We start from the raw sequence: 219,347 nt of genomic DNA, 5'->3' as shown, positions 1-219,347 counted from the left end.
CCTAGAATGATAAAAACTAAAAAATAGCGGACTAACTGGAGCGGTTAAAGTCAAAAAATGGCAGTGTACTTGGAATAATTTGAGAAGTATGTTTCCGTTGGTCTACATTAGTTTATACCTGTTTTTTGAAATGTTATATCAGGGAACACCAGTGAAAAAAAAACTGTTTTGAAAAATGTAAAAAGAGAGGGACTACCTGAAATGGCTTGCAAAACCTGAAAAGCATATTAACAGTACCGGTCAAAAATATATCATATTGTTCTGTTTTCATTTTAAAATGCCCAACTTCGAGAGTGTGTCATAGTAGTACAATATCTTCCACAAAGTAAATGTTTTATGGATTATACAGATCAAAAGAAGAGCTCCGTTTTTGCAACTTTTCTATACGGACATTTCTTTGAGAGTTATAGCAATTTTATGTGGACAGATAAAAAATCGCACTAATTTGCACGGAAACTGGCCGATTGGAGGGTGAAATTAATTTGTCAAGACGTAACTTGCTAGGTAGTGCTTGTACAGCTAAGTTGATCAGTACAAAAAGGAAGTTCTATCTCTGTTCTGTATAATTTGTGGGGTAGTTAGTTTTACCATGCCAAACACTCAAATTATGATCTATTTTTGGCCGGTACTGTAGATCCTAGGATAAAAATACCAGATCGTTGAAATTTTCCTTCATGAGGCAAGCTGCCTTAAATAGATGGCTAAATCTCGGGACTAATAAAACGACCGATCAAATTCAATTGAACGTGTTTCTATAGTATGGGAGAAATCTGACAGATAAGGAGGAACTGTAATGAATAGTATTCTAGGGTAATAAATTTAATAATTTCACAATTAGGTTCAGTGTTCAAATTTGTTCCTGATATTCTTCCCCTACATAATAAGGTCTCTTGAACCATATAATCTTCTTCTTCACCAAAATCTCCAGTTTCTTATCAGAATTCGGATACGGAATGCTAACCCAGCAAGAATACTGAGCATTGTTGGTGTTGTATTGTTGGAGACTTGCTTTAATTTTTTCAAAATCGGAATAGCTCATATCTTTGTGTACAAAAATTTTGAACTGTTCCAGATTCGGGTTTTCAAAGAATTTCTGGGAAAGAAAGATGGAAATTCAGTCGTATGAGTCCTATGACTTTTTTGTATGTACAAAACTTTTATGAGAAGCAATACAAATCTTGTTCACATGCCGCTTTCTCAGCAGACAGATTGGAAAGTATCTTACAGCGTCTGGCCCGGACTGCTTATCAGTCAATCAACGTCATGCCAAAAGCCTTTCTAGATCGTTGCACAAGCAACAGATTTCAACATAATATGCTAAATGCAACTCTATGTTCACCGCAAGCTTATCCGCATGGATTCCATCAGCTCTGACTGACTTTTTATCTCATCACACTATCTGCTCAATTAAACCCATTTTGATTCTACTCTTCTGTCTTATGTTAGTCATATCCCGCTTAGCCCTCTCTATTGCATCTCTTGTTTTGAAAATTTTTCTTTCTACCACGATATTTGTGATTGTTTTCAATAAATGAATAAGTGGAAAATATACCAAAATGTAGATCTCAGCGAGTAATATGTCTGTTACTTACTACGAGCCGGATACTAGAACGGCTTTTTTAAAACCATTCTGCATTAACAAACATCCATCAGTAGTCACAGACATAAATCTCGCCGAGATCTACATTATGGTATACAGTGCGCGAAATATCTTTAGGACCCCCCTCAAATTTGGGGGTTCTGGAAAACCCAGAAGAGATATCAAAAATCTGTGAATGCCAATCGATTCCGAATCCAAAATACCCCCCGGACACAAATTTTCATGAACCTATCACTTTTCATACCCTCGTACCACCAAAAAATCACTTTTTTGGCCGCGAAATATCTTTAGGACCACCGCGAGAAAGTCAATTTTCAGTTGATTTTCAAAAAAATTATTTAGGTGGAAATAGTTTTGGGTAACACAAAATCACATTTTAATGTGTTTTTACATGTTTTAACATCAATTTCTGTTTGTTTTATCTTCAAAAACAAAACTTCAATATCACGCGAAATCACTTTTTGTACATTTTTTGACTTTAATGGCTTATTTCTCTGAAATAGAATTGACTACTATTCTGAAACGTTATCGGTGATTTGACTCATTTATTTGTGAACCTATTGCAAAAAAGATTTCGGAAAAATACCGACTTTGAGCGGAGTTACTTGCAATTGAACCAAAATGACTCCATTTACTACTGAAAACGTGGAAAAAAATTTCCCTTTTTTTTTGGAAAATATTCAAAAAATTCTTTAAGAAAATCGAAAAATATCCATGTTTGAAATATACATTTTTCAACGTAGAAATATCCATTTTTCAACGTAGACATGTCAACTAATTTACACATTGTCTCCCCCGGTATATTGTCAGAGGCATTGTTTTTCACGTCTTACCATCTGCCTCCTTATCTCCTTGGGAAATCGGTTTGAACGGAGGGAAACTTGGAACCTTGAATGGTAGGATAAGAGGGCCCACCCGTCCTTTGCCAGATGACTGTGTTTTTTCGTTTTTGTTTGACCTCATCAACCTCTTTCGTCCTTTTTCAGTGCACTTTCCCATGAGAACATATAATAGATAGACACTTGCCTATTGTCTCATTACTGTTAACACAAACCACCTTCTCACTTATCTCCTTGGGAAATCACTGGTCCTATTAGACCAACAAATGGCTGTTTCCTACTAGACTCCGCCCACTGGCCCCCAGTCTCCTCATCATCATCTTCTTGGCTCAATGTCAGTTGTCCACCATCTTTCCGTACTGGATGGTGACTCTTCTATCTTCTCTGTTTTGGCCATCTTTGAGATATCCACATAACCATGATTTATCTCGTACATATATTCCCTATTTTCTCAGTTCGTTTATGAACTAATGTTTTCTTTTCAGTGCTCAAGCACAGCGCATGAAGAGCGAACCGACTGGCTTGATAGATAGGAAACGGTCAAATGCGAGAAACGGTGGACAAGAAACGGTGGACAAGAAACGGTGGACAAGAAATTAATGGATCAAGACGAATCAAATGACGATCAATTTGATAGACGTAAGTTAAAACACTAGAATCGAGATACTTTATCGCTCTTAACTTTGACTTCCCCCATCATTCTTATCTGTGTCGGTTCCGGTTAGACTGATCGAGCATGGCGCTGTAATAGTCTATACTTATCCGGGCTGAGGTTTACTTCAGTAGACGCGGGTTTGAATCCTCCCGGGTTAGAAATCAACGAAATTATAATTGAAATTCCTAAAAACAGGACTTTTTTAAATCTAGAAATCAATAAAATTATGATTGAAATTCCTAAAAACAGGACTTTTTTAAATCTAGAAATCAATAAAACTATGATTGAAAATCCTAAAAACAGGGTACTTTTTATGAAATTAACTTCCCCAACCATTCTTATCTGTGTCGATTCCGGTTAGACTGATCGAGCATGGCGCTGTAATAGTCTATACTTATCCGGGCTGAGGTTTACTTCAGTAGACGCGGGTTTGAATCCTCCCGGGTTAGAGTCTGTTAAAGTTTTAACGTAAAATATCAAAAAGCGAGATTGTTTCTTTATTCAATCATTATTCTTTTCAAAAACATCAACAAATGCAACGACGGAATCAAGGATAGGACTCAGTGCCAAGGACAATACACCTGATGCGACGATGAAAGGCTACTCGGGTACATGAAAAAAGTGTTCATATGGCATGAGACTCTAGAATTGGTAAGTTATTTTGGAAAATTGAAATAACTTTTTCTTCTGACGTGACATCTCAATATCAGACAAAGTCACAAACCGACCACGACCTCCAGAATTGTTTGATTACTGTCTCATTTCTTCGAAAAGTTACTTTTTCCTGACCCCTATTATTGATTCCTGGTGCGGTAGTTCAGGTAAATAGCAGATGTCTTATCAGATGTAAACATGTTAACTAATTTACACATTGTCTCTCTCGGTATATTGTTTGGTACGTTTTTCTTCACATAACACAGTCTGCCACCTTATCTTCTTGGGAAATCATACCGGACGCACCCAATAGGCCACGCCCTCACGCTCGCACACATCTGCTAGTAGGCCAGTCTTCAGTCATTTTCCTTTCAATGCGGCCTGCTGTGCGGTCTATTTAATTTATCCATGTTTTCATCTATTGCTTATAGTTCCCCGCAATACTTTATAACATTTACTTTAAGTTAAAGTTTCTTTCAGCACCTCGTCCCAGCATCTCCTAGAAGCTGCAGTAAACACTGCTTACGAAAACACAAATGGATGAGTGGAAGGCTGCAGTGATTACGACGGGTCGACGTATGCACCGATAGAGAGAGATGCCTACCTCGCAAAGGAAAAATAGGTGAAGTTTTCAAAATTAGGACACTCTGTATATTATTGACTTCCCCAACCATTCTTATCTGTGTCGGTTCCGGTTAGACTGATCGAGCATGGCGCTGTAATAGTCTATACCTATCCGGGCTGAGGTTTACTTCAGTAGACGCGGGTTTGAATCCTCCCGGGTTAGAAATCAACGAAATTATAATTGAATTTCCTAAAAACAGGACTTTTTTAAATCTCGAAATCAACGAAACTATAATTGAAATTCCTAAAAAACAGGACTTTTTTAAATCTCGAAATCAATAAAATTATGATTGAAATTCCTAAAAACAGGGTACTTTTTATGAAATTAACTTCCCCCACCATTCTTATCTGTGTCGGTTCCGGTTAGACTGATCGAGCATGGCGCTGTAATAGTCTATACCTATCCGGGCTGAGGTTTACTTCAGTAGACGCGGGTTTGAATCCTCCCGGGTTAGAAATCAACGAAATTATAATTGAAATTCCTAAAAACAGGACTTTTTTAAATCTCGAAATCAACGAAACTATAATTGAAATTCCTAAAAAACAGGACTTTTTTAAATCTCGAAATCAATAAAATTATGATTGAAATTCCTAAAAACAGGGTACTTTTTATGAAATTAACTTCCCCCACCATTCTTATCTGTGTCGGTTCCGGTTAGACTGATCGAGCATGGCGCTGTAATAGTCTATACCTATCCGGGCTGAGGTTTACTTCAGTAGACGCGGGTTTGAATCCTCCCGGGTTAGAAATCAACGAAATTATAATTGAAATTCCTAAAAACAGGACTTTTTTAAATCTCGAAATCAACGAAACTATAATTGAAATTCCTAAAAAAACAGGACTTTTTTAAATCTCGAAATCAATAAAATTATGATTGAAATTCCTAAAAACAGGGTACTTTTTATGAAATTAACTTCCCCCACCATTCTTATCTGTGTCGGTTCCGGTTAGACTGATCGAGCATGGCGCTGTAATAGTCTATACCTATCCGGGCTGAGGTTTACTTCAGTAGACGCGGGTTTGAATCCTCCCGGGTTAGAAATCAACAAAATTATAATTGAATTTCCTAAAAACAGGTATTTTTTTAATCTCGAAATCAATAAAATTATGAGTGAAAATCCTAAAAACAGGACTTTTTTAAATCTCGAAATCAATAAAATTATGATTGAAATTCTTAAAAACAGGGTACTTTTTATGAAATTAACTTCCCCCACCATTCTTATCTGTGTCGGTTCCGGTTAGACTGATCGAGCATGGCGCTGTAATAGTCTATACCTATCCGGGCTGAGGTTTACTTCAGTAGACGCGGGTTTGAATCCTCCGGGGTTAGAAATCAACGAAATTATAATTGAAATTCCTAAAAATAGGACTTTTTTAAATCTCGAAATCAACGAAACTATAATTGAAATTCCTAAAAAACAGGACTTTTTTAAATCTCGAAATCAATAAAATTATGATTGAAATTCTTAAAAACAGGGTACTTTTTATGAAATTAACTTCCCCCACCATTCTTATCTGTGTCGGTTCCGGTTAGACTGATCGAGCATGGCGCTGTAATAGTCTATACCTATCCGGGCTGAGGTTTACTTCAGTAGACGCGGGTTTGAATCCTCCCGGGTTAGAAATCAACAAAATTATAATTGAATTTCCTAAAAACAGGTATTTTTTTAATCTCGAAATCAATAAAATTATGATTGAAATTCCTAAAAAACAGGACTTTTTTAAATCTCGAAATCAATAAAATTATGATTGAAATTCTTAAAAACAGGGTACTTTTTATGAAATTAACTTCCCCCACCATTCTTATCTGTGTCGGTTCCGGTTAGACTGATCGAGCATGGCGCTGTAATAGTCTATACCTATCCGGGCTGAGGTTTACTTCAGTAGACGCGGGTTTGAATCCTCCCGGGTTAGAAATCAACGAAATTATAATTGAAATTCCTAAAAACAGGACTTTTTTAAATCTCGAAATCAACGAAACTATAATTGAAATTCCTAAAAAACAGGACTTTTTTAAATCTAGAAATCAATAAAATTATGAGTGAAAATCCTAAAAACAGGACTTTTTTAAATCTAGAAATCAATAAAATTATGAGTGAAAATCCTAAAAACAGGACTTTTTTAAATCTAGAAATCAATAAAATTATGATTGAAATTCCTAAAAACAGGACTTTTTTAAATCTAGAAATCAACGAAATTATAATTGAAATTCCTAAAAACAGGACTTTTTTAAATCTAGAAATCAATAAAATTATGAGTGAAAATCCTAAAAACAGGACTTTTTTTTTATCTAGAAATCAATAAAATTATGATTGAAATTCCTAAAAACAGGGTACTTTTTATGAAATTAACTTCCCCCACCATTCTTATCTGTGTCGGTTCCGGTTAGACTGATCGAGCATGGCGCTGTAATAGTCTATACCTATCCGGGCTGAGGTTTACTTCAGTAGACGCGGGTTTGAATCCTCCCGGGTTAGAAATCAACAAAATTATAATTGAATTTCCTAAAAACAGGTATTTTTTTAATCTCGAAATCAATAAAATTATGATTGAAATTCCTAAAAACAGGGTACTTTTTATGAAATTAACTTCCCCCACCATTCTTATCTGTGTCGGTTCCGGTTAGACTGATCGAGCATGGCGCTGTAATAGTCTATACCTATCCGGGCTGAGGTTTACTTCAGTAGACGCGGGTTTGAATCCTCCCGGGTTAGAAATCAACGAAATTATAATTGAAATTCCTAAAAACAGGACTTTTTTAAATCTCGAAATCAACGAAACTATAATTGAAATTCCTAAAAAACAGGACTTTTTTAAATCTCGAAATCAATAAAATTATGATTGAAATTCCTAAAAACAGGGTACTTTTTATGAAATTAACTTCCCCCACCATTCTTATCTGTGTCGGTTCCGGTTAGACTGATCGAGCATGGCGCTGTAATAGTCTATACCTATCCGGGCTGAGGTTTACTTCAGTAGACGCGGGTTTGAATCCTCCCGGGTTAGAAATCAACGAAATTATAATTGAAATTCCTAAAAACAGGACTTTTTTAAATCTCGAAATCAACGAAATTATAATTGAAATTCCTAAAAAACATGACTTTTTTAAATCTCGAAATCAATAAAATTATGATTGAAATTCCTAAAAACAGGACTTTTTTAAATCTCGAAATCAACAAAATTATAATTGAATTTCCTAAAAACAGGTATTTTTTTAATCTCGAAATCAATAAAATTATGATTGAAATTCCTAAAAACAGGGTACTTTTTATGAAATTAACTTCCCCCACCATTCTTATCTGTGTCGGTTCCGGTTAGACTGATCGAGCATGGCGCTGTAATAGTCTATACCTATCCGGGCTGAGGTTTACTTCAGTAGACGCGGGTTTGAATCCTCCCGGGTTAGAAATCAACGAAATTATAATTGAAATTCCTAAAAACAGGACTTTTTTAAATCTCGAAATCAACGAAACTATAATTGAAATTCCTAAAAAAACAGGACTTTTTTAAATCTCGAAATCAATAAAATTATGATTGAAATTCCTAAAAACAGGGTACTTTTTATGAAATTAACTTCCCCCACCATTCTTATCTGTGTCGGTTCCGGTTAGACTGATCGAGCATGGCGCTGTAATAGTCTATACCTATCCGGGCTGAGGTTTACTTCAGTAGACGCGGGTTTGAATCCTCCCGGGTTAGAAATCAACAAAATTATAATTGAATTTCCTAAAAACAGGTATTTTTTTAATCTCGAAATCAATAAAATTATGAGTGAAAATCCTAAAAACAGGACTTTTTTAAATCTCGAAATCAATAAAATTATGATTGAAATTCTTAAAAACAGGGTACTTTTTATGAAATTAACTTCCCCCACCATTCTTATCTGTGTCGGTTCCGGTTAGACTGATCGAGCATGGCGCTGTAATAGTCTATACCTATCCGGGCTGAGGTTTACTTCAGTAGACGCGGGTTTGAATCCTCCGGGGTTAGAAATCAACGAAATTATAATTGAAATTCCTAAAAATAGGACTTTTTTAAATCTCGAAATCAACGAAACTATAATTGAAATTCCTAAAAAACAGGACTTTTTTAAATCTCGAAATCAATAAAATTATGATTGAAATTCTTAAAAACAGGGTACTTTTTATGAAATTAACTTCCCCCACCATTCTTATCTGTGTCGGTTCCGGTTAGACTGATCGAGCATGGCGCTGTAATAGTCTATACCTATCCGGGCTGAGGTTTACTTCAGTAGACGCGGGTTTGAATCCTCCCGGGTTAGAAATCAACAAAATTATAATTGAATTTCCTAAAAACAGGTATTTTTTTAATCTCGAAATCAATAAAATTATGATTGAAATTCCTAAAAAACAGGACTTTTTTAAATCTCGAAATCAATAAAATTATGATTGAAATTCTTAAAAACAGGGTACTTTTTATGAAATTAACTTCCCCCACCATTCTTATCTGTGTCGGTTCCGGTTAGACTGATCGAGCATGGCGCTGTAATAGTCTATACCTATCCGGGCTGAGGTTTACTTCAGTAGACGCGGGTTTGAATCCTCCCGGGTTAGAAATCAACGAAATTATAATTGAAATTCCTAAAAACAGGACTTTTTTAAATCTCGAAATCAACGAAACTATAATTGAAATTCCTAAAAAACAGGACTTTTTTAAATCTAGAAATCAATAAAATTATGAGTGAAAATCCTAAAAACAGGACTTTTTTAAATCTAGAAATCAATAAAATTATGAGTGAAAATCCTAAAAACAGGACTTTTTTAAATCTAGAAATCAATAAAATTATGATTGAAATTCCTAAAAACAGGACTTTTTTAAATCTAGAAATCAACGAAATTATAATTGAAATTCCTAAAAACAGGACTTTTTTAAATCTAGAAATCAATAAAATTATGAGTGAAAATCCTAAAAACAGGACTTTTTTTTATCTAGAAATCAATAAAATTATGATTGAAATTCCTAAAAACAGGGTACTTTTTATGAAATTAACTTCCCCCACCATTCTTATCTGTGTCGGTTCCGGTTAGACTGATCGAGCATGGCGCTGTAATAGTCTATACCTATCCGGGCTGAGGTTTACTTCAGTAGACGCGGGTTTGAATCCTCCCGGGTTAGAAATCAACAAAATTATAATTGAATTTCCTAAAAACAGGTATTTTTTTAATCTCGAAATCAATAAAATTATGATTGAAATTCCTAAAAACAGGGTACTTTTTATGAAATTAACTTCCCCCACCATTCTTATCTGTGTCGGTTCCGGTTAGACTGATCGAGCATGGCGCTGTAATAGTCTATACCTATCCGGGCTGAGGTTTACTTCAGTAGACGCGGGTTTGAATCCTCCCGGGTTAGAAATCAACGAAATTATAATTGAAATTCCTAAAAACAGGACTTTTTTAAATCTCGAAATCAACGAAACTATAATTGAAATTCCTAAAAAACAGGACTTTTTTAAATCTCGAAATCAATAAAATTATGATTGAAATTCCTAAAAACAGGGTACTTTTTATGAAATTAACTTCCCCCACCATTCTTATCTGTGTCGGTTCCGGTTAGACTGATCGAGCATGGCGCTGTAATAGTCTATACCTATCCGGGCTGAGGTTTACTTCAGTAGACGCGGGTTTGAATCCTCCCGGGTTAGAAATCAACGAAATTATAATTGAAATTCCTAAAAACAGGACTTTTTTAAATCTCGAAATCAACGAAATTATAATTGAAATTCCTAAAAAACATGACTTTTTTAAATCTCGAAATCAATAAAATTATGATTGAAATTCCTAAAAACAGGACTTTTTTAAATCTCGAAATCAACAAAATTATAATTGAATTTCCTAAAAACAGGTATTTTTTTAATCTCGAAATCAATAAAATTATGATTGAAATTCCTAAAAACAGGGTACTTTTTATGAAATTAACTTCCCCCACCATTCTTATCTGTGTCGGTTCCGGTTAGACTGATCGAGCATGGCGCTGTAATAGTCTATACCTATCCGGGCTGAGGTTTACTTCAGTAGACGCGGGTTTGAATCCTCCCGGGTTAGAAATCAACGAAATTATAATTGAAATTCCTAAAAACAGGACTTTTTTAAATCTCGAAATCAACGAAATTATAATTGAAATTCCTAAAAAACATGACTTTTTTAAATCTCGAAATCAACGAAATTATAATTGAAATTCCTAAAAACAGGACTTTTTTAAATCTCGAAATCAACAAAATTATAATTGAATTTCCTAAAAACAGGTATTTTTTTAATCTCGAAATCAATAAAATTATGATTGAAATTCCTAAAAACAGGGTACTTTTTATGAAATTAACTTCCCCCACCATTCTTATCTGTGTCGGTTCCGGTTAGACTGATCGAGCATGGCGCTGTAATAGTCTATACCTATCCGGGCTGAGGTTTACTTCAGTAGACGCGGGTTTGAATCCTCCCGGGTTAAAAATCAACGAAATTATAATTGAAATTCCTAAAAACAGGACTTTTTTAAATCTCGAAATCAACGAAATTATAATTGAAATTCCTAAAAAACATGACTTTTTTAAATCTCGAAATCAATAAAATTATGATTGAAATTCCTAAAAACAGGGTACTTTTTATGAAATTAACTTCCCCCACCATTCTTATCTGTGTCGGTTCCGGTTAGACTGATCGAGCATGGCGCTGTAATAGTCTATACCTATCCGGGCTGAGGTTTACTTCAGTAGACGCGGGTTTGAATCCTCCCGGGTTAGAAATCAACAAAATTATAATTGAATTTCCTAAAAACAGGACTTTTTTAAATCTCGAAATCAACGAAACTATAATTGAAATTCCTAAAAAACAGGACTTTTTTAAATCTCGAAATCAATAAAATTATGATTGAAATTCCTAAAAACAGGGTATTTTTTATGAAATTAACTTCCCCCACCATTCTTATCTGTGTCGGTTCCGGTTAGACTGATCGAGCATGGCGCTGTAATAGTCTATACCTATCCGGGCTGAGGTTTACTTCAGTAGACGCGGGTTTGAATCCTCCCGGGTTAGAAATCAACAAAATTATAATTGAATTTCCTAAAAACAGGACTTTTTTAAATCTCGAAGTTAATAAAATTATGATTGAAATTCCTAAAAACAGGGTACTTTTTATGAAATTAACTTCCCCCACCATTCTTATCTGTGTCGGTTCCGGTTAGACTGATCGAGCATGGCGCTGTAATAGTCTATACCTATCCGGGCTGAGGTTTACTTCAGTAGACGCGGGTTTGAATCCTCCCGGGTTAGAAATCAACAAAATTATAATTGAATTTCCTAAAAACAGGACTTTTTAAAATCTAGAAATCAATAAAATTATGATTGAAAATCCTAAAAACAGGGTACTTTTTATGAAATTAACTTCCCCCACCATTCTTATCTGTGTCGGTTCCGGTTAGACTGATCGAGCATGGCGCTGTAATAGTCTATACCTATCCGGGCTGAGGTTTACTTCAGTAGACGCGGGTTTGAATCCTCCCGGGTTAGAAATCAACAAAATTATAATTGAATTTCCTAGAAACAGGTCTTTTTTAAATTTCGAAATCAATAAAATTATGATTGAAATTCCTAAAAACAGGGTTGTTTTAATGAAATTAACTTCCCCCACCATTCTTATCTGAACTATTTAGGAAAAAAAACTGCTTGACCACGTGATACGTCAAAAACATTGTTGTGTCATGTAAACATAGTGTGGTAAAAAAAAAAGTATTACCTACTTGTTTCATTAAAATTACAGTTTTTTTCAAATTTTCTGAAAAAAGGACTGATTTTGTTATTGGTCAAAAATCATTTTCATGTTTTAAAATTTTGCAAAAAAATACACTGATGTTTTTCATTTCAAGCCAAAGATTACAGCGTTCTATGTTCAAAAACAAAAAAAATTTTTGCTCTTTGAGCACCTACAGTACTACCGTAACCCGGAGACCAAGCTCAAAAATTTTTGTGTGGGTTACTAATGACTAATAGTATCTAATAAACCTGGTGTGATGAATAGAACTTGAAAGTGGCACCTGAGAAATGGATAAGTGATAAGATTTCATTGCTCTTAAAGAAAGAGCCATATTGAACAAATATTTCCAAGTAATAGGTTTCGAATCATACTAATATTGTTTTAGGCCGTTTTAAGAAAGGGAAGTACAAAGTTACGCTCAGACTGACTAAACCGCTAACGATCCTAGCTAGAAGATAGGTGTGGGCTGTTACTAGATGTATAGAGCTAGGTATCGATGATCATCCATTTCATCTCAGCGTGCGTTCTACTGGACTGATTACTGTAGCCTAAAGATGTTTCTCCAATCTCCCTTCCTCAACAACTGTCTAAAACAACAACTTCTTACTTTTCCCTTTATTCGAATCAAAACACTGACAGATATGTGACCTATTCCATCTCCCCCAAACTCGATATGACCAAATATCTGTGAAGAAAAAAAAGAGAAAGGTGTCCACGCAGTGATGGGGGTTCTAAATGTCATCTAGGGGTGTACAGAGCAGTTATTTCACTCATTAACCTATCTTTTCAGTCAATCGAAAGAAATGAGAGCGCGCTAGCAAACTATCTGCGAAATGGGATTCTTTTTGGAGAGGTTTTTAAGTTGTTTTGACATTTCTAAAGCCATTTTAAGTTGGTAGATGACGTGCTACTTCAAGAATAGACTATAACTATTTCTAGATTTGGAGGCGGCGCTTAAAATTCAAAATTTCGAAGTCGAAAATACCGAGTATTACTTTATATATCACGTTTGACGAATTCATCTTGAAAATTTAGCAGATTTAGAAAAAAATTGCCGAATAAAAAGTCGGCAATTTCGGCAATTCGGCAACGCGGCAACGGCATTGCCGCTCGTCCCTGATATGAAATTTCGATACAATTTCCATTGCATTTTCATTGGAGGCAATCTATGTGTAGCAACTTTTCATTGACGATTTTTGGAATAAAGGTACACGTCTTACGGAGGCAGAGTCTGAAATTTTAAGGATGTTATGAAAACTGTTTTGACCTGTCATCAAATGTTTCTCTGGTTTCTCCTCGACTTCCTTCTTTAAAAGGAATTCTCCGTTATCAATTTTCTTAAAGAACTCGGTGATTTGATTTAAATATATCACTTCTTCTCCAATCATTTCCATCAGTTTCCGATGAGCAACGATTGGGGGCTCTTTTTGGGAATGAACAGAGAATAGGATTACATCGACTAATAAAACGGCCAAACTAATTAAATAGAACGCGTTTGCATAGTAACGGAGATATCTGAGAGATAAGGAGGAACTGTAGTGAATAATATTCTAGGGTAGCAAGTTTAATAATTTCTCAATTTTGTTCATTGTTCAAATTTGTATTCTTCCTCAACATAACACGGTTCCTTGAACCATATCACGTTATTATTCACTCGCAGTTGCAGCTTCTTATCAGAATCCTGGTATGGAATGCTAACCAAGCACGGATACGGAGCATTGTTGGTGTTGTATTATTGGTGACTTGCGTTAATGTCTTCAAATTCGGAATCCAACTACTTTTTGTTTGCACGTATTTTGAACTGTTTCAGATTGGGATTTTGAAAGAGTGTCTGAAAAGAAAAGCTGATCAATCGGAACAGGAGATAGCTCACATCTTCAAGCTCCATTACGAAATTGTGTAAAGGCGAGAAGTCGATCAAATCGTGAAAACTTTGAATCTCCAAATGAGCATTCTCTACATGAGTGCAGAATCTGACTATGTCCGAGAACATCAATTGCGGATGACAAAAATTTAATGATTGCAAACGTTTCCTTTGTTCCAGATTATACAATTCCGCAAGGGGGGTCCAAAAATGAACAGATTGTGCGATTCGGTGTTGAATGGATTTGAGATGAGCTGGGTCTAATTGTTTCAATGTTTCTATGAAAGCTTCATCCACTTGTTCAGCACAGTACTTCAAATTGCTGACCTTTAGTTTGCTGGGCACATGGTTCAAAGTGTTTTGTAGTGCTATTATTCCAATATAAGATTTATCATGAAAATCAGGTTTCTCAAAGCTTTCCATTGCAAAAGTGTCTATTCTCAACTTTTTGCTGGTAAGAAGCGACCTCAAATCCCGTTAAATTTTCTCAATCTGCTCTTCTTCATCTCCACCAACACCTTCAATTTCTTATCAGAATCTTTTTACGAATACCTGCTCAATTTCTTACAGTCATCAAAAGTTATTCGCCTGATAACTAATGAAGAAGAGCGGATGGTATGGCCGATGAAAAGGGAACAGTTCCTTCCGAGTGTATGGAATGCGATCACCAGTTTTTTTCTCTTTCAAAGAAATATGTTGGGAAACAGAGCCAAATTGCCAAAATCGCTATGCAAGGAAATATGAGTTGGTAAAAATTTTAAATAGAGCGCAGTGACAAACATTTACATTTAAATTTGGATGTTTTCATCAAAAACTGTGATTAAAACATGTCAATTTACCGTAAAAATTGTAATAGAAGCACCCCTTTATTTGAGGCACCTCTCTAATAGAGGCGCACCTTAAAAAACGGTTTGAATAATAGTGGCGCACCCTCTAATAGAGGCTCCCCCTTAATACGTTTGGAATATTTTTTCTGGTTTTCAGTCATTCTTTTTCAAATTTCGTGAAAAAACACATGTAAAACCCAACTTTTTCGTTCAAAGTACTGCAAATTTGGGGATTTTCGTGTAATTTTGTCCGAGAAAGTGTTAGTTTGGTTAAAAATTATTCACTTAAAAGTTGAAAAAATAATCGAACGAACAGGTTGAGAAATAGAGGCGCACCCTCTATTAGAAGCCATTCACTCATGTTCATAACTTTTATTCCAAAATGCATCTTTTCTTGGTCACAAACCATTCGTTTTTTTGTATACCTTTCTGTAAATCTTCCCAGAGGGCTTCCCAACTCAATTCATCTGAAAATTCAAGTTTGCTTACTTTTCTCTTCACTCCATAAACGTACGGTTTTGTTTTGAGCGCTACTTTTATAGCTGACAGCCGAACGAGTGTCGAAAATTTGAAAATCGAAAAAAAGTTTATTAAACCAAAAATCTTATATCTTTCATCACATTCAAAATTTGATTATGGAAACCGTACCAATACTCCAACTCAGGAGAGCTGTTAAAGAGTGCGATTCTATGAGTGTACGTCTCATTAAGCAGTTCTTGGAACCGTTCAATTGATAACTTTGGGTTCTGCAATTCCCGTTCAGCAACACTTCCGACCCCGTAGAGTTCGTTGACTTCCGGTAGTTCAGTGTACAAACCAGCCAATTTTTTTTGTAGAAGATCTTGCTGAGTTTTGGTTGGAAAACGGTCATGCCAGACATGGAACAGTAGAATACTCCCACCAACATCGTCAACAACACCGATACTCGCTAGCAAGCCATCTTTCCGTATGAAGTCAAATGCCGCTGAGCAATCATATGTTCCAGACGTCAGCAGTTCACTTTTCCTATAAAAACGAATCATAATGAATGGAATTATTTATCTTCGATTTCACTCACATGCAACACTTTGATCGACGTGTTTTGTCCCACTCCATTGTTTTCAATTTATCAAACCAAACTTCTTCCAGAGGATCCCAAGCGAATTCCATCCTTTCCAACTTCGGTTTGTGTGGTTTTGATAGCCACTTTAATGCATAATCCTCAATTTCGTCAATTTTGAAGGCATGTCGTTTGAATTTGGCAGTGCGGCAATCCAAATTGAGCAAGTCGTGAGAACACATCCAATTCGCATTGCATATCGAGAAGTTTTCAACAAAGAATATCTAAAATAAGAGTAATTGCTTCAAAAATAGTATTAAAATAGATCTCACCTGTCGTAAATTAGTTGAACCGGTGTCCACATCCACTCTGAATCTGTCTTTGACATGAATTTTCTTGCAGATTGCATTCAGCTCCTCCCTTCCAAAATGATACTGTTTGTATCCACGAGTTAGTTCTAATTCCGAACATCTCAATAATAGAGGATGATTGAAAAGGGTCATCAAGTCTCCAAGGTTTGGTTCAACCACTATTTGTATGGGGACGGTGAAAACTTGCAGAAAATGATCCAAAATCTTGATGAATCCCTCTCGAACATTCTCATTTCTACACATGACATGACGAGTCTTCTTTTTCTCACGATAAGTGTTGAATAGGTATCCAGATAGAGTCTTCTCTTCTTGAACATGCTTTTTTGTCAGCTTTTCTTCTTTGTCAAACATCCATACCAGGTTTTTGCGAAATCCGTAAAATGAGATAGTGATGCTTGGTCTGGGATACCGAAGATGAAGAAGGCAGGTTTTTGCAGAGTTCCTTTTCGAGGTGATTTTGACAGCTCTTCCCGCGTTTTTTGAGCAAGCAGTAAGATTCAATCTGCAATAGAGGGATATGATTTTGGTGGTGATATTTTAACGTCAGCATCAAAGGCTATACACCCAGTAATGTTTTTAAATAAACCGAATCTCATTTTTAAATCAAATGTTTGCAAGAATTTAATTTTTGGAACTTAAAATCGCTAAATTGAAAACGTTACAAACCAGGCGTTGCCACAACTGTAAAACGATCTGCTGTTAGCATTACATACCATACTTGCAAACTTGAAAAATATACCAAAATGTAGATCTCAACGAGCCATCTGATGTGAGCCGGACTAGAAAAACTTTTTCGGTCATTTTTGCTTTTTTTGACATTTTTCTCGCCCGCGGCATATTAACGATCCGGTCCGTAGTGGGTTACGAACATAGAACTTGCCGAGATCTCCATTTTGGCATATTTTTCAACAATTTAACAAAACTATAAAATATATGAATTTTTAGGGGAAAACTTCTAGATAACTCACAAATCGATTGCCTCCGTTTGATTGAAAACCTTCTCCAATATCAACGATGGGAGTGACAGAAGCGGGAACGACTTTTTCCCTTTTTTACTGTTCTTACTTCGAAACGGTAGATTTTTACAAGCTCGTTGAATGCTAGGCAATATACGAGATAGTTTACCCAACATTTTGACTTTACTGATGCATTTGTTCACTGGTATTGAGATTTACGTTGGTCCAAGAGAAAAAGAGGAGAAGGGTCCGCAGGCGGAGGAGGTGAAGAGGTCAACCGTATATTAGTGTAGCCGTTCGTTGGTCGTTAGTGAGTATGTAAGATGCGGAGATTTAGAGCAATGGGTGACCTCTTTCTGATTGCATACGTTTCTCCCTCCCGCAAGATGCGCAGCCAATATGTTTAATGCCTTGGGTGGGCTTCCGCGTAAATTATGAATGAGTGAGTGACAGGAAAAAGGTTTTTTCTTGACTCCCTGTGAAATGTTGTTCTAATTTAATTCATATGTTGCATTGTGGATTCTTGTCATATTCAATTTAATCCAGAAGTGGATGGATTAAATTGAATTCTGGATCTTTCTCGAATTCCATTTCCTTTTCCCACCATCCTACAGAAACCAAATACGCATGAGAGAATCTAGTTTGATATTTTTGCAGAAATCACTGATCCGATCCAATTTTTTGGTTTCGGTTCTATGAGTAAACACTCCCATGTCATGTGATAGTGACTTGAAAAGAGCTATTTTTGATTTTTTCTCACAAAAATGATATAAGCTACAAAATTTTGTTGTTGAGATACGCATTGACGAAAGCAGATACAAAAAACAAGTGATCTTTCAAAATGATTTTTTATTAACAAGAACACATACATACATGAGGTAGGTGTTCAGATTTGGGAGTAAAGGAGGTAATGGTTGTGTTGAGGTTAATATGTAAGAGATAGATTAGAGATCATGGGAAAGGTCGATTGACTACAAATGCACTACTCAAATATGGAGCATGCTTTGGAATTGGGAAGAGAGACCTTCGACGTGTGGGTGCTGAACTTGATTGCGTCCTTGTTCGGTCTGATGCCAAACGACAAAGTAGACAGAGTCTTTGTGAGAAATGAGAGAAGCCACTGTTCCATCAGCTCTGTAGATGTCGACGCTATCAGTGCAATTGAAGAGGAAGGCGTAGTGGTGAACACGTCGGACGTCGAGGTGGCTGAAAAATTTCATAATACTAGGATTTTGATAAAACTATTTGGCTTACACTTGCTGAACCATGCGGCTGTACGGATTGTAAGGGAGGTAGTAAATGCAAGAGAGGATTTGTTGGAGATTCAATTGGTTTGGCATTCCGACATACTCCACACGGAATCTCTCAAATCCCATATCAGTAGAAATCAGCCACCCATGGATAAAGGCGACAATGTCAATGGTTTGTAGGCTTGTCGGATTAAACAAATCAATGTTTGGGGTTTGGAGATATTGGAGATCAGCCATATGGATATTAGAGCAGTTGTTGAAGAAAATTTGATTATAGTTGAAAGTCTGAAATCGGTATTGTGTTCATTAAATAAGCATTCTTCAAATTCTTACCTGATGAGAGTTAATCTTTCCGGTATACTCATCCAAAATCAGCATTTTAACAGTTTCAAATTGCTGGAGAACCAAATCAAACTCATTCTCATTCATACCTTCATATCCTATCTCGAGAATTTCACAATGACCGGGTTCCTCTCTTTGTTGGAAAATTTGAACAAGCTCAGAGACATGGTTAGTCAGGATATGAAGTTCATGAGTGCCCTCGAATGTATTCATTAGAAATACAGCTTGGATAAAGATAACATCCCAATCGAAAACATGGTAGTAACTTCCACCGTCTTGCAAACTGGAATACACAGGAAAAGTTCCAAAAACGAGTTTTAAAATCTACTCACAAGCTTCCATATGATCGAATTCTACTATCACAACTTCCTTCAAACTTTCTCTTAATCTTGTCATATTCATTGTCATCAAAAATGAAAACACAATTTCCGTCTTCTCCATTCCAATCTTCTTCGTCTGGAACTTGATCGTTCATGTCACCATCGTACTCCAATGTCAACTTCAGAGTGACACGGTTTGCCTCCACTTTCCAGTTATGGGAAGCCACAAAAAATGGGAGAATTGATTCCAGGACCTTCATCTTTGAAGATCTTGAAGCGGTGGCAAACTCGGATCTGGGAAAAAAATCATTCGTCAGAAATCATCACTGAACTTGTCCTTACATCGTCTGCGTATCCCATTTCCGGCAAATGAGAAGAAGTGGGATTAAAGGAACACCTAAAATCCCAGGCATTCTGAAAAACATATATATTTGGAAAAATGAATTAGAGAGTTGAAGAGAACAAACAAAAAAAAAGAATGAGAAGGGCTCAAGCAGAATAAAGAATGCCCACTCTTGCATATTACTCTGTCTTCTATCCGTTATAATCCTCCTCCCCGCTTTTGGGTGACAGCGCACTGCAGTAAACAAGAGTGTCAACCGATTTGTTCGATAATTCGAGAAAAAGTGGTATATTGTATCTTTGTATCTCGAAATTTTTTAATTTCCGGAGCTATATACACTTCCTATTGGAGTGGCTTTGCTTTTGTTTTTCACTTTCTTTCACTGAGATACATTTTATTATTTTGAGAGATAAAAGATAAAATAACATTAATAATGTGAAAATGAAAACATTGTATAGTTTTTCTGAGATTGCATTTGGGAATATTATAATTAGGAAGGGAAGTGTGGGTGTAGGTAGGAAATAACAAAGAAATAATGAGAAAAGATTAGAAAGAGTCAAATGAGAGGGGAAGAAAAGCTGCAGAGCAGGTAGGAGGATTGAACGAACCCTTTAATTGTCCGCAAATCCGACTCCTCTTCTCGAAAAAAGGAACCGATAATGACCATAATTGATAATGACCCAGTAATTTCTCATAGTATTATTAATATTTCATTGTTTCGAGAGATAAAAGATAAAAAAAAACATAAATAATGTGAAAATGAAAAAATTTCATAGATTTTCTAAGATTGTATAAGGGAATATTATAATTAGGAAGGGAGGTGTAGGTGTAGATAGAAAGTAACAAATGAATGTTGAGAAGACATTAGAAACGGGTCGAATGAGAGGAATAACAAGTCACAAAAGCTGCAGATGTCAAATTAACGAACCACCTAATTTTCCGCAAATCTGACTTCTCCAATCGAAAACAAAATGAACCAATAATGACAACAAATGCATAACCCAGAAATTTCTCATAGTATAATGAATAAGAGTTGGATGTGGGAACCAAATTATTTTTCTCTTCTGTTTGAATCAAAACGCTTTGGGACATGACTCATGGCGCGGAGTTTCTTCATATCTATCAAAAGTAGTGGGAACCATTAATCCGGACAGGATGCGTCTGAAAAACAAGTTTGGAATTGTTTTAAAGTTGAAAAAAGTCGTTTACAAGGGAAAATCTTGAAGTCAGTCTTTAGATATAACAAACCTCATGCGAAAGCTGAGAACTAGAAAAACAAACCAACAAATGGTTGTGGCTTGACCATCTCTGCTAGCCCCATATCACGCTATCAAGATTTTTGGCACTTCAAGATTTTCCTGACTTTTTAGAGATCGATTCATTGATCTCATTTTTTCTCGAATACCAGACCGTGAGTACGAAAGCTAAATATATATTCCAAATCCTCGTTTTCTCAGCTTTCGAACGGCATAGGTCACGGCTCATATATCAAAACTGACTCCATGACCTTCCCTACTATGTCAAAAAACCTATTAACTCACGCGCAAATCCTACATTTCTGCTTGAAGACGTCACCGTACTTGAACAGGAACGAAAAAAGCTCATTGAACCGGTCTTGTGTCCAGATAGGGGTGAATCGGTCCAAATGCGTGATGGCGTTTGCAGTCATCCGTTTGTACACTTCATATCTTGAGGTTTTGAATGGAACAACCTTAAAAAATATATAGTTGGTGTAAAAATTTGAGGTTTTAATTACCTTTTTCACGTTGTAATTATTTTCAAAGTCCCAGTCTTCTTAGGGTTCGATGAAGTTGATCCATTCAACAACACCGTATTTTTCAACAACCAAAAACTTCAACAGGCAAGCATCCATTCCAAATTCCGATGGTTGTGTCACCATAAGTTTGAACTGCAAAATTTTTGTTCTAGTGTTATCCAATCTGAATGAGAATTCTCACCTCAATTATTAACCCAGAAGCGTTCTCGTGGAGCACATTTGTGGTCACTCCAGAATTCAAAGACTTTTTAAATTTCCCGTACATTTCTTTGAATTGGAAATGAGTAGTTATGCAGGAGTAACTGGGAAAAGATGGAATGTGAAGACTTGATGTTTCAGCCAGATAACAAGTGACATCGTCCTACAAAGTTGTCAAAATAATTATTACCATTTCTTTTCAGACTTACCTGAGCTGAATCGGCAAAATACATATTTTCGTGCAGTCTTTCCGGTTGTAAAAGAGTTTGTAACCCTTTCAGACACTTCGCTGCTTTTTCGAGTATTCTGAAATACTAGAAGTTGAAGAATTTTTGAATGGTTTCTTACTGAAGCTTTGGCTCTAGTAATTCTTCAATAAGCGTAAGATCAGCAATGTGCTCTTCGGGTGGGTCATAGGTTGCAAATTCTAATACTCTCTCAATAATCAGGTGGGCTGTGTTTTGATAACTTTTAACAGTTTTCTTCACTGAAATCAGAGAAATTAATTGAAAAAATTGGAGCACAACTTTGAACTCACTCGATTCACACATTTTCACTAGAGTGTGTAAAGCTTTTTTCTCATCTTCTGTTAGCGGATTCTGCGGATGTTCATTTTGCATCTCTTCCATTTTGCTTGCAGAAAAGGGGAATACGGTTTCACTTGAAGCTTCTCAAACTGAAGAAAATAAATTTACTCTTTTTGTTCGAACACAGTATGTTCTTGGCGGGAAAAAGGAAGGGGTGAATGAAGGGAGAAACAAAAAAAAAACGATGGAGGGACCTAGAAGACGCATATAAAATGCAAATGCATTGACTTCGCTGGTATTTTTTTGATAGCCCTGTAGACAAACATCAGATCGTTTTATCACCTTGAGAAAAATAGGAAATTTTATCATCCTGAGAAAAGCAGAAAAAGAAAACTTTTCCGTGATAGAACCGGAAAGAACTCGACAAAACAAGAAAATAGTGAAAGTAATGAAACAGAAACAGAAAAATAACGAAAAGTGAAACTAACGTCGCATCGATAAACTTGAGTTTTCGTCCTTTGGAGGTCTAGACATATGTTTCAACGGGACAGCAGTCTTTTTAGGCAACACATGTGTGATCAGACATGTAATTGGAAGCTTGGTGAAACGGCAGAGAGTTGTGTAGTCCTGTGATCCTGAAATCTGAATGCTTACGTCCGTCCAGTTCAATCAACGAACTGTTTCCCTCATATTTGCGAGCGGCCAAGCCAGGTTTCAGTAAAAATTGAACATATTGAATTTTTTTGAATTTTTCTTTTTGAATTTTTACAGAACCACTTTGAAAGTCAAGTTTTTGACTATGTTTTCAAACTCCAATTCAACGTCAAAAGTACATAGAGCTGTGTAAGATACGTTCCTTCGATTTCCTTCTTGCGAGGTCGGGCCAAATTTTCACAAGTATGGTTCCCCTAAAATTAGTGTTCTGAAGCTCCTAATTTGCTTATGCAAAGTAGCCAACCTAAATTCTCGCATGTTAATCTATAATCCCACGTGCCCTGCTCAACTTTCAAAAGCGGACATATGCATTGGAGTGTTATAATGACCTGTCACCATAGAAACCGACTAATGAACATTCCAAGGACTGCGGCTTCCAATGAGGGACGATCGATTCTGGTACAAGAGTTAATCATGAACACCTCAATCGCCATCCTCCAAGCTAATGTGCCAATACCAGGCTACTCTTGAAAAGAACCGCATCCCTTCTCTAACCTGTACTAATCCATATTCTATATTGGTCTCTCAGAGGAGCATGACGAAATTCATAGTTGTCAAGGCCTGGGCCGGCCCGGCAAGGCTTGGCAAGACCCGAAGGCCCGGGCCGGTAGAAAATTTTCAAGGCCCGGCTTCAAAAAATGATTCTTTTTTTCCTAATTTTTTTTCGAAATTTTTTCAATATTTTATCGAAAATGTGACCATTGACGAAATTGGTCTCAAAGGACGAAATTGGTCTCAAAGGAGACAATTAAAAGATGAACGGTACCAAAGACGGTATACTACCTTCTGCCAGGATGTAGCCATATTTAGTAGCCATGTGTCTATAGACTAAACCTGTTAAAGGGTGTGTAGATTTGCAAAACAGAGAGTCAAGGGGGCAAAACAATTTTCTGTGACTGGATTTGCGCTTTGAAGCCGCCGCCTCCTGAAATGTTGGCTTAACAATCTAAAAATTCTTAATTGTATTTCAAACTATGGTCAATAAGTCAAACAAAAACAGAAATAGGTTTTAGTTTCAAAAGAAGATGGATAGCCACCGATTGAGCTAAGACAGACTTGTATTTTTTTTTAAAAGTATTTACTGCTTTTATGTGTTTATTGGATAAAAGTGGTTACGCGGTAAAAGAGGAATGATCAAACCTGCTGATGGCTCAGATTTTATCCATTCTACTTCTAACTTGAGTCAAGAGCTGTGAAAAGGATATTCCCATTTTTTGGTTCACCACAACTAAAGACTATTATCGTTATTTCTTCTGCAATTTCACATCAAGATTCATCATTTTGCAAGATTGGGTTTATTCCCGAACAGTGTAACATTTTTTCAAGTTGTACAGTGACTTTATCAAGAATTCGTTTCAAAAAACATCTAACGATTCCGTCATCATTTTTCTTTTTCTTTTCCTCTCTTTCAAAATTTTTTGTTTCTTTCTTCTTTCTTGGTCTTGTGTCAATCCTTTCTCAAACCTTTTCCCACCAAATTCCCAAAATGTTCAATGTTTTTCTATCTCTCCTTCAGCATTCAAAGCTTGCCATGTTCTAGCTTTCCGCTTCACCTTCAATACACGCGAAATTCGCAAGCAGAAAAAAAAACTGCTGCAAGTGAGCTCCACCGAACACCGCATCGATTCCAACATCGATTAAATATTTTGTTGTCCGTTTTCTCTTCTTTTTTCTTCCTTTTTCATCGTTTTTTTTGTTATTTGTCTCAGAAGTAGTTTTATTTTTCGCTCAAAACGGTGATCCTTATTTCCACAAACTTGTTTTTAGGCAAATGGCTAACGCGGAAGGTGTTGCTAACATTGAGCAGGAAATGGAAGGAGAAGAGGTGAATAGAGATGAACCAATGTTGCCTGCACCACAACCAGGTGGTGCATGTAATTTGCTAGTGAAACCAATATTTGGCTACATAAATAGATGGACAGAGTGGGACTCAAGACAAGAAGGAAAAGTTACACTGCCACCTAGGGCTAGCGTTTTGGTTTACGTCGGCCATTGTGCTGAGCTTCCAGCACCGAAATATGAATTCACTGTGGTAAGATGTTGACACTGATGTACTGATGTTATAATATACATTTTCAGAAAGAATACATTGAGGGTATTCCACAAAAAAACGTGTGGCGGTACAATGTTCCATTGCACGTTGAACTGGAACTGGAAAAAAAGCGAAACAACGCTGCATGGGGTTATGAAGTCAGTATTAAGGTAGTGATTAAAACAGTTAGAAAGCTAATAAATACTAATATTCAGATAGATGTGATTGTCAATAGTATGTTCTACCAAACTTATCTCTCCAACGATAATGATCATAGCTTGTACCGAAGAATATTCTGCATTCATTACTGCAATGCAATCAGTGCTAAAGTAAGTGGAAAGCCTTTGAGACAAATATTGCAGCTATTTTTCTTCAGTATGATATTTTACTAAACGCTGAAGAAGCCCTATACTGTACATACATTGGCTCCGAGAGAACAATCGCAACCATGAACAGAAAAGCCAAACCAATTTTGATCCGCAAGAAGTTCGATCCACCACTAAAAGAAAAAGAAATTCAAAAGATCGTGAAAAATAACAAGACGAAAGTTCAGAAAAATCGTCCAGAAATGCAGGTATAGTAGTTTTTTCTTTGAAAACTTATTAAAAGTTATTTTTCCAGGCGTTGGGCATCAAAGAGTTTGGAAAAGTAACTATTACTCGTTTTGAGAGAAACTTGAAGATATCATTTCCAGTTGAATACGAAGGCATGGATTTTAATGGATTATTCTCGTAAGTTTCATAAAATTTTCTATAGGATATAATCCTTCCAAATCTTCCAGGTTGAACATTAAAGTCAATAGGAACATGGTGAGTTTGGTGTCCGATGACGGTGCCGAGGTGTTCAGCGTAACATTCCAATTTCGTTTTGATGAAAAAGGAAACAGAATGGTGTACGACAAGGAGAACAACATTATTACACTATCAGTTATGATTAAAATCTAAATGTTCCCTATTTCTCACAATTATGAACGTAACTTTTCATTAATCCAAATTTCTTTTACATATTCCCAAGAAAAATAATCATATGATATTCAAACACGTTTTGAACTCTTTTCTCTTATTTTTCTCATTGCTTATTCATTGTAATCCCCTTCAAAAAATAAGTGTTTAATTTCTTTTCTTATTATACGATCTATTCACCTTTTTCATTCCTACTGAAATAAAAACAAAGATATCATATTTAGATTTGTTTTTTTGTTGATCTTTTGAGAATCTCCAGCAAATGTCCTTAGCATTGCTTCGTAGTATATATTGTGCTTCCTCTTTTCTATTTCAATTTTATCGATCGGTATTTTACTTGAAGATTTTTTTTTCCTAAACTCAAAATCTGGATGTTTTAAGAATTTTGAATCAAAAACTTACTCCAGCATCTGGCGTCATAATTGAGGAATCATGCCTACATTAGTTTTGAACTCAAATCTGTGACAAAATGACGTAAGGAATTTCGTCATTTGTAGCGGAAAACAAAGGTCGTTCAGCAAATGTTGCTGACTGCTTTTTTACCTCAATGCTGAAATATCCGGCTTCCAAAAGCTTTAAACTTCGAAGATACTCATCCTTATCTTTGTTTCAATACCAAACTCTTTTTCGTAATCCCATTTATTAGCAAGTGAATCGTCTGAATACTCCAAAAAAAACTGCTGGAACACTTCCTGGGAATCATTCAAGGCACAGAATAGTCTAGTAATCGGTAAACAAGGGAAGATGAATTATTATTGGTAGCCTATTATAACAGAGAGTGAAAAAGGAAAGATTGAGGGGAGAGAGATGAGAGAGGGGAAATTATGAATTCTTTGAACTGGTAAACATTTCTTGAAACAGAAATGCACATTTATCATAGTAATATTCTAACGAGGAAGGGTGGCGGTGGTATCCGGGCTATCGACATCATCATCATCATCGTCGTCTTCATCATCGCTAACCAACTGAGCAACTGCTTTAGTTGGTGGTGGAAGTGGGATGTCATCATCTTCTTCGTCTTTAATCTCAAGTGGGGCCGTCGCAGGTGGAAGAGCGTTATCATCATTCTTCTTATGAGCTTTCTCAGCTTCCCGGGCTCTATAGAGGTTGAACATCTCTTCAAGCATGATAGACGTGAAAAGGTCTCCAGAATTCTGTTGTACAAGGCGTGAGATAAAAACACCATCAGCAGTGAGACAGTTATCAACGAAATGAGCTGGCACCTGACTTCCTTTTTCTTGCTCGGCTTCGAAGCTTGGCGTGTTTTGGAGATAGCTGGAATAGTCGAGTTAAGCCGGACAAAATCATTAAAATTTACCTGTAGATAAAGTTACGTCCAACACTTTGCAACATGTACATGACTGTCCAGTACAACAAGGAGCATCCGGTGAGGATTCCGACAAACAAGAGCCAGAACCAGAAAAAGACGTAGACCTTTTCGGCGAGCATGTTGATAACAATAACGCATTGGATACTATGGTCGTGGATAGTTGTGAGGTCCATGATAGAGAAGTCGCACATGGTGACACGAGGGAAGATTCCAGTGGTCTCCCATTCACGTCCGGCAACGAGATCCTGGAAAAATTGATTTTAAGTGCAGGGCCCATACAAAAATTATCAAGTTTACCTGGAAGGTTTGCCATCCCCACAGCCAGCTCTTAGTATCGAGGAAATACGTAAGAATCCAGAATTGAAGAACAATATTGGCGAGATAGAGGATCTTCACAAGAAGGAAGAGTGAAGGCAAAAACTTGCCAGAGGCCACAATCTTTCCGGTCTCCTTAAAAACTGGCGATTCGTTACGGAAAGTGAGCTTCTTGAAGAAGTATCTTCCGAATTTTCTTCCTTTCACTTGATCGTCGCTCATGTTTGACTTAATCTTGCGAGAAGCCTCTGACACTGCAGCCAACTCCTTGATTTTCAGTTCTGCAAGTTAGGTTCAGTTAGGGGTCAGGATGTTTAGAAGGAAAGTTTTACCACAACTCTCGTTGAATGTTCTCCAGATGATGGAAGGGAGATAGAAGAGGAAAGCTTGGACGAAAAGGATGATGGGGATCCACTGGTAGTAGCCAACTTGCTGAAAATGTTCACTATTAGATTTTATTCAATTTTTTGTATTATTTTATCAATATTTCACTTTTCGAACTCTAGAAACTTTGGAAATCGCGTCCTTAGCTATGTTTTCAGGTTGTGTGAAAGTTTGACTAATCTAAATATACAAAAATCTACTGTTTTCCAAAATGATCAGTGAAAAAACCGGACGCCCCATCTTGAGCGCTATTTCAAACCACGCTTTCCAAGTCGGTCAATCCAAAATACTCACCGCAGAAGCAGTGACACCTCCATCTGGCGACGTAACAGACATTTCCTCTTCACTGGCAAATGCACCTGGCAAAAAGTAAGTTCCCTTGATGAAGCAGTAAGTTTCGGCGTATTTCTCCCATGTTCGTGTGAACTGAGCTGGCACCCAACACTGAATTGGTCGGCCCACGTATTGTGAAGCGGCCATCATGATAGCGGAGAATCCCAAAATAGTAGACGTGTATTGGTAGGAGAATCGATCGACGATGTCATTGGATTCGGCGGAGCGTCTGAAAGTGGGGATAGTTAAGATATCCAAGTTGTCGGCTTCGAAAATTAAAAAAAAAAAACTCACTGGAATTTTCGCACATACGGCAGAAGAACCCCAATCATTTTGAGAGCTGCTAGACCCTGAAATAAGCGTTTTCTAATTTTTCAAAGAATATTCCAAAAATAGGAAAAAGAAGGATTAATAGGATTGGAAGGTGTCGAAAATAACACCAGACAGTTGCTGTGAGAGATCAGGGACAGGAAAGAGAGAAGAGAAAAAAGTATTAGAGAGGAAAGACAAGGGCGCGTTTTGCATCAAAACCACCGGCCGAATGATGCAAAGGGTGGATGGGAAAACGGAATGAAATCGTCCAGCGATCATTAAACGCCGTTTATCGTTACAGTGCCCCTTTCCCCAAAAAGCTTCTATATTCTTTGTCGGTATATAATCTTGGCTTCGCAGAGAAAGAAAGGAAATAAAAAATGAAATGTTTCTGATGATTCATGGTTATAAAGAAAACTATAAAGAAAACAAAACAACAACAAAACAGAGAGGAAGGAAACCATCTAGAACACTAAAAACATCATATAATTTAGTGCAACACTTCTAAAATAGCAACAGAAATTGCTAAAACATTTCACATTACCTCAGAAGAAACAGATGAGTTAGAAGGTCACGCTAATGACGTGCTTGATGGGAAAAAGAAGAAGAGAGGAAGGTCAAACTTGATTGGAATCAATTAGGCGATAGTCGGGAGCGACTGATCGGAGCGCATCGGCATTACTCAAGGATACATGATCTATTCTGACTTTTTGGAAAAGAGGTCTATTAATCAATTAGGTACAGAAGGATGGTTTCTGGTATAGTTTGTAGTTTTTTTTTCAAACTTAAAATTTGGAACAGAAAACTGTCACACTCGATTCCGGAACTTATGTCAAGGAGGGCATGTTTGTCTAGTACCTCGTTTTCACTAGGTTTCCTGGATTGTGCCTTACAAGGTATTCACACTTTCCACTCTAATGTTGACACATGTCTTTCGGAAGCGTGTAGTAGAGAAAGTACGCCATATTGAGTGACTGGAGACGTCTGACAATATTGTAATACGTACAAAATACGCGACACGGCGGGCCGCATTTTGTGAGGTGGAATGGAATGGACACCGTCTTTCTATTTCTCTTCATTTTTCCCGACGGCGGGCCGCTGGTGGTCGGTCGATGAGGGAAGACTGGTAGGTGAGTTAAAACAGTACGTGGAGGGAGAAGAAAGAGGAAAAGAGAGAGAGAAAGAGAGAGATGGAAGATGTGGCAAAAAAAAGCGGGAGGAATGGAGGAGGAAGGGCATCCGATTTTGGTAAGTCAATCATGTTACCGAATTTTGGAATTTGTGAATTTCCGATTCGGAATTTTCGATTCGTAGGGAAATGGAATGACAAAAGTGGAAAAGGGGTAACGAAACTATCATCTCTCTGTTCTTTTTTTTAGCTTTGCACTTTCAGTTGCACTTATCTTAAGAAAGATGTCTGCGGTGTTCTTTTTGATATGCAGCTGTAATGAAGTCGAAAATCGAACATCATAGATCAAGGTTGTGCAAAACTGGTTATTCGTTTTTAAATGAAAAGTATAAACTTGGCATGGTGCCAACTCAACTTGGCATAGTGCCAACTCAGGAACCATGCCAAATAAAAACTTGGAATGGTTTCAAAACATGAGTAGCGGCCGATGCCGATTAATCGCACCAGTAAATCGATAACACGTAGTAGGAAAGACAAAAAAGGGACGGTTGGCGTGGCGCCCCACAACTAATGCAAATAACCTCACACCTAGCACCACCACTAATGTGATCGACGTGTCATGAAAGTTGGCAACCGTTGGAAAGTGAAGAAAATGAGAGGTGTCAGACGAAGGGACTGTTGACGCGGAATCGGGCGCACATGGCGAAGGGCGCTCTCTAAAAGGGCACACAGGGGTCACGGAGGCGCCCGTGTTTCTACAATGATAGCAGGAAGAGGGGAGCTAACAATGGAAAGTGATAAGATGGGTAGAGGGCGAGAAAGAACATCTATCCGATCACATAGATCACAAAACCAAAAACGAATATGTAAATTTATGATAATGATTTGATGTTGGAAACAATAGTGTCGCCTTTTGCAGTTTTTTGCAATTGGCCAGTGGAGAAAAAGAAAAAACTCCACGATTCTATTTTAATGTTGGGCAATTAGTTTGAGGGAACATTTAGATTGGTGGCAATGAAAAAGTGGAGGCTCGAACTGCAAAAAGTGTTTATTCTTTCAATCTGTGTCAAATTTAGCATCACTACAACCGCTAGAACGTAAAACCAGTCGCAAAACGAGAGACACTACGGCCACAACGAATATGGAAATTCCCGACAGTTTTAAAACCCGAAACCAGCGTGATTATGATTCATAAAACACAAAAATTTGGAGTAGACGATCAATGAAGGCAGAGGGAGTAGGTGTCAGTGGTGGTATAATGTGACCTGTCAGACAAAAAGAGCGATCGTATCGGGGTCCGACCCTTTTTACTCGAAAACGACGGGAAGGAACGAGAAAGAGAGTGGAAGACGCGTTGATGTGCGACAACGACCTTGTTTCTGTTCTGGACCGATGAATTTTCGCGCGTGGTAATCCACGGATATCCAATTATTATTGATTTGGAATCGGTTTAGAACTACAAAGAACATACGATTTTGAAAGTGCAGTTTAATGGGAAAAAAACTTTTTTTGGGCTTTTTTTTTGAAAGCCATACTTTTAAAAAAAATTGCATCATCCCTCCAAAATCGAAAACCAAAATATTCAACCACCCGACAAAACATCAAAAACACCGCCTTGTATACTATAAGGTTTCCCACGTTCTCCCATTCTTTCGTTATCTTTGTCAGTGTTTCCCAACTCAAACCACTCGCTAGACATTTTTCGAACTAGTGAGCATAAAAATCAAATACAATTATATAATAGTTCATTTTATTTGTATTGCTAAACACAGAACTTGCTAAAATGTATACCCATCATCGAAATTTAAAAAGAGAGAGATTCAAAAAGTAACATAAAAAAAGGCAATATGTTTTTTTTGTGAATGAAAGTAATTATTATAACAAAATTGAAAGTGGAATGGTTGGACAACATCATGGGTATCGAAAATTCTCAAGTTATAAATTAATGATTTTAATTACAAAAATAAAAATTAAAAATTAAATGAGAGCAATTATCGGAATACCCATCATAGCAATGATCACAGCAGCGTGCTTGATTGCAGCATTCGTTCGTTCCCCAGCCATTACCATTTTTTGGCGGATTGCAGTTTTTCCCTCGGCAACATCTTTATTCAATGCGTCATACGAGTTCTGTAACTGATATCTTTGCTACTTGATGATAAGAGGAGAGCAAGTGCTCAGCATGAGTAATTCGATATCTTACGTTCAGCATTTTTCCGATCCTTTCGTATTGTTCATCGTTTGGCAGCTCTCGGATGATTTCTTGAACGGCTTCTGATACTCCTCTGTGTTTGGTGTCACGTTGAACTATTGGCATTATTTCAATTTTTCCAGGGAATGGTTGGTCGGGGACTGGAAATATTATTTTTGAATGAAAAAAATGGTTTTTACCATATTTCATAACGGATTTTTCAAATAATAAATTTCCTCGGAAAATGTCTTCAAAGAATCCATCTAATCTATTTTCATTTTTTCAAATCCCATATAATCCCCTATCCCCAATCCTCACCATCTTCATACTCATCCCTATCCAAACTTTGTCGTTTATCCGGAAGAGCGTTGGTAGCCGTCGTGAAAATCACAGCAATAAAAAGAAGAAGGCCGAATTTTGTGGCCCCGAGCGCCGGCGCCATCCCTCTCTGCAAATAAAAACTTGTTTTGATTGCCTTTGCACTTTTTTCTCACTCTGAGAATGAATTGAATGAATGAGCACGATGTAATATAATGTAACAAATCTAGTGAAATCAAAATCAAGAAGAAGAGAGAAAGAGAGAACACATGTTTTTGCGGTTGTAGAGTATCTTTTCGGAAGATAAAAGACAGAAAGAGAATGATTAATGGAGGTTGAACTTTGAGAAGAAGCACTAATGCAACATGAGATAAAAAAGAGTATTTTGAAACAAGAAATAGGGCATTTTCCCACCAACCATCTAGTGACATTGGATAGGATATATGGAGGGTAGAGTAACACCCATCCGTCGTCTCCAGATGAGTATCTGCATATACATTTTAAAAATACTCATCAATCACTACCAGGCGCCTTTCGAATTTTGAAATCAGAATAAATAGTGCAAAGTGCCAGAAAAAAGAGAGAAAGAGAGCAAAAAAAAGTAAATTTGAAAAAAGAGTGCGAAAAAAGGTTTTGTCCGAAAAACGTGGATAACGTAATCAAATGTGTTGGGTGCGCGATGGAAAAGTGGAAAAAAGGAAAAAAGGAAGCGAGTTCAAACGACTCTAGAAGAGTATGAGCAAAAGGAGGAAAATGGAGAAATGGAAATTGAGGAAAAAGTGAAGAAGAAAGCAAAATCCAATTCGAAAACTCTTCTCATCTTACACGAATCTTAGACACGCCCCATGTTGTTTTAGAAGGTTTCCACGCATTGCAAATGCACGAAATCACTGGAAATGTGGCGAAATAACGAGTGAGTGCATTATTGATGAGTGAAAAAACGAAAAAAGAAAAAAGTGTGAATAAATATATTTTTTGAAATGAAACATGATACCCAGTTCCAGTTCGCCTTATGTATGAATGAATGAATAGAACAAACTCTCGACAAAAACCTATTATTTTCATTATGCTAGATTTGATATTACTTTTCACACAAAAAGTTTGCCAAAAACGTTCTTATTATATATTAATTAATATCAAATTTCATACTTCGAAAATTAAAATTTAAATATTTTAATGATTTTTCAGAGTTTCTTTCAAGTCTGAATGATCAAAAACTCGTCTTTTTTGCGACAAAAACCGAAAATTCAAAAAAAATTTGAAATTTGAACTTTGGCGCCAAATACCCGGGCTTTCGGGCCTTGCAAAATTTTGTTCTCCTTGGTTTCAAAAAACATGTAAAATACGAAACAAAAAGAACAGAAAACATGACTATAGAAAAGATTGGACGACTTGTTCTGTCTTCTTTTCCACCCGACACTCACTTTCCCTACGCTAATTAAAAATCTCAAGAGGGGGGGGGGTTGGTTTGGCGCCACTGGAAAAGGATGTGTGCTCGTTAGCGAATTGAATACTAATTCGTTTAGGAAAAGGATGCAGACTCTCTATTCTTATTTTTGCTACCGAACCGGATTCCTTAAAGACAATCACCTCTACACAAAAAAAGTGGCTACCGGAAAAGTACACATCATTTTTTATACTGGTCCTGCAAAACTTTTTCAAAAAAACGTAAAATGTCAAGAACTATGTACACCGGAAAGGGGAATTGGGAAATAAGGGAAATAAGAAAGAAATGTAATGTCTGACCATAAAAGTCCACAAACGGGAGCTACTTTGTGGAGGGAATGGAAGATAGTGCAAGGGAACTTCACATTTTCTCGTTCTCAAAGTTTTCAAAGTATAGCGGATTTGCGCAAACGAACAGAATAGAAGTTGTGAGAGTATCGGCTGTTGAAAAGTATTGAAAAGAGCACACAACACATTTTTGAACATGAGCCACACTCTCTTTCTCCTCCTAACACCAGAAAGAGCTATGGAGCTATTGTGTTCAGACTATTGTAAACATAAAAGGAGAAGAAAGATGACGAGGAAATAAGAGAGAGAACGAATACTGGAGGGAAGGAGGAGGACGGGATTAATTCGATGTTTAGGCAAAAATGAGACGAAGTATTAAACTGGGAATACGAAAAGAAAAATAAGTTACCTTATTATTGAACGTGGAGTTATATACCAGGACAAAAAACAAGACTTGTTAAGGGCCGGCTGGGCCGGGCCAAAATCAAAAAAATTCTCGACAAGGCCCGCTCGGCTCGTTTTGAAACTTTTTTTGAAATTTTTTGGAATTTTATTGCAGAAAAGTATAATTTTTATTTAAAAACTTAAAATTCAACCGACAGATGAATTTGAACAGATTCACTCTGAATTTTTGAAAATTTTCAGAAAATTTGTTGAAAATAGGACCCACTTTTGAATCCGAGCCGGGCCGGTCTGAGTTTTGACAACTTTGCAGAAACTAAACTAGCCAGAATCTAGTTTTCTTAAATATTCAAAATTTTTCTGAGCAACTGAGAAAGAATTCAAAATTAGCATAACCAAGTCCCCTAGAAAACTGAGTGATCGGTGGCAACGCCTCCGAGGGACGAATCGAGCGTAGTTTTGACAAATGACTCAAGATTTAGGGGCGGCTAATATGTCCCTTGAAGTTGGTCTAAAGTCTAACTGGGTGGCCCTTTAGACACTAAAACGAATTGGCTTTCTTCTCTCATCCTTATGTTGTTTTCTTTGACAGGGATTAGTTGGTGCGGGGGAGTGGTCTGCTGGGGAGTGGAAAATTGAAACTTCTCGAGTTCTGGTACTCGTTAGTGCAAGTTTAAGTGAAGAATCGGGAATGAAAGTGTAAACAAAACACGACAATTTTTGACGGTTAACAGAAATATGATAGCTGTGACAGGTGATAGCGTGTTTTGACTGACTCAGAGTTTTCGGGTTATGAATGTTTCATACTCTCCTGATCCAGATTTCGCCTGAATGCTCGAAATCGTGTTATCTCTAATTGGCCGATTCAAATTTGCATTTACTAGTCCAACCCTTTCACTTATGCTTTCTGAAATTGAATAAAACGTTTCTACTGACAACCAGAAGACAAAATGAAGAAAAGAGTAAAAAGCGTGTGCCGACCAAAATGTTTGGGGTGTAGGAAGATTGAGTTACCGCGCCGCTAATCACTGTTGGAAAAGGATGGAAATGGAATGCGCAACGCAGTGTGAAGCCAATTATGTAGCACCACCCTTACCACCCAGATGAAGCAGACGGTGGGTGGCTGGGCGTCAAGTGTGCGTGTCATTAGGGCATTATTGAAAGGGAAATGAAGAGAGGAGAGTCGAGTGAATAGAGAATTTGGATGAGCTGCCTGGACATGAATAAGGTGCGAGCAATCAGGTGGAATTCAATATTATTTTGGAAATGTGTGAGGTTCGAAATTCTATGTAATCAGGAAAGATTCGAAAATCTTAGAGTATCATAGTCCAGATTTCAGGATAATGATAGTTTGCTCATGTTAAACAAATGTTTATATACACCAGAAGTTTCGAAACAGAATACTCCCAGTCTAGACATATTCAATAACAAGTCGAATAACCATAACAACATTTCGAAATTTTCGTACTGTTTTCTTCATAATATTTGTTCAAATCTCTTTTCTTCCTGGTGACAAAGCTAGTCTGGGTAAATATAAAAGACATAGATGTTTTGAAAGAAAACCGGAAAAAATGGATGTTTAACGAGGCAAACTGACATTTAAAACGAGAATGGCAAAAGAAAACGTTCTAAGTATCTTTTGTGAGTAAAAAAGCCGACTTGGTTCCTTCTTGTCTGACATGAGTGAGTGAATGTCAATTGAGTATGAATGTCGTTGCAACAATAGTTCACTTTTTGCATTACTAAGAAACATATCTCTACAACATGACTTATTACACTGAAACCAGTCAAATCTATCACTTTTTAGATAAATTCGTATGCTCTCACTGAAGATTTCACGAATGGTGGAATTCCTCTGGGTTGGTTAAAAAAATAGATATGCACAACCGTTTTTTTCTGATACAGCACTTATTGAAAAAGTTAGGTAGAAACCATGGTAATCCACACAGAAAAAAAATAAGTGTTGCCTAGTCTGAAATAGAAATCGAGCACCAATATTCATTATTATCGTTCATATAAAAATATAATCATTGTGCCGTAAATAATACCCATTAATTTCGAGATTTGCTGAATGATACCTCAGAATAGCAATGAGAGTTACTAAAGTAATTATATGTAACACGATGTAATACTTGTTCACTCGAAAGACATTTGAGTTTTCTCAAATAAGAGTTATCAGAGCGAAAAAACATATTGGTGAGCTGATGAAATGACGATTCTGCATCGAAAGACAAATTAGGCTTATTTCAGATCAGAGGAATCATAGTTTATACATATAGAGATGGTGAAAACCTAGAATCCAGAATTGGTGGTTTGCACATAAAATAACCGTTCAATGTGTCATTTCAAACTCAACTGCCTATTTTGAATTCTCATATTTTCCGAAATCTAAGAGGTAAAATTAGTAAATATAAATTTTAATTATCTAATTGAAGTCTCCGCAAGTGTAGTAATTCCGTGACTTGACTTGATTTGAACGGTTTCTGGATTTGCGCAGCATCTGACGTAGCGTATAACTCTCTGACGTAACTGCTTCGTAAATACAACCATTGCGCAAGTTGAGAAAAATCCGTGATAAGCAACGCAAAACAGAAGAAGAGTTGAAAAATCTGAAAATAATGATTGAATTTCATAAGGCACCTTTATAAAACCCACTGTTATCATACATGATGAACATCATTTGATAGATTTGCACAAAAACTGGAAAAATTATCATTCCAACATGAATCGCTCCCTGAAGAAAACCTTTCAATGAGTTCCTAAATAAAAAAGTTGACCTACCTGTGCTAGAAGACTGAAGATAAGCATCCGCTGCAACTTTTTTGTTTCTTTCGATAAATTTCGTGCTTTGTTCAGAAATTGGTTAATAAATACTACTGTACTTAATCCCACAATAGACCCAAGTGTCACTAAAATTCCATAAATAACAACATTACCACACAGAATAGGGTCTTCCAGAGCTAATATAAAAACACTATGACATCCGATTTCTTTGACCAAGTCGGGAACTTTCTAAAAAGTTTCAACTAGTCAAACACTCGAATCCAGTGATACAACTCACTTTGAATAAAGCGTCTTTCTTGTTCTGTTGATAAATCATCGTCTGACCATCAAATGTACTCCATGTAATTGTAACCACATGTACTGTAGCAAAGAATCGGTATACATTCATACCATATGAAGGCAATTTTAAGAGATAGTTGTCGTAATGATGGATAACCACAACTTTGAACCGATAATAAAACATCTCAAGTATAGAAACCCCGATAGCTGGAAACGAATAGGTTAGTTCTGTTACCAAAGTCAATTTGCTCACTAATTATGAATTGTGCCACAATGTAGAACTGAACAATACCACTAACACCCCATTGAGACAGCCATCCGGTTGTTCTGTACACATCATACGGTAGATATGTCATTGGCAGCCACATAAAAGTTACGTAGGCTTCTGATGTCAAATTCCTGGAATTTTTTTTGTGTTACGTCAAGTTGAAAGGAACTAACGTAATGATATGAATTATAATATAATATTTGTAGGTTTGAAAAACCAGTGAAGTTTCTCGAAAAAGCGCTGCCAATGTGAAAATATAAATTGGAGTACTGATGAAATGAACGTTGTGCATAACTTGCCTGAATTCAAAAACATCAAGAGTATAAAACTCGGTTTTATAACATACACATAGAAATAAGGCGCTGGTAGAGAGCAATTCATGAAACACAACCAGATATGAATATTATGTAAAATCAGCAAACTTTTGCAATAATTATTGTTAAAAACGTTATTACGTCAAGGCACGATTCCTTGAACTAGAAATGAGTAGACACGTAATAACAGGTAATTTTATGAAGTGTGAGTCAGAAAACCAAAATTCTTGGTAGTGTCTGAAATCGAGTCCAGAAAAACAAAAGCTTTTGGGTTTATTGTTTTGAAACTAGTTTTGAACACGGCAAAATGTTGAATAAAATATGCCAAAACTATTTGAACTATTTTCAGAACGAATGAATTTATTTCTTCCAACCCAACAAGGCTGTGACTAATAGTATTTGCGTTCTGCGTCGCGGAAATAAGAAAATGAAGTTATTTGATTTAATCAGTCACTGCGTATTTGACCTGTTGCAGCTGGAGAAATTACTTATATATATAAAACAATTTGGGTGTTTTTGAACTCGGTCACAAAGGTTGATTGGGAAAACTGTGACTTCCTTGGAATAAGCAAGTACTAATTTTTAGTATAAGCTGAAATTCGAAACGGTTGGGAATTAGGAAAAAATCAGCGAACATATAATATACATATTAGTGAGATTGGTACACCGAATGAGGTTGCACATTCATCTTTTTGCAAATGACTAGTCTCTTGTGAAGTGGTTTAGTGTATACGAGCATCACAACTGTCGAAAAAAAATCCATGGTAAGTGACTGATAATATCAAAGTGGCTGCCAGCTCTGCAAAACTCAAAAAAAAACAAGTTATACTTTTATAGATATACCATATGAGTCGAAATAGAAAAAGAGCGCATAAGCTTGGAAAAAACAGGGTACTAAAATCATGACAAAATGAATTAATGCCTGAAAATTGTAATGTTCATAAAAATCTTCAAATGCGCTAACCTGAATAGTCAAGCTTTTAATGAACATTTGTTGCATCGTGATAGTAGCTTGAGATTGATTATGATTTTTTCTCATAGCAGATACCATATAATAGATGGATCTGGAACAAATGGAGAAAACTAGTATCATTAATAATATGTATTCCGCGGTTAATGTGGATAAAACCACGTCATCTTGTGCAAATATTATAACAGAGTAACAGGTGACTTCCGGTGGGAGATCGGGAAAGTTCTGTAAGTTCAGACTATAATTAGACTAATCTTAGTTTTACTCTCTTGGAATAATTTATTTCGAGTTGATTCCTGATATTCCAAGCTGTGGGAATGGTGAAACTATGAAAAAATGGAGTGGAGAAAATTAATATAAAATACAAGGCATGCTGAGACCTGATTGCTTTATAGTATGTATGCTCCTTAAAATTTGGAATAATTACTCTCAGTCGAAAGTAGAACATTTTTATTATTGATGCTACGGTTACTGGAAAATTATAATTTTATACAATTTTAATTGATCAATTTTTTTTTTGCTAATAACCCAGTTGTTCTGTACATTGGAGTTGGCAAATATGTAGTAGGAAGCATGAACAAAGAAAAATAAAACTCTGATGCCGTGTTTCTAAAATCCGCAATACTCGAAATTCAAGTTCAAACAACTTACGCCATGGTGTGAATAAGAAGATAGTATTTATATGTTTTAAAAACTGTGGATTTTTTGGTAAACAATAAATAAAATGTAGCCAAATATACAGGACAACTAATAAAATGAGAAAGCTGCATCATGGACCTGTTTAAGAAAGTATAACTATGCACGTGAAAACAAGTGAAACTTACTTGTACCCAGCTGGCGCTGGTATAGAACAGTTTCTGGTATTCATTATCGAAAAATATGGAATACTTCTGATAATAAGTTAACAAAAAGCTAGAAATTTTCTTGTTCTCACACACACACGTCGTTTTGGAAGTTTGAAGCTTTTTTAGCAATTGGCAGGTGTTTTACAAAAAAAATTTTTGGAAACAAGTTTTTCATAACATTTACATGTTTCTAACGCAGTCTCTTGGGAAACTCCGGAGTAGTAGTTGGGAAGAATTCAAATAAAAGCATGAATCACGATTAAAAAACATGTAGAAACGGAAAGTAATAGTGAAATGAATTGATTAACTAATATATTTCATTTCATTTGTGTCAATCTGATTGAACTATTATAGAGAAAGCAAAATTTGGAAAAAATAGTGAAGGATATGAATTAAAAACAGTGGTAGTCAGGATAAGTGACAAATAAATAATTCAAGTCGATTTTGTGGGAAAAATAACCCAGTGTCAAATGTTTGCATACATTATATTATATGCGGTGAACATGGAAGTTGATATATCTAGAAACGCGTTTCTTGAAATTCCCAATTCTTCCAAACATTGATGACAATGAATCTTGATGACTGCGTTGGCGTCCAGTTATTGCATTCTGACTGCCTGACTTCTCATCAAATTTCTTCTCTACTGTTATATAGCAGTTCATTTTTGAACAAACAACACGTAATTGAAATTCTTCGCTGATCATAGGGATTATAATGTTGAACCTGAAAAATATAATAATTCCGATATTGTAAACTTGTAAATTCTTACTCCTGATCAGACTCGTATTTTCTCGCTCCTTCAATGCTCATCAACTTTTTTCCGTATTTCTTTTTGAACTTTCCAACTTCTGTTTTGTCCAGAAAAACATAACTGTGTTCAGCTCGGTCCTCTTCAATCCATTTCTACAAGCCGTTCGAATCAAGATGGTAAAAACATGTTCTTACCTCACACAGCTTTTTTAGTAGATTGGACTTTGGCCATTCATACAAGATGATAATTGTATTGTCAAGATTCAAGACATAATCGTGAGCTTCAGAATCCAATATGATGCAACGCGAGTCGGCAAACTGAAATCAATTAGTGAAAACATTGAGAGAATTACTAACGTACCAAAGAAAGTTGTACAATTCCGGAATACGTTAAATCAAGCTTTTGAATATAAACATTCGTAACCGAGTTTATTTTCTGAATCCATTCCATATCAGGCATCAACCCCTCCATATGAAGATTAGTCACGGTAATGTTACCAAACACTTTTAGAATAATTTTATAATCTTCCTGAAAAGATATCATAACTGATAGTGAGATCGGAACTTGAACACGTATAATACCTTTAGATACATGTTTTCGATCACACAATTTCTAGTTCCCAACAATATTTCACATGTATTTTCTAAAGCTTGTTGTAGACTCAAGTTGTGTGTTTCCTTCTTGATCAAGCGATTGGAATTTGATGTGTGGTAACAACAAATTACTGTTGCACTGTCACTGGAGAGATTTCCTTTCTTAACCACAGTGAAGTCATACTTAAAACCATCGCAGATTATCTTAGCGCTGGTTTCACTATTAATTAGAAAAATGAAATAGTTTATTGATTTCTTGTCACTTGGTACATTTGTTTCCGGGGTTCGGACTCTGAAAAACAAATTTATGAATAGTGCGATGACTTTTTAACAATTGACATATTGGTCTAGAATTGATAGACTACAGACAATACACGGAACTCACTGCTTGATGGATTTGAGCGAATGTTCTGTTATTTCAGCAAGTGCTTCATCCCATGGTGTTCCTGGCTCGAACATTTCTGCTTGGTTATAAAGCGAAATTTTGTTTTAAATTGCGCAAAAAGAAGGATGACTGTATATGGAGAAAAAAAAAGTGGGTGGAGCGCGGATAGAGATTGGATGAATTTTTCATGTGTTCTATAAATCTACAGTTGGTTACTCAAAGTGCTCTGTGATTCCTACAGTAACACTTGTTGTGATCACTTTTCTTTTGGTTGTTTTTCGCTTTTCATGAACTGTTTTCTTCTTTGAGATTTTTTGTTGTCTATAAAAAAGACAAAAACAAAATATGGATATCTAACTGTCGAATGAATAACAACTGATGGTGACGATGTCTGGTGGTGGAGCTGTGGTTGTTTTGAGTGTATTTTGAATTTGGGTCAAAATACAGTGAGATGGAAAAAAGAGGTACCTCTATTCCAGATCTGGAGCGATTCTTAGAATAACAAAAATGAAAAATGAAAATTTCGCAAAATCTTTTGCATGAGGAAAGAAGGGAGATTCAAAGTATCCGAGTACAAATCGTCATACAGTATGGTTATGGAAAGTTCTATTGCTGAGTTTCAGACCTGAAATATAGGAATCTGAAGTAATCTAAACAAAAAACGGAAAAATGAAATAAATTTTTATTGGTATCAAACGAAGAAAACATTGAAGTTCATGAAAAGTTGAAACAAAGAAACTGTGAGAGAAAGAGCGAGATCTTTGACTTCTAACAGCTGAACCCAAATTCAATGTTGGTGGGATTAATAATGGAATAGAGGTTACAGAAAACGAATAACGAGAAAACGCAATACAATAGATTCACAAATTAAAAAAAATTTAGAGAGAGAGAGAGAAAGAGTTGCTGAAAAGAAAGTAATAAAATGAGGATCAATCAGAGTTGAGTGGAACGTGATTTTTAAGGTATTTAAAAAATTTGAAAAAAAAATCACTGCAAGAAAAAGAGAAAGATCTTTAACTCTGAGCAGACGAATTCATAATCAGATTTTGATAGTTAACTGGGATGGAGCTTTAAAAAGTTGATGTGGAGATGGTGGACATCATTTCACATGTAGTCCCGGCTTGTTGTAGAGTCCAATTGTGTATTTCATTTTTGATCCAGCAATAAAAATTTGCATGGTGGTACCAACACATATGTGTTTCACTATAACTCAAATGTGTCGGTGGTGACGCTGCCTGGTGGTGGAGCTCAAACACATTGGAGTAAAATATAGAATCATCGTAGATTATGTGAAGACTGGTTCCACCAGGAAGTTGAAAATAATACTCATTGATTGACTTATCGTTATTTTGAACACATGCGTCCGGGGTTTGAACTCTGAAAAATAACATTCGTTTAAAAATATTTCATGTCAATTGGCATAATGTTCTAGTGATGTCTTCCTACATATCATAAAAGGCACTTACTGTTCATTCAAGTTGGATGAAAATTCCATTATATCTTTTGGCTTTAATGGCATTTCCTGCAGTTGTTGTTCAAGATCGGACATTGCTACTGGGGAACAAAGTGAATTTTTCTGTCAAACAACGCCAAGCTGTTTGCCGAGAAAATGGGAGGAGTTGGTGATTTACAGTGCTCACTGAATTCTACAGTAAGACATATTGTGACCACTCTTTTTTGGTTGTTTTTCGTTTTTCTTGACTGTCTTTTTTTAAAGATTTTCTGGTGTCGACAAAGAAGACAAAAACAAAATATATATCTAACTGTCGATTGAATAACAACTGGTGGTGACGCTGTCTGGTGGTTGAGCTGTAGACATGGTTGTTTTGGATGTATTTTGAATATGGGTCAAAATACAGTAAGACGGAAAAAAGAGGGAATTTCTAATTTTGTAGACCTCGAAAGAGTTCTAGAATAATAAAAATACAAAATAAGTATTTAGAAAAATATTTGGCAACAGGGGCAGAAGGGAGGCCTGAAATATCCGAGAAGAGCTGAAATATGAAGTCCTGAAATAGTCCAAAGAATGAAATGAAAGAATTAGATGCAGAAATTTTATTGAATATCATAAGAAAAAAAAAAACATTGAAATTCATAGAAACATTCAGTGAGAGAAAGAGCGAGATCTTTGACTTCTAACAGCCGAACTCAGATTCAATGTTGGTGTAATAGATAATGGAAAAGAGATTACAGGAAAGGAATAAGAGGAAACACAAAACAATGGGTTCAGAAAATAGAAAAAATTATCGAGATCTGCTGTAAAAAGAGTAGGGATTAATAGGGTAAATTGGGAAGTGCTTTAAGAGCTATTAAAAAAATTTCAAGACAAAATAACTGAAAGAGAAAGAGCGGAATCTTTACCTCTAAACAGATAAATTCAGGATTCATAGCAGACCGTTCAAAATCAAAATCAAGGCGGAGATGGAATTTAGTCATTGGAAATTTTCATCAAGCTGAGAGCATATCTCCAATGATCCGGTTTTGGTAATTTCATGAATGAGACGTCCAAGCACTGCAACGCCTATTGTCATAGGGATGTGCAAAAGATTATAAAACCAGGTATAATCCGGTTCGCGAGGAATTCTTTCCACTTTCACGCAGCTTGTCCATTTTGTCATATCAACACGCAACTGGTAGGTTTCATCTAATGGAATGATAACTGTAACGCTGGAAAAAATTATTTTTGGTTTCAAGTCTAGTTTTGCCAATTCTCACCAAATTTTTGTTTCCCTTATGATTGTGCCCTCGATTTTCAAGAACTCCTCTTCCCAGATTTTTTGATCCTCTTTAAATTTGGGGGAGCTAAACAAGAAAACGTCTCGGCGTCTTTCTTCTTTCTCTTCTTGCCATTTCTACAAATTGCTCAATTTAAGACATGTTACCTGTTTCGCTTATGTACCTGACAGAATTGTCTTATAAGTTCTGCACTTGGGTCTCCTTTCAGAGCGATCCTTTTAGTTCTGACGTGCAAAAAACAGCCAAAAGCTTCAGGATGTATTGAGATGGATAGTGAGTTCATAAACTAAATTTCACTTTTTTTGTGGTTGGTCTTAGTTGCATTAACTCACGACAGGCAGTTTGAACATTGGATAGCATACAGGATCCAGTGTTTTGATATAAATATTGTGGGCCGCGTGAAGTTTCCCGATCCAGCCCATATCAACTATTGGCTCTTCTAGATAAAGATTTGTTGCGACAATTTTACGGAGGTCACCAAAGTCGTTAAAGTTGTGGGGTCCCTGAAAAGTTATTATATTATGTAAGATGCATATAGTGTTTTTTACTTACATGTATGTACATGTCCTTGACAGTACAATTTTCTGTTCCCAACAATCTTTCCATCATATACCTCACTGCTAGTTTTAGAGGGTAGTATTGAATGAAAACATCTGCTTCCTCATCATCGGTCTCCGGCAGAGTAGTAACACGAATATCAGTCGCAAGGTAATCGAACACATCTCCTTTCTTGGCAACAGTAAGTTCATAACACATCCTGTCACAAACCATTTCAACACGTGTATCACTGTGAGCTAGAAAGCCGAAACGATTGACTGTAGTTGCGTGTAGTCCCATGTTGTCGATTCTGAACAACACTTTGTGTATTCAACTTATGTTTTACTATAGTACTACTGAAAATGTATTACTGAAAATTGAAACTTACGACTCTTCCGAGCTGGACATGTCTAGCATTCTCGCCAAGTTTGAATATCGACTAGGCATTGTTGCTGGAAAAAAAATTAGATGAAATCGGATGAAACAGAAAATTAAAATCGAGGATTATAATAGCATGAAATGAGAAGAGCAAATAAATACAGAGTGAGAGGGGCCACTGAGCAAAAAGTGGGAGGAGCTTGAAAAAAGACAGAATAGTGACAACTCACTGAGCTCCGTGAATCTTACAGTAAGCCGTGCCAGGCGCCGTCTTCTTCTAGTTGTTTTTCGCTCTGCACGATTGCACTTTCGTTCAGCTCTCCGATTTTTCTTCAAAACAGTGACTGTAGACAATAACAATCCGTGGTGACTCTCTGGTCATGGTTGTTTTGACAGACCTCGTCGCTGCTTACAGTATGCCGTACCAGGCACCATCTTCTTTCGGTCGTTTTTGGCCGCACTTTCTTCGCAGCTCTTCTGTTTTTCTTCAAAACTGGGACTGTAGACTGAATAACATCCGATGGTGACGCACTAGAATGCTTGTTTTTGCAGACAGTGCTAATGGATTTTGAATAAGACACAGTGGGACAATGGGAAGCGACCTCTCATAAACATTCTGAAGCGAAATTTACGATAACAAAATGGAAAAACACATACTTTGAGGAAAATTTCACAAGAAGGGTACAAGACATGATAAAGAAAGGTGTTCTGGGTTCGAAGGTATAACAGATCGGTATCTGATAGATAATGTAAGTTTGTTCAGGTAAGAATAAATTTTTGAGTTGGGAGTATTCATAAGAAGTTTGGATGGTAGCAGGTATCCAACTTTCTAGAAATGACAAGTGGAATTGAAAAGAAGATATTTTTAAATATTTTCGCTGAATGTGGCTGGTTCTTTAATTTGAGACATTCAAGAACAATGTAATAGATTGGGATATTAAACATTTCGTTTACAATCGAATCAGGTTTTGGAATTCGGAAAAATGAAATATCCAGAATGTTTCATGAGTGGCTCACGGTCCTCTTCTTCTTTGTTAACAACTCCAGACAAGCATTTGAAATGATTTCAGAACGATTCGAAGACTGCAGAAAGAGGATTCCAGCGATTTGCATTTTGTAGACTGAGTAGGTTTGCATTCTTAATCTATAGGCTCAATTGAAATTGTTCTGGTTCGGGAGTCCATTCAATCACCTTTCGATCGTCGTTTTTCACCACTCTCAAGTAGCTGATGAAGGTTGTGGAAAAATCATGCAAACAGAATTCTCCTCCTGACATAGGTATGAAGATTAAAAAGCTGAAATAGATGATTTGATAAAGGTGTTTCACATTAGTTTTAGTTTCTTACTCATTTTCGGTCTTCTCCATTTTTGCTCCTTTCAGTTCTAAAAGTTCAATTTCCCATAGACCTTTGTGATAGTGACCATATTTGAATTTTTGATCTGTGTTCAGAAAATAAAAAGTTATTTGAATTGTTGACTTACGGATTCAAGATTTAGAATTCTTTTAAAATTTACATTCAGACTTGATATATGCACTCTCTTTATTTTTAGTTTCTCCATCCATATCAGATCTGGGAGATAATATCTGATAACGAGTGTCTTCACTGTGAAGTTACCGAGTCCCTGCAGTTTTAATGAAAGGGCACCCTGAAAAAAAAACGTTCTTTACTTTAACCAGTTGACTAACCATCAATTCCATCGTTTCAACTGCGTGGTCGTTTTTTTCCCAACAGTTCATTTAATGTCTGCTCCACCACGGTTCTCATATCTGTGTTCCATCTTACTTCGGGTGCATTAGTATGAGAGTAACCCAAAAAACTTGAATAATCATTGAATGAGACTTTTGTATGGATGGTTCCGTTATATTCGTTTAGTACGGTAAAGTTCCAATGATAGTTGTTATAAACTATTGTAGCAGAGTTGGTAGCAACTAGCATTTTGAGTAGTGCAATGGCAATTACTTTCTTTTGCGATATTTCACCGGTTTGTTTTGTTCTGAAAACAGTTATCTCTTTTCAGTGTCTAAGTGCTCAACATCTAAATACGCAAAAACTATATGATGTGGGAACGTACGGTTGTCTAGAAATTGACAAGTTTTCTTCATTGATTGCCAATTCCTCTTTTGGTAGTCCAATTTTGGACATGTTGGCTGAAATGAAAACGCTGCTTGAGAAAAACGGGTAAAAACTTGGTGTAAAGAATTAAAAGGAAATAAAAAGACAAGATACGCTGGAAAGAGCTGAAGAAAATAACTGAAGCGCGGAGCCTATCGGGAGTCATGTATCCAAGCAACGGAAATACCATTATTCTATCCCCTGATTGTGCATGAGGTAATCTTAGAAGGAGAGAAAAAGAGAGTGTGAACATTGCGGAGTCCCAGTTCCACGCTACTTCCAGTTTGTTGTCAAGTCAAAGAAAATAAAAGATGCCCATGGAGAAGCATGGACGATGTGAGAGGAGGCGTCTCTAGAGTATTCCTGAATACATCAATGTGAATGATCAGTATAAACTCACGTCATTGTGAAAAATAAATGTTGGGAAGAGTGAAATTACTGGGGTACGTCATTGTGTTAATTCGAAAATTAGATCAACAAGCGAGATGTGAAAGCAGAATATATTGATTTGTGATTAGTCACGTAAAGACAGTGATTTGCACATCTGCGGATTTTTCAGGGCATTACAGATGACCGTCTAGTGCAATCCACGGAGAAGAGTTTTCCTGCAAACCACCTCTCAATACATTCTTTTCTCAGAAATCTGTTTAATTAAGAAAATTAACAAGAAGGTTGCCGGCAAGCAAAGAAAGTGAAAGCACGTAATTGGAGAAGAATTATTGAAAAGAATAAAGAAGAATTAATGTAAATTATTAAAATGAAAATATATGTGAGAGTGTCGGAAAACTTCGATTATTCTGGAAATCTGACTATTTAAACTGAAGAAGAAGGGAGTTGTTTTGTAAGGGTTGAAATAAGATGAGGGGGGGGTGTTATATCTGTAGGTGATGGCTTTAGATAAATTAGGTTCCTGATGGAATTAAAGTAAATTATTCAAAAATATTACCAAGTGGTTCATAGCCGTCACGATTGACTCGTCCAACCACTCTATTGAAAAAACTGCCAATTTTACGGAACGGAGAAGCCAGACGGGTCGTCAAACGGTTGGCGGTTTGTCTTATGAAATCAGTAGCATTCGACCTTACGACAACTTGAGTAAATTCCTGTCTTGTGAAAATTTTAAAGTTCTCCTCCTCATCGATATCTCTCTCCAATCTCACATGATTCATAGTCGAAGAAAAAGTTGCACACCACTGGGTGTGCCCGCCGTTCATTGAGAAAAACATCACTACTCTGAAAAAAAGAACGGGTAATACATTTTTCTATATTAAAAGTGTTTGTCTTACTCTTGTGAAATTTTGAATTTCTGTGCACCTTTGATTTTCATGAGCACACTTGCACATTCCTCTTTGAATTGCTCCGATTCTGCGTTGTTGCGGAAGTTGTGGCAATTTTCTTGTGAATTCAATCCGGTGTAATCCAAAACACGTCTCTGTTGTCCTTTGAGTTGTGTTAAACGATGTGGGAAGTCCAGTTTGGTTGCGATAACCAAAACGCAGTCATTGAAAGTGCGGGCGGAAAGCAAATCAATAGATTCTGCGTTGACAATCTGAATTAGTAAATAAAAACAGTATGTTGATGAATTCAACTTACCAAATCATGATTGAAAAGGTCTGAAAACTTGGTACCAAACATTCGGATGTTCACATGCTGAACTGTTTTTATCTTGGTGATCCATTCCTGCTTTAGCAATGATTTCTCCATGTAGAGGTTCTTCACAAAAATCTGACCGAGGGAATCCAAATCCAATGAAGGACAGTCCTGGAATAAAAAACATGTATTAATTGAGACTATTAGGACTTCAAACCTGGAAAAACATGGTGTCAATTGCACAATCACCACCTCCCAGCAACATTCCAATAGTCTCCTCCATAGCCTCTTGAAGAGTCAGATCGTACGTTAAGGACGACACCCGAGCTCTCAGTTTCTGATCCTGTACTGTATAGAAATGCACCCGAGTTTCCATTTCACTGAGCGATTGTTCTCGGCCCATTGCCTTGAACTCGTAGTATGAATCACAGAAAACGATTTGAGCGTTTTCAGCGTCTTTCATTCGAACCCCAAAGCGTGTGTAAGGCATGCCTCCATTCCGATAAGTTTCGATGGGGTAACATGTCCTAAAAATTGATTATGTCACCTAGCAACAATCCAAAACTCCCTAAACTCACTCATTGTCCGGGTTTGGTGGTCTTGGAATCCTTATAGTTGCCACGTTGGAAGTGCCTTGCATTGATCTTGTAGACTTCGCGCTTGGAAGAAATAAAAATTTCTACGAAAGGAAATCTTGGGGAGGATGTAATTGTTACCAAGCAACAAAAATAATGAGAATTCGGGATCTCTTCTCTTCGTATACGCACGCTCTTGAGAAATAAGAAAAAAGCAGTGTGTATGTAGAAGAGACTGGGTGCTTTCAATTATCATCCTCACGAGTTTAGATGTACATCTAATTTTTGGAAACAAATCACTGATATCTCTCGGGTATACGGGAGAAGTTGTTGTTGGCAACTAGTGTCAAACTATAGACATAATTCATTCGTAATCGTAATTTGTTTGAAATTGACGGTAAGTGCTGGAAGTTGGTAGACAAAAGACTAAGACAAAGTTTTAGCGGTCTGGTTACCGAGCTGTTGAGAATTTTTTTCTTTTTGGAGCATTACAAAGGGTCGCAATGAATGATGAGTTGCTAAATTGCTCAAAAAAAGAAGAAAAACTCACTCTCCCACAATTAGATTCGTATAATACCAGCTCCAAGTTGAGCAAGTTGACGTTCAAAAGTATATGACCAGCTACATGCTGCACGAAAAAGTCTAAGAGCAATAAATAAATCAATCCCATAATTTTTTTCGAAACACTTTTTATTACCCTTGCAACGACTCTCACTCACTAATAATTGTGTGCGTTTTTTTGCTAATAATGTTTCATTTCAGCGTCAATGAATCATTCGTTTACATACTCTTGATTTTGTCTTCAGGCAAAATTGTTTTGTTTAGGTTTCAGAAGAAATAATTGTTATTTTGCAGTTTTGGTGTCTTGGAGCGTCGTTAGGTGTTTTTTCTTTTTCACTTTTTTTTCGGCAGCAAATTTCAAAACTCAATTTTTGTTATTCTGTTGATACCAAATATTGATTTTTCATTACCTAATTTGCAGATGTCAGTTCCAAAACCTCTGACGCACATAACGTCTCGTTTTGAGAATTGTCAAAACTTGGCTATGACTGGTAAAATTTACATCAGTCCAACTCTTCAAAAGAACTCGAATGTTAAAATTTCGAAGGCAAGCCTGACTGAAGTGATGATGTTCACGGACTCATTTGTATGTTGCTCCATATATTTACATTTATTTCGAATATTCAGGATGAGTTCAACGGGACGATCCGACGTTTCCTGGGAGACAATCTTCCCATCGTGATTATCGATCAGACAGATCTTATGGCCACGCCAAGTTGCTTGAAATCCTTGCTCAAAAATTCCCGCTTTTTGCATGGAAAAACAAATAAATTCCACATTCTGGTCAAAATTTCACGGGTGTGTTCGATAATGTTATCATATTTTGCTATAATACAATATACATTTTTTCAGGATGACCCAACAGCTGAAAATGCAAGGACACGTCTGTTCCAGAACATGTAATCGAGATGAGCCAGCAGTTAAACTATTTGTATAACGATCTTCTGATGTATTCTAATTTGTGATTAATATAAAATGTCGTTTCTTCAACTCTTTATCTCAAAAACAGAAACATGGAAAACATGACTCATATATACAAGGAAAAGTTTTTAAATTTTATACCTGATTATTATCCCGATTGTTCTGTCTTGAGAGACGGCTATGATTAGATGATACATCTCGAGTCGATGAACTTATTATCCCAGAAACATTGCTCGGTTCAGTTGGAGCACCAAACCTGATGAATGGCACAATTCTTTCTCGTAAGGGTTTAGTGAAGATTATCATTGCACAAGTTGAAACAAATCCATGATATGCTACACACATTAGAAGGATGAGTGCTAGATCTGTTAGATGTGTGATTGGAAAGGTTAGGCTAAAACTCATGCGTACCGTTCTGAGCTGAATTAAAGAACAGCGCGTATATGAGGAACATTGTCGGAACCATTATCATCATCCCGTGGATTGTACCCTGAAAAAGTGAATTGCTATATTTTTTGATTGATTCCAATTTTCAAATATTTATCTGTAGCTACAAAAGTTCAGTACCACTTTAAAATTACAATTTCATATGATCAGGGAAATACTTAATAACAGGTTATAATTTGTAATTTCTTTTTGCTATTATAAAAGTCGGACTCAGAATGTACCGAATCCCTTCAATTGAGGAAATTTCGAAAATTCGAGATTTCGAATTTGAATTTTTGAACTAGGTGCAGACTTTGGGCAAAAATAGAAATTACTGAATCTTACCTGAATAAACAAGCTGAACACCATCATCCTCTGCAACGAAATTGTAGAAGCAGACATTCCTTGTGCAGCTTTCACAACTTTCAAAACATACATCAGAACTCCTCCTGAAACAGTAAACTGGAGAATTACTCCGATTCCATAAATGACAGTGACAATGTACGTCACGTAGTCATCAAATACTGCCATAATGACGGAGTAGCAAGTAACCTCAGGTGGTAACTCGGGGTGTTCCTGAAATACATTTATATATGTTAGATATCAAGAAAATTAGAATGGACTAACTTTGAATAACTTTTCTGTTGCACGTTTCTCAACACCAATACTGTAGTTCATTGTTGCAGTAGTAAAAATAGGATGTAGAATTATAAGTGTGCGATACATTAGCACTTCTAATCTGAGAAGTTTTTTAAGCAAGTCCTTTTTGTAAATTGCAATAAGTTTTAATCGAAAATAAAACATTTCCAGGATAGACCCAACTGTCACTAAAATTTCATAATACTCGTTTTCTTTCAACATTCTAATTTTTGTCACTTACGCATTACAGTCTGTGCTAATCCATAAAATATAAACATTCCACTAAACCCAAATTGAGCTAACCATCCAGTATTTCGAAACATCGGGTGTGGGAGATATGTCATTGGAAGCATGAAAAACGACACGTAGGACTCTGATATGATATTTCTGAAAAGTGGAAAACATAGAAAGTCGTTCATGGAATGTTGAAGCTTACATTATTATATGTCCGATGAGATAGTATTTGTAAGTAGTGAATATTTGAGAGTTTTCTCGGAACAAAGCATTCAAGGTGACTATGTATATCGGGAAACTAACAATATGAAAGTTATGCATCATACTCCTGAAAAATGGAAAATAAAAACCTACTCGCTATGAAAAAACAAATAAAACTTACGAATAATAACCCGGCGCTGGAAGCGAACAATTTCTCGTTTCCATCACAAATCAGAATAAAAATACTAAAGCTCTGAGCCAGCAGCACTCAAACCGCGGTCTAATATATAGTTTGTTTTCCTCGAGAATATTGATAATTATATACATGAATAATAGTCTGATGTCAGAAAATTGGTGTTTGTCCGTATCATTCGAATTAGTAAGTTTGTTTTGTTAGAACAAGTTTTTCTTCTGTCTACCATCATTTTTGAGTGGTGTTTTAAAAGTTTCTAAAAATCTGATCTAGTGGTTTTGAATGGGTACACATCACTTTAAAGAAGATAATCTGATATCACTTGTTAGGTTGAAGGTTGAGCTTTGAATTTCTTTTTCATTTCAAAGCAAAATGATGAAGAAGTTTTGTCATTCTTTTTCTCCTAAATTGAACCTTCCAGAATATTAACGTGAGCGCCTATTGTCTAGCGAATCTACTAACTATCAAGTACCATCGATGTGTCACATGTAAATTCTTGTCGAAAAGTCAAAAGCACATTAAAATCAAAAAATATGTGAAAGATTGAATTATTTATTGAAACGAACAAGTTTCAGTATATACAAAAACAGATCGAAATTCCGTTACATATTACTTTCTACGGCAGCATTGTCCGTTTCCACATGGAGTGTAGTTCTGTTGGCAGGAGCATTGATTTGTCTGTGGAGCTTGCTGACATTGAACAGTAGCTGGTTGAGCTGCTTGGCATGAGTTTGAGCATGATGACTGGCAGGCGGTTTGACATTGAGACACTGGTTGTTGTTGTTGAACACATTGTTGTTGGCAAGATTGTTCACATTGTGGGGCACACTGAGCTGACTGAGCAACGGAAGCTTGAAGAACAATCTGGACAACTTGTGGAGCAGCCGTGGTAGTTGGATTGTACATTGGAGCAACGGTTTGTTGGACGCATGAGTTATCACAAGCTGGTAGGCAAGCTGGAGTACAGTTGGCTTGTTGTTGTTGTCCTTGGTTGTTGTATGGATCGTACATTTGAGTATTCGTGTTCTGTCCGTAGATGACTTGTTGGGTGGCTTGAGCCGTTTGTTGGCAGACATTTGAGCACTGGGAATCACAGGAAGATGCACATTGGTTGGATGGCTGTTGTTGCTGGACACATGAAGATTGGCATTGTTGCTGACAGGCTGGCTGACATTGGGCTTGAGCTTGTTGAATCTCAAGTTGGATTTGAATTACTTGTGGTGCAGAGGTGGTGGTGGTTGGAGCATCACAAGCAACATTGCACTGTTGTTGGCACTGTGGTTGACATTGGGCAACTGGTTGTTGTTGTTGGACACATGTGGATTGACACTGTTGCTGGCACATTGGTTGACATTGGACAATTGGGGCTTGCGTAGTTGTGGTGGTTGGTGGGTTGTACATTGGAGCACATTGGGATTGACATTGTTGCTGACAAACTGGCTGGCACTGGGAAACCGATGGGGCTGATTGACACTGCTGGGTACAGCTTTGTTGGCAGGCTGGTGCACACTGGGAGGATTGTACCTAAAAAAGAAGGAGTGACATTTTCGAAAAACTTGAGAGTATAACGTAATATCTCTGATCGAAATGATTACCTGAATAGTTTGGGTTTGTTGTGGTTGAGCGCAAGAGCAGGATGGGGCTTGTTGTTGTACTGGAGCAGATTGGCACGAGCAAGATTGCGTTTGTTGAACTTGCTGACATGAGCATTGGCTCTGCTGGGGCTGGGCACATCCACATTGCCTCTTTTCACGAAGAACACTGCCCTAAAACAAAATATTTCAGAAATTATCTTGGAAATTTAGAGAACTCACTGATGCTACAAGAGCACATGCAAAAAATATGGCCAGAGTAGTGAAACGCATTGTAGTAAATGATAAAATATGAATGGTTTTAATTCTGAAAAGTCAGTTTATATACTACAGGACAAATACTCCTAGAAACAGCTTTCCGTTTCTATACTCTTTGCTCCTCCGCCCTCCTCGGTTTTTTTTGCGCGATTTTTCCCACCAGTGCAAACAAATTATTATGAACTCTGCGTAAAAAAGTGTTCCGCGAGAGATGATGCATCTAGATCAGGAAATACCATAAAAAGTTTCCGAGCTCTTATACCAACTGAAAGTTGTTCTGTTCAAATATATAACAGGTTTTGGTGATTAGTTTTTTAGTTTTCCTAGAGTTTTGTTAATGGAAGAGCCAAGAGTATAAAAGCTATCTTGCAACACTTATCACCATTCGATCATTTACACTGAATCGTCAACTACAATGCGTTTCACTACTCTTGCCGTATTTTTTGCATGTGCTTTTGTAGCATCAGTGAGTACTCTAATTTTCCAAGATATTTTCTGAAATATTTTGTTTTAGGGCAGTGTTCTTCGTGAAAAGAGACAATGTGGATGTGCCCAGCCCCAGCAGAGCCAATGCTCATGCCAGCAAGTTCAACAAACGCAATCTTGCTCGTGTCAATCTGCTCCAGTACAACAACAAGCACCATCCTGCTCTTGCGCTCAACCACAACAAACTCAAACTGTTCAGGTAATCATTTCGATCAGAGATATTACGAACATTTCTCACGTTTTTCGAAAATTTCATTCTTTATTTTAGGTACAATCCTCCCAGTGTGCACCAGCCTGCCAACAAAGCTGTACCCAGCAGTGCCAATCATCCCCATCGGTTTCTCAGTGCCAACCAGTTTGTCAGCAACAATGTCAATCCCAATGTGCTCCAATGTACAACCCACCAACCACCACAACTACGCAAACCCCAATTGTCCAATGTCAACCAATGTGCCAGCAACAGTGTCAATCCACATGTGTCCAACAACAACAACAAGTTGCCCAATGTCAACCACAGTGCCAACAACAGTGCAATGTTGCTTGTGATGCTCCAACCACCACCACCTCTGCTCCACAAGTAATCCAAATCCAACTTGAGATTCAACAAGCTCAAGCCCAATGCCAGCCAGCCTGTCAGCAACAATGTCAATCTTCATGCGTCCAGCAACAACAGCCATCTAACCAATGTGCATCTTCCTGTGATTCCCAATGTTCAAATGTCTGCCAACAAACGGCTCAAGCCACCCAACAAGTCATCTACGGACAGAACACGAATACTCAAATGTACGATTCATACAACAACCAAGGACAACAACAACACGCCAACTGCGCCCCAGCTTGCCAACCAACTTGTGATAATTCATGCATCCAACAAACCGTTGCTCCAATGTACAACCCAACTACCACAGCTGCTCCACAAGTTGTCCAGATTGTTCTTCAAGCTTCCGTTGCTCAATCTGCTCAATGCGCCCCACAATGTGAACAATCCTGCCAACAACAATGTGTCCAACAACAACAACCAGTGTCCCAATGTCAAACCGCCTGCCAATCATCTTGCTCAAACTCATGCCAAGCAGCTCAACCAGCTACTGTTCAATGTCAGCAAGCTCCACAGACAAATCAATGCTCTTGCCAACAGAACTACTCTCCATGTGGAAACGGACAATGCTGCCGCAGAAAGTAATTGAATAACTTAGCGATTAATTTTTGTATATACTGAAACTAGGTTGTGTCAATCAATAAATATTTTTTCATCCATAAACTTTTGATTTTCCATTTGCTTCGAGACTTTGTTCTTGTCAGCTCCCCATCTATTCACCAACCTAGTTAGTTTGTGCTCGATCAATATCACAGTTACTGATAAGAAGTGTCGCGAACTGTAAGGGTGCTGATAATAACTGGCCTCAACTACCTTCTAACTTCGCTTCATTTCTAGCTGGAGTTTGGCTAACTCGTTTGTCAAAAATGGTCAGTGCAACAGTCATAAATGGGGAAAAAACAAAATGCACAGTGGATCAAGATGCTACATTAATATCAATGGAAAGATCCGTCAAGTGAGTTGTTTTTTTTTACTTTTTCGCAACTTCTGTTTTGGAGTTTTTTTCAGCAATCGAAAATACCCAAATGGATACAAAACTTTTGCCTGCGATTATGCTGTTATACAGATGTTGTCCTTAGTGGTCCTCGCTGTCATGTTAACTCTTCTCGGTCTTTTTGTTTACCAACTATTTGATTCAAAATTGGAGAAACAAAGATACGAACAAATGTTCAATGACTTCATCCTGAAGTACGACCGTAGATACCCGTCCTTGGAAGAATTTCAGTACCGCTATCAGGTATTCTTGCAAAATGTGAAAGAATTCGAAGCGGAAGAGGCAAAACATTTTGGATTGGATCTTGATGTAAACGAATTTACTGATTGGACTAATGAAGAGTTGCAAAGAATTGTTTATGACAACAAGAACGTTAAGACGGATGGCTCCGAGGAAGTGAGATTTGAGGGTAGCTATTTGGAGTCAGGAGTTAAACGACCAGCTTCAATTGACTGGAGAGACCAAGGAAAGCTGACTCCAATTAAAAATCAAGGACAATGTGGTTCGTGTTGGGCATTCGCTACGGTAGCTGCCGTGGAAGCACAGCATGCCATTAGGAAGAATCAGCTAGTCTCACTGTCCGAACAAGAAATGGTTGATTGTGATGACAAAAACAATGGATGTAGTGGAGGATACCGTCCATATGCTATGAGGTGAATTTGTAACTTTATTCGTTAGAAAGCACCAGAAACCTGATTTTTCAGATTTGTGAAGGAAAACGGGTTGGAATCTGAAAAGGAGTACCCATACTCTGCTTTGAAGCATGACCAGTGCATGTTGAAGCAAAATGATACCAGAGTGTTCATTGATGACTTTCGAATGCTATCTCAAAACGAAGAGGAAATCGCCAACTGGGTTGGTACTAAAGGACCAGTTACTTTTGGTAGGTCCCCCATAATAAATATTTGAAAAAAACCGAATAATTTGTGACTTTCAGGAATGAGCGTTACCAAGGCCATGTACAGCTATCGTTCTGGAATCTTCAACCCATCCGCTGACGACTGTGCAGAAAAATCAATGGGATCACATGCATTGACTATTGTCGGTTATGGAGGAGAAGGAGAGGCAGCATTTTGGATTGTCAAAAACTCTTGGGGCACATCTTGGGGTGCTAGCGGGTGAAATATATCTTTTTTTTTCAGCTGTTAGAAAATCATTTCTGCAGATATTTCCGATTGGCTCGAGGAGTGAATAGTTGTGGATTGGCAAACACCGTTGTGGCTCCAGTAATCAACTAATTTCAATAATTCCCTTTTTTCTATGTGTTAAATAAAAAAATATTAGTTTCTCTCCATATTATTATGAAAATCAGAGAAAGGTGTCTGTTGGATTATTTAAATTCCATCTAATGATGATAACAAATAATGTTTTCATACTGGAATGACTCAGCTGGTAGCGATGCTTCTCAAGACATTATTAGTTTTTTCCCCTCATTTCAATCTGCTCATTTATTTATCAAAACAAGACACATCTACAATCCATAAAAATAATTGAAATGTATGTTCAACATCACTATTCCAAACAAAATATCCTATGCTATGCTCAATGACGTTTCACTCCGGCAGCAGGAACTGGGCGATCACGTCTTTGGTAGGAGATGAACCAGTCTTGGGCAAAAGTTGGGAGTGTGGCCAATGGAATGTAGAAGAGGATAGTGTCCCAGCCAACCCAGTATCTTGTTTTCGGGTACTTTGCAAACAGAGCGTGTTCATAGGCATCGATTACTGGATTCAAGTCATCGGCACAGTGAGAAAGACGAGAGAAGCGGGAGTGCTTGTCTGAAAGATAATAATTATGATATAACTATCTAATTCCAAAACATACAAGCATCGAAAAATTCCTTTCCGTATTCCTTCTTAGTCTCATCGTCAAGTCGATTCCACACGGCGTCCAAGTCATTAGTCGCTGTCTGTGTAATGTTAGTTGTGAAGAATCCCGGTTCAAGCAAATGCACCGAGACACCAAAGTCGACCAATTCGTGTCTGTCATTAAATTGTTATTATTTGACAAGACACAGATAACATACCTGATAACATCAGCATATGCTTCCACAGCATGTTTCGAAACGCAGTAAGGGCCGACGGTTGGACGTGGAGTTCGACCAGAAATAGAAGAAATGATAACAACTCTATAAAAATATAAAATGTTTTGCACGTTTCGGTGGTGTGATCGAACTCACCTTCCTTGCTGCTTCTTCACAAACTTCTTGAGAGTTTGGATGAATCTCATGACTCCAAAGGTGTTGACTTGCATAGTCTTCAATAATTAGTTATCATAATTAGCTATTTAATTAGTTCATTAGAATAGTTCTTACATTGATGTAATCTTGTGTGTTAAGCCAATCATCTGGTCCCGAGTTTCCAAGAATCCCTGCATTGGCAACAACTCCCCACAGCCCTTTGCCCTCCACAGTTTTCTCCACTAGTTTTCCAAACTCTTTAACACTCTCATCATCTCCAACATTAAGTGTTCCGTATGTGAGGAGACTTGGATTAGCGACATTCCGTTTCAAGCTTTCACCATTCTTAAAATATTTATTTCAGTTCCGGTTTTTGAGTGTCCCACTCCACCGACCTCTTTTCTCAACACTCCAGCAATTACTGGGACTCCTTCTTTAACAAGTCTGACAGCTAGAATACGCCCGAATCCTGAATCACATCCGGAGATTGCCACGGTCTTCTTGTTCATATTCTCCACGCGTAGACTATAAGCCCATTTGAATACTGGAACAACATTAATTGCATAATAAAACTCTTGATATGATATTCGAGATGTTATATACTTACCCTTGTACACCATATACATAAATGGTATGGAGAACCCATAGAGAAGTGCAGTCGCCGACAACATACTTCTGAATTGAATGAACTTAACTAATTTTCCGGCGACTTATCACCTCAATTTATACAGTTTCTCGATGGAAACAGCTTATCACGTAGTTTTGGCTGATGCAACGACTTTTCTGATAATATTGGGTCATAAAAAATTGTCAGCAAACTATTATTTCTTTTATTTCAGCAAATCGTATAGTGGAAAGCACAGGAGCGAGGAAACAATGAACTCATTGCAATTTCCAGTCTCAATAATAATACTTTAAACCACGATTTGTCCCGTACATGATTATTTTGAAGTTTGGCGCAAGAAAAACTCTGTGAGGTGCACTCGAACATCTTTCATGAATTATGCCCATAGTTTGCAGTGCTACACCGCTTGCTTCGTCACGTTCTCGAGTCGTTGTCCTCCCACTTTGGTAGAAAACCGAAAACACCATTTATTTTTCATAGTCTTCCATCCCGTGAGCCCTAATTCCCCACTTTCGACAAAAAACGAGGCAATATAAGTCCACACTTGAGTCTTGAGTCACACTACCGTAATAAATGCTGGGCTCTGGAATTCTGGAATTTTCCAATTTGCCAGTGTTATCCATATTTTCAGGCGCGTCGTATTCAAGAGGTCATTTGGTGTTTTCCGTTCGGAAAATTTGTGAATAATTTATGTCTTCATCCCATTCCCCTTTTTATTCAGTCTACCTCAAAATTACAAAAAAAAGAGGATATATGAAAAAAGAGAAGAACAAAAACCGAAAGAAAAAAACACATCACTGTTTTGATTACAAAATTTCTACCGGAATATTAAAAATTGAAAAAATGAGTAAAAAGATTCTGATCATAGTTATAAAACCAGTTAGATAGCATACCAAGAAAAATACCCCAGAGAGTGATATTGGTAAAATTTCAAAGCCACAATGTTACCGGTCCCTTACCAGTGGAAAATTGGAACAACTTTGTTTTCTTGGGAGAATCACCAATTATTAGAAGCACAGCATTCCTTAGACAACAGCTCCAGGTGTTTGGTCAGACTAGCCAATTTCTTTGTGATGTCATCGAAGCAGGCCCCCTTCCCTGATTGCATCTAAAACTGAAACCGACTAATGATGAGTAATGTCAAGCAGGAATCTTAATTATTCAACAGTGATGCAAACTGGGGGAAAAACGAAAAAGTAATCAAATTCTCATATGACACATGTGAGAAATCCGTAGGAAATCCGAAATCACTTCCAGAAGACATCGATCATCAAAGATTTTGCAATTCCTCACCCAATTGTTTGTCTGAAACGGGCGCCTAATGAAAATTCAATCTTTTTAATGAAAAAAATCATTTCGTCTGACTTTTTTTGCAGAACCAAAAACTCATTAAGAATACTGGGAAACACCCACGCTCTATCTTTCAGGAATTTTATTTTTTTGCTCTTGTTTGCAAAATATTGTTTGATACTCCAGATGTTATGTATTATGCAATCCGCATCCAACCACCAACCAGTACAGTGAAATATGATATTGTAGTCCAATTAGGTATGGCACTGCGGTCCAGTTTCTTCCGGGCGCTTGTTTTTTTATACTCAAAAATGGAAGCGAGCTTTGGCTTCCAGTTTTTCTCTCCTTGGTTTTCAGATAGATAAAATTTCATCAACATTACATTTCGTAATATTTATTCATTTATACCGTTTTATTTATTTATCTTTATCCGGCGAGTCCGAAAAAAAAATACACGAGATCCATTTTTTTTCTATCAATAATAACAATAAGTTGTTGTTTTTGTTTGGTGGTTTGGCAAGCTCACATTATAAATACAGAAACTGGGAAGGAAATGGGGGACCGGTAGTCGTATCCAAGAAAAGCTACTGTGATATGATAAAACAAACAATTTGATTTGATTCTGTGTAAGGAAAAAAGGGAGACATGAATGTTTTAGATCAAATACAACAAATACCGGAAGGAGAGGACAAAGAAGAAGGGACCAGAGACAGGAGAAGAAGAAATTCAGATTATGTTACCAGAAGATAGGTACAGTGAGGGACAAAAATGATATTTCAAGAGGAAAAAAGTACATAATTAGTGGAAAAATTGTTATCGATATCTACAGCCATTCAACAGAAGAACTCTCGGAGACACCTCCATGAGATGACTCCTCCTTCTGTTCTATTCGTTGATATTGGGGTTGCGGTATGTTTGTAAACGAAAGAGCTTTTCCGACAAGAGACGGTTCTTGTCTCGGTATCAGGGATGGTCTTCTTGGAATCTCAAGAAGCGATGAACTCAGTGTATTCTCGGATGCAGGGCGTAGCATATGAGCTGATGAACAGTCGAGGTATGCGGCACTTCTGGAAAATTTTTGAATTAAATGAGAAAGTGAGATGGATTCTGACTCACCTCGACTGAATTTTGGATTTCCCTTTGAACGGCGACTTCTTCAAAAGCGCGGAACGAGTGTCAAGTCCAGCAGTCTTAATATGACTTCCCATTTGTTGAATATTCTTCCAAATTGGTGTTAAAGACGTGTTGACGGTGCTTGTTGCGTTTCCGTTGTCAAACACGGATGTGTTAGCTGCAGATCGTGTTCCGTTTCCTCGGCCGTTGTTCGAGCGTAAGTTGCGGTTGAGAAACGAATAGAAGAGCCAGTTGAATGCAGACTGTGCATATGTGAATGAATGGAGAATGTAGATCGCAGCGATTTGTATATTGTGCCACCGTGTTTCAGAGATGAAATCGAAAAGCGAAGACCACGAAAACTCGTTACTGTCCGTTATTGTTGCTTTGGTGGTAGTCACCACAATGTCTTCAGTCATAGTTCCGTTTTTCACTGAAATGTTCATTTTTGATTTTTGGTGATGGAATTCAATTTTTCCAAATAAGAATTTGCAAACCAGACAAAAGAGTGATTTCTGTTTCCTGAAGTGACCAATCAAATCTACTTGAAATTCTAAAGAGGCTCTCTTTCATCAGGTTTTCTTTTCTTGTCAAAAGCGAACACAATAACAAAACCGCAAAAAGTGTCTAATTTGCATTTGCACGCGCATTAGTTTCTGTGTTTTGAATTTTCTTGACTCACCTGACACACCACCACTGTTTTTCTCAACAAATCGCAGTATCAGATAATGAATCCGCATCACCCAGTATGGTGTCCAGCACACGAAGTAGAATGCAACAACCATTACACTGCACCTGACAACTCTTCCCAACGAGATGCTGGTCTTCTTTCCGACAGTTGAGAATCTAGTGTGACGCCACAGCTTGTACAAGATAGCCAAGTAGACAGCACAAATCAGGAACATTGGCACCAAATAGCAGATGATTGCTTGAGCGGTGTCGAACACATCGCTTGCCGAGCCACCATCGAACGCGCATTTAACGATTTCATCGCCACTATGGTCTTTCATCACTTGCATTGTCGCTTTTTGGGTCACCGGAATGATGAAAATCAGGGAAATCGAAAAGCAGACAGCGAGTACTCCCAATGAGAATTTGGTCGTCCGTAGCCAGTATAGTGTTGGGTGACAGACAGCGACATAGCGGTCTAACGACAAGGCGGTGAGCACCATGGGACTCAAGGACTTGTTGATTGCCTCACAGAAGTAGCTGAGCTTACAGGCCCATAGTCCGAATGGGAAGTGATTCACATAGACATCTGTGACAATCATCGGCACTGGGATGAGTGACAACAGATCCACCACGGAGAGAATAATAAGATAAACGTAGGCGGATGATTGGACAACGGCGGTTTTGTATGGCCTGCTCCGGTTAGATGAGCATCCAGATAGTTGTTTTATCACTTTCATGAGAACCCAACAGTTTCCACTGACTCCCGTCACTGCTAGACAAGAGTATAGTACCATAACGAACATAATCTCAAACTGAATTTCCATTGGCTCACTTAACAATGTCGGCGATGGAGGTGTCGTAGAAGTAATGGTAGATATTGTACTCATCAGGATTGATGATGAAGGCGCCATCAGCATTGTAGACATGATGACAGTGAGAAATAAGTGAAGAAGGGGAAGGAATGGTGTCGAAGGGGAGAGAGAGAGAAAATTCAGAATTCGTTGTGAGGCGGGAAGGAAGAGGACGGCTCCACAATAAGTGGGCGTGTCACTCTTTGTGTCTGAGAGCAGGTTGTGTTGCTCTCGCTCCCAAAGTTGGCTCTGAAGAAGGGCTCCTCGGGCTCCTCCTTAACTTAGACGTGTCGTGTCCTCTCCTATGGGGTCGCCGGCGCCGCCTACAATATGAATCTTTAACTCGAGAAAAAAAAAGAACTCGACATGGATAAACAATGAGTAAACGGATATACGGTAGGGTATGTGTGAGAAAATGGAGACAATGTTTTGATTGAAATTCAAATTCATGGAAAGTGAAAATAGGTTGAGAACAGAGACAGGGCAAAGGGACAAACGGAAATAGAAAAATAGAGAACAAGGAATGAAGTTGAAATTAATTCTCGAAATTCAAAAATTCAGAATAACTGATTAATCAACTAAAATTCTCGGAACTATCGGAGCATGAGAAGATAAAGTAAATTTTTTGGTGTTTCGCTTCTTCTTTTCTATTTTTCAAAATAAGATCTTTTTTTAGGTTTGGTATCAAAATTCAAAATTTTTATTAAAATTTGAAAATTCTCTTCTTTTTAAACATTTCTAAAAGAAAAATGATACCAAATAGAGTGGGAAGGCGTGAAAAGAGCACAAGGTGCTAGGAAATATGATATCGTTCTTTTTTCTTGTTCCGTTGGGTGCCCATCCTTCTCACTGCTTTTTGTGCTTTGGAAAAAGTTATTGAAAAGTTAAAAACTTTTGAAACATCATATCTGTACTAGTCGTTAACAGGTTTTTGTTAGAAATATAAAATATATAGAACGCCTAAGCATGAATAATGCTAGTCATATCTCAGACGTTAATGGCGTCGAAAACCTCCCTGGGGGGTATTCTTTGTACTATTCCACCGAAAATAACAGATGTTCGCCTACGTTGGTCAGATATATCGCCAAGGTTCAAATTTGAAAAATTGAGAGGAGACAACGATTATGAGATTATGTTTAAGAGATAAGAAACCTTACAAGAATGATTTTGATTTCAATCTCGGATCTAAAACCAAATTTCAAAAAGCAACATCGCGAGTTGAAACTTGTGAAACAAAACTAGTACTTGTCACTTTCCCACGTGGATTTTCCCACACCTAGGCATCCTGGACATGAGGTGCTTGGCGCCTATACTACCACTTCCTACGCCTCGAAAATAGAATTTAGGATATAGCACGAAAAATGTGGTCTCGCTTTGGAAGAAGAAGGGCGTTAGGACTACAAAATGAAGAGGATTAAAGCAGAACTGGCTGAACTGCAGCACTTTTTTTGTGTTTCGTTCAGTTTGCTGGATGGATATTTGGAGAAGCAAGTTGATCACTTACTAGGAATCATTTGACCACGTTTACAGAAACAGGTAGAACAGATCGTGGGACAGGGCAGAGCTGGTAAACAAAGAAATATACCACTGATCGTTGGAAGGTTAGACATTTTGATTTGCTGGTAGAGTTCTGAGGAATAGTTCTGTGGAATGAACACTTTCTAGAACTGAAACTTGCAAGAAACTCAATAGATATGTACTAGTTATTGGGTTTCTTTCCGGAATCATGTTTTGGATAATTTCCCAGATACTACATTTTTGGAAATTCTTCATATACCAAATTATAGAATTAGAAATTGAAGAAAAAAAAGAAAACCTTCCAGAAAAGTTTGGGATTTCCCAAAAAAGTGCAAATTCCAAAATTTGCGAAAAGAATGTAAGGATCTAGCTTACACGAGACGAAGTTTTTGACAGGTTCCTAATTCCCACCTCCGCTTTCCTATCCCGAGTTATTCCAAGTTTGTCATGACGGTATTTTCTCTGATCATTGAGATATGGGTGTGAATGAAAAAGAAAAAATAACATGAGAAAAAATAAGAAAAGGCGGCATAACAATAACAACACAATGCCACAGCGTCACGTCGCATCACGTTGTGCCGATCCAAGGTTAGCCTAGAATATAAATTAGTTTCAAGAACGTTGAATTTTTCTGGATTTTTATGTTTTCATGTCTGGATAAGTCTTATTCGAAGGATTAAAATAACAACGAGTGCCACCTCCACTCAAAATGCCAAAAAACTGGTACTAGAGTGACCAGTGGCGGCAAATAGGACAAATAGACGTTTTTCAGGGGTATAGGGTTCATCTTTCGGCTTCCGGTCACAAAGAGGAATTTGTGAGATTCTCATGTTACACCGGTCCACTTGCAGAAAGGCGGTGTCTCACTAACCAAAAAAAAAACACACACACCGGCCCGATTTTTCGTAATTTTCGTAAAATGTGAAGTGAAACGATGGTGGCAAAGTTTTTGGGGGTTTACGATGCCATTATCATCATTTTGCGGAGAATAGAGGATCGCAGCAAAAAAAATGCGAAGAAAAAAGAAGAGCTTTGAAAATTGGATTAAACAATTGTGATAAGGTGATTTAATCTATGGCTTATTCAGGAATTATTCTGGAATTAGGAATTAAGGTGCGGAGGAGAGAATGGATAAGCTTAAATTTAATGTTGATTGGGATATTCTATTTTAGGATCATTTTCTGGTGAACTTTGGTTTTTAGAAGATAAATCATTTTTAAAAGTGAAGTTTTACAGCTGAGAAAAACTTTTTGTGATAGAATTTCAAAATTTTCAAACCTGTACTCAGAATCATAGGTCGTAGACACTTTTTTGTAACAAACAGGATATCAGGCTTTTGCCGTTACCAAAAATAAGCAAATCATCAGAATTAGGCACTCATCTACGTCCAGTACTCCATGTGACGAACAAATTAGTGTTATTTCCTCCGCATCACAACATTATTCTGAAAAGCCTCTTTTCCCATTGTATGTTTACCAAGTTTAGTCCATTAGTTTATTACTTTCAGCCCTATTGTTCATTTTTCATCATCACCCTCATCTTATATTCCATGTGATCCAAGGTATACGGTAGTATTGTCAGAGTCAGGCTGATGAAACTTTCGGATAAAAGTTAATTAGACGGAATGAAATTCTTGGAATCATCCGATTTCTAAAAGCCATCTACTTCCATATAAGGGCAATATATCGAAAGTGAGAAGAAAAAAAAGAGAAGAGAAAGCAATGTTTGCATTGTGATGTTGCACCACGCACCACGTCAAAAGAATATGGTAGTGGAAACGAGAAGACGTTGAAAAGAGAAAATGAAAAGGAGAAATCGGGAGAAAAAAGTGAGAAAAGGAAAGGAGATGCTCACGGACGCATGGTTTCAAAATGAAATGGATAGAGAAAGGCGATTTTAATTAGAAAAGTGATATGCGGTTTGGTATTGGGATCGTCGCGTCTCGTTGTGCTCTTCACGTCATGTGTCATCACTAAACATAGATCCATTGGTTTCAAGGATTTGGGATTTGGAGGTTGAGGGATTTAAGAAAAGAAAAAATGAACTATCAAAAAATGTTCTTGAATATTTTATTTTGCACTAGATAAATTAATAAGAACAGTCTGACTTTCAAAACTCAAAACTGTGAAACCCAGCTTTTGTAAGTCGTGTTCAACGATAAATAAGCGTTCTAGGACAACATACATCCCGCTAGATACCGACATAGAAAAGACAGAAAGAATAAACAAACACGTTACAAAAACCACGAATCTGGAGTGGGTAATACATATACAACTGGAAGTTCTCTTTTCACTTTTATTCGTTTTTCTTTCTTTTTTGTAAGGGCGAAGAGCAGAAAGGAATCAGTAGGGGAGGGCATGACCGCTTGAGTGATAATGTCTGTGATAAGACAACAAAGTCCAGCTCAATTTCAATGTTTCAGAAAATAGCGTTGTTGACTAATACCATCGGCTATCTCTCTCTACGTCACAACAACTAAGCCTTTTCAAAACGTAAAGTTCAAAGATTTTGGAGGAACTTAAGTGCTGTGAGTGTGAATTTTGTATGTTTACTAGTAGCTGTGTGACTTTTGTAGTAGCCTCCACTCAGAAAAGGTAACGGGGTAGGACAGAAAACTACGGTAATAGGATAATATTGTATTTTTCAATTCTTCATAGAACTTCCGCCCTAGACTGTTAAATTGAATGATTGAAAAAGAAAAAAGCATGGAAATTGAGAAATACAATAAAAAGTCACGTGGTGAGAAAGAAAAACGATACATAGTGAGAATGAACTTTTATAAAGAAAAAAAAATTTAAATGTAAATTAAATAAGCGAAAAAATCCCTCAATCTCAAAATCACTGTACGTTTGTTGTGAGAGAACACAAGCTAGTTGTCTCCCACCCACTCTCCCCTCAATACTTGGAAAGCTAGTTAGCACTTGGATTTGATAAATAGTCCTCTGAGATTGGCTAGAGATACAGACGCCTCTAAATTTTAAGAAGACAGCGAAAAATGTATATCTTTTGTTTTGAGATACTTGTTTTTTTTTCATAATTGAAGGGTTGGAGGTAAGGTGCAAGATTATTGAAACACAGCGTGTAATGGAAATAGAAAAAATAACAATAACCTCTTGAAAATGTAGAAATTAACCAGATAGGAAAATTTTTTTCAAAATTTGCACTTTATAAGAAAGTCTCTGAATAGAAATCTGAAATCCGGATTTTATGACATTAAAGATAAATCAAAAATAACTGAGACAGCTATAATAAGAAATTGAAAACTACAATAAGAAAAGCGGGGGCTACTCCAAAAACTGAACGTGACACAGAATCCGGAGTGGCGAAACGTCATCCATGATAGGAGGGTGCTAGTGTCCCAAAATGTCTATGGTGTGGGAAACAAATAAAGAGGAGAGCGGAGGAGTCAGATACCAATAGATTCATTTCGTTCAATATAACCAGATATAGTAGTAGTCAGGCAGGGTCCACTCTATTCGGGGGCCGCGACTAATTTCCCACGCTATTTAGTTCATTTAGTTCATTCGATACGGGAGAAAGGAACCATCGGTTGACTTTTCGGTGCAGTTCTCGTGGATCTTTGGTATCTTCTTTATTTCCGTGCGGCGTTTCTCTCAACCTTTTTTCTATCCTTTCTGGTGAACTCTTTTCTATTATTTGATTTGATTTGAAACGCAAACTTCATAATACAATATACAAACATATCATAGATAGTTCGATAAATTCTTCTTTCTTTCTCTCTCTAGCTCCCTTATCAAACGTTTTGAACTCATTAGAGCTGAAATAATTTCAGAAATAAAAGAGATTAGCATACTTAGCAGAACTTACAATTTTAAAATTTTAAAGAATGGTAGGTACCCTACACGTTTAACTGCTCAATCATCAATTATTATTCAAAAACAATATTTTTCTAAAACTGTTTATACGCATCTATTCAATTTTTTCGATTGAACAGTTTTATATTACATTCAACTGAACAACGGATCAGTGTAGAACTCAACTTTTAAAAAGTAGTGAAATATGATCAATGGTAAACTTATAAGTCAATATCGAAACGGATAGTTTCGAGAAAACAAAATAGAAAGCTAATAAAAGGGAAAAGAAAAATTTTGATGACTTTTATTTATTTAGTTCAATCATCAATTAGACTCGTGAAGTGGAGGTCAAAGATTGAGCTGTTTTTCTTGACTCGATTTTTTCCCCTTTAACCGTTCAAAATCTCAGAACAAAAACTTTGTATTGGTCAAATTCTGAGAAGAAAAAAGCGAACATGTGTCCGAAATGGACACATCCAAAAAGATACAAAAAGACAACTTTTGACTCTTCAAACCTCAACCCACCGAAAAAAACCTCTAGGATGCTCAAAATCAAATTTTTGAGCTTGAAGTATACATGTGTAGGAGGAGGAAAAAAGGAGAAGTTGCAAAAAATTCCGAGAAAAAAAGGAAAAAAGTGTGAAATTCGAGAGTAAATGAGTGAATGAATGACAAGAACAAGATTTTTTCCCATTTTTGTTCATTTTTTCTAATTTAAACCTCTCAATAGCACATTGGTCACAAATCTTTGGGATACATTCTGAATAATCACGTTGTACTTCTAAATTACTGAGGTCCCATGTTATCCGAAACGAGTTCTAAACTTGTGACTGAAATTTGATATTAATTAGTGCAATTCCATGTCACTCCTAGCCAAAAAAACGTTCTGTGGTGAGTGAACAACTCATTTTTCATCAAATATTTCTCATAATTGCCACGAGAGGAACGTCATTAGAGTATATATTGAAAAAAGAGAAAATAAGCAAGTATATAAGAATTGGGTGGGATGTTGGAAGTTCCAAGTGTTCAACAACCACTTTTCAGGAAGGATCCCCCTTCTCAAAACAAGTTTGGAAATGGTCAATTTATATGAAAGTTTTGGAAATGAATTTATAGAGCATTTAAAATTAAAATTGAAGTTAATACCTTATGTGATGGAAGAAATATGTGTGTAGTGATGGATGTGAAAAATTAGAGTTCAAGACGATGGGGTTGCAACTTTTCTTATCAACAGTTTCTTCTGCTGGTGTCAATGTTTCGACAATCACCTAGACAAACAAATCAAAAAATCTATGTGGTTTTTTGAACTAGAAAATTGACAGAAATCGGACATAAGGGTTTTTTTATAATCTCAAACTGTGAGGGATGGAATTTTCTGGAATATTCGAGCGGAAGTTGTTGATCAAAGACCACCTTTTTCTAAGGCACAGTACCACTGCTCGGATGATTCACCCAATTGTGTTTTACTCCTTAATTTTTAATGAATTTCTAATTTTTATCCTCATTTATAGCCCGATCTCTCCAACATCCATAAAAACGTCTTTAAATGAAAAAAAACTGGAATTGAAAAGAACGGAAATAACAATTGAGACGATATGAAGAATGGTGTGTAAATGCCTTCCCGTCTTACAATTAGCCGCCATTTCATAAGCGGTTTCCATTATTTTCAGAGTATGTGCGAAGAAAGAAGAGAAAGAGGAACACAATATAGAGGCGAAAAAAGGCGAAGCGGGTATATTGAAGGCATCAAAAACAATATATGGAATGGATTCACTCTGACGACCACCAAGGGAGTAAAAAGTGCTCCGGAGAGCAAGAACTGGTAAAAAAAAGAAAAAATCAATTAACGTCGAGTGGTGCCAAGGAACTGGAGAATAGGCTAACTGACTGAACTGATAACATGAAAGTGAATTGAAAAAAATTATTAGATAACAGAAAGTTACGGAAGAGAAGAGTGGATGATGTCATAAGGAGGAACTGTCAAAATTCCTTACATTCTAATATTAATAAGCTTCAATTATGTATATAAATTGGAAACACGAGAGTACAGACAAAACAAAAAACCGTAAACAATAAGATTCTTGGTATGTAGAAAATAGGAAACAATTTGAGAATGTTTTTTTATTCTCTTCTGAGAATAAAGATCTTAGAAATAAAACTTAGACTTACTCCGCCCACCAGAACCCAAAAAAAAGCAAAAAAAGCAAGGAAAACACTCAAATAATTCTCGATTATTTTCTTTTTATGGAAGAAGATTGCCAGATCTAGACCTAAACATCATATGTGTTTTGATGATACCCAGATTCCATCGCGGGCAAAGCGTTCAAGTGCAAATGACGGGATGCACTTCAAAATGAGGAAAAGATACACCGACATAGGAAAGAAAAGAGATGGATAGACAAAAACGAAACCCAAATCCCTGGGACCACCACAGAAATTGAGAGTATGGAATTGAGAGAGTAAGAGAGGAAGAGCGTTGAAAAAAATGGGAGATGGTCACCGGATGGTCACTTTCGAATGGCTATCTCAAAATGCATTTGCAAAATGAGAAAAAAATGCGTGGAAGCTTTTCGTTTTTTTTGTCTCTAAAACTGATAGAATACTTCTCTTCTTTTCCTGCCAAAAAAAAATGTACAACCCGCGTCTCATGGGAGATGGAAATGACTTAGGACATGTTCGCCAGGATTTCATTTTCAGTATTATATGTTTTTGCAGGAGAAAAAAGAAGAAAAATGACGAACACAAAAAAGTAATATAAGAAAATAAGAAATGAGTCATTTTGGATTTTTAACTAGACATGTTCGGCTCGGCATTAACTAGACATGTTCGGCTCGGCAAGGTACGGGAAGGCCCAAAGGCCCAAGTCGGTCAGAGGACAAATTTTGAAGACCCAGCACGACACGAAAGATCGGATTCCAATTTTTTCAAAAAACGTTTTGATATTTTTTCAATTTTTCATCTAAAATATGAACATTTTGGATGATTTTTCAGAATTTTCTCTTAATTCTAAGTCATAGTCGAATGTTCGACTTCTTCACAAAAACAATTCAGAAAATTTCATTAAAAAAAGTTCGAAAATTTTATATTTTGAGTTTTGGCGCCACATATCTGGGCTTTGACAAGTATGATTTGATATAGTCATCTAGTGACAGTCAGGTTTTAAAACCTATTTGACAAAATACATTAATGAAAAATATATTAGTCAGTGGACCCAACCAGGATATATATTTTTATTTACAAACGAACGGGAATATTTCTTTTGTCCCAAAACAGAATGAGATCATTCGTGATAACAGACAATGAGGTCTGAATATGTTAATACCAGGAATAAAACACAATGGCTGACGTTAGAAGAATCAAATGACCACTTAGCTTCTTCTATCATAAGGTCCTGTTGACCAGACATGGGAAACATGAGGATTAAAACGTCAAATGGGTGTCCGAAGATCTACACTTCATAAAATGAATGTTTTGGTCTTTAAACCGAAGAAAACGAAATTTTGAACCTCTAATAGGGGTAATGTTTCATGTTTCATGGTGCATGTCTCGAAATAGTCTAAAAACTTGCAAATGTATGAGCATTGAAGCGTAAATTTTGATAAACTAGCTTTTGAACTAAAAGTCGGAAATAGATTAGGTACGGGATATCAAATTTAGGTTATACATCCAAAATGGCCCAAATATGCAGAACATCCTATCCCATTCTGTTGTCATACCACCACCTCCTCCCCACGCGGACACTTCTGACACATATCCACAATTTATGAATATTTCACCAGAATTTTTGATTTCCACAGAGCAAAACTTTTTTTTCTTGCAAACAAGAAGTAGTGAAATAGTGAAAAGTGAACGAAATATGTGTGAGAAGCATCACATCTGGCTCGTTAGACAAAAGTTGCCAGGAGAAGTGAGGAGAAGGGGCCTTGGAATTGATAGAAATCAAGATGTCGGACCATATGAATTGAGAATTGATGTGAACACTAAAATCTGGACGTCGTATATTTCCGTACGCTAGACCAGATAGAACTCATTTTTGCTCGCTCAATGAGCAAAGACAAGATGCGAAAAAAAATTGGGAGAAGAAAGGTTAGAGATAATGAAAAGAAATTGAGAAGAAGGAAGAAAAGGAGGGAAAAACGGGGTGATAAAGATAAATTGAAGAATGGAAGCATCTTTCTATCTTATTTCTGCAAAACAATTGCTTTTTGCTCTTTTCCCTCAAAGTGCTCCAGATGATATAAAAAGTTCGGTTTAGACAGAGAGAGAGAGAGAGAGAGAGAGAGAGAGAGAATGAGAGAAAAAAACTATTTGGGGGGGGGGGGTAAAACAGAATAGCGAAACTGATAGTAAACAAATGATCACATCATCACTCCTATTCCGAGTACTGACAAAAATTCCGTGCACAATGGCAAAACACCGAAAGAACAACAAACACTGGATAGTAACTAGATTCTCTCATTTCCAACAATTCCCAATTCCAAAATGAAAACAATGACAGTTTTTGTGTGAGAATGCAGAGCGTTTGTTTGCACAGATCAGATTTCAGGAGGAGAGAGAAAATTGCAACGATTGGTGATCAATTCATTTCCTTTTCCCTCTTCTTTAAAAGGAATGGCGGGAAAAATTGAATCTGGAGCTTAAGTGCTTTTTCTCTTTGACAAGTCAAGTCTAAGATTTCCCAAAAATTGTTTAAATAAAAAAACTTCAACAAAAAAACTTATCAGCTCAAAAAAAAATCCAGGAAAAAGCTCACAACATATCTTGTTTTTCTTTTTACTTCCTAAGTGTGTCCCCATTTCAGACATCCCACCAAAATATCGAAAAACACAGAACTCGAACCGGAAATTGAATTAGAAGTACGTTGGGTGGTCACACTTTTGAATTTTCCGGCTCAACACAGTGATTCTAGTAGTGTTAGGTTGATATTTTCGACATTTTACCACCCTGTCGGGACACACCCCCGTCGTCTGCGTCTCGTTCTCTCGTCAAAATGAGAGACGTAGAGAAGCTGGATTCAGCGGGATGGGACAGCTGCATCCAATTAGTGGCGCCCACTGGAGTGGCTCCCCGGCCCCCCCCTTTTGTCTGACTGTCTGCACCCTCCACTCTCTCTAAGCCCCGCCCCCTTTTGCGGTACCCCCTTCTTTTGCGGGAAGCGCCCCTTTTGCCCCCCCCCCTCTTATGCGGGAAGCAATTTCGCAATTTAAAAACTAGTAATGCGCTTCCAGAGAGTGGCTGATTGTGCGTCATACATATTCCAAAATTTGTTTCATTCAACAGTCAACATATTTAACCTTTTCGGTAACACATTTGTTCTCCATTCAAACGACCAAAGTTCAATTTTTCCCTCTTTTAACATTCCTTTGCGGGAAATTTCAAACTTCCGCACATTTTTTTGTAAAATTTGTTTCATTCAACAGTAAAAATTTCAAAAGTCAATTGATTTAACGTTCAATTCAATCTTTCCCCTCTCTCTCAAAGACCCCCCCCCCCTTTTTTTTTATAAGAAGTCCATCTGAAATACAGTCTTCACAATGTATCATTTTACAAAAATTTATTATTGAAAATCAAATAAGATCTCCTTCTGCAGCAATCATCAAACGACCAAGGTCGACTTCCACCTCGTGTACAACAGCCAAAATTGTGCGAAAGCTGAAAAAAAAGTGTTAAAACTTGCACAAATAAAATGGAATGTCTTACTTTGTTTCCAATTTTGAAATGTTGAGTAAATGCTCTTCCAATTTTGCAATTTCTAAGCAGAGATCTCCAATTTCTAATGATGATTGATTGTATACTTGTACCATCTCCCGATCCACAATCTTCTTCCCCTCGATAGACTTGTTGATTAAATCGCACACGCATAAAAGTTTTGAAAGCACATCCTGTAGATACCGATTCGCAATGTCCCGATTTCTCAACAAAAGATTCTTCACGTCGTGCATATTGTGAAAACCAACAATGCATCCATTGATTGAAAATTCGATCATCCTGAACAAAAATTAGAAAAGAGAAAATTTTGATCAGTAGGAATCAAAGTGACTCTGCACATTTAGTAACAAAAAAAACAATTTTTTAATTAACAAGGGTTTATTAGAAACATTTAGTCCTCAATATTATTTTCACGCTTGAAGACGAGAAGATCGTGATTGAAAAACTTATTGCGCCGTTGAATGTTGAAGTTGGCACAGCAAATTTTGCACAGCGAGAGAGCTGAAATTTCCCAAAATTGGCTAAACAAATAAGCGATACAAGAAGCAACTCACGAAATTGTTGATATTCCTCATTGACTTGCACGACATCAATGTTGCGATTCAATTTTCTACACGTGAAACACATTTGGAGCACAAAAGTTGGATCATCAAACATGAAGAGTGGTTTCAATTGCGCAGCCTCGTCGGTTGGCATGGTCACACCTTTTGCCTTTTCAGTCATGTACTTCTAAAAAATTACGTAAAATTAATACTAGATCAAAAAGGGAATACTTATTTTCAGTTTCAGTTATGTTCGTTTTTTTTAAATCACGTAAAATTAATACAAGATCGAAAAATTGATTACTAATTTTGGAAAACGGAATACTAGGTTAGAAAAACAATAATATAAAAAACTGACCTGATGATTTTCTTTCCATGTTCCTTGTTGTATAGGCTTGAATGGGGTAGTTTGGGACATTTTTGGTTTGAAAGCGTTTTGAATTTTGGGCATGCTTCTAGAGAAGAAAACGACAAGAATGACGAAGAAAGGAGGGGACGATGGCGAAAGAAGGGACACTTGAGAGTTAATCCTATTAAAATCAGCTGCGCGTCCCTCCGACTGTTGTAATAATAATTCAATTATGCGTACTCGAATAGTCGTCAAAAAATCAAATAATAGTGTCCATTAGGGGATTTCGCAATTCATCAACATTGAGAATTTGATCAAACTCTGCATACACAACACACACCAATCCACCAGACGGAGTCAAATCTTTAAAGTTGAGCCGAACACTAACATTGGTTTGACGAACCAGCTCGAAAAGCGAATTATCGAGGGCGACAGGGCTCAATTCAAATCCAAAAATTGTGAATCCTCTGGATCTAAACATGTCCATGTCTATCGAATTGCAACTGACATTGCTTCGAGAGTGTCCTAGAGTCTCCTGGAGTTGAATATACGCCTCGACAAACTTATTTCCCACAAAGTCCAAATTCATCGGGCGACCGGGAAGTGTCAATCCACAATAGTCAATGTGTACATCAGTGACACCATACGGCTTGAAATTAAATGGTGACGTGTCGAAAGAACCATTAAACGCTTCCGCAGAAACAAGACCCAAGAAAATACGACGGGGCATCTTGCTAGTAAACAATGTGTTTGCTGGCGCATCATAACGGTTTGGCTCAATGTAAAAGGTTCGAACTTCCGAGGAGATCATTGGGTATTGTATTATTTTGTGCTCACGAATAGAAGTTTCAAGAGCATTAGCAAGTCCATCAGTGAGGTCATACTCGTGAACAAGCGCGTAGACATCGTGTATTTTAAACTTGAACAATTGTTTCTTGCGATTAAACGACTCAATCAGAAATTCACTACTGTTTGGATATGCCGTCAATTTTAGAGTACATGCATTCAGCAAACACCGCTCCTGATTAAACAAATCTGCCGAAACGTGTGCAGCCACTTGTGCTTTTCCAGTTCCACATCTTTTCAAAAAGCCGGGGCTCGTACTCGAGTCAATCTCATCGTCAAAATAGAAACCAGCAGCCGTAAGAGTGGAATCTTTGATTTCGCGTCCATACATTAGCAAATTTTCAAAATACGCCTTGTAGGCATAGTTTGATGGGTTGTGATAGACTTGTTGTGAATTCAAGTGTACAGTAAAATTCTTCACAATTGAATGGGCTATATTGTTGATTGGGGCATAAAGTAGAGTGGTCTCTGTTACAGGACTGGGCATTTCAACAGCATTACCAGCCGTATCGGTGATTTCAAACGTATAAACAAGATATGTTCTTCTCAAGTCTAGATAGGACCGCGAATTGTTTGTCAATACAAATTCCCAGGGTCCTTCGGGTTGAAACGCATTTTTCAAGTTCACCACCGTCCATCTTGAATTTTGTATACATGTTTGGGTACCAGGCATAGTTGTAAAGTCCAACGCATCGACAATAGTGTCGCGAGACTTTGGATCCATACGGCTAATCATGGCGAGAGAAAATTGGTTCGACGACTGCTTTTTGAGACAAAATGAGGTTTCAAAACGGTCACACTGTTTCCTTTTATCCTTTTTGAGGCTCCGCCACCACCACGACGTCTTTTTCCAGCTCCAGTTAGTTGACGCATTTTTTGCGCAGCCACGCTTTTCAAACTAGACTTGAAATCCTTTCCTTGCGCTAGCTCTGCTGTCAGATCCTTTCCGACACTCACAAGTTGTTGACCAGCACTCGAATTGATCAGTTTTGGCAAAAGACTTAGTGCTACTCCAAGTATTCCACCTAGTCCTGCACCACGCTGGCCTCCACCCCTCTGATGGCGCATTCCCATAAAATGTCCATTTCCTGGCACATGTCTTCGCAATAGACTATAATAGTCAATTTTCGAGAGATCGACCAGTACAGGAGCCATTATAAAAACGTTTAGAGTGCAAATGTGAATCGTCACGTCTATTTATAGCCATGTTCTCTGACGACATTTCGCGTATTTTGACAGAAGATGCATTTTCAAAACGTACGTTTATTGGTGTCTACAGTGCAGATGAGCTCAATTCGTTGCCAAAGTGTAGAAAGAAGCGGTACGGATTGATTGTGAATACCGATCCTCTCAACAAACCCGGACGTCATTGGCAAAGTATTTTTATCGAAAAGGACTCTTGTAACTTTTTTTGTTCACTGGGGGAGAAGCCAAACTCACATATTCTCAAATTTCTATCACGATTCAAACAAGTCTACTGCAACAAAAACAGTCAGCAGAAACAGAATCAGGTCACATGTGGAGGCTATTGCATCTTTATACAAGCTATGATGGCACGAGGATACAGTTTTGAAACATTATGCAACATTTTCGAGACTATAAATAACGATGATGAATTCGTCCGGGGCTTCCTAAAAGATACATACAATTTCTAATTTCCCTCTCATTCCTATTTTTTTTCGTCGTACCGAACGGTGACCCCTTGTCTTGCTCTCTCAAAAATGTCTTTCAACGCATATTGTCGTGAATGTGCTACACACTTTGCTGATCCATTCACCAAGGGACAACACGTTAACATTGTTCATTACGGAGTACCACCTCCAGACCCAGAAATTTCCGAGGATACATTTTATGCAATCAATTCCCATGTTCCACAAGTCCGAGTGAAAACATGTCCAGTCTGTCTCATTCATTTTAGCTCGCTTAGTGCGTGCGTCTTTCACGTGGATACTTGCCATCCAAGCCAACAATCATGCTCTCTATTCCGCCCAACTAAAGAGGCTGTTATTTACGAATGGGAACGTCTCGTCGAGGTGATTTATCCTGGGACATTTGCTTTGGTAAGATGAAGTACATTTACATACACATTACTCGTTTTTTACAGTTGAGAAAAAATTGGCGCATCAACCGAGAGAGATGCACCAACGATGATTTTTCAAACACTTGGAGCTGCACAGAGTGTGAAAAGAAGGAAAAGGACAAAAAAAAGGGCGACGACGACGACGACGACGATTCGCTAGAAAATGACAAAATTTTCATTGACACTGATGACGAATCTGATGAATACTAAGATTGATAATAAAAAGTGTTTATTTAATCTTTTTAAAGTGCAATACAACAATAGTGCTACCCCAATTGAATTGAATTGGTTCTGCAAATTCAGATAACATTTCAACACGAATACTATCTATAGTGTTGTTCATAATGGGCAAATATCGGGGGTGAGGTATAGTGTGATGTATCATTTCACCATATTTTCCTCTACATGGAATAACAGATAAAAGCTGATTCTTTTGGTCTCCGACAATAACAGGATCTACAATGTCACAGTATAGATAAATTGTGCTAACGTTTCCAAAAAGATCAACTTTACTGGGCGCCACACCAGATTTACGTACAATAGGGTCATGAAAGCCCAAAAAGTAGGCGCAAGCAGTTTCAAATTCGATAAACATTATATCAGGGTCAAGAAAATCAATGTGTATACGTCCATCCCTTTCCATGAAATACAAAAACTCGTTTGCGTTCCTAATGTCTGTGGTGGGCATCCTTTTTCGAATCATTTCAAACTTTTGCTTTTCAAAGTTATATGTCGTCTCATCCGTTGACTTGATCGCAACCCTTGCCGCCGCCACATAATACTCATCCATCAAATTTGCAATCGTTTTTGCATCACTCATCATCTTCTCATTTGTCTCAATCATTTCTTGTTCATCCCTTTCTGCGCTTTCGAGGTCCTCCTTTATGGCATCTAGGGCATTTTGATGTGCCTTCTCATTTTCAGCAATGTATGCTGCATCTCCTTCACTAACTTCTTCCTCTTCAACATTTTCTGTCTCATTTTTTGACAAATCTCCATCATCTTGACCAGTAGCAGCATCTTGGAATGCCTTCTCATTTTCAGCAATGTATGCTGCATCTCCTTCACTAACTTCTTCCTCTTCAACATTTTCTGTCTCATTTTTTGACAAATCTCCATCATCTTGACCAGTAGCAGCATCTTGGAATGCCTTCTCATTTTCCGCAATATATGCTGCATCTCCTTCACTAATTTCTTCCTCTTCAACACTTTCATTATCCTTTTCCACTTCCTGAGCCTCATTTTTCGGCGAATCTCCGACATTTTGGCCAACGACTGATTCTTCATCATCTTTTCCATCACTTTTCACCTCTTGAGCTTCATTTTTTGGTGAATCTCCATCTTCTTGACCAGTAGCAGCATCTTGGAATGCCTTCTCATTTTCAGCAATGTATGCTGCATCTCCTTCACTAACTTCTTCCTCTTCAACATTTTCTGTCTCATTTTTTGACAAATCTCCATCATCTTGACCAGTAGCAGCATTTTGGAATGCTTTCTCATTTTCCGCAATATATGCTGCATCTCCTTCACTAATTTCTTCCTCTTCATCACTTTCATTATCATTTTCCACTCCTTGACCCTCAGTTTTCGGCGAATCTCTACCATTTTGACCGGCAGCAGCATCGGCGAATGCTTTCTCATTTTCCGCAATATATGCCGCGTTCCTTTCTGCTTCTTCCCTTTCAAATTCTGCCTCTTCCTGTTCCGCCGCCTCCTGCCCCTCTTTAATCTTGGCAATCTCCTCCCGTCTCAACTTTTCTTCTCTCTCCTCCTCCTCCCTTGCTTTTCGTTCAGCATCAATATTTTCATCAATTTCAGCCTGAATATCTTTAGCCTCTTGTTCCTCATCATCTTGCGCTGCTTGAAAAGCAGCTATATTCTCATCAATATATTCTTGCCTCAGTCTCTCCTCGCGTTCACTGTCTGTTTCTCGTTTAGCCCGTTTGTGAGGCCTTGACCATTCAATCGTACTAACAATGTCGATATCGTCTGGATTCAGAGGTGCCCTTCTTTTTAGTCTATTCTTTCGGCGACGAGGTGGCTCATAATTCAACGAATCAATAATCTGATCCAATGCAGAGTATTGTGCAGCGGGAAAAGTTACATGTAGAGGGGGACCATTTTTCATATGAATCCAATAACTCAGAGGACGTCCGACATTCACAAAGGAATATGGATAAATCACATCAGTTGCCGCAACCACATATTTGTCTCGTTCCAAATGCAAAACTTCAGGAAGATGAGTAACATATCGAGAAGAAGTGTTTTCAAACTGGGGATTTTTTACAGACGAAGGGAGTGTCAAATAAAAATCAGTCATGACACAATCTATGAAATGGAGGGGAAAACTCGACTCCTTTTATACCATTTTCCTCCTATAAAAGGACTGGTATTTTGAAATCTCTTTCATTACTTCACCGCAAAAAATGACACCCTTCTTCCTCACCCTTCTCATACCAATGACTGCTAGTGTGAAGATTTTCACAAAGACAATGTCTGCCCAACCCTATAATTTGCAAAATATACCCCTCGAGACTAATATGCGTGCTCATTTTCAAGGCTACGACCCCGAGGGTCAACCCATAATGACAGCCTTTTGGGAATTTGAAGATATGCTAATGGATACCAACTTGAATCTACACGTTTCAAACCGTGCGTGTGTTTGTGAAATTATTGCACCAAATGATATGCTGATGCAATGCCAAGGCCGCCTTTATCGTGTGGAAAACAAGCATATTCATGTCGTCGCTCAAGTTTCAGAACATTTTGCTTTCGATCATGTAATGAAGCACATTTATGTATATGCTCACGGTCAAATTGTACGCCTCCAACCCCATCTGAATGAAAAGATCGTACCAGTTTGGAATAATGTAAAGGAAATTCGAGATTTTAATGTAGTTTCTGGTCTTTTGACAACTCTTCATTCAAATGGCACCATTCTATTCAATGGAACAATTCTGGGCCAAGTCGATCCTGCTTCATATAGTAGATTACCAATTTTCGCTGCACCAAACGAAACTCCACAACCCCTAGAAACCAGTATATATTGCCTCGTCTATTTCTTAATCGGCTCATTATCCACACTGATTATGGAAACATGTGGACAGCAAATAGCTCATCTTCGTGGTGCTGGTGGTCTGAACTTGGAAAAGAAGCCGACACTTGTCCGTCAACTCTCACTATAAATATCTTCTTTTGTGTTACAATAACACTAATTCTATGCCCATGTCTACATCATTTGGTCAGACAACACGCCTAACTCCTGGCTTTCGCTTTCGCTTCCCCTCACAGACTACAATTATCGGTGCTACGCAATCTGGCAAAACTACTCTATTACGTAGTATTATTGAAAATTCGAGCCGTACATTTGAAGAACCAATTGACAACATTTTTTGGTTTTATGGTGTTGACACTCCTGGAATCCCAAGATATTTACCAAATCTTCGAGCAATTGAAGGAATACCAGACATTGAGCTACTAAAAAGACACAAGGACGAGAGAAACATTGTTGTATGTGATGACTTGATGAATTTTTTCGCCAGGGATAAGAAATCAATGCACCTATTGAATGACCTGTTTTGTTTGTATGCTCACCACATGAATTGTGCAATCTTTAATTTGGTACAATCTGCATTTGCACTACCACCCACCACTCGAAACAATAGTACATATTTGATTTTGATGCGAAACTTGTCTGATGCGGCACAAATTAAAAACTTACTTGTACAACAATTTGGACAGAAATGGCGTGGAGCCTTCGAAGCATATCAAGATATAATGTCAGAACCCTATCAAGCAATGCTAATAAACAATGATCCCTTGGCACACTCAAGCATGCGAATCCTTTCAAATTTCACAATGTCTTATCCTATAGCGCATGTACCTGTATAAAATTTAGTTTCAATTGTGTATTTTCACTAAAAATGTTTGATTTTAATAAAATCTTGTCAATTTCACCAGTTTTATTCCCAACAAGTCTCGGATTTCACAACTACTCTCCATGGCCGAGTCCAATGGCCGAGTCTACAGTGGAGCGCGTTTGCATTCGAGTCCCCCAGCCACGACCCGAATGAGAAGAGTCTCCCTTCCCCCCTTTTCCCTCTGTGTGTAGATGGCCGAGGACGTAATTTAATTCGAGTCCCCCAGCCACCACCAGAATTCAAATGTGTCTTCCCTCCCTTTTTTCTCAATGTGTGTGTACATAGCCTAGTCACCGTGGCCGAGTCTACAGCGGAGCGCATTTGCATTTCGAGTCCCCCAGCCACCACCAGAACAGTACCTAAATAGCAAAAAAGACGTTCTCCACCTTGTAATTTATTTTGAAAAGATGTAAAAGGATATTGCAAAAGAGAAGCAAGCAAACATTGTAAAAATGAAAAATTGTCAATAAAAAAGGAATTAAAAAGGTGTAAAAGAGAAAAGGGTTTGAGGGAAAATGTCGCTGAGGCTGTTGTGATGGAGATTTTTGGGTCTGGAGGTGGGAAGACTCTGCAAAAAAAAAGATTGTAACTAGCGAAGAAATTGTTTGAAAAAACTTACACCAAAATCTTATTGTGCTGAAAACGATAGCCCTCAGCTCTTTGGCAGCATCTTTGAAAGCCGCCTGTTGTAGTGGTAGCGGCACACGCTCCAGGAAAAACCCTGCCTGGAGTAGTTGATGTCTCCATGTACGCGTTCCTCGTCGTGATCCCTGTAGGGCCACCATTATTTCAAAAAGAGCTTGGTCGAAGATCCACTCATCTACGAAACCACCAGTTTCTCGGCGTGCATCACGGAGTTGATTCCCGAGATTTACGATTCTTACTCTTTGTTCCTCCGAAGGGAAGGGGCAGAGCTGAAAATAACATAGCTTTTGGTTTTCAATAAAGAAAGTACAATAAACAAACCTGGTTCAGTAGTCCATCTAAGTAGTCCATTGTTCGTTGATTGAATTCTGAAATTATAGACATTTTCGTATCTATCCTATTTTGAAAATTTAAAATTTAGACAGAAAAAAGATATCAACACGGTATCAGACCTTTTGTTACAAACAGAGAACAAGACGGGTTCTAAAAATAAAATCGTATTATTTTTAAAAAATAGGACAAATGTTGTTTACTCTAAATTAACAAAGGCTAGGCGCCGTAGGGCCTTATAGGCCCTCTCGAGAACTCCTCTCGGGAAGTCATCCAAAATGTTCGATTCGAATGCTTCAAAAAGCTCTTGACCAAGGTCATACACCACCATTCTCCAGTCATTGAATGCTTCCGCATCAGCGACTATCATCTGCAGCGTTCCGATCGTGATTTCGATTAGTTCACGAAGCTCATTGGGGATGGGATAGTTGACAGAGAGGGGCCACAAATCTGTTATGACTTCATCAAGTTGATGAAGGACCTCGCCGTTCCATTGATTCTGAAATTTAGCTTTCAAATGATACAGACTATGAAAAAACTCACTCCTCGCAGGATTTCACGGATATATTCTCCAAAAGTTGCTTCAGAAGGCATGTCTACAACACTGAAAAACGTTACACTACTCGTACCAAGAAATTTATAAAAGATTCAAGCGTATAATAGACGATTTCGAGAAAGGACTAGGAAAAAAAAATGAAGAAGTGTATGTGGTAGGTGGTGCCTATATAAATGTGCATCAAATGTACAATCATTTCATTTCAATCATGGCGGCTCAGTTAATCATTCACACTGATTTTTTGAATAAAGTCATGAAACAGAATCGCGCTACTATACGGACGGCAACATCAAAGCAAATCAATATTCTAGTTGAGATTGTTTTCAATATGCTAAATTCTAAAAATATTCCACTAAGTACAAAGGAGGTCAACAATTTACGTCCAATTCATGCCACTTTGGTACAACTTTCACGAGCAAATAATACTGAGGAAGCACGGAAAATACTATTTAAGCTTTCAAAAACTCAGTTGTCCTCTTTCATTATTCCCTCTCTCGTCGCGGCGAAGCTACGCTAATGAAGTTGATACGTAAGTATCATGTTATTCCATACGAAAGCGGATTCGCCCTAGAATCAGCGAAACGGTTCCTAGAAACTATCCTAGCGGACACTAGCCTGGATGACAGCACAAAATGCCGATTCTACCAAGACATGTTATACCGTATCCGAAATCATACCGATATGCCTATTGTCAACGACGAAATGATGTCAATTGTACGCGAAAACTATAATCTACACTCTGCACTAACTACAGTAAATGAAATCATGAAGGATGAGGTGAAAAGGGAAGAAGGAATGGAGCAAGAGGTTGTGAAAAAGGAAGAAGAAGTGGATTCAACAAAGACAGAGCCTACTATCGAAGAAACGTTTGGCGAGTATGAGCAGCATGAGATTAAACCAAAGGCAATCAAAAAGGAACTAAAAAATGAAAAATTTTTGCCGTATACGACTACAGTTCCCGTAAAGAAGGAAATCTTGCCCCCAAAAATCGTTCAAGACACCCCACAACCCCCGAAAATTGCTCAAACAGTGTCAGATTCACGTAATGTTGGACCAATGCGCAATTATCGCGGCTTTCCCGACTATCGTTATGTACCCTACAAGGCTCCCATGAAGAAAGGACGTATTTCACAACAAACACCAAAAAGAGGAGTGAAGAGAAAGGCTGAAGATGATGGTCCAGAAGAGGGAAGGAAACGAGGAAAGTGGGATATTTCATCGATAAATGGTTTAAAAAATGAGAACGTAAAAGCCTCGGCGTCGTCGAGAAAAAAGAATAAGAAGAAGAATGGAGTAAAGAAAGAAGATGGAGACATGAAACCCAAGAAAAAGGAGGTGGAGCATAGGGGGAAGAACTACCGTATAATGAAGAAAGAGATTAAACTAGAAGACGTCAAACCCTCCAAGAGCGAGATCAAGTATGAAGAGGGCAAACCTACCGTTAAGACTGAGACCTTTGTTAATCCTATTATTCGACGTAAGAATGAAAAGTTTCCAAAGGAGGATCGAACAAATTTGAATATTAAAAAGGAAGATGAGACACAGCGGGAGAAAGAAGAAGAGGCTGTACCTACAAATTTGAAACGAAAACTTGTAAGTGGACGCGTCCGTGGTGAGCCAAAAAAAAAGTACATGAAATTGGAAAAGAAGAGAAGGGTGCCAAAGAAAAAGCGAGGTGTTATGAATGCACGAAAACGTAAATTAGACTCTACGATACCCGACTCTGCCAGTACGGAACCTCCTTCCAAACGTCGTGTTATTCGAGGCTCGGGTGCGGCTCCTCCTGGTTCCCGAATTTATTGCAGGCTCTGGAAATTTTAAAACCTATATAAAGTGTGTATGTGATTATCTCTACCATTAATTTCTCTTGTTTTGTAAATGGAAAAGGCAATAAAAGATGCGTATACAAACGAAAAACATCCGTGTGCATTCACTAGTGTTTCAAATGTTCACAAATATCTGAAACCTCGTTTTAAAACTCTCAAATATGACCAAGTTGAGAAGGTTTTGGAAGATCTCGAATCTTTTACACTCCATCGTCCAAATCAGTCGCGGTTTCCCCGATTAAAAACTCAAGCTTCGGGATTGTACACTGATTTTCAAATGGACTTGGCCGACGTGTCAAAATATAAAAAACACAATGATGGTGTAGTGTTTTTGCTTGTTCTCGTCGATTTGTACTCGCGAAAGCTTTTTGTGAGACCCCTAAAGTCAAAGAGAGGCGAAGAGGTGGCCGATGCCCTTGAATCAATTTTCAAAGACTTTGTCGATACGCCAATAACGATTTATAGTGACGACGGAAAAGAATTTTACAATTCAAATGTGAGTGCTTGGCTCAAGAAAAATCATGTCAATTTGGCATCTCCTAAAAGTGAAATAAAGTGTGCGGTCGTGGAGCGCGCAAATCGGACTCTGAAAACTCGTTTGGCAAAGTACATGACTCAAAAATATGGACACAAGTATATTGACGTTTTGCAAAAGGTCGTGACGGGAATAAACAACTCTATAAATCGAGGAATCGGAATGAAGCCAGTAGACGTGCAGCATGGAGATTTTAGTGTACCATTTCCAAAACCAGAAACTGCCAAAATCAAATTCACTAAGGGTGATCATGTACGTATCGCTTCAAAGAGAGGACATTTTGACAAGGGGTACGAGCAAGGATGGACGACAGAAGTCTATGTTATTAGTGAAGTGATTGCTGGAAGACCTGTAACCTACAGAATTGTCGATACTAATGGAGAGAAGGTTGTTGGTATTTTCTACACTCGAGAATTGACAAAGTGCACATATGATCCAGACGGAAACTATAGAATTGAGCAAATTCTAAAAACTCGAACTGTGCGTGGAAAGACTCAACATCTTGTTCGCTGGGAAGGATATGGACCTGAATTTGATTCTTGGGTAGATGCGAATGGACTATTAACATTATAATTTATTGTAAAAATAAAAAAACTAGAAATAAGACCCGTTTTCAAAACATGTAATCATCATCAAATTCAACATTTTCACATCGAGTTCCAAATGGTTTTAACACTCCAGTCTCATCAAAATGTCCTTTATCCATCATTGGGCGCACTCTTTTCGGCTCTATGACGGTTCGAAGCCCATCCAAAATGTTTGAGCCTCTCTTCATTCGCATTCTTCGCACAATTGTTTCCTGATTGCCAACACCATCCAGCTTTGCAGTGACCTAAATTTTGACAAAATTACAAATACACTAGTCAGAAATCCTCACCATTTTTCGCATTGTCTCGAAATTGATCTTATCCATAGTCTCAGAGTTTAGCGTGATTCCTTTGGCCTTTGTCACATATCGATGATTGCCTTGAGCGTCCACCATTTTCAGCGCATAGACTTTTGGTGCCATTGCTACAATCTCTTCAATTTTCCATCCGGATGGCACCTCACTAGTCAACTGTCCAAGTGCGTCCCCCTTTAGAGACTTTAGTGGATCTGTTCCTCGCTTTTGTTTGAAGATTATAGAGTCGGTATCTGAAAAAATTGCTTGAGAAGAGTCAATTTTGCGAAAATACTTACCACAATAAATCAGATTCTCGGCTCCGACCAGTTGCATTGCCTTGAACAATTTGATTCGCGCTGCCGATGTTGTGAGGGCTCCATACACGATACTCGTAAATTTTGCAGTCTTCACATTTTCCTTTAGAGGGCGCCGCGCCACCAGCACATGATGCTCTCCCCACTCTTTGAAACATTTTGGTTCATAGCCTGGTTCTTCGAAAAATTGCCAAATTTCGACCGCTTTTGAAATTGGAATGAGGCGTGTTTCGGTTTTGAGTGGATTTTGAGCAAACTTTCCCCAAACACTATTCAAAAAGAGCTTTGCAAAACTGCGGAGTCCGGGGTTATGTTCGACCTTGTCCAGCTCTATCCATACACCATCCTTGTCGAAAATGTCTTGAGCATAATCGAGTTTTTCCTGGTGACTCATGTCCGCTCGTGGCCATCCAGAAGCTTCGTGTTTCATCTTGAGGAGTGGTTTCATAAAGCTCTCAAAGAATCCTCCACGGAACCATGCTTCGGGTTCCCAATGCCATGCCTCGTGATATTTCAAAATTTGGTATCCCTCTTGTTGGGCCATTTTTAGCTCATCGGAACACCACACACCAGTAAAATATCTCTCTGATATTTTGGTATGCGTACATGGGCCGCTTTGTTTTGAGAAGGCACAAGACTTACACAAGGGGAACAAGAGTTTCGAGTCGGTTCGAACCGGAGCGACGGGTATTGGGCATTGTGGAGGAGGGAGCAAATCACAATAGACAAGTCCATTATAGGGAATTGGTTCATCAGTTGGTGCGAAATTTTCCGTAATTCGACGAGGCGCTCCGCGTGGGTAGACGGTGCCCTTGATGTTGATATAGGGGTAGAGTGAGCAAAAATCGAGAAATTCGATTGAAAATTCATCATTTGCAGTGACCAAACTTTGAAACTGTTGAGTCCTTCCTCCATTCATTCCCATTCTTGGATTGAGGTGAGAAGTGTAGCTGCACTGAAAAAAAATATTGATCTCTACTACATGAGTGAAAAAAACTTGCATTTTTGAAGAATTTTGCCATTTTTCCGTTTTTCTGAAGCATTTCTTTGATTTCACACTCCCAAATTGTATGAAGATTGTAGCCGGCCTCTCGAATAACCTGCTCCCTTTCCACTGTTTTGTCCCACAATTGCTCGACTGTGACATTTTTGTTTCGTGGGCATTTGGCTTCTCGATCGAGGTAGCATTTTGGACATCCATGCCACATGCATCCGTGAACCTCGTAGACATCTAGAGTTTTAGGATCGAATCCATCGACAAAAAATCCAGGTCCACCACACTCTACATAATGCTCTCCATCTTTTCGAAGCTTATGCACAAGTTCCAACCCCGGCGTCTCGTGTTCCAACCATAGCAAATATTTGAGGGCATACTTTGAATTGTTTCTGCCTGGCCAGCCGTTTTCGGGAATGTATCCAATGTCTCCCGTCTTGATGTGCTGATATTTTAGCACAAACAAAATGTACGAAGCAAGCGTTGGACTCTGGATGATGGGGTTCCAACCATTACAGTGGGGTTCGCATAACTAAAAATAAAACTGATCAAATTGACAAGAGAAAGAGAAAAGACGCACCTTTATAAAATTCACCACTGCCTCCGTTAGAATTTTGACATCATTTTTGCAATAGTCGACAATTTCTTGGTCAAAATCAAATGGATGATCCTTTGCGCTCTCATACCATTCTTCAAACTCTGCCCTCGCCTTGACACCCATAAGTTTTGGCTCATAGTAGTCGATTGGAGGAAGTGTTGGCAAGAGTGCTCCGTAATTGTCGGGATGATTGAATAGATATGGAAAGTGTCCTTTTGATTTTGTAGGAAGACCAAAAGCACTGGGGAGTTGATCCAATTTCATTGCCATGTATCGTACAGAGTCGCGAAAATGAAGTGTGTTTTTCTTTGTCAGCTTTACATTTGCAGAGATGAATGCCGAGCCAGACATTGTAAAATTGGGTTCATACGGCTCCTTTCTCATCAATTCCTCCAATGTGAATACGTGATCATAGCTGAAAAGGAGAAAATTTGTATAAAAATTATTGGAGGGAGCTTACCGGCCACCATTATGAGCAATGACGTACGCATTCACAAGTCTTGGATCTTCTTTTAGGAATGATGCAAATCTTTCAATGACCGACCCACTTTCTTTGTCCTTGTACGATATTGTCTCTATTTTACCGCATCTTTCGCACTCGCCTCCTTTACACTTTTCGCAAACCAGTTTATAACAAATTAGATTAGGCACGTGTTTTACTCCAAAGTTGTCGGTTCCTGTAAAAAAAGGAGCATTATTCACCATTTGATGATATCAACTCACCTCTATACTCTCCACTTTTTACTACAATTGTTTCAATGTCATAAATGACAATAGTCCACTTTGATTGTCGTTCTAGGGCACGGTTTCTTGAGGCTTGTGTTGGGGCGGCATGCACACAATCATGATATCCAGACACCTTTTCCATACAAACGTTGCAAAAGTCTGAATTGTAACACACATGTTTGTCTTTTGCATACTCTTCTCGGCGATGAATGACGTAGCATTTCTTGCATCTATAAGAAAAAAATGTGGAAAAATTTGAAAAAAAACTGACTTTTCATAGCGACTGCAAAACGGAAGTGATTTTGTGGATGGCTTTATCAAGTGAGCATCATAACATTCTTGACTGTAAAAGTTAATGTTACACTCTTCACAGTAGATTTGCGTCGAGTCGAGTTTTTGGATGCATTTGTCTCTGCCACATCTCTTACATTCTACCGAACACCTTTTCCAGTGTTTGTCATCGGCCAGTTTATGACATTTGAAACAAAATCTCACACCAACTGTTGGGCAAGTGGGTTGGAAGAATTCATAATGTTCTTGGGCATAAAAGATTGGAATGAAGCCTTTGGCAGACTGGTTTTCATCGAAAACCACCGTAGGCACAGCCACTCCATCTTCTAGAGCCCATACACGAATTCGGTAATTGCTCAAGTGCTTTGCAAGCTTCTTCAAATCATCAAGAGTGTGTTCTGATTGCCTTTGCTTCATTTTTGCAGCTTTTAGTAGTGCCTTGGCTTCTTTTAATTGAGTTTTTGGGCGTGACGTGTTCTCGCACTAAAAAAAGATTTTTGTGCTTTTTTTTTGGAAAAGAAATCAACTCACATTTGGTCTAATCAATCTATTGTAATTATTGGTGGTAGCATTGCATTTATTGTTTTGCATATCACTCCATGCCATTCCAATGATTAGTGCCTTGGGGAGACAGTGTCCAGTGCCAACGACGTGTCGGTTGTTTACTCCAAATTTACGCTGAAAGATGAATATTAGGAGAGAACTTGTAAAAGTTTAAACATACCAAAATTTGATCGGGAATACGACCTCCTTTTCCCGGTCTTGCTTTTGGAGGACGCGTAAAGATGCGCATGGTGAAGATCATCGCCTCATCCATTGCCAGTTCCTTTTTTGATTGACTATGGCGGGCTATCGTGTTTATTAGAGTGTGGCCGTTTGCCATTTGATACGTCTTATGCATGATATAAAATCCATCATCATCATGATAGCCAGGATGTTGGAGGTTTATCCAAAATTTAGTAGTGTGCAAGTCTCCTCCACACTCTTTTATCATGGCACGAATAAAAATATCAAAAAGTCTTCCAATGTTTTGGTCAAGGCGCACATTTGTTGGAAATTGGTCCACGTTTTTTAATGCAATTCTAGTGGGCCCTACTTTTAGTACGTCACTTGTTATTTGCACTTTTCGTGTGCCATCGACAATGTCGGCAAACTTTTTGAGAAATTCCATTTCTTCCCTTGTAGGAAAGTGTTGAGCAATAATTGCATCATCTTCAAAAAAATTATTTTTTTGCGAAAAAAACTATTATACTCACCAGGAACAGAAGAAGAAGAAGGAACGTCCATTTTGTAGGGTGGGGGTTGTTTGAAATGATGCGGTTTTCAAAATTTTCAAGAGGATGAGGGCGTATAAAAGGGGGGACTTGGCGCGCACTCCCTCTCTTTTTAATCTCATTACGGCGGAGTGACCCACTTTCACTTTTTCATAGACGGGGTTTATTTCATGTATTTATTTCATCAAGTGTTAGAATTACATTGATTGGAATTAGGGGATATCGAAAAAGATTGAGATATTATAATTTTAAAGAATAATATAGGAGTACATGCATAGATTGAAAGGGGGGGGGGATATTTTTTAGTTTTCGCGTTTTGCGGCCAATGCGGTGATGGCGTCTTGACGTGGTAAGATTAGGCGTTTCAATTGTTCAACGTTTTCAACATGACATAGTTCGGTTATGTGGAAATTGGCTCCTTCCGAGACCATGCTTGCAGCCGTGTAGAATCCTCCGGGAATCATTGATTCTGATGTGTCAGTGGGAGCATGTTTGATAGTGGTGTCCAGGATGACGTTCTTCAATGTTTTTCCTTGAACCTCGGGGATGGTCAATGCGTAGGCATTATTCATGTTGAATACGTATTCTTGCTGACGCTTTCCACGAGTGATTATCACTGATCTTCCAGTACGAGGAAACCTAAAAATTGGAATTTAATATACCGTTTTTTCTTGTTCTAAACTCACTTCACTTCGATCCAATCAGAGGGCTCATTAGCCACTTTATAAGCAATTACCGTGCCAATTTCTCCGTTGTGTACGTTAATTGGTATGGCGGTTCGCGAACTTGATTTTTCGGTGACTTCAAATTTGGAGGACACGATCACGCGTGCGTTTTTGCCAACGTAAAATGTATTGCCACTCTCTAGGGGTGTATCGTCTTTTAAAAGGAAATTGACTTTTTTTGTGAAGCCCAATTGTTCACAAACCTGAAAAAATAGGTCAATTTCTACATTTACCATTTTCAACCTACATACCAAGTTATTTAATGTCGTGACACTTGTAGCATTTGGTGTCACAATAAAAGACTGAAGACCGTCCTCCACTCTACACCATTCTGCCATTTTTGAGGCGACGAGACCATAATCGGTGGTTCGCTTACTGATTGTATGTTCCCGGAGGTATTTTAGATCCTTTTGGTTGACTCTCCCGACTCTCCATCTACCAAGTCTTTCTTGGTGGTGCGCATCGCTACTTTGACGGTAGTTTGTTTTGAACTCGATAAGTTCAAACAAATTCCATGAAGGAGCTAAAAAATAATACACTGTCTTTTTTGAAAAGGGAATAAATTACCTTCGAATAATTGTAAGCTCTCTCGTTTGTTTGACTTCTTATTTTTATCGTCTATTGTGGAAAGTTGAAAAAAGTCTCCCACAAGAATAACAGAACATCCACCAAATGGCAAATCATTTTGCTTTTTTCTTTTCAATACAGCATTTAATCCCTCGAGGATGTGGGCATTCATACACCCAACCTCATATACGATGACAATTTGCAAATTCGGATCATGATCATATTTTTTCCATGAGATTTTTTTTGACCTCCAGTTACAAAACTTGAAGATTGTCTGGGCGTCTAGAGCATGAGCTGTGAGATTGGTGGGTGTTAGAATTTCCAGATTATTCCCCTTCTCATGAAGAGCTTCAAATCTTTTGATGAAAAAAGATTTTCCTGTTCCTCCTGGGGAGATGATTGCAAATAATGCTTGACCCTAAAAATTTATTTTCAAAAATGAATCATGCGTTCTATTATTCAAAAGTAATTACAATTTTTAAAAACACTCACTTTTTCTTGGATGGTTTTTAGAATTTTTTGAAGGTAAAATTCTTGTTCGTCATTGAGAGTAGCCATGATGAAAATTGTAGTGTTGCACAGTAGAATAGCACAAATGTTTGGCGAAAATGTGAAAAATGTACCGTACAAGACTCCGCCCACTTTTTTTTCCTTTTACCTCCTGAGCGTCTCTTCATTTCTATAGAATTTCGTCGCACCAGGTGGTGACCAATATTTTTTGTCCCGAATGAACTCTACTCCATCTTTCCAACCCCTGGCGGACTTTGCCATAAATCCTCCAATTTCGGAAACGGATTATGGAACCGTATTCCAAGATTTGCATCTGTCTCCTTCTCCTACAATGCTAGCCAATGAAATTTTTTTCCCATCAAATCTAATTACTCAAACACCTCAAAAGCAATTGAATCGACAAGGTTTGTTTTTTACTTTATAAATTGTTTAAAAAAAAGAAATGTTGCAGATGCTGAAACAGTGAAATGTGCGGAAAATTGTGTTCAAAGTGAGTTCTTTTCAATTGAAATGTTATGCGTTCTCTTCTTTTCAGAAATACGGGTGCCCAAGCCAAAACGTGAAATCAGCGGAAAGAAAATGATCAAAATGAATGAGTTGCCTGAAAAACCGAAACGAAAGCGAGCACCTCGCAAGAAGAAGATTGAGGAACGAGGTTGTGACCTATTTCAATTGAAAGTCTTTACGAATTTTATTTCAGAAGTATTGGCATTTCGTGGAATGGAAAAATTTGTGTGCGTTTATTTCTGTAAGGAATGTCATGAAAACACGACTTATGACGGCAAAACTCTTACAATAGTGTTGTGTGATCAATGCAGTCAACGTGTCAACAAGTTTTAAATCTAAACAATACTACCATTTGTGTTTTGAATAAATTTTATTTTTTTAAAGTCGTGTATTTTTTTCGACACAAATAAATTCATAAACAGTGAAAGCTTGATTTTTCGACGACTCCTCGTGTATGCCTAATTGAATTATTATTGCGTCATTCAGTTGGGACGCGCAACGGGATTTAATAGGATTAACTCTCAAGTGGCTCTTCTTTCGTCTCCTCCTCCTTTCTTTGCCATTCTTGACGTTTTCTTCTCTAGAAGCATGCCCAAAATTCAAAACGCTTTCAAACCAAAAATGTCCCAAACTACCCCATTCAAGCCTATACAACAAGGAACATGGAAAGAAAATCATCAGGTCAGTTTTTTATATTATTGTTTTTCTAACCTAGTATTCCGTTTTCCAAAATTAGTAATCAATTTTTCGATCTTGTATTAATTTTACGTGATTTAAAAAAAACGAACATAACTGAAACTGAAAATAAGTATTCCCTTTTTGATCTAGTATTAATTTTACGTAATTTTTTAGAAGTACATGACTGAAAAGGCAAAAGGTGTGACCATGCCAACCGACGAGGCTGCGCAATTGAAACCACTCTTCATGTTTGATGATCCAACTTTTGTGCTCCAAATGTGTTTCACGTGTAGAAAATTGAATCGCAACATTGATGTCGTGCAAGTCAATGAGGAATATCAACAATTTCGTGAGTTGCTTCTTGTATCGCTTATTTGTTTAGCCAATTTTGGGAAATTTCAGCTCTCTCGCTGTGCAAAATTTGCTGTGCCAACTTCAACATTCAACGGCGCAATAAGTTTTTCAATCACGATCTTCTCGTCTTCAAGCGTGAAAATAATATTGAGGACTAAATGTTTCTAATAAACCCTTGTTAATTAAAAAATTGTTTTTTTTGTTACTAAATGTGCAGAGTCACTTTGATTCCTACTGATCAAAATTTTCTCTTTTCTAATTTTTGTTCAGGATGATCGAATTTTCAATCAATGGATGCATTGTTGGTTTTCACAATATGCACGACGTGAAGAATCTTTTGTTGAGAAATCGGGACATTGCGAATCGGTATCTACAGGATGTGCTTTCAAAACTTTTATGCGTGTGCGATTTAATCAACAAGTCTATCGAGGGGAAGAAGATTGTGGATCGGGAGATGGTACAAGTATACAATCAATCATCATTAGAAATTGGAGATCTCTGCTTAGAAATTGCAAAATTGGAAGAGCATTTACTCAACATTTCAAAATTGGAAACAAAGTAAGACATTCCATTTTATTTGTGCAAGTTTTAACACTTTTTTTTCAGCTTTCGCACAATTTTGGCTGTTGTACACGAGGTGGAAGTCGACCTTGGTCGTTTGATGATTGCTGCAGAAGGAGATCTTATTTGATTTTCAATAATAAATTTTTGTAAAATGATACATTGTGAAGACTGTATTTCAGATGGACTTCTTATAAAAAAAAAGGGGGGGGGGGGTCTTTGAGAGAGAGGGGAAAGATTGAATTGAACGTTAAATCAATTGACTTTTGAAATTTTTACTGTTGAATGAAACAAATTTTACAAAAAAATGTGCGGAAGTTTGAAATTTCCCACAAAGGAATGTTAAAAGAGGGAAAAATTGAACTTTGGTCGTTTGAATGGAGAACAAATGTGTTACCGAAAAGGTTAAATATGTTGACTGTTGAATGAAACAAATTTTGGAATATGTATGACGCACAATCAGCCACTCTCTGGAAGCGCATTACTAGTTTTTAAATTGCGAAATTGCTTCCCGCATAAGAGGGGGGGGGGGCAAAAGGGGCGCTTCCCGCAAAAGAAGGGGGTACCGCAAAAGGGGCGGGGCTTAGAGAGAGTGGAGGGTGCAGACAGTCAGACAAAAGGGGGGGGGCCGGGGAGCCACTCCAGTGGGCGCCACTAATTGGATGCAGCTGTCCCATCCCGCTGAATCCAGCTTCTCTACGTCTCTCATTTTGACGAGAGAACGAGACGCAGACGACGGGGGTGTGTCCCGACAGGGTGGTAAAATGTCGAAAATATCAACCTAACACTACTGATTCTAAATGTGAGCTTTTGATTGCAAACAAGTTAACAAGAAACAGATGGATGGACATAAAAAAAGATCATAAAAAAAGTTGGAAAGGAACGCATGACCTGAAGGAGGTGTAGAAATTTAGTGACAAGAAAAGTTTTCAAAAAACCGAGAATAAGATTTTATTATAATACTATAAACCCTTAAGAGAGCTACTTCAAATCGGCTAACCAGACGACTTATGATAACATGTTGAAATCAGACACCAGAGGAGTGGTCCTGGGTGAATTTGTATTTGTTTCTCATATTTTCCCGTACTAATCATTTGACCAGAGACAAAAATCAGTATTTGTAATGGTAAACACATTAGTATTGGCTTGAAGTCCGGTGCTTATTAAAAAGTTGGAAATCATGAAAACGATATATTTCGTGTCAAAATATAAGAATGTTTTTCAACACTATATTCAATTTTAGACGGTTTTTTTTGGATTTTATATTCTATGAAGAAAATCCGTAAATCTTTTTTAGTTCTCCGTCAAAATCGACTAGTACTCCAAAAACAATGTCTGTCTCAAGACAAAAAAAAGTGTGAGAGAAAGGGCCAAAATAAGTCAGGTGTCTGAAAAACTACTCTAGACAAGACAAAAGAGGACAAAATACATAATTTATGTAAGAAGCTTAACAACTACAACGACATCTGAACTATTAAATACAAATCGGTTGGTGGTGTCCAAGGAGTGACCATCTGGTGCATTTTTTGCTCTACTTTCTAATTGAAACCTGTTCGGTGCAATTAATTTGCTCTGGTTTTAAGTTTTTTTCCCAGCAGATGATCGAGTTTATCCATGTAATCCAATTTTTTCCGTGTATTTTTTGAATGATCTGAAATACCTGGAACATTCTTTGTATAAAAGAATTGCAATAGCGGGAAAAATTCCATTAGTAAGAAAAAAAAAGGTATGTGCTAAATTATATATTTATTAGATGAACATCAACAGAAACACTTTTACACCAATATGATAAATCTCAAAAGTAAATTAATTGTTTCCGATCGCCAAAAACGGGGGAGAAGAAATTAGTGTTATAAATTACTAGGTGGCAAAGACAGAAAAATGAGTGGAAAGAGAAACCTTAAGAACAAGAAAAGAAGTAGCAATGTGACGGAGGAGGGAGTGGAAGAACAAAAAGGGATCAGTGAATTATACAATTTTCAGCGGTGGCCGGAAACAGGGAAAGAAAGATAACTGTTATAAGTTGGTGGCGACGAAAAAAAAAAGGGAAGAAAAACGGGAAAAGCAAGAAAAAAAAGGGAAGTGTGAAGGTGGAGGGCTTGGAAGAACAACATAGATTGGAAAAAGAAGAACACGGAAAAACTTGCAATTACAAACTGTATTGAACAAGCAGCTGCCGCAGTGATGTGATTGTGGCATCACAGAACCACTGCCTACACACTTCTCCTTCTTCTGGAGCATTTATATATTCTATATACACTTTATCATTGAGACCCTCCTGAATTGTGAAAGGTTTTGTTTTGATCTGGACGTAAATCGATTCTTTTGGCTCCAGAGTTTTATAGCATGTGTCGAGCTCGATTCGAGGAGAGAGGGAGTCCACTCCAATCGCTACCCTTTGATAGGATAAGTTTTTTATTTTGATGATATTTGTTTGAGCAATATCGAATGGAGCATTGAATACTACTCTCCGGAATGGTTCGGTTGAAATAATTCCCGGTGGATATTGTCTCGGATCAACTGAAAAATTAACAATATTTTCATGTTGTTGAATATTTTTAATTAAAAAGAAAGCTGAGGTCGTACGGATCTTTAATTTGTATTTTCCTTATGTTTATTACGAATACACAAATAGTACCATTCAGTCGTAAAATTAGAAAAACACTATGCGTCTTTGAATATTTTTGAAAATTAGATATCGACTTTTAAAAAGATAACCAGTCAAATATAAAAACTTACGATTGATGAATCCCTCTCTCTCGTGTTCCTCGTCTCTCTCATTCGGAGCATGATGCTCAACAACTTGATTTCCGTTCGGTGGACCTGCCAGGAAATCATTTCCGTTTGGTGGACGAGCAGCTGCTGTAGTATTATCTTGTAGAAACAAAGAGTCAACTTTTAAAGAAATAATTTGGGTCCCAACTCTCAGACAGTACGGAAATGGCCGAATACTAGCGGTTGACAGGTTAGTGGAAGGAAAAAGCGACTAACCAATATCATCATTTGCTTCAAGACCTCCAACATCTGGGACGTCAGCATCATCCCCATCCTCCACTTCTTTCTCATCATCTTCTCCTTCACTGCTTGAAGAACGATCTGGAAACTTTTATCAGTTATTAGTTCAGTAAAACCATTTTCACACTTTTATGTTTAGACTGTTTGTGTAAAAATACGCGGTACAATAATTCTTACCATCATTACGAGAAGAAGTTCCTGCTTGCTTTTTTGAATCTCCTTGCTTAACCGCATGCTTTCTTTTTGGAGGGTTCTGAGGTGGTGGTGATCGGGCAACTGAAAATTTCATTTAACGTTCTCTCTGATTAAAGTTTTTCAACTTATGAAACTACCTTTCATAACCCGTTGGCTCACTGGAATCCGTTTTTTGGTGGCAGTCCGCCCTTGTCTCTTAGACGTCTCTGAAATTTGGATACAGGGTTACCTAAACTTAAATATAAGATAAAACTCACTAAGAAATTGCTGGTCGAACGGGATCTTTGGTTTTGGAGTCCGATGGGAACGTGGTTCTTCCCTGGGTGGAACACGTGTTTTTTGATACACTTTCTCCTGCTTTGCAGCAGGAGCTGCTCCGGAAAGCTCTCCATCCGACGAATTCATTGTCAGACTGAAATTGCATGCAACATTATATTACTGCCAAAAACGAAATAAAGAAAAGTTTCATTTTTTCATATTCAGTATCTGCTTACCTAGTTTATAGTCTCTGATACTCCGTGGATAGGTTGCCAAAGAGGTTGTATTAGAAAATATTACCTGAAAATGGAGTAATGTTAATCGAGGCTTGAAAAATAACAACATAAGAATAGGAAAGACATAAAAGAATAGGAGAGACACCCTCGAGAGAGACATAATGTGAGAAGAGATAGAGAAGATACGCATGTTTGCACTAAATCAATGGCAGCATGTGTCGTCCAGACAACGAACACCTAAGTAATACATAGAAGAGGGCTCCAAAAAGTGCTGAAGGAAAAGTAAAGCAAACGCGCTCCACGGCACGTTGGAGGGACGCGTAAAAATTTGAAGATAATTTTTATCAGACAAAGCTTTAGCTGACGTTTTTCGACGGAGAAAAATTCTGAACACAATGTCAGCAGTTATAAGTGAAATATAATTGTTTTAAATTAGAAATAGCATATTTTCGGATTTCTATTACTTTGAAAAGATTTAATAAAACCCGATTCGGGCATTTGAAAAGAAAAATTATGTTTTCGTTCGCATTTCTGGTTCAATTTCGTCATTTCTTGTTTAATTTTGCACTGGGTATCAATCAATTATAGTCTGACTCGACAATGGAAGAGCGAATAATAATTCCAACCAAAGGAAAGTAAGGATATCAAAGTTTTATTGCAAAAAATAACAAAAATGTTGTTTCTATAGGTGTTTTTAGTTCAGTTCTTAGTTTTTTAGTCGATTGTTTGCGGGAAATAGAAATAGTGGCGTTTTTTTTCAAAATGTTTGATTTTATTGCAGTCTTGTCAGATATTGAAATAGGTGTATCAAGTCGGCTAGGTTATGGGTGGGATGATGTGGCAAAGCGAGAATATATAGAACACAGTAATGTTTCAACGGAGGCAGAAAAATAGTAGAATAAGAAGTGGGAAATAATATATTGGTGTCAGCCAACAGCTGGAGAATAACTCATTCGATTGAAAAAATAGAAAGAGGAAGAACAGCCTTTAATCTTGGCGGAAACAGAGTTGAGCGGAATTCCGCCTTCCGCCTTCCGCCTTCCGCTTTCCGCCACTTTTTTCTTTCCGCATTCCGCCTTCCGCTTTCCGCCTAAAAATGTTTTATTCCGCCTTCCGCTTTCCGCTTTCCGCCAAAAATTGTCCTATTTCCGCTTTCCGCCTTCCGCCTTCCGCTGTTTAAAGATTTTTTCCTCAGCTTGAAAAATTTGATCACCTATTCCAATTTACTGATATTTTTGAGGTTTTTTTTGCAGCAAAACTATCAATGTTTACCGAAAAAACAAAACTTAACACAAATTTAACCAGTTTAGTGTTTTTTACAACAAAATAAGGCCAAAATCGTATTTTTGAAAGTGACATTGTATTCCTCCTTCCGCCTTTTGGCATTTTTTTCCATTCCGCTTTCCGCCTTCCGCCTTCCGCCAAACAATTTTCGCTTCCGCCTTCCGCTCTCCGCTTTCCGCCGATATTTTTTCAATTCCACCTTCCGCCTTCCGCTTTCCGCCCAAAAAATGTTCATTCCGCCTTCCGCTATTTCAAAAACCGCATTCCGCTCAACTCTGGGCGGAAAACTAAAGAAGTCGGGACGCAAACTGAAGAATGAAGAAAAAGGTAAAAGGGTGTTGGCAATTTTCTTCTCTCCGGAAATTCTGAAAAATTTTCAAAAATCTTGCATGTTATTGAAAAAAGACAAGAGTAAGCTACATTTCATATTTGTTTTCTATTTTATCTATTTTTAGTTTTTCAAAACAAAAAAAAACAATTTTCAAAATTCCATTGTTTTCTAAATCATGATTTAGAAAAACCACTTCTGTGGAGGCGGGCCTAAAGTGCGGTCGGAGACAGACCCGCTCCGGATAAAATCTTCCCTAACTGGTTTAAATGTGAGAATAACGGCTATAAATGTGAGGATGAGCAATGCGACAACAGAACACAAGTTTTAAGACAATGATCCATTTATTTACGAAAGATTTAGTTAAATTTAAGAGAGATAATTTTATATATTTAGAGAAGCGTCCTGCTGGAGGTGCCGCGGGTCGATTAGTAGACAAAATGAGCGGTCACAACCGCGGATCGCTTGAATTGGCCTAAAGGGCCCAAAAAGGTGGAGTTTTTAGGAATTTCCTAGCGTCAGTACGCGCTAAAGTGGCTAGAAATAGTCCTGGAAAATTATAAGGATCTATTTCGCCGGAAAACTCTCTCACTCTCACGCATTCTACCCAAAAAGTAGGTGAACGGTCCTCTCTCGTTAAACGAGATTGGTCTGAGATGCGCGGTCGACCGCTACGCGGACACGCGTCGCGGCCGCCGACAACGAGATAGTGTTGATGCGGAGGAGAGTAGATGAGCGATAGAGCGTGTTTACTGACAAAAGGGAATTAAGAGCGGTAATTTGAATTATAATTATTTGAATATTCCTGATAACAGGAGATTAAAAAGAGATAAATGAAGTGAATTAGTGAACAGATTGGAACAATATTGAAATAAGAGATTAGTAAGGCGATGATGAGCCTAGTTTTGCGGGGAAAACCCTGTGGGGCTCATCATTCAGCCTTTCAGTTGTCGACAATTTTGTCTTTAGGGAAATAGTTGACAACATTCCCGGGGGGAGGGTGCCAGCGGTCCCCTGACTGTCAGCGTGATGAACGTAATTGATCGGAAGCTCTTTGGCTTTTCGAGAAAGATATGTTCTAACTCTGCCCGCTGGCAACTCCGAAAAATCATCATCCGCGGCTTCAGCCGGTAAGACTCTTTGTGGATCTTGATAAGTATCCGCGGTTCCCAATCTCTTTTCAATGATATCAAAATCGTCATCTGTGTCACCTGACACTACATTATTCTCAAGATGATCGGTGTTTAGGTTCAGTGGTATATTTATATTATTTGATTCATTAATTTTATGATCGGGGTTTTTGTTTTCACATTCAGCAATGTTTGGTAGGTCTTTAGACGGGAATAGCTCTGGGGCGTATTTCATGTTTGGATCGAACAGAACCGCGGGTGCTGGTAGCTCTCTTGGACTGGAGTCCTGTGTATCTCCTGTCTCTTCCTCTGTTGCAATATTAGGGCGGTTCAGTGGATTTAATTCAAGAGGAATCAACTGAGAGACTGCACGAGAGTATAATTTGCCTCTGCACTTTACGATCGCGGATCGAATCTGTCCGTCGCGTTTTGATCTTTCGACATGAACGATTAGTCCCAATGGCCATTTGTGCCGTTTTAGAAGTTTGGTAACAATAATCACCAATTGTCCAACCGCGGGTCGTAATAACGAAGAGCGTTTTTTGGTGTGCATGTTCTCTCTGAGATGGAGTAGGTATCCATTGGACCACGTCTCCCAAAGTCTGTCAGTGGCTGCTTCCATTTTGTTGATATGAGCTCGTACGGTAGCCTCTGTGCTCCGTGGGGGCGCATCGGACTTCTCTGAGTCTGCTGGAATTTCAGTCATGACGCCTGGGGCTATAAAGTCCATGGGTCGGAGAGCAATCATGTCACGTGGACTTCTTGAGTGTGGGATTAGTGGTCTATTGTTAACCATAGCTTGAGCACCTGATACAATGTATTGGAGATCGTAAAAGTCATAAGTTCGTATTCCGCACTCTTTTATCAGTTGGTGTTTGACAAGTTTCACGATTCTTTCGTAGATTCCCCCTTGCCATGGGGCAAGAGGTGTGATATACTTGAAATCGATAACTTCAGAGGCTAGGAATGATACAAGTGAATGACTGTATACTGAATCTTCGATGTCTTTATTGATCATGGAACCGCCTAATTTGAATGTGGAAGCATTGTCTGAGAAAATGACTTTGGGTACACCAACTTCTCTGAAAATCATTTTCAGGGTGAGGATGTATCGTTGTGATGTTCCATCTGGAACAACTCTCAGTACTGCTCCACGTGTTATCAAGCAGGTGTAGACCAAGACATACGCCTTTTTATTGGTTTGACCATCGTCACCGCGGTACATGATTGGACCAAGGTAGTCTAAGCCGACTTTCGAGAATGGTTTGGACGGAGTGGTCCGGCATAGTGGGAGATCTTTGGTGTATGGATAATCGAATGGAAAGTTGTTTACTTTCTGGCATTTGACACAACCGCGGATCACGTTCTTTAGAATGCCTCCCAATTTTGGGATCCAATATCTCGTTTTGATGGCTGAAGTTGTATAGACTTCTGGCATGTGTCCATTGATTTCATGTGTTTCGCGAGCGATGAGTTTCGCCAATGGATGCCGCGGGTGGATGAGAATTGGCTCACTGGCTTCCTGTGGAAGTACTGGAGATGTAATTCTTCTGTGTACCCGACGAACTCCATAAGTATCAGTGAAGTGCTCGATATCAGACGGGAATGAGTAGTCTAGATAATCACAGTCTTTGTAGTGCTCGGTGATTATCAGCAATCTGGCGACTTTCGCTTGATGTAGCGGACAGTCAGAACTTAAGAACTGAGTCATTACTGGACTTTCCCAAGACTTGTTTTTGATTATGCTGAATGTTTTTAATATTAGTACAACAATTTTTGTCAATTTTTGAAGAGAGTTTGTTGCTGTATATGGGATGAAAGATCCGGGTCTCGTCGTTTGGCTGTTTAGAATCATGACGGTGTCGTCTGTCTTCTGTTCAACCGCGGATCGCTGGACATTCTCGGCTGGTTTGGCTACTTTTTTCTCCATGAGTGGTTTCCTTTTCTTTTTGGTGTCCGGATCGATGATCTCGGAGTACACCAGTTCTCGGAACTCAGCTGGACAGGTAACTTTTCCTGCAATCATACATGGCCATGTTGATGGATCAGCTTTCAGGAAGCTTGGGCCTTCGAACCACATTTTACTGTTCTGTACTTCTCTGGTACTCATTCCGCGGGTTGCGTAGTCAGCTGGGTTTTGCTTGGTGGGACAATGATGGATGGTAGTGGGAATTCCACACTCTTCCATCTTTTTCATATTGTCATTGATCGTCGTTTTCCGATTAGCCACCCATTGCCGGGGGTTATTTTCAGAAAGAACCCAGTAAATACTGCAGGAAGAGTCGGTGAACAGTTTGATAGAAGTGATAGAGATTCTTAGCTCTGCGACGATGGCACACGCGAGATTTGAGGCTAGTTGGATTGCAAGTAGCTCGAGTTTTGGAATGGTCCAGCTCTCGTGTTTAGACGGGCGGATTTTGTTCTTACTGGTAAGCAGAGTTACAACCGGTGTTTCACCTTTCACGACAAAGCACGCATAGCAACATGCCGCATACATGTCCTGGGACGCATCGCTAAACATTAGCAAATGGACTTCAGAATAATTGTAATTTGGCGTGAGCTGTCTCGGGACTGTGAGTTCTCTGTCAATGAAGATGTTCCGCAGGGCTCTCCAATCTGGAAGTAGCTCCTTTGGGATGCGATCTTTCCAGTTGACACTCTTGCCATTTTCCCATATTCTTTGCATGAGCCTTTTGAATGGGACCATGATAGGTGACACAAGTCCAAGGGGATCAAAAGTCTCAGCAAGTTTGGAAGCAACATCTCTTTTTGTGGGATGGTCAATATCCAACGCAGCAATCTTTACTGTGAGAGTGTCTTCTGTAGAATTCCATTTGTAGCCTAACAGCTTGATAGTGGTGGCTTGCGCTTTTTCTGATTCTGGAAGTGCTTCCATGGTATCTGGATCATTTACGATGTATTCCCGCAGGTTCATATCCATTCTTTTGAAAATGAATTTTGTACCTTTGATCTTCGTAGCAATCTCAGATCTGTCGTTTGTACAGAATAAAGCATTGTCGACGTACAAGTTGTCTTTGATCTCCTCATTTAATTCATGGGGATTGATGTCTAGATTGTAGGTAATGTACGCCGCAAGCAAGAATGGGCTGCTGGACATTCCAAATGGGATTCGGCGGAATCTGTACACTTCGATATTTTCCGCGGATACTGGAGCTGAGATGTCTTTGAGCCATAGGAACATTGTGACATTTCTGAATTCAGGTTGCAGGCGCACCTGATGAAATGCTTTCTCGATGTCAGCAACAATGATGAACCGCGGGCATCTCATCCTTATCAGGATTCCGAAAATTGGGGTAATCATGTTGGTTCCGGCGTGGAGACAGTCGTTTAGCGAGAGTTCGCCTCTAGCATGACTAGATGCGTCGAGAACGATTCTCAGCTTTGTTGTGAGTGAGTCTTCTTTCACTACTCCTCGGTGGGGAATAGTGTATTTGGGACCCTCAGCTTTCAGCATTTCCGCGGTTACTTTCTCAATGAAGCCGGCGGATTCTTGACCAGTAATGATAGTATCATATTTTGAGAGTAGATCTACGCCTTTTTTCAGAGTTACGACCAGGCTGACTAGTCTCTTGAAGCACACGTTGTAATTATCAGCTAGACGTGACTCGTTGCCATTGTATGGAAGGGCAACTTCTGGTTTGCCTTCTTCGTTGAATTTGACAGTATTGAAAAACTCCTGTAGGAGATCCAGTGTGGATTTTTTGAAGTTGTCAAGAACAGAAGGATTTTCAATGCCCAGGTTTTCCAACCTGTACATTTCGGCAATTTGGAGAGTCAGTTTTGTCATAGCATCTTCTGGTTCACAGCTACTCAACAGAGTGTTGGCTACATTCATGGCGATTTGGTATTGATCTGACAATGGCGGATCTACTGCTTTGTTCCATAGGGCTAGCTTTGGTATCGGATGAACGATGTTTCCGATTATAGTTCTTTCCAATGCTCTGCCAGATGGGAGTATATACTTGCAATAGTTGGGTTGTGCAGTGATGTACGACAGTATGTCGTTGCCAATGATCATGTGAATGTTGTGAACATTATAATCGCCACTATTGATAGCTGAACTCATGTCAATGTTCTGTCTTTGTAAGAACCTTGCATCTTCAAGAGATAGTATTGGTGCTCGATACTGAGTTTTTGGTAGCGTGGGTGATCCTACAATCATAATTGATAGATCGTGTTTGGATTCTTGTAACATAATTTGTAATGCGTAAATATTTGAGTTTGCGAATGTGGTGGATCCGAATCCTTGGACTGACAGTCTAGTTCGTTTCAAGACCGGTAGCTGGTAATTTTTAGCTGTTGATTCCAGAATGAGTGACAACGACGCGCCTGAGTCGATTAGACAGAGGAGAGGCTGTTCGTCTGGTGTTTCCAGGTAAAGGAAAGTGAGACGTGTTGTATCATTCGGAGCAAATGCCGAGTTGACATGATGGTCTGATCTTTTGAGAAACTGAGTGAATAGCTGTAAGGCCAATTTTTCTGGATCACCTTTTTCGGCGTAATTAGTTTTAACAAGATTTTTGAAATAGGATATTGTTTTGGGATTTGTAACGGATTGAACCGCGGATCGAGGGAAGCTACCTTCTGCAACCGCGGATTGAGAACTATGTTTTTGAGAGACAATATTAGTAGAACAAGGAACGGAAATAATAGAGCATGTGTTAGTGCTAGATGCTGTTGGCAAGTCAGCGTTTGACACAGAGTTCGGTACTTTTGACTCTGTGTCTGCCGAAATGCCTTTACTGCGATTTGTTGGTGTGTGGGGCACGAAAAAACGTGGCCACTTTTGGAGCGTCCTTTGGGTAGTTCTTCATGTCTCTATAGAACTCTTTCTTTGGGCAGCCACCGAGGTGGTGTAATCCGCTGCAATATCCACAACGGAAGGTGGTAGTGCAAGCTGTGATGTCATGTTTTCGAGTACAGATTGGGCACAACCCTTTCGCTTTGCACGTGTCTCTGAATGCTTTGCTTGAGAGGGTGCAGCGGATCTCGTGGTGATCTCCGCGGCAGACGTTGCATTTGGCTTCTTCCTTTTCGTGGAAGGGGAATGTGCGGTAAATGACTCTGGGATTGACACCTTTTTCTCCTGGAGCGTAAATACCCTCCAATTTAGCTTTTGTAATCGGGTCAGTGTATTCCGATTCGACTGCTTTTGGATCGTATGCCAGCTTGCGTGATCTACTTGAGTTATTTCCTTTGTGCTGAGCCGCGGATTTTTGTCTGCTCGGTGTAGCATTTGCAAAGTTGACCGTAGCGTATGATCCCGTCAGCTCATTTGCTGGGGGACTGCGTTGACTGACATACGTCTGTTCCATTGCCATCGTTTCAATATCTCGACTGATTCTGTCGAGAATTAGATCGTGGGTTAGAACTTCGCCCATCTTGACAGTGTATTTGGCTAGGCTTTTTTGCATGCTCTCTGGGAGCTTGCACGCAATCGCCCACATAGTCATGTGGTCGTCCGCGGGTACTCCTCTGTCCTTTAGCTGTTGTAGGACGTTGGTAAGAGAGGCCGCGTCTAGCCGCATGGCTTCTGGGTCTGTTTGATGGAATGGTAAGCTTTGCAATTTTCTGAGCAGATTGTGTTTATTATTCACTTTTCCATAGACTTTATTCAGTGCTGTGAATGTCATCATGATGGCAACTGAGGGGTCTCTGGCGTGTGAAACGCATTTTGAAGCTGGACCGGTTATGTGGTTCATCAGCACTGCGTGTTTTGCTTCCGGGTTCAGATCCGTGTCCTCAAGGACGAATTTTGTGAACAATGTTTGGAAATGATCCAAGTCATTCGATCCATCGAACTTTTGCAGAAGTTTTAGTCTGACTTCCAGCTTCAGACCTCTGTTACGAGGTATCGGCGTCGGGCTGCGTGATCGGATTCGGTGGGTCGGCGCGTTACGAGGTGGTGTCGGTTGGATTGATTCGTCTTCCGAGTCTGAAGGATCACCACGTTCATATCTGCGCGCATAACTTGACTCCGAACGGGCTGGACTTCTGGCCCGAGATCTTCTGCTAGTTGTTCTGGATCTTAAAGACTCAGCTCTTTCATGTATTTGTGCACCGAGTCTCTGTTCCATATCTTGGACCATGTGGGTTGTTTGCTGTAGAATGTTTCTCTCTGTTGCTCTTTGGTTTTGGGCAATGTTTGAGAGGACATTCATTAGGTCGTTTAGAACAGGATTGCGGGTGCTGTGTAGTGATTCCGCGGTTCTCGGCTCAATGTTCTGTTGATAGATCTGATGTGCTGTGCGCAGGATCGGAGTCTCCTGTACATAATCCTCTTGAGGAACAATAATTGCAGCTGGAATGCTTTGGCTTTGAGCTGGGGACGGTACAACTCTGTTGTCAGTCACCGGTTCGAAAGACTCTACCACCGGATCAGCAATTGTTCTGACGGTTGGCGGCTCGAACGGTGGCAATGGCGAGCTGGTGGTAATGACACCCGCGGATTCCTGGTTAGCATTCTCTTGTGCTTGTCTTGCCTCAACGTGTTGATTGAGCCGCGACATCCAGTTTTCCTCTTTTGCTTGAGCCTTCGCTAGTTCAGCTGCAAGAGATTCTCGGTATTGGAGATCTTGCATGTTGGCAGCATATCTTCTCTTTTCTTCTTCATATTGAGCACGAATGTGCTGAGCGTTCTCCTCTTTCAACCGGCGGTTTTCAGCTAATAGTCTTTGCTGAATTTCTCGTGTACGATCTGGAAACGCACTGTCGGAGTACATCATGGATAGTTCACGGTCTTGAGACGAGGTGATAGGATGTGAGCTGGAAGCGGACTCGTCTCTAGAGTCGAGAGAGTGAGGCAGCTCATCACCCAGATGGATTGTCTCTATGCTGTGATTTGCCTCGTAGATGTAGTTTTCCATTTCAGTAATCGCTTCACAAGATTGTGGATCTTGGGGCTGGTTAGGTGGTTGGAGGCTACTCATTGGTGTTCCAAAAGCCGTTAGGATTTGCTCCACTTCAGCGATTTGAGCGGTGAGTTGCTTATGTAACCCGTCTGCTCCGCTTGCTCGGAGTGCGTCCGTGACGTCGCGGAGAAGAGTTTCTCTTTCCGGTAGTTTTTTCATTGCGGACTTTTGGAACTGATTATAGATGAATGCGTCGAAACCCTCAATTCTCGCCACCACTGTCTTCATGTTGAGTACAAGTGATGTGGCTGCTTGAATTGTTTCTTGGCTGATATCATCAGGGTATTTGTTGGTAGGGTCTTGAAGAAATTGAACCGCGGCTTCTGCATCTGTCTTCAGAGCTTTGGCTTTGGTCACAGTTTTCGTGATCGCTGATTTGGTCGGACCGACAATCGAGGTCATTACGGACTTCGGTTGCGATTTCGACCGGATTTTGCCGCGGATTTGCTCTCTTTCAACTGGAAGAGAGCGTTCTTTGCGACCCACAGGAGATCTAGAAGTACGACGGCTAAGACGGCTTAGCATCCTTGGAGATTTGTCAGAGACAAGGGAGTTCAGATAACTGTAAGAAAAAATAATGTTGATGAGAATGAGGGGTGTTAGCCTCGGTGGTGGAGCGACTTGAGATGATGGAAGTCGCGAGTTAGGACTTGACTTATATATCATGAGTAGCTCTTAGATGGGCCTCCGCGGGTCCGTCTTCGGTCATGTTCCGTTCCTTCCCCACTTCGGCTTACAGGACTGCTTGCACCAAGTCGTGTGCCCACGACCCCACACTAATGGTGTGCCTGTGTGTGTGTCACAGTCTTGATTTCTTTGAGCACTCATGGTATGCGTGCTTTTCTTTGCCCGTAGACTCGCAGGACCTGACCTACACCTAATCGTGTGCCCACGACTTCACACTAGTGGTGTGCTGTGGGTGCAAGTCAGGGTCCATACGGCAGGCATCCCTAGCCGTTGGTCTATGTGATCGGGTTCAGAGGGTAGATGGATTTGTGCATCTGGGTTCAGCCGATAGATGAATTTGTGCATCTGTGGCTTTTCGACCAATAATTTGTGATTGGTCTGGGTTAGTTTTGTTGATTTTATACTCCTCAGTACCTTTACGATGGGGAAGAAGGGTGTTAGCTTCTTCTTGGGTTACATCTAATCATGTGTCCATGATTTCGAAACTGGAGATTTGTGTCCGTCGTTCGCAAAGGATGTAACTCAAACTGATTTGAGCAGTGATTTGTGACTGTTCCGGACCTTTGCCCGCCAGTTACGACCGCGGGAACGTGGTCGACTAGGGCTTATAAGGGAGGCCTATTTCTTGTTCCCTTTTTCGTGTCAGCGACTCAAAGGTGGGTGACACTAGCGGCGCTGGCTTGACAGCATTGGTCTTTTGCGGTTAGAAACAGCAACTCATCAGCAGTGAGTCTGCGTCAGGTAGTTATGCGTTTTTCACGAGGTCTTTTCTTTTTAAGAAATCTTTAGTTTACTTATATTGAAATTTTTATTTGGTTTTGTATTTATAGAGCATTAAGACGAACACAGTTTATATGAATTCAAATTTATTCTTGAAATCAATAATACACGAGTAGGTCAAGTAATTTTTGGTTATTTCCGCGGATACAATCAATATTCAGCCGCGGATCGATCACTCTGGGGTGGTGATGCATTCGCATTCCTCTGGTTTGTCTTGATGTGCTTCGATCAATGAGCTCCAGACGATTTGAAGGTATGCTTTCACCTGGACCACATCTTTGTATGCGAAGAGTCTCAGAGTGGGGGCAACAATGTTGTGTCCGCGGGCCGCCATGACACCTAATTCTTCTCCGCAGTCGATAAAACGGACTGCTGGATCGAAGTGGAATTCTTGGCGTAGGTAGATGAGGAGCTCCAGGATGGCTCTGAGCATCTCTGCGTATGCCATGATTTTGTATTCTGGGACATGGTTCTGATCAACTAGCGACGTTCCCGAAAGGTACAGTGTCATCCACTCGATTTGAGTGTGGATTGCACCGATGTCTAAGGGGATGGGGAGTCTGGATGTTGCTTCCAACTGGGCTAGTGTCCGCGGGTGGTATCTCTCGGTCGGTCGAACTGTTTGTAGCATCTGCTGCTCACGGGCTCTTTGGAGTTCTGCCGGGAGGTCGATGTCTCTTGGGTAATCGAGCTCGAACCATAGACGTGGCTCTCGAGCGTTGAAGTTGTAGATACGCTCTGTGACTCCGACTTCTCCGGTTCCAAGGATAAACTCCATCGCGTTGGCTACGTGAGTGTGCGTCCACAGATCGAATGACGGCACGGGAAAGATGTCCGTGCCTGCTCTTCGCTTTTGGATGACGTTGGTTCTGTGGCGTTTCTCCAGCTTGACAACCATGATGTCGGTGGTTGACAGCGCTTCTCCAAGACGTATGAGCATGTCCAGGTAGTCTTTGATCAGCCGCGGATTTTTATAGTGGTATACCTCCATTCTCTCATCTTTCTGAGCTGTGATGATGAATTGGAGTGTTTGGATACGTATGATTTGTGCCGCGGTTCTCTCAACTGGTGCTAAGCCGACGATCTCTTGGAAAGCTCTGTGCTGGAATGCCGGTCTCATTGGTGTCCCATCAACACGTAGATGCTCGTGACAGTGGAAGATTGCGTTCGCTTGGATCTCTCTTTCGAGATTAGCTTCCAGCTGGTCCTGTAATCAATTTCATATTGATTTATTGGTATTTCGTTGATGTCTACTATACCTGAGGACTGGCTGTTCGCCATGAGTTTTGCGAACTGGGTCTTCCAACCGCGGATTCCCTCGAGTTGCCACGACTTTGAGATTCTGATCCCTGGAATAAGGAATTTTACTATTTCAAGCTGTAAAATTGTTGAAATATACCTCGTTGTGGGCAGAATTCGAGCTGTGATGGCTCATGGGTTGAATCATCTGCATGCTGTTGGCTAGCTGAGAAGCCTGAATTTTCCCGGTTTTTAGAGAATTTTTATTATATTATTTTACCTCAATTAGAGTATTATCCTGAGAATGGACTTCTTGAGACTCAATTCCCGCGGGTACACTGGCAAAGTTGGTTCTCTGTGGAACAGTACTTCTGCGTTCCATTTCGTTCGACCACGGACCCATGGACGCGTATGTCTCTGGGTTGAACATGTTCTCAATATTGATTGTCGACGAACTGGTTGCTTGTGCACTCGAGCTCTGGAATAACTCATTGTTAAGGTTTTTCAGTTCTTTCCGAGTTCTTACCGCTGACTCATACATAGCTGGCGCGTATTGTGAGCTGGAGCATGGTTGTGACCCCGGATCCTCAGTCAGTGGACGAGGCGGTGGTCTTCTCATGTAGTTAGACGTAGCTCTGTTCTTCGCTGCACTTGCTGTGGCTTGATTCGTTGTTCCCGCGGGTGGCACTGATGGTGGTGCTCTAAGTCCTGGCGGGTTGGCACGAAGAATGGGTGTCTCAACTAGTGGTTGTCTTCCGCGGATCGCTTGATTCGCATTTGGTACAGCCGCGGGTTGATTATGAACTTGTTGAGCTCGGGGCCCGGCTGGCAACACTGGATTCTGGCGTTGCTGTCTGACGCCGTTTTGGTTCGCCTGTGGAGCCGCGGGTAGATCGAACTGAAAGTCGATAATTTATTAATTTTATTATTTATCTGTTTTCCTCACCGTTCTGGCTGACTCAGGATCTGCTCTGATTCTCGTCACCACTCGAGCGATTTCTTCCAGATACCTTGCTGAATCCTCCTCAAAGATGGGAATCATCAGTTGGTTCCCGTTGTCGAATTCTGGTGGACGCAGAGTTGGGAATTCTCTGATTAGACTGCCTGTGGCTCCGCGGTATTCTTCAAGCCGCGTTCCTGGGAACTCGCTTGGTGGGACTCGAAGTATCTGGAGACCGCTTCTTTCGGCACCCGCGGGTATTTCTCTTCTATACAGTGAGATGTATGGGGAGTCGGAAGGTAGGCGATATTGCAACGGGTTATTTGGTGATGCCAGTAGTCCGCGGATGTGTCTGAGGTAGTCTCGACGGTGTTGATTCGCTCTTTCTCTGAGTTGACCTTCGGTCAACCCTCTCAATTCCGTATCTCTGCATACGCCGGACGCCAATGAGTGTTCTGGACTCGAGCACATCAGGCATACTATTGGTCGGCATCCCGTGTGGGTTGAGCTTCTTGAATTACACTTTTGGCAGAACGATACCAAATTGACTGCGAGGAAGCGGAATCGATCGCGACTTGGCAGGTTCTCGAAGAATGGGCATTCAAAGAGCCCATGGTCGTAGAGAGGCTGACCAAGCAACTGACTCCCGCAATACGGACATCTCCGAGATTTTCCTCCGCGGGTACATTCATATGTCGCTCTAGCGAACTTGAGAGAAAATGTCTTAATTTCCTCCTGGTTTGCCAGGAACGGCATACGAGCGACTGTCTGTTCCCAATGATCCGCGGGTGTCGGGCGATCTCCGCTCCATACGTAGAGCCTGAGAGATGCTCCATCGAATGGTGATTGAGGTAGCCATGGAATCGGCCAGTTTGCCTCCATTTCCGCGAAACGTTGTATCGCATCCCAATCGAACGGTGTGTCTCTTCGAAAGAATTGTTCGTAAGTGACTTGGTGTTCTCGGATGTCGTTTCGGTGAGGTGGACGGTGTCTTGTGGGACTCTGTCTGGGTGGACCGCGGATCTCTGGAGGTCTGGCTACTCCTTCGTCTCTTGACACGTGTGCCAATCGACGATTGTGCTCGCTTTGTGCCATCTGAACAACAGATAGGTTTATTATGGAATTGAGATCTCTGACGGGACTGTTCTCGGAACGATGGGTTCGTGTATGAGACTTACTAGCCGGATGGTTGAGTTTATGGTTTGGAAGGTTGCTCGTATAATTTTTGAGACTGATTTCAATTTGTTTGTTTTAGATTTCTTATATAATGTGTAGATTTGGGGCAGTGGGTTAGCGTGTCAAAGAGATACGATCGCTCTGCTTTCCGTTACACGTTTATATTTATGAGAGTGAATTTATGCATAACTTTCTGTGCCGCGGATTTCACGGCTGACGTTTTGCTATCAATCGGTATGGATTTGATACCAGAAAGCAATAAAAACGCCAACCTGTCGGCACTCTAGACCGTATTATATCTCGCTATGGTGCGATATTTGGTGATCTTATTCAAATTTCAGGGTACCAGCCCGAGATTTGACTTGCAATTATTGCTACCAACTCGTTGTCCTCACGCTCTTTGCGTATCAGGTTAATTACTCCTGATACAGACAACCTTCTACTTCTTCCATCTGTAACTGCCACTTAAAGACTTCTTGTCTTTCGTCCGAGTCACGTGCATTGATTGTGAGTACAATTTGTTGGGTCTTTTGAGAGTTGGTGGCTCTCTGAGATACCATAGTGTCCTGGATACTATTTGGCTTCGTCTGACGACAGTGCCATAGTTTAAAGAATCTATGTATCAATTTCCATACTTCAACTATAGACTAACTATAGCCTAACGTTTAGAATATAAATCAACTTGTTTTTGTCTCGGAGTCTCTGGAATTTGTCGTTCCTTCGCCATTTGTTGCGAATTCGCGACGTTTTTTCCATGTTTGAGGCTCTTTAACTGTGAAAATTCAAGAGGGTTTTTGTCTCGAAGTTTCTGGCAATTGTCGTTCCTTCGCCAATTGTTGCGAAGTCGTGACGGTGTTTTTATGCCATTTTTTGAAGCTTCTTGACGGTCTTGTCTTATAATCCTGCAGAAACGGTGTTTTCCGCGGATCTCGTTGTTTGAAAATCTTCCAGAAACTGTGGTTTCTGTCTGATTTTGATGTATTTTTTATGTAGATGACGTTGTTTTCTACATGGTTTTGTTTGAGACATTTGCCCAGGATCTGTCGATATGCCGTTGACATTATCGATTTTTTATTTGAGCGGTGTCTCTTTTGTTTTCGAGCATCAGAGTTATAGGTTCTCCTGCTTCTGATTATAATATTTGAGATTCTGGAGTTTCCGCAATGGATTCTCTCTTGTGAGTCTCTTTTTGATTTTATTTTAGAGATTCTGGAGTTTCCGCAATGGATTCTCTCTTGTGACTCTCTTTGATTTTATTTTAGAGATTCTGGAGTTTCCGCAATGGATTCTCTCTTGTGACTCTCTTTGATTTTATTTTGTTGCGAATCAATCGCTTTTATGATGGTTTTGAGCCGCGGGTTCGCAGCATTTCAGCTTGTATTTGCTGAATTATTGATTTTTATCGGGTTTGAGCTATTCGGTCTGAAAGTGACTCTTAATAGGCTCTTTATGTTTTTATTTATGTGGAGGGGATTTCGAAAGTGAACTCTCCTCTAAATTTGTGAGCGATGATGTATCATCTGCTCTTTTTCCGCGGATTGCGGTTAACTTGCACGTTTTTGTGACTTTGTGAACCATTTAGGAGGGTTTTTCATCCCCTTTGAACCATTTATGAGGGTTTTTCATCCCCTTTTTATCTCCTGAGGGCTTTTTTTAAGCTGCTCAGTTTGATGTGTGTTGGCTGGGGTTTGTTGTGGCTAATTCTGGTTGACATTCAAAATTGAACACGTAACTCATCCGCTTCCGACCATCATCTCATATCTCTCCACCGTTCCGAGAAGTATCTGAAATCAGGTATAACAGAGTGACTCGACTCTTGAAAATTGAGAAGGAGAGAATTGTAGACTGTTATAACATATTGATCTTTCATTAGGCGTAGCCGGTAATGAGTATCGGTAGGCGGGGTACAAAACAATAAGCTCCTAGTGGAGAAGTAACAAGGGGTTAACAACAACAAAATAACAAAAAAGATAACAAGAGAGAACAAAAATGGAGTTGATTGTTCTCTGAGTGACTGTGACAACCACACCCGCGGATCGACGCCTTCTAGTTGTAGAATGATCTGTGATGGGCGGATGTTGACGGCTGGCTTGGCTATAAGTCAATCATGTCATCTTATGAAAAAAGGTTGTGTAACTGATACCTTGTTTCTTCTGGGAGGTTGTGGAACGTCCGCGGATCTTTCGTCTTTGTAGCTACAAAAGGCGACATGATGATTCGCGGCTTTCGTGTCAACCACTTTGCCGATGCATCGTTTGCATTTGATGAGCTCGCTTGGACATCCGGTATGCTTGCCAAGTTCTGGGTTTGGGTTTGTATCCAAACAGCGGGTGCAGATGTTGAGCTGTAGTGCTCTTTGAATGCGATCTGATCCCACGTATGACTTGCATGCATCAGTCGGGTGGCTCTGTCTTTGGCACAGGACACATCCGCGCTGTAATGGCTTGATTGTATTCTTGTTTTTGAATGTTTGACGGAACTCACGTTGGTCTTTTGAGCTGTCGAGGCAGTACCTCTTTCTTCCTTGACCTGCGGGTCGATTTGTAGGATCTGTGGCTCCGCTTGGCGCAACATGGACCCTTCGAGCTGTTCAACCGCGGTTTCAACTTTTTGGATGGCTCTGCGGGTCTCTTGGTTGTCATGAGCGACGTCTTGGAAACCTTTGAGCCACGACTTTTGTAGATCGATCTTCTGGTCCTTGGTGGCCAGTGTGACGAGGCGTTGCAGTGCCGCGGTTGTCGAGTTGTTTGCTCGAATGAGGTCGTTGTTGGTGCGCAATATGGCTGCCATGTTGGCTGAGATCTGGTTTGAGTTTTTGATCCAATCCGGCGGGATGCTCTGTGGAGCACAGTTCGCCGCGATTGTCAGCTCCATGTTTTCGATGGATTGATGCATGCCGCGGATCTCTGGAAGAATAGGCATGTGTATTCTTTTTATATTGATTTACTGTTATTACCATCGATGAGCAATTCATCAACCGTGATCCGCGGTTCCAAGGTATAGTCTTCCGACTTGACGCTGTGAACATCATCGGGATCTTCTGCCTCATCCGCGGCTTCGTCGTTCATCTTTCCTCTCTTTGGAGGGATTTCCGACGGTTGGTGGATTGTCGATCTGCTGCGAGATCTTCTGGTGTTCTGCGGTACGAGTGGTCCACTCTGATTGAAATCCACTGGTGGAGGAGTGCGTGGACCTCTTGGTGCCGCGGTAACCGTCTCTTCGTTCTCCACGTCTAATTGAAGCACCTGTTCTTGGTGTGAGGTCATCTGTAATAATCTGATTACTAAATGTTTGTGACTAGCACAGTTTCAGATATAAGAATGACCGAAATACACGGATATTAGCTTATCAAAAAGCGGTTATTTGTGACCATTTCTCAATGGTAAGAACAAGTGATTTATAAGAGTGTTTAACAAGTAACGGGTGGTTACGTTTGGATGAACAATAGATGGGGGTTCAACAGTAATTATTTATTGAGTTTTCCGCGGAACGCGTACTATCTCTAGTGCCATCCGCGGGTCCCTTTTCCTTCCAGGTTCGTCGACTTTGGTGGCTCCATCAAATTGTTGACCAGAAGGTCGATTTTTAGCTCGAGGGCCTCCAGTTTGTCGGTGAGTTTGTTCAAGTCGACCTGGTTGTTTCGGGGGCGGCGGTTTCTGGCTGGAATATATAGCTTTTGTTTTCTTTGCCTTATATGCTATCTCTCCAACCTTTTCCTCCTTGCTCTTCTTTCTGATCCGCGGATCGTTCCAGAGCTACAGCCATGCGAGCCGTTGAGATGTCGATGTTCTGCAAGAACATTTCCACACGATCTCGGTTGAGCGTGATTTGCTGACTCGCTGTGGTGGTTTCAGCCGCGGCTAAAAGGAGAATGGTTAGATGGGTATCTCTTTGCTATTATATGTACCTTCTTTGTTGGCGAAGGGCCATCGAGTGGCTTGCGATCCGCGGGTCGAGAGACTTTTCTCTTCATCCTCCTCAGATGAGTCGGTGAAGGTTGGGAATCCCATTAATTCGAGGCGACGATTGCAGCCGCGGACTGAGCATTTTGCTTGTCTGAAGCCGCGGGTCGGTTCTTTGTCCCGGATCTGGAAATAGCAATATTCAATAACATTAGCGTTATTTCATTGAGAATTTTATCCCATATTGATTAGATTTAGCATTTTTATTGATTTTATCAGTCTATATGTACTCAGACAGTGTTGAAATTCGAGAATTTGTGACGTTTCCGCCAAAAAAGTGGGAAAGATGACCTATACTTAGGAGTACTGGCTTATATCTCACTATATTTTTTGGATTGTGTCTTAAATCGATGGATTTTATCGATTTTTGGCTCGAAAAACTGCTTTTTTTGAACATTTTTGGCTGAAAATCAAGGATTTTGGCTGGAAAGCTATCGATTTTTCGGCGACAGGCTCTTATTTAACGTTTTTAGCTCCTTTACATAGGATTTTTGACGAATTAGCACACTTTTGGTGTAGCCAGCCGAAATTCCGATAATTTTCAGACGAAATTAACGGATTTTTTAGAGTTTTTCTCGAATTTTCTCGAATTTTTTGTATAATTTTTTGATATTTTTGTGAATAAATACTCACTGGGCTCACAGCGACCGCTGGCTTGACGATTTGTGGGACTTCGTAGTTGTCTGAAGACATTATTTCCGATCGTGGCCGCGGGTCGTAGAGTTGAGGTTTTTCGTCGGACGAATTCATTGTTTTTTACTGAAAATACATTCAGAATTATTTTTATATTGGTATTTTTCAAGAAATCTCACGAAAATTTAACGACATGACGGAAATACACGAAAAAGATTTTAGGCCGAGCGCGAAATTACTTAATTCCGGTTGCGCGTAAGCTCATGTGTATCATGGTCCGCAGTGACACGCGCATTGCGTACAATGACTCGCGCACTGCGTACCGTAGTCCGATTTAACCAATAATTAGGTGTCGATTTACGGAGACTCAAGAATGAGTGGTTTGGAGCATTCCGATGTCGGAATTTGCTCTTTTTATGGAAATTTGATTTGAAAAATCGCTCTTCGCACAAGAAAATGTGACTTATTGAGACAATTTTGTAGATTTTGTAGATATTTTTAGGTTACCCGATGGGATTTTGTCACGGCCGCCAACCGATCGATTTATCGTTTTATCAGCTCTTTTACTCCACCGTTCTCGTGGTTTTCCATGGGGAAAACACGATTTATACGGATAGTATTACGAGTTTGAGACTGCGACGGCTAAATTTATATTGCGAATATCCTTCGTGACTTCTGTTGTACGGGTTTTCCGCTCCTTGACGATGAATTCTCCTTGTTTGACAGTATTGTAGTCGGATTTGAAGAGACTTCAGCCGCGGATCGAAGTGTACGGAAGCAGAGGAAGAGAATATCGCGAGTATAAGCGGAATTGACGAGAATTTTCGAAATTTTTTGAATTTTTAGAGGTTTTTGATGGATCAATGTATTCTGATGCCACGATCGCTGCTCACTAGCCTTGATTTTTCAGAAAGGGAAGCCGACTCGGTTCTTTTTACAGTTAGCGCCTCTCTCGTTTCGATTCTTGCTCATAGACGTAAAATAGTCTAATTTGAGCGATTTCCGGCTTACTTCTGAGAAGTTCTACGGACGAATCGATAAATCGGAGGACGTGTCACTGGCCAATCATTACAAGAATGAACGGTCGTTATGCACCATGTGGAGGCGGGCCTAAAGTGCGGTCGGAGACAGACCCGCTCCGGATAAAATCTTCCCTAACTGGTTTAAATGTGAGAATAACGGCTATAAATGTGAGGATGAGCAATGCGACAACAGAACACAAGTTTTAAGACAATGATCCATTTATTTACGAAAGATTTAGTTAAATTTAAGAGAGATAATTTTATATATTTAGAGAAGCGTCCTGCTGGAGGTGCCGCGGGTCGATTAGTAGACAAAATGAGCGGTCACAACCGCGGATCGCTTGAATTGGCCTAAAGGGCCCAAAAAGGTGGAGTTTTTAGGAATTTCCTAGCGTCAGTACGCGCTAAAGTGGCTAGAAATAGTCCTGGAAAATTATAAGGATCTATTTCGCCGGAAAACTCTCTCACTCTCACGCATTCTACCCAAAAAGTAGGTGAACGGTCCTCTCTCGTTAAACGAGATTGGTCTGAGATGCGCGGTCGACCGCTACGCGGACACGCGTCGCGGCCGCCGACAACGAGATAGTGTTGATGCGGAGGAGAGTAGATGAGCGATAGAGCGTGTTTACTGACAAAAGGGAATTAAGAGCGGTAATTTGAATTATAATTATTTGAATATTCCTGATAACAGGAGATTAAAAAGAGATAAATGAAGTGAATTAGTGAACAGATTGGAACAATATTGAAATAAGAGATTAGTAAGGCGATGATGAGCCTAGTTTTGCGGGGAAAACCATGTGGGGCTCATCATTCAGCCTTTCAGTTGTCGACAATTTTGTCTTTAGGGAAATAGTTGACAACAACTTCTTCACAATCCCATCTCCATTCTTCTCACATTCTACACCAAAAAAGACATCGCTGTCTATATTCTGCATATTTTGGACCAATGAGGTACTTCCATCAGCCGGAGAAGGAAGACAATCCTATTCAAAGGGGAATGGCGTGAATAAAAAGTGGGAATTAGTGCCCTTCCGTTTTTTTTTTCCTTTTCCATTACGAACCAATATTCTTTAAGAGCTGTTCTCGCTTTTTTCCCTTTAACTAGATTCATTTCTCCTTTTCCAAAGCGATTTAGTTGATATTTCCTTGCTTCTAGACCTTTTACCATTATGAAACTGATACTGTGATTCCATAGAACAAAAAAGTAACACAACGTCATCATAGATTTGTCATCAACATCATCGGAGTGTCGGCGTCGTGCGGAAAGTGTGTCGTGTTGTGTCCAAAGTGTCCAATACGGCAGAAAAAAGGGAATTTACTGTCCATTTCTTGCATTTGTGGCAGTTTTGTGATTCAAAGCTTAGCAGGAAGGAAGATTTGTCGTTCATAAAGCTATTTGCTGGAGGTTTCTAGGAGAAACGAGGAATTTTTTGAAACTTTTTTTTCTTGTTCGAGAATTACTTGGTTGTTATAAATTTTATCTTTATGTAGTGACAGTAGTAGTTTTACGCAAAGTGAATATTCACATGTTTAATAAATGCCATTTTTTCTGTGTTTATTTGAAATTTACACGCTTTTTCTTGTACTCCGAAAAACATCATTTCACACGTTTAGCAAAGCGATTCTATTCATCTCAACCAAAAACAAACTGTTTACCCAAGTTTTTTCTACTTTCAAAAAAAAATTCCATCAAACTCCCAACCTCCAAGAATCTTACTGGTAACAACAACCACTGCTCAATGATCCAAAAATCGTGTGACCTCTTATTTGAACGATCATTTTGTTCAAAACAAAGATCTTGAAAACCGGTTGATGTGTATTACGAAATTATAAATGACCTGATTTTATCTTGAATATCGTGTTTTAAAACGTCTTATTTTTTTCCAATTTCATTCGTTTTCATTCAATTCTCAATTTCAGTAAGATGCCCTGGTATTCACGATGCACAAATTCATTCTCGGTGAGTATTTGATTCGTGACCAAATTTGCGGAGAGTTGAAAAAAGTCACTAAAATTTAGGCTAAGTGATTGCCAAACAATATTTTTTTTAGTCCTATAAGAAATTAAACTTGTAAACCTTAAATTCTCGCTTGGTCTCTCGCAAACGCGCACAACGTCTCAAGAAATGCGCCTGCTTCTCTGCTGACGCATTGTTTACTCACTATGTCCATCGGAACAAACCCTCTCCCGCATCTCCGTCCACTCGGACACACTTTCTTCGCCCTCTCACACAAGGTTTTGTGCCCGCATCTTATCGGTTTTGTTTTGTGACGGCTAGTATAAAGTACTCCATACATCATTTTCGATTGCTTTCTCTACTGTTCTATGTGTAAAATTTGTTGATTTTTCAGGAAATGAACCTCAAACTTAAGATTGCAATCTTGGTGATAGCCATTATCCATGTCACCATTGCAATCGCGAGAAAATCAACAGATGGTGTGGCTCACCATCGACTGGTCCGTCTGCACACTATGCTAATAACCTCAACAGCGATGTTGGCCACCTCCTTTTACATATGGAAACGGGTCAACTTTGCCATAACGTGAGTAAATTCATTGAATAAAACAATGTCGGAATACAGTATAGAAAAAAGGTGTAAAATCTCTACTTACCACGAAGCTTCTTTTTTTTCAGAAAACACAGAACTCACAAATCCGAGAGTGAGATTTCTCTTGCGAATAACGTAGAGACTGAGAGTGATTTCGCAGCAACGTGAGTATTTTCATAATCCGTTGAAGCAATTGTGTGTGAAAGTGTGAATTAGTCAGTAGCGTTGCTTCTGGTAGTAGTATCCCTGCTTTAGTTGAAACAAATTTGACACCTGAGTTTCGAAAAATTAGTCTTAAGAGAAATTGTTTTTCAGTACCCTTCTCCCAGGTCCAAATCCAGTAGGAAACCGGCGATTACGACTTCTCTGCTTCCAAGACATTGCTCAAGCCCTAATGCTCCTCTTCCTGTTTTTGTCACACATCGCCCTGTTTTTCTATTATATTTTACTTGGTAAGTGTTCAAAAGATGAATTCTTCTCTTTCGACTCGTAGACTGTGAGAAAAAACTGATGAATACCCGGAAATGGTCTATCAAAGGTTGTCTGGTCTGGTCAACTGTTATGCAAATTTTTCTCATGTTTTGTCCGGAAAAATGTACCCTGTGTATAACAAAACAGAATTGTGAAGATCAATAAGCATACACACTAGAAGTCACAAAAGTTACGAAATCCGAAATAAAAACATGACAAATCGATGTATTATAGGTCCGGAACCCAACGTCATCGCCATCACCAGTCTCAGCTTCATTGCCTGCTACGCACACATTTTGATCTTCTTGATCATTGCTGATATCTTCTACTATGCTACAAAATTGATCCACCACAAAGTGTCGGCCAACTCTGTGCATACGTAAGTAATATTTTCTTGGATGAATATTTCATAGTTCCACTACATAAGGATTGTGACAAATGATAAAAAATACTACATTTCCAGATATCTTCATGAAAATCGTAGCTTCCACATCCTTCTCGCTGTGATTCTCGGATTTTTGTTTATGTTCGGTGGACTCTACACAACACATACGGATCCGGTTGTTAGAAAAGCTAGCATCCCGATGAAAGTAGGGAATTTTTTTCATTCGGATGTGAATTTTTCATCAAATTATGTTCAGAGATTTGCGTCAAACAGTGGAAATGTGTCAATTGCTCTTCTCTCGGATGTTCATATTGGTCCATCGGTTGGAAGAACGAGAATAGCAAGGATAGTTGAATTGACCAATGCATTGAACCCAGGTGAGTCAAAACAATAGCCTCCCTGTCACCATTATTCAATTCCAGATATAATTGCTATTGCCGGAGATCTTGCTGACGGACTTGTTCGCGACTTCCATGGAGCAGCGGAGCCACTTTGCAATTTGAAAGCACCGGGAGGTGTCTATTTCGCAACAGGTATTAGTTTCAAAGTTTATCGAAAGCAAACAATGACACCTCTCTACAGGAAATCACGAGTATATGCACGGAAACGTCACCGAATGGTTTTGGTTCCTCGAGAATTGTAATATCACCGTGAGTAATACAATCATTCAGATCAAAATAGTAATGACTCATTGGTTTCAGGTCCTCCACAACCAGAACAAGCATATCAAGGTTAATGGACAGAAGCTATGTGTCGCCGGTGCTGATGATCTCTTCGCTGTTCGCGCTCATGTACCTGGACATGGAATGGATTTGATGAAAGCTCTCTCCACCTGTGACTCCGATTCAACCAACATTCTACTTGCTCATCAACCCAATGCAGCCAAGATTGTACTCACTAACCCAAAACTGAGCGACAAAGTCAACCTCATTTTGTCCGGACATACTCATGGTGGTCAAATGTATCCATTTGTTCCAATCGTTCATATTGCTAACGCTTTTGTGAGGTGAGTAGAATTCATTTATTAATAAAAATGATACGGGGCTGTGCCAAAGCCGTGTCAGCAGAGCAGAATTAAAGTTCGGCTCAAAGTCCCGGATAATTGGCGCCAAAATATAAAATTCAAATTTTTTGAATTTTTATAGCGAAAAAAGCGAGAAATTTCAACGTTTTCGATAAAAAATTTAAAAATGCCAAAAATTTTTTAAAGGTGCGTTTTTGAATTCGGGCCTGACAACTTTGATAAATACCGGTCTCTAACCAAAACTTGTTTCAGAGGACAGTACTACGACAACAAAACGGACACATACGTCTACGTTAGTGCTGGTGTCAATTATTTTGGGCCACCAATCAAAATGTTTGGAGCCTGTGAGATCATTTTCATCAACATGACATAATCACACAATGTATATTCTAAAATATGCCAGTCGTCAAAAAAACATGCCCCGGGTTAACGATTCTTCTCATCCCCCATTTTTTTCATCAGTCGCTTTATTGTGTTTTGTTCTTTGTAAAATATATCCAGAGCTTGTTGACCATGATCAAGAACTATTTATGACTTATCGAATAATTTTGAAAATAAATAAATTTTTCATATAGAACCAGATGTTGTCTTATTCTTTTTTTGAACTCTGCTCCAGTGTGCTTAAATTTTATAGTTTGGTTTGGACTCAATTATTTGAAGAAAAAAAAGTTCAACAGCATGATATGTTCCTATTATAAATTTATATTGAGGGAGAGAATTTTCTCTTTTCATGTCTTTTGTTCAATTGTCAGACCTAAAAAGAGTTGAAAAATGTATTATCACTATCGGGTATATAAAGAAACTGAAAATTTCCTCCATTATGAGACATGAAACTTTTATTATTGTTGTTACTGTCGGCATTTATTTTTTACAGTATCGCTATTGAATTCGAACCGTTTGATGTAATAGAAGATTCCATAGTGAAGTAGGTTTCATTTGACTCTCAGACTACGGTCAAGGTGAGAATATATTTTTTAGATACAAAAATAACAGTGTTGATTCATGTGACAATTTCTATCGTCATGCTTGCTCTTTCAACAGTCCTGAAAACCTGTTTGGTGCAGCATTCCAAGATATGCTTGCGTATCTAGAGCATGTTCAGAAAAACGCTTACTGGAATAATTTAGATGTGATTGTAAGCAGTTCTCTTATGTGATTTTGATGCTGAATACTTTTTTCAGAAACTATTACCAATTATAAAAGAAAAGGAGATGCTGCTCAGCAGTAAGGAGGACATGATCAGGTTTTTTACTGGTGTTTTCTCAAAAGTGTGAGTATACATATATGGAATTTTTATATTGGTGTGTATTAATGGTTCCAGATGTGAGAAAAACGATGAACAGGCTGAGGACTTATACAAACTAATGGTTGAAGTAATGGGAAGCAATTATTCGCAAGATGATGAAAACACCAGAAACAAGGGAAAATCAACATGGGAGACTTGTGACTCTCGTACGGATTCGTTAAGAGAAGCACTAACTGAATCTTCAAGACACACTCCGGTAAGGTCTACTCCTACGTTTCCTTTTTTACCCATGAATTGAGGTTACAGATGGATTTACTATCCCAATTCGAGGCATGTGCAACTGAACATGTAAACCTCGCCAAGAGTATAAGCTCTCACTTGGATGTTGACGTTCGACAGGGAATTGAAGAAACAAAGAAATTGGTTGAGCAGGTTTTAGGAATTGCAGAGAATCTTATCAAGGTATGTGGTGTGCCAGGTAGTCATCACCATAAACCCATAAACAATGTTTTCAGAGCACTCCATGGGTCAAAAACCGGCACCTTGTTGCAAAATTTGAGAAGATTACTTCAGAATTAAGAATGCATGATAACTATGGAAAAGATTTTCAAAAAGTGACAAATATCTTAGTTGCAGTTGAGAAAACGTTCTTGGAGTGTAGGTTGTCGTACAGTTTTGTCGAGGAGTCGGATTTGTTGTGTTATATAATGACAGCTAGCGAACACCGTCTTTCCCATGGCGACGAAGTTTTTTCGTTAGATGATAATGCTTTTAATAATCATCCTACACTTGCTTTTGGTTTCCCAAATTATCATCATACTCAATATGGTAGAGAAATGGCTTCTAAAGTGAGTGGGGACCTGTAAAATAACATCTCATCTAATTTTATCAGCTCGGATACACTGGCTTTACTGTCGGTCACGAAATTGGTCATACATTTTTTGACAGTTATAATCAACCAGAACTCTTGCCATATTTTTCAAAACAAGTAGATGATTGTGTGCAGAATCAGTTTAATGCAACATGCACGGAGTATATGGAAGACTCGTGTGCTACTACAGATGATTTTTTGGATGAAAATGGTGCAGACATTTTTGGTTTACAATTGGCTTATGAGCTTATGAAAGAATATTATGGTTTTGATATTGGGGTTGTTTTGGAGCCGCTTAGATGTATTATCTAATTTGGTTTTTCAGAATTTCATAGAAAGACTTAACATGACTTACGACCAATTGTTCTTCTATTCCTACGCAACGGGATTTTGTAGTGTTAGTTGGAAAAGAAAAATTACCTGTTCAATCAATTCTCCAAATTCAGGGATCACTATCTTCTGTAGAACTTCAAGATGATGGGAAATATGAACCGCATTCTGCTAACAATATCAGAATTAATACAATTGCTCAACATCCAGCCTTCCAACAAGCGTTCAACTGTCCGGCCGACTCGAGAATGATGCAATCCGCTACTAAACAATGTCATATTTACGGAAATGAAGCACCGGAAACGAGAAGAAAGTTTTTAATTTAACTTTTCTTTGATATGAATTCTATCATTGCTACAAATAAATGTTCTACAAGAAAAACAGACAATAAACAATTTTGTAATAAGAAAAGGTACATTTTTCGTACAATTTGAGTAACGCTTTTTGCATTGTTAAGCGTTTCCAATTTTGTTTTCAAGGAATACAACTGTTTGTTCTCATCAGTATTTCTATTTTCGATAGAACTAATTTTGATGTAATTGGATAGAGAAGATCTCACCAAAACTATATAAACACGCCATGCCTACATGAGAATACCAAAAAATGAAAATCTTACTATTGCTATCATTTGTTTATCACAGCATTGCTATCGAACCTCCCCAACCATTCGATTTCATAGAAGATGGTATTTTGAAGTAAGTCCTTTTCTTGCAACACAGCATATCTTGATTTTTAGGTACACAAATCACAGTGTAGAGCCATGCGACAACTTTTACCGTCATGTATGCTCTTTTGATAGTCCCGATTCGCCTGTTAGTGATGCCATGAAACCCGTGTTTGACTTCACTCGACGAAATCAAAATGACTCTTGGTGGGATCAGTTGGATATTATTGTTTGTGGAAAAAATGTTTCTTATATAAATATGCATTCATTTTCTAGACAACTTTCCGCATGTTCGAAAAAAATGAATTCTCAACAATACTCAAAAATGCGACATCATTCATAGAAGTTGCTACTAAATTTTTCAATTCATCGTAAGTTTTGCAACACTTTTTGAATGTTGATATTACTTTTGATGGCGTGCATATTCTAGTTGAAATGATATCTTTTCAGATGTACACACGGATTAGATACAGTTGCCTTGACTCAAGATATTATACAAGTAGTGTCTAATCTAAGACGTAAAAAACTCGTTGCCAAGATAAATACAAATGAAAGAGACTGTGACGCAGAATTAGAACTTTTACGGAATCTGTTAACAGAAAATTCTGACAAATTTATGACTACATCAGTGAGTTTGTTTTGTTATTTGCTTAGTAATGTCAATTCAACTCTTGCAGTGGGAACTGATTTTTAATTTTGTCAACTTGGCACAAAAACATGTATACCAAATTAGAAACATCGAAGATCATCTGAAAGTAGATGTTCGGAGAGGGATCGAAGCTACGCGAGATATGTTTGAAGACTTTTCTAAATCTGCGAAAAATCTTGTCAAGGTTTATTTTCTTTGATAACGTAAATTATTAGTATATTACCTTTAAAATTATTATTTTCAGTATACACCTTGGGTGAAAAAACAAAACGTCGTGAAGAAAATTGAGAAAATAGTTTCGGAGCTACGAATACACGATAATTATGGGGAAGACTATCAAACCAGCACTAATATGTTACACAAGTTGGAAAAATATTACACGGAATGCAAGTTGAAATATAATGTTGTGGAAAATTACGAATTATTGTGCTATATTTTCATGTCAAGTACTTTTAAACTGCGTGCATTGAGCAATTGGTTTTTCCCTAACCACAATGCTTATAACGGCCACCCTTCTGTCTATTTCGGATATCCAGTTTATCATCACAATCAATATGGAAAAGAGATGGCTACAAAGGTTAGTTCACTGGGTTTCAATTAAAAAAACAACGTATAGTTTCAGCTAGGACATACTGGAATCATTGTAGGTCATGAAATCGGGCACACATTTTTCGATAAACATGATAAACTGCAACACTTGCCGTACTTCTCAAAGGAAGTGGAAGATTGTGTGCAGAATCAGTATAATGCAACGTGCATGGAGTATAAGGAACATTCGTGTGCTACTACAGATGATTCCTTGGATGAAAATGGTGCAGATATTTTTGGATTACACCTTGCCTACAAACATTTGAAATCATATTACGGTGAAAAATTAAGAGTGAATATTGAATAGGCTTCATTTTCAATTACAAATATTGTTTCAGACAAGGATAGACCGGTTGAAAATGACCAACGAACAACTATTTTTCTATTCCTATGCAATGTCGTTTTGTAGTGTGAGTGACGTCAGAGAAAGTCTAATATACGTGTTCAGTTCAGGGAAGACTGTCTTCTGTCACTTTTGATAAAAAAACTGGAAAGTATGGATCGCACTCTGCAAAAAATGTTAGAGCAAACGTGATAGCCCAATTCCCACCGTTCCAGAAAGCTTTCAACTGTTCAGCAGATTCAAGAATGATGAGATCGGCCACCAAACCATGCCACATTTATGGAAGTAGAGCACCGGAAACATTGAAAAAGATAAACAACTAAAGATAATTTTTTTTCTCAATCATTAATAATAACACTTTTGGAATTGTAGTGATAATTAATCTAACAACATTAATTATATCGATGTATAACTTTAACAAAAAACATTTTAATAAATATGCTACAGAACAGAGTAAGTTTTTCAAAAACTATTTCGTACTAACCTAGTACCACTAGGTACTGTCAGAAATTTTCAATATCGCTATTGTTACAAAACAGAACAGTTCCGTTTTGTTAGAAAACTCTATATTGTCAAGCAGGGAATGTATGTAGTGTGATGAAAAATGTATGATGAGTCTCTGGTATATAAGCGGCACAAATAACTGTTAGTTTTTTAAGAAAATGAATATTCTGTTACTCTTAGCAATTGTTCATCGTTGCATAGCTGTTGAACCTCCGCAGCCGTTTGATTTTGTAGAAGACGCTATAGTGAAGTAAGTATATTTTTAGAATAGATAATTCGAAAAAAAACACTATTTATAATCTTTTGTAGGTACGTCAATCACAGTGTAGATCCGTGTGACAATTTCTATCGCCATGTGTGTTCCTTTGATAGCCCCAATGATATCGCTGTAGCTGCGTTAAAGGAAGTGTATACTTATATCGAAGACATTCAAAAAAGTTCTTTGTGGAATCATTTGGATATAGTTGTACGTTTGCAACAATTTATTTACTTGAAAACAAGAAGTATTTCAGAATTCTTTTAAAAGTTTCGAATCAAGAAAAAAACTGCTGAGTAGTACAGAGGCTACCAATGATTTTCTTATTGAATCAGTTAAGACTATGTAAGTTTGGAAACAGATAAAGCTAATTAGAAATGTTCATTTCAGATGTGAGAAGAAAGACATGGATTCCGTGCATGCTTTGTTATCTGGTATTGATACACTAGAAAATCGTTTGAAAAATACAACAATGAAAAAACTAAGAAGTGAAAGACAAACTGATATAGCAGGCTGTAATTCGTTGTTAGAGACATTTCGAGAAGTTCTGACTGAAAAATCAAAGGATCACGTTATTACGGCTGTGAGTTATTTTAACATGTTATTTATTTATATTTAAAAGATACAGTGGGAACTCATCTCAAACTTTCACGAAGCTGCGACAAGTTATGTCAATACAGCAAACAGTATCAATGCACATTTAGAAGTTGATGTTCGGTTGGGAATTGAGAAAACACGAAATATGGTCGAAGATATGTTGAAAACGGCGGAAACATATATAGAGGTATGCTGTCATAGTGTTTACAAAAAAAGTTTATATTTTCAGAAAACTCCTTGGGTGAAAAAACAAAATGTTGTCTCACAAGTTAAGAACATCACATCACAATTAAGAATACAAGACAATTTTGGCAAAAACTTTCAAATCGTAACTGATTTGTTATTTACTTATGAAAAGTATTTTTGAATTGCAAATCTAAATTTAGTGTCGGCGAAAACTCTGACCTTTTGTGTTATATTCTTGTTGCAAGTTCCAGTATCCTTACAAAAGGAAAAGGACATTTTACCACTGAAAACAATGCTTACAACGACCATCCTAGTGTTAGCTTTGGATATCCTTACTATTATGCCAGTCAATATGGAATCGAACAAGCAACCAAGGTTAGTAGTGGTTAGCCTGTGAAGATTTGTGGATTTTGATAAGTTTATGGTATACTTGATTAATTTCAGCTCGGATATACTGGAGTCGCTGTTGGACACGAAATAGGGCACACATTTTTCGATGAACATGACAAACTGCAACACTTGCCGTACTTCTCAAAAAAGGTTGAGGAGTGTGTGCAGAATCAGTATAATGCAACATGCATGGAGTTTAAAGAACATTCGTGTGCTACTACAAATGATTTTTTGGATGAAAATGGTGCAGATATTTTTGGGTTACACCTTGCCTATGAACATTTGAAATCATATTACGGTGAAAGAATAAGAGTGAGTATTGAATACAAATACTTAATTTTTAATAATCAGTAATCTTTCAGACAAAAATAGACAGATTGAAAATGACATACGAACAGCTGTTTTTCTATGCACATGCAATCGATTTTTGTAGTGTAATGAAAAAAAAATTATTTGAAACATATTAAAACGTTTTAGGGCACTTTATCATTTGTGGACAAAAAGAAAAATGGAAAGTATGAAGAACATTCCGCAAACAATGTTAGAGTAAACGTTATCGTGCAACATCCAGAGTTCAAGAAAGCTTTCAACTGTTCAGCAGATTCAAGGATGATAAAATCGGCAACAAAACAATGTTACATTTATGGGAGTAAAGCACCGGAAACATTGAAAAAGATAAACAACTGAAGATGTTTTTTCTAATTTGTCAATAATAAATTTTTGGAATCGCAGTAATAAATAATTTAATAAAATATATTATTTAGCTACAGTAGCGAGCATAAGTGAGCACCCCTTCATACTTTTATGTGTAACTCTGCTGAATCGTGTCCGTTTTGCATAAACTTTTTTTTGAAAAAAAGCCAAAGTATTCAGCAATAAGAAAATATGTGTTTTGAAAAATTCCAATCACTGATTTTTTCGATAATCGATTTTTCCTAATCTTGATTTGAAAATTCGAAAAAAAAACTTTTTATTTTTCTCTTGGAGATATTGAATTTTTTGTTTCAAAATGTTGGAAACAGTCTGAATAAACAAAAAATTGTGTTGAATTAGCTTCTCAACTAGTAAGTATCGTGCTAAAGCTCCAGAAGTCAAAAGTAGTGCCCTCGGGGAAACCATCATAACTCATCAAAAAATTCTTCAAATTTTTTGAAACATGTATCAAAATACGTGTCTTGAGTTTTTCTACAAACCAACATTAAAAAATTACAATTTTAGAAAAAATAATTTTTCTAATTTTTTTTCACTCAAAAATTATTTTATTCTCATTTTTTCTCAATTTCCGTAATTTTTTGGCTATAAAACGTACATACCTTTCCAAAACTGTATGCAAAGTGCGTTATCACAAATAACAAAACACGTGTATGTATTCCTTGTTCGTGTTATAGCCAAAAAACTACGGAAATTGAGAAAAAATGAGAATAAAATAATTTTTGAGTGAAAAAAATTTGAAAAATTATTTTTTCTAAAATTGTAACTTTTTAATGTTGGTTTGTAGAAAAACTCAAGACACGTATTTTGATACATGTTTCAAAAAATTTGGAGAATTTTTTGATGAGTTATGATGGTTTCCCCGAGGGCATTACTTTTGACTTCTGGAGCTTTAGCACGATACTTAGGAGTTGAGAAGCTAATTCAACACAATTTTTTGTTTATTCAGACTGTTTCCAACATTTTGAAACAAAAAATTCAATATCTCCAAGAGAAAAATAAAAAGTTTTTTTTTCGAATTTTCAAATCAAGATTAGGAAAAATCGATTATCGAAAAAATCAGTGATTGAAATTTTTCAAAAAACATATTTTCTTATTGATGAATACTTTGGCTTTTTTTCAAAAAAAAGTTTATGCAAAGCGGACACGATTCAGCAGAGTTACACATAAAAGTATGAAGGGGTGCTCACTTATGCTCGCTACTGTATATAACTTCAATGAAATAAAAACATATGCCACAGAACACAGTAAATTTTTTAATTGCTAGGTCGATTACGTTTATGGGAATAAGGTTTCAGCAACATTGAGTCATGGGAGCAACTATCATATTCAACATACTTCAAACGTCCGCTCTTGAAATAATCTTAAGGTGCTATACCATATATGTGAGGCCGATATTAGAATATGGATCATGCATTTTCTCTTCGGTTACAAAAGTTCAAGTTCGAAGATTGGAAGGTATACAGAAATCCTTCCTTTACAGGTGTTTCAGGAAATTTAACATTGAGTATCTATCATATCATGATTCCTTGGAGCTGTGCGGACTTGAGTCTCTGGAGTACCGACGTCTTGTGAGCGACCTAATATTTTTCTACAAATCTAAAGTCAGCAAGGAAATATTCTGTGAAAATAAATTATTTACTTACTATCCTGCACATAAACTACCGAGACGTCATCAGTACTATATCAGACGCATCATCAAGAATACGAACAAACTAAATGCTCAGTACATTTCTAATCGTGTTTTGAACTGCTGGAATTCTCTACCTTCTTCATGTTTTCCGGTGAAATTATCTACCCGGTCTTTCAAAACCAATATTAAATCGTAAGACCTAAATAAATTTCTTGTTTTTAACTGCAATTAGTGATGCAGCTATTCACAGGGTAGCAGGAAATGCGAAAAGGTATTTTTATATTTAAAATAGTTTTTCGCTTCCTTTTCTGCTACCTTGTCAATAGGCCCATAAGTCTATCTATCCTACCTCTCCTCATCTTTCTGTTATAACTCCCTTTAACTCTCATTCCCGGTTGTCGAATAAGTGGCCTGTCCCTTTGTCATGAATAAACCATTCAACTAGGACTTACCGTAAAAACTGTATCAGAACGACACCTTTAATAGAACGACACCTCTAATAGAACGACACCCCATCTATAATCAGAATTCATGAATATGATTATCCCGGTGTATTTTGTTGGTTCTGATTAGAAGTAGCGTGAATAGTAACCTCTAGATCAACAAATAGAACTTTCAAAAAGTGTTTTTCCGTTTAACTTTAGTGAGTTTCTGAAACCACAAAAATTTTCTGAGAGGCGGTTGAAAAATAGAGCGACATGCCGCTCAAATACAGTTTTTACGGTAATTATCTTCTTCTATTCATTACCATTAAACATGAAAGAAGAAAGTAATAAATACTTTGTAAAATAATTTCCATATTTCCTTTGAAGAAAATGCATCAATCATTTCAACTATACATTTCAAGGCATTCATTTCCAACGTTCAATGCGACGAGAAAATTCCCATCCGTTCCTCAAAAAGGGCGTTACACAGCTTCATCATTCGACGTGCTTGCGGAGCTTCTCCTCGTCTTCATTCCATCTTCTTCTTCTCATCTGCATCTCGTCACTTTCCCCCCTTCTTTCATCTTTCTTTTCCCGTTTCTTCCCTTTTCCTCCCTCCCACTCTCTTCTTCACCAGTTTTGTCCATTCCAGTCGTGCTCTCATTTGAGTGAAAGCAGCCTTTTCCTCCTTCTCTCTCATACTTCTTTTCCCTCTCATTCAAACTCTGCCTATTTTTTCTCACGTGCATAGAAGAAACTCTGAAATACTCTGTTGCAGGAAAAAGAGATAATGGCAAAGTATAAGAAAGGTGAGTGCGCTGTCTTGTAACTAATCATTAACGGGATTATGTTTTTGTTGGAATCTCTTGTTTTATTTTTGAATGTTTTTAGTTTCTGAGTTTTTGAGTTTCAGGAAAAGACGCAAAATACGCGGATGCTGTCGGAGATGACGACGACGACGTTTTCCCAATTGCTCGAAAAATCGCCGAGCATACTAAAGAAGTACGTAAACACAAAGTGACGTCATTTTCTTATAAAGTTTTGGAATTTCAAAAAATACAAATTGTTTCAGAAAGACAAAGAAATACACGCCTCACACTTCGAACTTGATGGGAAGCCTTTTTCTGCTATCAACAAGGCCATGCTGCCAATTTATATTGAAGATCCGCATGAGTAGTGAGTGCCCTTCTTTTCATTTAATTTATTTCTGTTTCAACATCCAATTGCAGTTTTGATGAATTTGGGTTCCGGAAGCAAGAGGAGGATAATGGCACAAAAAATGAAGAAGACACAGACACTCCGAAAGCGCATCCAGTTCCCTTGGAGGACAGCGGACATAAGTGAGCCCAGTGTATTTAATCATTTTTATTCTTCACAATCTAATCGTTCAGACTAAAAATGATTTCATATCTGCAAGATGTGCACAAGGAAGTGAAAAACGATGTGTTGTGGTCGCATATTGTGGGTCCCGAGCTGAAAACGGATAGATTTGAGGAGCTATTGAAAGAAGGCGGAATCCCCCATTCAATGCGTCCATTTCTTTGGCCTCGTCTTTCTGGAGCTACAATAAAACAGAGAGAAGCAAAATACACATATGAGAGTGTATTGCAACAATGCGCACAGGATAAGCCATCTATTGGTGGGTAGTGTTTCATGTAAATAAAAATGTTGGGTTTTCAATTTTCAGGAGTTCAAATCGAAAGAGATCTATTGAGAACTCAACCAAACAATATATGCTTCTGGAAGAAGAATTCAGAAGGAGTTGAAGCATTAAGAAGAATTCTGAAATGCGTTGCATTTATCTATCCAGATTTGGGGTATTGTCAAGGAATGGGTATGCTCACTTTTTCAGAGGGTATGGATTCAATTTTGAAGCTTCAGGTGTCATCGTGGCGGATCTCCTTTTGTATTGCTCTGAAGAAACTACATTTTGGATGATGACTGCTCTGATCGAAGATATATTGCCACCCAACTTCTATACCCAAACCCTTCTCGGACTACAAGCAGATGAGCGTGTCTCCAGACACCTCATGAAGTGCCATGTACCGGATTTGAACAAGGCTCTGGATGACTATGAAGTCGAGGTACCCCCTAGTACTAGTACTAAACATTTTGTATTTTTTTTTGTATTCAGATATCTCTTCTGACTATCAACTGGCTACTAACACTATTTGGATCAGTTTTTCGTACTCGAGTACTATTGAGAGTCTGGGATTTTATATTCTATTCTGGGAGTGTGAACATCTTCCGAGTGATGATATCGATTTTAAAAATGAAAGAGCAGGAAATTGTAGAAATTGCAGAAACAACGAAGTCTTCTGCAGATATTTTCACAGCGTTGAGCCAACTACCGGCAACGGTATAATATATATTTGAAAATTTTTGTACAGTAAAAAACTTGTGAAATATAAATTTCAGGTAACCGAGGTAGAGAAGGTTATTGAATACATGGGATCATTTGAGTTCACAATAACGGACCACTTAATTGCTGAGTTGAGAAAGAAACATCAGGCAGTGTTAATGGCTGACCAGGGAATGATTGTGAACACATCAACTGATACCAATCTCCCAAAACAAACAACAACGAGGAGAAAGTTGACAAGATCGAAATCTATTATCAAACAAATATTCAGTTCTAAGGATGAGGTTTGTTGTCTTTTTTTGAAATTTTCAAAAAATTGGATTTTGCAGAGTGGAAATGATCCGAAAAGCAAAAACATCCGTCAAACTGAAATTCTGGTCGATCTGAAAGAGTCCGTTCTGCAAATATGTCGGTATTTCGTGTCTTGTGATGAGAAGATGGAGTTGAATGTATGCACACAGGTAACAATCTCCAAGGTAATATACCTACTAAACCTTATTGCTATTTCCAGGCCGATTATAGTCCGGAAAGTCATAACCAAGACATAGCCAATTATTTGAAAGGGCGACGTATCGGTGCGAAAAGAGCGCGTGCTCTCCTAGACTTTGCCAGAGAGGAAGAGAATGAGCTGGGATTCAGGTTGGTTTTATTCATTCATGACTGACTGACTTGTTTCTTCAGAAAAAACGACATCATCACAATAATTAGTGAGAAGGACGAGCATTGTTGGGTGGGAGAGGTGAACGGATTACGCGGCTGGTTCCCGGCCAAATTTGTGGAAGTGGTCGATGAAAGAGGAAAGAGCTATACAATTTATGGAGATGAAGCGGTGTCACCCGAGATCACCGAGTACATACGAGGTCGATTAGCTAATAGCTTTCGACAGATAATGGATCATGGGATACGCGAGAATGTGCTGCATTCGTCGATGGGCTATCATCCGTGGTCGTTTATAGAGGACATTGCGTATTATTCTGTGGAGAAGAATTTCAATTCAGTTTACTCAAGGCTGACGTTGTGTAACACTTTCAATCTTGATGAAGATGGAAAAGTGAGTAATTGATTATTTTATGGGGTTATTCAGATCATGTAAAAATATTTAAAAAGTATTTAAATACGTATTTCACTCCATTCACAAACGGTCAAAAAGTAATCTTTACATCTTTTTCTACGTTTTTCTACACGACCATGTCAAAAATCCAAAAATGGGGAGAATTCTGTTAGACCAACGCTAAACTGACTAGGAAAGGTCATGGAGTAAGTTTGGAGTTATGTGACGTGACCTATATCTTTGAATACCTCAAACAACGCTGATTCTAAATGTATAAGCACTTTTTGCCTTTGAGACCTGGTATTAAAGGGAAACAAGGTCAAAGTTTTAAGCGTTCGCAAACCATTACCCTCAACATTTTCAACTTTCCTTCATTATTCTAGAAAAAAGATGAAAGTTCTGAAAAATGACAAATTATTATGTTATATTCATCCAAACTCTGACCGTGTTTTTTTCGAATACCAGGCTTCAAGGGCAAACACTGGTTATATATTTGGAATCAGCGTTTTCTCAGTTGTCCAATGTTATATGTCATGTTCCATAACTCCAAGCTGACTCCATAACATTCCCTAATGAGACTTGTGAAAAATAGTTTCTCGACACTCGTGAACAAGGAAAAAATGTACAAAAATACACTTTTACATGACCTGCAAAACCACATTAGCATTATAAAAAACCTCAAACCATTTTGTTCCAGATCTTGACCCCAGAAGAACTTCTCTTTCGTTCAGTCCAACTTATCAATGACTCTCATAACGCTGTATCATCACATTACGATGTGAAATTAAGGTTTGTCTCTTCTCCCTTTTCCCCTTTCTTATAAATTTTTGTAACAATTTGACCATCATTCTTCTTCTTCTTTTTCACAGAAGTCTTCTAGTCGTCGGGGTCAACGAGCAATGCCTTCACCTATGGTTTGACCTTCTCTGTTCCGCCACACAACACGAACACATTAGAAATAAATACTATCATAGCTGGGCATTCATACGATCACCCGCGTGGCGTCAAATCAAATGTGACCTGCGCCTATTGAGTCAGTTCTCGTTCAACCTCAGCATGTCATTCGAAATCGAGGGAATCGACAAGAAAAAGCGGAAGTTTTTGAATGGGGTGAGTGAGAAAAGATAGATGAACGGGATAGAGAGAAACAAAGTGTGTAAAGTTTAATTGCAAACTAAATTCTCTTTTTTGCAGCTACTTACCAGTCAAAAGAAGAAAATTCTCTCAACCGTCGTGTCTTCTTCACAAGACAATAAACAGAATGGGGATGAACCGTTGAAGCAAGGTGTCACCGATATGCTTATCAAGCATCATTTATTCAGTTGGGATTTATAAATCAATAGTTTCTTGTATTTCCTGCTTTCCCAATTACGTCAAATCATGGAGATTTAGAGTGTCAAAATTGAGTACCGAAGCATTTTTCTCTTGCTTTATTTTTATTTGCCGCCGGGTGTTGTTCTGGTTTCATGATCTCTCTTCCTTCTACGACATTCGAAACAAAAATTATGACAATAAAGAGGATTGCGAATAAAACGTTTCACTATTTTTACACAAATCGGAACAATAGAACTGCAAAATAGGCATACATCAAGAATAATTTGACAAAAGATCAAAACACATTTCGAATTATGTGGAGAAAATTGGGATGCAACAGCAGGTGAGGAGATCAGAGGGCTGGAGAATAGCAGGTGCAGAATGTTTAGACGGTGCATTGATTGATGCACACGACGCGATGGACTGGTGTTTGGGAATGATGGAAGAGGTGACCTTGTGGACTCATGCGGTTCAATCCGACCGAGAACTGAAGTAAGTAAATTTGATTTTGTTTTTGAAAAACTTGGTCATACCTTCCATGGTGAGCATCCAGAGAGGTTAGCATCCATTTGTTCATTTGAGAACACAGATCTGGAGAATGAAGCCACCACTACACCATTTTCATAACGCAGTCCATACACTTGGACATTGTTTTGCTGAACAAGAAACATTTAATAACAATTATTATTTTTACATATCCCGATGTACTTACTCTATCAGGCACAGGAGACTGGAATCCACGGACAAACTCATCGGTCACAATAACTCTTCCATTGAGAACACGAACCACAATCACGTCAAGACCAGAGAACTGAAAGAAGACCCGGTTTGCCTACTGTACTTTCAGTAATGATCTTTGTGAACTTGACTTGCTTCTTTATGTTTCTAATTGGTTGCATTTCAGTCCAAATTAGATTAGTGAAAAACGTATTGCAGTTTTGAATAAAAGAAGAAGTGTTGTAAAGTAAATACTTCAACGGGTAAGGGAGAGGGAAATAGTTTTGATTTACTGATTTTACAGTTCACGTTTGTTCGGGGGCGACTAGCGAGAAATGAGTAAAGAACGATCTGCTTCTTTTTTTGCGACATGAACTTTACGACGTCAGATAAAATTTTGTCTGTGTGGTTGTTTTGTTGCAAATTTTCACCTTGGAAATTCATGTGTTCTGACCTTAGACGGGATTTTTTCAAAAAACAGGAGAAAACCTCACCATACTGTTTCCAAATCCAATAGCAGTCCATCCAGATCCAGTAGGTGGGATTCCAGTCAAGACAACACGAAAGTGAATTGTGTTCCCACGGACACCATAGGTGATTTGTTGTCCATTAGTGACAAAAGTGCATGGAGTGGACTCCACATTAACTGAAATATACATATATATGGATTTTGAAAATATGGGCATAACTAGCTTTCTACAGATATACAAATCAATGTGCAGAAGTAAAGACGGAAGTAAGACGGATGTGAAATTTTTCCGACAATACGGAATTGACGGAAATAATACATAGTTAATTAGATGAATTGAAACTGTAACTTTCCTTTGAGCATAAAATTCCTATCATTTTACGTATCTGGTACCAGTGGACTTCAACAAGTCTCTGCTTCAGATTTCCGACTTCCGTGTGTCAAATTAAGCTGCTTTTTAAGTCTATTGGTGCCAGATAATAGAAAAAATGGGATTTTTATGTTTGTAGGGTAGTTATACCTTCAATACATCTGATTAGTCGAAAAACATTTTACATCCGTCTTTATAGCTCTTCTACGAACGCCACAGATATGCAAAGGGGTTATTATAGTTTTTTTCTCCTATTGGAATGAGATAATTTTAAACTGACTCATTCATCACTATTTAGTCATTATAAATAACTGAGCAAGTTGGCACAAAAAGTGTGCCATCATATTTTTTTGTATTTTCTATGTTCCATTCATAATCACGTTACGTCTAATAATCACAAACTGACCGATTAAAAGTGAGAAGACAGCAACAGCGATTAATCGAATCATGTGGATGCGATTTGACTTGGATGACAAGACAAAGATAGGATATATCTTGTGGGGGGTGGCGAAATGAGAAGTGATGTGATCAGGCGCCCTGCTGGTGATGATGCCCCTGCGGTTTTGTCCAAGTGTCCTACCTGTCTCTTCTTTGATGGCATCGTCCGGTGAGACACCGCCCACTTTGACGCTTCGAAGGCGTTACAAAATTTTTGAAAGGAAGGGGTCACGGTTTTGAGAGAATAGACAAAAAAACGGTTGAGTAAGTGAAAGTTCGGTTCGTCTTCAGACAAAGACCGTCACTATGTCTTTTTAGTCTCTTCTGGAATCAGACTTCATCAGGCAGATGATAATCAGACAGAATTAAAAGTGTGAAGAAAAGTTTTCAGTCTGAAAGAAATGTTTTCACACTCACTGATAAGAAACATATCAAATCTTTGTTTGCAAAAGCTAGAGAAATTCAAGAATGGAACTTTTTGAATTAGCAGTGTACTCAAAAACCAAATTGATCATTCTAATCAAAATTCTCTGTTTCTTTACTCACTCATTCTCCACCAATTCAGTTTCAAGAAAACCTTCCTACAGTACTACTTGAAAACAGATGATCGTTGCAGATGACCGGAATAAAAAACTTACTGCGTCATATTTCGGCGAAGTGGTTTTAAGGGGGACTTGCCAAATAAATGGAAATGTGTTTTTGAACATCCAATTTTTTTGAATTTCCAATTACAATTCCAATTACAATTCACTCGACCTCAATTTTCAATATTACTGTCAATTATAAAGATGGCAAATATGTGGAGCCATAAAAAAAGGGGACTGAATTAGATTGCAATTGGCTTACTTATTTCCGTCCGACAAACTTGAATAAGCTATTTTTCAACACACACTTGTGGCTCCAGTGGGGTGTGCTGCTCCTTCTCTTTGCTATTTGCAAGACCACCAAGAGAGACAAGTAAAAAGGAGAGAATCAGAGAGAAATGCCGACACATATATTACAAACGGAGGATGGACACTCGTGGCCTTGTGGCCTAATGGATAAGGCGTCTGACTTCTAATCAGAAGATTGCAGGTTCGAGCCCTGCCTGGGTCAAATCTTTTTGATTTTTTTTTGAAAATTAAGTTTTATTAATATCAATTTCTATGAATGGCATTAAAACGCGAACAGGGTTCTGTCACATTGTTCAAAATTGCAGTACCATTTGGAGACATAAAAAGATAGTTATAAGTGCTAATGTTGATTGTATCAGTAGAAAAAAACAGGTTTTTTTATTTGCATATAGCCACAAAGCTGTATTGTGTATATAACTCGAGATAATGGAAAAGAAATACCAAAACGGCCGAAAATTTGATTTTCGCCCGTTTTTTTGACTTTCATAGAACTTTTTGAAAAATAAAATGATAATTATTAAAAAAGTATTACTTCATTTCTGTAACTTTTCTGTTAAGTTGTAGCAATTTCCCTACCATTTCTTCTGCTATCTTTTTTGAAAAATCAAGATCATGACAGACAAAAATAGTTGAATTTCTTCCGACTACCTATCTTCATGTTCCACCATATGTTTTCATTTTTCTCCCGCTCTTCTTTTTCTTACGACAAAGTTTCCATCGTGGCCTTGTGGCCTAATGGATAAGGCGTCTGACTTCTAATCAGAAGATTGCAGGTTCGAGCCCTGCCTGGGTCAAATCTTTTTATCATTTTTTCTTTCTATTAACAACTTTAAATTTTGTCCTCATTTGTGCTAATATGCTGGGTATGTATACATAACTCCTATAAAACCAGAGAAGAACATTTTGGTCTCAAATTCGGTTTTATGACTGTTTTCTGTCTTGTTACTTTTTTCAATGACTTTAATTGTCCGTCTCTCGTTCTTCAGTGTAACACTTTTCATTACTTGGCTTCAAGCCAAGATGACCTCTTTCTTAGAAATAGACAAAAGAACGCGTACTTCTACAACTTCAGAATCGGATCTTTATCTGCAATTTTTCATCTTTTGAACATTTCTTGTCATTTTCAATAAATAACCTTTCGTCAATAATAGCTTTCTCCTTTTTACACAGATACACACCCTCATTACCGCTTCGATGTATAGTGTAAGAAAGTGAATGTGTCTTCTTGCCCATTGATGTCGAAATTATTACAACTTTATGAATGCTACGCATAGTTTTCTTTATGTTATCATTGTTATCATCACAATGACACTAACAGCAGAAGACCGGAGAAAAATTGAAAAAGATTTTTTTCGTTCCGGCTAGTCGAAAGTTTTCAAAGAACAAGACCTTGAAAATAGAGAAATCGAAGAGACCGAAAACCGTGCAGAAGTATTTGCCTATTTCCTCTATTTCTATTTTTATTTCTAATTGGGTTCAATATTTGTTTCAGTTCTCGGTCTAAGAACCGGTTGTGTAAAATATAATTGTTTTTGAAGAAAATTAGAAAAAAGTGCATAGAAATTGGTTTTCATTCAATTGGCAATTATAAATAATTATTCGAAACATGTAAACGGATATTATAGAAAAAGAAATTGAGGGAAGGGAAAGAACTGACAACATTCAGAAAACGGCACCGAGTAAATTAAGTGGATTGGGAGAGAAAATGAAGTTTTGGAAAGAGAAAGAAACAGTTTTTACAGATTTGGGTTGATAGTCATCATCACAAAAGTAGGTATTTCGCAGAAGAGAAAAAAGTGAAAATTGTTGAAAAAGAAGTGACAGAAATACGAAAGAATAAGGAAGGAAAAGAAAGGAAATAGACACCGGCTCACATTTAACAAAAAGTTGGAAATTGAATGTGAGAGAAATGCAAGGAAACTAGAAAAACCATACTTTCTACTGAACACCCTGATTTGGAAAAATGATTGTGATCTGACTTGTGATCTAGAAGTAGAGAAGTAGGGCATGGCAAATCATTGCATAGAGAGGAATAGGACAGAGGTAGGGGGAAGAAAGAAATACTAGACAGTGGGGACTCAAAGTAGGAAAACTGAAACAAGGGTAACAAAAAGAGCGGTCACTGCTGACAAGACGGATGTGGCCTTTGTCTCTTCTGAAAAAACCAAAATTATATGTATTTAGAAAAGTTTAATAGTTTACCTTTCTCAACTCTTTGCAACTCGACGCTCAACGCATCCTTGGCCATGCTTCCCCATCCTAATGCATTTCTAGCTTTCAACTGGACATGATACTTCTGTCCTTGCTCCAAATATGATGACAAGTCTACGGTATGGGTCCATTTGTCATCTCCATTGTTGTCACTCTTTTTCACTCGGACACTGTGACAATTTTCTGGCAGGAAATGGTCGGCGTTCTCGAATCGGTGGCAGAGTTGGTATTCTAAGATTTTGTCGAATGCTCTGACTGTCCATGAAAGTTCGGAATCATCGAGAGACAGTTGTGGTGGTCCTGGCTTTCCTGAAAATGTTTGGTATACCAATTACACCCCCCAACATGTAAGTCATCATTCTGTTCCGTTTCTCTCTCGAGGAACTAATTCATTATTTAAATTTGTCGGTATAGAGCTCATTCAAAAGGTGACGGAGTCCACAGGCCCGGTGCAAATAACAAGGACCTTCCTCCCTCCTCCTTCCTTCTCCAGGTGAATTATTCGTGACGTTTGGTCATAGAATTGGAGATCCGGAGGGAAACGGAACAGAACGAGAAAATGATTGGCAATTAGTCAAATGTCATCACGCACCGCTAACATGGACCACTGCAATGACAGATCCGAGTTTGTTGGAAATACGGCATGCGTAGTCGCCGAACGCTTCTTCAGTGATGTCGCCAACAGTCAGGGTTGACTTGCTGTACCCATTAAGCCTTTGAGCTGTCTCCGAAGTTTTCTTGAACTTCTCGTCATTGAACTGCAAACGCATAATTCATTAGAGTTTCGGTTTTAAAAGCGGTTGCGTGACATACGTTAATCTTGTAACCATTGAAGAGCCACTCGACTTGAGGGACTGGAGTTCCGTCATAAGTACACCAGAATGAAGCGTTTTGGTTTTTGCGGACAGGAATAAATGTGTCCTCGTTTTTGACCCATGGTTTTTCTGGAAATAGTTTTTTTTTCGGTTTTGATCTGTCTGGTGGTTTGAGATGAACTAAATGATGTAAGGGGAACATATTTATCCCATAGAGAAACTGATCAGGAAAATAATATTTAATTAGTCTTAACTTATTTTCAGCAATTACTGTTGAAGTGATATATAAAATTTTACTATTAACCCGCATATCCCATGAACTATGAATATCAAAATCTTCTCATTCTCATTATAATCGTTGCGGGTTTCCCACCAGCATGCCAGAATGCCACCCCATATGGTTTGGCATGTTGGATCGGATAATCGCAAATGCACATCATTTTGTCAATCGTTCTTTGCCTGCCGACTCACAAACTGTCACCTATTCGATCAACCATCTGTTGAGTTTTCAACCTAAATCTAGAGTATGATGAGCTGATGATGTGCTACGCTATCCGTGCTATAGTCTAAATCCCTTGCCTCCAATTAGAGACGTCGATTTATCTACAGGATTAATTTCCCTCACTATTCTTCTCAGGAACCATTCATACATATAAACAAAAATATTGGATGATGGGTAGTGGCGATGGTTCATAAATTGCAGCTGGCTGCCTGTCACAACCCCTTTTGTTGCGCCAACACCTTCTATAGAGCAATTGGGGGGACATGAAGAACATCACCCTCCCCGCAGACGCAGATGTTGTAAAACCAACGTCTTCTAGATGGGTTTTGGTTTTGTTTTGGCTTGTTTTGAGATAAAACCAGATGGATGCACATTCACAATCACAACACAACATATCACGATGTAATATCCGACGACGATTAGATACTCACCTTCGCGTTCTCCTTGGACGGGCTCTGAAAAAGAGATGAGTGATTGATGGCACACGTCACGTCAACAAAAAAATTTTATTGGTGAGAAGAAGAAGATACTAATGGACTAGTGTGTTTCAACATGTGGCGTTTATAATTTATCACACCGCAAGACGTGATAAATTATTTGTTCATGAATCGGAGCTTTTGTGACACTCGGGAATCAAAAAAATCACAAAAAATCAATATTTCTCTTCACTCAAAATCAAACTCCACTCTTCACTTTCAAAAACATAACATATCCCTTACCAGCAACATGGATGTCGATAGTAGCTCTATCCGATCCTGCGACATTCTCCGCCAAACAGTTGTACTTTCCAGCATGATGCTTTTTGACCTCAGTGATAACAATTCTGGCTCCTCCGTGCTCTCTCTTGATATCCTCTGGCAATTTGGCAGCCTGAAAAAAGAAATACATCCATAATTATAGGATCAACAATTGACGGAGTCAAGGTGTCCAAACCAATAATTAGACTAAATGTCAACTGGATAATATACCAACCTGTTTGGTCCAAACCACTCCTGGTTTCGGGTTCCCTTCTTTCACATGACAGGTGATCACCAAATTCTTTTCTCCAACTCTGGCGTGGTAGACTCCGGTGTCAGGGGAGATGAGCACCAATGGTTTTACTGAAAATAGTTTATTTTAGTTTCTATTTCCTACTATTCCCTCTCAATCAACGCGTCATACATTTCATAGGGCAGATGTCTTGAGGGTGCGAATAATGGGATCCAAGGAAAAGGCATTATGTAATGACAAATGTCCAATAATAAGAGTGTCAGAACATAGAGAGCTCCCGACGATGGGTAGTAGAGATAAAATGTAAGAAGCTCTAACAGAACTTTACCCTAGTTGAATAATAAGCAATCAAACCTATCCCATTATAAACGAATATGACCTATTTTCACTATACTTCCTATTTTTGTTACCTTATATAATCCCCAACCTCACAACATATAAAATTTCTGAGCTTACCTTGCACTTTGATGACAAAAGTAACACTGACTTCCGGCTCTGCCAACGCGCACGAGTAGTTAGCCGAGTTGATTGGTTCGACTCTCTTGATGGTGAACACAGATGTCTGAAGAAATCCAAATTTCGTTATACTCTTGATTTCGCTAGACTTAATCAAATTCACTTACTGAGCCTTCCATCGAGATTTCGTATCCTCCGTAGGTGTCAAGAATTTCATCGTCAACTGCGACAACGTCCGTGTTTTTTCGCCAGATGATAGCGATTGTTGGGTCCTCCACCTCACATCGTAAACTGAGAGACTCTCCTTCTTTGGCCTAAATATTTGGTGTCGTATTAGATAAAAATGAAAACAGAGTTTAAGGTTTTCAAACTTACAATAAGTGTGCCACCTTTCGTCCTAATTTGAGCAGTGGTAGAGGCTATCAAAAGACCAAGGCCAATCAGTACCAGTTTCAACATGCTGAAAAACATTATTTTGAAATTCAGGGAAAAAAGACGAAGAGGAAAGAGATCATAAATCAGAAAAGTAAGAATTTTAATTAAAACGAAATAAACCAAACAAACTAGAGACTCTACTTATTCTGCCAATTTATTAGCAATTAGAAACCGTCTGACTACCTAGTTCTCTTTGTTTTACAACCCCCTCTCATTCTTGTCTTCTTATCACCAGTATACACCGTGTGCTCTTGTCTTGGGCATGTTGAGTACTACAGTGACTCAGCCTGCCTGACCAGAACTATCAGAAGAAGAATGGCGAAGAAACGGGGACGGGACGGCAGTCAGTTGTAAAATTTCGGTCGTGATTTGCTCATCCGCCTTCTTTTCTGGCCCTTCTGTCATGAATAGGACAACAACAGAAGCAGAAAAGGAGGCGGGGAGGATGGCAGGGTGTGGTTATGCAGAGTGAGACAGAAAGTGGCGATATGAATTAGGGACATTTACGATTCCCTTGATGATTCCTTTTCTCAAAACTAGAGGGGGAGCATTCATTCTCATTTCAGAAGCTCTGATTTTCTAGGGGCATCAGCAAGGGGGCGGGGTTCGGAGGGGGTCAGGTAGCAAAACCAGAAAAACAAAATTTGTTTAGATATCATGATATGTTTATTGAATTCGAATTCACACAACGGTGACTACTCGTTTTTGCAGAAAAATTAAAAATATTATGAAGTATCTGATTTCTAGAGTTTTGTTTATCAACATGACAGGTCACTGCTCACCCTTTGGCCTCTAACCCTGTTTGCACAGACGATTGGGGGTTTCTGGGTTCACAGTGAAAGTATGATAAGGATGTGGTGGGAGTTATAACACATTATGTGCTCCACGCTGCTCCGCCCACTTTACGGAGCAAAAAAAAGAGAAGGAAGGGAAGAAACATGAAAAACAGTGTGAACAAGTGGTTCTGGAGCATCTGCGTGGGTGCCGATAGGGGAATTTTTTTCATTTATATTTTTATCGAACTTGAGTGGAAGTTTATGTGTAAGATAAAATGAAATGAAATCAGAAAAATGAGAAACGAAGAGAAATATAGATTTTTTTTTTCATTTTTTCATTTTTCTAGGTAAAAAATATCACACTAAACTCAACGCAATCGCAAGATATATAATAAAATCATGTGAACATCACATCAATGAGCATTTAGTACTAAGCTTTACTGAACGAAAGTGACAGAAAGCGTGGCTTCGCTCATTCCAATAAACGCCTTTCAAATTGATGAGTCTCAGAGATTGGATGACCATATGAAGGGTGGGAGCAAGGAGGTCCAACCCTAGGGGGGCGGAGCTTTCTTCTTTTTCGGGTGGGTCTCTCGACTAATTGTACTGGTGGTGAGGGTAAGGGCTAAGGTCGCGCGGGGCGACTCAATCAGTGCATCCCGTTGTAAAAGAAATAAAGAAGCATTGGAGCATCTCATTGTGTTTTAGAAAAAGGAGAAAAAGAGTCCCCCTACATAATATCTATCACGACAAGATGAAAAAGAGAATGAAAAAAGGAAGAAGATGATGCGCGAAAATGAAGAGTTGTTTGTCTTTTTCACTCGCTTCTTCCTGCTGCAAAAGATTTGTCATGACCATTAGAAGAAGAAAAAAGAAAATAAAGAGCTCGGGGTTCAGTTTGAAACAAAACGAAACGGACGTTAATCAAGAATTACTAAAAGTGCAAAACTAGGTCGAAGGGAGGACAAGAATCTCATTGACCAGAAGAAGAAACGTTTGTTTTTTTATTTCTTATCTGATTGCTCCGGAAGTGTCAATCAAAAATGATTCAATTGTTTGTTATGGACATTAGGTGACAATATTTATTTTTATACTTCAAAAAAAGAACACGTATACCCCTTCAGAATTCCTTCGTATCGAAAACTGGATAAGCGGAAAAATGATCGATGAGTGCATGTTTTGCAGCTAATGACCATTTCCAATCATAAAATATGTACTTTTCTAGAATGTTCATTTCGAAAAGATGAAGACATCATACCACATGTTGAGCACCTGTCGAGATTTCAAAAGAAAGACGATGAAAGGAGACTAAATACAAAAAAGGGAATGGCAGGTGGGCGCGATATCAAATCTTGTCTTGAAACACGCGATATATGTCCTCAAGGTTCAGTGTCCTTCTAATGTTGAAATGTGCCAGCTGCCTGGGTGGGTTATGGGGCCGGCGGGCGTTGGGTAATAAAATATTTTGGATAGGATACGAAAAAATGTTTATTAAGGGTGAGATTCGAAGAATTTAACCTGTGGAACTAGGTATTACAGCCTACAAAGACAAATACAAGTATTCCGAAGTGACCTCTTGTACAACGACACCGTGGAGAAAATGTTTTGCGGCTGAAGAGGGAAAAAGGAAGGATTCTTGTATGCATTTGCAACATTATGTTACTTTACCGTAGAAGAAGGTGGATCGGGATGGAAAAGTGCGCCGCGAGAAACTTATTATTAGTGTTTAATGGGTTCTACCACTTTCAATGACCGAGTTCTCAATAGGCGAAGAAAGAACGGTTTCGGTCAAGAATACGGAGAGAGTGAACTAGACGACGTTCCGTGTTCATGTACTGAATATGCAAATACGAACAATGTGGGCGGAGATTTCAACAAGAAGGGGAGAAGGGAAAAAGAAGACAGAAACGTGTTCGGTCCGTTAGGAAGAAAAAGAGTGGAAAATTGAAAAGTAGGAAAAAAATGGGAAGAGAAAAAAAATGAAATAAGATTTTGTTGCATAGCGCATACTTATCTTCTCCTTTCTCTCTCCGAAAAAAGGAGCAGCAAAGTGAGTGGACACACGAAAATGACCAGAGGGCACAAAAACGGGCGGCGTCTTGTGCTTGTTGACTAGAAGAAGATGCTCAAAGTTTGAAGGAATGAAGACGTGAAATGAAGTATTTTAGTGAGAAAGGATATTTTCTTATTGTCGAAAATCAAAAAATCTTAAAATCAAGGTCGGGAAATTCCTGGCCGGGACGACTGAAAAATTTGATTTCTGTGATGTTTTTTTTTTGAATATCGATAAAACAGAAGCATAAAAGATAATTTTAACTATTTTTTAATGATATTGGTTTTAGCCCGGGATTTCCCAACACTGCTTGAAATCCAAATCTAGCTCCAAGCTTTTATAGTTATAGATTTCCCAATATATCCGGATTCCAAAGTCAAGGTGGGCGTTGTTGCTCACTGTAAAATCGAGAGAGAAGGATGATTCATTCTAAAATTCGAAAGTGACCATCGAATGAATGGGAACGCAAAAGTGTGAATGCGTGTGCGCGTGTGTGCACAAGTATGAGCTGTCAGTTCAAAAGTTTGACCTATGGGTGAAGATTCGAAAATGTGTACAGTTTCAAGGGAAGGCTACATCAGAAGTTTCAAATTCAAAATTTGGGAACCACTTCATTTCTAACGGTGATTTCTGATGCTTTGACCAGACATTCCTATCGGTTAGCAACATGGTGGAAAGCTTACTAGACAGACACAAGCAAGGTCAGAATGGTGTTGTTTCACGAACAAAAATGACAAAAATCTATCTCTTCTAACTTCAAGCATTTGTAAGACACAAGTAAGACACAAAAAATGTTGGGAGTGGATGTGGATAGCTAAAGAAGCAAATCGGAAGGATGGCGGTGTTTATGCAATACAGTTGGATTGGGGCGTGGATTAGGAAAAGTCTAACGGGTTGGAAAATAAGGGGGGGGGGGGGGGCAGTGGTGAGTATTGAGACGGGGGCCGAACAAACCGCGGGGATTACTGCCGACAACAGGGCAATTGTGTAAGTATATGGGTGTGTGTATATTCCTGCCCTTTTTCTGTTTCCCCACACACACACACAAACGATCCCTGTTTTAACTTTGTGCTTCTCAAAAATTTCCTTCCCATCAATTCCCCCCTTCAAATCCGGAAGAACGTCTCCTGGATTTAGATGGATCACATCCTTCTCTCAAAAGGACAAAAAAGGGGGGAGAAGTGGCGACGAGTCTTACCCCTCCTTTTCCGGCCGTTTTTAAATTTATGCACAAATACATCAAATTAATGAATGAGCCAAAGCAGAAGCAACCGAAGAAAAGAAGGGTGGGGGAGGAAAAGAAGAGTGCGCAAAAACCACAACCACGAGATCGGTATCTTTTGAAGCTGAGAAAGGGGTACGGGGTGACATTGAGGAATAAGGAAACATTGGGGTGAGAGTGAAAGACACCGTAAAGGAGAACTATGTGAAATGAGTAAAAATGGAAAGTTAGGTACAAAAACTAAACTAGGGAAGGGTATGGAGTCAGTTTGGAGTTATGGAACGTAACTTATATCATTAAAAAGCTGAAAAAAACGATGATTCCAAATAAATACTTCGTTTTTTTTATGCCTGGTATTCGAGAAAAACAAAGTGCATATTCGGAAAAATAGAGAATTAATACTTTTTTAACACGCAAAAATTGCAACAAGAAAAATCTTTTTTACCGAACTTTGACCGTGTTGTTCTCAAATATAAGGCCTCTAGGGCAGAAACTAAGTACTTATTTGGAATCAGCGTTTTTTCACTTTTCCGATGATATTGGTCATGTCCCATAACTTCAAATGACCTTTGCTAGTGAGTTTAGTAGTGGAATTCAGATTTTGGAAAAACAAAGTTTCTGAAAAAAAGTTTCCTAGCAGAAAATTTCGAAAATTTGAGCAAAAAAGTTACAAGCAGAGTGGACCACAAAAAATGAAGAATAACATAAAAACAAACCGGAAAGAACAACAAAAGATCCGCTAAAACAATGCACACCATGCCAACAAAAAAGGGAGAAAGAAAGGAGAAAAGGAGGTGGTACGAAGATAATGAGTCGAATGTTATGATGCGGGACAACGATATAAACGTAGACTGGCAGCGCGCGTTCCTCGTCAAAGCGGCATACCCCTTTCAAGTTCATTCATTAGATATGAGCTTGCTGTCAGCGGATCCTAATGAGTTGAGATGTCACAGGTAGCGCCTCTTTTGATCACTTTTCAGGACTTGTCGAGCGAATGCTAATGCCTTTTTGAGGAAGGATTTTAATTTGATATGCATGTTTGATTGTACTTGTTATTTGCTATAGATTCTAATTAAAGATATTAAAAGAGTCGGTGACTTTTGGTAGCTCATGTGAGAGAGTGAGTAGAGGTCAAAAGAGATACACTTTTGGAAAGGGAGAGAAAAGGGAACATCAAAGTTAATTGCTTTCAATTTCAATTTCTATCCCTGAAATTTTGGCAGCTTTCTCTTACCCTTTCTCTTTCTGTTCTCTTACTTTTACTTATCCAACAACGCTAATCTAATTAAACGCCTTTTGCCGTGGGACCTTTTATATTCGGATTAATTTTACTTGGTTCTTCCTTTCGTTCGGTTCGAAAAATGGATAGTACAAAGAGGATGGCAAGAAGAGAAAGGAGGGAATCGAGGAAGGAGGGTCAATATAGATATGATGACGATAAGACAACATCCACTGATCGGTTAGTTTTATAGCTCCCTATAACCTTGGACACACACCCGTATGAAATGTATATGGACATAAACATTGGCAACAATAGTCGAACGTCTGGACGAGAACGGAAATGGTGTTGGCGGGAAAAGTTTTAGGAAAAAATTGTTAAAAGAACTAATGACGGCTAACAGCGAACCCAGAAGCAACAATCTCATATCTATAAAACAAGTACTGTAAAAAAGCTTTTTCCCAAGGGAGAAAAACGATTACCGCCGGATCGGAGTGCACTCTCGCATGAAATTTCATGGTTAAAGGAAATGATGGAAAAAAAAGAAAAGGTGGTTGATGATTTCGATTTCAATATGTAAAGATGGGAGTGGAAGGAAAATCCGCTCCTCATAATAATTGCGAAACCCACAAAACAGGACATGCAAATTATTGTTACATATATAAGCGTAGTGGCCGCCGAAAAACGGTGAGTGACCAATACAAAAGTGCGTTTTGTGTTAATAATATTATTATTATATTATTATTTGTATATGAATGGTGATGGTCGGTTTATCACGCTGCCCGCATTAACGTAAAAAGGGTGGAAATTTTGGAAATTAACGTAAAAATCGGAATGAGGTGCAGTCAACTGTACTAAACGTAAAGAAACGAAAGAAATGGCGGAAATGAAACACCTAGTATAAAAATTTATGCAATATTCTCAAATATGTAGTAAAGATATTTGGTTCACTAAAAAAACTAAAAAAGAAAGGATTCAGTGAGTCAAAAAGTCCAGCCCGATTCCAGAAAGGAACTAATTATGCCAAAAGGCGCTATTAACCTTGAAATCGGTATCCCCCGTATCCATTTTCCTTTCCACTTTCCCAAAATCCTATAATTACTCTATAAAGACCGCAAAATTGAGGGAACGAGAGGTGGAAAAGCGAAAAAGAGGTGTCACCTGTCAAGAAGCTGCGAAAAATGAAATAAAACTAATTGTTGACAAGCAAATCTTCAGTGTCTCCTAAACGATTTGCTTATTCAAGGATCTTATCAGTTGAGAGTAATGATGAAAGGCGGTAAGAGGTCAAAAAGATTTCTATCATCTTTATCAACCTAAGATTAGGTTGTTCTGGTGGGGGCACAAGTAATTCGACGCCCCGAGATGCAGGAAACCACCGTGCAACGCAAAACGGACGTGGTTTACACAGAGTGAAGGGGCCAGTGGAGAGGGGGGGGAGGAAAAATTATGAAAACTTTAACTCACATATCTCTCATCTTTTATCAAGCGTCAAAACGTGTGTGTTGTTGTTCTTCACAATTTTTGACATGTGGCTAAATTTTCACTTTTGTCAAGTTCTTGTTCTGCCGGATATAATGTCTGACAGCTGGCTTGTTTTTGATGATCATCAAAAAACAACATTGAGCAATAATTCAATGTAACCAGACTTGCAACGAGCCGGGCCGTGCCGATAAGAGAATTTTCACTTTCTCGGCCCGGTCCGGCCGATCCATTACAAAAATTTGAAAATTTGAGTTTTTTAAAAACTTTTTGCAAAAAATCCAAAATTTGGACTACATTTTTAACTATCGATGAAAACTCAAGCGTACATAGGATTTTTGACTGTTTTTGAAAAAGATTTCAAAAATTTTAAGATTTTGCAAGTCTGAATGTAGCCGACAAGCTAGAAAGCAAAAATTCCCGGAATACTAGAACAATTTGATGTTTCAATATAAAAAGGTGACGACGAGATTTCAAGTATTTTCAAACAGATCACTTGAAACCATGACCCCCTCCTCAATCTTATTTCAAAAAGGAACCTCTTGAAACCCGCACACACAAAATCTGCATCTTTCATTTCTTCATTCTTTTTTTTCGTTCTGCCCATATTTGAACAGCACCGCCCATATATTGGTTGTGTCATGCTTGAAAGGGCACATGGTGGGGTGTATAATTGGGGGAACGGTAACATGTGCAAGATTGGAAATTAGGTGACATTTGGAAGTGAAAATAGAATTGGAGGTACGATATGATTCATTTAATGAATTTTAGAAATTTAGGTGGTTGTGGCAAACAAGTGAGAGGAAAAGTAGGAAATATAATAATAAAACTTTTGAGTTTTCAAAAAATTGTATCATAATTGTTCTTATAAAATAAAATTAAAATGTACTCGCTTTAATTGGCTTACAAGATTAACAAGATTTAATGAAAAATGAAAAATATAGAATTATTCTTCTGAATTGATAGAATTCCTTGACGATGCAGAGCTTCTGGCTTCACCAATAGACACCGATGTCTCTGACATCACTTCTTCTGAATTCTCAGATTCCTCGGTAACTCTTTCCTCTGGATCCCCATCTTCTTCATTCTCTTCTTCATCTATCAACATAGTATCAGTAGTGGCTATACTCGACAATGCTGTCAGGACTTCTTTGGTGTTTTTCGGTGATCTGAATTATAAAAATTTTATTTTTTAGTTATCTTTACACTTTATTTTCATTCCTTGTTATCTCTCACCAACTAGATGCAGACGGCGATGCGGTTTACGTAAGCCAAGAAAGCAACGCAAAATCGGCGCAGAATGTCAGAGAAAGGCAACACGCGATTCTCTGCGTACCCTCTTGAAAACCAACGCTCTCTCGAATTGGCCTCTCGCGTCGGTCCACATTTGAGTTGGTCGTTGCCGGACTAGTCATAAGAGTACGCCTTGGGGGGTCTGTGTGCTTCCGTGGCGCAATAGGCAGCGCGTTCGGCTGTTAACCGAAAGGTTGGTGGTTCGAGCCCACCCGGGAGCGAAATCTTTTTGTTTTCTTTAGAAACTCACGAAATAGTCTGCTCGGCAGCTTTCACAGCGTCTCCTACTTTATTGAATACTTGAGATTCATCAACGACTTCATAGAAATCTGTCGCACGGAAAAGTCGTTTCAATTCAGATTTTTGAACAACAAAGAAGCATTGCACACCAGCCGCTTTCAAATCCACGTACACAGCTTTCAGTGTTGACAGACCCAGATAATCAACATAAGGGAATCCATCACAATCAATCACCAACTTGCAGCGGGTATCCGACTTCTGGTCCCTCTTCCAGCGTCGGCGAGCTGATTTTAGTTTCTGAAAATATAAATAAATAAAAAACAATAAAATCATAAACATTGCCCATAAAAATGTGGCCAAAACAAACAACCTAAATCCTACCGATTCAAAAATGTCAGCACTCCTGTCAGAATTCATCTGCTCAATTGTCACAAACGATTCGGATTTACATCGTTCCCATTTTTTGACACATTGCCAAACAGACTGCAAATAAACTTGTATTATTTTCCTCTCGAAAAGTTTAGGGGTCTCTAGTAATGTATACCATTGTAAATCTGTCACTGCTCGTAAAAATCAACGGTGCATCCATTCGGAAAATGCAAACATTTCCTTGAATTCGCTCCAGGTCCCGCTTTTTCGTCTCTTTGAAATGATCAGTTTCATCGTCTCTTGACAAGAAGTGCCATTTTGGTCTGCAATATTTGAAAAGATTCTTAGAAAAGGCGACACCACCAAAATAGAAAAATACCGTTGAGTTCTAATAATAGTAGTCAGAACTGCAAAACCAATAGCCATAAGAAGACCTTCACCCATATCATAACATACTGTCAGGAAGAAACTCATTAACCAAATCGCCTATAAGAAGTTTCAGAGTGAAAATCTGTGATAGAAAATGATTGAAAACTCACAAAGTCAATTTTGAAAACTGGCCAAAGACTCTTCAACTCCCCAAACTTTTCGAGCATTCCCTTTTGCGCAAAAATGATCATAGCGGATAGAATACATTGAGGCAGATATTTGAGTGCAGGACCGATAAACAGGATTACTGATACAAGAGCTAACGATGAAAATAGACACGTGAGCTGAGTGGATCCTCCGACTGCTGCTCCAACCACACTTCTTGCAAATCCAGATGTCACCGGGAAAACTGGAAAGAACGAAGACAACACACCAACAAATCCGAGTGCGTACAATTCCTAAAAAAATATTTACGTGGGATTTTAATCTTGAAATCTTAAAAGATCTTCTGGCGCTAACCTGTCCATGATTAATTTTGTACTTGTATCGTTTCTCTACAACCTTCGCTACAGTAATGTGGATAGCTACAGCTGTTATAGCAATTGCAGCAGCGTTTAGCCCAATATGTCGGATCAAATCGAATCTTGGAAGCGATGGTGGTGGAAATCTGAAAACTCTGCGGTCTACCAAAAACAAATGACCGGAAAACTCACTCGGTTGGAATATTGCCCACAACTTTCACGTCATGCCGCCGAGACAGTTCCGCGTAATTAGTTGCAGTAATTCCGACAACCACCTTAATCACCAATATCAATATTGACGTCATGCTACGTTTGAGTTTTCTCACCAATACAAACTCATAAGGGACAGGATAGTTGAAAGCAGAGCTCAGCCAGGGTGCAAGATACTCTTTTCCGATAACAAGGAACAAGAATGATGACATTGAAATGCAAACGGTTGGAATGTGTACATTGTCTAGGTTCTCGATTAGGTCCCAAATTCTCTAGAAAGTTCAAAAGTTCGATTAAATTTAAAAAATGGGGGAGAATATGAACTAACATAGTATAGATACCCCGGACCACTTCTTCTCGGGAGTTCTATTCCAAGCATGTTGCCGATTTGTGCGAAGAAAACGTGTATACCTCCACCAACAACAAAACCTGACATTACCTGTTCCGAGAAGAGAGATGTCAGGTATTGTAAGCGAAAAACTCCCATCAAGACCTGAAGATTCACATAGAGACAACAATTTATGGGTGGAAAATCTAAAAATCTAACCTGAATGACTCCAGCCAAGAAAATGATAGTAGTAGCCACATGGATTTGTTTTACTGGTGTGACACCTTCGGTCCACATTTCCATAGTGACTTCTTCAACGAATGATGTTTCATTTCCAAGTATTCTAAAGCATTATTCAAATATAATAGAGTAAATTTTGGGTGTCAGCTAATAGTAAGCTTACTGCATTAATGTTGTGTTTGTTATAATCGTATCATTTTCTTTGTCAAACAGCTCATCCAACGTATGATTCACATATGCTGTTGCATTATAACTTGTTGCTGTTCTCAACATCACCTTCTCAATCGCACCGTGGGTCATGAGTGAAAGGACAGCAAAGCCACCTAAAAACGGAAAATGTGGGTTGCTCTTTTTTTGAAACAAAGATCTTTTTGCGAAGAGGGTTTACCTAACGCATTATGTTTCGAAGTCCCAAAAAAGATATAGAGAAATGAGGGGAAGATAGCCGTGTATAACCCGTAGACTGGTGGTACCCCTGTGATACTTGCAAGTGCGATACCTGAAAAAACGGTTTTTTTTTTCAAATTTCCTTTCCAAATTGCCCCTTACCTTGTGGTACCGAAAAAACAGCCATTGTCAGGCCTCCGGATAGATCTCCGAAAAATGAGTGTGACCAGTCATACTTTGGAAGCCATGTGATAATTGGGAGAAATGATAGTAATGAGTGCAGACATTTGGCCGGTGAACATGAGTAACGGATTTTTTGTGCTTTTTCTTGTAGCACTGCATTTAAAGGCGGACGATCGGAGAATAACTTAAAAAAAATTTAACTGTGACGCTCTGAAAATACTGTTACCTGTTTCAAAGACATTTTAATATAATTTCATAGAGAATGAACGCAACTTATGAAAGAGCTGACCTATATCATAGAACTGTTTGTGGTTTTTCAAATTAACATCGGCATTCGTTTGATCAAACATCTCTCAAACTCTCGTATTCCCACTATCACTCGGATGCACTTTCACTAAACAGGCCTAATCCTACTCGGGAGTTACTTTCATTGTTTTACAAGTTCCATCTTGTGTCATGTTTACTACCAGGTCAAACATCTAAATGGTAAACCACTGGTTTGAAAAAAGTTACCTTTGGCATACAGTTTTAAGCAAAACTTGAAATAAATCAGATTGTGCCAACAATACCAGAGTAATAGAAATATGGAAGTACGGAAAAGTTAATAATAAAGCGAAGACACAAAGTGAGGAGTTATGGTGTGAGATAGTTGACCACCTCTTTCTCACTCTTCGTTTTTCCGAACCCCACACAAACTCATTTCAGTGTCTGGGACTCTCCAAATAAGCCGAGCTCTTTTCTGTGCGCCCCAATTGTTGCCCCCAACCGTCTTCCGACGGTAAGTCTTCTGACAAACATGCCTGTCCGTCCGGTAGCTTCTTCTTCCCCCCTCGTCTTCTTCATCATTTCACAGTGCACGAAATTTAGAAAAAAGAACAGTCGAAACCGGCAAAATTGATACTCGCGCAAGGATTTTTGCGCCCACACACGTTTTTTTTTCGCTAGTGTGTCTAGACTTGCAAGTTTTCTGTTGATGATGAATTTGAATAAACGTGCTAACCATATGTATGATTCATATGAGAAACAAACCTGGTTTTTTTCCATGTTAACATATTTCATTACAACACAGGCTACAAAAAATTCAAAAATAAATGAATTAAAAAGAACTGAAGAGAGTGGGATTCGAACCCACGCCCCCGAAGGGACTGGTGCCTTAAACCAGCGCCTTAGACCGCTCGGCCATCTCTCCACATTTTCTTTCGGAGAATATATTGGTTATCAGTGCGCTGCGGAATAAGACAACTCTCATTTCTCAATAGGGTAAAAGTTTCAAATTCCAAGTACTTACCGTTCCACTTATCGTGAGTTTTGCCTAGAATGTAACAGTAACCCACGCCCTCGAAAGGACTGGTGCCTTAAACCAGCGCCTTAGACTGCTCGGCCATCTCTCCAAATGTTGAACAGTAAATAAATTGTGTTTATCAACTCAACAAAAAAACGAATGACCTGCTGATATACAAAGACCTCCTTTTTTCCCGGAAATTCCGCAAAAACTATTCAAACGTAATAAAAATTCTAATAATGAGTCCCTCACCATTCAAACAGAAATATTTCATTAAAAATGTCTTTGGAAAACCATGAGTCATCATCACATTCATTGCGTTTTCCACAGCTGACATCGAACAAAAACATAAACATCTATCTGGTGACAGAAAAAGTGACAGAAAAAGAAAAGATGATATAAAACAACGAAAACTTGAAGAAGTTTTCAAGTTCACACTTTTCATTCACAATGGGTTCCTCCTTCATAAATTTCATACTCCTATCTACATTTTTGTTGTATATTATTGGTGTTTCTGCAACTGGCAGCAAGTACTTGAACTACTTCAGCTGATTTTTCGATACCAATCGTTTTCAGAGCAATGCTCGGATATCATAACCATTCGAGACAACGAAAACGACACCGTAAACGCTAGAATATTGTTTGTTTCAAAAAAGTGTTGCTTCATCTCTAGAATTTCATGGTTTCAGATATTTCGAAGGAGGTGGCCAACAAATCGCTGAAATTTCATGTGAAGGAGAGACCAGTGGAGTAGTTGAGCTGATTGCCAATGAGAGATCACTAGGAGTCATTGACAACCGATTCCATCGTGCAATTTGTAGACTTGGCAGGTTCGTTGCAAAGATTATTGATTTGAAATATTTCATATAATCTTGCAGATGGTATTCACTGAACAAGTATGGTGGTATCACAGTGGTAAAAGATGTGGCATGTTTGGTTCATCTTTAAATTTATTTTGAATTATACAACTGTATTCAATAATAAACATTTCATGTAGAGATCAATTGTAAAAATTTACACGTTCAACGCAAACCGTATTAATTATGACACTCGTCTTCCAAAAGCGATTCAAATACTTTTTTCTCCGTATTCTCGTGCTCCAAAACATTCCCAGTTAATTCCTTTGGTTTTTCCTCTGGTATTGGACTCGAATTCAACGATGTTGCAACTTCTTCTTTTTCTACGTTCCTACTGACATCGACCTGAGATACCGCTCCCAGAAGTTGTCGCCTATTCGGGTGGAAGAACTTGTAGTACATCATCATTATTAGGATGCCTGTAATTCTCGAATAAATTTGGGTTCACAAAACAAGAACGCTTACCAATGGTAAAAGAAACGGGTACTCCAACCCTCACTTTATCAATCATGGGGAACAGATTTAGTGGTGGTGGGAGTATGATGAAGATTGTCTGAAAATTGCGAACTTTAAAATAATTTCTTTATAATAACTGAAGGCGTACCATCATTTCCAAGAATTCAACTCCATAAGCCACCAGATATCGATATCTTGTTTTCCCCTCTGCCATATTGAATGGAGTGAAGATGTGAATCATAGCGTTAATGACGAGAAGTAGTTTTTCAATATGCGTGCATGCTTCGATATGGAGTGCCTGTAATAATTCCGCGTTTTCAAATGTTTTTCTGATTTAAATTCCTTACTTGCAAAAAAATGACATGTATCAATGTGACTAGCAAACGCCCGAATATCAATGGAATCGTATAAATCTCATAGACAAGTACAAACGCCACCAGCGTGATAATCCTCGCCAGGATCGTGAGAAATCTCCAACAAAACTGAAAAACAATTATACTTTTTTTTGGTCCATTGTACACTTTACACTTTTATCACCAATCTCTCACCTGCAGTACTGCTTCGTGCGGCCAAATATTGACTTTGTCATCTCTGGTCATTCGTAATGAACGGTTTTGAACGACGACGGACCAGGAAATACTAATAATTGATAGTGTGAGAGACGCTGCTTGGAAGTAGAGCCAGTAGGGATAAGTGCCGGATGCGTAGTAGCTTTGGAAATAGTTGGCTGCAATGGATCCCTGGATAATGAGTTGCGGAGCTGATTCGAGGAAAGCTTCAAAGAATCTGAATGGGTAAAAAATAGTTTAATGGTATTTTGAGTGGGAAATTACCTCAAAAGAGTCGCATCTCTTTCAGCCTCGACCATTTTCATGAAGAATCTCCGTTTTTCTCTATCAGTATTGTCTTTTTGGCTCTTGGTGAACATCCATCCATAGTACAACGCTTTGTAATACCAGAATAATGGTCCCATCTGAGAAAAAATCGGTTTCGATGTTTGTAAAACTGTAAAACTCACTTGAAATATGCACAATGTGATCATTTTCCCCAATGAAATGAACCGTTTTTGGTTTAACTCGAATGTTCCGGTTCGGCGAGGATGTGCTCTTCGTTTCCAATGCATTTCGTCGTCAAGCATCCAAACCATCGAGATAATATTGATAATAACAGAGGGAAGCAGAGCGAATGTGAGGACTAGGGATCCGGAGAGGTGCTGAAATGCATTAAATGTATACTTTCAACGACAGAGCCTAGAAAACTGACCCTTCCTGCCCAAAAATGAAAAACCGCGATTCCAATATCTGAGAAGAAGTCCAATACGTATGAGCACATTGCAAATCCAAAACAGAATAAATCGAACCACCGTACAATGAGCACACTGGGTATTCTGTCAGTGAGAACTGCAATGATTCCAGCATCTTCTGAAAAAAAATGAACTTTTTAAAAACAATTTTATCGCTAAACAACTCTCACCTTGTTCCGCTCCTTTTGGTATTAGTAGTAATTTTGATTCATGCTTCTTTAAATACATTTTTAGAGATGTGTGGTCGGATAACTGTCAATCAATAATAGGATGAGGGGATGGATGGACAATGTGGGTGATGTGTACATTAAGGACCATCGGCTGCCGGACAGTGTCTCCATTTGCTTCTCCATGCATCTGGGTCTCCTTTATTAGTGTGCTCTCTTATGACACATTAGAAGAGATTCAACCCGCAGATTGTTGCATCGGTGGGAAAACGGAGAGAACAGTGCCGAGGTTATTCGGATCGAATGATATAATAATTAGAAACACCGAATAGAGTAATAGAGAAAATAAGAATGATCGGGATGTAGCAAACTCCTAAAACATCAGGAATACTGTCTCTCCAAACATATATTTACTGATAAAAAAGAGAAAAAAGGAACTGAAGAGAGTGGGATTCGAACCCACGCCCCCGAAGGGACTGGTGCCTTAAACCAGCGCCTTAGACCGCTCGGCCATCTCTCCACATTCTTGTGCGCTATGCAAAGTGCTTATCTATCGGCGACTCCCGTAGCGCAGCGCTCTCTAAATCTCTGAACCAAAAAATAATAGTAAACTTTGTATTTTTCAGTTTAATCTTACTACAAATAACTTTATTAAGAAAATGACGGAAAAATACAAAATACAAGTAATGAAAGAAAAATACATGTAGGCGAACAGGAAACTGGTTAACAGAACTTGGCACAAGCTTGCTTTGGCTCCAAATGGCTTCTGACGTACTTGATAATGTCCGGGAGCTCTTCCTGAACAGGAAATCATTTTCAAAATTTAATTATTTTCAAATAGTTACCTTGATCAATTCCTCGCAGAACGACTCCTTCTTCTTGTCATCACCGAAAATTCTGTTACACACTTTATCGAGTACTTCTTGCTCTTCTGGCACATGGTTGAGAATCAACATTCTGGTGAATCCAACGATTTCCTTGCAGGATGAACAAGCACATCCCAATCCAGATCTTATCTGAAAATATAGTACTTGTGAAGCTATATTTCAAAAATTTGTTTACCATTAGACAATTCGGCTTGTTCTCCTTCAACATTCCATGCTTAGCAAGTTTTCCTTTTTGAATAATTTCTGCATTGATGAAACTCACAGAAATAACTACAAAAATATTCTACGTTAAGTCTTTTGTATACCAAGTCAACATCTTACCAATAAGAACAATAGCAACAACTTGCGACGGATGCATTATCCAGAAGAAAGTGTAGTCCGATCGGCACGGGATGAAGAAGAAGAAACCTTCACCGGGTTGTACAGCTGCTGTAGAGAGTGTAATTAGAGAAAGGGCGGCAAACGTGTTTGACCAAAACCGAACGTCTGACCCAATTTCAAGCTTATAGCATCATACTTCCTCGAGATCTTCTCCTAGTCTCTCAAGAAAGCGGAACAGGTTTCATGTTAGACAAAAACTTGTTCCAAAACCCGCAAAAGAACATTGCTATTCTCAATCTCCAAGCTTTCTTCAAGAATCTAAGTTTATCCTTTTGAAGGTTTTATAAAATCTTAGGAGCCGAAGAATATTTATTATTCACATTAACAAGAATCGTTTATAAAGCAATGTTTTGCGGTTCTATTCCAGAAAACTTTACAATACCCAAGGATAGAGACAAAAGCAAGAATTGTTGGAGGGGGAAAACAGAAAATGAAAATAAGAATAAATTATCTATATTAAATGAAAAAGTAAAGTATACAACCCATAAGTTGTTCATGTTCTCTCATCACGATGACTGGTGGTGGTGGATTCCGGATTATAACAACGCCGGAGATAGGATGAGACAAAAAGAGAAAGGAAGATAAGAAAAAGAGAAAATGCAAAGCAATAAAGTCATTATTCGAACAGTCACACTCAAGTAAACAGTAAAGAGAAATCATTAATTGAGTGTTGGACGGATTGTTGTTATTCTTATACAAAACTGGACTGGAAGAAGAGTGCAGTCGGTGAGGGGGTAGGTAACTGGTTAGTCAACCTTGACAGATCCATAGATTTTGCGCACAAAGTAGTATGTTGCCAAGAATCCAATGGTTCCAGTCATCAGGAAGAACATAAACACAAAGATTGAAGTGTAGGAAAAGTAGAGGATTGTTGAGATCTGAAAAAACAAATTTTGTTGATTTGGATTACTGTATGGTCTAGGTATTTCATTTATCCAAACTTGCAAAACTACGAACCGAAAAAAACTTGTCGAACATTGGAAATTTTTGCAAAAGTTTCGAAAAATTCAAATTTTCCAATATTTGTGCTGATACCTGAATCAGTGTGTGTCTTCGAGAGCATCTCGAGAGATCTCTTGAGAAATCTCTCGAAAGATCTCTCGAAAATATCTCGAGAAATTTTCGAAAGATTTCTCTCGAGATTTTCTCGAGAGATTCTCGAAAGATCTTTCGAGAGATTTCTCGAGAGATTTCTCTCGAGAGATCTCTCGAGAATCTCTCGAGAGATCTCTCGAGAAAATCTCGAGAGAAATAAATCTTTTGACAGACTATTTCCTAGTTTTCGAAACCTGACATTTCGAAACCGGTGAAAAATGAATAAACTTTTTATTTTCCGCAGTGGGGATCAAACTATGGTCTTCTCTCGAGGAATCTCTCGAGAGATTTCTCGAAATCCTGATCTCTCGAGAAAAAAATATCGAGAGCACACACTGTACCTGATCCGACCGGGCCGAGCCGATTAAATTTCTCAAGTTGGCCCGTTGCATGCCTCAATTTATCCATTACAAAAAACAACTGAAGAGAGTGGGATTCGAACCCACGCCCCCGAAGGGACTGGTGCCTTAAACCAGCGCCTTAGACCGCTCGGCCATCTCTCCACATTTTCTTTTAGAGAATAGAAAGGTTATCAGTTAGCGTGCTGCGGAGTAAGACAAATATCATACCACGTATAAGTTTTAAATTTCAAGTACTCACCGTTCCACTAATCGTGAGTTTTGTATTAAAGAAGTGAATGCAATAAATGAAAAGATAAATCGCGGTGAATCCACTTGTCATGAACGATCTCCACCACCAGTGATAGTCTTCTGCACATAAATGGAAGTATGCAAGAAGGATGGTGGCTTCCGAGCAGGTGATGATCAAAATCAGGTAGACCAAGAACAAGAAACCGAACATGTAATAGGTTTGGTGAGCCCTGAAAATTTAAAGAGTGATAATTTAGAAACAGGGAAATCTCTTTTACCAGATGCTGTTAAGAATGAAGAAAAGTTGAATAAAAATGCATCCGAATGGAAGAATTCCACCCATCAACATTCCTGGGAGTGATTTCGTGTAGAAAGTCTGCTCTGGCACCTGTCTTGGAATCTTGTTCGTTCTGACTGGAGCCTCAATTCCGCGCTTCTTAAATCCAAAGTATGCTCCAACAAATGTCATTGGGACGGAGATAAAGAGCCAAAGTACGAGAAGTACAAGAAGAGTTCCGAAAGGCACTGCAGCTGACGACCCCTTGGTCCAGAGAAGTGTGTTGGAGAAGAAGAAAATGGTGAAGAGAATTCCAGGAACTAGGAAAGCGGTCATCACCAAGTTTGTCTTCCAGTGAATCCCCTCGAATGTTTTGTAGAGACGAGCAGAGATGTATCCAGCGACAACTCCGAAGAGAACGTAGAAGAATAGAGCGAAAGTAATGAGAGATCCACGGTTGGCTGGAGAAAGGAATCCAAGGCAGGCGAATACTGTAAATTTGTATATTTTAGGATTTTCTGATTTAAAATTACAAAATAATCTTGAATCTTGAATCTTGAATCTTACCAAGAGTGACTGAAACCATCAAAAGTGTCTGGCAACCAGCTCCAATGAAAACCGACAAAAGCATTGGGTAACGTGGGGTACGGAAGACATCTCCATGGACCAATTTCCATCCGAATTCTTCTTGAGCATCTTCCTCTGTATCCAATCTGTTGTATCTGTCGATATCACGATGAAGAGTTCTCATAATGATCATTCCAACCATTCCAGTCAAGAAGAGCACAATCACAAGAGAGTTCATAATAGAGAACCATTGAATGTTGGTGTGTGGCATAGACTGAAGGATGTAATCCCATCGAGAAGACCATTTGATATCCGTCTTGGTCCATTTGATGCTATAAGTGTATGTGATCTCGGCACTCTCAGATTTCGCATCAATGGCAACTGGTTCTGCGGAGTCACTGCAGTCCAGGCTGGAGGAGGAGCTGTGTTTAATGGAGCGTGGCTTGACGTCGATTCTGATGATTCTTCCTCCGACTCTGTGCTCCAAAAAGTTGGCGTCATTGGTCATATCTCTGTAGTAGATCTCGATGTCCACATGGTTGAAGATGTAGAAGTTGTTTGGAGTGTTGTACTTTTGCTGGAATGAGAATTTTTGTCTTTTTTTTGTCATAAATCAGGAAACGCGTTATATTGTCACAGAATGGGAGCATCTGACTTTGATTTCACAAATGTGTAATACTTCACTCTGAGAAACAAAGTTATTGGTTGTAGTGTCTTTAACTGTCCACACATGATATTTAACTGAAAAGCTGAATTAAAGACTTACATTTAAGACACAAGCGTCATGTTGGTATCCCTGCTCATCCACGAAACATCCAACCGGGAATCCTGTGGTACAGACGTCCATATTTTGGAGATTCTTGAAACAGAACGTCACTGGCATGTTATCCACAATCCAATGGTGTTGGTAGTTAAGGGTCATGGCTCTTTGGAGCAAACGGAGTTTAGTGAGATCGTCGGCGTTTCCTCGAGCGTACTTTTTCGTGTCGCAAACCAATCGGCATTTTTCCTCTTGGAGGAATTTTACCTAAAATGATTTGAAATATATTTTTGGGTTTGAATTTAATATTCTCACCTTGTATGGACTTGGTCGAATTCGTTCACCGAAGAGAACTTGTCCGAGATTTTCGACCGGTGACTCATCCTCGTTGACCGTGCAGAAATCAAAACTGAAACACGTCATTTTTTAATCAAAACCTTTTTTATTTTTGTATTGTTTGATAATGTACAAACATGTACAACATACCTGTGATACTCATATGGAATGACGGAACGGTCGCTGTCGAGATGATTGACATACAAGGAGACGTTGCTCTGAAAACAGGAGAAAATCAATAGAATTGTTTGAAAGATCTTGATGGAATACTTACTGGACAATTTGCTTTTTCCGCTTCACAAAAGTTGACTGGAGCCAGTCCAGGGAGGTAAAACGCAGAGGCACCTGCCAAAAATCCAATACAAAGGAGTTTTGTGAGCATCCTTGTCGATTTGGACATTACCTGAAGAGAACTCACACTCTGATTAGTTGAAAAAGTGGGAATTGAGAATGAAAATGAAAAGGAACGGCGGAAAACGAGTGTTTTTACATAAATCGAAAATGCCACGCTAATATGACGGGGAAACTGCCGCCTCGCACCCTCTGCTGTGTGCATACTCTCTCGTTGGTGTGTTTGGTGGGTCTCGCAGCGATGTGACGCAGCTATGTCGATTTACGAGACTTATTCAATATTTGCTCGCCAATTTATTGGTTTTTTAGTGTTTTCAGCGATTTTCAGAGTTGTTAGAGAAGCGAATGAATAAAATTTCACCTGAAAAAATCAACGGGATCGAGACAAACAAAATGATAAAACTTTTTGTGAGAAAATTGGTTTTCCCAGCAATAAATCGACAATTTTCGATTTTCACAACAATTGGATAGACTCAATTGCTGAGTTGGACCACATGGATTAAAGATGGAATAAAATGCGAGAGAATTTATTTCCAGGGAATAAATATGGAATGATTAGTATGCTGATACACCAAGAAATTCGTTTTGATTTGGATGAAGAAAAGAGGAAAATACATGTGATTTGCAGATATAAAAATAGAAAATAAAGAGAATTAAAACTTGAACCAGAAGACAAAGAAACGCTTATAAAGAAAGAGAAAAGTTATAAGATATTCTCCGACGACGGCTTCTTTCTGACAGAAGATGTAGGTGTACCGAATTGGAGTGGAGTAGGTGGAACCCTGGAAAGGAAATAGATAAGCATCTCCGACATTTCAGTATGGATTTTTCTTGTTTATGGATATTTGGAATCCACATCATGACCTAGTGGTTTCGATCGTAAAGATAGATTTCGCATATCGAAACGAAAAGGGTGGATGCAGGAAAATAAATGTTGGAGAAAAAATTAGTTCATTCTTTTTTATACCTATTGGGCGTCGGTAACACGGATGTCGTTGGAGACGATGGTTTCGACGTGGTGAAGAGCACTCTTGTCGAATGAAGCAGCCATTTGGAGAGTCTTCTCGCGAGCGATGTCGGTTGGAGATGGAAGAACGTTCTGGAACAGTTAATTATTGGATAGGAAGGGATTCTAACATTAAGCAAGCACCTTCTCGGTGGTCTCGGTCTTCTTCAAATTCTCCGATGGGAAGTTTTGGATTCCATCGGTGAGTTCTTGGTGTTGTTTCTCTTGCTTGATGTCGTCAGCCGATGGGAGAACGATCTTTTCCTTGACTGGTGTGGAGTGAAGTTTGGTGGAGTCGAAGGCTTCGATTTCTTGGATGCGCTCGACGAGCTGCTTTTCGACTTCGACATCTGAAAGTTAGAATTGTTATAAAATGACATTTCAGATAATTTCAAAGTGACTAACAATGTACTAAACATGTCATTTTATTTATTTTCTTTCCTTTTGGGTGTTTATCAGTAAGCACTGATCGTATGGTCAAATGATACTGTTCACTAATAACCTGAACTACAAATTTGAAAAATTAACAAACACATACCTTCTTTAGTTGGCAAGATGTTCTTTTCGTTGGTCTCGACCTTCTTGAGCTCCAATCCCTCTCGGACGGCTCCAGCGAGCTCTTGGTTCATCTTTGGAAGTTCGGTGACGGCGGCCATTATGACGAAACTCTACAAAACTTGATCTATAGAGAAGAAGGGGACAATTATGGTCTAGAAAAGTTTAAGAAGAATCAGGAAAAAAGTAGAAAATGGGAGAAAATGGATGGCAGTCGTCTTTTAGTCTTTTAGACGAGGTCTTTTAAGAAACAGAAGGAATTATCTGTAGTTACGACGGAAATTGGGGGAGGAGGAAAAAAATGGGTGTATGTCGATACAGGCGGCGGCACAATAATAGTGTTTCCCTGTGACTAATACTTTCTTTCCGCACTGACTCATCATCAAGAACACAAGGACAGGATTTAGTCTTATGGCGGGTTGGAATAGGAGGAGAAAAGGAAGGATTTTGTTTATTTGGAATAAGAATCAATCATAAACATTTTCGAAACGATTGTATATGTGTAAAGATGTTGGTATGAAAGAAAGTGTTGTGCAATTTCTCAAATGGAGGTGGGGGGACGGGGGAAGGGAACAGGGAAATACATACATATAGATAACCGTTTCTCACACATGACTTTTTTGTTTTCCGCCCTTTTTTTTGTATTGCGAAACGTCACCATGTTTCATGGAATGGGAAAACGGTGCTGCTACTGAATTCTTTCGAATCGATACTGAATGTCAACAAACCATTCGTTGCCCAAAGTTTTGAATGGGAACCGAACCGCGGAAAAAGATTTTACAGGAAAAATATTGGGAAATAGAATGGATACGTTTTTAATGTATTCATATTCACTTTTCTCAGTTCACTCTCTCTCTCTCACTTTCTCCGTCGCTCTCAATCGTTTCTTACAAATGACCTACTTCGTTTTGATTCACAGTTTTTGTTGTGTGTAGAGGTGGAACACATGCGTACACAGACACTTGACAGAGAGCGTGAGGGAAATACATCGAAAATGACTTGAACAAAAAATGGGAGGAGGGAATGGCAATTATGTCAGTTTCAAGTTTCCCAACTTTGAATTTCGAGAGTTTTGCTACAGTACTTTAATTAAAATAAAACGTTGAGCTTATGTACATCAGGCACACCATTCGTGTAAATTAGATGTTTACCGAACAGGTTGAGAATGGAAACGGGGTCAGCACATTGAATTGAATAGAGAATTAGCGTCACTAGCCAGCTGAACAGGCACATGTGTTCGGTTGGCCCATATTTCATAATTGGCGAGGGCACCATGAACAGAAGCTCAGCAGGGGAAGGATTTATATACCAGGTGAGGACAGACTCGTGTGAAAATAGAAATATGCTATTGATAAACAAGAGCTGCTGACTCAAGTGGGGAGTTGGTCAACTTCAGCCTCAGAAAAAAGGCAAAGTTTAGTATGGAGGTGGGGACAAGAAAAAAGAAAACAAAAAGTCGCCCTGCTCTTCTTTTTCTTTCGTACAGTTTGATTGCGCAAAAAAGGAGAGATATTTGCGCTCTTAGGAATGTAAGACCGTAAAAACAACGCGGAAAAAATACTTCAGCTGATCATCCCGTCCGGTCAGCTGTTAGTCACAGATAAGAAATTGGAAGAGTTGCGAAATAGGGAGTTGCTAAGTTTTTCTGATTGGTAGCAATTAGTCTGTAAATGTTTTCAAAAAACTACATAATGGCCCTATTCTGAAGGTAGCAAAAAAAAGCAAACAACTATTTTTACCACTAGCAAAAGATAGAATTTTTCTTTTTTTTTTAGCTATCTCCAGAATAGGTCCATGAGATAATTGAAAATTCCAAAATCTTGTATTAAATACCTTTACTATGGAATAACATAACATTTCACTCAAAATATAGTTCACTTTGATGGGAACAGTGGGTTAATAAGCGTGAAGGACACAACTTTTATACTCCACCCATCGAATTTCAAAGTTTTACAGTAATACAAAACTATTGAAACCGAAGAGGACGATTGTGTTCATTATTAGAGAAGCGGAATAGAGAAAGACAATTCTGGTCCACAACAATGAGAAAACCGAGGTTCGTTGGACGAAACGAATTGGATGCGGCTAGGGAAGAGGACAACAATGGCGGTTATATTATATGGTATGTGTGGAGGGAAGACCGAGTGAAGGGAAAGAGGGAAAAAAGGACACACATGAGGAGAAGAAGGGCCACCGAAGCGACTCAAGGTTAGAACCACTCTTCACAGTGTCCCCAGGTCAATCTAGTGATGACTGGCGGGAGAAGAAGAGTAGCAGCGTCCTCCTCGGATTGAGGGTTGTCAAGTCATCTTATTTTTGCCCGTGTTTTTGTACAAAAGAAAAAAGTGGGAGGAAAAGAGGATTTGTTTCCTTCTTTTGACGTTGAGGTTGGATTGGGTCGAGAAATGGAGGAAAGAAGAAGAAAAACTGGAAGAACCAGACACCAATTGTTCACAGAAGGGGACTATTGGTCAGAACCGGGGCAAACATTGGCTTTTCCACAATTCTCTTCCGACCACCTCCATATTTGTGCATATTTAGGGTCTGCACGAAAAATGGCCTTTTTGTGTATGAGGGGGTTCCCGCGCGGCGCGTTAAGCGGTGTTCCCGTTAAGGCGGTCGGCACGGATCAAGGTTATACTTTTGGACAGAGGGCACCTTGTGTTGGAGTTTAGGAGAGTAGATATTAGAAGATGATAACTATGAGAAGGAGAACGCAGAGAAAAGAAAGACGCCCGACGAATAAATAAATAAATGACGGATGGTGAAATGCACATCTGGCAGAAAACTGATATTTCGAAAGTGGGATTACAGTGTTAACGTGGGTAATGACGTATCTAAATGAATGTGATACATTTAAACTCAGACTTGTCGGGCCGATTTGAAAATTTTCTCCGGTCTAGCCCGGCCCAATCGGTCCGGATACAGTACAATAATTTAAAAATTTGAATTTGTTTTGAAATATGTTTTATTTTTTTATTAAAAAAGTTAATTCTAGCGTACATAGGGTTTTCGACTATTTTTGATCAAAATTTCTAATACTTTCGTAAAATTTTCGGAAAAAATTGCACATTTTATTACTCCGAAACGACCGGGCCGGGCCGGGCCGATGTTTTTTGCCAGTCTGTCTCAACTGAATCTGGCCGAGTGGTAACTTTAATATATAGGAGGATGGACGATTATAGAAATTCTGAAAAAATTGGTATATTTTAAATAGGTATGTTTTTATTGCATTCCAGAAAACTTGTTGGTTTTTTTCAGTCCTTCTCCTTTTCCAGGTTGATGGCAAATGTTGATTTGAATCTAAAAATTTATTGGTATATTTTATGGTATATGTATGTACCTAACTTCAGGAAAGGAATGTGACGCAAAATATGGCGACGACGACCAAAAGTACCATTATTTCCACAGTATGATTTACAAATCATCATTCCCTCAATTTTTCAGAGAGTTTTTGAGACATTGAAAAACTCGAAAAAACTCATTGAAACGTGCCGAAATATGTGTTCACGCTTCCATGAGCTCAGAAGTCACGAAGAGAGAGTACTGAACATTTCCGGGCAACGCTAAAAAAAGTTGAATTGAGTTATCAAAGAATAATACGTGTGCATGCACCTGATTTGATACTTTTTTCGAAAATGATATTGATATTTTCATTGTTTTGATCATACCAAACACATGGTTCCAACTGTACTTTTCGAGTCAATCAAGTGTTAATTGACATTCTACCTGCTCTATGGTCTTTTCTTTTGAGAACAGGTAAAAACAATAGTCTGTTTCTCTGGAAGTGCACACTCTCTACATTATGTGTCGCTTGATAAGAGAGAGCATGGTTATCAATCTTTCCCTTTTTCTTCCAATACATTGACTATTTTCTTTTCTTATTACTTGAATTCATTACTCCGTGTTTTCCATCCGCTTATTATATATTCACAATTTTTCAATTTCAAAGACGAAAACGTATTTGTTTCGCTCGAGCCAAATATCCAAATATTTCAATTATCTTCTACATGCATGTTCTTTTCCCCTTTTTTCTAATTCCGCAGGGTTTATTTTATTGGATATCCTAGGAGAATGCCATTATTATTTTTTGGGGCGGGATCTGTGCATAATACCCCTCTCCCCCTATCTCCATTTCCTTTTCTCATACATTCTCATTCTTATCCAACAACGGCACCCCTATCGGACGGCTTTCTATTCAGAGTCAAATGTTCTAGAGCTGCCTAGAAATGAAGAGCGTCTTTCTTTTCTTGGCGATTCTTGTTGTTGCCACAACTGGAGAGTACCTTCAGTTGTATACTGAATCGGACGATGAGCCGTTCACTGCAACATCGAACTTCTCGATTCCGAAGTTTGAAAGCGTCATGAATCATAGAAGTGAGTTTGTTCTTTATTTTTTGTTTGGATTGTGGTTTTGTATTGAAACCAGCTAATGTGGTTTTTAGCAACACTTATATGTAAGAGCGGGTTGAAACAATTAGATAGAAATGTTTGTAATTTTTTTGTAAATTTATGAATAGGCTCTAACTAATTTAGTTTTTTTATGATGTTAAAATTCCGGTTATTTTTTTCTTAAATACCTTATTCACTCAAAGTTTGGCCCGGGGACGAGGCGTGGGTCTCGTAGCGATTACCGTACTTTTAGAATTTTTTACGGGTAAAGTACGGTAGAGAACAGCTGTAAATCAATGCAACAAGACCCACACCTCGTCCCCGGGCCGAACTTTGAGCAAACGGTCAGCCACCGACGAATGGGTAATAAGAAATATTCCCAACACACAAGAGAGACCTTTCACTTTTATTTCTCAAAAGCGAGCAGACAACCTTTATTTGAAATTTTAGTCTGACATTTATTTCAATTTCAATCAGTTTTTGGTTGTACCCCGAATTATTTAGTATTATTATCTATACTAATACTAATACCGCCACAAATCCTTATACCACCATTGAGCTATCTACAGTAGTAGCCAAATCGAAATTAGTCTGAATGATATTTCAATCATCAATGAAAATCAAAAATTCTAACCTGCAGTAGATAACAAAACATTTCCAGGCTACGCCTATGTTTCCGCTGGTCTGATCATTCTGCTGTTTGTTGGACTCATCTATTGCCATATCCTCTCCGTCCGCAAGACACGCCTTCTGGAGCAGTATGAGCAACGGTAAGGGGACACTTTTCTCAGATAGATGTAAACGATATAAACAGAAAATTATTTTATTCTCAAAGCAAATCAAATTCCACAGCAAGAGATGATGACATATACACGTACTATATTTACAGAAGCACGCTTCCCGAGTGGTCTCCACTCCTCAACAAAAACATTCGTCCACCGCCGCCGTATGAGCAAGTTGTCTGAAACGTTGTGTGACGCCGGAACTTTCTACTCCTTATGATGTTTCTCAGTTTGTTAGTTCAAACAATCACTAATATTTATTTTACTATTTTTCTCTTTCTCCGCTTTTTTCTTTTTCTTTGAATGTTTATCCGAAACTCACCCTCAGACTACCATTCCCTTACTGGCACCCTCTTGATTCAGATAATCTTTTGATTAAATTGAACTAATAACTCATCTTATCCAAAAACCCGACCCGACCCAAAACCATATTTTATCAACCGACCCAATTTTGAATGAGTGAAAAAAAATTGGCATACACAAATTGCCTAAGAAAGTAATCTTTGCATAATTTACTGGACCACAATTGTAATTTGTTGACTATATTACAATTGTCCTGTTAATAAAAACTGTTAATTAAAAAGTTTTCATTTGTTTAAATTTGCAAGGTACATTTCCCATGCAAGCTGATCAAATAAAACAGGGAAAAGTTACAAGACTCCGAGAGAAAAAAAATGTTGCACACAGAAGCGGCTCACAGAAAAATATTTTCGGCATGTGTTAGTTGAAAACGATGGGAATCACGCTACATTGTCACAGAATGTGTGTCAGTTCTTTTTTCATTTTTAACTGAACGTAACGGTTAAAAGTCTCCAAATGTTTTTTCGGATGATACTTTTTGCTTTATTTTTTTGTTGCGATAAGTTATTCTAATTGATCTCTATTCAAAAGATTGAACTTTGTTGCTGATCATTCATGCGTCGATACCAAAATTGTCAACGAATTCATTTTTAACTTATTTGATAGTATTTTATCAGCTCTGAAGTTTTATTGTTTTTTTGAAAAGAACTCTTCATGTTTCTAGCAAATTTTTTCTAAAAACTTTGTTTTCTACAAATTATCTATCTGTCAATATGTGCAATTTCAAAAGTTCAACAGTCGAACGTATTTCTCTCTTTCTACCTGTTCCTCCATTTAATACACAACGCGCCGTCATTAAATTTGAAAGGTAAAGAAGCGAAAAAAGTGAGTGAGGCGAAAAAGAAGAAGACGGCAAGTTTGAGCAAACAGTCTTAACTCCCACTGCCCACATCCCACTGACTCCGACGAGTTTTCTCCTTTTCCCTCGTTTTTTCATACATGGACCTGACAGATTGTTCTATGAAATTGCCAAATCCGGGTAACCCATCTTGTTTTTCTGTTGTTTTGCTCCTGTCAATAAAACTAGGCAAAAGAATGCACGTTCTTATCTTATCTCAAACTGTACCAAAAAACCAACATCTTTTGTCATTCTGTACAATAGACAAATATATTTGAACTGAATAAGTCAAAGTTGGCCACTGACTGATTACACCATAACATTTACATAATACCCGGCCAATATATTCCATATTTTAAAAAGTGATCTTATTTTGTTCTCTGCCGGCAGATTTTTGTTCTCATAACTGTTTGGTGATGATGATGTACGCCCATCGAAAAGGGACAGGTGACGACCAGATTATCCATCCATTAAATTATTTTCAAACGGTCGAGTGGTAGAAAGAAGTTTTTGTATTTCGTAGTTCGAAGTTTCTGAAATTTTTTCCGTATTACAGTTATTTTTTAATCAATATTGTTTTTGCTATTCCTCTATGTTAGTGTATTTTAGAATGCATGATACTTTATAAAAAAAAACTTTTTTTTAATTTGGTTCTGTTCTGCTCAACTGTCAAAAGATCGCGCACACATTGAAAAAAAATTAAAAACTTTCCCACCCATCCCTTCTTCCATGTAAGCTAAACCTTGTTTTCTTCATATGCGTTCAAAAACTATTGCTATCAACATACATATTCAGAAATAGCGTAAGGAGGAGCCGTGCGCCCGGATGACACATCAATGTTTAACATATCTCGCCTCCTCAGCCGCTCTTGTATCCACATTGGCTTTTCCGACGCCAGCACCCGACGACTCAAGCGAAGATTGGTCGGCCCATAAATCGGTGAGTTCCTGCTCCAGATCAGCTGAGTTTCCTGTTTTGCTGGATTACTGTATTTTGTTTTTTTTTTCCTTTAAGAAATTCTCCCCGTGGACTCCACAGCCTTCAACTATGGAAGCGGGGACCCAAACCGATTTCCGTACCACTAGAAATAATAATAATAACAACAACAATGCAGGAAACGCAAATTATCTCAGCCCTTCAGACATCAGGTACTTGGAAACGGTAAGTGAAGTTTAACAACAAAATATCCTTTGTATATATCCCCACGAAATTTTTTCTGTCTATTTTTTTTTCTATCTGCGCATCGGCATGGTGTTTTTTGTTCTCGACTTTTTTTTCTATGTCTGCCGAGTTCATTGAAACAGTTTTCGGGGAGACTTCCGGTAAATGGTATTTTCAGATCACAAACCTATCTCAACAAGCATTGAACAACGTGAAGGATACCATAGACACAATAAATGGAGTAGACCCGCCGCCGCCGACACCGCAGCCAAGAGCACAATATCCAAATGCATATAATAATCCATATCAGCAGAACAGTTGGACACCACCGCCATATCCAACGCTTCCGCCTGATCGTGTACGGTTTTTCATTTTTCTTATTTTCTGCTTCTTTGATTTTGGGAATTTTTTTGGGAATAGTGATTTTAGACGTTGAAGGTTAAAATTGTGTTTTTCGTTCGCAAGCATTTCACATCAGCATGTTTCATTTCGAATGTTTTTTGTTGTTGTTTTACCTCCCTGCATCTACCAATTTTCAAGCTTCTCCTTCATCCTCTCGAGCCTCCACATCATCCACCACATGATCCTCCTTACCCACCACACCATAAGGTGAGTTTTCTCAATTTAACTTTGCTCCTTAACTCAACTCATCATATTTACCCTTTACCACCTGCTTGCCCGCTCTCCTTCAACCCGAAACATTTTGAAACTTCAAAACGCCGCTTCCTTTTCTTTCAACATTTAACACAGACCGAAAAAGAGAGAGAAAAAAACCAACCCGTCGTTTTGGTTGACATTCGGCATTAGAACTTACGAGAATTGAACAAATAACTATCAGGGACGAGACCCCCCCCCCCCCCCACCGGGCACTGAATCATCATCGTGAGCGTTCTTCTCCCTCAAATTTGTCTACCTCTTTTTTTAATCCCATTTCTTTTTCCCAATCACTTTTTTCCGTAACTTTGATCAAGTTCCCCTGCAAATTTAAAAAAATGACTAAACATGCTGAGGAAACCTGGTGGAGGGTGAGTTTGTCTCAAATGTCTCAAAATCTAAGTCCATCCAAAAATCGTATTTTGTTTGTGAAGTCAATGTTTGTTTTTTATTTTTTTCGTATGATGGACACACCAAAAAAATCATCAAAACTATAAATAAATAAAATACGTTTTCTCCGATAGCCTAAATACCTAAATATCAAAATTTCAGCCCACTACTCCTCAATACTATGATCCATATTACGGAGGTGACCACAAATACAGTGAACAAGGCGGTGGTGTCAATGCAGTCGCCCTTGGATTGGGTCTCGGTATCCCACTTGGAATAATTGCTTGTGCTCTCGCAGTATTCATATTTTTCTGGTGCAGGAAAAGAAGACGGCAGAATAGGAATCCATTCCCAATGCCATTCACTACAAAGAAAGGAAATGATTATGAGACACAATTAGATAGTCCGGCCTATTCGATGTAAGTGGTTTGGTTTGTAGGAGGTATTCACCCGTAAAAGGGACCAGCTTTGTAAAAAGAATCAAAAAAACTTTTGAAAATTCAAACACCTAAAAAACACCTGTGAGTCACACAAATGACACGGCTCATTTATTACTTTTACGTGGTGACCATTTCTTCGAAAAACACAAAACCAAAAAAAATACACATCAGTGTCACTGTACTAACCGGTATCATTTATGGAAGTGGTGTTCTATAGTAAAATCATCAAAATTGTGTACACCACAAAAAATGTTTTCTAGACACGACCCATGGCTGCTGGACAGAAACAATTTGGAGATCAACTACTCGAAAAAACTTGGAAGTGGTGCATTTTGTAACGTGTTCAAAGGAAAAATTAACGGAGAAGCGCCGGTTTCCACTATCCATCCAGGTCAAAGAACTCAACAATTGAGGGATTGTCCTGTAGCCGTGAAGATGCTTCCAAGTTTTGCTGATGATGCAGCTAGATCAGATTTCATGCAGGTGCGTCACCCACCAAAAAAGTACATGTTCGATGTGTTTTTGTTATTACAGGAAATAAACTTCATGAAGTCACTGGCCTACCATCCCCATCTAGTTTCTATGCTGGGCTTTGTGGCTGATCGAAAATCGCCGTACTTGCTGGTGGAGTTTTGTGAACATGGAGATCTGTTGCATATGATTCGAAATAGAAAACAAGAAATTATGGATGTAAGTGCCCTCATTAAATTAATAAATCTATAAAATGTTTTCAGGGTCCATCTATATCCCCAGACGGTTTAAAAATCAAAGACTTGCTGATGTTCTCATGGCAGATTAGTAATGGTTTGGTGAGTTGAAGGGCACAAGTTTTATATTTTGTGTTCAGTATTTTGTATTCAGCACAGTTTTCGTTTTAGGAGTACCTCAACAACATCGGATGCATTCACCGTGACATTGCCGCTCGTAACGTACTTGTTGACTCATCCAACACGTGCAAAATTGGGGATTTCGGATTGTGCAGGCTGACAGATTCACTTTTGTATACTGCAAGAGGGGGACGTCTTCCTTTGAAATGGATGGCTCCTGAATCATTGTCATCATATGAGTACTCTTTCAAAAGTGATGTGTAAGTTACTTTTTGAATTCAGCCAGAACAAAATTTTTGTAAAAATTCGTTTCAGGTGGTCCTACGGAGTTCTACTATGGGAACTATTTTCTCTCGGTGAGGTTCCATATGGTGAGGTGCAAACGACGGAGCTCCTTCAAACTCATCGCTCTGGAAAGCGATTATTGAAACCGGAATACTGTCCGGATGAGATGTAAGTAAAATAATAATGTCATAATCCTAATCCACAAACTTTTTTTGCAGATACGACGTGATGAGATCTTGTTGGCAAGAGCTCCCCGACGATCGTCCGGCATTCCAACAAACATGTGCAGTGCTCGCACAAATGTTGGAGAACGCAACTGAAAACTATGGATATCTGATACCGAAACATTTCACTAATCAAAAGGATCCATCAGAACAATGCGACAATGTGTAGAAATTTGGATTTAATCTGTGTTTGTCAAACCAATCTTATAATTGTTACGGGTTGCTGAACATGTACGGAACAGTAGGTTCCACAACTATTCGTATCGGTAGATCATTGTTAATTATCATTTTTCATAAAACGTTTTTTCTGGATCTGAGAAAAAGCTGGTTTCTAAACACAAAATCGAATTCGAATACAGAATGAAGACACCATATGGTCTAAAAAAAAGAAGAAGTCGGAAAGATAAGGAACGAATGATATAATGAAATTGTAATGGGTATAAAAACCAGAAAAGCCAGGAAAAGATGTAGAGGACAGACGGAGGGGAGGGGATGGAGAATTATCACAACAGTCTGTATCATATTCTTTTCATATCAGTCTGGCTGGCTGGTCGGCTGGCTAACGAACGGCTTAGTTTATTTCTCTTTGGTAGAAAATTCCGATATTAATGTTTTTCCATTTGTATCAGGGGACAACCATAATTTTCAAAACTGTAATATGTAGGTACCAGATCTACGTTTTTTCGTCAAAATTGAGCTTTGTACTTGTGATCTAATGTCTATTTCTATTTCTATTTCCTGCTCTCAGCTTTCCGGATATTGGAGAAAAATGTTTTTTGAAACATGCAGTCCAAAAAGTACAACATTACAGTTTTTCATTTTCACAAAGAATTGGATCGAACCTTTGATCTACAAAACAAAGAATAAAAGCATAAGATTTTGAAGGAATATCCTCCTTCTGCTTCTGATTTTCTTTGAATTGTTGACACATCTATCTTGTTTCTTCGTCATCCTCACCTTCTCAATGTTTGTTATTGAAACCAATACGATTATGCTTACAAACATCCCACCACCGCCGACTCTTCTTCCCTTTCATGTCCAACTTGTTTCATACCTTCAGCTTAGACTGTAGACTTTCAAGAGGGATTTGGATTTATTATGCTTCCTCTTTTCTTCTTTTACAATGTCCCGTTTTCAATTTTGTGCGTGCGTGTGAAGAAAGTAAATCGCAACCCTGAAAAGAGAAGACTTAAGAAAAAAGGTGGAGAGAAAGCAGAGTATATAATCGTACTATCTTTTCAATTGTCCTGCTGTAGTTATGGTGATTCATCTATATATAATGTTGGTATTTTATGTTATTTGATGTATACAGTCTTAGAATTTGTTATAATTTCAAATCAAATTGATTTTGACTCAACTCACAGTCAGAAAATACTATCAATTTACAGTAAGGGTAATTAGATCAAGTATTTCTGATCCAATTTTTCAAATAATTTCATGGTCATTAATTTTCAGTTATTCTAGAACTGATTTCAATTTTTCACGGTGATCTTGATCAGCCGGTAACTTTTCTTTGAGTAAGAAACTTTATTTGTTGAAATAATGAACTTGTTGTTTTCTTCTTTTCTGAAGGATCAACTAAGAGATCAAAAAAACTTGAGTAAAGAAACAACACGAACTTCATAAAAAATTCATCATTTTGTTTTTTTTCGTCTTATTTTCAGTCTTCAGTTTTTTCTTTTTTTTCGGTACTCCTGTTTCATGTTTCCCTATCCAAGAATTCGTCTTTGCAGCTTTCCTCCTCCGGTTTATATCTCTTTTTTCCTAAAAATGCCATTCCACCCAGAAGTCATTATCGTTTCATCCTCCTCCGACCACAAAGTGTTAATTAAGAAAGAATGGAATGAAATGAGTGAACATTTTCGAGAAATGACAAAAAGAAGTGAAAAGCAAATCAGAAATCCGGTACAATTTGCCACTGGCAAACTTTATCATTTGCTTTAGACCGCTCCTCGCTTCCATCATCAAACTTTTTTCATTTTCTATAACATTCTTCGGGTACTTTTTATTTCATCAGATCACACTTTATTTCTCTTTCAATTTGTATCTTGTTTGCTCCTAGTTGACATCTCTTGCAAAGATTCTAGTTACACCTAGGTAAGATAGTTGTTTATTTGTTAAGACATTCATTCATCAAATCCAAATGATAACAATAACATGAATGTTTTCAATGTGCACTTTTCTGCGGTCACGTGTATGAACATTCAATCAAATTTTTGAGGGGTTGCATTACAAATCTTTGTGCCAATATTTTTAAAATGATAGGGTCGAAAGAAGAGATATGATGGAAAAAAGCTAGACCGCAATTGCAACTGCACATCAACACACACCTATTTCTCTTCTCCACGTTTTTTTTCTTTTTTCCGATTCAGCTGACAGATTGCTTATCACTAATCATCTGTTTGTTACTCAATTGCTCTCCTCAGTTTACGCTATGTTGCAGGGGGCTACACTCGGAGACCAGGAACCAAACTTTCGATAGGATTGAGTTATCCGTTGTGTTTTTGAGAGTGGTTTTGATGGAAAAAACCAATTTCATTTCTATGACAACCTGAATTTCAAATCATATTCCTCCAGTTTCTGTTTCATCTGCCATGTGCATTTTTTTGGTTTTTTTTCCAATCATGAGTTTTCAGGGTTTTGTTTAGAGCTAACTCGTGCGGTCATGAATTTAAACGACCAAAAATTTGCCTCATCAGAACATAAATGCATGTTTTGAAATTTCTTCGTAGAAAACCTTTCTTGACCAACCCTGTAATTCAAATTGAATCGGTCTGTCTGTCTGAAAACAAGACAACGTCAAGATGTAAACAAGGTCGGATCGAAAAACACCATTTTTCTAGAAGACGTACGGTAGGATTTCATAATTTTTCTTGTACAATCCCTCATTCCTACAATTTCTGTTATTATCAAGATTCTTATCACAAACTTTCGGAAGATCACACTTTTTGTGATTGCCAACTCCGTGATCTTGTCAATAAAGTAAACTACTAAGAAAGAGTTGCAATAGCAAATACTAGGAAAAGTAAATAAAATAGTTTTGATTCCTGACTATCTTTTTTTCAATTTAAAATTTCATTGCCTAGTTTTCGATATTTTCGGACTTCCCCATACTTCTCGCTTTTCTTTTTTTTCCTTAGCGCTTACAGTGCTTTTTTGCCGTTCCCTTTTAGACATAACGGAACACAATGGCTTATAATCATCAAGTGGATAAGTGAAGAACACCGCATTTTTTGTCTTTCCCTTTTTCTTAAGTTTGCTCCTGTTCATAAGAGGCAAATGGTCGGAAATGCATGTTCAGGAGTGGATATTTATAAAGACCACTACATTTTTTGAAACTTTGGTTTTGAATTATTTGAATTGTGATTTGTTTCTTAGAACAGTTGTAGTGTTAAACTACCATAAACTTAAAACCTATACAAACACGTAGAAGAACGCTTTTCGAATTTTTCTCTTTATTTTTTCTTTCAATTGAAAAGGATGGCAAGGTAAAGTAACTAAACTTAGGGCCTCGGGGTTGTTTGAAGTACGATGGGCACGAGTAGAAGTGCAAACAAAATATGGCTGAATTCGGATCAGAGGCTACTAAAGAATCGCTTTTTCTTTTTCTTCACTTTCTTTTCCCGCCGCTTCCTTTTTGCAAAACGCCCTCAACATTTTGATGAGATGATTATGACCTGCTAACCTAACGAGGAACGGAACACCAATTCTATATTCGAAAAAAGGCTGTATCTATCCCATTCATCTTTTCTGTATTCCATATTCCGCCTACCATTTCATTGTTGTGTGAATAGGTCTCGCGAACTACTTTTTTCTCGAAATTCGACGTATTTCATTTCCTTTTTCCAAGATATATCATTTTACTATTCATGTTGTTATTCAACTGGTTCGGATCAGTTAGTTAATGTATTAGTCCGTTGGAGGACAGATGACAAAAACGGACAGAAGGGCAGCTGTGTTCATGAATACGGTAGGAGGGACAATGACGACGGCATAGTAGAATGCGGATTAGTAAATCTCAAGAGGATTCAAGACGCTAATGTTTCCAATGTTTCCTTTTTCTTCCTTGATGCCAAACAAATTTGACACGGGTTGATGGGTTCTTGTTATTTAGAAGAACACAACCTCTAGGCGTGTGACGTCTGATTCTGATTACGAAAAAAGTGAAATTTGATTCTTCTGTTATATAAACTTAAAATCTGTATCACTATTCCAGAATCTTCCTGTTTATATTTTAGTCCTTTTGCAATCGGTAAACAAACTGGAAATTGAAAATTTTCATTATCATAACTTCCGAATTAAAATCGTTTTGTAGGCCGGAACTTCCTACGCTTTGATTTTTGACCTGATCTCATTTTGAACCTAAAAAGTTCTAATAAAGTGACCCTTCTCCATTTTCTCACCTTTTCCTATCCATCATCTATCTCTTTTTATGACATTTCTCGACTTTTTCTTCACTTCCCTTTTCCTTTTCCGTTTTTCTTCAATCAATCTGTTCCGTTTGACCACTTAACCCTGATCGCCCGCTCAATTTAATGAATTTGATGAACCTGCCACTCGAGAGGATCAAACATTTCTTCTCGTTTCAAAAATTGTCTTATGCCGACCTTCAACACCTCGATTTTTCTATGTCACATTATTCTCGAGCCGTCTTCTTTGTTCCGAAAGTATCCATTTGGTTTTGGTTTTCTCATTGCTACCAGCTGCCGGTGCGGCAGGTGGTTGGACCTCTTAGGAGTGGTAATAAAAACATAAATGCAGATTTCATGAGAAGACTTTATGACTCCATGGAAATGAGGGAAAAACATGGATCTCAATGGTGCCGCCTTAAGATAACCAGATCATAATCAATAACACTTGGCTCATAAGTGTTTTTCACAAGATGACCCCCACTTCACAGTTCTATACAAATCATCTGAAGTATTGAATCAGTTTTTTCTAACCTACGTCATCAATGAAACCCAATAGACTTATTTACATGTGCCCTATACTTTTCAAGTCACACTCTTATACCCTTCTTGTTACCCACAAACTTACAAAATACAAATAGGAAGCCCCCATCGACAATACTTTTCTGCGTGAAACGGTATACTCCCCGGTAGAATGCGCGTGATGGTAAAAGTAGTTGGATGAGATACTTTCCATTTGTATTTGCGCTCTTTTCTACTCCGCACCATTCTGCCGTAGGGCAAAACAGTGGCCACAAATAACAAGGGAGCACTCTTGAGCTGGTGAAAGGAAGGCGGCAACCATCTTTTGTCAAGATTTGATCTTCACGTGGAAGTACGTCTTTGTCAGGTTGTTGCTGTAAGATTTCCTGATGTAATTATGACTAAATTTGATTATCTGAATGTTATCCAGAGCTTAATCTCAGAATTTTTATTTTTCCCTACAAATCATAGAATTTCGGTCTCAAGTCTCAAATTTAGCATTCTAACAAAAACGTTTGTTTATTATTCTAGGTTTTGATGACATAAACTCACTTACGTCACTTTTTTCCTGAAAAAAGGATAGAATTACAATTGAGAACTGACCTTTGGAAAAAGATAGCATGAATGATGTAAGATGGTTTTTTGTTCTATTTTTTTCCAAGAGCTTAATGTGAAGAATAGTGCTTAAAACATACAGCACCGGCCAAAGAGATATCATATTTTGCCTTTTTCAGTTGAAAATGCTCAACTTAAAGAGCATCATGGTAAAACTAACTATTCCCTAAAATAACTTTTTTTTGAATCAAACAGACCAAGAGTAGAACTCCATTTTTGTAGTTAGCAACTTTTTTTTCCTAGCAAGTTACGTATCTACAAATCGACTTATTTCAGTGCAAAATTAAGCGGTTTTTGAAATGTCCAATTAATATTACTATAAATCTCTAAGGAGTGCCCGTTAAGAAAAATATAATATCTTCTGAAACAGAGATCAGCGTGAGATCTTTTATTTGACCGGTACTGTAGAAGAAGCATACTGTATCATACTATACAGTGTTCACTGATGTCTTAGCTTCTACAGACAACTGTATGTAGTCTCATACCCATTTTCTCCGGTCATTCAAACAGTTTTCATTGAAATCGAAATGAATGCTGAATGAGTTCACATACACATAACAACAACGGTTCTAAGGCAATACCCATCCCGAGACACCATTCTTCTCAATTTCGGAAAGCTTCTGCCTAATCGTGTGTATCGTCTCACCGCCTGGGTGTAGGAGAACCCCCCGGCGCAAAAGGGGTGTAATAAATGTATTAGTCAGTCAGTGTCTACGTATTCCTACTTGGGTGGAGGAAGCAGCAAAAAAAAAATGGCATGACTCAGAATGTCAGTACATATACAGATTTGTACAAAAATCTTTTATTCTTATTCTATTCTTCTCTATTCAGTGCTTGACTGGTTTCAAGCCAACAGTATGTATCCATGAGCACCATCAATCAGCACTTTGCGGTTTTTTTTTCACACCTATTCGATTGTTTGCGAAAAAGCTCATTGTGCATTTGAGAATGGAGAACTAACCGGCTGGCACAAGTCCAGAGGAGGGAAGGATAATTTCTTGACCTCCAATGCCTTTTCTTCTCGGGAGAGTCAATTCGATTATTCTATTCTTGCTTTCGCTTTCTAACCAAAGAAAATTGAAAATTGAATCAGAACACTTTTGCTCACACTTGTTGACAGCTTCAGCATTTGAGAAACTGGTAGAAATTTGGGAAAGAGGTCTGTGGCGGGAACGAAAAATAAGTGGAGCGGTTCAATTAACTCTTCATTTTCCCTTTCCCGTGGACATTGTGTCATGTCCAAAACTTTCCCTATTTTTGACCTACAAGGATTTGGGGTGTCTCACCTATCCTAACAACTCAAGTTTCGTGTTGCATGAGCTCCTCATGATTATAGCGGTCAACCTGAACCTTGAACATTCTAGAGGAACACGATCTCTTAGGGTTTTCTCGTTTTTAAATAAAAAAAATTTTTTCCGTTTTTTTTCTTTCTTTCCTTTCTCATGGGTCCTCTTTTCTTGCATCCCACTTGTTGGTGTCAAAGAGTGAAAATGACAGACAGGAAATGGAGACGTTTGGTGTTTAGTGACTGAGCGACACGGCATATGTGCAATCGGAACCGATCTATTACGCCCTTAATTGTTCGCTGGTCCCTTTCCTTTGTTTCCTTTTCACTCCTCCTTCTTTGTCCTTTTCTTGCCATTCCATTTCAACCAGTAAGATAAAATCTGTCTCGCGAATGTTATTCCTTTCTTTCAGCTTTTTTCGTTTTCTCAGTAATACTGTAGCAATGACCCTTTCCAATAATAATAATAGAAAAACCATTTCAATTCACATGCGAATATTATTATTGTTATTTTATTTAGTCATCATCGATATACACGCTCTTATTCATGTACACTCGTCTTTTTCCCTTTTTAAATCCGGAAAAGGCGAAAAGACGCTCGAAATATGCAAATAATAGGGGAGAGAGAGAAAAGGAAAAAAATGGAGAGAAGACCGCTACGGCAATCACGTTTAGTCAAAGTGGACACAGAAGATCATTTCCTATTTTTTCCGAATTGGATGAAAAAAAACGGGGAAAAAAACTTACTGGGAATCTGAAAGTTTTCAAAATTGGAGAACCTTCACAAAAGATGCTGAAGCTTACAAGATTACTGTAGCTTATTTCGAACTCAGCGTCTCTCTCCTTGTTCAACTTATTCGCTTTATATAATTTTGTTCCTTCCTTCTTTTTCATAATCCTTGATCTCTCTACGTTGATTTATAATAACTTATATTTTCAGAACTAATAAACTATGCCAGAATCACCGCCACCTTCCTACAGCCCCCGTCGCCCTCCACCACCATACGAGGAGCAGAACAACCGAAACGCGAAAAAAGTGAGTTTCCCAATTTTTCATGAAACCGTGACGACGTCTCATCTCCATTGACAACATCAAACGAATCGAAAGACAAAAAAAAAGAGAAGAGCACACATACAATTTATTTTTAGATTTAGACCTCTGCGAATCAGGCTTCTTTCTATTTTCCTCTTTTTTCCGAACGGCGTGAGAACATTAAAAAGTTTTTTTTTTCGCATTCCAAGGTGTCAATGGTCCTTTATTCTTCGGAAGTCATATAGTCAAGGGATAAATAGAAGCTCTATTAGAATTTGTAGTTAACCCTGATTGCTTTTCTGCTGGCAGGGTATTTTTGATCAGGGAGTAGAAAAAGAGTATTGGTAAATAAAGAATGCAAATCCGTTTGGTTTCAAAATACAAATTCTTTAATTTTGGAGTTGTAATGGTTATAGATCATAACATCAGGTAGCAACCGTTCAAGCAGCAGCAGTCAGTGGTCATATAGTTATCTAGTTCCAGTCAATAATCGATTATTCAAATTCATTTTTTCTCGAAAAATTCCAGACCAAAAGGTGAAACCGATGTGAGACCGTTTTTTTTCTAGTTGGGACACGAAAACAGAAAAGATGATTTGCATAAAAGTCGACCAAAAATAAACACGAAACAGCCTATCTTTTTCAATTCTCATACTCTTTTCTTCTCTTTCGATGGGTTTAACGACCACCTATTTTTTCGAAAATCGCATTATTCTTCCAACTTTTCTTTCCCAACTTCTTTTGAGTAGAAGTGCTCCAAATATGAGTGTCGTTTCCTTTCCAATTTTCATTTTGAAAACATCATAGACATACATAACGAGCAACTCTTTTTTTGAAAAGAGACGACGTTTACGCTTTCACTGATGCTGAACATTTGTTAGGGCTTCAGCTTCACTGATTATGTATTTGTATTCTTCAAACTCTTTGCCCGTTTTCATATTTCAGATATATGACTTCCAGTCACATTCTATGTATTAGCTAAGCTGACGTCCCATAAGTTAGACTGAAAATTCCTTAGTTAGTGCACAAAACCTTTGTGCATGAGAAAATAGTTTTAAGTACATCACACCACTTATTTTAATGAAATTGTACAACTTGGAGTGTTCTTTTCTATGGTTTCCTTTTTTTCTTTTCCAGGAAAACCAAAAAATACATTTTCAAAAAGGGAAAAGAAAAGAAGGGGAAAAGGGGAATCTCACTCGTATATTTAACAGTCGACATATAATATCGGAGTTGTTCTCTGGCGTGTTGCGCTGTTGCTGTTTTACAGTTTTTCTTCCTATTGTTTCTTCTTTTCAAAGTTCTGAAAAGCACCAAAATCAATTGTTTCAGGAATCAACAATGGGAACACCCGAGCATAACTACAAAGTGTCACCACCTCCATTTGTTCCACTCACCCAACCAACTGTTATCGATGTGGAACAACTCCAAAATGTGGTTCTCCCAGGTGGTCAACCAAACCCTACTGTAGTCATTGTCACCACTCCGAAACCTGCACCGTCGTTCGCCAGCTATGAGACAACCTGTTATAGTTGTGGAGTGAGTTTTGAATTTTTTATTATGAAAAAATGCCTTAGAGAGCGCTGCGCCACGTCAGTGAACTTACACTCAAATGAAAAAAAAAACAATGTCTATAAAACTTTTATTCTAGAAATCCGTGCATACCCTTCCGAAATTCGTAATTGGCTCTCTCACATGGATCGTCTTCATCCTTGTACTCATTTGCTTCTTCCCACTCGCCTTCGTTCCGTTCTGTCTTGACAGTTGTAAAGACGCTCATCACCATTGTCCCCGCTGCAATGCTCTTCTCGGTATTAAGAAGCGTATTTTCTAAAATGTCCCTTTTCCTTCTTCATTCTCTTCACATGACCATTCTCACCATTATGCCAAATAGTCACTGGTATTTCTAATCATTAAGTGTACATGCAATGTTCTAAAGAAACAAATTTATAAACTCGAAGTTTCGAGTTGAATCAAAAATTCATATAATATAACAGAAAAATTAAAAAAAGAAGAAAATCTAATAAAAATTAAAAGAATGAAACCATTTTTTCGACGTAGTACGGATAGGACCGAAACTTGTACCAGAAATATCTAGATCATAGATTTTTCTCAATCCCCATTATTCCAGTCCATAACTCACTGTCTCTTTTTTTTCCATTGTGATGTTTTTGTTTTCAAATCACTTTTCGCTGGTTTCTCCTCACTCTCTCTCTCTCTCTCTCTCGTTTTAAAGTTTTACTATGTCTGTCATATGTTTCTTTTTCGATTTATCATTTCATTTTACTTTTTTAAAATAAAAATCCATATAATAATAATATTGAGAAATGGTAGTGATCACAAATAATAATCATGGGAAGGCAAAAAGAGTAGTATATGATGAAAACATAAAAATGAGAACTGGGTCAAACTGAGAAGTTTTTAAAAGCACAAGGACACGTAGCAAACTGGGATGGATGAATTTCAAATAATATCGCTGAGATAGTAGATAATAGGAGAAATTATGGATTATAATTTAGAGGAATGCGAAGCATGATTCAATGAGTGCTTGAATCTGCGGGCAGGACGCTTCTGGGAAGTAGCGTTTAGCAAATTCACAGTTTTTCTGAATCCATTCAGATGGGTCGGTGATGTTGAACACTCTGGTGAATTTGTTGATAGCAGCGCACTGGAATTTAACAAAATTAGTAATTTGCAAAGACTGAAAAAGTTTGAAAATATTCACCTGTGCCGGTCTCAATCTATACTTGAATTTGGATGCTTCAGTAGTCGTCTTAATTGAGCCAAACTCAATCTCCTCCTGCTTCTCTGCTATCAAACGTCTTCTCTCTTCCTCTTGCAACTGTTCCTGCTCCAAAAGGACTCTCTGCCGTTCCTCTGCTTCCTTCAACTCTTTGAGCTGTTCCAACATCTTTTGCTGTCTTTCCAACATTTCAGCTCTTGCCTTCTCTTCAACTTGTTGCTCATTCAATGCTTGAAGTTTTTGTTCTGCCTCACGGAGCTGCTTTGCTTGCTCAATTCTGATTCTCTGTTCTCTCATCTCTTTTTCAATAGCTCCTTCTCTGTCCAACGTATCTACTGGCTCGGTTCTACGTATGTCTCCAGCTGGTTCCTCAGATGTGAATTCAGTGGTAGGAGCGTCGGGCGCAGTGATAAATGGTGCCTCGGTAGTGGGGATTCTGGAATAATATAAATAATTTTAAGATTTAAAACTGAAGATGGATATACCTTGCTACTGGTGCCTTGGTGAATGATCCAATCAGTCCACTAATAAGAGATGAGAGGGCATCTGTCTTTGAGATGTCTGTTGGCTTTGGTTGAGAAATGTTTGTATTATTGATCTTGTTGAGCAACTCGATAGTATCAATTGTAGTCTCTGAAGATAATATATTGTTTTTTACACAGACTGTAATCACTTACCATCGATAGAAGTACCAGTCACAAAAGCGGCTCCAGACGTTTCCTCAGATGTTGTGGTTTCTACGGTAGTAGTAGTAGCCTCAGTGGTTGTCTCAGAAGTAGTAGATTCTGTAGTTGTGGTAGTAGTTGCTTCTGTCGTAGTCGACGCGGCTACAGTGGTCTTATGCTTCTTTGGTACAAAATCACGACGTGCTCCTGTTTTCTCCGCGGAAGAGGATTCATTGGAGTCTGATGATTTGGTGGTAGCTTCTGATGTCGTTGTAGACTCTCCAGTTACAAATCCTTCTTGTTCAGATGTAGTGGTCTTTTCAGCAGTGGTAGTTGTTGATTCAGTAGTGGAAGGTTCTGTGGATGTGGTTGTTTTAGCAGTTGTGGACGTAGTTGTAGTGGTTTCAGCAGTTGTGGGCATAGTTGTTGTCGATTCAGTAGTAGATTCAATAGTAGATACCGAAGTAGTGGAAGCGGTAGTTGTTGTGGTTGCTTCTGTAGCAGTAGTTGTTGTAGTTGGCTCCTCTGTGGTCACTTCTTCTGTCGTGGTCGTAGAAACATCTTCAGACTTTTCAGTTGTGGCAGAATCCACATTCTCTGCGATTACGGTAGTTGACTCGGTTGTAGAAGTACTATCCTTTTCTTTCAACAATCTCTTCTGCTCTTTGAGAACCTCCAGTTTGTGCTTTAACTTGTTCACGATTGCCTTCCATCTTTCTGGGAGTTCACGTTGGGTAGAAGTTTCAATGACCACAGATGCTACAGTTGTCACTTTTTCAGTAGTCGTCAAAGCCTCCGTTGAGTTTGTTACAAGTGCAGTTGACTGTGTAGACGTTGCTTCTGGAGTGCTCGTCTGGTTTGTAGCGGTCGGTAAGGTTTCTGTAGTAGTCGTCTCATCTGGTGTTGCTGGGGAAGTTTCAGTTTTGACAGTTGTGGTTTCAGTTGGAGTCGTCGATAATTCTTGAGATGTTGTTATTTGTTCCGGTTTTGTGGTTGTGGATGGCTCATCAGTCGTTGTGGATTCCGTCGTAGTGGATGTAGCTTCTGCAGTAGTAGAGGGCTCTTCTGTAGTAGTTGATTGCTCTTCTGTGGTAGTGGTTGTAGCTTCTGCAGTAGTAGACGGCTCTTCTGTAGTAGTAGAGGGCTCTTCTGTAGTAGTTGATGGCTCTTCTGTAGTAGTGGTTGTAGCTTCTGCAGTAGTAGACGGCTCTTCTGTAGTAGCCAATGGATCTTCTGTTGCAGTAGATGGTTCTTCTGTAGTAGTAGTTGTAGCTTCTGCAGTAGTCGATGGTTCTTCTGTGGTTGTAGACGCTTCAGTGGTAGTAGACTGCTCCGCGGTGGTCGTCTCTACAGAAGTGGTGGTTGGCTCCTCTGTGGTGGTAACTTTCTCAGTAGTTGCCGCTTTCTCAGTGGTAGTTGCTTCCTCCGTGGTTGTTGTTGCCTCAGAGGCAGTTGTGGTCTCTTCAGTGGAAATCTTTGTTTCCGTGGTAGAAGAAGTAGTTGGTTCTTCAGTTGTGGATGATGTAGTAGTTGTTGTAATGGTACTAGAAGGTTTAGTAGGCTTCGATGTTACTGAAACATAAACATTTTCAATTTTATTATCTATGAGGGAATTCTAACCTGTTGTTGGTTTCTTGGTGTGCGTTGGCTCGTCAATAGATAGCTCCAATTTCGGCGTCACTTTCACTTGTTCCTTTTTGGTAGGCTTGGTCACTTCAACTTTTTGTGTGGTGGTCTCCTTTGGTTTTTCTGTAGTGGTTGTTTCCTTCGTGTCCTCTACAGTTGAAACTTTGAGTTTGATTGTACTGTGGAAGACTTCGGTTGGCTTTTCGGTGGTAACTGTAGTTTCAATACTTGGGGAAGAAGTTGATTGTTCTGGAAATATGTTATTTATTCGTCAAACTCTGATGATCTATAAGTCATAAAAATGTAACGAGTAATCAAATAAAATGTTAGAAATTCACCTGCTGAAACGGTTTGTGCTATGATTGTTGTTGTTGCTTCCTCCTCTGGGGTAGTGGTCTCTGAAATGTCTATTTTTATCATTTCTCTCTTGTGTCTCTCTTTCCTTGTCGTAAACCTTTCCCAAAAGAAGATATCTTATCACTTTACGCGGCGGTTGGTCATTCAGCTAATCTACACATTCTATTACCTAATTCGATCAAAATCTAACTAACCTGCAGATGTTTTTGTCGATGTCTCATCATCTTCGGATTTCGCAACAAATGGTTCAGTGGTTGTGTCAAAGTTTGGAGTGGTATTGGTATTCGGCCAGTGTGTGGTTTCAGGTTTTCCAGTCACTGCTCCAGAAATTTTGTTGTCAACTTCCGGGGTAGTTGGTTCATCCGTTGGTATCTTAGTGGTTGGTGTCTCAGTGGTTGTTGTCGTGGTTGTTGGAGCCTCTGTGGTGGTAGAAACTGTGGTTTCCTCCGTGGTGGTAGTCGTAGGTTCCTCTGTAGTTGTAGTGACTTCTTCGGATGTGGTTGTGGTAGCTTCAGTTGTTGTTGCAGCTTCAGTTGGGGTAGTAGCTTCTGTTGTTGTGGTTGCTTCAGTAGTTGTGGTAGCTTCTGTCACAGTAGTTGGTTCCTCCGTAGATGTACTGGTAACCACTTCAGAGGTGGTAGGCTCTGACTCGGTAGTTGTTGCTTCAGTCGGTGCTGCCATTGTGACAATCTCTGATGTGACAGTAGCAGGTTCCGTGGAAGTCACCGTTACAGTAGTCTCATCCTCCGAAGCCAATGTTGAAACGATTTCAGATGTGATAGCTTCAGCGGTTGTACTTTCTATAGAAGTTTCAGCAGGTGTTGTTGCTTCTGTTGAGGAAATTTCAGTCGTAGTAGTTTCTGGAGCGCTCGTGGATTGCTGAGTAGTTGTTGTTTCGCTAGTGGATGAAGGTTCTGACGTAGTTTCCGTACTTGAATCAGATTCTGTGTTGATGACAACTGAACCAGTGATAACTTCAACGGTTGTTGAAGGTTCTGTAGTGGTAGTGGTTTCAGCAGCAGTGGTGGTTCCAGCAGTAGTGGTTGTGGTTTCAGCAGTAACCTTCTCTTTCTTTTCCATCTCCACACTTGAATCTATGTTGTGGTCCGACTTCACTGTTTGACCTCCAACAGTTGCTTCGATTTCTTGAAACAACGAAGATCCAGTAGGATTTGGGTCTACACTTGGTCCGATATCCACGTTATCGTTGTTGATGGAAGAAATTGTGGTTGTTACATCAAACGGGTTGGAAGCGACATCAGGGACACAGTTGCAGGAGCATGTACAGGTATTTTTCTTGATGTGCTTGATAATTTTGAAATCTGGAGATGAAAAAAGATGAAAATGAAAGGTATTTTGGTTATCTTACCTCTCGATCCATCGGAATGGATTGTCTTGCTTAACAAGCTGCTAGCCTCCAGATAACTACCCAGTAGTATAATTGACAACGAGACCACCCACGCATACCTCATCTGAAAAAATTGAATATGGGAAAATCACGGAAACACAGAAATTGAAATAAGAAGGAAAACCTAAAAAACCGAGTAAACCAACAACAGGAGACAAACAACCAAAGTGCGATAAGATCGGTCAATCTGAGTGCTAGTAAAGGAAGTGAGTTTCAAGGTAACTAGTAAGAAAGTAGGAAGGTGTTTAGAAGACACACACACACATAGTTTCAAAATAGTAGACGGGTGGACTTCCTGCTGATATATGACATACTCCGTTTGGCGAGAAAAAGTCTCGGTCTTACGCGTACGAGTAAGACTGAGATGATAAGAAGAGAAATGAAAAGAAGCAAGGACGATTTGTCTTCTATCCATTTCTTCAAAGTAGGTCAGTGCCATTGGAATGCTCTCTCCTCCCCAATCAGAGTGTGATTTGGGAGAAGGCGCGGTAAAAAATGGGGGAAAAAGAAAGATGATAAAAAAAAGTAAAGAATGATGCGCAATTTCGGAGACTGGTACTTAGGTTGTACGGAATTTAGTGATGACCTGAATTCAACTAATTTGGATTTGGGAAAAAATTGGTCTGTTAAGGCAAAGCGACTACGGATTTTTGTACTTTTTTTTGCAAATTCAAGTCTTGTTGGGGTGGATACTGTACTTTTCACGAACTGATATTACCAAATCTGTACCAAAAATTCCTATGAGTCACTTTATATGACATCTTGATAATTATTTGTTCATAAGATCATAAGAATCAGAATCACATGAGAAAAGTTCCCATCATTTTTTAAAAGCATTTTTTAATTTTATTCATAGAGAAGGCATTTGCAAGAATTTAGTTTTAGTGAAAATCCACAATGTAGATCACCAAACTGGGTGAAGAGCACTGAGCGTTCGTCTTCTCGGAAAAACGGATTGCGGTAGAAGTGTGTGCTGACCAAACAGAAATTCATTTCGAATGAGAAAAGACGCAATTCATCATCGGCCTTCCTTCCTTCAAAACCGACCTTGATCCAAAAAGTCTCTATTTTTTGTGCCAAAATTCATCCATCCATTCTCGATAACGTCCAAGAATTCGACCTCAATTCTTATCCCTTTGTGTCCCCTCCGAGTGTCCCCGACATTTGACTTTTTTCCAGCTGCCAATTATTTATCTCGCTCCAAAACCGTCACCATGTACTTTTCATCATGACCATCGTTATGAAAAAAAGAGGTTGTCGAGAAATGAATGTGGTGTACTAAACTAAATCCGATGGTAATCCCTGTAGTGATGTGCAACGTGTAACAGTAGACACGATATATGGTGGTTTGTTAGTTTATAAATTCTATAAAATCTATATTTCATGGGTAAAACTGCTAAATCAAAAAATTTGAAACCTAAAATTCAAGATAATCAGAATCAAAGTATGAAGTATGTATATTTATCTCTGCTTGTAATATTTTTAGTAATCTGCCTAGCATATGCTACAGGTAAGTGTTTTCTGCATTTATTCTTGTTTATTGAGAATAAATTATTCCAGATTTTGAAGAACATCAAAGTTATGATATAGATGACCACCATGATGAGAGTATTCACGACATAGAAGAAGACTCCGGAGACAACACATACTTAGATATGGCATCTCAGTTTCTCAACGGCTTGAGTAAGTCAAGCAGACATGAAACACTCAATCGTTTGATAACATTTTAGCCAAGGACGACGTGAAAAACCATTTCAAGGACATCATCCGCGGGTTTTCTGATAAGGGATTTGAGGTGGGCATTTGTAACGTCTCTTGGTCGTTGATAGCGAATTTTTAGGATTGTGATACGAACAATGATAAATTTTTGGATATGATAGAAGTGGAGTGTTTTGTTACCGATAAAATGGGTTATTCAATGAAAGAGGTGCCTGAGAAAATTGTGGAGTACTTTGATAAGGATCACAATGGGAAGCTGGATTCTGATGGTAACTTTTATAAAAGTAATAAAATGTCAACTTTTGTTACTCAGAAGTTTGGAATATTGTGGAGGACAAAGCGCCATCTCTTTTTGAAATCCTTCCGTCGACCGTGGAGAGGAACATGGAATTGCTGCATGGACTCCAGCAAGAAAACGGCCCAGTGGATGCCGGCGCTGGAATCTTTTATTAAAATTAGTTTAATGTCGGGTGGCTATTAATTTTTTTTTCTATCTTGACCTGTATACATTAAAATGAAACTTTAAAAAAATTTATCCGCAAGAAATAGAAAAATACAGGGAAAAGGAAAATTTAACAAATTGGCAACAAATGACTAGAAGACTTATTGAGTGGAGTGGAACGACCGGAGGAGTTTTTTAAAATGACAATGAGAAAAAAGGAAAATGATATTTTGACTGACAACTAACTTGACTACAGGTGTGAAACTACATAGGAAATGAAAATTATGGAGAAAGAAAACTACAGTAACCCTTTCGCAAAATCAACAACAGCTTGCATCATTTCAACTCGATCATTGCTGTTTGGCATATTGAAAAGTCCATGGAAAGCTCGTGGATAATGACACCACTCAGTTCGAACTCCAGATTGTTTGAGTTTGTCTGCATACTGGATTCCTTCATCTCTGAAATTTTTTCTGAAATCTTGTTATTTTTCTGCAGTTACTTACTTTAAAACGTCATATCCTGCAGTTAGAACTAGAGCAGGTGGGAGCCCATCGGTATCTCCAAACATTGGAGAGACATCTGGATTTGTTCCAAGCTTTCTAAATTGCTCAGTTAAAACCGAATCAGCAGTTTTTTCTTGTTTCCTATCATTTAAATGATACAACCATGATGAATACTGTTTTTGTTCCAATAAATTCCTAAAGATAAATGATTTACCAAGAATCCTAAATTTTTTTTACTTACAACGGAACATGTTGCGAATTCATCACTTTCTTGATATTACTTTTAGTTGCATCTAATCCAAGATACAAAAGCATCCATCTCGCCATGTGCTTTGGATTGAGCAGCGCTGTTCCCGCATATGACTTCCAATATTCTTGATATGAAGCACTTGTAAAGTTGAAAACATGTGTAACCGGATAGATCAATATCTGACCCAATAGGACATCGTTGTGTTCTCGATGCATTCGTTGACATACGACTGCAGCCAGGTTCCCTCCTGCGCTATCTCCAGAAATCAAAACTTTCTTTCTATTGAACGGCAAGTCCGGTAGCCTTGAATTGAAATTATTTATGGATTAAAAAAAGTTATTAGGAATCACTTACCCATTATTACAAAGTTCTAATACTACGGCATGGCAATCATTGAGTCCGGCAGGGAAAGGATGTTCTGGAGCAAGACGGTAATCTATCGATAGTCCATTACAGCCTATTCTTTGACATAGTTGATACATAATATCATCGTAGTATTCTGAAACTTTTACTAGGTTAGGTGTCATAAACGTTTAAAAAATTCACTCACTTGCTTCCCCAACGCACCATCCACCACCGTGAATGAAAATGAGAAGACCATCGTTTTTCGATTGTTCAATTTGGTAAGTAATGCAACTAACTCCTTGAACTCTAACTCGCTTTCTCTGAAAACTGTTGTCTCATGAAAAATGTTTGCTCACTTATTGAATTACCGTGATTCCTGCAGGTGGTTTGGTTGGAATAAGAAATCCGACACTCATAATAAATCTGGTAACTTTGTTCCGAACTTCAGGTCCAAAAACATTTTCAATCAAATCACCCTGAAAATCATCGACCTATAAAATATTTCTTGCACAAATAATACTTACCAAGTATTCATTCGACAATCTTAATAAAAATTCAGCGATTGCTAACTTCGACCGGTCGGAGATATCATGTGGTAATGGGATGTGTAGCAGGTAGAAGGAATATACAAAGAATGAAATTACCAAGAGCCAGTATAACCAGTATAGCCACTCCATGGCTACACCTGAAAATGAAATAGAGTTGTAAATACGTTATCAGAGAAGAAGTATAAAACGAAACGAGGTAAATAATCAGAATGATAATACGGAGAGCGGAGGTTGATAGCGTTTTGAAGAGCTCGTGACTTGTTTTTGTGCAGTTATATGTATTATTATAGTTTGGCAAAAAAGGAAAATTTGTGAATTTTTCGTGTAACCTGACAGCACACGGATTCATTTCCAAATGAAAGCATCAAAAAAAGAATGTAAGATTTGAGTGACGAGTCAAAAAAGAGGTTCCAAATCTAGGAAAAGGGAAAAGGAGCGATTGTAGGTAATGAGAACGAATGCGATTACATCTTCCATGTCATCTCCGAAATCCATCGGTTTATTCGATCGGTTTCACAGTTGTATTCTATATGCAAATTTATTTACAAGCAGATCCCCCCCCCCTCTCCCAACACCCGACAACTACTTCAATACACACACTTTTGCTTTCGACAATGAGGGGGAACGAACACCCTCAATCCATTGGGAAAGGCGATGTTGCTTTGGAAATAACTGACCTACTTTTGCACCTCACAGTCAGAATCCTGTGAGGGGGGGGGGGGGGGAGAGGGATATCCAAGTTTAGTTCAAATAGAACAAAAGTTGTGTTGGAATTATGTGTGAAAAAAGAGAAACAGGTAAAACAAAGAATGCAGTGAATGAAATGAAAAGGATGGCGAAAAAAAATTGGGGGCAAAGTGGCTAAATCATTTGGAGAAGTGGAGAGGTGTTGGAAAGATCACAGTGTTATCTTCATTATCTACCAACAAGTGACAATTGGAGTGTGATGCACTTTAACCTTCTGTTGCCTATGTCACAATTTTTTGATTGGCGGGAATAAAAGGTTAAAGGAATCTTTTTCTTCCAAAAAACTGGGAGAGAAACTGCATTCTTTGGGAATCCCAGGATGCAATTGAAAAGATAAATGAGATTAGAAAAGAAAAAGATTTCTTAATAGGAAGCAGACTACAGATTGGAAGTTTTCAAGCGTAATCTAAATTTTTATTTAAAATGTGTGGGAAATTAATAAAAAGATGTGTGAAAGTGGTCGTGAGAAGATGAACCAAAAAAAAGTATCAAAGTGACACAGATCAACGAGGATGTCTAAAAAAAAACTAGAAAACTTGTTTTGTCATGACTTAACTAAAAAAAACAAAGAAATTGAACCAAATATTCATTTTTCTATGTTTCCTTCCAACTTTTCCAAATATATAATATCATTTTCTGAATTATCTATACAAAACCCAATCTGTAGTGAGGTGCAGCGAGGGATGGTGAGTGTTCTCCAAAAATTGGAGGAAGCTTCATCCACCGCGTTGGACGAATCCGGTTGTCAATTCTTTTTCCTTTTCTTGCGTCACTGCCATCCCAAAAACGCAGCGTGTGGCGGCGTAACGCGTACGCAAAATCTTTCGATATGTGAAAGCGCTTCTTTCGATATGTGAAAGCTGCTTCCATCAGATAGCACCTGCGTTTCACAGGTGATTTGGGTTTCTGGGTTTTGTAATAATTAATTGGAATTAATTCTTGGACTAATTTTTGTTAAATGAGAGACACAACATGTCTGGTCATGTTGCACTGAACCTTTAGTTGTTTTAATAAACCAAATTAACAATTTTTATCAAAAAAATTATTTGTTCAAAACTTCATTGAGGTCAAAAAACCAAAATAAAAATTAATGCAAGTTATATCCAAACTAGTGAGCACTGGGTTGCTCAAAAATCATTGGCTGCATTTTCTCGTCGCCGAATTCTCTGCTGGTTGACATGATGTGAAATGGCCATGATGAATAGCTCAATTGCCAAACACACAAACTCGCAACAAGTCATTACTGAGACTCCAGACCACAATCCAAGATGTCCTCCGAAATCAGCCATCAGTTTTACAATCTGAAAATGCGTTCTGCGTGTGTAATAGTAAAACTCTCACTAAGACTTACTCCATAAGCTTCGGATTCGGATAACACCTCGAAGTTGAGTGCTTCATAGAAAACTTCTAACATTGCAGCGTTTTCTCTGGAAATGCCCAATTACGAAAAAGTAAAACAGAAAAAAACCATACTTATATTCTTCATTACACTCTTCAGCTTCTTTTTCACATTGCCCCAGAGATATATTAAGAGCTTGAGAGGGCCAAATTGCTTCAGAATATGAAGTTGTGTAGATTGTCTGGTTGCAAGGCTGTTGGCATCTAAAAACTTTTTTTTGACTTTCAAAAACTATTGTTATGTTTTTTCTCTTACCGGCACTTGAAAGATCCATGAATTTCTCCAATTTGATGAGTGTGTTTCTCCAGACAGTCCCGATGGTTTTTATTGAACACTTGACACGGTTGAACATCCCCGATGGACGGAAACCGTGGATCACTGCATTCACAACGGTCAATAATCAGTTCTTGAAAACAAGTACGGTAGCATCCCTGCAATTATTTATTGCTTTTATTTATCACTTTCGTTAGTCAACTTTTGTTAGAAACCAATAAATATTCAAGCATCACTTTTGTATAGTTTGATAATTTGTACTATATACTTTTCTACACTTTTGATATCTCGTGTTTTGAACGATGATGATTTTAAAATTATGATGAAATACGTACTTCGGTGGAATATGCATAACCTTTGTAAATGTAGTTTGAAGTAGCGCCATCCTCCACACAATCTCCGTACGGCGCAGGTAATCTGCTCATCTTTTTCTAAAATTTTGAACACGTTTATAATATAAAAGTTTCAAGTCACCATCCGCATGCCAAACGATGAAATGTAACCGGTCGGTGCCGAATAGCCGAATGTGTCCGGGAACGGAAAATCCTCTTTGTCATGGATGGTCAGCCGTATTCCGACGGCTTCTGACGTTGGCAGGTAGTCACTGGCATTGACGAACAACATCACTCGTAAGCCTGGGAAATTTCAAGAATTTCAAGTACTTGATACATTTGGAAAGTTTGAAATACTATACCAACCATACTGAGGACCAGCGCGTACACTTGATTTGAAAATTTCTCGGTCGTGATTGAAGATAAAACAATTTCCAAATGTTGGGTCAGCCACAAGTTCAAAATCTCTAAAATTCTAAAATAAAATCTTTAAATTTGGAGTATTTCACTAACTTATCAATGTCACATGGCTTTCCATTGAAGGAGCATTTGTGAATCAAGTTATGTTTTGCTTGGGACATCAGAATCCTGGAGACATAATAATTTGAAACATATTAATTTTAATTCTACTAACCTCTGCTCTTCTGACAAAGCACTCATTGCAAAAATAATATTTTCCTTAGCTTTTGTCACAATGGCCACTTCATCTGTCATGTTCTGAAAACCACTGAATTGCATTTTTACAAAAGTAAAAAAGCTTACTCCAAAACCTAGCGCCTCCCGTTCTTCAGTTGAAATATCCGAAAAATCTTCCATTTTACCAAAATACTCCCAGAGGTTTAGAACCAATGCGGACTGAATTGATTTTTATTTGTTTTGTCATTTTTTCACAACTCAGAATAACTTACATGTTCATGTTTGATACAGAAGAGTCCCTTGCTCTCACATAGGCACGGCTCCTTCTTTATTTCCGATCTTTTGGTTCCTACAAAACTGGTTATACTGCACTTTTTGTACTCTGAACATTCTTTGTTCCTTTGTTCTGTATTTTTTTGGTCCACACATATCAAGAAACCAAAAGTTTTCTTTTATTCCCAAACCTCCCTCGCCTATACCTTTCTTAGCCTTCTTGCTGCATAAATAATGCTCATCACATGTTTGACATGTTGTATTCGTCCACTGCTCCTAAAAAAATCTGTTGACGCTTCTTTTTGCAGGCACCTTTTTTCTATTTTTTCATGTAGGCGGAAAACAGGAAAAAACAACACGGAAGATGTGACCTACTTTTCTATGACAAGGCCACGCATCATTGGTCTGCCGATCAAATGCACAAATGCACATGTCATGATCGGCTGTTGGCTTTTCTTCGGATTTCTCCTCGCATTCATTCGAGCCGTCCTCTTCTTCACATTCACATGCAGAGTTCGCTGGTTCGAATGTTCCCTTCTCTCCGGCTCCTCTTTTTTTGCGTCTCGCTTGGATAGTTATTCCATCCATATCATAGTCTCCTTCAACTACTTCCGTACTACTGTCACCCGCTTTTTTCATGACACTTTTGAAGACACCAAGCTGTAAAATATGTTGGAGGAGGTTAGAGAACAGGGACTTACAATTTTGCTGATGCTATCATGAGATCTTATCAGACTGTCCTTGTATGGGTTCAAGTTACATAAAGTGATAGCCGGGAACGGAGCTGAAACAATTTAAACCGTTATAACTAATGAACATCCCTAACCTGTATCAAACTTCAACTGAATATCAGTAATTTTATCCATTTTTTGGTATTTCTGGATTACAGCTACCGCCTGGTTGATGAACTGTATAGCACAAATAAGAAGGAGGAACACCCAAACTGCTCTGAATACAAAATAATTAGTTGAAAACTAAAATTGTCAAAGAAGTTCATTAAAAGAGCCATACCGATACAAGCTATTAGGTGCTTGACCCAGCATTGGTATACCATGACTAGAAGTTTTGTAGCAAAATTGTTGAAGATGCCATCGGATTCTTTCTCTAAAAACCAGAAAACCGAAATAATAATTCCCTACACCTCGGACTTACCTGTATGACAATCTTGTGGGATCTATCTCAATACCTCCATTTTCAGTTAGAAGGTCACACTGAACTTCCTTCTCATTTGCATTGTTGCTCTCTCCATAAGCGTATGATGTCATAATTTCTGCTACATTTAGGAAATTCGTATCACTTGCCAAATAGTTAGAGAAGTCGGTCTTAAAACTTCGCATAGAGCGGAGATCTGCATCATCTTGGAATCGACTTTTCGATCGCGGATTTGGTTGAAATTTTAACATTCGCGGGCTGCGATTCATTTTGAATTTTTGCTTTAGAATTGAATATTGGTGAAGAGAATCTAAAGGGACAAGCCAGCGGAATGAGCAAAGCAGGCTCTGCGAAAATACCAATGCATATCTAAACAGACCCGTCTTATGGTAGTCATCTGTTCTTCGAAATGTTATTGTGCTACACTTGAGAGGACTTAATAATGCATGGATCCCTTCTTCAACAACCTAACAGATTACAAATCATTTCTTGTTTGCATCATTCCCAAAGTTCTTTGATAAAGTCGTCATCGATGGTCGAAGCTTTCGAAATGTTCTTAAACCCATCGTCGGAAGTCACGCAAAACGGAAATTCTGCTGATAGCGCTGACACGTACGGACTGATAATACTCTCGCAGAAAATGAAAGACGATGCACATTCACATTTCACAAGATGACAGAATCGACAGATGTAGCATTGATGAGCACAAAAATAGTACGTGATTATCATGTGGCCCTGATGTATGTCAACACTAGTGTTTATTGAAATTACCAGGTATTGGTATTGACAGTGATGTTACGTGGAAGAAACATTCTTTGAACTCAGATTTTTCCAGAATGATCTGAAAACGGAATTGTGACCCCGGCAGTCCAACACAGATATGAACCAAATCAGAAAATCCCGGTTGTAATCTTTGATAAGTTTTCACAAACTTCCAAAAGTCTGTCGCCATTTCCACTAGCACAGGTGGTTTTCACATTTTCCTTATAATCACACTTAGAACCTTTATAATGTGATATCATTCAAAAGGAAGCCTGAAATCTTTCTAGTTCCGCTTAGTTAATTAATGTTTGAAACACACACAATGTGCTTCATAGAATTTTCAATTGCCTCCAGATCGATGTTTGAATGGGAAGTGTAATTATAAATTTTATAGAATTGGATGATCCTTGGCATCATCTGGGTCCCTTTGATGATCTTATCAAAATGACAGAAACTATAAATTCTGATAGTTGATATCTCAAAGTTTCAAGTCCATCTGTTATCAATCCCTCCAGATGAAAAATGGCTCCATTTTCGTGCTCCTAGACAACTTTTTGACAGCTTTTAGAGAAAGCAAAAAACTTTATGTCAACGAAATAAAGCGACGTGACCGTCTTATCACAATTTCAAAGCTTCTTTGGCAAAGGGACGTGTGGCACAACTATGGGCACAAATGATTGTCATCGATGAAGTGTTGAAAGATCGACGAACATGTCTTTAACACGTCATGTTAAAACTTTGCGCTTCAATCAATCAAGTTTCCGATTAAGATTAAATTGATCTCTTTTTGACTAATGAGTGAGATATCAAATTTTGAAATCCATTGGAATACATTCCCGATTTCATCAAAAGTTGCGCCCTGAAAGAAAATTGTGACATCCAATCATTCCATATTTCATGGAACACTTTTCTAGGAGATGGTTTGTTCGTCGAACCAAATGGACTGCCTGCATCTATACAAAGAAATGGGAAAGTCAACATTTCAAAATACTGAAAATGTGATGAAACATCTCACCATCACTTGACTAATCACCTAATCAACTTTTTTGCTACGTGAGCATCTTATCAGTACAATTCCATCGACTATCAACCGTGGCCTTTCATTTCTGAACTTTCTCGTTGTGACTCTGACAGTGACAAACGATTGTGACCGTAGTCTGTGATGCAAATAATATGTATTTGTTAAGAGTTTCAATTTTCATTTCAGGAATCTTGATAAATACGTCAGATCAAGTAGAAGTGTATTTTATGAGCACGAACAGGAGAAAGTGTGAGAAAAGAGAAGAACAAATACAATTTGTGGCAAAAGAGAGAAACCAATGTAGTGAGAACACTGAATTTTAATTTAACACGTTTCAGTATTGGAATTTTTGTTTTATGGGTAGTAAAGTAACTTTTGATTAGAGCTGTTATGAGTAGAAGACGCTTTTGACTAGAATCGATGGAAGAGGGCTTTGTTTTTTTGCTGAACAGTTGTTTTTTGAAGGAGAGATACAAAATAATGAGTTAGGATGAAAACATAACAAAATTATAATTTAGGGTCGATGGGGTCAGTGAAAGAACGAAAATTATGCATACACATATTAAGGCAAGTCTAAAGTTATTATTAGCGACAAACAACAAGCGAAAACAATGCGATGACTATGACACATGAAGAAAGAACTACGGGGATACGGTAGAAGTTGGTACACGTCATGTAGGGTCTAAGACAGAAGGACTTTCATGGGCATCGGCTGTAGGTGAGATCCGAATTCCTGAAAGACTAAATAGGATTAAACACACAGGGTTTGATGGTTGAATTGCTTACCGATTGTCCCATGTAGCTCATTGGTGGAGACGCGTTTTGTGGCATGGGTAGAAGGGGAAACAATTGTGGATTGTTCATTATCTGGGAGAGGATGTCCTTGCTCATGATTAGATTTGGTTGCATTGGGGAAGCAGATGTCACTGTCGGTTGCATTTTATGCGTTGGACTCTCACTGAAAAAATTTGGGTTACTGTAACTATTTTTGTTTTGTTTTTCAGTTCTTACATTATTGGGCTACTCGAATCTCTCTTGATAACATCTCCAAGACCGAATAGATCACTGAGTGCTGGGAACTCCATGATATTGGTGCTGACCGAGATGAGGGATGGGATGATCATAAGAAGAGAAGATACACGGAGTGATGCCTCAATCGAGTTTTGTGTATTGCTCATGTACGCGAAGAGGGCCTTGAGCAACGCATCACGCGCCTCTCTGATACGTTCCCGTGTTGTATTCGAAATTCCGACGACGTCTGGATTCAGCAACAATAGCGCTTTCAGACAACTGAATTCAGCATGATCTGTGCGAAGTCGGCGGAGTGGTGTCAAAAGCTCATCGATGATTCTGTTGAGCGCCTCGAAGAGTTCTGGTGAGTGGGATGCCGAGATGCTCAACACTTGATCATTTGGAAGAACGAAATGTGGAAGAGCCATGCTTCGTTGCATTGTGCCTAGAAGTGTGAAGGCTGATGAGTATTTCTTGAGAAGCAGGACCTGAAAAAAACCGTATTCTCAATAGGAATCACAAAGTATCACACTACAGATAGAAAAAATACTCTCTAGTTTCTTGCAATCACCGCAACCACCGATTTCCCATTTTCCCAGCCATATCTCATGTGATGACAGATAGTGAATTAAAATAGACGATAGGAAAATGGGAAATACATTGATGAAATCTTTAAGAGACATATTCTCTTTCATCTTTCATTTCTCCTTTCTCATCGAGACACCATACAGTCGCGCGAGTTCAACAAACAGAGAACACTACCGGTGACGTACATGATCGTCATTTTTTCGGTTCAGATGATAGATGATTCTATTTCCATTCTTCTCTTCTAGGCCTATTCCTATCTCTCACCACTATTATTGTTATTTTTCTCATTTGTTCTCACCTTATCTGCAAGTGGCACTTCCGGAAGTGGATGTAACATATTGGTCCAGCCGATCAGATAGTTCACTGCTCGCTGTCGGCTGTTCTTCATCTCTGATTCGTCTCTGAGAAGAGCATTCATGCTCTGATTGCTAGCCAAACGATGTTCAATGTCAAGAAGCATCTCAATCAATTTGCGTGACACAGAGTTTCCCATCACTTCCTGAAACAAAAATCAAATGTTTAGAATAGGAACATGCAAACATTTCGAATGTTTCACTTACAATTTTCGGGCTTGGTGTGCCTTCCGAATCTGAGTTGTTTTCTGAGTTTGGCCCACTTCGCTTCCTTCTCTTTGTGCTTCCAATGCGATCCCGTTCATTTTGAATCGCCTCTGGTTTCATTCCATCAGCAAGACATTTTTGGAACCGACAGTATCGGCAAGCATTCCTGTGGTCTTTGTCTATATTGCACTGTTTGTTGAAGCGACATGTGTACTGTAGATTTTGCCAGACGCTGAAAAGTTTAATAGTGAAAACCAAAAGTTCGTTGGGTTCATGATCAGAGAACATGTGGGACATAAGAGGATAAGGGGGGATCTGGTTCCAATGATATTTGACCTACCTTCTGCGGAAGAAACCTTTACAACCATTGCATGCCACTGCTCCATAGTGTTTTCCGATTGCTTTGTCACCACATACTACACAAAAATCTGCAGATGTGGAAGTTGATTCCGATAGTGATGTGCTCATAAGAAAGTCCATCTGTAAAAGATATACAAGTATAACTGTTTGATTGATAAAGAAGTTTTGATGCATATAAGATAGAAGACGATTCAAATTCAAGTTCAATCATATTATGCAGAAGGAGCATTTTTTCTCTACTTGTTCAGGACACACACGAAAACTCTACAACTTCTTCTGCACTCAAAGGAAATTGGTGGGCGGAGCCTGGTGCTAAACAAGGAAGTATCTCCTAGAGTCTTCGCCCGCCTCCATGGGCTATATTCGTGCTCCATGGCTTCTGGAGCAAAAAGATACAAGGACACGCCCATCCAACATTTTCCACAACGTTCAGAGAACAAAACAAAAAGATGGTGGAGGGGTTGAAGATAAAGGAAGAAAAGAAGAGACCCTTTCGTTTTTTTTGTTTCATTGCTACATTTCAAAGCAACATTTCAGAGCACACTACACACGAGATGCCTCTCAATTTTTCAATTTCGACCACCCCACCAAATAGTGGAGGCGGTTTGAAATCTGAAGAAGAAGAAATGGAGAAGGAAGCGGGCGGATAACATCACTTTAGTGTTCTAAACTGGGAATCTGATTGAAGATTGAATTGTCTTCGAGTAGGATGAAACAAAAAGCGGGGAAAGGTTGAGGGTGCGCTTCTTCATTGATAATATGATTAAACAGCGGGTAATAGTGGGAGGAGGGGTGGGTAAAGTGAAAAAGAGCTAACAATGATGACGATAAGAAAAGAGTTAAGGCAGGAGTTCGATTAAAAATCACAAATACTTTTCCAAAGTTTCAACAGTCTTACTCGCGACGCATCAATCTCAAATACCACCATATCCGCGTCCTTATCTTGTTATATTTGACAAGTGTAGAACAAAAGAGAAAATGGTGGGTGTTTAGGTGTTCATCATCATTCTTCATCCATCCCACACTCTCAGTTTCATTGCTCAGCACCCCCCAACCACATAACAAATAGAGGCAAAGCGATGATAGCAAATGATCATAGTGTCAAAGCTAAGAACTTAGAACAGAACAAGAGACAAGTGATCAAAGTGAAGGAGGGGCGGGTATCGAGAGCAAAAAAAGACATTCACTCCGTTTCGGCACGTCCGCGAGTGTTTATCAGTCACGTCGTTCCCGGCGGGTGGTGTTACTGATATCAGTATTTGAGTTACAAAGCTCAAAGAGAAAAGTGGACGGTGGGCGGAGCCAAGGTCGTTCAGCTTCATACCTATAGGTTTGAACATAATGATTATGAACTACAGAACTACAAAATAGCTTTGAAATTATGATGAATGATGGAAGGTCTTGAAATGATAAGACGTTTTGCACGGCTCCTTTTTTCACACTACTAGCACTCCGACGAAATTCAGACACATGCATACATCGCCTGCATTGTTTGTCGGCCGCCCTCCTCTCATCTCTCGCTCTCTGCCCCTACCGTAAGATCATCGTTCATAGAGAAACTACGTCATCACAATCGTTCGCAAAACTTGTTGCGCATCCTAAAGACAACGCTGCGGCGCGAGATGCAGCGTGAGGAAATATCGCGGAGACCAATTCGACGCAGATCACCGGACCGCGAGAAGACACTGGGTACAGTCAAGAGACATACACATGGAAAGGGATACTTTCTAAAATCGGCCGAACTATGAACGACGAAGGTTGAAAGAGGTACGGCCAACTGGTCGTCGTGACACATCCAGCAGCGGATCAAGCGGTGGACACCGGTGTCGGGAATCCGTCGTTTTCAAAGATGCAGTTATGTTCTGTGACTTAAAACTGGTAAAATACATTGAATTATTTAAAAACCCCTCTTGATCTTTTTGATTTCTTCTATGATTGAAAAACTTGTTTTCAGTTTTTGATCAATCAACTGTCTGATCATTAAACTGGGAAGCAATGGACCGGAATTAGCTTTTAGTCACACCTGCAGATTCTCCAGATTCTCGTTGATAAATCTTGAAATGGATTCACTTTCAGATGTTTCAGATTGTTTCTCCATTGTTTGTTGTTTTGATGTTGTTGTTGTCTATCGCTTCAATGAAAATAGACCAGTCTGTTTTCGAGAAATTCCATTTCATCGTTGTATAAAAATCGGGTGTGAAACAAATATAAACACAACTATACTATACTATACTATACGAAACCGTCAAGAAACAAAATGTTATGAAAAACTTAAAAGTTTAAACTTCTACAGTAACCTTATCTGCGGAAGTAATCCAGGAATAATCTGTTGAGCCCACTCTTTATAATTTTTCCGTAGGTGGTTCTACTTCCAGACTCATTCATAACGCTCAGAATAGAAACGTCAACCAAAACAGAAAACGGATATATTTATATTTCCTTGCAAAAAACGCAGAGAAGAGAGTTATATCTTTTTGGTGCCGTCCAAACTTAAACTTTTTCCTCTTGCATCCTCTTCCTGGTCCCATTTCTTTCGACATCATTGAAGGGAGGTTTGATGATTAAATATGTATATGATGTTTCATCTGCGGAGGCTCTTTTTTACTCCTCTACTCCTCATACAACCAGAACACAAAGAAAACATCGTCTGTGCTACTTGAAGAAAGTTTGTAAATCGTTTTGTGTAGGAGGGACAAAATTGGGCTCCGAAAATGGAGCAGGTGCAATAAAAGGAAGTGAGGATTGCAGCCAACTTTTGTGTTGGAAATAGATTTAGAAATCATGACGTTGCAATGATTTGACAACATATTCTGGATACTGTTTTATGTTTTGTTGCTCCGATCTCCATCCGGAAGTTGATGTTTGACAAAGTTTGAACTTTGCAAAATCTTCCTCTCCCATTGCTTCCCGGTTCCACCACACACAGAAAAAAGGGGAAAAAAGCAATAGAGTTTCTGTGACCCGAGCTTTGCTCTTCTCAGTTTTCTTCGTAGCTCTTTGGAGCACAATCTATCCTATTCCGACCAGCGGCCGTCGGCCAGCGCCACGACCACGACGTGTTTCAAAACTAAACGCGGAAGCATTTTCCACATCGTCTTTCACTCCTTTCTCCCTCCGGAGCCAGTAAAAAAAGAGGGAAGAAAATGCTGGAGGGACAAGGGGCAAGAGTTCAGTGTTCAAAGTCCAAGCTTATTGAGTTCTGCAGGGATTTACATGAAAAAATAGAAGAAACGAGAGTTTTAAGTGGACAAGCAATAATTAGCATGGACAAGAAAAGCTGCGCTATTTTGAGATGAGTAACACATTATGGATTCACGTGTAAAAAAAGTAAAAATTAGCCGTACCCCTCATATACTTTAAATCGTATAACACGCTTAGTTCAAGAATACTGTACATTTTTTGAAATAACAAAAAACAATTCTCATTTCTAAAAACAATGCGGTCTACTTACACTACTTCTCTACAAAATCCAATTACTCCTGGAGAAAGAAAAGGAAGCGATCTTAGGTCAGGTCAAGTTCCAACTTCAACTTCCTCAATGGGAAGAATGATTGCAAATAAAGGGAGTGTAGACAAGTAATGTTTTCAGTTCCAACTCTATAGACCCAAGTACATGTTTTCAACTGAATACTTAAATTATGTCCGGAAAAACAATATAGTGGCATTTATAACAAAAAATTCAGAAAATTAGGACACTGACATTATAAATATTATACCTAAGAACGAACCTGTTATAATATAGTGGATAATTTCAAATTTCAGAAAAATTTTACATTGTAAGATCTGATGTGAGTTCACAAACACATAGTGCATGTCTGATCAAAACACATAAATTGAGAATGATCTTTACGCTTGCATGTGGTTGAACGGACTTCAAGTTTCAGAATACTGAGTTTCAGTCTTTCAGTCAGACTGAACACGTCAAAAGGGAAAAATGCTTTCATACAGAAATAATGTCAATGGATGAACCCGGTGACTTGATATTGACTCTCTCAGCTGATCCGAAATGTTTCCGATGTACATTTTATGTTTTGGTTTTTGTTGGGTGTCCTCCTGAAGCAACTCAAAAACAAAAAACAAAAAATCAAAGCTTCGACTCAAAAATATCGTATGATTTATTTTGAGAAACGAAAAAAATGTTTTCATCCAATTACAGTACACTCGATTCTTGCATCTGGTCAACAATTATCTTGAAATGATTGTGACGAATTGATCTTATGTTCTATTCTCCCGTGGGCTATTCACTAAAATCATAACATCATCAATATCGGGAAAAATGAGAAACCAAACGCCGAGAAATCAAATTTTCCAACGTCACATACTATTGAACTATTTTGTTCATTAGGTTGTAGTGATCTTTAGAATATGTCAAGAAAACCGAAACTGCAGTTTCAATAGAAATAATAAAACTACGGTAAGTAAAAAAAAATAAGAGAAATGGTAAGCATTGAGGAGTAAATGCTGTCACTCACAACTGATAAGAGCGTTAGAATTATTTTGAAAAATTTTGAAATAATTTGTGACCGATCGAACTACAGTTTGGAGTTCTTGAAATCATGCGGGATGCTTATTTCAACTTGAAATGAGAAATAATTCAATGGTGTTTGTTTATGTACTCTGATACTCATCTGATTTTCATAGACAAACTTTTATTTCTAGTTTCATACTAGAAAAAACATGATGTTTGAATAAGAAACTTTGTTTCAAATCCTTCTGAAAAACTTGAATCTGAATTTCCAGAAAATTCCGCGTAAATTGTTTCCTAATTCGTTTTCAGACACCACTCCTGAATTTCCAATTGCACAAAACACACGTCGATCTTCGCTCGTGAGTCGACACCGCCAAATTGATTAATCTCGTTCATCGATCACTTTGTGACCCGGAAATTGTTGCCAATTCACAGAACCTCGAGAATGTTTCATTACATTCAACATGTGTTGTTTGTGTGTTGATCTAGCCAAGACAAATGCCTCCCGATTTTTTAATCTTGCCTTGGCTCTCTTCCTTCCGTTTCACTCTACACACTCTCCTCAGTTTGCCCTCTTCTCTTCAATTTCAAAGCTCTACAGGAAGAACTTTGATTTTTGCGCCAGAGAGAAAAAGAAGGGTCCGAAGAGCCATTCTTCTCAATTTTCTCTGCTTTGCTTGCTGTTGAAACGTGCGCTTGTGCAACACTAAATGATCTTTAGAAGAGGAGCAGACACGATGATGATGATGATGGCAGATGCCAAAATGACTAGAGTGGAAAAAAGAAGCAGCAGAATAGAGAAAAAAAATAGAGAAGCTGAGGGAAAGGGTCCGAGAATAGAACAACCCGGAAGAGTGCGGCGGTGGCGGTGCAAGTGAACAAAAAGCGGCCGGTTTTTTCTCCTCTGGAGAAAAAAGGCACTATTTGGTAACAAGTGGTCTACGTGCTGCTGGGACCAATAGAGTTGAAGAAAGGAAAACTCGGTGAATTGGAAAATGAATGAGGAAGAAAATGTTGTTCGATGAATAAAGAGATTAGGTAACTATCAAGATAAAAAAGTGGGGTGGGGAAAATGGAACTTTGTTGCAAGAAGACCAATGAACTTTTGGCTTCTGAATAAACTGGAACAACTAGATATTCAATTGGATAAGGTCCAGTCCAGTCATCAGCCTGCAAATGTCATTCCAATTTTGAAATTCCATTCACAATTGGGTCCTAGGACCTGAGCTTCGTTAAAGTTTACTAAATAAAATGAAACTACACTATGACATCACTCAGAATCTGGATGTAACTTGGTAAGGAGTGGGAGTATGAGGAGTATGAACATATAAACCAAGGGCTTACTGTAACAAACATAATGTTAAACAAACTAAATATTTTAATGTGTAGGAAAATCATGATTATATCTCAATCCAAACTTCAGAAATCATGAAAATATATGAAAATATGCATACTTGTCAAGACCGGGGACGGGCCGGGCGGACCTCAAAAAAATTTTGAAAGCTCGGCCGAACCCAAAAGCCCGGATTCAAAAAATGAGCCTTTTTTCAGTTCTTCATTGAAAATGTGAACATTTTCGATGATTTTTCAGAATTTTCGAAAAAATTCGAAAAAATTTGAAATTTGAAATTTGGCGGCAAGTACCCGGTCCTTCAGGCCGGGCCAGCCCACGCCTTGACAAATATGAAAATATGAAATACAGTAACATTTTGAACTTTCATCGTTATTTATTGCTGACTCCAAACCACAATGCTTTTTGAACCTCCCAGGTTTCATCCTTCTATTCTTCTCCTTTTTGGTGAAAGAGATACGTTGCAAACATCATAACACATGTACATAATATACACGGAAACACAAACTCTGATCAGAACATGATTCAAAATAATATTTTCAGACTGTATTGATCATACACGTTCCTTCCTGTTTGGTTTGGTGTTCCGTGTTGAGGAAAAGTGGAACGGTGCTAATGCGCATTAGATGATTAGTGGTTTTACATCCTCGTTGTATTTTAAGAAACATGATTCCATGAATTAAAAAAAGATGTAAAACAAAAGATCAAAGTGGGAACAGTAAAATAAACTTGCTCGTTCAAACTGAGTCCACTTGTTTAATTTTTTTTTCTTTGCTAAAAAATTTCCAAACATTCACTGCTTTTCCTATTTCCATTTGCTTAACGCTAGAAAAGTTTTAGCACATAAAATTATTCAAAACGATCTTTGGAATGTACATCGTATGTACATACATATCTGACGCACGGCCGATTCTTTATTCCTCGCAGTTGACGGATTATTTAGTAGTTAGTGCAGGAAGTAGAAATATGTCTGAATGGTCTGCTGCGAACTATGAAATTCAGAATTTGAAATTAGTTTGCAGATTAATGATGGAGATCTTTTAGATTTCCGCGGGTTATTGAAACAAGCTCAGAAAAATTAAAAAATATATAACTTGAAAATTATGAAGCGGAACGTTTCATGTGGCAGGTAACTCAAAATAAAATATTCTACAAGTTTTATGAAAATGTAGAAATGCAATAGCAGCTTTTTTGTATTATCAAAAGCATACATAAATTGTGTATTCTTTCATCGAATTGAACTTTGAACAGTTAAATATGGTTGTTGGTTAATGGAACTGTCGAAAAAAAACGAAATGTATAATATTGCATGTTGACCACTCTTTCAGTTCGATTTTTTTTAACTCATAGTATTATCTTGTGACATTTTTTGTTATGTTTTCAACGGTTTTATAGAACCATCTCTGAAAAAATGTTAAATCTGAACTTTGTTTCTACATTTTCATAGAACAGCATGACGCCAATATTTAAGAATTAGAGGTTAATTCAATTCTAATTTCAATCAGACTCTATTGAAAAAAGATATAAAGGTACATATTTTAACATTATTCAGAGGTTTGATTCTCCATAGCGTCATTTTGAATTCTTATTTCTTTCGTATCAAGGTTGATCATCGTGAGTCAACAATTCATTATTATGATATAGCTTGAAAGTATAAATCTGAAAATTTCAAGTTGTCTGACACCCTGGAAAAGTCACAAAACTACAGTTGTGTCTTTCTAGTTATGTCATGTACTTGTAAAAATAGTTCTGTGTATTTCGATAACTTAATAATACTTACCAATAACCAAGGGACCATCATACTAACATTTCACGGTTCTAATCCATTTCCAGAGAATTCATGAACTCTGCAAATGGAAGTTAGAAGCGGAGACGTAAGTTTCAGGCCAAAATCCAGATTCCAGAATCCATTCAAATATCGCAATCGCTGAATGAGGCAATGCAGACATCTTTCCTCTGATCGCAGACTTCCCTCTTGTACTGATTCCAGTGGGCGGAGCGTCTTCAAATACAGTTCAGGTTTGTGGCAATTCTAGAGAGAGGAGGGCAAAAAGAGGACATGTATCATTGCGATAGGACATAGACAGGCTGCAGACGACGATGTAGATAAAGTGGAATAGTCTCGGAAAAACTGGCTAAAAGTGCAATCTCCTTCATCGTATCAAAGAATCTCTTGATCACTGTTCGATATCCGTTTTTGTTCTTTCTTTGGTTCTCAGAAGAATGGAATGGGTAAAGTCCAAATTGCATATCACATAACTATCTTAATTATCGACAACGTACAACAAGTAGGGAACAATCATAATTTCTTAATTTTGAGGTTCTGAACTTTGGAATGACCAGAAAAACCGAGAAGCAGCGACAAATACGGTTTTTATAAAATTGAAAAGAAGGCGAGAAGAGAGAATAAGTGTTGACACAGGGGTGTCCGAAAAATTTCGATTTCTATTCAAATTCTATAAGTGAAATGATCAAGATCGGGGGGAAGAAGTAACTATTTGTTTTGTTCCCGGGGGTGTTGGTGAAGCTTTCGTTTTAATAGACATCTTGTTTCTACGTAATAAACTGCATGACCTGAGTGACTAACCTATAACTTTCATTAAACGATGAAATCTGTTCTACTTTCTAACCTTCTTGTTCACTTCACTTCTCTTTCTTCTCCACCGACATCTGCTTTTAAACTCATGAATCATTGCATTACGGTTAAGCAGGTGCCCTCTCTCCTCCACTTTTGCCCTCAAACCATAATTGCACTGTTCGTTTTCCTTTCAACCGCTCTCTCCCTCTAAACACAACCAAATCCTATAATGACAAGGTGTTGACACAGAAAAGCGGCTGGCTGGCATCTGTTCTACCAGAAATTCTGGTAGGCTTGCTGGGAAAATTCCGCATTTCGTTGCTGGATTCTTTTAGTCTTTTCAGGTTGTATATTTTTTTTAGATGTATCTGCATGTGAAGCGTAGAAAAACAGACTCAATTTTGATTGCCAGAAGTTTTTAATTCTTAAAAACTATGATTTTTCCATTTCCATGTGGATTTTAAATAATAATATATAACAACTCATTTTCCGTATGTCATAGTTCTACCCTGTGATTTCCATGACATTTATTTGCAGCTCCAGGTAAAAAACTTTCATAAATGGTTCAAAAACGTTTTATCTGTTTTTAAGAGTATCTTAGACAATTTATGTCAACAACCCATTTTTTAATCAATGTTGTCCTCATATCTTTTCACATTTATAAAAAATTCTAGTGTCCCATTTTCAGCCAGATTTTGTATTTTTCTGACCATTTCCTATTGTCTGAATACAATAATGATTAATCCTCGTCTTTCATAATCTTTCGGCTACCAATTGGTCATATTCAATCCAATAAACAGAAAAACATCAGAATTCATTGATTATTTCTTATTGTCCCACTTATGTATTGTTGGTGGACTTCCAAGTCTAAATGAGTCACTCAAAATAAAAACCTTGTCGTTAGAAGCTAATAGTCGCATTCCTTCCCACTAAACTTTAGTCACATGTTCATATTCTGGATTTTTTCCTTGTTGTGGGAAATGTGGGAAATGTGTGAAAAGATTTGAAAAAAGTCAAGTAACTCAAGATTCCACTTGACTATGAAATTAGCCTCAGATTTCAATTTCTCCACTTTCCCTCTCAGTAATTCTTCCAGAATATCGCTTTCATAAACAACAGATGTTTTCTAATGTGCGACCCTAACATCTTGTAAATAATATTCTGAAAAATGAGAACGATGCATCTTCCTCATTAAATATGTATGGAAATAGAACATCCCGCCTACATGGCCCCCATCTTTTCTCATTTTCGGTTTTTTTATTACCGTGTTACTTGAATCTTCAAAAGTGGTGTCCAATAATTTTATTTTAGCATGAGAAGTAACAATTGAAAAGTGGTGTAGTAGGAGGAGTGAGACATCTCAAGGTCTATTCCGTTCTTTTATTCTTTTTTTTCAAAAAGTAAGAGGGAAAGCATGAGAAGGAGGTAAAACTTTTTTTCACGAATCCTTTAATTGTCGCCACTTCTTCTTCTTTTCTTACCCCCTACTCCGCCGGACAATTCTTAATTGGTAAGACCACAATTACCACTATGCGGGAAATGGACCTATGTGTTATTCTCCCTCCAGGAACTATGTCATTCATTTCATCCTTTTACATCCGATGTTGCCGTCCATCTATCTTTTTGGTGTTTTTTCTTCGGTCGTTGATCATGTTTCCTAACTGCCACATGGGTACCGCATATATCTAAAGAGAGGCGGAGAGCAACGGTTTGTGTACTTTCAGTGAAAGTGAGGTCTATGTTCCTTTGTTTGCATCTGTTTCATATCGGGCTTCGATCTGGTTCAATATAAGGGCGTATGTTTGTGTTTCCTTTTTATAGTCGCTTTTTATTCAATTGAGTTATGACGATATATTGTTGTTCAACATCACCTCCGGATAACATTTTGAATTCCAAGAGTATGAAAATTATAGCCCACACTTCCATTTATGATATATTCAAAAGTTCACATTTAGAGCTTTTGAATTCAGATAATTATTATGAATTCTGATGTATGTATTGATTTCGAGCAACTTCTGATCAAACTGCGTCACTATAAACTACAATTCACGCTCTTACATATGAAAACTGACTGTGATGACGGTTATCTAACTCCAAAATTGTTGGGTTTTGTTGGAAAACAAAATTTAGTGGTTTGATTTTGTTGCTCACGGTTACCTTTAAATTTTTCATTGAATGATATATGTATTATGAAATTGAGAAAAATGTTCAAAAACAACTCCCTTGACAGTTTTATTTTTGATTGTCTCTCACAATCTCATAGTTGAACTGTCGCTGCTAAATTTCTGAATAGATTTTTTCACTGCAAAGGGTCATTCAACTAGTCAATCACCTAGTTCTCAGTCAGTTTTTTGCATTTACCACCCACTCATCTTTTTCTCTTGTTCCGTTCATTTACTCTTTCTCCTAAGTGACCTCGTCAGCCGCCGTGGCTAAATAGCTTCCCATATAAAAATATTTCTCAAAGGAACACTTTTTCTGAGAATTGTGTTATTGTATAGACATAACGTGGGTGATAATGTCTATAGGAGTAATATGGCCTATCTCTGGAGAGCTAAAAGTGATACGTATCTTTTGTTGACGACTGAAATCATTATAGATTACAAAATGGGTGCCCAAAACCGAAACAACAATCTCTCGCCCGTTCCATTCTATTCTTTTTCGAGAGAAGCATCTATTCTGGTTTGAATGAATGAATGAATGGGGAAGAATCAAATGCAATGATATACTAGGCCAAGATTATTTCCCTACTCTCGAACATATCTTTCCTATAATTCATACCTCCGTGTTTTTCAACTTGCAAGTTTCATTCTCCTCCTTTTTTCTCATCTTTTCGGCATGACAAAAAATTGAAAAATAAGAAGGACGCTTGACGCTTTTTCTCCTACATTTTCTTCCCAACTACAAAACTTGACGATGCGCACTTCTCCCTCCGCAAAGAAAAGTAGTTTTTTTTCACAATCAAAACCGAATTGAGTTCGATAATGTGTTGGCAAGTTGAGCGAAGTGTCGTCGTTCCGTTTTTATTGTACTTGACGTAAAAGGAAGTGTTCATTGTCTCAGTGGACAAGAACGAATTTGTGAGTGTCTGGTTTAAATCACAGCTCTGACTGAATGTGAGTCGTGCTTCTGAATCAGAAATCATGACTCGTAAGAAAAATAAAAAGTCTGTCTTTTTTTTTGTTTTTTGATGCTACAAAAAAGGTCACTAATAAGACATTTCCAGAATCATATTTACAAATCTTGGTGGGTGGGAAATCTGACCCTCCATGTAAAAATTACTAGATTAGATTTTTAAAATAAGTGTTCAAAATTGAGAACTTGAAGACCGGAAGCTATTCAATTTGAATTAAAATTGATTTTCCTATTCAGAACCTAGTTTTCAATATTTCAATTCAGTTTTTAGTCTATAGCAAGAATTGAAATGCCTCTCTGGAGCAGAGTAAACAAAAAAGGACGGCGCGTTTCATGTCCACGTTTTGTATTTTTTTATTCCCCTTTCATTGAAACTGTATGATTTACGAAAAAAAAAAACTATTCCATTTATGTACCATTTCTCACTTCCCGCACTATCTTTGAAATCGATGAGAGGAGAAGCCGCAAAAATTGAATTGAATTACACGTTGCATCGGACAACAAGTGTGGGGGGGTGCTATGTAAATAAGATGATCACTGTTCATTATGTTTGTACGTAGTGCAAAAAAAATACTGAGTAGATGCACAAAAACCGGCTCTCTCCTGTTTTTTCTCATTCTCTCCCTGTCTCTCCTGTACGGCTCATGCTATGTTGATATTTATTTGTGCACATTTCACTTTTGGTTTATGCTCCAAGAAAATGCTGGATCAGTCAGAGCACTGGGTGCAAATTTGGGTTAGAACCATGGTTGGGAAACTCCCGATCCGCTCTGTAAAAACTGTAGTCGAATCTTCGACTATGTTGTTGAATATTGATAAAAACTGAAGTGTACGAGAGAACTTTGACTATTTTTTAAATGAAAATTTCAAAAAACTTTTAAAAAATGTTGTTAAAAAATGTGCGCATTTTTTTGAATCCGGGCCGACCGGGCCCGGTCGGATCTGTAAAAATTTATGTTAGCTCGGCATGGGATTTCCCAACCATGGTTAAAACCGTGCTCCTGCAGGTGCAGATATTAGGAGAAACGTTTTGTAGTGATCAGAATTGTTCGAAAAATGGATTAAAAACTCGTTAAGAATACAAAATCATTTGGAATCCCCGAGCTAAATGGATATTACTCACTTGTTCATTTTTCCTGATTTTTCTGACGTCCATCTAGTTCACACTCTGGTCTCATTTCCGATAGTCAAATTAAGTTTTGTGTTTTCCCATCCTTCCGTTTCTGGTCACTAACTAGGAGGTCGTTTTCTTTCATTTCTCTGAATCTCTCCCCCTTTCTCAGGTTGAAAGAAGGAATATTGTTGCTTTGAAGAAAACTGATGGCTGGCACACTTGTCAACATGAAATCTGTTTATTTACCCCTATTATCAATCAGAACCCCCCCCCTTTTCTTCTCCACCTTTTACCATCATATTTCCCTCATTTCGTGTTCTTATCAGTGCAGAGGAGCCCATAGGTACTATCACATGTTTTGCTACCATCTCAACTGATTTTGTATTTCGTCCATGTCTGCTGTACAAGTAACCACTACTATGTTTTAGTCTATCAAGTATTTTTTCCAGTTTCTCACAGCGTCTTTATTCTTTTCAATTTTTATAATTTTATGTCATAGCTCACTTTGATACAAAATAATTGTTGTTTTCAACACTATCATGTGACATTGATAATATAGTAAACAAAATTTCAACTATTTTTGATTCGAGTTTCGAAACAGTTTTTATGTCAGCTTCAACAAAACAACCTAACTTTTTTCTGATTATTTTACCAGAAACTATCAACTTAATAGTACTAAGTGGAACATTTTAAAACAACCACTAATCATTACCAGGATCAAAAATCTTTGGCAAGAGGAGATCGAATCTAATCAAATTTAGACGGCTGACAGCGCTCAGTGTTAGTGTTTTGACTCTTGTTGTGACTCCCACTGCCCCACGCGTTTTCACTCCCGTTTTTTCACTCGTTTGTCTGTTGCTTTTTTTTTTATTCTTGCCTTTTTTCTATTCAGTCAGTTTCTTTTTTTTTTCTCATGATGTGGAAACGCGGAATTTTTCACTCAGATATTCGTTCTGGCATGGTTACAATGGTTACAAGCCGACACACACTTATTTTCTATTCCTTTCGAGACTTTGTGACTTTTCCCCCTGTGAAACTTAATCTGATATATGTATAGAGAGTTCGGAAACTAAATTTAATTTTTACTCTAAAACTCTGAAACGTGTGATCAGAAATTCAGAATTTACAACTCTCCACTATACTCCAGGTCGGAATTTTCCATGACAGTCATTTCCTTACCAGAGCTCAGACTTTTCAAAAAAAAATTCGCCAAAATTGTACTTTTCTGATTTTCTGAAAGTACATCTTTCTACACCTCTTCAGACCGGAAATATCGGAATTCTTTTAAGAACACGCCCACTTTTTCTGGTTTAAGACTCTCAGGGCTCATTTTTCAGTCAATTTTTTAACAGACCCTGAATTTGTTTCCCAAAACATTTTTTTGTCCCAGCCGATTCAATCTTGACAAAAAACCCATCCATTTTCATTCTTTCTTGCGTCGTCCCATATTTATATTTTTCTCGTCGTGTGTCCTCCTATCCATGCTTTTCCTTTTCTTCTTTTCTCTATTTTTTTTCAATTGAGCCCGAATCTTCACTAAATCAAATTCTCGTAACGTATAATTATTAGGCCTTGAAAATGGCGTCACGCTCTTGCTGTCCACAACTCCTTTCTCTTCTTTCAC

General features: G+C 38.3%; 47 protein-coding genes across 47 annotated transcripts; 19 read left to right on the top strand and 28 right to left on the bottom strand.

The window, feature by feature from the left end:
• Positions 1 to 15,421: 15,421 nt before the first annotated feature.
• Positions 15,422 to 17,373, bottom strand: GCK72_025341 (uncharacterized protein; the record flags this gene model as incomplete). The annotated part of the gene is made up of 4 exons (XM_003100187.2): positions 15,422 to 15,836; positions 15,889 to 16,154; positions 16,203 to 16,743; positions 17,210 to 17,373. The coding sequence occupies 4 exons, from the start codon at positions 17,371 to 17,373 to the stop codon at positions 15,422 to 15,424; spliced, it is 1,386 nt and encodes a 461-aa protein (XP_003100235.2).
• Positions 17,374 to 18,174: 801 nt separating this feature from the next.
• GCK72_025340 (uncharacterized protein) lies at positions 18,175 to 18,627 on the top strand (the record flags this gene model as incomplete). The annotated part of the gene is made up of 1 exon (XM_053736299.1): positions 18,175 to 18,627. One exon carries the CDS (start codon positions 18,175 to 18,177, stop codon positions 18,625 to 18,627), a length of 453 nt encoding a protein of 150 aa, XP_053579865.1.
• On the bottom strand, positions 18,184 to 19,522 carry GCK72_025339 (uncharacterized protein; the record flags this gene model as incomplete). The annotated part of the gene is made up of 5 exons (XM_003100151.2): positions 18,184 to 18,403; positions 18,452 to 18,732; positions 18,781 to 19,072; positions 19,122 to 19,403; positions 19,452 to 19,522. The coding sequence occupies 5 exons, from the start codon at positions 19,520 to 19,522 to the stop codon at positions 18,184 to 18,186; spliced, it is 1,146 nt and encodes a 381-aa protein (XP_003100199.2).
• A 1,725-nt stretch (positions 19,523 to 21,247) lies between these two features.
• On the bottom strand, positions 21,248 to 22,056 carry GCK72_025338 (uncharacterized protein; the record flags this gene model as incomplete). Its single annotated transcript, XM_003100154.2, has 5 exons — positions 21,248 to 21,361; positions 21,411 to 21,590; positions 21,637 to 21,733; positions 21,776 to 21,914; positions 21,966 to 22,056. The coding sequence occupies 5 exons, from the start codon at positions 22,054 to 22,056 to the stop codon at positions 21,248 to 21,250; spliced, it is 621 nt and encodes a 206-aa protein (XP_003100202.2).
• A 2,383-nt stretch (positions 22,057 to 24,439) lies between these two features.
• GCK72_025337 (uncharacterized protein) lies at positions 24,440 to 25,644 on the top strand (the record flags this gene model as incomplete). The annotated part of the gene is made up of 6 exons (XM_053736298.1): positions 24,440 to 24,700; positions 24,748 to 24,870; positions 24,916 to 25,029; positions 25,077 to 25,274; positions 25,322 to 25,431; positions 25,482 to 25,644. 6 exons carry the CDS (start codon positions 24,440 to 24,442, stop codon positions 25,642 to 25,644), a joined length of 969 nt encoding a protein of 322 aa, XP_053579864.1.
• A 5,798-nt stretch (positions 25,645 to 31,442) lies between these two features.
• On the bottom strand, positions 31,443 to 32,098 carry GCK72_025336 (uncharacterized protein; the record flags this gene model as incomplete). Its single annotated transcript, XM_003100152.2, has 3 exons — positions 31,443 to 31,595; positions 31,669 to 31,817; positions 31,975 to 32,098. The coding sequence occupies 3 exons, from the start codon at positions 32,096 to 32,098 to the stop codon at positions 31,443 to 31,445; spliced, it is 426 nt and encodes a 141-aa protein (XP_003100200.2).
• A 4,433-nt stretch (positions 32,099 to 36,531) lies between these two features.
• On the bottom strand, positions 36,532 to 37,733 carry GCK72_025335 (uncharacterized protein; the record flags this gene model as incomplete). Its single annotated transcript, XM_003100201.2, has 6 exons — positions 36,532 to 36,719; positions 36,766 to 36,844; positions 36,892 to 37,122; positions 37,172 to 37,380; positions 37,427 to 37,572; positions 37,615 to 37,733. 6 exons carry the CDS (start codon positions 37,731 to 37,733, stop codon positions 36,532 to 36,534), a joined length of 972 nt encoding a protein of 323 aa, XP_003100249.2.
• A 2,325-nt stretch (positions 37,734 to 40,058) lies between these two features.
• On the bottom strand, positions 40,059 to 41,373 carry GCK72_025334 (uncharacterized protein; the record flags this gene model as incomplete). Its single annotated transcript, XM_003100206.2, has 6 exons — positions 40,059 to 40,293; positions 40,340 to 40,473; positions 40,516 to 40,638; positions 40,682 to 40,849; positions 40,903 to 41,206; positions 41,300 to 41,373. 6 exons carry the CDS (start codon positions 41,371 to 41,373, stop codon positions 40,059 to 40,061), a joined length of 1,038 nt encoding a protein of 345 aa, XP_003100254.2.
• Positions 41,374 to 42,369: 996 nt separating this feature from the next.
• On the bottom strand, positions 42,370 to 42,848 carry GCK72_025333 (uncharacterized protein; the record flags this gene model as incomplete). The annotated part of the gene is made up of 2 exons (XM_003100135.2): positions 42,370 to 42,676; positions 42,766 to 42,848. The coding sequence occupies 2 exons, from the start codon at positions 42,846 to 42,848 to the stop codon at positions 42,370 to 42,372; spliced, it is 390 nt and encodes a 129-aa protein (XP_003100183.2).
• An 883-nt stretch (positions 42,849 to 43,731) lies between these two features.
• GCK72_025332 (uncharacterized protein) lies at positions 43,732 to 49,294 on the bottom strand (the record flags this gene model as incomplete). The annotated part of the gene is made up of 15 exons (XM_053736297.1): positions 43,732 to 43,966; positions 44,015 to 44,151; positions 44,199 to 44,321; positions 44,368 to 44,538; positions 44,588 to 44,882; positions 44,961 to 45,024; positions 45,364 to 45,481; positions 46,433 to 46,597; positions 46,735 to 46,945; positions 47,024 to 47,099; positions 48,011 to 48,297; positions 48,351 to 48,613; positions 48,658 to 48,825; positions 48,872 to 49,181; positions 49,233 to 49,294. 15 exons carry the CDS (start codon positions 49,292 to 49,294, stop codon positions 43,732 to 43,734), a joined length of 2,685 nt encoding a protein of 894 aa, XP_053579863.1.
• Positions 49,295 to 50,846: 1,552 nt separating this feature from the next.
• On the bottom strand, positions 50,847 to 52,436 carry GCK72_025331 (uncharacterized protein; the record flags this gene model as incomplete). Its single annotated transcript, XM_003100223.2, has 7 exons — positions 50,847 to 51,076; positions 51,123 to 51,201; positions 51,483 to 51,713; positions 51,765 to 51,964; positions 52,018 to 52,163; positions 52,213 to 52,338; positions 52,393 to 52,436. 7 exons carry the CDS (start codon positions 52,434 to 52,436, stop codon positions 50,847 to 50,849), a joined length of 1,056 nt encoding a protein of 351 aa, XP_003100271.1.
• Positions 52,437 to 53,013: 577 nt separating this feature from the next.
• Positions 53,014 to 54,269, bottom strand: GCK72_025330 (uncharacterized protein; the record flags this gene model as incomplete). Its single annotated transcript, XM_003100150.2, has 3 exons — positions 53,014 to 53,928; positions 54,000 to 54,170; positions 54,219 to 54,269. 3 exons carry the CDS (start codon positions 54,267 to 54,269, stop codon positions 53,014 to 53,016), a joined length of 1,137 nt encoding a protein of 378 aa, XP_003100198.2.
• A 400-nt stretch (positions 54,270 to 54,669) lies between these two features.
• GCK72_025329 (uncharacterized protein) lies at positions 54,670 to 55,923 on the top strand (the record flags this gene model as incomplete). Its single annotated transcript, XM_003100186.2, has 3 exons — positions 54,670 to 54,720; positions 54,769 to 54,939; positions 55,009 to 55,923. The coding sequence occupies 3 exons, from the start codon at positions 54,670 to 54,672 to the stop codon at positions 55,921 to 55,923; spliced, it is 1,137 nt and encodes a 378-aa protein (XP_003100234.2).
• Positions 55,924 to 56,204: 281 nt separating this feature from the next.
• Positions 56,205 to 57,570, top strand: GCK72_025328 (uncharacterized protein; the record flags this gene model as incomplete). Its single annotated transcript, XM_053736296.1, has 5 exons — positions 56,205 to 56,293; positions 56,347 to 56,985; positions 57,037 to 57,215; positions 57,270 to 57,450; positions 57,498 to 57,570. 5 exons carry the CDS (start codon positions 56,205 to 56,207, stop codon positions 57,568 to 57,570), a joined length of 1,161 nt encoding a protein of 386 aa, XP_053579862.1.
• A 304-nt stretch (positions 57,571 to 57,874) lies between these two features.
• On the bottom strand, positions 57,875 to 59,182 carry GCK72_025327 (uncharacterized protein; the record flags this gene model as incomplete). Its single annotated transcript, XM_053736295.1, has 7 exons — positions 57,875 to 58,110; positions 58,157 to 58,314; positions 58,359 to 58,460; positions 58,512 to 58,588; positions 58,647 to 58,856; positions 58,907 to 59,055; positions 59,119 to 59,182. The coding sequence occupies 7 exons, from the start codon at positions 59,180 to 59,182 to the stop codon at positions 57,875 to 57,877; spliced, it is 996 nt and encodes a 331-aa protein (XP_053579861.1).
• A 2,067-nt stretch (positions 59,183 to 61,249) lies between these two features.
• Positions 61,250 to 63,137, bottom strand: GCK72_025326 (uncharacterized protein; the record flags this gene model as incomplete). Its single annotated transcript, XM_003100166.2, has 3 exons — positions 61,250 to 61,493; positions 61,543 to 61,972; positions 62,222 to 63,137. The coding sequence occupies 3 exons, from the start codon at positions 63,135 to 63,137 to the stop codon at positions 61,250 to 61,252; spliced, it is 1,590 nt and encodes a 529-aa protein (XP_003100214.1).
• Positions 63,138 to 73,962: 10,825 nt separating this feature from the next.
• GCK72_025325 (uncharacterized protein) lies at positions 73,963 to 74,382 on the bottom strand (the record flags this gene model as incomplete). The annotated part of the gene is made up of 2 exons (XM_053736294.1): positions 73,963 to 74,047; positions 74,096 to 74,382. The coding sequence occupies 2 exons, from the start codon at positions 74,380 to 74,382 to the stop codon at positions 73,963 to 73,965; spliced, it is 372 nt and encodes a 123-aa protein (XP_053579860.1).
• Positions 74,383 to 74,495: 113 nt separating this feature from the next.
• On the bottom strand, positions 74,496 to 75,064 carry GCK72_025324 (uncharacterized protein; the record flags this gene model as incomplete). The annotated part of the gene is made up of 3 exons (XM_053736293.1): positions 74,496 to 74,605; positions 74,659 to 74,833; positions 75,005 to 75,064. 3 exons carry the CDS (start codon positions 75,062 to 75,064, stop codon positions 74,496 to 74,498), a joined length of 345 nt encoding a protein of 114 aa, XP_053579859.1.
• A 1,509-nt stretch (positions 75,065 to 76,573) lies between these two features.
• GCK72_025323 (uncharacterized protein) lies at positions 76,574 to 76,996 on the bottom strand (the record flags this gene model as incomplete). Its single annotated transcript, XM_053736292.1, has 1 exon — positions 76,574 to 76,996. The coding sequence occupies one exon, from the start codon at positions 76,994 to 76,996 to the stop codon at positions 76,574 to 76,576; it is 423 nt and encodes a 140-aa protein (XP_053579858.1).
• A 566-nt stretch (positions 76,997 to 77,562) lies between these two features.
• GCK72_025322 (uncharacterized protein) lies at positions 77,563 to 78,131 on the top strand (the record flags this gene model as incomplete). Its single annotated transcript, XM_053736291.1, has 2 exons — positions 77,563 to 77,901; positions 77,946 to 78,131. 2 exons carry the CDS (start codon positions 77,563 to 77,565, stop codon positions 78,129 to 78,131), a joined length of 525 nt encoding a protein of 174 aa, XP_053579857.1.
• Positions 78,132 to 80,347: 2,216 nt separating this feature from the next.
• Positions 80,348 to 81,106, top strand: GCK72_025321 (uncharacterized protein; the record flags this gene model as incomplete). The annotated part of the gene is made up of 1 exon (XM_053736290.1): positions 80,348 to 81,106. One exon carries the CDS (start codon positions 80,348 to 80,350, stop codon positions 81,104 to 81,106), a length of 759 nt encoding a protein of 252 aa, XP_053579856.1.
• Positions 81,107 to 82,319: 1,213 nt separating this feature from the next.
• Positions 82,320 to 82,837, bottom strand: GCK72_025320 (uncharacterized protein; the record flags this gene model as incomplete). Its single annotated transcript, XM_053736289.1, has 3 exons — positions 82,320 to 82,409; positions 82,486 to 82,755; positions 82,808 to 82,837. The coding sequence occupies 3 exons, from the start codon at positions 82,835 to 82,837 to the stop codon at positions 82,320 to 82,322; spliced, it is 390 nt and encodes a 129-aa protein (XP_053579855.1).
• Positions 82,838 to 82,944: 107 nt separating this feature from the next.
• On the bottom strand, positions 82,945 to 83,410 carry GCK72_025319 (uncharacterized protein; the record flags this gene model as incomplete). The annotated part of the gene is made up of 3 exons (XM_053736288.1): positions 82,945 to 82,969; positions 83,020 to 83,315; positions 83,360 to 83,410. 3 exons carry the CDS (start codon positions 83,408 to 83,410, stop codon positions 82,945 to 82,947), a joined length of 372 nt encoding a protein of 123 aa, XP_053579854.1.
• Positions 83,411 to 83,888: 478 nt separating this feature from the next.
• On the top strand, positions 83,889 to 85,193 carry GCK72_025318 (uncharacterized protein; the record flags this gene model as incomplete). The annotated part of the gene is made up of 1 exon (XM_053736287.1): positions 83,889 to 85,193. The coding sequence occupies one exon, from the start codon at positions 83,889 to 83,891 to the stop codon at positions 85,191 to 85,193; it is 1,305 nt and encodes a 434-aa protein (XP_053579853.1).
• A 7,639-nt stretch (positions 85,194 to 92,832) lies between these two features.
• On the top strand, positions 92,833 to 93,455 carry GCK72_025317 (uncharacterized protein; the record flags this gene model as incomplete). The annotated part of the gene is made up of 4 exons (XM_053736286.1): positions 92,833 to 93,019; positions 93,067 to 93,105; positions 93,151 to 93,270; positions 93,316 to 93,455. The coding sequence occupies 4 exons, from the start codon at positions 92,833 to 92,835 to the stop codon at positions 93,453 to 93,455; spliced, it is 486 nt and encodes a 161-aa protein (XP_053579852.1).
• A 288-nt stretch (positions 93,456 to 93,743) lies between these two features.
• GCK72_025316 (uncharacterized protein) lies at positions 93,744 to 94,312 on the top strand (the record flags this gene model as incomplete). Its single annotated transcript, XM_053736285.1, has 3 exons — positions 93,744 to 93,803; positions 93,975 to 94,149; positions 94,203 to 94,312. 3 exons carry the CDS (start codon positions 93,744 to 93,746, stop codon positions 94,310 to 94,312), a joined length of 345 nt encoding a protein of 114 aa, XP_053579851.1.
• Positions 94,313 to 94,425: 113 nt separating this feature from the next.
• On the top strand, positions 94,426 to 94,845 carry GCK72_025315 (uncharacterized protein; the record flags this gene model as incomplete). The annotated part of the gene is made up of 2 exons (XM_053736284.1): positions 94,426 to 94,712; positions 94,761 to 94,845. The coding sequence occupies 2 exons, from the start codon at positions 94,426 to 94,428 to the stop codon at positions 94,843 to 94,845; spliced, it is 372 nt and encodes a 123-aa protein (XP_053579850.1).
• A 2,019-nt stretch (positions 94,846 to 96,864) lies between these two features.
• GCK72_025314 (uncharacterized protein) lies at positions 96,865 to 98,330 on the bottom strand (the record flags this gene model as incomplete). The annotated part of the gene is made up of 6 exons (XM_003100153.2): positions 96,865 to 97,235; positions 97,455 to 97,577; positions 97,707 to 97,811; positions 97,908 to 98,006; positions 98,063 to 98,131; positions 98,183 to 98,330. 6 exons carry the CDS (start codon positions 98,328 to 98,330, stop codon positions 96,865 to 96,867), a joined length of 915 nt encoding a protein of 304 aa, XP_003100201.1.
• Positions 98,331 to 120,456: 22,126 nt separating this feature from the next.
• GCK72_025313 (uncharacterized protein) lies at positions 120,457 to 125,733 on the top strand (the record flags this gene model as incomplete). Its single annotated transcript, XM_003100175.2, has 19 exons — positions 120,457 to 120,492; positions 120,884 to 121,074; positions 121,167 to 121,244; positions 121,396 to 121,532; positions 121,786 to 121,930; positions 122,015 to 122,141; positions 122,193 to 122,313; positions 122,359 to 122,469; positions 122,519 to 122,586; positions 122,638 to 122,942; positions 123,213 to 123,304; positions 124,025 to 124,095; positions 124,142 to 124,230; positions 124,282 to 124,462; positions 124,513 to 124,668; positions 124,722 to 125,054; positions 125,099 to 125,356; positions 125,403 to 125,474; positions 125,524 to 125,733. The coding sequence occupies 19 exons, from the start codon at positions 120,457 to 120,459 to the stop codon at positions 125,731 to 125,733; spliced, it is 2,781 nt and encodes a 926-aa protein (XP_003100223.2).
• Positions 125,734 to 127,159: 1,426 nt separating this feature from the next.
• Positions 127,160 to 127,974, top strand: GCK72_025312 (uncharacterized protein; the record flags this gene model as incomplete). Its single annotated transcript, XM_053736283.1, has 4 exons — positions 127,160 to 127,297; positions 127,343 to 127,600; positions 127,647 to 127,718; positions 127,762 to 127,974. The coding sequence occupies 4 exons, from the start codon at positions 127,160 to 127,162 to the stop codon at positions 127,972 to 127,974; spliced, it is 681 nt and encodes a 226-aa protein (XP_053579849.1).
• A 339-nt stretch (positions 127,975 to 128,313) lies between these two features.
• On the top strand, positions 128,314 to 130,271 carry GCK72_025311 (uncharacterized protein; the record flags this gene model as incomplete). The annotated part of the gene is made up of 10 exons (XM_053736282.1): positions 128,314 to 128,405; positions 128,465 to 128,621; positions 128,668 to 128,756; positions 128,802 to 128,994; positions 129,040 to 129,195; positions 129,238 to 129,365; positions 129,446 to 129,569; positions 129,639 to 129,896; positions 129,947 to 130,018; positions 130,062 to 130,271. The coding sequence occupies 10 exons, from the start codon at positions 128,314 to 128,316 to the stop codon at positions 130,269 to 130,271; spliced, it is 1,479 nt and encodes a 492-aa protein (XP_053579848.1).
• A 2,872-nt stretch (positions 130,272 to 133,143) lies between these two features.
• Positions 133,144 to 137,101, top strand: GCK72_025310 (uncharacterized protein; the record flags this gene model as incomplete). The annotated part of the gene is made up of 15 exons (XM_053736281.1): positions 133,144 to 133,162; positions 133,267 to 133,355; positions 133,426 to 133,529; positions 133,583 to 133,693; positions 133,745 to 133,992; positions 134,041 to 134,187; positions 134,235 to 134,437; positions 134,488 to 134,712; positions 134,772 to 134,999; positions 135,045 to 135,176; positions 135,227 to 135,354; positions 135,397 to 135,766; positions 136,464 to 136,555; positions 136,636 to 136,876; positions 136,961 to 137,101. 15 exons carry the CDS (start codon positions 133,144 to 133,146, stop codon positions 137,099 to 137,101), a joined length of 2,478 nt encoding a protein of 825 aa, XP_053579847.1.
• A 364-nt stretch (positions 137,102 to 137,465) lies between these two features.
• GCK72_025309 (uncharacterized protein) lies at positions 137,466 to 138,483 on the bottom strand (the record flags this gene model as incomplete). Its single annotated transcript, XM_003100197.2, has 4 exons — positions 137,466 to 137,567; positions 137,614 to 137,736; positions 137,793 to 137,891; positions 138,292 to 138,483. 4 exons carry the CDS (start codon positions 138,481 to 138,483, stop codon positions 137,466 to 137,468), a joined length of 516 nt encoding a protein of 171 aa, XP_003100245.2.
• A 3,562-nt stretch (positions 138,484 to 142,045) lies between these two features.
• On the bottom strand, positions 142,046 to 145,400 carry GCK72_025308 (uncharacterized protein; the record flags this gene model as incomplete). Its single annotated transcript, XM_003100207.2, has 10 exons — positions 142,046 to 142,122; positions 142,170 to 142,487; positions 142,771 to 142,936; positions 142,992 to 143,122; positions 143,927 to 143,950; positions 144,215 to 144,365; positions 144,468 to 144,595; positions 144,942 to 145,047; positions 145,109 to 145,255; positions 145,317 to 145,400. 10 exons carry the CDS (start codon positions 145,398 to 145,400, stop codon positions 142,046 to 142,048), a joined length of 1,332 nt encoding a protein of 443 aa, XP_003100255.2.
• A 7,674-nt stretch (positions 145,401 to 153,074) lies between these two features.
• Positions 153,075 to 156,272, bottom strand: GCK72_025307 (uncharacterized protein; the record flags this gene model as incomplete). Its single annotated transcript, XM_053736280.1, has 14 exons — positions 153,075 to 153,297; positions 153,672 to 153,958; positions 154,043 to 154,144; positions 154,206 to 154,353; positions 154,410 to 154,516; positions 154,570 to 154,857; positions 154,919 to 155,066; positions 155,113 to 155,195; positions 155,247 to 155,402; positions 155,459 to 155,623; positions 155,678 to 155,801; positions 155,862 to 156,021; positions 156,087 to 156,197; positions 156,248 to 156,272. The coding sequence occupies 14 exons, from the start codon at positions 156,270 to 156,272 to the stop codon at positions 153,075 to 153,077; spliced, it is 2,127 nt and encodes a 708-aa protein (XP_053579846.1).
• A 1,728-nt stretch (positions 156,273 to 158,000) lies between these two features.
• On the top strand, positions 158,001 to 158,498 carry GCK72_025306 (uncharacterized protein; the record flags this gene model as incomplete). The annotated part of the gene is made up of 4 exons (XM_003100211.2): positions 158,001 to 158,076; positions 158,127 to 158,190; positions 158,240 to 158,380; positions 158,429 to 158,498. 4 exons carry the CDS (start codon positions 158,001 to 158,003, stop codon positions 158,496 to 158,498), a joined length of 351 nt encoding a protein of 116 aa, XP_003100259.1.
• Positions 158,499 to 158,587: 89 nt separating this feature from the next.
• On the bottom strand, positions 158,588 to 160,394 carry GCK72_025305 (uncharacterized protein; the record flags this gene model as incomplete). The annotated part of the gene is made up of 9 exons (XM_003100140.2): positions 158,588 to 158,826; positions 158,873 to 158,960; positions 159,012 to 159,161; positions 159,211 to 159,345; positions 159,412 to 159,649; positions 159,697 to 159,836; positions 159,882 to 160,076; positions 160,127 to 160,284; positions 160,337 to 160,394. The coding sequence occupies 9 exons, from the start codon at positions 160,392 to 160,394 to the stop codon at positions 158,588 to 158,590; spliced, it is 1,401 nt and encodes a 466-aa protein (XP_003100188.2).
• A 662-nt stretch (positions 160,395 to 161,056) lies between these two features.
• On the bottom strand, positions 161,057 to 161,578 carry GCK72_025304 (uncharacterized protein; the record flags this gene model as incomplete). The annotated part of the gene is made up of 4 exons (XM_003100203.2): positions 161,057 to 161,131; positions 161,179 to 161,349; positions 161,396 to 161,490; positions 161,542 to 161,578. 4 exons carry the CDS (start codon positions 161,576 to 161,578, stop codon positions 161,057 to 161,059), a joined length of 378 nt encoding a protein of 125 aa, XP_003100251.2.
• Positions 161,579 to 162,347: 769 nt separating this feature from the next.
• GCK72_025303 (uncharacterized protein) lies at positions 162,348 to 165,626 on the bottom strand (the record flags this gene model as incomplete). Its single annotated transcript, XM_003100246.2, has 8 exons — positions 162,348 to 162,479; positions 163,297 to 163,516; positions 163,565 to 164,054; positions 164,131 to 164,707; positions 164,897 to 165,157; positions 165,206 to 165,299; positions 165,377 to 165,444; positions 165,501 to 165,626. 8 exons carry the CDS (start codon positions 165,624 to 165,626, stop codon positions 162,348 to 162,350), a joined length of 1,968 nt encoding a protein of 655 aa, XP_003100294.2.
• A 918-nt stretch (positions 165,627 to 166,544) lies between these two features.
• On the bottom strand, positions 166,545 to 167,239 carry GCK72_025302 (uncharacterized protein; the record flags this gene model as incomplete). Its single annotated transcript, XM_003100193.2, has 3 exons — positions 166,545 to 166,676; positions 166,728 to 166,933; positions 167,122 to 167,239. The coding sequence occupies 3 exons, from the start codon at positions 167,237 to 167,239 to the stop codon at positions 166,545 to 166,547; spliced, it is 456 nt and encodes a 151-aa protein (XP_003100241.1).
• A 4,128-nt stretch (positions 167,240 to 171,367) lies between these two features.
• GCK72_025301 (uncharacterized protein) lies at positions 171,368 to 172,495 on the top strand (the record flags this gene model as incomplete). The annotated part of the gene is made up of 3 exons (XM_003100171.2): positions 171,368 to 171,515; positions 172,192 to 172,300; positions 172,420 to 172,495. 3 exons carry the CDS (start codon positions 171,368 to 171,370, stop codon positions 172,493 to 172,495), a joined length of 333 nt encoding a protein of 110 aa, XP_003100219.2.
• A 1,840-nt stretch (positions 172,496 to 174,335) lies between these two features.
• On the top strand, positions 174,336 to 177,660 carry GCK72_025300 (uncharacterized protein; the record flags this gene model as incomplete). The annotated part of the gene is made up of 11 exons (XM_053736279.1): positions 174,336 to 174,449; positions 174,525 to 174,671; positions 174,850 to 175,029; positions 175,212 to 175,280; positions 175,878 to 176,134; positions 176,416 to 176,638; positions 176,690 to 176,845; positions 176,890 to 176,964; positions 177,034 to 177,242; positions 177,298 to 177,435; positions 177,486 to 177,660. 11 exons carry the CDS (start codon positions 174,336 to 174,338, stop codon positions 177,658 to 177,660), a joined length of 1,743 nt encoding a protein of 580 aa, XP_053579845.1.
• A 7,614-nt stretch (positions 177,661 to 185,274) lies between these two features.
• GCK72_025299 (uncharacterized protein) lies at positions 185,275 to 187,188 on the top strand (the record flags this gene model as incomplete). The annotated part of the gene is made up of 3 exons (XM_003100238.2): positions 185,275 to 185,358; positions 186,687 to 186,893; positions 187,006 to 187,188. The coding sequence occupies 3 exons, from the start codon at positions 185,275 to 185,277 to the stop codon at positions 187,186 to 187,188; spliced, it is 474 nt and encodes a 157-aa protein (XP_003100286.1).
• A 6,411-nt stretch (positions 187,189 to 193,599) lies between these two features.
• On the top strand, positions 193,600 to 194,325 carry GCK72_025298 (uncharacterized protein; the record flags this gene model as incomplete). The annotated part of the gene is made up of 5 exons (XM_003100178.2): positions 193,600 to 193,663; positions 193,714 to 193,836; positions 193,884 to 193,948; positions 193,994 to 194,141; positions 194,186 to 194,325. The coding sequence occupies 5 exons, from the start codon at positions 193,600 to 193,602 to the stop codon at positions 194,323 to 194,325; spliced, it is 540 nt and encodes a 179-aa protein (XP_003100226.2).
• Positions 194,326 to 194,612: 287 nt separating this feature from the next.
• On the bottom strand, positions 194,613 to 196,092 carry GCK72_025297 (uncharacterized protein; the record flags this gene model as incomplete). Its single annotated transcript, XM_003100179.2, has 7 exons — positions 194,613 to 194,775; positions 194,821 to 195,015; positions 195,062 to 195,373; positions 195,425 to 195,569; positions 195,621 to 195,735; positions 195,784 to 195,891; positions 195,940 to 196,092. The coding sequence occupies 7 exons, from the start codon at positions 196,090 to 196,092 to the stop codon at positions 194,613 to 194,615; spliced, it is 1,191 nt and encodes a 396-aa protein (XP_003100227.2).
• A 1,745-nt stretch (positions 196,093 to 197,837) lies between these two features.
• On the bottom strand, positions 197,838 to 201,044 carry GCK72_025296 (uncharacterized protein; the record flags this gene model as incomplete). The annotated part of the gene is made up of 16 exons (XM_053736278.1): positions 197,838 to 198,011; positions 198,062 to 198,137; positions 198,184 to 198,312; positions 198,365 to 198,540; positions 198,718 to 198,813; positions 198,857 to 199,017; positions 199,081 to 199,181; positions 199,228 to 199,302; positions 199,349 to 199,431; positions 199,477 to 199,569; positions 199,623 to 199,699; positions 199,830 to 199,899; positions 199,999 to 200,283; positions 200,517 to 200,571; positions 200,635 to 200,727; positions 200,776 to 201,044. 16 exons carry the CDS (start codon positions 201,042 to 201,044, stop codon positions 197,838 to 197,840), a joined length of 2,013 nt encoding a protein of 670 aa, XP_053579844.1.
• Positions 201,045 to 203,240: 2,196 nt separating this feature from the next.
• Positions 203,241 to 205,197, bottom strand: GCK72_025295 (uncharacterized protein; the record flags this gene model as incomplete). Its single annotated transcript, XM_053736277.1, has 6 exons — positions 203,241 to 203,291; positions 203,345 to 203,516; positions 203,570 to 204,057; positions 204,456 to 204,656; positions 204,718 to 204,949; positions 205,058 to 205,197. 6 exons carry the CDS (start codon positions 205,195 to 205,197, stop codon positions 203,241 to 203,243), a joined length of 1,284 nt encoding a protein of 427 aa, XP_053579843.1.
• Positions 205,198 to 219,347: the final 14,150 nt, after the last annotated feature.

Source organism: Caenorhabditis remanei, chromosome X (genome assembly GCF_010183535.1).
Source record: "Caenorhabditis remanei strain PX506 chromosome X, whole genome shotgun sequence".
Taxonomy (NCBI): Eukaryota; Metazoa; Nematoda; class Chromadorea; order Rhabditida; family Rhabditidae; genus Caenorhabditis; species Caenorhabditis remanei.
This window is presented reverse-complemented; position numbering and strand designations above follow the sequence as displayed.